This window comes from Thalassophryne amazonica, chromosome 11 (genome assembly GCF_902500255.1).
Source record: "Thalassophryne amazonica chromosome 11, fThaAma1.1, whole genome shotgun sequence".
Taxonomy (NCBI): Eukaryota; Metazoa; Chordata; class Actinopteri; order Batrachoidiformes; family Batrachoididae; genus Thalassophryne; species Thalassophryne amazonica.
This window is the reverse complement of record NC_047113.1, coordinates 4,346,820-4,621,128: the sequence shown is the minus strand read 5'-3', so window position 1 is coordinate 4,621,128 and position 274,309 is coordinate 4,346,820. Positions and strand designations below refer to the sequence as shown.

General features: G+C 41.7%; 5 protein-coding genes and 1 long non-coding RNA gene across 11 annotated transcripts; 2 read left to right on the top strand and 4 right to left on the bottom strand.

The window, feature by feature from the left end:
- Positions 1 to 275: 275 nt before the first annotated feature.
- On the bottom strand, positions 276 to 42,677 carry hprt1 (hypoxanthine phosphoribosyltransferase 1). The gene is made up of 9 exons (XM_034181162.1): positions 42,547 to 42,677; positions 24,495 to 24,601; positions 18,459 to 18,642; positions 18,119 to 18,184; positions 8,240 to 8,257; positions 8,073 to 8,155; positions 7,885 to 7,931; positions 7,667 to 7,743; positions 276 to 413 (listed from the first exon to the last, which is right to left on the bottom strand). Exons 1-9 carry the CDS (start codon positions 42,640 to 42,642, stop codon positions 366 to 368), a joined length of 726 nt encoding a protein of 241 aa, XP_034037053.1. The 5' UTR covers positions 42,643 to 42,677; the 3' UTR covers positions 276 to 365.
- LOC117519893 lies at positions 10,275 to 15,581 on the bottom strand. Its single transcript, XR_004563474.1, has 3 exons — positions 15,206 to 15,581; positions 13,430 to 13,431; positions 10,275 to 10,442 (listed from the first exon to the last, which is right to left on the bottom strand). It is a non-coding gene; the product is annotated as an uncharacterized LOC117519893 (long non-coding RNA).
- A 2,949-nt stretch (positions 42,678 to 45,626) lies between the features above and the next one.
- On the bottom strand, positions 45,627 to 84,298 carry phf6 (PHD finger protein 6). Of its 3 annotated transcripts, XR_004563698.1 has the most exons (12): positions 84,145 to 84,298; positions 78,347 to 78,495; positions 74,929 to 75,030; positions 62,778 to 62,911; positions 62,628 to 62,674; positions 52,030 to 52,190; positions 51,776 to 51,919; positions 51,570 to 51,674; positions 51,344 to 51,477; positions 46,236 to 46,371; positions 45,952 to 46,158; positions 45,627 to 45,858 (listed from the first exon to the last, which is right to left on the bottom strand). XR_004563698.1 is itself a non-coding variant. In XM_034181909.1 (11 exons), the coding sequence occupies exons 2-10, from the start codon at positions 78,476 to 78,478 to the stop codon at positions 46,236 to 46,238; spliced, it is 1,095 nt and encodes a 364-aa protein (XP_034037800.1). In that variant the 5' UTR covers positions 78,479 to 78,495; positions 84,145 to 84,298; the 3' UTR covers positions 45,627 to 46,158. The 3 variants fall into 3 exon arrangements, 2 of the variants coding, with proteins under 2 accessions (XP_034037800.1, XP_034037801.1); XM_034181909.1 differs by having other exon boundaries at positions 45,627 to 46,158; XM_034181910.1 differs by lacking the exon at positions 84,145 to 84,298 and adding an exon at positions 79,421 to 79,501 and having other exon boundaries at positions 45,627 to 46,158.
- A 9,926-nt stretch (positions 84,299 to 94,224) lies between these two features.
- On the top strand, positions 94,225 to 210,081 carry cab39l1 (calcium binding protein 39, like 1). Of its 4 annotated transcripts, none has more exons than XM_034181333.1 (9): positions 94,246 to 94,358; positions 172,122 to 172,266; positions 172,350 to 172,514; positions 179,429 to 179,547; positions 181,247 to 181,415; positions 193,915 to 193,974; positions 194,057 to 194,122; positions 194,227 to 194,370; positions 206,223 to 210,081. In XM_034181333.1, exons 1-9 carry the CDS (start codon positions 94,291 to 94,293, stop codon positions 206,412 to 206,414), a joined length of 1,128 nt encoding a protein of 375 aa, XP_034037224.1. In that variant the 5' UTR covers positions 94,246 to 94,290; the 3' UTR covers positions 206,415 to 210,081. The 4 variants fall into 4 exon arrangements, with proteins under 4 accessions (XP_034037223.1, XP_034037224.1, XP_034037226.1 ...); XM_034181335.1 differs by lacking the exon at positions 94,246 to 94,358 and adding an exon at positions 164,254 to 164,424; XM_034181334.1 differs by lacking the exon at positions 94,246 to 94,358 and adding an exon at positions 164,254 to 164,429.
- A 14,607-nt stretch (positions 210,082 to 224,688) lies between these two features.
- pfdn6 (prefoldin subunit 6) lies at positions 224,689 to 238,226 on the top strand. Its single transcript, XM_034181364.1, has 4 exons — positions 224,689 to 224,860; positions 224,992 to 225,062; positions 225,137 to 225,261; positions 237,778 to 238,226. Exons 1-4 carry the CDS (start codon positions 224,797 to 224,799, stop codon positions 237,896 to 237,898), a joined length of 381 nt encoding a protein of 126 aa, XP_034037255.1. The 5' UTR covers positions 224,689 to 224,796; the 3' UTR covers positions 237,899 to 238,226.
- Positions 238,227 to 257,694: 19,468 nt separating this feature from the next.
- Positions 257,695 to 258,364, bottom strand: her5 (hairy-related 5). The gene is made up of 3 exons (XM_034181845.1): positions 258,314 to 258,364; positions 258,141 to 258,236; positions 257,695 to 258,057 (listed from the first exon to the last, which is right to left on the bottom strand). The coding sequence occupies exons 1-3, from the start codon at positions 258,362 to 258,364 to the stop codon at positions 257,695 to 257,697; spliced, it is 510 nt and encodes a 169-aa protein (XP_034037736.1).
- Positions 258,365 to 274,309: the final 15,945 nt, after the last annotated feature.

Sequence of the window (274,309 nt, the reverse complement as noted above, 5' to 3'; positions counted from 1 at the left end):
ACTGCACTAATTAAATTTTTTATCCCGCCTGAAAAGAACCCAAAACAAAACAAAAGAAGCACAATTTGAAAGAAAAATAAAATCCCAGAGCTCCTCTTTGACAGTTAAAACATGGCCAAAAGCAGCCCCACACACACACACACACACACACACACACACACAATTTCTATCTATGATTACAATCAGTTTCTCAAAATGTGAAACTAGTCTGTGGTGACTAAATCAAGCAATGCAAAGGTCAGGATCCTCAGTCTGGTATCTTCAGAGTCCTGAGCAGGTTGAAATTCATCTTTGTTCAGTTCACAACACAAATGTGAAGTAACAAAATATAAATTGGAGCGTACAATAATGTAATGAAGAGTTCTTCATGCCTTGTACTTCTCCTTCCCTGTTTCACTAATAACGCAGATATGCTGAAAAAAGAAAAACAAGATTAATAAGAACTGCAGCATACAGAGTGACACATTCACTCTGAGCACCCTGGTCTGGTCAAACACAATGGATAAGTTGGACTTTTATAAAATGGGGCCTATTTTAGAAGTTTCCCCATCAGGACTAAAGATTTTAATATGTTTAGTATTTAGCATTTGGACTGTTAAAACAATCACGGGCTAAATACACCAGGGACATACAGAGACTACAGCACATTGTATGCTCTGCCGAGAAAGTGATCAGCTGCAACCGTCCATCTCTTCAGGACCTGTACACCTCCAGGACACTGAGGCGTGCAGGTCGGATCAGAGCCGATCCTTCTCAACCTGGATATAACCTTTTTGACCTCCTCCCCTCAGGCAGGAGGCTACGGTCCCTTCGGACCAGAACCTCTCGCCATAAGAACACTTTTTTCCCCCTCTGCTGTTAGCCTCCTCAGCAAGAATCTTTAGAACTCTACATTGTTACTATCATCACCATTTATTTATCTTAGCTCATACATTCTGTACATTTTGTAACATTGTTATAGTGTAAAGTTTTATTATATATTACTTGTTTTACTGCTCTAATTTTTTTGTTAGCACCAAGTACCGCAGCAATGTCTGAATGTGAACTTGTTCACTCATATGGCAATAAAAATGTTCTGATTTTGATAATATATAGGAAGCATACAAGGCAAACAAAGTACTGCAGTAAAGTTCAACAAACTAAAATGTCATAGTAGAGAAGCTTGAGTCTTTGACTGGACTGGTTTGCTTGAGGCGAGGATGTTTCACTTCTAATCATTCTCTACAGGAGTCAAGACAGAAGTCAGACAATCAGAGGAAGAATTTTAACTGATGGAGCTTCTGTGATTAGAAGCGAAACGTCCTCACCTCGAGCAAACCAGTCCACTCAAAGATTCAAGCTTCTCTAATATGGAAACCACCTGGACAACAGAGCCTTCACAGAAAACTAAAATATCATTAGACACGTTGGGGAAAGTTTAGCTGTGGAGGTACAGCGAGGTAAATAAATATTTGATCCACAGTCAATTTTTCAAGTTTTCCCACCTACCAAGAATGGAGAGGTCTGCAACTTTTATCGTAGATACACTTCAGCTGTGAGAGGCAGAATCTAACCCCCCCCCCCCCCCCCCAAAAAAAAAAAAATCAGAAAATCATTTTTATGATTTTTAAATAATCAATTTGCATTTTATTGGATGAAGTAAGTATTTCATACAATAGAAAAACAGACCTTAATATTTGGTACAGAAATCTTTGTTTCCTGTAGTTCTTGACCAAGTTTTCACACACTGCAGCAGGGATTTTGGTCCACTCCTCCATACAGATCTTCTCCAAATCTTTCAGGTTTGGAGTTTCAGCTCCCTCCAAAGATTTTCTATTGAGTTCAGGTTTGGAGACTGGCCAGGCCACTCCAGGACCTTGAAATGCTTCTTAAGGAGCCCCTCCTTAGTTGCCCTGGCTGTGTGTTGGGGTCATTGTCATGCTGGAAGACCCAGTCATGACCCATCTTCAATGCTCTTACTGAGGGAAGGAGGTTGTTTGCCAAAATCTCATGATACATGACCCCATCCATCCTCCCTTCAATACGATGCAGTCGTCCTGTCCCCTTTGCAGAAGAGCACCCCATAGTATGATGTTTCCACCTCCATGCTTCACAGTTGGGATGGTTTTCTTGGGGTTGTTCTCATCCTCTAAACATGGTGAGGAGTTGATTCCAAAAACCTCTATTTTGGTCTCATCTGACCACATGACCTTCTCCCATGCCTCCTCTGGATCATCCAGATGGTCACTGATGAACTTCAAATGGGCCTGGACGTGCTGGTGTGAGCAGGGGGACCTTGCCGCCCTGCAGAATTTTAAACCATGACAGCATCATGTGTTACTAATGTAATCTTTGCGACTGTGATCCCAGCTTTCTTCAGATCATTGACCAGGTCCTCCCATGTAGTTCTGGGCTTTCTCAGAATCATCCTTACCGCACAAGGCAAGATCTTGCATGGAGCCCCAGACTAAGGAAGATTGAGAGTCATCTTCTGTTTCTTCCATTTTTAATAATTACACCAACAGCTTCTTGTCTTCTCACCAAGCTGCTTGCCTGTTGTCCTGTAGTCCATCCCAGCCTTTTGCAGGTCTACAATTTTGTCCCTGGTGTCCTTAGACAGCTCTTTGGTCTTGGCCATGGTGGACAGGTTGGAGTGTGATTGACTGAGTGTGTGAACAGGTGTCTTTTATACAGGTAACGAGTTCAAACAAGTGCACTTAAAACAGGTAATGAGTGCAGAATAAGAGGTCTGCGAGAGACAGAATTCTTGCTGGTTGGTACGTGATCAAATACTTATTTCATGCAATAAAATACAAACTGATAAAAAAAAAAAAAAATCATACAACATGACTTTCTAGATTTTTCTTTTTAGATTCCGTCTCTCACAGTTCAAGTGTACCTACGATACAAATGACAGACCTCTCCATTTTTTGTAGGTAGGAAAACATGTAAAATCAAGAGTGGATCAAATACTTGTTTGCCTTACTGTAGGTGTGTGCACATTTACCTCAGCAAATATAAAGGAAAAAAAAAAACATTTCAAACAACTGATAAGGAAGGCAGCTCCATACCTCAGCATTCATCTGCAGCAGATTGAAAGCCCCAAAGCAAGTCCAAAGAAGTTAAATGCTGATGAGCTTTATTTTGTTTTAAACTAATGACGCAGTGAAGTCTATGTTCAGACTCACAGCTGAATATTTATATATATATATATTATTTTTTTTTTTAATGTAGATAAGCTCACTGATGGCTGTCTATATCCATGTGAAACAAATATGAGAAACGGATGCAGCACAGATTATCTGTTCCAACTGCACATTTCTAGTGTATCCAGAAAGTTTCCACAGTTTATGTTACAGCCTTATTCTAGAATGGATGAAAATAAATTGTTTCCCTCAAAATTCTACAAATACCCCATAGTGACAATGTGGAAAAATTTGATTTTTGCAAAATTATTAAGAAAGAAAGAAACCACATGTACATAAGTATTCACAGCCTTTGTCATGCAGCTCAAAATTGAGCTCAGGTGCATCCTGTTTCCACTGATCATCCTTGAGATGTTTCTTCAGCTTAACTGGAGTCCATCTGGAGTAAATTCAACTGATTGGACATGATTTGTAATGACACACACCTGTCTACATATAAGGTCCTACAGTTGACATAGCACAAACCAAGCATGAAGTCAAAGGAATTATCTGTAGACCTGAGACAAGACTGTCCCGAGGCAAGAATCTGGGGAAGGGAACAGAAACATTTCTGCTGTTGTGAAAGTCCCAATGAGCACAGTGGCCGCTATCATCTGTAAAAGGAAGCAGTTCAGATTCACCAGGTCACTGTCTCTGACAAAGTGATCATCGGAGAGAAGAGAACCTTCCAGAAGGACAACGATCTCTGCAGCAATCCACCAATCAGGCCTGTATGGTAGAGTGTCCAAATGGAAGCCACTCTGTTATAAATTTCCTATGTTTATTTACATTGTTGCTCTAAAAGCAGTTTAGGTAGTTTTGTTCAGGCACCTTAGTGGGCAGCGCAGGTCCTAATAGGCTGAGAGTGGAGCTTACCTCATATGAGAGCAGAGTTTTACTGCAAATGTTTCAAAGAGATTAATACATCTTTTAAGTTAACCGTGATGCGTTCATGAAGAAGTGTTTTGTTAGCCTGTAGGATATATTTTATGAGCGTTTGATTTAATATGAACATCTCATGTTGTGAATTTGTCTGTCTATGTGACAGAAAACAGTATATTCCTTCTTATTATATACCTATAAATGATACGCCAATATGATTGGATAAAACACTAAAGAATAACTAGCAATACACCCTTTTCACGCATGGGTAATATTTTTCATACCATCTGAGTAATCAGCCATTCCAGACAGCGGAGCGGCACCACGACGAAGAGGCGCGGTCAGAGGAACTGTGAAATACGCTATAATTTACAAATAAATTCTTTAAAAATCATACAATGTGATTTCCTGGATGTTTTTTTTTTATTTTGTCTCTCATAGTTGAAGTGTACCTATGATGAAAATTACAGACCTCTCTCATCTTTCTAAGTAGGAGAACTCACACAATCAGGAGCTGTGTGTGTGTGTGTATATATATATATATATATATATATATATTGGGTGTTTGGGCACCCCTGATAATTTTCATGATTTTCCTTTATAAATCATTGGTTGTTTGGATCAGAAATTTCAATTACATACTCATATATCATATAACAGACAAACACACTGATATTTGAGAAGTGAAATGAAGTTTTTAGTATTGACAGAAAGTGTGCAATAATTATTTTAACAAAATTAGGCAGGTGCATAAAACTGGTTTGGTAAGCTCACTGACCCTTGACCTCATTACACAGGTGAATCCAATCATGAGAAAGGGTATTTAAGGTAGCCATTTGCAAATGTTTCACCTCTTTGCATCTCTTCTAATGAGTGGCAACATGGGAGCCTCTAAACAACTCTCAAATGACCTGAAAAGAAAGATTGTTCAAGATCATAGTTTAGGGGAAGGATACAAAAAGCTATCTCAGAGATTTCAGTTGTCAGTTTCCACTGTGAGGAACATAGTGAGGAAATGGAAGACCACAGGCACAGTACTAGTTAAGGCCCGAAGTGGCAGGACAAGAAAAATCTCATAAGCTGAAGTGAAGGATGGTGAGAACAGTCAGTCAACAGACAGACCTGCTCCAAAGACTTACAACATGATCTTGCAGATAGTGTCTCTGTGCATCGTTCAACTATACAGCGCACTTTGCACAAAGAGATGCTGTAACGCAGAGGAAGCCTTTTCTGTGTATGGGCCACAAACAGAGTCGTTTGAGGTATGCTAAAGCACATTTGGACAAGGCAGCTTCATTGTGGAATAAGGTGCTGTGGACTGATGACACTAAAATTGAGTTATTTGGACATAACAAGGGGTGGTATGCATGACTGAAAAAGAACACAGCATTCCAAGAAAACACTTGCTACCTACAGTAAAATTTGGAGGTGGTTCCATAATACTGTGGGGCTGTGTGGCCAGTGCAGGTACTGGGAATCTTGTTAAAGTTAAGGGTCACATGGATTCCAGTCAATATCAGCAGATTCTTGAGAACAATGTTCATGAATCAGTGACAAAGTTGGATCTTTCAACAAGACAATGACCCTAAACACTGCTCAAATCTACTAAGGCATTCTTGCAGAGGAACAAGTACAATGTTCTGGAATGGCCATCCCAGTCCCCAGACCTGAATATTATTGAAAATCTGTGGTGTGATATTAAGCGGGCTGTCCGTGCTCAGAAACCAACAAACCTGACTGGAGATGTTTTGTAAAGAAGAATGGTCCAAAATATCTTCAACCAGAATCCAGACTCTCATTGGAAGCTATAGGAAGCATTTAGAGGCTGTTATTTCTGCAAAAGCAACTAAATACTGATGTATTTTTTTCTGTTGGGGTGCCCAAATTTACGCACCTGCCTAATTTTAAAGAATTATTGCACACTTTCTGTAAATCCTATAAACTTCATTTCACTTCTCAAATATAATATGCTATATGATATATTTAACTGAAATTGCTCATCCAAACTAATGATTTATAAAGGAAAATCATGGAAATGATCAGGGGTGTACAAACCTTTACATACAACTGTTTGTGTGTGTGTGTGTGTATATATATATATACACTCAACAAAAATATAAACGCAACACTTTTGGTTTTGCTCCCATTTTGTATGAGATGAACTCAAAGATCTAAAACTTTTTCCACATATACAATATTACCATTTCTCTCAAATATTGTTCACAAACCAGTCTGAATCTGTGATAGTGAGCACTTCTCCTTTGTTGAGATAATCCATCCCACCTCACAGGTGTGCCATATCAAGATGCTGATTAGACACCATGATTAGTGCACAGGTGTGCCTTAGACTGCCCACAATAAAAGGCCACTCTGAAAGGTGCAGTTTTATCACACAGCACAATGCCACAGATGTCGCAAGATTTGAGGGAGCGTGCAATTGGCATGCTGACAGCAGGAATGTCAACCAGAGCTGTTGCTCGTGTATTGAATGTTCATTTCTCTACCATAAGCCGTCTCCAAAGGCGTTTCAGAGAATTTGGCAGTACATCCAACCAGCCTCACAACCGCAGACCACATGTAACCACACCAGCCCAGGACCTCCACATCCAGCATGTTCACCTCCAAGATCATCTGAGACCATCCACTCGGACAGCTGCTGGAACAATCGGTTTGCATAACCAAAGAATTTCTGCACAAACTGTCAGAAACTGTCTCAGGGAAGCTCATCTGCATGCTCGTCGTCCTCATCGGGGTCTCGACCTGACTCCAGTTCGTCATTGTAACCGATTTGAGTGCGCAAATGCTCACATTTGCTGCCGTTTGGCACGTTGGAGAGGTGTTCTCTTCACGGATGATGCGAAGGAGATGTGTTGCACTGCATGAGGCAAATGGTGGTCACACCAGATACTGACTGGTATCCCCCCCAATAAAACAAAACTGCACCTTTCAGAGTGGCCTTTTATTGTGGGCAGTCTAAGGCACACCTGTGCACTAATCATGGTGTCTAATCAGCATCTTGATATGGCACACCTGTGAGGTGGGATGGATTATCTCAGCAAAGGAGAAGTGCTCAATATCACAGATTTAGACTGGTTTGTGCACAGTATTTGAGGGAAATGGTGATATTGTGTATGTGGAAAAAGTTTTAGATCGTTGAGTTAATCTCATACAAAATGGGAGCAAAACCAAAAGTGTTGCGTTTATATTTTTGTTGAGTATATATATATATATATATATATATATATATCATAATTTGTCATACTTGTCATTATGGGGCACTGTGTGTAGAATTTTGACGGAAAAAAGTTAATTAATTCAGTCCATTTTTTAATAAGGCTGTAACAAAATGTGGAAAAAGTGGGAAGCACTGAATACTTTCTGGATGCACTCCGTGTGTGTGTATATATAAACATTTTTTAACTAGGATTATGTGGTAATAAGCACCTGTGCTTATAACAAAACACCAATTTATTATCTTGTGCCAATAACTGTGTGCACAAGATACTTTTCTTGTGCTTACAAAATTTAAAAGTCAACTGGGACTTTTTGGGCTCCATACCTAAGAGCAAATTTAATAGAAACTATTCATGTGTGTTTTGATATTCATCTTTACCACGTACATTTAGATCTCTGAAGTACTCATTGTAATCTAGTGCGTATCCCACCACAAATTTGTCAGGCACTTCAAATCCTACAACTGAGAGAGTGAGACAGAAAATCCAATTACTCTTATGTACAAAGAAATTTAAGGCCAGATTCAAAAGGCACATTTCATGACAATTTACCATAAAAAGAAATTCAGTATGCATTATGGGAAATACAGTAGACTTAAACTTACAGTCTGGTCTGTAGCCTACGCTTCTTGGTGTTCTCTTCACCAGCAAACTGAGGACAGAAATTGGTGTTCATCAAAACATTGCATAACTACAGGATTAACGGATGAGAAGCACAGTTGCACTACTACAGTCTTTCAGCCACAAAAGATTTTGGTGCAGCAGACAGTTTTTTTGAGTTTCCATGAGTTACCTTGCTACTTTAACCATTTTGGGATTGTACTGTTTGAGAAGTTGCAGTAACGTTTTCATCGTCTTCCCTGTGTCGATAATATCCTTGAGACAAAAGACAAGATCCAATTAAAGACACTGAAGAGCAAAGTAGCCTATTTAACTACAGAATGAAAAAACAACACATACCTCCACAATCAAGACATTCTGTGGAGAAAACAAGAAGAAAGAGAAGTTTTATTTTTGTCCCAAAGTGTGGTCTGGAAATAGTCTGAATGTGAACTCTGTAGGAATGTGGCATGAACATGACTGTAGACTATCTGTATCTCCCCAGGACTGTGGCCACTTTTTCACACCGTGGCACAAAAACATACGAGTGTCTGCAAAAGAGGTTGCAAACAGTGGGAGTAACAAAGTGAGCGTAAGGAGACATGAAATGATTTCTGCCTCCCGTCGTACCCAACGCCACGTTGACAGCTTAGATTGTCGTCATACATGTGAAGCGTCACGAAGCACACTCTTATGGCAGACGAAGGCACAAAAAAAAAAAAAAATCTGCCAAGTGGAGAAAAAGCCACAAACTGGACAACACAGTCATAAAAGCCAAATCAAATCAATTTTTTTATTTATATAGCACCAAATCACAACAAACAGTTGCACCAAGGCGCTTTATATTGTAAGGCAAAGCCATACAATAATTACAGAAAAACCCCAACGGTCAAAACGACTCCCTGTGAGCAAGCACTTGGCGACAGTGGGAAGGGAAAAACTCCCTTTTAACAGGAAGAAACCTCCAACAGAACCAGGCTTAGGGAGGGGCAGTCTTCTGCTGGGACTGGTTGGGGCTGAGGGAGAGAACCAGGAAAAGACATGCTGTGGAGGGGAGCAGAGATCAATCACTAATGATTAAATGCAGAGTGGTGCATACAGAGCAAAAAGAGAAAGAGATCTGAATTGGGAGCTGGTTCCACAGGAGAGGAGCATGAAAGCTGAACGCTCTGCCTCCTATTCTACTCTTACAAACCCTAGGAACTACAAGTAAGCCTGCAGTCTGAGAGCGAAGCACTCTATTGGGGTGATATGTTACTATGAGGTCCATAAGATAAGATGGGACCTGATTATTCAAAACCTTATAAGTAAGAAGAAGAATTTTAAATTCTATTCTAGAATTAACAGGAAGCCAATGAAGAGAGGCCAATATGGGTGAGATATGCTCTCTCCTTCTAGTCCCTGTCAGTACTCTAGCCGCAACATTTACAATTACAATTAACTGAAGGCTTTTCAGGGAACTTTTAGGACAACCTGATAATAATGAATTACAATAGTCCAGCCTAGAGGAAATAAATGCATGAATTAGTTTTTCAGCATCACTCTGCGACAAGACCTTTCTAATTTTAGAGATATTGCGCAAATGCAAAAAAGCAGTCCTACATATTTGTTTAATATGCGCATTGAATGACATATCCTGATCAAAAATGACTCCAAGATTTCTCACAGTATTACTAGAGGTCAGGGTAATGCCATCCAGAGTAAGGATCTGGTTAGACAGCATGTTTCTAAGATTCTAAGCCACAAACCAATGATAGACAAAGACGCAAACCAGAAATGGCACAAAATAATTAAATCCACCGACATCAATATCCTTTTTGCTTAATGATTCCCTTATGGGTCCTTCAGAAAGGCTGCTGTTTTTGAGGGTGTTTGTCGGGAAAATGCTAATTTCTCAACATTGATTGCAGAACCTGCAGCAGGTCTCTAATCAACCACTTCTGTAATGGCTCCGCTTTGAAGCTTGAACCAACAAAGCAGTGCTCTGACCCGATGCTTCATTGGTTCTTTGCTTCGCTGCTTTTCAGAAACGGCAAGTCCGCTTCTTAACCCCTCATTTAAAGCCAATTAAGATGTCAATCATGAGTCACTTTTGTGTGGATTAAAGTCACTAACTGGGATTCTTAGTCTTGTAACAGGCAAGAAATGACAATCATCCTCCGTTCCGTGCATCACTCTGCCAAGTTAAGAGTCCAGCCAGAATTAATAACTTCAAAGCAAATCGCCATTTGAAATAAAATGACACCTCTCTCCAAACGTTGTAATACAAACAGTAAAGTACAATCAACTAAAACATTTTTCCCCTCCCAAAATGAGACGTCCTGCGTTCTTTATGAATTATATTGACACTGACGTGCAGCGCAGTCGGCTGAGCTCAGCTCAGAGGTATGGAGTGGCATTCATGCCATTAATTCTGAAAGGAAATGCTTTTGACAAAAACTACAGATTTTATTTCTATTCATGTCCAGAGATCAAGGATCAGACATATTACACAAGGAAAACAGTTTCAGTAATCCTCAACAGTGTTCCTTCCCAAAATATTAAACCATTTTAATGTGAAGTGCTTGCTTGCCTCTATTCGTGGTTGGCTCTCACTGCGGTATTGTATCACTTCCTGTTCCGGAGCACAGCGGTGTTTTGCTGTATCTGTTAGCTGTTTAATCTGCGCAGTTAGATTGATCTATTTAACTAGATAACGATTTGTTTCACAGTGTAATCTTCACGTGCCTTAACTAAAGCACTCCCTCTGCTGAATCACCTCTAAATAATTTACACATTATTCACTTTGTATGTTTTTAGGAATCCGCTAGCTTAGCGTAGCTACCAGCTCTTAGCTGGTTTAGCATGGCGGCTTCTCCTCTCTACCGCACTTTTCTGCTCTGGGTGTGAAATGTTTAGTTATTCCTCGGCCTCCTTTAGCAGTAATGGTAATGGATGTTACAGTCCCTGAATCCAGAAAGACACGCATTCTCGTCATGGGTGTATGGAATCTAACTCCCTTTTCTTTCAAAACCTTCTTGATCGGCAGATATTCCCTCCGTTTGTCCATCACATCATTTCTGCTCTGGGTGTGAAATGTTTAGTTATTCCTCAGCCTCCTTTAGCAGTAGCGGTACTTGTAATAAGTGTAGCTTATTCGTAGCTTTGGAGGCCAGGCTGGGCGAATTGGAGACTCAGCTCCGCACCGTGGAAAATCCTACAGCTAGCCAGGCCCCTGTAGTGGGTGCAGACCAAGGTAGCTTAGCCGGCATTAGTTCCCTTCCAGCAGATCCCGAGCAGCCGAGAAAGCAGGCCGACTGGGTGAATGTGAGGAAGAAGCGTAGTTCTAAACAGAAGCCCCGTGTACACCGCCAACCCGTTCACATTTCTAACCGTTTTTCCCCACTCGGCGACACACCCACCGAGGATCAAACTCTGGTTATTGGCGACTCTGTTTTGAGAAATGTGAAGTTAGCGACACCAGCAACCATAGTCAATTGTCTTCCGGGGGCCAGAGCAGGCGACACTGAAGGAAATTTGAAACTGCTGGCTAAGGCTAAGCGTAAATTTGGTAAGATTGTAATTCAGGTCGGCAGTAATGACACCCGGTTACGCCAATCGGAGGTCACTAAAATTAACACTGAATCGGTGTGTAACTTTGCAAAAACAATGTTGGACTCTGTAGTTTTCTCTGGGCCCCTCCCCAATCGGACCGGGAGTGACATGTTTAGCCGCATGTTCTCCTTGAATTGCTGGCTGTTTGAGTGGTGTCCAAAAAATGAGGTGGGCTTCATAGATAATTGGCAAAGCCTCTGGGGAAAACCTGGTCTTGTTAGGAGAGACGGCATCCATCCCACTTTGGATGGAGCAGCTCTCATTTCTAGAAATCTGGCCAATTTTCTTAAATCCTCCAAACCATGACTATCCAGGGTTGGGACCAGGAAGCAGAGTTGTAGTCTTACACACCTCTCTCCAGCTTCTCTCCCCCTGTCATCCCCTCATTACTCCATCCCCGTAGAGACGGTGCCTGCTCCCAGACCACCAATAACCAGCAAAAATCAATTTAAGCATAAAAATTCAAAAAGAAAAAATAACATAGCACCTTCAACTGCACCACAGACTAAAACAGTTAAATGTGGTCTATTAAACATTAGGTCTCTCTCTTCTAAGTCCCTGTTAGTAAATGATCAACATATTGATTTATTCTGTCTTACAGAAACCTGGTTACAGCAGGATGAATATGTTAGTTTAAATGAGTCAACACCCCCGAGTCACACTAACTGCCAGAATGCTCGTAGCATGGGCCGAGGCGGAGGATTAGCAGCAATCTTCCATTCCAGCTTAGTAATTAATCAAAAACCCAGACAGAGCTTTAATTCATTTGAAAGCTTGACTCTTAGTCTTGTCCATCCAAATTGGAAGTCCCAAAAACCAGTTTTATTTGTTGTTATCTATCGTCCACCTGGTCGTTACTGTGAGTTTCTCTGTGAATTTTCAGACCTTTTGTCTGACTTAGTGCTTAGCTCAGATAAGATAATTATAGTGGGCGATTTTAACATCCACACAGATGCTGAGAATGACAGCCTCAACACTGCATTTAATCTATTATTAGACTCAATTGGCTTTGCTCAAAATGTAAATGAGTCCACCCACCACTTTAATCATATCTTAGAGCTTGTTCTGATTTATGGTATGGAAATTGAAGACTTAACAGTATTCCCTGAAAACTCCCTTCTGTCTGATCATTTCTTAATAACATTTACATTTACTCTGATGGACTACCCAGCAGTGGGGAATAAGTTTCATTACACTAGAAGTCTTTCAGAAAGCGCTGTAACTAGGTTTAAGGATATGATTCCTTCTTTATGTTCTCTAATGCCATATACCAACACAGTGCAGAGTAGCTACCTAAACTCTGTAAGTGAGATAGAGTATCTCGTCAATAGTTTTACATCCTCATTGAAGACAACTTTGGATGCTGTAGCTCCTCTGAAAAAGAGAGCTTTAAATCAGAAGTGCCTGACTCCGTGGTATAACTCACAAACTCGCAGCTTAAAGCAGATAACCCGTAAGTTGGAGAGGACAACCCCAGGTTTCTTTTCAGCACTGTAGCCAGGCTGACAGAGTCAGAGCTCTATTGAGCCGAGTATTCCTTTAACTAGTAATGACTTCATGACTTTCTTTGCTAATAAAATTTTAACTATTAGAGAAAAAATTACTCATAACCATCCCAAAGACGTATCGTTATCTTTGGCTGCTTTCAGTGATGCCGGTATTTGGTTAGACTCTTTCTCTCAGATTGTTCTGTCTGAGTTATTCTCATTAGTTACTTCATCCAAACCATCAACATGTCTATTAGACCCCATTCCTACCAGGCTGCTCAAGGAAGCCCTACCATTAATTAATGCTTCGATCTTAAATATGATCAATCTATCTTTAGGGCTTTTAAGGTGGCAGTAATTAAACCATTACTTAAAAAGCCATCACTTGACTCAGCTATCTTAGCTAATTATAGGCCAATCTCCAACCTTCCTTTTCTCTCAAAAATTCGTGAAAGGGTAGTTGTAAAACAGCTAACTGATCATCTGCAGAGGAATGGTCTATTTGAAGAGTTTCAGTCAGGTTTTAGAATTCATCATAGTACAGAAACAGCATAAGTGAAGATTACAAATGATCTTCTTATGGCCTCAGACAGTGGACTCATCTCTGTGCTTGTTCTGTTAGACCTCAGTGTTGCTTTTGATACTGTTGACCATAAAATTTTATTACAGAGATTAGAGCATGCCATAGGTATTAAAGGCACTGCGCTGCGGTGGTTTGAATCATATTTATCTGATTACAATTTGTTCATGTAAATGGGGAATCTTCTTCACAGACTAAGGTTAATTATGGAGTTCCACAAGGTTCTGTGCTAGGACCAATTTTATTCACTTTATACATGTTTCTCTTAGGCAGTATTATTAGACAGTATTGCTTAAATTTTCATTGTTACGCAGATGATACCCAGCTTTATCTATCCATGACGCCAGAGGACACACACCAATTAGCTAAACTGCAGGATTGTCTTACAGACATAAAGACATGGATGACCTAATTTCCTGCTTTTAAACTCAGATAAAACTGAAGTTATTGCACTTGGCCCCACAAATCTTAGAAACATGGTGTCTAACCAGATCCTTACTCTGGATGGCATTACCCTGACCTCTAGTAATACTGTGAGAAATCTTGGAGTCATTTTTGATCAGGATATGTCATTCAATGCGCATATTAAACAAATATGTAGGACTGCTTTTTTGCATTTGCGCAATATCTCTAAAATTAGAAAGGTCTTGTCTCAGAGTGATGCTGAAAAACTAATTCATGCATTTATTTCCTCTAGGCTGGACTATTGTAATTCATTATTATCAGGTTGTCCTAAAAGTTCCCTAAAAAGCCTTCAGTTAATTCAAAATGCTGCAGCTAGAGTGCTAACAGGGACTGGAAGGAGAGAGCATATCTCACCCATATTGGCCTCTCTTCATTGGCTTTCTGTTAATTCTAGAATAGAATTTAAAATTCTTCTTCTTACTTATAAGGTTTTGAATAATCAGGTCCCATCTTATCTTAGGAACCTCATAGTACCATATCACCCCAATAGAGCGCTTCGCTCTCAGACTGCAGGCTTACTTGTAGTTCCTAGGGTTTGTAAGAGTAGAATGGGAGGCAGAGCCTTCAGCTTTCAGGCTCCTCTCCTGTGGAACCAGCTCCCAATTCAGATCAGGGAGACAGACACCCTCTCTACTTTTAAGATTAGGCTTAAAACTTTCCTTTTTGCTAAAGCTTATAGTTAGGGCTGGATCAGGTGACCCTGAACCATCCCTTAGTTATGCTGCTATAGACAGACTGCTGGGGGGTTCCCATGATGCACTGAGTGTTTCTTTCTCTTTTTGCTCTGTATGCACCACTCTGCATTTAATCATTAGTGATTGATCTCTGCTCCCCTCCACAGCATGTCTTTTTCCTGGTTCTCTCCCTCAGCCCCAACCAGTCCCAGCAGAGGACTGCCCCTCCCTGAGCCTGGTTCTGCTGGAGGTTTCTTCCTGTTAAAAGGGAGTTTTTCCTTCCCACTGTAGCCAAGTGCTTGCTCACAGGGGGTCGTTTTGACCGTTGGGGTTTTTCCGTAATTATTGTATGGCCTTGCCTTACAATATAAAGCGCCTTGGGGCAACTGTTTGTTGTGATTTGGCGCTATATAAAAAAATTGATTGATTGATTGTATGGCCTTGCCTTACAATATAAGGCGCCTTGGGGCAACTGTTTGTTGTGATTTGGCGCTATATAAATAAAATTGATTTGATTTCAAGTGACTGTTCATGTTAGAATTGTGGCCCTAAAAACATTATAAATATTGAAAGTGGCCAGGAGAGAGTGCATTAAAATATCTTTATTAAAAAGTTGGAGCACATTCAGTGGGTGTATTTGCTTCAGCCAAAGCATTAAAACGATACCAGATGTAGATTTAATTTTAAGCTTAAAATAACATCTCTAAAATCACTCTGATTGTAAACCTACTTGTAACGGGGAGAATGGCATCACTGCCATTGTCACACAGCCCCAAAACCACTCATACAGCACTATGAAAGTCTGGTGTGCTTTTTACAAGAACTGCAAATTGTGTGAAATGCTTTTCACACACCAGACCAGTGGACATCAGCCAGTCGCTAAGCCCACTCATTATATGACTTTGGGCCCCCCCCCCCTTGTGAAATTGCATCAAAGAAGTGTATATATATATATATATATATATATATATATATATATATACACACACATACACACACAGTGAGGACAATAAGTATTTGAACACCCTGCGGTTTTGCAAGTTTTCCCACTTAGAAATCATGGAGGGGTCCGAAATTTCCATCTTAGGAGCATGTCCACTGTGAGAGACATAATCTTTATAAAAAAAATAAAAAAAATCCGGAAATCACAATGTATTATTTTTTTAATAATTTATTTGTATGTTGCTGCTGCAAATAAGTATTTGAACACCTGTGAAAATCAATGTTAATATTTGGTACAGTAGCTTTTGTTTGCAATTACAGAGGTCAAATGTTTCCTGTAGTTTTTCACCAGGTTTGCACACACTGCAGCAGGGATTTTGGTCCACTCCTCCATACAGATCTCCTCTAGATCTTTCAGGTTTGGAGTTTCAGCTCCCTCCAAAGATTTTCTATTGAGTTCAGGTCTGGAGACTGGCCAGGCCACTCCAGGACCTTGAAATGCTTCTTATGGAGCCCCTCCTTAGTTGCCCTGGCTGTGTGTTTGGGGTCATTGTCATGCTGGAAGACCCAGCCATGACCCATCTTCAATGCTCTTACTGAGGGAAGGAGGTTGTTTGCCAAAATCTCATGATACATGACCCCATCCATCCTCCCTTCAATACGGTACAGTTGTTCTGTCCCCTTTGCAGAAGAGCACCGCCAGAGTATAATGTTTCCACCCCCATGCTTCATGGTTGGGATGGTTTTCTTGGGGTTGTTCTCATCCTCTAAACATGGTGAGGAGTTGATTCCAAAAAGCTCTAACCCATGCCTCGTCTGGATCATCCAGAGTGTCACTGGTGAACTTCAAATGGGCCTGGACATGTGCTGGCTTGAGCAGGGGGCCCTTGCTGCCCTGCAGGATTTTAAACCATGACAGCATCATGTGTTACTAATGTAATCTTTGTGACTGTGGTCCCAGCGCTCTTCAGGTCATTGACCAGGTCCTCCTGTGTAGTTCTGAGCTTTCTCAGAATCATCCTTACCCCACAAAGTGAGATCTTGCATGGAATCCCAGACTGAGGGAGACTGACAGTCATCTTGTGTTTCTTCCACTTTCTAATAAATAATCATAACAGTTGTTGTCTTCTACCAAGCTGCTTGCCTGTTATCCTGCAGTCCATCCCAGCTTTGTGCAGGTCTACAGTTTTGTCCCTGGTGTCCTTAGACAGCTCTTTGGTCTTGGCTATGGTGGACAGGTTGGAGTGTGATTGACTGAGTGTGTGAACAGGTGTCTTTTATACAGGTAAAAAGTTCAAACAGGTGCAATTAATACAGGTAAAGAGTGCAGAATAAGAGGGTTTTTTAAAGAAAAATTAACAGGTCTGTGTGAGCCAGAATTCTTGCTGGTTGGTAGGTGTTCAAATACTTATTTGCAGCAGTAACATACAAATAAATAAAAAAATTTATACTTATACTTAATATTTTGGGATTTCTGGATTTTTTTTTTTTTTTTTTTTAGATTATGTCTCTCACAGTGGACATGCACCTAAGATGAAAATTTCATACCCCTCCATGATTTCTAAGTGGGAGAACTTCAAAATCACAGGGTGTTCAAATACTTATTTTCCTCACTGTACATACATACATACACACACTGTACTAAAACAGTTTCTGATCAGAGATTCTACTAGTAGAATCTCCAATTCTAGCAAATTGCAGACTCTACTTTGACTATATATATATATATATATATATATATATATATATATATATATATATATATATATATATATATATATATATATATATATATATATATATATATATATATATATATATATAGACACACACACACACAAATAAATCACAGGTCTTGGGTGGCAGAATTTTGGGCTTGTATTTAAAAATAATTTCCTCCTGACTGATATGCTTTCCCTCTTGCATGTGATATGAATGTTTTTAAAAGAAAGGTTTCCCTACTCTGCCACAAACTGATTAGCTAATTCAATTTCAATTTAATTTAGTTTATATAGAGCCAAATCACAACAAAGCTGCCTCAAGGCACTTCACATAAGGTCTAACCCACTACCAGAGCTAGCAGACAGGCGACAGTGGTAAGGGAAAAACTCCCTTTGACGATATTGAGGAAGAAACCTCATGCAGACCAGACTCGTAGGGGTGACCCACTGCTTAGGCCATTCTACCAAAAAGGTTTACAATACAAAACACAACAACAATTGAAGGCGTCCAGTCCACCATCTGGAGTGTTTGGGGGGGGGGGGCATCAAGTCATCATGTTCCTGCTGCAGAGTCTGTTCCATGTCCGTGACAGAAATCATCTAATCCAGCATGTGGATCCAGTCGCATCTCAGATAGAGAGAAAAAGATGTAGAACTTGTAGAAATGGATTCATTAGTATTGCTATAATTTGTTTTTTTAATCAAACCAACAAACAGATATGTGCAAAAATAATCCATTTGTTACACAAGCTATATGAAAAAGTAATCTTCCTTACCTTGCCTGTTAGTGTAGACAGGTCATCTCCACCAATTACTTTGATTTCACCTGTTGACTGATCGTTCTGTTGGGGGGGGGGGAGTGAACATATTGCAATACCACAAGAGTACAGAAAAGGCGCTCAGGAACACAATGGATTATCTCTATTGTCCAAATAAATTAATATTATTGCATAATGTGTTATATAAACAATGTAACACCATGCTTGTATCAAAATGTAGAAAAATAGACATACTGCAACATGCAGTCGTCTCTGGTTACCGAGAAAATTAACCAAAGCATTGAGGGTGATAGTCAATGAAAGAGGTGGGGGGAAAAGGCATAAAAACTGAAATTACACAGTAGCTCTTGAGTCGGATAAAGTCCACTGTCATCGGGATGGAGCGGTCACTGTTCCTGTTCAACGCCTTGATGTAGTCCAGCAGGTCAGCAAAGAACTTGTAACCACCTTTGAGCACGCAAAGAGCCACAATATGGTGCCCGCCCATTTCCTTCATGATTTCTCTGGCCAATCTTTCTGTCCTGCTGTCAAACAAATTAGTGAGAGTGAGTCAGAGAGAGAATTACTGTTACAGTTAGCATTATGGTTCTCAACTAGAGAATCTTTGATTAAGGAAAGCCCTGGACCTGCCATCACTGATAGGTGGACTGCGGTCCAGATGTCAACTGTGCTGCAGTTATTTTAATTTATTTTCACATCTCCAACCACCCAACACATCATCACCCAACATCACAAGGGTCAATCCACAGCGCCTGATCCGCACCCATACGTGCTGACTAATGACACAAATCTAATTTGACTGGGAGTGGAAAACACCACCACCAAGTTACAATGGAGTCTACCCTGGTAGACCAGACCCATTCACTTCACAAATAAATTAGCTTTGCAAAAGGGTCTGGTTCTATTCCCATTCACTCTTTTCCCCTCAACCAAAACAGACATATACACCAATCACAATAGTTTATCTCGTATGGGGCGGGCGAATTTGATGCAGTGACTCATGGTTCTCAGAACAGTTCTGCTTTCATGTGGGCATTAAAAATGATGACCTGTTTTATCCTCTGTAATCATGGATTAATGGCAATGAATAAGCTTTATTGTCATTGTACACTGATGAATACATACAACATAACCATTGCTCCCCCCCCCCCCCCCCAAAAAAATGACAGCACCCATGCCCAGTATTTTCAAATAGGGCTGAAACGATTACTCGAATAACTCGAAAAATTCGATTAGAAAAAATGATCGAGGCAAATTCCGTGTCTGTAAGCTTTGTAGTACATATATCAGGCCTGTGTGTGGCGCTGTAACGTCCCCAGAGAAACAACAGAAGACGACTAGAGCATGCGGTCAGGCCGTGTAACAGCTAATAATTTAGCCCTTAAAGATACCGCTTTCCAATGTGACACAGAGTAAAATAAAGCCTTTTAAGAGAAAGAGGGTCCACACTGATCATCTTTAATAGACTTACTGCGCATTTAAAGCGAAGCAGTGTGTTTGTCTTATTAAAAAAACACACGGTCTGCTCGATGTGGTGAGTGACTATTGACCCGACGGCCGGTGTCGTGGGTCACAGACCTCCGTGAAGTTGGCCCCCCACCAAACGCACATCAAACAAAAACTATGTCAATCGTTTGTGCTGTTTTGTGCTGCAAAAAGTTTCATTTGTGCTGCTTTAGTTTTCAAGATATTCACGATTCTTTTATAGGTCAACCAGGGGTCACCCAGCCCCCCGTGATGCTTAAAATGGCTCCAAAATGGACAAAAACGGTGTCAATCATTTGCGCTTCGTTTGTGCTGTAAAAAGTTTCGTTTGTGCTGTTACTGTTAATAAGATATTAGCTATTTTATTTTTGGCCGATGACGTCATTCATTCATATGTTCATTCGAGCGCCATAAATGCAAGAAAACCTTTTATTTTTATTAATCTGCAACGTCTTGCCTTAAATAATTTATGCTTAAGATTTAGAATGCCTCTGGTCTGTGAGATAATCAATGTTGTCGAAATAATGTCTTTAGGTATTGTCCATCCATTTTCTTCCGCTTTATCCGGAGTCGGGTTGCAGGGGCAGCAGCTTAAGCAAAGCCGCCCAGACCTCCGGATCCACACACACCTTCCCCAGCTCCTCCGGGGGAACCCCAAAGCGTTCCCAAGCCAGCCGAGAGATGTAATCCTTCCAGCGTGTCCTGGGTCTTCCCCGGGGCCTCCTCCCAGTGGGACGTGCCCGGAACACCTCTCCAGCGAGGCGTCCAGGGGGCATCCAGAAAAGATGCCCGAGCCACCTCAACTGACTCCTTTCGACGTGGAGGAGCAGCGGCTCAACTTTAGGTATTGTAATTATGTATATATGTGTCTGTAAATATTGTATATACTTCAATAAAAATAAAAAAAAATAAAAAAACTACATAAAATATATGCATTCCATTTCTCTTGCTTTGTGCTGTGACTATTCTGGTAATTCTAGCATATTTATTAAAAGTATTAATTAAAAAAAATGGCTCTTTAAACCATCTCCTCCTGCTCCCAGACAAAAATAACAGCATGTTGGTTGTTCAATACATGACATTAAAAAATAAGTTTCATAAACTTGTGACGACGTTTAATGCACGCGTGTCTTCACGTCGATTACACGCACAGACACAGAAACGGTGTCCAAAAAAAAAACAAACAAACAAAACACGCTGAAGACGTTTATGGAAAAAGAAAAACACACTGTAAGATGTTTATGATCGCACCACCGTCAAGATAATTCAATGATTTTCACTCTTCAGTTCGTTCATTCGAGATTAAAATATTTACAATTATAAACTGTTCACTCTTGCACTTGTCTGTGACTTTTTCCGCTTTAAATCAAAGATAAGCAGACAAACGTGATGTGGGTGATGGTTGCTTTGGTTTACAAGAAATAAAATTCAGCTTTTACACTGTAAAAAAAAAATGCACTTGTTTTTACAGAAAATTCTGTCAGCTGTGGTTTCCAGGTGAATTCTGTCAAAATTACTATGAATATGTAAATGGTTTTACACATACATATTTATGTAAATTTTACAGTTTAAACCTGTAATAAAAAATAATCTGTAATTTTGACGGTCTTTTTCATGTTGACTTGGCATGGCAATGCTGATATTACACCTTTTTTGTAAAATTTACAAATATATTAAGTCCATTTGGCTGCTCCCATTATTTCACTCAGGGTCACCACAGCAGATGCAAGGAGGGTCTGCATGTTGATTTGGCACAAGCTGTACACCAGATGCCCTTCCTGATGCAACGTCACGTTGCAGTGAGATGTGGCAGGGGTGGGGTTCGAACCAGGAACCTTTGTTACTGAAACCAAGTGCACTAGTAGGGTGCAATTCCAGCTATAAAGATAGGGGATACAAATTCTGGCAGGCTGACAGATGGTGGCTGCCAGAAAATGTATCCCCTATGCAACTCTACTAAAAGACAAAACTTCCTCAAATTTACTGTAGTAATTGTGGATGCGCTAAGGTATATATGAAGTTGAAATATCTGATGGTAGGGTGTAATTTTAGTTTAACCTTTATTTAACCAGGTTAGTCCCATAGAGATCAAGATCTCTTTTTCAAGGGAGACCTGAATATGTATAAAGTTTCCAATTCACCTAACTTGCATGTCTTTAAATGTGGGAGGAATTTGAAGCACCCGGAGGAAACCCACACAAACATGTGGAGAACATGCAAACTCCACACAGAAAGGGCACAGGTGGGAATCGAAGCAATGACCTTCTTGCTCTAAGGAAACATGCGCTAATCACAAAGCTACTGTGCTTATTAATCTATAAGCTACAGACAGATATCAGGGGTGGTGGCCAAGTGTTTAGTGCACTTGGTTTCAGTAACAAAGGTTCCTGGTTCGAACACCACCCCTGCCACATTTCACTATGTAATGTGACGTTGCATCAGGAAGGGCATCTGGTGTACAGCTTGTGCCAAATCAACATGCAGACCCTCCTTGCATCTGCTGTGGTGACCCTGAGTGAAATCAAGGGAGCAGCCAAAGGGACTTAATATATTTGTAAATTTTACACACACACACAAAAAAGAAAAAAAAAAAGAAAAAAAAAAAAGGTGTAATATCAGCATGGCCATGCCAATTCAACATGAAAAAGACTGTCAAAATTACAGATTTTTTTTTTATTACAGGTTTAAACTGTAAAATTTACATAAATACGTATGTTATTATTCATTGTAATTTTGACAGAATTCCCCTGGAAACCACAGCTGACAGAATTTTTCTGTAAAAACAAGGGGATTTTTTTTTAGTGTAAAAGCTGAAACCAAAACAACCAAATATACCAAGGTGATGCACTGTCCCTGCTGCTGTTCTGCATAGGCCTCAACCCCCTCAGCCATCTCATGACAAACAGTGGCTACAGATATCGATTCAGGAGTGGAGTAACCATCAGCCACCTCCTGTACATGGATGACATCAAGATGTATGACAAGCGTGAGTGAGACATTCACTCACAAAAGGTGAACAGTGCTAAGCTCCTGTGGATTTCAAATTCCAGACAGACAAGCAGCTGCTACCTAACCAACCAGATACAGTGGTGAATGGCAAGGGAAAGATGACCAGAGTTGTAATCAATGTGGCAATCCCTGCTGACAGCAACATCAGAAAGAAGGAGCAAGGGAAAACAGAAGTAGCAAGGGCTGAAGGAACAGCTGGAGCAGATGTGAAAAGTCCAAAGTGGTCCCAGTGGTAACAGGAGTACTAGGAGCTGTAACCTTCAAATTGGAAGAGTGACTACAGCAGATTCCAGGCACAACATGAGAGGTCTCCGTCCAGAAGCGTGCAATTATGAAGAACATGTAAGATACTGTGCCGAACCCTTAAACTCTGAGGAGGACCTAACCTTGAGGAACACACATACCTTCCTCCCCAAGAGGGGTGAGGGATATATATGGGTGATTCTTAGACTACGGGCACTTATTATGTCCTTTGATCATATTGTATGAAAAACAGAAAAAAGGGGAAATTTCACACTTTTATAGTTATCTTTACAATGAAAGTGTGTTAAGAAATTTGTTCTAGTAGTCTATGATGACTTTCACCTTTTTTTCAGCATCATTATATGCAAATATTACCGTTTTGTGCTTGTCCCACACCCAGACTTTTGATTTTTACTTTTTTTTTTTTTTTAACAAAATGTAGTTGTCCCACACTATTGCCATAATTTCCACCACAACACTGTAATGTCCCTAAACAGTTTGTATGAAAGATTGTTTGGGTAGTTTCTATGGAGATAAACAGTGACATCAGAGCACATGTATATAGCGCCAAATCACAACAAACAGTTGCCCCAAGGCGCTTTATATTGTAAGGCAATGGTGTGGTGGAAATTACATTTACAAGGCCAATAGTGGCCGTAGTTAAAGAATTATATATATATATATATATATATATATATATATATATATATATATATATATATATATATATATATAGCCAAGTGGCCTCTGTGTGCATGCCTACAATCACACAGAAAGCGTGGAGAGCTGACATTTGCACTTTGGTATGCTTATGCATTTTGGGTCAAGGATGAACGCCAACTAAACAGAATGTTGATAGAACTAATATTTTTGGAGAAGCTATGGATCTTGGCTAACAACACTGAAAATGGAAAGTTGATAAATAATTTTGATGAAATTAGCAATTTAAGAAAACCAGTAAACAATGGACATTGTGCTGCAATGCACCATGGGAGTTCAGGGTTTTAAATGTTATTGTGGGTCATGTGTTTTTGTAGATCACTTGGATTAGTCAGTTAAGTGTCATGTTGCCGGTACCATGAGTGAAAAGTGTACTGCATTTGATATCTTCCTCCACAGTCTCAGTTTGTGTATGTCTAAAAATAAAAGCACCTGCTTGGGGCAGAATGTGGAAAAGACAAAAGTGCGTGTGTGGAACTTTGATCATGGAGACACTGTGGAGAGCTGACATTTGCCGTTTGATATGCTTATGTATTTTGGGTCAAGGATGAACGCCAACAAAACGGAATGTTGATAGGACTAATATTTTTGGAGAAACTATGGATCTTAGCCAACAACACTGAACAATGGACACTGCTAACTCATGTTATTGCAAATTTATTAAAAATAAAAAACTAAAATCACATGTACGTAAGTATTCACATAGTCCTGAATGAAAACAAGGTGTCCAATGTTTAAATAATACTTTAAAATGAAATAATTATTAAATTACAATGTGAACACAAAAGGTTTTGAACATCATGACTCCCCCCCCCCCCCAAAAAAAACAGACCTGCCTTTAATCATATAATTATTCCTACACCTTTGATGTAAACCACTAAAACAATAAAATAATATAAATAAAGCAACAGCCCACCTGTCTAAGATGAGTCCATGTGGGATGTAGACTCTCTCCAAGTCCTCTGCATAGTGTTTCGGTATGCAGAAAAGATCCAAGTCATACCCTTGCTCATCATCACTGATCTGAAATAAGACAGATCACTTCTTTATTTGTAAAACAATGGCAGAAAAGGGTTAAAAAGAAAAGGCCCAGAGTGGTTACCTAACATGGGACACAGGGCATTGACCTGTTACAAGGTAGCCTGAGACTGGGGTGATGACATGGACAGTGGTTTACTTTACCATCCATTGCCTCAAGTTTTGTCCTGCTACAAAATTCAAACAGTGGACAAGAACCAATCCTTTGAGTCACCACCCAAATTAAAACGGAGACATTTCTAATGTATATTATGAACACAACTCACAAAGACATCTTCCAGGAAAATTTAATAAGCTTAAATTTAGTCAAGGTTACTTCTTTTATTTCACAAAATCTAATCTCCAGCTCTAGACCAAACAAGTGAGATCATGTGACAAGTGGGCAGCTGCAGATCCTGTGGGAATGATGTGAGCAGACTATTTACTGCAGAGGATCAGACAAATTAACAACACAGTCCAAACTGTAACAGAAAGTCGTGCATGTATGTGGTTAGCAGAGAATGAAGCGCCCCCTCACTACACCCACTAAAAGGAAAAACATCCATTTGTTTGGACTACACCCTTTTAGTTCTACGTAATGACTAATACTGGGCAGATGTCCTCTGGGTCACGACTTGAAATCACTGCAACTGTGACTCACATATCATGTCTTCTGTTCGTGAACAAAATAGGAAGTAAAAGTCTGAAAATAAACAGCGTCAGCTAGACTGAAGTGTAGGAGAGAATGACCTTGATGTCTGTGCAAACAGAAGTACTATATCGCCAACTTTACATTATGAAACACAATGGATTAGATGGGTTCCATCTGACGATGTGCTTTAGCACTGCATTTATTAATCTTAAAAAACACCAGATAACATTCTAACTTAAAATTGTTGTAAATGTCCTAGAGAATAAAGCATTACTCATCTAGTCAAAGCCATTACATGCTCAACTTGTTACAGCATTTCAGACTGTGGTTACAGCTGTATGAACATGCAAACAGTCCTGATCAATGATGAAATGATCACATGATCATTTGTGTGAAGAGCACTAAACACTCAAAGCAGTGGAGCAACTTAATGATCATCTTCAGCTCACAACCTTACTTTGTGAAACAGGCAAGTCTGAAAAACTAAGATTCAAAGTTTTTCAACCAGGTTTCATCCTTTAACGAGGTTTCAAAATGAAATCAGTCCAGGTTCAGCTCTTGTTCAAATAAGACAAAGGGGTCATCTTCTATATTATAAGAGCCAAGTGGCCTCTGTGCACATGTGAGTGTATGGCTGTGATCACAGAGAAACTAGGGAGAGCTGACATTTGCCGTTTGGTATGCTTATGTATTTTGGATCAAGGGTGAAAGCTGTAAAAATGGAAAGTTGATAGGACTAATATTTTTGGAGAAATTAGCAATATTAGCTAACCAGTGAACAATGGACACTGTGCTGCAATGCACCATGGGAGTTCAAGGTTTTAAATGTTATTGTGGTTCATGTTAAACAGTGTTGTTAAACAGGACTTTCAGTTAAATATTAGTGATTTAGAGTCGGCCGATTTGCTGAGTAAAAATTCATTCATCTTCAATGTGTGCAAGACACTCTTGTTCAGTTCAAGGTAGTTCACCAAGCGCATCTTCACAAGGCCAACCTAGCTAGGATTTATTCCAACATTGATCCAACGGGTGACAGATGTAAATCAGTTGAGGCTACTTTGATACATATGTTCTGGTCCTGTCCTAAAATACAACAATATTGGGAAGGCATCTGTGATGGGCTAAAGAATGTTCTTTGAGTCACTTTGACCTTAAATCCGCTTTTGTTTTTGCGGTTACTGCCATGGGATAAGGATGACCTGCCTGTGGTCAGAAACTGATTTCTTTTTCAACACTGTCAGCTTGCCACCTTATTCTTCTCAAGTGGAAAGATGCTGCCCCACCCACAGTACCACACTGGATTAAAGATGTACTGTTTCATCTTAAACTGGAAAAGATTCGGTTTATCATGAAGGGCTCTGAAAAGTTTTATAAAGGTCTGGAGACTGTTTTTGATCTTTTTAAAATCAGCCATCAACAGTGGTAAATTAATAATTTTATTTATTTTTTTTGCCTGGTATTTTGGGTGATTTCTTCCTCACAAAGTCTGTATGTCTGTTTTTTATTTTATTTTTATTTTATATAAGCCGTTGGCATTTGCCGTTTGGTATGCTTTTGAATTTTGGGTGAACACCGCCAAAATTGGAATGTTGATAGGACTAGGGTTGGGTATCGAGAACTGGTTCTTTTCGGGTATCCTTAAGAAATGATTCGACAAATTGACATCAATATCCTTTTTGCTTAACGATTCCCTTATCGGTCCTTCAGAGTGGCGGCTGTTTGTCGGGAAAATGATCATGTCTCTACGTCGATTACAGAACCCCTGCAGGGTCTGTAATCAACCGTTTCTGCAGCGCGGCTCTTCTTTGAAGCAATGAAGCATTGATCCGACCAGCTGCTTCGTGGTTCTTTGTTTTATTTCGCTTTATCTTAATAGATATATTTTATAACTTAAAAACAGGAACTGATGCTAACATGTTAGCATGTCTATGACATTTTCAATGTTAAAGTTAGCATTAAGCTGTTCGCATCTCAGCACATTTGTGTGCATGTGTTTTCTGTATAATAATTAATGGCTCAGCGTTTGTTGTCGTAAAAGAGTCAAATGTATTACAAATTGTAATTTTATTTTTGCTTATATATTAATAACAATAACTAATAATGCTACAATACAATTTTAGAGAAAGACAAAAAGAACCTGATTAAAATCAAAAGAAAATATAAAACCAACTAACAATGAACATAAATACAGAAATAACTGTTTCCTGGAAACACCTAGTGACTCTTACACCTCAACTTCATCCCTGTTTTATTTAAGTTTAATGACAATTTGTTTTGGTGAAACCATATTTTCAGTTTAATTTCTTCAGCGATTTCCTCCAGAACTATCTGCCAAACTAGAAAACTGCTGCATCCTAGTAAGAGCAGAATACTACTGGAATGAATCTGAATAAGGAAGGTTGGGGGTTTTTTTCCCCTCACCTAAATGGATGCTGCACTGACTGCAGTTTATTGTCTGGAAGAGTCCCAGATTGCATTTCAGAGCTTCTAGAAATCAAACATTTTCGTGCGGGTGGTGTTGGGGGTAATTTTGGCTTTCAACTTTTTTTTTTTTGTTTTTCATCCCTGAATGTCAATCGTGAGTCACGTTTGTGCAGATTAAAGTCACTAAAGGCCCAGTCACACGGCACTTAACGAAGGGTGACGAGGCCCTGACGAAACAAGAAATCTGGATTTTCGTTGACTGTCGTTTAACCTTCGCGAAGCCTCGTTCCTGCAGCTGGTGCTACGTCAGGATTTTTAAACTGTTGAAAATTTTGAGCGAAGGGCAAGGAAAACCTCAATTCGTCTGTGTCTCGTTTTGCTGTTGTTCCTGACGGTTTTTTTTATCGTTTGTTTAGAAGCTGGTTTGTGAGCGCGGAGGCTGCTGCTGCTTCATGTACCGTTGGAATTTACAGGGTAAACTCAGCCTGCTTGCATGGATTTTTTTTTTTTTATCTGTGTGGGGGGGGCAGCTTCAATGGGCTCGGGCACCTTACATAAGCCAGAATTAATCTTTTGTGTGGATATAATTAATTATTTTGCCACAAGCAACTGTTGAATTTGAAACAACAAAAAGTGTAATTTCTGACGGTACTTGAATGCAGCATCAGCGACAGCTCCTGCGTGCCCTTATTATTTTGTATTAAATATAACAATATGAGTGTAGGAATGACAATCCAGTCCTTCTGTATATGTGGGAACGGGTAGATGAATCAAAATGATGATATAAAGAGCTGTTCTGGAAGGAAGAATTCACGTTGTGGATCAGTGATCAGCTGGTGGAATAACCGCACTTGAGTCAATGCGCGTGTTCACACGCACTGTAAACACGTGGCCTTTTATTGTGGGCAGTCTAAGGCACACCTGTGCACTAATCAGCATCCTGATATGGCACACCTGTGAGGTGGGATGGATTATCTCAGCAAAGGAGAAGTGCTCACTATCACAGATTTAGACTGGTTTGTGAACAATATTTGAGGGAAATGGTGATATTGTGTATGTGGAAAAAGTTTTAGATCTTTGAGTTCATCTCATACAAAATGGGAGCAAAACCAAAAGTGTTGAGTTTATATTTTTGTTGAGTGTATTTATTGTCCCTTTTGACAGTTTTCTGTTATAAATAAATAAATAAATAAATAAATAAATAAGGCTTAGAACATAATACAGTGACACATCAGTGACCACAGCACACTTTTTGTATATATATATATTGGAGGAAGACGGAGCGCGCAGTGTATGGACAGACAGTGTGGATTCTGATAATGATGGAGATGATCCCTCTTTTGTTCTGGACAAGGAACCAGAGCAGGTGGACCACCATGCGCACAGATCTTCACAGCTTCTGTTTGCAGTTTCTCCAGGACTCAGGTGTTATGAGCTCCATCCCAGCGCCGAGTCCTGGAATGCAGAGATGCAGACACACACTGCTGCAGCTGTGGCTCCAGGCGGGTTTCATCGAGATCATGAGCTTCGATTTTGTTAATTTTCTCTTTCGTCCCTTTTGAGCTCTGGCTTAGCAGACTGTTCGGTGATAAAAGCTCTTTCGTCCACCTTTTCTCAACGAATTGTGACTTTTTTTTTACTTTTTCCCCTTCGTTCAGGAATCGTCGTGTGCCGTGTGACTGGGCCATTACTGGGACTCCTGTCTTGTTGGAAGAAAGAAACGAGAATCGTCCTCCGTTCCGTTCACACAGCTCCAAATGCTGTGCGGCTCTCTGTCGAGTCAAGTTAGAATGATAGAGTCCACTTAGAATTAATAAATTCAAAGCAAAATGCCATTTAAATCAAATGACAACTCTTTCCAAACTTGAATTTTCGACTGGACTGGGTTGTTTGACGTGAGGACGTTTCGCTTCAAATCGCAGAAGCTTCCTCAGCTAAAATTCTTGCTCTGGTAGTCTGACTTCTGTCTTGACTCTTGTAGAGAAGAATAAACAGAAGCCAAAAAAACTGGACTTTTAAACCTAACCAGACCCCCCTACAGAGAGGCAGACTGCTATGGGCTAATGACTAAACAATAGCTCTAATTAGCACCTATTGTGCTCTCGTTAGCACCCTCCTAATGACAGGGCAGCTGTCCCTCCTAATGATGGGACGGTCACCTCTCCTGATGGCTCCCTTGACGACTCTCCTGATGACGTGAATGACTCATTACCATGAACAAACGACTGAAACTGCTTTGACCTGAGTACCCCATTGTAAACAGGGGACAAAGCGTGTCTCAGACCCCCTCCCCGGTTAAGGCTGGGTTTCAACTGTTTCACATAGAATGCCTCCTTGACCCCTCTCTCAAACCATTTCTTCTCTCTGGCTAAGATTTTAACTTCCTTGTCCTCAAACGTGTGGTTAGTGTCTTTAAGGTGGAGATGAACTGCAGACTGAGGTCCACTGGCGCCCTCTCTGCGGTGCTGGTATAGCCTTTTGTGTAAAGGTTGCTTAGTCTCACCTATGTAGTGTTCGTTACAGTTTTCCTGACATCTGATAGAATACACTACATTGCTCTGTTTGTAACTAGGGATCATGTCCTTAGGGTGAACTAATTTCTGTCTCGAGGTGTTAACCGGTTTAAAGTAAACTGGGATTTTGTGCTGTCTGAAGATCCTCTGTAGTTTTTTCCCCTACTCCTGCCAAATAAGGGAGAGACACTCTTCTTTTTGTCTCCCATCTATCTGGTCTCTTTGTTCTCTGGGACTTCTGCACTTTGTCCAGGGACCATCGTGGGTACCCACATACTGTGAGGGCTTTCCGGACACGTTGTTGTTCTTTAGCCCTTCCCTCTGCAGTTGTGGGCACCTGTAGGGCTCTGTGTTGAAGCGTCCTGATCACCCCGAGTTTGTGTTCAAGGGGGTGGTTGGAGCCAAAGCGCAGATATTGGTCAGTGCGAGTTGGTTTTCTGTAAACCCCTGTCTGGAGCTGCCTGTTCTCTCCAATCTTAACATCACAGTCCAAGAAGGCTAAATGGTTGTTTCTGGCATACTCACATGTGAACTTGATATTGGAGTCCACCGAGTTGATGTGTTCTGTAAAGTCCTCAACCTCCTGTTGCTTGATTTTAACCCATGTGCCATCGATATATCTGAACCTGTGACTGGGAGGGATGCCCGTGAAAGACGTCAAGGCTGTCTTCTCCACTCGCTCCATGTACAGATTGGCCACAATGGGGGATACCGGAGACCCCATCGCACAACCATGGATCTGCCTGTAGTAATGCCCCCTAAACAGGAAATACATGGTGTTAAGACAGATCTCCAAGAGTTGGCAGATGTGGTCTGGTGTGAGTTTAGTCCTTTCAAGTAGAGACACATCCTCCAGCAGTCTCTGCCTCACAGCTGAGAAGGCCTCAACGGTGAGGATGCAGGTGAACAACAATGTGACATCAAATGACACCATGGTTTCATCTGCCTCCAGCTGTAGGTCCTTGATCTTGTTCACAAAATCTTGTGTGTTCTCCACATGGTGGTCTGAGTTACCCACTAGAGGAGCATGGCCAAATTGTATGTGATGGAATCTGTGCTACATACAGTAGGCCTGAGTGGCATGTCCTGTTTGTGGATTTTGGGCAGTCCATAGATGCATGGAGTGGCGTCCCCAGGGTACAGTCTGTAGTATGCCTGCCTGTCGATGAGTCCCTCTTTCTCCAGGTTTTGGAGGTAGCTAATGATTTTCTTCTTATAGCCGCTCGTGGGGTGTCTCTTCACACATTCGTATGTACTGGAGTCACTGAGCAAGTTGTTGATCTTGGCCTCATGGTCCGATGTGTTCAGGACTACCGTGCATCTGCCTTTATCCGCTGGCAGAATAAGGATGCTTTGGTCCTTCTGCAGTGCTGACAAAGCTTTCCCTTCTTCTCCTGTGATGTTGGACGGAGGAGGCTTAGCACTGTTAAGTGCTGCTGTGACTCTTAGTCGGAGGTCCCCAGCTTCTGACCCTGACAAACTGTTATGTTTAATGGCTGACTCTACTGCAGTGATATAATCTACTGTTGGTATAAGGAGATGCACTGTGTAATAATGGCACACATCAAAATTAAAGACAACACATATACATTTGACATTGTTTATGTGCACTGAACTTGAAGTAGTCCGTCTTCCAAACGGAGATAAAGTGGGTGAAGGCCGCAGCAGGAGGGGCCCGCGCCGCCCAGCCTGGGGGTTGAAGGCTGCAGCAGTACAAAAAAAAGAAAACGCGCTGCCTTCGAGGTGGCAAGGAGGAGGCCAGGGTGGTGGGAGTGGAGAGACACGGGGGGGTAATAGGAATGGAGGGAGGGAGACATGCGTCGTGTGCGGATGAGTTAAATTTCTGTCGATTTCTGTCCGTGTGTGTGTGAAGTCTGATGTTGCTAGGCAACAGCAGGCTGGGGGGGGGGGCAATTCCTTCACCAAGGCTGTAGATCCTTCTGGGGGAAGAGCAGGGAATTTGGCCTTCAGGAGCCGATAAGGCTGCCATGTTGATGTTTGGCGGAGAAATACAGAATTCTATTTACTGCACCACTGACTGTCGAGAGTCCAAATTTATGAAGAATATTCTCTGGTCCTCAGCAGTACAATTCCTTTGCGATACAGTGATTTGTTCCGAGATTGAATCCATTTTGCGTTTGAGTTCAAGAGTTCACGCAGTCAGATTACACAGCATTGCCCAACTCATTAATTATGACGGACTGATGAGGGGACAAAATTCTGGAAGCAGCCGTCTTGCTAATATTCCTGTGGGTCAGGGCAGCGCACAAACCAATCAGCACCAAACCTCTGACCATAAAGTGAATACGAATGAATCAACTTCTTCCACAGAGAGTGGAGCCACATGTCACACTCCATTCTCTCAGCCGTCGAGAGCAAAGCCCACTGGGTAGGTTCCATCCGGGCACGCAGGGTCCCCAAACAATGATCTCCTTGTCGTAGGAGGGGTCTGGTTAGGTTAAAAACTCCAGTTTTTTGTGGCTTCTGTTTATTCTTCTCTACAAGAGTCAAGACAGAAGTCAGACTACCAGAGCAAGAATTTTAGCTGAGGAAGCTTCCGCGATTTGAAGCGAAACGTCCTCGTGTCAAGCAACCCAGTCCAGTCAAAGATTCAAGCTTCTCTACTATGGAAACCACCTGGACAACTGAGAGCCTTCACAGAAACTCTTTCCAAACGTTGTAATAGAAACAAACTGCAATCGATCAAAACGTTTTTTTTTCCTCCCAAACTGAGACGTCCTGCACTGACGTGCAGCAGCCGACTGAGCTCAGCTCAGCGGTACGGAGAGACATTCATGCCAAAATGTTTGAAAGTAAATGCTTTTGACAAAAACTACAGATTTTATTTATGTCCAGAGATCAAGGATCCAGTGACCAATTTCATATTTATTTACTTTATTTACTTGACATAGACAACCTGTAAAGCCTACTTTTAGCACAACGAAAATTCACAAGAGGTATCGATCGATAAGGGAGTTCATAAGGAATCGGATCGATAAGCAGAATCGATAATGGCATCGATATCAATAAAATCTTATCAATACCCATCCCTAGATAGGACTAATATTTTTTGGAGAAACTAAGGATATTAACCAACAACACTGAACAATGTACTTTGAAATTACATTCTGGACTTTCCAGCAGGCAGCAGTAAATCATCCACATATTGAAAGCATGTGTGTGCATGATTTTATTTCGGAAGTTCAATATAAGTACATGATTGTCCCACTCTTGGGCCGTCTGTGCTGGAAATTATTAATCTCTCATTAACCTCTGGATCTGTTCTTAAATGTTTCAAGCTTAAGGCTAGAGGCCAGCAATCACCTTAGTATTTCTTTTGTTTTTCTTGTTGCTTAATGCTGGCAAACTGCATTTGTTTTTCAGATACCTGATTGTTTTTTTCTTTTCTCTCTGTTTGAGGTGCAGCTCCATCGAGAGATGGGTGTGATATCTGTTCCTGAAACCTTCTTATCGTGTGCACCGTCAACATTTCCTGTATATTCATTTTGTGAATTTTTTTGTAATTTTCTGTCGGTAGCATGGCCCAAGCAAAGGGTCACCCCATTGAGTCTGGTTTGCTTGAGGTTTCTTCCTCAGTTTTTCCTTACCTCTGTGTGCTTGCTCTGGGGATTGGTAAGGTTAGACCTTACTTGTGTGAAGCACCTTGAGGGAACGTTGTTGTGATGTGGCACTATATAAATGAAAATAAATTGAAATTGACCCTAGTGTACTGAAAAACTATAGGCCGATATCAAATCTATCATTTTGTTCTAAAATTCTGGAAAAGGTGGTTTCACAGCAGTCTGTGGACCGCCTTACTTAGAATAATCTTTTTGAGCCACTGCAGTCTGCTTTTATAAAATATCATTCCATAGAGACGGCTCTCACTGAAGTGGTAAATGATCATCTTGCAATGGATTCAGACACCACTATGGTTTTGGTGCTGTTAGATCTTAGTGCTGCATTTGATACCGTGGATCATTATATTCTACTCAAAAGGCTGGAGAATCATTTTGGGATTACTGGGAGTGCCCTTGCATGGTTGACATCATACATGACCAGTCATTCTCACTGTGTTTTGTACAGTAACACTACCTCTAACCTTAGTGACATGAAATTTGGGGTTCTACAGGAGTCTGTCTTAGGCCCTCTGCTTTTCTCCTTTTATATAGCACCCCTTGGGTCACATATTGCAGCATTCTGGGATTACCTTTCACTGCTATGCTGATGATACTCAGTTATACATGTCGATAACTGCTGGTAATCTCATCCACATAAAATCCTTAGAAGATTGCCTTGCATCAATGAAAATCTTGATGTCTAGCAATTTCCTATTTTTAAACCCTGACAAGCCTGAAATGATGGTTCTTGGTCCAGTGAGACATCGGCATCAATTTGAGCAGCTAATGTCTCTACACTGGCTTCCTGTCCCTGTGAGATCAGATTTCAAGGTTTGTTACTAACCTAAAAAAATTATTTACAGACTAGCCCCTCTCTACTTAAACCCTACATACCAGTCCAGGCTCTGCATTCTCAGGGTGCAGGACTGCTCTGTGTCCCTTGTAGGGATGGGTATCGAGAACCGGTTCCTTTCAGGTATCATTAAGAAATGATTCAATCCACCGACATCAATAAGCTTTTTGCTTAACAATTCTGTTATGGGTCCTTCAGAGTGGCCGTTATTTTGGGGGGTGTTTGTCAGGAAAATGATCATTTCTCTACACTGATTACAGACCCTGCAGTGGGTCCGTAATCAACTTTTCTGCAGCGCGGCTTTGCTTTGAACCTTGAACCAATTGAAGCAGTGGTTCGCAGATTGAAGCAGTGCTTCAATCTATTGCTTCGTTTATTCTTTCGCTTAATTTTCCCCCACTAAAACCCTAAACAGCATACGTCTGAGTATTATTTACCTTTTTTATGTTAAACCGACCTATTATGGTCTTCTGAAACAGTTGATAGATGTATTTTATAACTTAAAAACGGGAGCGATGCTAATGCGTTAGCATGTCTATGGCATTTTCAATGTTAAAAGTTAGCATTAAGCAGTTGCAGCTGTCATCACGTTCAGGTGCATTTGTTTTCAAATTGTAACATTTTTTAAATTTATTTTTATTTATATATTAATAATCTAATGATTATTATATACAATATATGCTTATATACAATTTTAGAGAAAGAGACAAAAAGAACCTGAATAGAAACAACAGAAAATATAAAACCAACTGACAATGAACATACATAAATAAATACATACATACAGGTACGATACTTTATGGACAGACCTCGTACATACAGAAATAGTGTTTCCTGTGAACACCTAGTGACTCTTACACCTCCATTTCATCCCTGTCTTATTTAAGTTTGACAGTTTGTTTCGGTCAAACCATATTTTCAATGTGTTAATCTCTTCAGTGATTTCCTCCAGAACTATCTGCAAAGCTAGAAAACTGCTGCATCCTAGTAAGAGCCGAATACTACTGGAATAAATTTGAATAAGGAAAGTTGTTTTTTTTTTCTCTCACTAAATGGATGCTGCACTCACTCCAGTTTATTGTCTGAAATAGTCCCAGATTGCATTTCAGAGCTTCTAGAATTGAAACATTTTCGTGTAGGTGGTGTTGGGGGGTAATTTTGGGTTTCAGCTTTTTTTGTTTTTCACGACTTTCATCCCTGAATATGTCAATCGTGAGTCACTTTTGTGCGGATTAAAGTTACTAACTGGGACTTCTCTCTTGTTGCGAGAAAGAAACGAGAACCGTCCTCTGTTCTGTTCACACAGCTCCAAACGCTGCGCAGCTCTCTGCCGAGTCAAGAACGATAGCATGCAGTCGGAATTAATAACTTCAAAGCGAATCACCGTTTTGTTTATTTTTATTTATGTCCAGAGATCAAGGATACAGTGACCAATTTCACATTTATTTATTTTAAGACTCAATGAAATACATAGAAAACCTGTAAAGCCTACTTTTAGTCCAAAATTCACGAGGTATCGATAAGGGAATCGATAAGGAATCGGATCGATAATGGCATCGATAGATAAAATCTTATCAATACCCATCCCTAGTCCCTAGGGTGAATAAGAAGTCTGCAAGTCACAGAGCTTTCTCTTGTCGTGTACCTGCTTTGTGGAATGACCTCGTCTGCTTGAGGTTTCTTCCTGAAATCAGAGGGAGTTTTTCCTTACCACTGTCACCTGTGTGCTTGCTCTTGGGGTTGGTAAGGTGTGAAGCGCACTGAAACTGTACCGGTAAACAATGGGGTTTTTTTTAGACATTTGCACAAGATATTCAACAATATTGCACATAACTCTGAGTAACTGAATAACTGTTCAGTTATGTATTCATCCTGTAGAAGGGGGAGGAGTTATACAGCCTGATTGCCATATGTAGGAAATACCTCCTGTAACGTTCTGTGGTGCACCTCGGTGGTCTCACTCTATGGGTGAAGGTGCTCTAACAGAACATCAGTCTGAGGACATCAGAGGGTGAGAGGTGTTATCCTGGATGCTGAGCAGTTCCTCAACATCCTCCTATCTGACACCTCTGCCACAGACTCTAACTTAACCTCCAGGACAGAGCCAGCTTTGCTGATGAGCTTGTTGTTGAGTTGCCTTTTTGTTATTATTTTAACTTTTATTTTGTCATTTGATTTTTAAATGGACCACAATGGAAATAAGTGTTTTCATTTTCTTGTGTTAGGGTCCCTTCACACACAGTACGAATAAGTACAAACCAGGTGCAAATTACGGCGGAACAGTTCATATGAGTGAACCACAAAAACACTGAGCTGACGGGCAGGCGCGCATGATCCCGCTGCGATGGTATCGTGCATGTGACGGGGTCGTGCGAGCATGAACACAGCGTGAGCAGCTGGGACGTGGTGCACCACATTGCGCCGCTGATGTGGAGAAAAATAAAATAAAAACCAGCTGTATAATTAGTGATTATCACTGGGTTGATATAAATAAAAGGGGACGCAATACAGAGCCCCACAGTTAAATAAGCCGGTTTAATAAAAAAAATAAATACCACTCACAGGATTTGAACCTGCAAGCTCCGATTACCAGACGGAAATTTTTCTCACACTGTTGGCTTGTCATATGGTCCTGCGGCACGCCGCGCACAGGACACGTGTCCTGTCAGACAAACGTGACATTCAGCTCACCTGCTGCGCATCCACATGAACTGACGGTCCATTCCAGTTGGAACAGCCTGTCAATGTGTGCGCTCTCCATCCCATTGCAAAAGTGATATATGTTTTTATGTATTTCCATGTGAGGACAGCAAGCAGAGACACGCCTCACGAAGAATACTGCAAGTTCATGTCCTTCAAAACATAAAACATGGTTCATGTTCTCCAGCTGGGACATCCAGGAGCAAAGATCACAACAAAAGCTGCTGAGAGCAGACACCCCCCCAAATCCATTCAGCACCCAGACCAACATGTCTGTGTTATGTGGTCATTCATTTTCGTTATTTGTTAAATAATTGAGTGCATAGGTTTTGTCATAATTATCTATATACCTGTCCTGGCAGTGGTTTCTGTATTTTTAATGTGTGCACTGAGCCGTCATCCAGCTGTCAGTGTAGTGCGATCAGCTGACAGGCACCTCCCCCTGCTGTGTGTGATCAGACCTAGCTATCCGACCCCCATGTGATCTGATCTGTACATACATATATTATTATGCAAGTGTACCTGCCCCCCCAGCACGCCATATGTGTTGGGGGAGCGACACACACGCAAGACACATGCACCACGTAGGTTGCTTTGCAACGCCACAGTTGTGGGGGCACTTAGACAAATTTCACATCCAGCTTGAAAGTGATCATCTGCTGACTGTTTTCATGCTAACAGTGCGAATGGCCACATGTTTTCTAAGTGCCAAGAGAGTGGTGTTAGATGTTCGTGTGTGTGACCTGTTATTTGGCTGATACCTGCTGTGAGAGGGCTCGAATGGGCTCTCACACTGCACACTGTCATTCAGCCGCTGGTGTGCGCAAATAGTTGTAGCAACAGGTGTACGAGGTGTTGGAGGCAGCTTCGATTTTACACGTATTGCATACGATTCGTGCTTCATGCGCAAATCGACCACATTCGTACTATGTGTGAGGGCCCTTATCCATGTATTTTTAACATATGTACAACAAGCGAGTTACCCATTCTACATACTGGTAATAGAGATGAATTTAATCTGGGCATAAACGGGTTAATGTGATACTTTAAGAATAACTCTGAAGAAAATTCTTATTAATCTATATTATGCTTTGGAGGTAGCATACTGCTTAAATTAGATCATATATGGTATTGGTCGAAAACTAATGATAGTATCTCTTCAAATATTAATGATAGAATATTTAGACACTTCCTTGACTGTGAGATGTGGTGAAATGTTTGAAATATAGGAAAATGAGACACTGACCTTGACATTTCTCAATGACCTTGATTCACACAAACAACCCCATAAATAAACTCCCAAAACCATACTAAATTATACCTCATTTGCTGATATGTTAAATATTGCTCATTTCATGAGCATTTTTCAATTTCCCTACTCCTCCAGGATTTGACCCTGGGAGGACAACATATGAATTTCGAAAAGTTTGAATAACTGAAATATATGGAAAAGTTGCACCAGGCAGGCAATAAATCTTTGATATCTAGATGATAGTTGATGATGCCCCATAGCCAGTTTTTCAAACAATGCGCTTCTGAGCATTTTTACTATATATTTTAATGTAACAGGATTTCAGGCTGTTCTGACACCAGATTTTGAATTGACCAAAACTTAAGTAAAATTTTGACTGATGGAAAAACAAATGTTACCATGCCTAATCAATCTATTTGAAGGGTAATTGGTGAAAACTTGCTGAAAATCCGAGCCGGGTTATGTGGACGCCCCTGCCTGATTTTTTACATCGACAGCTCAGTAATTACTGTGGCTGTGCATAAAGAACACACACGCACATGTGCACACACACTGTCAGCTTTATATATATTCGATATTATAATATGTGCTTACACTGAACTTAACAAAAAAAAATTACTCACACTTTTAAAATAAAGATGACGTACCACCCTCTGCTGGAATGGTGTGCGAGTCCAGAAAGTAGTTAGCAACATTCATTGTTCAATGTTGTTAGCTCATATCAACCTTCCTTTTCTCTCAAAAATTCTTGAAAGGGTAGTTGTAAAACAGCTAACTGATCATCTGCAGCGGAATGGTCTATTTGAAGAGTTTCAGTCAGGTTTTAGCAGTATTATTAGACGGCATTGCTTAAATTTTCATTGTTACGCAGATGATACCCAGCTTTATCTATCCATGAAGCCAGAGGACACACACCAATTAGCTAAACTGCAGGATTGTCTTACAGACATAAAGACATGGATGACCTCTAATTTCCTGCTTTTAAACTCAGATAAAACTGAAGTTATTGTACTTGGCCCCACAAATCTTAGAAACATGGTGTCTAACCAGATCCTTACTCTGGATGGCATTACCCTGACCTCTAGTAATACTGTGAGAAATCTTGGAGTCATTTTTGATCAGGATATGTCATTCAAAGTGCATATTAAACAAATATGTAGGACTGCTTTTTTTGCATTTTTTTGCAATATCTCTAAAATTAGAAAGGTCTTGTCTCAGAGTGATGCTGAAAAACTAATTCATGCATTTATTTCCTCTAGGCTGGACTACTGTAATTCATTATTATCAGGTTGTCCTAAAAGTTCCCTGAAAAGCCTTCAGTTAATTCAAAATGCTGCAGCTAGAGTACTAACGGGGACTAGAAGGAGAGAGCATATCTCACCCATATTGGCCTCTCTTCATTGGCTTCCTGTTAATTTTAGAATAGAATTTAAAATTCTTCTTCTTACTTATAAGGTTTTGAATAATCAGGTCCCATCTTATCTTAGGGACCTCATAGTACCATATCACCCCAATAGAGCGCTTCGCTCTCAGACTGCAGGCTTACTTGTAGTTCCTAGGGTTTGTAAGAGTAGAATGGGAGGCAGAGCCTTCAGCTTTCAGGCTCCTCTCCTGTGGAACCAGCTTCCAATTCAGATCAGGGAGACAGACACCCTCTCTACTTTTAAGATTAGGCTTAAAACTTTCCTTTTTGCTAAAGCTTATAGTTAGGGCTGGATCAGGTGACCCTGAACCATCCCTTAGTTATGCTGCTATAGACTTAGACTGCTGGGGGGTTCCCATGATGCACTGTTTCTTTCTCTTTTTGCTCTGTATGCACCACTCTGCATTTAATCATTAGTGATCGATCTCTGCTCCCCTCCACAGCATGTCTTTTTCCTGGTTCTCTCCCTCAGCCCCAACCAGTCCCAGCAGAAGACTGCCCCTCCCTGAGCCTGGTTCTGCTGGAGGTTTCTTCCTGTTAAAAGGGAGTTTTTCCTTCCCACTGTCGCCAAGTGCTTGCTCACAGGGGGTCGTTTTGACCGTTGGGGTTTTTACATAATTATTGTATGGCCTTGCCTTACAATATAAAGCGCCTTGGGGCAACTGTTTGTTGTGATTTGGTGCTATATAAATAAAATTGATTGATTGATTGTTATCTGTAGATTCTCCATAAATATTAGTTCTATCAACATGCTGTTTTCGCAGCGTTCATCCTTGACCCAAAATACATAAGCATACGACTAGAGCACTCAGGTGGTGAAGGGTGAAAGTAAATAGTGCAGCAGATAAGTGAAATAAACATGCAAATGGTGATAAAAGCATCAAATTCAGCAGAAATACTCAGACACTCTTTTAAAAAAACCGATTGGCCACTTGACTTTTCAATCAGTGGTCAGGTAGGGGTCAATTGAAGAATTACACAGAGGTCAAAATTAAAAGATGCTCCAATCATATTGAAAAATATTCCACATTATTTGCCTGATCATAAAGATTCCAAAAAGGTATAGTTTGGACCATCTGTGACTGAATTCTATGGAGTTACGGGATAAAAACAGCAAGAATGGTGACAAAGATCACTGTCATTTTGTACAGGGGCCAAAAGTCAAAGTTGCTGATGCAAAAGTGATGCAAATTATTGGTTGACCTAATAGGATTAATAAATGGAACAGTGTTGACAGTGTTGAATGTTTGGTCTCCAAAGTAAAGGTCAAACAAGATCTATGTCTATTGGATTCTATGACATGTTACTCCATAACGTGATAAGTAAGGATGATACATGGTCCACACTATTCCTTTTTAAATCCATGTTAACTCAACTAGTAATTTGCATCACTTTATGATCAGGCAAATAATGTGGAATATTTTTCAATATGATTGGAGCATCTTTTAATTTTGACCTCTGTGTAACTCTTCAATTGACCCCTACCTGACCACTGAAAATTCAAGTGGCCAATCGGTTTTTCAAAACAGGATTGTCTGAGGAGTATTTCTGCCAAATTTGATGCTTTATCACCATTTGCAGGATTCCCCTCTAAATATTCTCTTATCTGCTGCACTAAAAAGCGGGGATTACTTCTTTGCACGTGTGTACATGTATGTAGTTTAGTGACATGTTCAAGTCCAAGTTTAAGTCGGTGACAGCCATGCACATCAACGGACAGATAGCCTACAGAACCTGTGGGTACAGTTTGGAAAACCGTGGCTTCACATTTCTAAACCGTGGGTACAGACTGTTTGGTTTGTATACAATTTCACAATTTAGCCACTAGGGCACTGCCTTGCAAACAGTCACTTCCTTTATTTATTTACCACAGAGACTGTATATTGATTGGTGCCTGTTTGTTGCCTAACCTTTGCCCTGGAAACAAAGAGTTTGGCGCATGTGCCCTCAGAACTCCACCTAACCTTACACCCACTGCGTGAAAAACAAGAAATTTGGTCTGTACTGAGTTTACCCCCTCTGTGTGCAGAAAGGACTGAGAGCCGGTGTCAATTTATGGTGGAAAAAAAATAACCCACCCGTAAACTTGATTTTGGTCCGCATACATAAAGTGTAAACTCAGCATTCGCGCATGAGCAGAGAGCGAACATACGATACGGGGTCATGAGTCCGTGACACCATGTCTAATCTTACACGTACACATGCTGCTAAATTTTGTACTACGCCTCTGATCAGCACCTTCATGTTTAAAACAAATAAACTGTGTGCAGCACTCTGCGCCTGTGATCTCTGATGTTACAGGTGTTTGGTTTAAACCTGTTGTCAAAGACAGACGTGCTTCTGCGTCACGTTAACTTGGTGGTAGCGCGTGCCCTCCACGGGCGTCGAGGATGGCGATAATTTACCGCCAAACGTGTTACCAGGACTACCACACAAGCTAACACAGGGCCGCTCAAGCACGACGTGGTTTGAAGGCAAACTACAATATTTCACTTAATTTTGCTTCAAACTTACCACCACACAGGAGCCGGGCATCGCCATAAGCGTGTCGAGGAAAACAAAACAGTTGCTCAAATTCCTACTCCAAACTGTACGTGACGGGCCACACATGGAAACGGCTGCCAAGACGCTTCTCGCTGTTTCCGCTCTGCTGCTGTAGGTTTGATTACGTACAGCGCAGTGGACCAATCAACGAGTGGGAGCGTCCCAGCCACGCCCTTTAGGAAGGCGAAGCGCTGACGCGTATCCCGCCCATTACAGTGGCCATGCCGCCCAAAAAGGCATTAAGAAGGGCCGCACAGATCACAGATGTGTCGCGAACGTATACATATTAAGTCCTTCAGACTTTTTTTTTTTGAGTAAATGCTTCGGTGGAGCATGAGCATGGCTAAAACCTTTCCGCTTTTGGGGGGGGGGCTTTATGTTAGATTAAAAAAGAATAAAATTCTAAAATGAAACCTTCACTCTGCCTTGTGATAGAATCACTACGGCGGTGACCCGTCCAAGATGGCGACCGCATTTCTGCGCGCCTCAGCAACCAATGCGGCGTCTACTCCTCTTTACAATGTCTATGTTAGTCTAAAGTTGGCCTTGTGATAGAATCACTACGGCGGTGACCCGTCCAAGATGGCGACCGCATTTCTGCGCCTCAGCAACCAATGCGGCGTCTACTCCTCTTTACAATGTCTATGTTAGTCTAAAGTTGGCCTTGTCATAGAATCACTCACTAGAGCTGGGGGATACCAGGAATTTTGGTATTGATCCAATACCAAGTAAATACAGGCCCGTATTGCCAATATCGATACCTTTTCCTATTTAAGCTTCATAGAGCCAAAAGATCCAAAAGACCTAGGATAGAATTTTGCAAAACATTGTACGTGACAACAAAATATGTTATCACAGTCTGAAGTAGAGGGCTGACAAACCACAATATAAGGGTGCGCTGCTCCGTGTTGTGTGACACAGCGCAGCGCTGCTCTTACAGAGTAGACTTTGATGAATCTGCGTGCGCAGCAGTCAGTGCGTGTGGGAGAGGAAAAAAAAGCTTGAGTATCGCTTTGTACACGAGGATCGTTCAATATCGATACCAGTGTTGGTATCGATGTTAAGATCGATCCGCTCACCTCTATCACTCACCTTGCTCAACGTGCTGCTCTCATTGGACCGACACCTCTGCTATTTTGGAATTGTGGGATATCTCGCGCCCACAGATTGAACTCGCCGGACTACTTTCGCCACACTCTCACAAGCGCCACTATTCCCAGATACATCTCTTTCAGTGCAGCTTCTTGTTCTGACTTTAACATGAAGTTAACACCCAATAGTGCAGCAGATAAGAGAATATTTGCAGAGGATTTGTTCAAATCTGGTTACAAGCACCAAAATTTGACTGTGTATACCTTTTGGTATATATTTTAGACAAATAACATTAGTCATTTGAATTTTCAATCGGGGACCAAATAGGGGTCAATAAAGACTTGCACAGGGGTCAAAATTAAACAATGTTCCAATCATATTGAAAGCTATACCACATTATGTGTCTGATCATCACTATTCCAAAAATGTATAGTTTGGACTGTTCTGGAGTTATGGGGTAAAAACAGCAAGAATGGTGACAAAGGTCAGTTTCAGTTTGTACAGGAGTCAGAAGTTAAAGCTGCTCCAATTATTGTAAAACATGATGCAAATTATTGGTTAATAGGGTTTTAAAAAGGAATAGTTTGCACCATGTGTCATGCTTAGTTATGTTACGAGGTAACATGTCACATGTCATAGAATCCAATGGACGTCGACATTGTTAGGACCTTTACCTTACAGACCAAACATTCAACACAGTTAAAACTATTCAATTTCTTAATCTTATCAAAACTGGAGCAACTTTAACTTTTGACCCCTGTACAAACTGAAACTGACCTTTGTCACCATTCTTGCTGTTTTTACCCCATAACTCCATACATTTTCAGTCATAGATAGTCCAAACTATACCTTTTTGGAATCTTCATGATCAGACAAATAATGTGGTATAGTTTTCAACATGATTGGAGCATTTCTAAATTTTGACCCCTGTGTAATTCTTCAATTGACCCCTACCTGGCTGCCTATTGAAAATTTAGGTGGCTAACGTGCTTTTACAAAAGAGTAATGTCTAAGGTGTATGTGTGCCAATTTTGGTGCTCGTTTCCAGAAATGAACAATTGTTACAGTTATCTGCTCCACTACAAGTCTTTCATCACCAACTGACTCCATCGTGTCAATGTTTACAAGGTGCTTGAGCAATAACAGGTGAAGTTGCTCATAAACTTTAAGTTTCTCAAAATATTTATTATGGCCACTCTTAAAATTTCAGCTATCTGGTTGCCTCCCTAGGGAGGTCTTCCTGACAAGTCCAACTGGGAGGAAGGAAGACCCAGGGCATGCTGGAGGGATTATATTTCCCAGATGCTTTGAGAATGCCTACAGCTGCTTTGAGAATGCCTAGGGATTCCTCAGGGCAGTGTGGTGGCCAAATCAACATTTAGCTCCCTATCAGATCTGCTATGGGGACCTTCAAGTGAGAAAAGAAGCTGCTGAAAGGACTTACTTTCAGGATTCCTCAGGAGCTAGAGGGCCTGGCTGAGAATAGGAAAGTATGACTGAGCTGCTTAGGTCTGCTGCCACCACAAGGACCCAGATAATAATCAGAAAATGAATGAATGCAGCTACAGTCTGACATAATCATATTTCAGTTAGCGTGACATTTGTCACACCGCAATTGTAACCAGAAAGCCTCCTAGCACCAGTTTATCGAACTGCCAGGTTTCCAAACAAAAGACTCAGTTGACTCTGCGTGTGTAAAATAAAATATTTTCTATTTTCAATCATCCATGGTTACATTTGTACACAGAGGTACAGTTAACAGTACATAAAACAAAATCAAGCCAACTCTTCTATAGAACTCTACTTTGCTGTTTTGAAGTTAAAAAAAAAAAAAAAAATCCACTTTTAACAGTGGGGAAAATCCAAGTGCATGCTGGCAAAACCTGTCACGGTGACTGTCTGAAAAACAGATATTCAAAATTACTCATGATGATAATACAGTAGCAAAATGTTCCATATCAAGAAAGAAAGGCTAACACAAAAAGAGAATTTTTTTTTAAGACAGTTACAGAACAGAATTATTCAAACTGCACATCTTCATACAGAGACAGTAACAAACAGACTCTTTTTTAAAAAGAGAGTCCTTTAGACGCCAAGGAGGGAAACTGTCTTCAGGCAGAGTGGGTCATGGGCAGTGAGTGATAATCCACCTCAGTCTGTTCGTCTCGTCCGTGCAGCAATAACGTGTATCTGCAGGTGAACCCACAACAATCACCAAGGCTTTTAAATGTCCCGCAGCAGTCCTTTGTTCTGTACAGAGTCCTACAGAGCTGAAAAACTCACCCAACTCTACTGGAAATACGGATTCATGAAGATAACATCTGGTGCACACTGTGACTGTGTCCAATTACTCAAAAAAAAAAAAAAAATGGGAGGGGAATTATAGGCCAAAACATGAGTGAGTAGTTTAAGACTGAAGTGTAAAAAATGCCTCTCCCTCATCTTTTTATGTTTCAGTTTGTCCTCCTGACAGACACCCATCAGGCCAGCCTGTGAGAAAAAAAATAAACGTGACATTTAGCACATCTTAATGTGTTGTGCAGTAACCACAAACATCCATATCCTACCTAGTTGCCATTGACTTGCGTTGTTGACTGCAGCGCTGCCCCGTGGTTGGCTGCTGCCTTCTCTCTGCTGCGATTCTCTCGTTCTTCATCTTCCTCATCCCTCTCCTCATTACCACTGTGGTTCTTGCAGTAAAGTCTAACAAAATACAGCATGCAGCTTGTCAATCCAATTCATTAATGGAAGTTCTACAGCCATCTACAGCAAACCAGTGACCATGCAGAAGGTCTGATATTCAATAAGTTATGTAAAGTTCAAACAAATGTTGTAGGCTCTGTGCAGTCATGTGACCTTCATTGCTACTATCCCCAATTTGATGGGCAGTGAGACACAAAGTTCAATTAGTGCACAAGTACGTTTGCCATATCAGACTTCAATGCAGGTTATAAAAAAAGTCAGCAGGCCACAGAGCCTTCTCTTATTGTGCGCCTGACCTGCGGAGTGATCTCCTGCAGAGATAAAACAGTCACATTCCGTAGAGACATTCAAGTCCATACTAAAGATGCACCTATTCTCCCTCTCGTATGGCTAGCATACCAGGACTATTCTTCCTCTCCTTTTAATTCATATTATTAGCAACAGAACAGGTCTCTGACTCACTACATCTAAATTCTGGGTGTGTTTGTGAAGCACAGGTCTAAGCCATGGGTTAAAGCAATAAATTTTCATCTGACTGAAATTTTTTCCTGGCAAAAATCAATGCCAGCAATTCCCTAAAATGTGGTGTAGTGGGGGCACACACTCTTTTTTCCTCAATATATACAATAAACACATTATACAGTATACAAATCTATTCTAAATAGCCTCTAAGGAGAGACAAAGCATAAAAAAAGCAAAACCTGAACATAAAGGTACATAAAAACAGCAAGTCAAATTTGTATATTCTAGTGAATTTTAATGGGTTTGAAGCCCTCTGAAACAAAGAAAACTCATTTCAAACTGTGAATTAAAAATACAGTATTGATTATGGGGGTCTGGGGGATCTCCCCCCAGAAATTTTTTAAAAGAGCAAATTAAATTTTGTATATTCTAGTGAATTTTAATGGGTTTGAAGCCCTCTGAAACAAAGAAAATTCACTTCAAACTGTTAAGTAAAATGCATTATTGATTATGGGGGTCTGGGGGATCTCCCCCTAGAAATATTTTAAAAGAGCAAATTAAATTTTGTATATTCTAGTGAATTTTAATGGGTATGAAGCCCTCTGAAACAAAGAAAACTCATTTCAAACTGTTAAGTAAAATGCATTATTGATTATGGGGGTCTGGGGGATCTCCCCCCAGAAATATTTTAAAAGAGCAAATTAAATTTTGTATATTCTAGTGAATTTTAATGGGTTTGAAGCCCTCTGAAACAAAGAAAATTCACTTCAAATTGTCAAGTAAAAATTCTTTGTCTTCCGGTAAATGCGCCAAATGGGTGCTGTGTCGCTGCTGTACAGTCAAAATACAAAATTAGGGCCTAAAGCAACTGACAACGTTGTTCTGCTGTGCACAAAGTAACACTGTCACCGGTTTTGAAAACGCATGCGCACTGAAAAACTCAAAACTGGCTTATTCACATTTAATTGGTAAAATGCTCTCACTCGTAAAACAAACTAGAGCTGCAACTAACGATTATTTTAGTAATCGATTAATCGGTTGATTATTATTTTTTCCAATTAATCTTTTTTTATTTTTTGTTTTTTTACTTACATGTGAGTTTTGCCATTATTTCTTGAAGTGAGTATCAACGTTTGACCTTGTAACAAAGTTATATTCTCATCAAAAACATACCTGGAGTGTTTTGTTTTATTTTGCACATACATACATCACTGACACACCACAAAGAGAGTTCCATCAGGTTTAACCCGATTATGAGCATTTTTAGATGCCTACAGTAACTATCTCAACCACTGACAACATATTACAGCAAGAGTCCACAAAAGTATTTTAAAGGCCTGACTAAAGTGTAATATGTTATATTTAAAAACATATTTTCATGAAAAAAGACACAAATGTGCCGTTTACTGCATTTATTTTTTTGTGTTAAAACACAGCTTAGATATGGTTTGACCGAAACAAATTGTCATTAAACTTAACTAAAGCAGGGATGAAGTGGAGGTTTAAGAGTCACTCGGTGTTCACAGGAAACACTTATTTCTATATTTATTTATTTTCATTGTTAGTTGGTTTAATCTTTTCTGTTTTGTTTTATCAGATTATTTTTGTTTGTTTCTCTAAAAGTGTATTGTGGCATTATTAGTTATTATTACTATTATTGTTGTTGTTGCTATTATTATTATTAATATATAAATAAAAATAAATAAAATATTACAATTTGTAATACATTTGACTCTTTTACAGCTTAATCCTAACTTTAACAGTGAAAACGCCGCAGACACGCTAATGCATCAGTCCCGTTTTTAAGTTATAAAATACATCTATCAACTGTTTCAGAAGACCATAACAGGTCGGTTTAACATAAAAAGGTAAATGTTACTCACAGACATATGCTCTTTACGGTTTTAGCAGGGAAAAATTAAGATAAAGTGAAATAAAACAAAGAACTGAAGCACCAGATCGAAGCATTGCTTCATTGCTTCAAAGCAAAGCCACACCCTGCTCTATTTGGTGAGTGTCTGCCAATGTTCCCACGAAGACAGAGAGGAGAAGGACTGTGGCTCATGGCAAACAGTAAACAGAGCGGAGAGGAGTGAAAATTCACACAGTCCCTTCCTCTGTGATGCTGCGCCATCCATACTGACAATGCTGCTACTTTGATTAGCGCAGAATGGGATGTTGCTTTGACAATTAGAGTATCATATTTCGGCCCCAAAACAAGCATGACACCACGTGCGCGCGTGTACGTGTGGTTAAATTTTCCAAATGACGGAAATCTGTCGTGGTGACGGAGAACTTTAACCCATGGTCTAGGCGCTAGCGATGACCTTAGTAATCTCTTTAGTTCCCTGTTGATTTACTGCTGGTGAACTAGTGCCTTAGGTGCTGGTATTTGCAGCCAACTGATTATGCTCTTTTTCTCTCTGTCCAAGGTACCAACAAACACTTTAAGGACAGAGCTGTCAACTGTCCCACATTCAGCACCACAGACAGATATTAGGGCATGGAAGACACCACTGAATTTTGGAGGTGATCTAGATCTGGATTGGTGGACGTCAGAATCTTGGATTGCTCATTTTAATTATTGGATACTAATCAAGGAAAAATCAGATGAGAACTACTAAGCCATGGCAAAAATAATAATAACAGTGATAAGTATCTTGATAGACAATTTGATAATATAAGTAAGAAAATTGTTTGATGGAATTTTCCATCGTGTCACTGAAATATATTAAACAACTGCCAGGAAAGCATTTCACAAATGTTCAAGTTCGGTTTCATGTACCTTAAGCCTGTTAGGATAATTTATCTATTGACTTATTCAATATATAAATTCCAACACAATTATTTTGCTGGTCTTGATATATCGCCCTTTAAGCCTCATTTCCACAAAGTGATCGGGGTCAGTACGGCACAGTATGGTACAGGTGGAAACGGTTAAGTCTGGTTTGAATTGCGTTTCCACCGCCAACAGTTTCCTTTTGTCTGGTAGGTGGAGCATTTAGATGTTGACATGCACATCATCGAGCACGTATACTGTTATGCAGCCTTGTCCCTTCCACATGAAGGCCAAACAGAGTAATTTAACATTTTTTGAAATTTAATTTAATTTACATCTTGATGAATCATGGGATTTATTTTCATCACATGCAGATTGCTGAAGAGTACACTGAACCCTGTGGCAAACTCTGGCATGACTGAATGAGGCACTGTGACTCTTTCAACTTTTACAATAAGTTAATTTTCTTCTTGTGGCACAAAGCACCGGCGTCCTCTAGTTCAGGCTGAAAAACGCACTGGGAACAGACAAACACAGAGGGACTTCTTTATGTGGATAAGTTCTTGTCAGGCTGTGATGATGAATCTGACTGAAACGATGTAACAGGTAAGATTAAGACTTCATATTTACTCCATGTGTGAATAGTTGGAATATTTGAAACAGTCTGAACTGTTCGCATGAGGACTGTTCGCAGATGGACAGCAGCGGACCAGCGCCTCCATTTTGTAACCGGCCAATAATTTCGGGACTGCGGCTGAAGGATGCTGATAAATGGTATGGTAGGTACCCATTCCTAAGTCTGGATGTGGAAACACACAAAATAGCGTGCCGTACCGTACCGACCCGGATTACTCGGCAGAAACAGGGCTTTACATGAACATTTGTTGTCGCCAACATTCTAGCGAGTTGCGCTGCTTCTTTTGTCCCTGTCAGCCTGCTGTCTGCAGGAAGAGGGGCTGTGGGCACAGCTTGCTGTGTGCAGGAGGTGCTCTGCCCAAACACACACTTCTCGCCTTTTCGTGTTATCGTCTGCAGATAGTTCTTGGGTTGCGCATGATATGACGTCATCAGTTTACACACAACGGGCGGGTATTGGGATTTTGGGTATTGGGACAGGTAGCATAAATGTAAATGTATGCTAACGGCCCACCAATGCCTCACTAAGTGATAATCATATTGATTATTGTAATATTTTCTTAGCCAATACATCATCCAGCAAAATTTGTTATTGTGACTGGCCTAATGCACCTACCACAAGCGTTCTCCCTCCTTGGCTCATAACCAGCCTATCATGTCCATGAATACTGGTGTGTGCAACGAGCGGCACACAAACAGCCAACCACCGAACAGATCTCTGCTTCGGTTGCAACAACCACCACAGTTGGCATGCTCACTTATAATACGCAACATTTTTGTTTAAAATTTGTTTTTTGAAGTCTCTGTTAACTCTGAAACCCAACTTCCCTCATTTTGGCACCAAACAGGAGTGAAAAGTGGTGAAAATTTAGTCCTTTGTCTCTTTTTATATGGTCATGTGATGTGCTGCTGCATTTGGTGATAATAATAACAAAAGACAGAGTACGTACGAACACCAAATCCCTTTGACGAAACTGTAAACAGCATATCACTATTTGGTTATTTTCCTCGATAAATGGCTTTTCATTTTTCTGTCAACCAAATAATAAAGTCATGTAAACTGCTCTTAATGAAATAGTCTGAATTTGACCTTACTTGTAAATACCGCGTGCCATGTTTTCAATATACTTGGCTTTGTCCTGGAGGCCGCAGTGATAGTGGTAGGTCTTCACACATGCCTTAATTTCACACCCAATAGTAGCACCCAGCTGACTACAGAGTGTACACTTCTGGAAATACAAGACAACAGATAAGTCATTTGAGAATTCATTTTCTAACACTTCTTAAAATAATTTGTAAATAAGAATAATAATTGTCCCACCATTCTTTTACCCCTCTTGATTTCCTGAATGACTGTTTTTACATCAAAGTTTCCAAATTCAGCCCGTGAAGTTGTGGTTAGCTGTACTGTCCCTGAGGAAAAGAGCTGGACGGGAACAAACACACACAAAGACATATATGAGTATTTACAACAAACAGAAAACAAAGCCTTGCAACCGAAACAGTTTCACAAACAGGACCTCTTACCATGCATTTGTAGTGTGCAGCAACTTTTTTGGAGTTATCAGTATGAAGCATACCCCTCATTTCATTTTCTTCCTCTCCAGAATGGCAAAAGCCACAGCGCTGGCCGCCATCTCCTGGGCTGGTTCTAAGCGGTGACCTGTCCCGCTACAACAGACAATTTATGTGGAGGAAATATTTCATGTTCTGTACGTTCCTGGTAACATTACACGTCACGGTCTGACTGTACTGTATTTTAAACAGGCGTGTTGTCTTACGTGGGAGGAGCTCTCCTCATCTGCTGCTTGGGATGAGGTGGAGCGAGTGTCTTCAGACTGACTACGGGATCCGGTCTTGGTTCTTCCTTTTTCAAATCTGCCTCTTCCCCTGTTTTGTGGAGGGGAGGAGTCTGAATCGTTGGCCACACCTCCCTCTTCATCTGCCAACAGACAAAACATCATGTTCAACACATATTTCCAGACTAACAAAAAATCTTACCTATATTGAGGAGAGGGAAACCAATACTACACACCCCTGAAAGCTCCTGTAGCCATTGTTATTTCAACACATAAAAACTATTACCGTACTGTAAGATCGCTGGAGATTCCAGAGCCACTAAGTGCCCAGCTTTTTACTATATTAATCTCAAATTCAGTAGTCTATAATCATCAATAATAGTCAATAATAGTAAATAATCTCAAAAGTCAAATTCTAGCCATGTCCATGTCTAGCCATGTCAAATTCTAGCCAAAGTCAAATTCTAGCTATGCCCATGTCCATGTCCAGCCATGTCAAATTCTAGCCATGTCCTCCTTGCCACATGGTCAGACTGCTGTCATCACGTGTCTGTTTCCACTCACTTTTATGACAGTTGGCAGACGTTTGCTTTGAAACGAGTCTGTAAGAACCACGGACAGCCACAGCTCTTCTGTCTGTTTCAAACTGTTATATAAGTATTTTTACAAATCAAAATGTTGATGATGTTCAGAGCTGCAGTAACTATAAAGGCATGAAATGATGGTTAGAGTACTGTAGTCAATGAGCAAGTCATCAATTTTGACCTAATCGGTACCACGTAAAATGACGAAACAATACTTAGAATCCAACCTCAGTGTACCATAGCCGACCCAAAAATGTATGACAGCCATCCCAGGGTGGTACCTGTAGCCAGCTAGGGGTCAATAATGAATTTCACAGAGGTCAAAATGTAAAAATGCTTCAGTCATGTTGGCAGTCTTGCCCATTCCTCTTTGCAGCACCTCTCAAGTAGCGGAACAGATAACTGTAACAATTGTTCAATTGTGGAAACAAGCACCAAAATTAGCACACATAATCCTTAGACATTAATCTTTTGAAAAAACTGAGTAGCCATTTGAATTTTCAATTGGTGGCCAGGTAGGGGTCAATTGAAGGATTGCACAGGGGTCAAAATTTTAAAAAGTTCCAATCATATTGAAAGCTATACCACATTATGTGTCTGATCACAAAGATTCCAGAAAGGTGTAGTTTGGACTATCTATGACTGGATGTTCTGGAGTTATGGGGTTAAAACAGCAAGAATGGTGACAAAGGTCAATTTCAGTTTGTACAGGGGTCAGACATGAAAGTTGCTCCAATTTTGGTAAAAGGTGGCGACAATTATTGGCTGAACTAATAGGATTAATAAAAGGAATAGTTTTGACTGTGTTGAATGCTTGGTCTGTAAGGTAAAAGTCAAACAATGTTGATGTCCATTGGATTCAATGACATGTGACATATTTTACTCTGTAACGTGATAACTAAGCACGAAACATTGTGAAAACCGTTTCTTTTTAAAACCCTATTAACTCAACCAATAATTTGCATCACGTTTTACAATATTTGGAGCAACTTTAACTTCTGACCCCTGTACAAAGTGAAATTGACCTTTGCTACCATTCTTGCTGTTTTACCCCATAACATTTAGTCATAGATAGTCCAAACTATACCTTTTTGGGATATTTATGTTCAGACAAATAATGTGGTGGTGGCCAAGTGGTTAATCAAAATCAAATCAAATCAATTTTATTTATATAGCACCAAATCACAACAAACAGTTGCCCCAAGGCGCTTTATATTGTAAGTCAAGGCCATACAATAATTATGTAAAACCCCAACGGTCAAAACGACCCCCTGTGAGCAAGCACTTGGCGACAGTGGGAAGGAAAAAACTCCCTTTTAACAGGAAGAAACCGCCAGCAGAACCAGGCTCAGGGAGGGGCAGTCTTCTGCTGGGACTGGTTGGGGCTGAGGGAGAGAACCAGGAAAAAGACATGCTGTGGAGGGGAGCAGAGATCGATCACTAATGATTAAATGCAGAGTGGTGCATACAGAGCAAAAAGAGAAAGAAACACTCAGTGCATCATGGGAACCCCCCCCCCCAGCAGTCTAAGTCTATAGCAGCATAACTAAGGGATGGTTCAGGGTCACCTGATCCAGCCCTAACTATAAGCTTTAGCAAAAAGGAAAGTTTTAAGCCTAATCTTAAAAGTAGAGAGGGTGTCTGTCTCCCTGATCTGAATTGGGAGCTGGTTCCACAGGAGAGGAGCCTGAAAGCTGAAGGCTCTGCCTCCCATTCTACTCTTACAAACCCTAGGAACTACAAGTAAGCCTGCAGTCTGAGAGCGAAGCGCTCTATTGGTGTGATATGGTACTACGAGGTCCCTAAGATAAGATGGGACCTGATTATTCAAAACCTTATAAGTAAGAAGAAGAATTTTAAATTCTATTGTAGAATTAACAGGAAGCCAATGAAGAGAGGCCAATATGGGTGAGATATGCTCTCTCCTTCTAGTCCCTGTCAGTACTCTAGCTGCAGCATTTTGAATTAACTGAAGGCTTTTCAGGGAACTTTTAGGACAACCTGATAATAATGAATTACAATAGTCCAGCCTAGAGGAAATAAATGCATGAATTAGTTTTTCAGCATCACTCTGAGACAAGACCTTTCTAATTTTAGAGATATTGCGCAAATGCAAAAAAGCAGTCCTACATATTTGCTTAATATGCACATTGAATGACATATCCTGATCAAAAATGACTCCAAGATTTCTCACAGTATTACTAGAGGTCAGGGTAATACCATCCAGAGTAAGGATCTGGTTAGACACCATGTTTCTAAGATTTGTGGGGCCAAGTACAATAACTTCAGTTTTATCTGAGTTTAAAAGCAGAAAATCAGAGGTCATCCATGTCTTTATGTCTGTAAGACAATCCTGCAGTTTAGCTAATTGGTGTGTGTCCTCTGGCTTCATGGATAGATAAAGCTGGGTATCATCTGCGTAACAATGAAAATTTAAGCAATTGTAGAAGAATTTTTAGGTCCATATTTGAACTGTGATGAACTATCAAGTGTCCTGATCCGAACTGTATGTCCTCTGGTTGAACTAGCAGGTGTTCAACCCAAAAAAAGGGCTCTATTAGTCATTTAGTCTGTCAGGGGCTTTCCAAGGCCTTTTAGGTGCTTTCCCGCGGGCCACGTGCAGGGGCCTCAGGCCAGCTGCACGTGTGACTGAGGCCACGTGCGGGGGGGGCCTCAGGCCAGCTGCACCTGTGGCTGAAGGTCTTTTAAAAAAATCAGTTGTAAATCCTTCATGTTTTAATGGGAGCATTTGTCACATTGAAATAATGGCCTAACACCTGCTTAGGGTTCACTAGGGGACGCTTCCAATAGAAAACCATGTCTTAGGAATGAAATAAATAAAAAAGTTGAAGGAGGAGCGATGCCCGCGGGTCTCCAATAAATAGACGAGCGCGGTTGTCATATTCAGTCTCTCTAGAGGACTCAGTTTGTCTAAGCTCTGTGTCGAAGGCTTAAATAAACTTAAAAACTCTGTGCATTTTATCTTGCTTAAGGCTGAATTATTCTAAAATGTTGTGTCCTTTTTCTAGCATATCACTTGCAATTAGTTTGTGTTACCTAAAAGAAGACATCCCGAGAAGACTAAAGACGAGCCGCGACACAATGCCGTCTAATAATACTGCCTAAGGGAAGCATGTATAAAGTGAATAAAATTGGTCCTAGCACAGAACCTTGTGGAACTCCATAATTAACCTTAGTCTGTGAAGACGATTCCCATTTACATGAACAAATTGTAATCTATTACCTATGGCATGCTCTAATCTCTGTAATAAAATTTTATGGTCAACAGTATCAAAAGCAGCACTGGGGTCTAACAGAACAAGCACAGAGATGAGTCCACTGTCTGAGGCCATAAGAAGATCATTTGTAACCTTCACTAATGCTGTTTCTGTACTATGATGAATTCTGAAACCTGACTGAAACTCTTCAAATAGACCATTCCTCTGCAGATGATCAGTTAACTGTTTTACAACTACCCTTTCAAGAATTTTTGAGAGAAAAGGAAGGTTGGAGATTGGCCTATAATTAGCTAAGATAGCTGGGTCAAGTGATGGCTTTTTAAGTAATGGTTTAATTACTGCCACCTTAAAAGCCTGTGGTACATAGCCAACTAATAAAGATAGATTGATCATATTTAAGATCGAAGCATTAAATAATGGTAGGGCTTCCTTGAGCAGCCTGGTAGGAATGGGGTCTAATAGACATGTTGATGGTTTGGAGGAAGTAACTAATGAAAATAACTCAGACAGAACAATCGGAGAGAAAGAATCTAACCAAATACCGGCATCACTGAAAGCAGCCAAAGATAACGATATGTCTTTGGGATGGTTATGAGTAATTTTTTCTCTAATAGTTAAAATTTTATTAGCAAAGAAAGTCATGAAGTCATTACTAGTTAAAGTTAAAGGAATACTCGGCTCAATAGAGCTCTGACTCTTTGTCAGCCTGGCTACAGTGCTGAAAAGAAACCTGGGGTTGTTCTTATTTTCTTCAATTAGTGATGAGTAGTAAGATGACCTAGCTTTACGGAGGGCTTTTTTATAGAGCAACAGACTCTTTTTCCAGGCTAAGTGAAGATCTTCTAAATTAGTGAGACGCCATTTCCTCTCCAACTTACGGGTTATCTGCTTTAAGCTGCGAGTTTGTGAGTTATACCACGGAGTCAGGCACTTCTGATTTAAGGCTCTCTTTTTTAGAGGAGCTACAGCATCCAAAGTTGTCTTCAATGAGGATGTAAAACTATTGACGAGATACTCTATCTCACTTACAGAGTTTAGGTAGCTACTCTGCACTGTGTTGGTATATGGCATTAGAGAACATAAAGAAGGAATCATATCCTTAAACCTAGTTACAGCGCTTTCTGAAAGACTTCTAGTGTAATGAAACTTATTCCCCACTGCTGGGTAGTCCATCAGAGTAAATGTAAATGTTATTAAGAAATGATCAGACAGAAGGGAGTTTTCAGGGAATACTGTTAAGTCTTCAATTTCCATACCATAAGTCAAAAGAAGATCTAAGATGTGATTAAAGTGGTGGGTGGACTCATTTACATTTTGAGCAAAGCCAATTGAGTCTAATAATAGATTAAATGCAGTGTTGAGGCTGTCATTCTCAGCATCTGTGTGGATGTTAAAATCGCCCACTATAATTATCTTATCTGAGCTAAGCACTAAGTCAGACAAAAGGTCTGAAAATTCACAGAGAAACTCACAGTAACGACCAGGTGGACGATAGATAATAACAAATAAAACTGGTTTTTGGGACTTCCAATTTGGATGGACAAGACTAAGAGTCAAGCTTTCAAATGAATTAAAGCTCTGTCTGGGTTTTTGATTAATTAATAAGCTGGAATGGAAGGTTGCTGCTAATCCTCCGCCCCGGCCCGTGCTACGAGCGTTCTGGCAGTTAGTGTGACTCGGGGGTGTTGACTCATTTAAACTAACATATTCATCCTGCTGTAACCAGGTTTCTGTAAGGCAGAATAAATCAATATGTTGATCAATTATTATATCATTTACCAACAGGGACTTAGAAGAGAGAGACCTAATGTTTAATAGACCAACATTTAACTGTTTTAGTCTGTGGTGCAGTTGAAGGTGCTATATTATTTTTCTTTTTGAATTTTTATGCTTAAATAGATTTTTACTGGTTATTGGTGGTCTGGGAGCAGACACCGTCTCTACGGGGATGGGGTAATGAGGGGATGGCAGGGGGAGAGAAGCTGCAGAGAGGTGTGTAAGACTACAACTCTGCTTCCTGGTCCCAACCCTGGATAGTCACAGTTTGGAGGATTTAAGAAAATTGGCCAGATTTCTAGAAATGAGAGCTGCTCCATCCAAAGTGGGATGGATGCCGTCTCTCCTAACACGACCAGGTTTTCCCCAGAAGGTTTGCCAATTATCTATGAAGCCCACCTCATTTTTTGGACACCACTCAGACAGCCAGCAATTCAAGGAGAACACGCGGCTAAACATGTCACTCTCGGTCCGATTGGGGAGGGGCCCAGAGAAAACTACAGAGTCCGACATTATTTTTGCAAAGTTACACACCGATTCAATGTTAATTTTAGTGACCTCCGATTGGCGTAACCGGGTGTCATTACTGCCGACGTGAATTACAATCTTACCAAATTTACGCTTAGCCTTAGCCAGCAGTTTCAAATTTCCTTCAATGTCGCCTGCTCTGGCCCCCGGAAGACAATTAACTATGGTTGCTGGTGTCGCTAACTTCACATTTCTCAAAACAGAGTCGCCAATAACCAGAGTTTGATCCTCGGTGGGTGTGTCGTCAAGTGGGGAAAAACGGAACTAACGGCGGCTAAGCTACCTTGGTCCGCACCGACTACAGGGGCCTGGCTAGCTGTAGAATTTTCCACGGTGCGGAGCCGAGTCTCCAATTCGCCCAGCCTGGCCTCCATAGCTACGAATATGCTACACTTATTACAAGTACCGTTACTGCTAAAGGAGGCTGAGGAATAACTAAACATTTCACACCCAGAGCAGAAAAGTGCGGGAGAGACAGGAGAAGCCGCCATGCTAAACTGGCTAAGAGCTAGTAGCTGCGCTAATGTAGCGGATTCCTAAAAACACACAAAGTGAATAATGTGTAAATAATTTAGAGGTGATTCAGCAGAGGGAGTGCTTTAGTTAAGGCACGTGAAGATTACACTGTGAAACAAATCGTTATCTAGTTATCTAGATCAATCTAACTGCGCAGATTAAACAGCTAACAGATACAGCAAAACACCGCTGTGCTCCGGAACAGGAAGTGATGCGCGTTAATGCGCTTGGTTTCAGTGCAGAAGGTTCTGGGTTCAAATCCCACCCCTGCCACTTCTCTCCATATCACGTGGAGTTGCGTCAGGAAGGGCATCCGGCGTAAAACCTGTGCCAATTCAACATGCAGATCCACCTTGGATTTGCTGTGGCGACCCCGAGTGCAAACAAGGGAGCAGCCGAAGGGACTTACTAGCTTTCGATATGATTGGAACATTTTAAAATTTTGACCCCTGAGTAATTCTTCAATTGACCCTTACCTGGCCACCTATTGAAAATTCAAGTGGATACTCAGGTTTTTCAAAGAGTAATGTTTAAGGAGTATTTGTGCCAACTTTAGTGCTTGTATCACCATTTGAAGGATTCCTCTGTAAATATTCTTTTATCTGCTGCACCAAAGCTCCATCAGGTTGGATGAGGAGCGTCGGTGCACAGCTATTTTCAGATCTCTCCAGAGATGTTCAATCAGATTCAGGTCTGGGCTCTGGCTGGGCCATTTAAGGACATTCACAGAGTTGTCCTGAAGACACTCCTTTCATATCTTGGATGTGCACTTTGGGTCATTGTCCTGCTGAAAGATGAACCGTCGCCCCAGTCTGAGGCGCTCTGGAGCAGGTTTTCATCCAGGATGTCTCTGTACATTGCTGTATTCATCTTTCCCTCAATCCTGACTAGTCTCCTAGTTCCTGCTGCTGAAAAATATCCACACAGCATGATGCTGCCACCACCATGCTTCACTGTAGAGAAGGTGCCTGGTTTCCTCCAAACATGATGCCTGTCATTCACGCCAAAAAGTTCAATCTTTGTCTCATCAGACCAGAGAATTTTGTTTCACATGGTCAGAGTCCTTCAGGTGCCTTTTGGCAAACTCCAGGTTGCCTGCCATCTGCTTTTTACTAAGGAGTGACTTCCCTCTGGCCACTCTATCATACAGGCCTGATTGGTGGATTGCTGCAGAGATGGTTGTCCTTCTGGAAGCTTCTCCTCTCTACAGGGGAATGCTGGAGGTTTGACAAGAGTGACTATCGGGTGGGTTCTTGGTCACCTCCCTGACTAAGGTCCTTCTCACTCGATCACTCAGGTTAGAAACGCAGCGAGCTCTCGGAAGAGTCCTGGTGGATCTGAACTTCTTCCATTTACAGTGATGGAGGTCACTGTGCTCATTGGGACCTTCAAAGCAGTAGAAATGTTTCTGTACCTTTCCCCAGATTTGTGCCTCAAGACAATCCTGTCTCGGGGGTCTACAGACAATTCCTTTGATTTCATGCTTGGTTTATGCTCTGACTGTCTACTGTGGGACCTTATATGTAGACAGGGGGGTGTCTTTCCAAATCATGTCCAATCAACTGAATTTACCCCAGATGGACTCCAACTAAACTGTAGAAACATCTCAAGGATGATCAGTGGAAACAGGATGTATCTGAGCTCAATTTCGAGCTTCACTGCAAAGGCTGTGAATACTTACATACATGTGATTTCTTTTTTTTTGTTACTTTATTTTTATTAAATTTTTCAGTTTTACACAGTAAAAACAACAACAAATAACTCAACCAAACATCTGACAAAAAAAGATAAAAGAAAAGAAAAGTAAGGGCCATCTAGTAAAATTACCGGTAACAGTAGTTGTAAGGGTCAGTGAAAATTAAATGAAACTTACACATATTCCACAAGTTTTTTTTAAAGCCAAATCAAATGTCATTACAAAGAAACATTTCCATTTTTCCCAGTATTTATCACATTTTTTCAGAGGAACGTCTAAGAGAGTAGGTTATCCGCTCCATATAAAGTTCGTGTACAATGTCCATCCAGTCGGTCAGAGCTGGTGGTTCAAGTTTCAGGCAGTTCCGTGTTATAGCCTTTTTGCAGGCAGCCTGTAGTATTTGCAAGAGGTATCGGTCTTTTTTCCCAGTCCGGTTGGAATGTTGCCCAAGTAAAACACACTGAAGCTCTCCTCCAGATGATGCCCCATAATTTGCTGCACAGTTTTAATCACATCTGTCCAGTAGGGGGAGTGGCGTGCTGATGTATGTCCACACTTCCTGTTCACACATTTGCCCCGTTTAGGGTCTCTGGTTTGTTGTTCCTTCAGTCTCGAAGTAATAAAAAAACCTCACAGCATTTTTCCAAGCGAATTCCCCCCACTGATCAGAGCTGGAGGTGGTTGCCATCGTCTTACAAATATTCACTTCTAAGTTGCGAGGGGAGTCCTTGAAGCTCCCGGGAGCCCCTCACAGCGCGAGCCTGAGTCTCATCTCGGCGTGCAGAGACAGAGAGCAAGAGTGTCCCAGTGAATGGGCCGTGGTTACTCACATAAGAAACAAGTCCACCAGTGGTTATGGAAGTGGGGGGGTCTGGGTCAGTTTGCACTCTTGTGCCGGAAATCCTTCAGTAGCTCCTGGATGCGCTTCAGACTCATCTGCTTGTTGTGGTGCAGTGCGCGGTTCCACGCCGGTGTCAACTGTTTCACGGTCGGCTTTGGTGCGGGGGCTGAGGTTCCTACATTGATCACTCCTCTTTCCCTAAGTTCTGCAATAGCTTCATGTGTATCCTTGTAGACTACCGTGCCCGTGCTGAGGTGGACACATAGCTGCACGGGGTCAAGAGTTTGGAAATGGATTTCTTTTTCCTTCAGCGCTTTTCTTCCTGGGGTATAGGCTTTTCTTATGGCCAAAGTGCCGCTCGTATCATCCTGTTCAAAGAAGACGCGTCTCCCGTTGTGCTGGATTATCCCTTTCCCTCAAGGCGGACCGGAGCACAAGCTCTTTCGTCTTGAACTCAAGGAAGCAGATTATTACCAATCTGGGGTTGGTGCCTGCGGAGGCTTGGCCCGAGTGAATGGTGGCATCGCTGTATTCCAGGTGCGGTGTCGGGGAGATTGAGTTCAATTTTTATAAATCCCTCCATGAAACTTGTGATGTTGTCTCCTTCTGCTCCTTCTAATATTCCATGGATGTCAATGTTGTTTCTCCATGAACGTACCTCGAGATCCATGAGTTGGGTCTGGAGCTGCTCCTGCAGTTCAAGTGTGTGGGAGAGCACTTCTTTAACTTGAGCGCCGAATTCCTCCATGTCGGAAACTCTCCGTTCAGCCTCCTCAACCCCGTTTCCCAGTGCTTTTAGGTCCGTGTTAATACTACTCAGCGTCTGATTTATCTCCTCTCTGAAGTCCAAAAGTTCTCTCTTAATTTGCCCCGTGGCTTCACTGACTTTTTTTCCTCACGTTGGAATGAACCTTTTATTTCGGCAATGATGCTAGCTTTCATAGCCTCTAGGCTAACACGCTGGGTTAGCATGTTAGCACCTGTGGTGTCTTCGCTCTCGCACGAGGATAAAACATCCTCTTCAGCGTACTACTGTGCATTTCCTCACATTCTCCTCATTATCTCCACCCCATATTTTAATTTTGCAATTTTCGGATAGTCATTTTAAGGGAAAATAAAACAGGGGAGTCAGACCCACTGGGAGGTGGTAACTTATGCAGCCTCTTGCCTCGCTGCCATACTGGAAGTCGCATTTTTTAGTTTTTGTTTTTTTTTTAATACATTTTCAAAAATCTAAAAAAACAAACAAAAAACAAAAACATGTCATTATGGGGTGAGAGATAAAATGAGTTTCATCCATTTTGGAATAAGGCTGTAATATAAAATGTGGAACAAGTGATGCACTGTGAATAGTGTCTGGATGCACTGTACCTTTGTGGTGTAAATGAACAATACTTTACCTTGAATGGCACCTTGAGAAGCATCTCTGTGTTTCCGACAGTAAACACTGGAGAGAGAAGCAGAAGAAATACATTTTATTTGAAGGGAAAAAATATCTATTTTCTTTCACAAACTAATGAGAAAAAGAACCCAAGTGCAGAATGGCTTACAGGTAAATTCCTTGTGAGGGATTCTCTTTGATCTGGGCCTTGTCTTTCACGGCACAATAGTAGTGATACGTCCTACGACATGTTTTCACGTCACAGCCAATTGTTGCACCGGGTCGGTGACACGAAGAGCACATCTGAAGAGCAAAGAGACAGAGCTGCAATATTACCAGTGATTACTCAATAACAAAATGATGACCAAAACTCATAGAAAACATCCAAAACAAAAGGCGTTTAACCACTGACAATTTTTATTACTACAACTGGGTATGAATTTCACTTTTAAGTTCAGGATCTAATTTGGAATTTTAAAAAGTGTGTGTGTGTATATATATATATATATATATATATATACACACGAGGTCTGTCAATAAAGTATCGTACCTTTTAATTTTTTTCAAAAACTATATGGATTTCATTCATATGTTTTTATGTCAGACATGCTTGAACACTCGTGCGCATGCGTGAGTTTTTCCACGCCTGTCAGTGACGTCATTCGCCTGTGAGCATGTCTTGGGAAGGAGTGGTTCCGCCCCCTCGTCGGATTTTCATTGTCAGGAAATGGCAGAATGAAAAGGACTTTTTTTTCCATCAGAATTTTTTCAGAAGCTGTTAGAAACTGGCACCTGGAAACTATTCGAAAAATTTATCTGGCTTTCTGTGAAAATTTTACGAGTTTCACAGAGAATAAGGTCTGTTAGTACAGCTTTAAGGACCCCTTTAAGGACGCTCTGTGCACCGCGCTCCGAGCTGCGACGACACGGCACAAGCCACCGGACCATTTCTGAGCTGATGGCTCTGTGGATACGAGACAGTCGTGTGCTCTTTCTCTGGTTATCACAAGAGCTGGACATCAGCCATTTTCCGGCAGATTTCACTTTTACCAAGAGATTTTGTCATGGAAAGCCGCGTGGAGGCTTCGCGCGTAAAGACCAATTCGCTTTGGAAGCGAGACAAAGGAACACCTCCGTTTCGGCGTGTCAGAGGACAAGTTTGGACATGCCCAGCTCTCCACAGTTTCACTGATACTTACTGGACTGGTAAGCATTGAAAGCCGAGATAGACACGTCCAAGCTTGTCCTCTGACACGCCGAAACGGAGGTGTTCCTTTGTCTCACTTCCAAAGCGAATTGGTCTTAACGCGCGAAGCCTCCGCTCGGCTTTCCATGACAAAATCTCTTGTTAAAAGTGAAATCTGCCGGAAAATGGCTGATGTCCAGCTCTTGTGATAACCAGAGAAAGAGCACACGACAGTCACGTATCCACAGAGCCACCCGTTTAGAAATGGTCCGGTGGCTTGTGCCGCATCGTCGCAGCTCGGAGAGCGGCGCACCGAGCGTCCTTAAAGGGGTCCTTAAAGTTGTAGTAACAGACCTTATTCTCTGTGAAGCCCGTAAAATTTTCACCGCAAGCCAGATAAATTTTTCAAATGGTTTCCAGGTGCCAGTCTCTAACAGCTTCTGAAAAAATTATGATAGAAAAAAAGTCCTTTTTATTCCGCCATTACCAGACAATGAAAATCTGACGAGGGGGTGGGACCACTCCTTCCCAAGAAAACTCACACATGCGCACGAGGGTTCAAGCATGTCTGACGTAAAAACATATGAATGAAATCCATATAGTTTTTGAAAAAAATAAAAAGGACCATTATTTTATTGACAGACCTCGTATATACTCTTTTTAAAATTCCAAACGGAATTTTAACAGCCGGGACAGGAGTCTGTGTTGATTTTGTGTGAGTCTGGTCGGGATAAAAGAAGGTCTTGAATCGGGTCTTGAATGAGGGACAGAGGCCCACTGCGAGTATCGCTAAACTACTGCAGGAACCACTGAGCCTTAAGTTGACCCAAACCCTGGATGCAGCATATTGTGGCGCCCAGCACATTAACGAAGGGGCACCTCCCAGAGTCATCGCGATCATATTCAATTTTATTACACTCAAAGTCCACCAGACGACAAAACAATACATCCATCCATCCATCCATTTTCTTCTGCTTTATCCAGAGTCAGGTCACGGGGGCAGCAGCTCAAGCAAAGCCGCCCAGACCTCCCAATCCACACACACCTCCCCCAGCTCCTCCGGTGGAACCCCAAGGGGTTCCCAAGCCAGCCGAGAGATGTAGTCCCTCCAGCATGTCCTGGGTCTTCCCTGGGGCCTCCTCCCAATGGGACGTGCCCGAACACCTCTCCAGCGAGGCATCCAGGGGGCGTCCGGAAAAGATGCCCGAGCCACCTCAACTGACTCCTGTCGACATGGAGGAGCAGCGGCTCGACTCCGAGCTCCTCCCGAGTGACCGAGCTCCTCACCCCATCTCTAAGGGAGCGCCCAGCCACCCTGCGGAGGAAACTCATCTCGGCCGTTTGTACTTGCGATCTTGTTCTTTCGGTCATGAGCCAAATCTCATGACCATAGGTGAGGAACGGAACATAGATTGATCGGTAAATCGAGAGCTTTGCCCCCCTACTCAGCTCTCTTTTCACCATGACGGTCCGATTCAGCGACCGCATCACTGCAGATGCTGCACCGATCCGTCTATCGAGCTCACGCTCCATCCGTCCCTCACTCGTGAACAAGACCCCGAGATACTTAAACTCCTCCACTTGAGGCAAGGACACTCCACCGACCTGAAGAGGGCAAAGCACCTTTTTCCGGGCGAGAACCATGGCCTCGGATTTGGAGGTGCTGATTTTCATCCCGGATGCTTCACACTCGGCTGCAAACCGCCCCAGTGCACGCTGAAGGTCCTGATTTGATGAAGCCAACAGAACCACATCGTCCGCAAACAGCAGAGACAAGATTCTGTGGTTCCCAAACCAGACCCCCTCTACACCCTGGCTGCGCCTAGAAATTCTGTACATAAAAATAATGAACAGAACCAGTGACAAAGGGCAGCCCTGGCGGAGGCCAACGTGCACTGGAAACAGGTTTGACTTACTACCGGCAATGCAAACCAAGCTCCTGCTGCAGTCGTACAGGGACCGGATAGCCCTTAGCAAAGGACCCCGGACCCAGTACTCCCGGAGCACTCCCCACAGGGTGCCCCGAGGGACACGGTCGAAAGCCTTCTCCAGATCCACAAAACACATGTGGACTGGTTGGGTGAACTCCCATGAACCCTTGAGCACCCGATGAAGCGTGTAGAGCTGGTCCAGTGTGCCGCGACCAGGATGAAAACCACACTGCTCCTCCTGAATCCGAGGTTCGACCATCGGTCGAATTCTCCTCTCCAGTACTCTGGAATAGACCTTACCGGGGAGGCTGAGGAGTGTGGTCCCCCTATAGTTGGAACACACACCCCGGTCCCCCTTCTTAAACAGAGGGACCACCACCCCGGTCTGCCAATCCAGAGGCACTGTCCCCGACTGGTAACCAACTCCTGGAGAGGGGCTGGACTTTTTTTTTTTGTATTATTGTATTGTTTTGCTATTTTCGCATTGCAAAACAATACAATAATACAAAAAAAAATCAATTATAATGATTAAGAATGTCTTTTTTTTTTTTTTTTTATAGACAGCTGTACCAGTGTTTCCACATCCTGGACTGATAACAAATGGCACTTCAGACAGAGCTTTAATTCATTTGAAAGCTTGACTCTTAGTCTTGTCCATCCAAATTGGAAGTCCCAAAAACCAGTTTTATTTGTTGTTATCTATCGTCCTCCTGGTCGCTACTGTGAGTTTCTCTGTGAATTTTCGGACCTTTTGTCTGACTTAGTGCTTAGCTCAAATAAGATAATTATAGTGGGCAATTTTAACATCCACACAGATGCTGAGAATGACAGCCTCAACACTGCATTTAATCTATTGTTAGACTCGATTGGCTTTGCTCAAAATGTAAATGAGTCCACCCACCACTTTAATCATACCTTGTGATTTGGTGCTATATAAATTAAATTGATTTGATTTGATTATGAGTTACTTTATTAATTACATTCAGCAGTCGCCGACAAGTTGCCCACTGCTGCTAATGAAGTAACTGTATAAACTAACTAAGTAACTTTTCAAAGTTACTTTGGCAATACAGACTTACGCAAACCGAGGCAGCGGCGGAGGGACGAGGTTGGCCTGTGAGCTAACCGAGACAGCGGCGGAGGAGCGAAATTGGTCCGTGAGCTAACCGAGGAGCGAGGTTGGCCTGTGAGTTAACCAAGGCAGCGGCGGAGGGACGAGGTTGGCCTGTGAGCTAACCGAGACAGTGGCGGAGGAGCGAAGTTGGCCCGTGAGCTAACCGAGGAGCGAGGTTGGCCTGTGAGCTAACCGAGGCAGCGGCATGGCCTGTGAGCTAACCGAGGCAGCGGCGGAGGAGCGAAGTTGGCCCGTGAGCTAACCGAGGAGCGAAGTTGGCCCGTGAGCTAACCGAGGAGCGAAGTTGGCCCGTGAGCTAACCGAGGAGCGAGGTTAGCCCGTGAGCTATCCGAGGCAGCGGCGGAGGAGTGAGGTTGGCCCGTGAGCTAACCGAGGAGCGAGGTTGGCCTGTGAGCTAACCGAGACAGCAGCAGAGGAGCGAGGTTGGCCCGTGACCTAACCGAGGCAGCGGCGGAGGAGCGAGGTTGGCCCGTGACCTAACCGAGGCAGCGGCGGAGGAGCGAGGTTGGCCCGTGAGCTAACCGAGGCAGCGGCGGAGGAGCGAGGTTGGCCCGTGAGCTAGCCAAGGCAGCAGCGGAGGAGCAAGGTTGGCCCGTCAGCTAACCAAGGCAGCGGCGGAGGGGCGAGGTTGGCCCGTGAGCTAACCGAGGCAGCGGCGGGGGGACGAGGTTGGCCCGCGAGCTATCTGAGGCAGCGACGGAGGAGCGAGGTTGGCCCGTGGGCTAACCAAGATAGCAGTGGACGGCGGAGGAGAGAGGCTGAGGTACAGAGAGAGTGGTTGGTGGGGAAAACTGCCTGAGTGGCTGGTCCGGAGAGAGCTGTCCGGCGGGGAAACATTGTGGTTGACCGGTGAGGCAACTAAAAGTAGTCGGCTATAAGCAGGCGGCGTGCTGGCAGCTAGCAGCTTAGCATAAGTAACAGGACTGAGCTTATTAACCATTATGGGGCCAAAAAAGAGCGGCACAGAGACATCAGAGTCAAACATAAGATCAGTCCCTTTAAGCATAAGTCCAACCATTGAAAAGGAGCTAGAGGATATTAAGAAGTCTCTGAACTTTATAACACTGGACATGCAAAACATATCGAACCAACAAAAAACAATTATAGACTTAATGGCCCAAGTGAATGAACTGAAACAGCAAAATATGGAGAAAGACGTGAAGATTAAAACTCTTGAAAATAGAGTATCACAGCTTGAACAATATTCCAGGATAAACGATCTTATGGTTACAGGCCTTGACATCAAACCAAGAACTTATGCAAGAACAGTAAACAACGAAGAGGAGCCTACTGACAAAGACCTGGAATCAATGGAGCAGCAGGTGGTCACCTTCTTTGCTACCAAAGGAATTACAATGAACACGCAGGATATAGAGGCATGTCATCTGTTGCCCCGAAAAGACAAGCAACAAAAATCAGCAATAATAGTAAGGTTTGTTAATAGGAAACATAAGTTAACCATATTAAAGCAGGGAAAGAAACTTAAAGGGACCAAGGTATACATAAACGATCATCTGACCAAAAAAAAATGCAGATATAGCTAGAAAAGCCCATCTACTAAAGAAACAAAACAAAATCCAAGGAACATGGACCTCTAACTGCAGAGTCTACATAAAACTATTAGGTACACCAGAAGAAGCTAAGGTACTATGCATCAAAGAAGAACATGAACTGAACAAATACAATTGAAAAATGAAATATAAATAAAAAATCTAGATAGTTTTACCTTCAATTCAAAATGACAAATTAAACATTAACAATTCCCTGCCCATAGAGGACAATGAAAGTACAAAACCAAGAAATGCAATTTAAAACTTTTGAATGTAGTGAATCTACGAGGGCTGTCAATAAAGTAACGGTCCTTTTTATTTTTTTCAAAAACTATATGGATTTCATTCATATGTTTTCACGTCAGACATGCTTGAACCCTCGTGCGCATGCGTGAGTTTTTCCACGCCTGTCGGTGACGTCATTCGCCTGTGAGCACTCCTTGTGGGAGGAGTCGTCCAGCCCCTCGTCGGAATTCCTTTGTCTGAGAAGTTGCTGAGAGACTGGCGCGTTGTTTGATCAAAATTTTTTCTAAACCTGTGAGACACATCGAAGTGGACACGGTTCGAAAAGTTAAGCTGGTTTTCAGTGAAAATTTTAACGGCTGATGAGAGATTTTGAAGTGATTCTGTCGCTTTAAGGACTTTTCACGGTGCGAGACGTCGCTCAGCGCTCTCAGGCGCCGTCATCAGCCTGTTCAAGCTGAAAACCTCCACATTTCAGGCTCTATTGATCCAGGACGTCGTGAGAGAACAGAGAAGTTTCAGAAGAAGTCGGTTTCAGCATTTTATCTGGATATTCCACTGTTAAAGGAGATTTTTTTAATGAAAGACGTGCGGACGGATCCGCGCAAACCAAAAAGGTGCTGCATATTATCAGGGAAGCAGTGTCTGGGTGTGTACAGTGTTTTTTTTTTTGTTGCTTTTTTTTTACCATAAATACACAGTAAGAAAATACCCAACACTCATTTTATAGTCTCTCCGTGATGGGATTTAACTGGAGGTCTGTAGCATTGAGATGTAGACAAATATATCAAATTATAAAGTGTCACTTCTCCAACAACCTAACAGATAAGGGTGGAGCTACGCCATTACCTGTCTGTTGACATAACTCAAAAGTAGATGACAGATTTATTAACATTTTGAATGGAGAAATGGCTTTTTGGTGATTAAATTCTGAGGCAGAACTGGATCTTCACTTTCTTCAATACTGTGATGAGCTTTCCTTTTTTCTCTTCCCAGTATTAGTTTTACAACATCACAAAGAACTGCATTCCTAGTGTCGCCCAGAGAGAAAATGGATGGTTGGATGGTTTACTGCCAATAAAGCTGAGCGACATACAGATGTACAACTTGGGATGTTTAAATGATTTTTGGCTGCTGCTGGTCCTCCAAAGTTGGAACCTCTCTGGTTTGGAACTCCGTTTTTTGTATTTTTTGTTTGTTTGTTTTTTATGATCTGAAGGCACTCCAGATATACAAGGAGAAAGAACCAAATGTGAAGGTATTTGTTGGTGGAAGGAACCCACAGAACCTGCAGAAAGCCCCTGCAAGCATGACGAAGACACGCAAACTCCACAAACAAACTAAAAACGCCCTCAAAAGAGCTAAGTTCATCAAACAGTCAGCAAAAAAAAAAGAAAAAACACTAAATAATAAGGAGTTTATAGGTATTGGGCCTAGTCCAAAAGGAGCTGAGAAAACACCATCCACCCTTTTCAGGTTTCAAATCCCGCCAAACCTCGGAGAGGTCGCCGCGCTGCGAGATCTCAGTAACATAGAGAACTGCATTGAGATGCTCTGATCACGCTGCACTTTAACCGCTGCACACAAACAACAAAATTAACATCGCAACATAAAACTATTTTTATATTGTGCCTAAAACTCTCATGAATATATTCTCTGGGTTTATAGACGTTGTTATTGTGTTTGTTTTATGTAAACATGAGAATCACAGTCTGTCTCTCCGTTATTTTCAATGGGAGCTGCTGTGAGCTACAATCACTTCCTGACCATGACGTTCTGGGGGAAAGTGAAGTTTGCTCTTTAACGTCTTGATTATTGTTCTTTACAACACTGTTTGTCCTCTTTGTTCCAGACTAATATATACAACCCCTGGCAATAATTATGGAATCACCGGCCTCGGAGGATGTTCATTCAGTTGTTTAATTTTGTAGAAAAAAAGCAGATCACAGACATGACACAAAACTAAAGTCATGTCAAATGGCAACTTTCTGGCTTTAAGAAACACTATAAAAAAAATCAGGAAAAATAATTGTGGCAGTCAGTAACGGTTACTTTTTTAGACCAAGCAGAGGGGAAAAAATATGGACTCAATTCTGAGGAAAAAATTATGGAATCACCCTGTAAATTTTCATCCCCAAAACCAACACCTGCATCAAATCAGATCTGCTTGTTAGTCTGCATCTAAAAAGGAGTGATCACACCTTGGAGAGCTGTTGCACCAAGTGGACTGACATGAATCATGGCTCCAACACGAGAGATGTCAATTGAAACAAAGGAGAGGATTATCAAACTCTTAAAAGAGGGTAAATCATCACGCAATGTTCCAAAAGATGTTGGCTGTTCACAGTCAGCTGTGTCTAAACTCTGGACCAAATACAAACATGGGAAGGTTGTTAAAGGCAAACATACTGGTAGACCAAGGAAGACATCAAAGTGTCAAGACAGAAAACTTAAAGCAATATGTCTCAAAAATTGAAAATGCACAACAAAACAAATGAGGAACGAATGGGAGGAAACTGGAGTCAACGTCTGTGACCGAACTGTAAGAAACCGCCTAAAGGAAATGGGATTTACATACAGAAAAGCTAAACGAAAGCCACCATTAACACCTAAACAGAAAAAAAACAAGGTTACAATGGGCTAAGGAAAAGCAATCGTGGACTGTGGATGACTGGATGAAAGTCATATTCAGTGATGAATCTGAATCTGCATTGGGCAAGGTGATGATGCTGGAACTTTTGTTTGGTGCCGTTCCAATGAGATTTATAAAGATGACTGCCTGAAGAGAACATGTAAATTTCCACAGTCATTGATGATATGGGGCTGCATGTCAGGTAAAGGCACTGGGGAGATGGCTGTCATTACATCATCAATAAATGCACAAGTTTACGTTGATATTTTGGACACTTTTCTTATCCCATCAATTGAAAGGATGTTTGGGGATGATGAAATCATTTTCAAGATGATAATGCATCTTGCCATAGAGCAAAAACTGTGGAAAACATTCCTTGCAAAAAGACACATAGGGTCAATGTCATGGCCTGCAAATAGTCCGGATCTTAATCCAATTGAAAATCTTTGGTGGAAGTTGAAGAAAATGGTCCATGACAAGGCTCCAACCTGCAAAGCTGATCTGGCAACAGCAATCAGAGAAAGTTGGAGCCAGATTGATGAAGAGTATGTTGTGTGGGCCGCTGAAGAGGAGGTACTGCTGGCCCACAACCACCAGAGGGCACCCTGCCTGGAGTGCGGGCTCCAGGCACAAGAGGGCGCCGCCGCCTCACAGGAGCAGCCGGGGTGACAGCTGTCACTTATTACTGACAGCTGTCACCAATCATCTGATCTTCAATCGTATATCAGCAGGACGACATCTCCACTTCTTTGCCGAGATATCGCTATGCTTAGGAGGTAACGAGCTCAGCCAATCAAGTTGTCTTTTCGACAGAAGAATATTGTTGCTTTGTGTTTTTTGACAGCAGACTTTTCAACGAGAGGTGGAGGTGGATTTCCCACCATACGTGTTGCTGGGTATAAACACACCTACATCTAACTGTTTTTGTTCCTCGCCAGCAGTACCAGATCCGACAAGCGGAGGCAGTGGCCACCTGGGAGTTCGGGACTTGGCGGCTCCAGTATTCCCGGGGTTCGGTGGTGGAGGAAATCGTGTGGTTCCGGTTCTGCTTTGGACAGACGTCTCTTATCTTCGAGCCTGCCCACATGACACGTTCTGTAAATTGACTTCATTGCATACTATTGTGACCTGCTGTGTTTGTTGTGCTCATTCACAACAGTAAAGTGTTGTTATTTGACTTCCTCCATTGTCCGTTCATTTGCGCCCCCTGTTGTGGGTCCGTGTTCCTACACTTTCACAACAGAGTACTGTTTGTCACTCATTAAGTCCATGCCTCAGAGACTGCAAGCTGTTATAAAAGCCAGAGGTGGTGCAACAAAATACTAGTGATGTGTTGGAGCGTTCTTTTGTTTTTCATGATTCCATAATTTTTTCCTCAGAATTGAGTGATTCCATATTTTTTTTCCCTCTGCTTGGTCTAAAAAAGTAACCGTTACTGACTGCCACAATTTTTTTTTCCTGATTTCTTATAGTATTTCTTAAAGCCAGAAAGTTGCCATTTGAAATGACTTTAGTTTTGTGTCATGTCTGTGATCTGCTTTTTTTTCCTACAAAATTAAACAACTGAATGAACATCCTCCAAGGCCGGTGATTCCATAATTTTTGCCACGGGTTGTATGTCTGAAATTCGGTTTGCGTTTATTAAATTCCACGAAGATTAAATGTAACAGACACGGATTATTTGTTATAATTGTTTTAGCAAGTTTTCAGGGTATCATGCAGCAGTCTCTTATTAACGTGATGAAAAGCATAAAAAAAATTTCATTTTTGTAGTATAATATTTATTTACAATTGTCATCATGTGGATTCTCTATGTTGTATGACTGCAGTGACTCTCTGGCGCACAAGGGATTATGGGATACATGAAAACCCTGTATGTAGCCACTGTTGCAAAACTACAGTTCAATCTGACTTGGAGAAAAGTATTCAGAACTGAAAAGTATTAACCAGCTGCAAATTTCTATTACCAGAGGCTTTATAGAGTCAAAATATAAAAGCAGTCATGTCTAGAAGAGGATTGTAAGACAAAAATACTCTAAAATACTGTACAATCCTCTTTTTAAAGTCATCTGCAATCCCTTACACTCTGGTCTTTATTCTACAACAAGTTACATGGTGTAATGTTGACTAGACAAAAATAGACCACCTGAAGGGCTATTATATCTACAATCTCAACATACCCTATGATGTCACAAAGAGCCAGAGAAACAAGTGAAAAATTTCCTTTGTTGGTCAACAGAGATGTCAGCACTGAGCAGGAGGATATAAGCAACTGCTTATACTGTAAATAAACTGATCTAAAATAGGCACAAACTACTTATTAGTCCATGAGCCAGTTATCAATTTTGACCTAATCGGTACCACTTAAAGGGACTAAATGACACTTGCAATCCAGCCTCAGTGTACCATGGCCTACACAAAAATGTATGATAGCCATCCTTGGGTGGTAGCTATAGCCAGGAAGGGATCAATGAAGGTTACATAGAGGTCAAAGTTTAAAAATGCTCTGATCATGTTGAAAACTGTACCACATTATCTGTCTGATCATAACTATTCCAAAAAGGTGTAGTTTGGACTATCTATGACTGAATGGTCTGGAGTTATGGGGTAAAAACATCAAAAATTGTGTCAAAGGCCAGTTTCAGTTTGTACAGGGGTCAAAAGTTAAAGTTGCTCCAATGTCAGTAAAAGATTATGCAAATTACTGGTTGAAATAAAAGGATTAATAAATGGAATAGTTCTGATTGTGTTGAATGTTTGGCCTCCAAAGGTCAAATAAGGTCAACGTCCACTGGATTCTGTGACATGTGACATGTTACCCTGTAACATAACTAAGTATGACACATGGTGCAAACTATTTCTTTTTAAAACCGTTAACCAATAATTTGCATCATGTTTTACCAAAATTGGAGCAACTTTAACTTTTGACCCCTGTACAAACTGAAACTGACCTTTGACACCATTTTTGCTGTTTTTACCCCATAACTCCATCGAATTCAGTCATAGTTAGTCCAAACTATACCTTTTTGGAATCATTATGATCAAACAAATAATGCGGAATATTTCTCAATATGACTGCAGCATTTTTAAATTTTGACCTCTACCTGGCTAAAACTACCACTCTGGGATGGTTATCATATATTTTTGTGTAGGTCATGATACACTGAGGCTGGATTCTAAGTGTCGTTTTGTCACCTTAAGCGGTACCAAAAACCTGCTTGGCCTACGGACTATTATACTTTAAAGTGAATTTCATATTTGTTCAACTCAACCTCATTTGATTTCCCATTCAGTAACCTTGAAGTTTTATTATTATTATTATTTTTTTTTTTTTTTACAACAAATCATTTAGGCCAGTGGTTCTCAAAACAGTCCTCAAGTACCATCCAGCCTGCACATTTTCCATCTCTCCCTCCTCTGCCACAAGCTGATTATCTCATTCAGCTGTCTGTTAGTACTTGACTGGCTGCAAACATGAATAATTAATTCAGCAAAAATAACATTTTCTCCAATTCCAGCTCAAGGATGAGGAAAACAGACATTTTCCAATAAAAGTTGGCTGAAAAGAGTCATCGAGACATTGATGAATGATCAACTATAACTGTAAGTACTCCTACACTGACCTCAGACTGTTGGTACTCACCAGTTTATTCCCTCGCTTGATCTCTTTTTTCACATCCTCAATGGAAAATCCCCCGATGTTGTCACTGTCTGAGTGAGATGTGACCAGGGCAGAAGAAAAAAGCTACACAAGAAAATGAAGACAAAACTATGAAATGGTTTGGCAGTGTGTGTGTGTGTGTGTGTGTATGTGTGTGTATGTGTGTGTGTGTGTGTGTGTGTGTGTGTGTGTGTGTGTGTGTGTGTGTGTGTGTGTGTGTGTGTGTGTGTGTGTGTGTGTGTGTGTGTGTGTGTGTGTGTGTTCTTATGATTGTGACAATATCTATAATAGGTACTCACGTCACATCACTGGGCTTTTACGTTTTTTTTTTTTTTTTTTTATGTTTTATGGCATCAAACTAAAACTGAAACTTGTGAATCTACAGTATGTACAGGGTGTCCCCCAAAAAAGTGGCTGAAAATCATTTGACTCTAATTCTGCAACAGCTAATCTTACTTGTAATTCTGATTTTTTTGTTGTTGTTGTTTGTTTGTTTGTTTGGTTTGTTTGTTTCAGACATCAAGATATATGTGAGGAATTTCTTCTGATGTAGTGTGAGACTGATCCAATGAGGACGCGTCTCACAATCAAGTGAAAAATGGAAACTGGTGGAATTCTACTTTGAGATCAACTGGATGGTGCAAATCCACCGACAATATCGAAGTCACTTTGCAGTTAAAAAAAAAGCTCCAGACAGACTGAGAATATGGAGGATTGTGAAGATGCTTCAAACTGATAGAACTGTTCACAATGTTAACAAAGGGAGATCTGGACAAACCAGAGGAGCGGTGAACATACCGAGCACATCTTGTGAACGCCAAAACTCGTACAAACTGAGGTGAAATTAGAAATGAACACCAGAGATAAAACTACCTGAGATATACAAATAATGTCATTAGTTAGAATATTTATTGACATGTTAAAACACAAAGGTGCACATACAACATGTACAAGGACCATTAATTAATGCTACTAATTTCATATTTCGGTGATGTTTTAAGTACTGATTAAAAAAAAAAAAAAATCATTTTGGATGATTTTTTTTTTTTTCCTCAAAAAGAGAATTAAGTCATACCAGCCCTGACCAGAACACTAAAAAATATTTTGTTTGAAACCATGTCCAACCTTTAACTTCAGGTCAATCCAAGCATCACTATTTCTTTCTGAGTGGATAAAATCCAATAATTAATCTGTTGTTTTAGTTTCAGTCAGAGTTAAATGTTTCAGATTCAAACTGTTCAGAAATATGTTTCAAACCATTTCATTCATGTACCTGCACAAATAAAGTCAAACAGTGAATGCAGGTTTCCAGGGATGAGATGAGAACATTTTAAATTGGGAAAGCAGTTAAATAACATGTAAAAAAGTAAAAATTTAAAAGTTTAGATTCCCTGTAATAATAACACCACAATGGCTACATTTACATGCCGTTAATATTTGGGATAAGGTCAATATTCCGGTTTCTGAATCATTAGGAATAACCCGTTTACATGCTTAAGCAGACAGAATTACTCCTGTATACATGGTCACTGATATCATTTGGAATATCACCATCTAAACAGTGACACATGTCTTCCACCGGTGCTTGATTTAGTCTGGCGTTCATGCAAATCCTGCTTCACGTAACTTTTCGGCCACCTTCTTGTAAATGTTGCTATCTCTGTACTTTCTACCGTCAATAAAAGACACTATATTCATGTCTTTCACGATACTAATGAAGTACTCGGTTTCCTCCTCGCTCCAAAAGTGTGGTGCTGTGCTGCCACGTCTGGATTTCCCCATGCTTGTTTACCTCTGCTTCTGTGGTGTCTGGTGGGTTGTGTGCGCCGCATACAAGTAGTTGCCGCACTCAAAAGACCAAGATTCCTTGCGGATAGGACACGCGCAGTAGAGCCCGACCAATATGGATTTTTTGAGGCCGATGCCGATAACGATATTTGGATGAAAAAAATGCTGATAATCGATAAATCGGGTGATTTGCCAATAGCCGATAAATCAGCCGATATTATTATTATTTTTTTAAATGAATAGAATGTTCTTTTTTGGACCCTTAACAAAAAAGGTATGAGCTAAAAGCTGAAGCTTTGTCCTCATATTGATTAACTTTATAACAGAGAAGAATTTTCAAGTTCAAAAATGCAATCAAGAATTAAACCTTTATAAAATTAGCAAATACATATCCTTAAAAAGAGTTGTAAAATGCATCTGATCTTGTACCTCTTGTTGCTGAAACTTAGATATAGGTTCAGGATAAGGATATAGATCCTTATAAAATTACTTGTATGCTTTTGTCAGCCGATCAGTGCAGTGTGACGGCGAACTATGGGGCCGGTGATGAACACATTTAAGCAGGGGTGTAAGCAACTCTCAGCTGAATGGAGTCAGAGCTCCATCTACTGGACAAACGTGCAAGGACATTTTACATTGCCGACACAAACACTATTTCAGTAACTGTTCTGTTTATGAGAAATTATCGGTGTTCTATCAGCAAAATTTTGGCCGACAGTGAGTACTTTGAAAAGGGCTTAGATCGGCCGATAATATCGGCCGGCCGATATATCGGTCGGGCTCTAATGTGAAGAACACAAAATAATGTTCCTTTCTATGGGGATATTCTGATGCGCGTTTATATGACCTGATATTTGGGTTAGAAAAAGAGTAACCCAGGGGTCATATTCGGGTTTGTAAAAACCAGAATATGCGCATATTCGGGTTTTTGCGGGTGTTTACATGGCCGTGAGCAACCGGGTTATTGCTAATATTCCGGTTATGAAAGGGTTATTGGCTGCATGTAAACGTAGTCAATGTTATTGCCATTTCTAAGTGAAATGTCATGACATTCATTTTTATTTTACTTCTGAAAATGCACCACAGCCAGGTTATCTACAGACAGAAATCTGTAATGTTCCTTAATAAGAGGGCCCCATGAAAACACCCTTTGGAGGGGACAACCTCCCCCTGCACCAGGGGTGCCACCAGGATTTTGGGCACCATGAAAAGAAATCTTACTGGGCCACCCCCCCTTATTATTTTGGCAGTATTATGATTGTATTAGGGGCCTCTCTGGGCCTCTGTCAATCATGGGCCCCTTGAATCCTTCTCCTTATTCTCCCCTTTTCGGCACCCCTGCCCCACATTCACCCCTGTAAATGCAGAAAGTGTGCAAATGTTAGTTTTTTCATTCTGACTTCTATTTCATTCCTAAATGAAACCTGTGCAAAGTGGCATACTGTTGTTAATACTTGGTGGAAAAAACCTAAATAGTGTTCTTTAATGGAGGAGGCTGAGAGGTAATTTTGGCTGAATGGATCACTGTGGTAAACAGGTGATAGACAGGGATGACTTCACTGTTGTAATAGATCACAGTCTAGACCAGTTGAAAGCCGTGCGCTCTGCTCACCATGCACTTATGATGGGCTGCCACCTTCTGGCTGTCAGACACCAGCAGCTGACCACACTCCTTCTCCCGACTGGTTCTGCAGAAGGCACATTTAGGCAACCGGGCTGCAGCTCCTTTCCTCAGTCCCGACATGGTAAAATGTTTTATGTCTGCCAAAGTTTGTGGGGGAAAAAAATTAATATGATGATGTAAGAATGAAACTGATGACACGAATATAAAAAAATACATCTTTAATGCATACATATAAAGATGTCTAAATGTGTTTTAATTTCCTAGTTGCAAAATAAAAGTGGCAATGCTGGTCTAACACATCAGCAGTCAGGTCATGGCAACTTTGAATTCTTCACAATATAATATTTATAAGTATACAAGGCTCTAGAATGGTCCGTAACCTGAATTACCACACATCTCTTAAAGACAGACTTATTGAAAAATTCATTGGGGAAGTCAAGTTTTCTGCTTCATCCAAACAAAAACTGTATTGAGTATTGTGACATACAGAAAAATCCTTGGAAATGAGCCTCCGGAAACTTTTTTCCCCAGAAATGACTGGAAACTAAAATGACGCAACTGCTACCTCAAGCAATTCAGAAGAAGAACAATAAAAGTCACAAAGGAGGAGCCTTTGTTTTTTAAGAACGCCACGATAGAGCATACATTGAGGTCACATTTATGCCAAAATATACACTTTCCCAATTTATCGCCTTAGTCTGTTAACATCATCTGAGTGCATTGATGACCTCCACTACCCAAGGAAAACTAAAATCCAAATAATCCCTGCATGCTCAATTCACTGGCTAACAGCCCTTTAATATGTTTTAATCCATGTTTGAATGTGGTTTGGTATAGCAAACATTGGTCCAGACCTCAGTTTAATCAGACTGGAGTTGAACATACATGAATCTTAAGTTCCCAATGTGTAGAAGTACAAGCACCTAGGATCTACAGTCAACTATAACAGCATTCTGAATCTTACATTGGGATGGGATTAATCAAAATCATTTTCTGTTGTCCATCTTTTTCCACTTCTTTATGAGACTGAAGGTCTATAGGGTTTTGTTAAAGTTTTTAGACCTGGATGGTGGTTCCTTTTTCCTGGTCTTGGGATGTTCACCAATATGGGCAGTCTGGGGTCATCGTCTTGCTCATGTACACCTCAACAGAGAGACCAGGAATAATCAGGGATTGATCCACTAACTTGGTTGATAGAAAATTTGCTGCATCTACAAACTCCCTCACGGGATTCAGAATTCATCAGCGCATTTGTTTTTGCAAAATTGTTTCAAAGGAATCCAAAATCCATATCTGAGCCCAATCAACCCAAACTGCGATGCAGTCTTCCTAGTTGTGATATTATCAGTCCACCAAGGAAGGTTCATCTTCCCATCCCAACGTACTTCTCCCAGAGGTAGGACGAGGTCACCAGCAAGTCACGAATCGGCAAGTCACACGTCTCAAGTCAAGTCTCAAGTCATAATGACCAACAATTGTTTGCAAGCTGACTTGATACTTGATTGGGACTTGACTTGAGACTTGCCGATTCATGACTTGAGAATGACTAGACAATGATTTTGTCCCACCTCTGACTTCTCCTGTGTGTGTGTGTGTGTGTGTATGTATATATATATATATATATATATATATATATATATACATACCGATCTATACTGATATATACTGCTGATCTTTTACAGTTAAAAAATGAACTTTATTAAAAATAACTATAAATATGACCAACAACCAACCAACGTATGTCATGCTACCAACACTCGGATTGGCAGTAATCATTCGCATTGCCCAGCATTTGCATAAAGTACACCTCTTATCTATTTTGTTTAGCAGCCACTTGTCTCTTATCACTGTAAAACTCTGACTCCAATTGGAAAAGGAATGGCAGCTGGTTGCTTTTCCTCGCTCTATTGTAGCTAAAGTGATCAAGGGGTGATGGGGTCCCAGCCATGCTTGACAGCATTGTGAGCAATGCTGCTGTAGTTCTCTCTGCAGAACAAACTACAAGATAATAACACCATTTCTAACAGACAAAGTCTTTCTTTGGATTGTCTGCTCAGTAGAATAAAAGTTTTCATATAGGCAAAAATAAAGCTGATACAGATATGATGATGAAAAGCTCACATCGACTGATATATCAGCTGGGATCTACACAAAATAAATCACCAAATGAGCCAGAATCCACACCAGAAGCCGCAGTCTTTACAGGCGCTTCATCTTGCCATGACTAAAATCCAGTGATGAGTAATCCTGACAACAAAATAAACAGCAGGTGATCACTTTGCAGAGGGTTAGAACAGCATTACCCACAGCAGAGACACTCATCTGGAAAAAATGCATTTGTTATTTAGCATTAACATACATTCTGCTCTCATGTTTAGCCGCATGTTCTCCTTGAATTGCTGGCTGTCTGAGTGGTGTCCAAAAAATGAGGTGGGCTTCATAGATAATTGGCAAAGCTTCTGGGGAAAACCTGGTCTTGTTAGGAGAGACGACATCCATCCCACTTTGGATGGAGCAGCTCTCATTTCTAGAAATCTGGCCAATTTTCTTAAATCCTCCAAACCGTGACTATCCAGGGTTGGGACCAGGAAGCAGAGTTGTAGTCTTACACACCTCTCTGCAGCTTCTCTCCCCCCTGCCATCCCCTCATTACCCCATCCCCGTAGAGACGGTGCCTGCTCCCAGACCACCAATAACCAGTAAAAATCTATTTAAGCATAAAAATTCAAAAAGAAAAAATAATATAGCACCTTCAACTGCACCACAGACTAAAACAGTTAAATGTGGTCTATTAACACAGGTCTCTCTCTTCTAAGTCCCTGTTAGTAAATGATATAATAACTGATCAACATATTGATTTATTCTGCCTTACAGAAACCTGGTTACAGCAGGATGAATATGTTAGTTTAAATGAGTCAACACCCCCGAGTCACACTAACTGCCAGAACACTTGTAGCACGGGCCGAGGGGGAGGATTAGCAGCAATCTTCCATTCCACCTTATTAATTAATCAAAAACCCAGACAGAGCTTTAATTCATTTGAAGCTTGTCTCTTAGTCTTGTCCATCCAATTGGAAGTCCCAAAAACCAGTTTTATTTGTTATTATCTATCGTCCACCTGGTCGTTACTGTGAGTTTCTCTGTGAATTTCAGACCTTTTGTCTGACTTAGTGCTTAGCTCAGATAAGATAATTATAGTGGCGATTTTAACATCCACACAGATGCTGAGAATGACAGCCTCAACACTGCATTTAATCTATTATTAGACTCAATTGACTTTGCTCAAAATGTAAATGAGTCACCCACCACTTTAATCATATCTTAGATCTTGTTTTGACTTATGGTATGGAAATAGAAGACTTAACAGTATTCCCTGAAAACTCCCTTCTGTCTGATCATTTCTTAATAACATTACATTTACTCTGATGGACTACCCAGCAGTGGGGAATAAGTTTCATTACACTAGAAGTCTTTCAGAAAGCGCTGTAACTAGGTTTAAGGATATGATTCCTTCTTTATGTTCTCTAATGCCATATACCAACACAGTGCAGAGTAGCTACCTAAACTCTGTAAGTGAGATAGAGTATCTCATCAATAGTTTACATCCTCATTGAAGACAACTTTGGATGCTGTAGCTCCTCTGAAAAAGAGAGCTTTAAATCAGAAGTGCCTGACTCCGTGGTATAACTCACAAACTCGCAGCTTAAAGCAGATAACCCATAAGTTGGAGAGGAAATGGCGTCTCACTAATTTAGAAGATCTTCACTTAGCCTGGAAAAAGAGTCTGTTGCTCCATCAACATGTCTATTAGACCCCATTCCTACCAGGCTGCTCAAGGAAGCCCTACCATTAATTAATGCTTCGATCTTAAATATGATCAATCTATCTTTGTTAGTTGGCTATGTACCACAGGCTTTTAAGGTGGCAGTAATTAAACCATTACTTAAAAAGCCATCACTTTACCCAGCTATCTTAGCTAATTATAGGCCAATCTCCAACCTTCCTTTTCTCTCAAAAATTCTTGAAAGGGTAAAACTGCTAACTGATCATCTGCAGAGGAATGGTTTATTTGAAGAGTTTCAGTCAGGTTTTAGAATTCATCATAGTACAGAAACAGCATTAGTGAAGGTTACAAATGATCTTCTTATGGCCTCAGACAGTGGACTCATCTCTGTGCTTGTTCTGTTAGACCTCAGTGCTGCTTTGATACTGTTGACCATAAAATTTTATTACAGAGATTAGAGCATGCCATAGGTATTAAAGGCACTGCGCTGCGGTGGTTTGAATCATATTTGTCTAATAGATTACAATTTGTTCATGTAAATGGGGAATCTTCTTCACAGACTAAGGTTAATTATGGAGTTCCACAAGGTTCTATGCTAGGACCAATTTTATTCACTTTATACATGCTTCCCTTAGGCAGTATTATTAGACGGCATTGCTTAAATTTTCATTGTTACGCAGATGATACCCAGCTTTATCTATCCATGAAGCCAGAGGACACACACCAATTAGTTAAACTGCAGGAATGTCTTACAGACATAAAGACATGGATGACCTCTAATTTCCTGCTTTTAAACTCAGATAAAACTGAAGTTATTGTACTTGGCCCCACAAATCTTAGAAACTGCATTTAATCATTAGTGATTGATCTCTGCTCCCCTCCACAGCATGTCTTTTTCCTGGTTCTCTCCCTCAGCCCCAACCAGTCCCAGCAGAAGACTGCCCCTCCCTGAGCCTGGTTCTGCTGGAGGTTTCTTCCTGTTAAAAGGGAGTTTTTCCTTCCCACTGTTGCCAAGTGCTTGCTCACAGGGGGTCGTTTTGACCGTTGGGGTTTTTACGTAATTATTGTATGGCCTTGCCTTACAATATAAAGCGCCTTGGGGCAACTGTTTGTTGTGATTTGGCGCTATATAAATAAAATTGATTGATTGATTGATTGATTGATTGATTGATATTCCAAAATAAAACGAGCACTCGTGCTTGCTGGTTGTGTTTGTGGATGCAGGCTGCAGACACTCCACATGGAGATTAAACACACACACACGTGTGTGTGTGTTCTTCATAGACCACAAAGGAAAGTGATTTTATTTATTACTTTAAATGATAATATAAGTGAGCTGCTGCGGCTGGATGGAGCCGCTGGTGCCACAGTGATCACAGGTAACAGGGCCACGAATCCACTGCGGCGCAGCTCCGCGCGTAAAGGCGCAAATCCTCCGCGTAAAAAAAACACACGCACGCAAAAACAAAACAAAACACGAATTATCGCTTTATTTCTGCCTCTGCTGCTCAGTGAGAAGCTCTCAGGTCCGAGCAGTGCGTCACACGGCGACCGTGTGGCCGTTTTGTTTTTTTTTTTTTTTTTTGTAAAGAATCCAAGCACACGGAAGACGTGCGGAATTTGTGCGAGAAACTTTTGAATCAAAGGGGGACGTGAGCGCGTTTCTCAGCTCAGCAACTAAAAGTCTTTTCCAACAATCTCAACGGCCCGAGATCAACCCAAAGGCCTGTACAGTGCCGGAAAATAAAGGTCGACACAGCGGGGAAAATGTGACTCTTTGGCGCGTGTGTGCGCCAAGTGTGCGGGCAGAGAGAATATTTCCCTTTAAATAGTGTCAGATTGTGGTGACAGGCGCGGCGGGTGCTCGCGAAGCGTTTCGAAGTAAAGAGCGCCATGCGTGATGAGTGTGTCCGTGCGGGAAGAGTCCAGCTCGGCTTCGCGCGCCAGAAACACGGCCTCAAAGCACCGCAGGCCCCCGAACACACGGACACCCACAGCTCACCTCTCAGCTGCCGCGGGGACTTTACGGGCCTCAGGCGGCACAACAGACGTAAAAGTGTCCCGGGAAACGACTCGGTTTCTTTCCGTCCTTCACAACCGATGGTTTGGTTTACAGACCACCGTCAAGTCCGCCATTACAACAAGGACGTGCAACTTCCTGCCGTGGCTTTCAAAACAAAAGCTCGACCGAAGAAAGGACTGATTTCGCACAAAATAATTGTAAGTGCTAGAGATAATTCATAATTTAATTCATAATTAATTTTATTGTGTAAAATATTTGGTATATAACGACACATCATAACAAAACAATAAAAACAGCTATTAATTATTTTAAAATCTGGTGGCATTCATTATACTGTAATACAGATCGTAATTTGCTGTAAAAATATCTGTACTCGAGGATAAGACCACTTCAGGTGGCAAACTATTCCAAATCTTTACTGCTCGGTTACTAAAGAAATTTTTTCTCACATTCAATCTACATCTGTTAACTTCCAAGCACAATTCATGGCCTTTAAGGCCAGTATACCTTCTCATTTCAAAAAATACAGTTGGGTCAACATTCTCAAAGCCATGCAAAATTTTATCTATTTCAATCAAATCACCTCGGGTTCGTCTGTCTTCAAGACTTGTGAGACCCAGTTGCAAGAGCCTATCCTCATAAGACAAATTTTTTAATTCTGGAACCAACTTTTGTGGCCCTTCTCTGTACTTTCTCTAAAATATTTTTGTCTTTCTGCAAATATGGTGACCATGCCTGCACACAATATTCAAGGTGGGGATGAACGAACGTTTTGTATAAAAGAAGAAAGGAGTCTTTGTCAATAAACAAAAAGGCCCTTTTTATCATCCTAAAAAGAGCAATGTGGCAGGAAAAGGATAAATCCTTAGAAATCAACACTCCTAGGTCTCTTTCTTCTGAAATCGCTTCTAATTGGTTTTCATTCATAAAATAATCGGAACATGGATTTTTTTCTACCAATATGGAGAACTTTACATTTTCCTTCATTAAACCCAAGCAACCATTCTTCAGACCAAGCCATAGAGTAAGAACTAAAAACTTTGAATATATAACAGCATCCTCCAATGTTTAAAATTGGGTCCTCAACCTGAGCTCTGGGAGTTTGTGAGTTCTGTGCAGTATCTCAGCCTTTCTGAGGAAGTGGAGCAGATAACTGCAGCAATTGTTCATTTCTGGAAACAAGCACCAAAACTGGCACACATACTCCTTAAACATTACTCTTTTCTAAAAGCACGTTAAGCCACCTAAATTTTCAATAGGCAGACAGGTATGTTTCTGAAGGACACAGCAACAGAACTAGATCTAGCAGTTCATCATTATTTATTCCAAGATTCACCACAAATGTTGGTAAAAATTCTTTTAAATATATTGGTGCTATTAGTTGGAATCAGTTGCCGTCAGCCTTCCAAAGCTGTGATAATCTGAACTGTTTTAAGAGGATGGTTAAATCTTATCTGCTCAATAGCATTCTTGAAAGTCAGGTCAGTCAGTTTGTGTAAATATGTACTTTATTTGCTGCAAAAAGTTTACAATTTTTTTTAAATGTTTTTATTATTTTTATTTAGTTGTTATCTTGTTGCTTAATGTGTTTGTTTTAGAGAAGGACCACAATGGAAATAAGTCAGGAGACTTTTTTTGTGTTATCCTTGAAATTCCAAAGAATTTATTCTGGTTATTGCTTTATTATGACTTTCTTTAATTCATGTTTTTTTATTTGTATGGAATTTCTAAATAAATCAAATCAAATCAAATGGTAGGGGTCAATTGAAGAATTCCACAGGGGTCAAATTTTAAAATGCTCCATTCACACTGAAAACTATACCACATTATTTGTCTGATCACAAAGATTCCAAAAAGGTATAGTTTGGACTATCGATGACTGAATTTTATGGTGTTATGGTGTAAAAACAGCAAGAATGGTGACAAAGGTGAATTTCAGTTTGTGCATGCACATTGGCTAGCATGGTTGGCTTATTAACGGCTAAATTAGCGTAGCTCATCTAACTATATTTAGCTTATTTTTGTGATTTACACTTTTATTTTACATGGTGTAGATTTTTAATGGTTCTTCAGTTTATGGGTGCTTTATAGATATCAACAGATGTATCTAAGTGTGGGGTTTCCATTAGAAAGCACATAGAGTATAGATTTTGTCCTCCTATAGTAAGCTAGCAGGGTGAACTTTAGATAGAAACCTAAAACATATTACATCATAGCTTCTGTTTCTATCCGCCCTTTTCAGGTTTCAAATCCAACAAAACCTCGGAGAGGTCGCCATGCTGTGAGATCTCAGTAACATAGAGAACTGCATTGAGACGCTCTGATCACGCTGCACTTTAACCGCTGCACACAGGACAACACCATTAACATCGCATCATAAAACTATTTTTATATTGCACCTAAAACTCTCATGAATATATTCTCTGGGTTTATAGATGTTGTTATTGTGTTATTTTATGTAAACGTGAGAATCACAGTCTGTCTCTCCGTTATTTTCAGTGGGAGCTGCTGTGAGCTACAATCGCTTCCTGATCATGTCGTTCTGGGGGAAAGTGAAGTTTGCTCTTTAACGTCTTGATTATTGTTCTTTACAACATTGTTTGTCCTCTTTGTTCCAGATTAATATATACGTATAATATGTCTGAAATTCAGTTTGCGTTTATAAATTCCACGCAGAGTAAACGTAGCAGACACGGATTATTCGTTATATTGTTTTAGCAAGTTTTCAGGGTATCATGTATGCAGTCTCTTATTAATGTAACGAAAAGCATTAAAAAAATTACATTTTTGTAGCATTTATTTACAATTGTCATCATGTGGATTCTCTATGTTGTGACTCTCTGGGCGCAAAAGGGATTATGGGATACATGAAAACCCTGGATAATAACATAACCATAGCTTAGCCTACTAGCTATAATTTAGTTTTACAACAAGTCTACAGACTCGGTAGACGTATACTACAATCTTCTCCTGTATGAATATTTAGGTTTAACTCCTATAATATTATGTAGTAACTATATATTTTTTTTGTATATGTTGTTTACTACCCTGATTGTGTAAAATATCACTTATATACATACTGTCCATATTCTTGAGCTGCTTAGGTGGGTAGGGGAGAGTTCCCATGGGATAAAAAAAGCTTTTAAACTTACCATCCCTGCAATCTGCAGATAAGTCCTGCAGTTGTCACTCTCAGGGACAGAAATCGAAAGAGTTAAAATCTTTTAAATATTTAGATATTTTAATTGATGACAATCTTAGCTTTAAAGGACATGATGAACATTTGGTAAGGAAATTGCGGCTGAAATTGGTTTTTACTTCAGAAATAGGCTATGTTTTTTCCTTCAGTGCAAAAAGAAACTTGTAGCTGCAACATTTTTACCCATTCTTGATTATGGTGACCTCATTTATATGAATGCCCCAATTCAAGTATTGAAATTACTGGATTCTGTTTATCATGCTTTGTTGCGGTTTATTACAACCTGTAAGCCTCGTACACACCACTGTGAACTTTACGAACGTGTGGGTTGGCCAGCATTGGAGAATTAGAGACTCACTCACTGGTATGCATTTATTTATAAGGGTATTCTGTGCCTGCTCCCTTCATATTTGTGTGAATATATTCAACCAAAAGCGGGTGGACTGTATTCTTTGCGCTGACAAGATGCACTGCTATTGTCTGTACCAAGTGTCCGTACAGAAGCTGGTAAGGTGACATTTCAGTATTCTGCCCCCACAACATGGAACAATTTACAAAAGACTGGAAATTAAAGGAACTGGTTTAGGCCAGTTTAAAACTTTGCTCAAAGGTTGGAAACAAAAGCCATGGATTGTAAATGTTTAAAAATAGTCTGATGAAATTGTTATGAAATTGTTTGTAATGTCCTGAATTGATGTGATCTGTGCCGCTGTCCTTGACCAGGACTCCCTTGAAAAAAGAGATTGGTAATCTCAATGGGACTTTCCTGGTTAAATAAAGGTTAAAAAAAAAATCCCTGGTTCTCAAGACCAGGCACCTAAGTGGCTCTACTCTTCTTTTTTTTAAAATATTTAGATATACTTTAGACAGAGCTTTAATTCATTCAGACAGAGCTTTAATTCATTTGAAAGCTTGTCTCTTAGTCTTGTCCATCCAAATTGGAAGTCCCAAAAACCAGTTTTATTTGTTATTATCTATCGTCCACCTGGTCGTTACTGTGAGTTTCTCTGTGAATTTTCAGACCTTTTGTCTGACTTAGTGCTTAGCTCAGATAAGATAATTATAGTGGGCGATTTAACATCCACACAGATGCTGAGAATGACAGCCTCAACACTGCATTTAATCTATTATTAGACTCTATTGGCTTTGCTCAAAATGTAAATGAGTCCACCCACCACTTTAATCATATTGTTGTGAAAGTGTAGGAACACGGACCCACAACAGGGGGCGCAATGAACGGACAATGGAGAGAGTAAATAACAAGATTTACTACTGAAACAAGCACGAGTAATACAACAAACACAATTTGGGGTCGAATCCGCTGGTGTCGTGTGGGCAGGCTCGAAGGTAGGAGACGTCTGTCTCAGTCGAACCGGAACCACCCAGATCTCCTCTGCCACCGAACCCTGGAAATACTGGAACCGCCAAGTCCCGAATTCCCAGGTGGCCACTGCCTCCGCTCGTCGGATCCGGTACTGCTGGCAGGAGAGAGCAAGAACACACAGGAGTGGATGAACGCACCCAGTAACGGAGAGGGGAGAAGCCGCCTCCACCTCTTGGCAAAGTATAGCAGGAAGGTGAGTACTTATCCAAAGAATGAGGTTTTCAGTAGTCACCAGTCCTGAAAAAGGTTTTAAACAGTCTTAGCTGATGATGCAATGTATAACTGCAGAGAATACTACCTTGGTCTTAGGCGATATCTCGGCACTGAGGTGGAGACGCCGTCCTCCTGATATACCTCGGTGCTGAGTAGAACAGCTGTGTCCTGGTGATGGGTGACAGCTGTCACCCAGGCTACTCCCATGATGCGGCAGCGCCCTCTGTGCCTGGAGCCCGCACTCCAGGCAGGGCGCCCTCTGGTGGTGGTGGGCCAGCAGTACCTCCTCTCAGCGGCCCACACAACACATAGCTTAGATCTTGTTCTGACTTATGGTATGGAAATTAAAGACTTAACAGTATTCCCTGAAAACTCCCTCTGTCTGATCATTTCTTAATAACATTTACATTACTCTGATGGACTACCCAGCAGTGGGGAATAAGTTTCATTACACTAGAAGTCTTTCAGAAAGCGCTGTAACTAGGTTTAAGATATGATTCCTTCTTTATGTTCTCTAATGCCATATACCAACACAGTGCAGAGTAGCTACCTAAACTCTGTAAGTGAGATAGAGTATCTCGTCAATAGTTTTACATCCTCATTGAAGACAACTTTGGATGCTGTAGCTCCTATGAAAAAGAGAGCTTTAAATCAGAAGTGCCTGACTCCGTGGTATAACTCACAAACTCGTAGCTTAAAGCAGATAACCTGTAAGTTGGAGAGGAAATGGCGTCTCACTAATTTAGAAGATCTTCACTTAGCCTGGAAAAAGAGTCTGTTGCTCTATAAAAAAGCCCTCCGTAAAGCTAGGACATCTTTCTACTCATCACTAATTGAAGAAAATAAGAACAACCCCAGGTTTCTTTTCAGCACTGTAGCCAGGCTGACAAAGAGTCAGAGCTCTATTGAGCTGAGTATTCCATTAACTTTAACTAGTAATGACTTCATGACTTTCTTTGCTAACAAAATTTTAACTATTAGAGAAAAAATTACTTATAACCATCCCAAAGACGTATCGTTATCTTTGGCTGCTTTCAGTGATGCCGGTATTTGGTTAGACTCTTTCTCTCAGATTGTCCTGTCTGAGTTATTTTCATTAGTTACTTCATCCAAACCATCAACATGTCTATTAGACCCCATTCCTACCAGGCTGCTCAAGGAAGCCCTACCATTATTTAATGCTTCGATCTTAAATATGATCATCTATCTTTGTTAGTTGGCTATGTACCACAGGCTTTTAAGGTGGCAGTAATTAAAACCATTACTTAAAAAGCCATCACTTGACCCAGCTATCTTAGCTAATTATAGACCAATCTCCAACCTTCCTTTTCTCTCAAAAATTCTTGAAAGGGTAGTTGTAAAACAGCTAACTGATCATCTGCAGAGGAATGGTCTATTTGAAGAGTTTCAGTCAGGTTTTAGAATTCATCATAGTACAGAAACAGCATTAGTGAAGGTTACAAATGATCTTCTTATGGCCTCAGACAGTGGACTCATCTCTGTGCTTGTCCTGTTAGACCTCAGTGCTGCTTTTGATACTGTTGACCATAAAATTTTATTACAGAGATTAGAGCATGCCATAGGTATTAAAGGCACTGCGCTGCGGTGGTTTGAATCATATTGTCTAATAGATTACAATTTGTTCATGTAAATGGGGAATCTTCTTCACAGACTAAAGTTAATTATGGAGTTCCACAAGGTTCTGTGCTAGGACCAATTTTATTCACTATACATGCTTCCCTTAGGCAGTATTATTAGACGGTATTGCTTAAATTTTCATTGTTACGCAGATGATACCCAGCTTATCTATCCATGAAGCCAGAGGACACACACCAATTAGCTAAACTGCAGGATTGTCTTACAGACATAAAGACATGGATGACCTCTAATTTCCTGCTTTTAAACTCAGATAAAACTGAAGTTATTGTACTTGGCCCCACAAATCTTAGAAACATGGTGTCTAACCAGATCCTTACTCTGGATGGCATTACCCTGACCTCTAGTAATACTGTGAGAAATCTGGAGTCATTTTTGATCAGGATATGTCATTCAAAGTGCATATTAAACAAATATGTAGGACTGCTTTTTTGCATTTACGCAATATCTCTAAAATCAGAAAGGTCTTGTCTCAGAGTGATGCTGAAAAACTAATTCATGCATTTATTTCCTCTAGGCTGGACTATTGTAATTCATTATTATCAGGTTGTCCTAAAAGTTCCCTAAAAAGCCTTCATTTAATTCAAAATGCTGCAGCTAGAGTACTAACGGGGACTAGAAGGAGAGAGCATATCTCACCCATATTGGCCTCTCTTCATTGGCTTCCTGTTAATTCTAGAATAGAATTTAAAATTCTTCTTCTTACTTATAAGGTTTTGAATAATCAGGTCCCATCTTATCTTAGGGACCTCGTAGTACCATATCACCCCAATAGAGCGCTTCGCTCTCAGACTGCAGGCTTACTTGTAGTTCCTAGGGTTTGTAAGAGTAGAATGGGAGGCAGAGCCTTCAGCTTTCAGGCTCCTCTCCTGTGGAACCAGCTCCCAATTCAGATCAGGGAGACAGACACCCTCTCTACTTTTAAGATTAGGCTTAAAACTTTCCTTTTTGCTAAAGCTTATAGTTAGGGCTGGATCAGTGACCCTGAACCATCCCTTAGTTATGCTGCTATAGACTTAGACTGCTGGGGGGTTCCCATGATGCACTGTTTCTTTCTCTTTTGCTCTGTATGCACCACTCTGCATTAATCATTAGTGATCGATCTCTGCTCCCCTCCACAGCATGTCTTTTTCCTGGTTCTCTCCCTCAGCCCCAACCAGTCCCAGCAGAAGACTGCCCCTCCCTGAGCCTGGTTCTACTGGAGGTTTCTCCCTGTTAAAAGGGAGTTTTTCCTTCCCACTGTAGCCAAGTGCTTGCTCACAGGGGGTCGTTTTGACCGTTGGGGTTTTACATAATTATTGTATGGCCTTGCCTTACAATATAAAGCTCCTTGGGGCAACTGTTTGTTGTGATTTGGCGCTATATAAAAAAAAAAAATTGAAAAAATATACACTAGTAGAGTTCTACCTTAGAATTGGTATGTATAATAGAAGATATACCTTACTGAATTTTCATGGGTCAAAAGTTAAAGTTGCTATAATTTTGGTGAAAAAAGTGATGTAAATTATTGGTTGAGTTAATAGGGTTTTTAAAAAGACTAGTTTGCACCATGTGTCATGCTTAGTTATCATGTTACAGAGTAACATAGGTCACATTGTTGTGTGGGCCGCTGAAGAGGAGGTACTGCTGGCCCACCACCACAAGATGGCGCCCTGCTTGAAGTGCGGGCTTCAAGCACGAGAGGGCGTTGGAGCAACCAGGAGTGACAGATGTCACTCATCATCCATACCAGCTGTCACTCATTCACTTCTCATCACCACCACCATAAAGGCCGGACTGCAACTCCACCTCCCCACCGAGAAATCAACTACCATTCAGGTAATTTCTCTGCTGTCTGACACTGTGTGTGTGTGTTTAACCTGAACTTCTTTTGCAGCCGTTTTCCTGGAGTGTTTCCTTATCTGGAGGATTGGCGTTTGGTGTGACAGCGACGGCTTCGCCTCACACCCCAACTCAGATAAGTGGTTGACCAGGAGCTGCACGAGTGTGTGTGATTGGAGGTGGAGGTTCTCCCTCCTTTACTTAATACAGACTGTGGGATTACTGAGTGTGCGAACTCACACTCATCTGGACTGTCTCTGTTCTCTGCCAGCAGTACCGGGTCTGACTGCTGAAGACAGCGGCCACCTGGGGCGCAGGGCTTGGCGGCTCCGGTGTTCTTCAGCTCCGTTGGTGGTGGAAGCTGTGTGGGGATCCGGCTCTTCTCTCTCCGGCGTCTTCTATCGTCGAACCTGCCCACACGTCACCTGGTGTATGATTGACAGTCCACCATATTGTTATTGTCTGTACGTTGTTGTGCGATTCACAACATTAAATTGTTACTTTTGGCTTATCCATTGTCCGTTCATTAACGCCCCCTGTTGTGGGTCCGTCTCACGTCACTATCACAACACACATGTCATAGAATCCAATGGACGATGGTCTTGTTTGACCTTTACTTTGGAGACCAAACATTCAACACAGTCAAAACTATTCCATTTATTAATCCTATTTGCACAACCAATAATTTGCACCATTTCAAAGATTCCTCTGTAAATATTCTGTTATCTGCTTCACTTGGAGTCTGAACTCTTCTGAAAAGAGCCCTCTGATTTCAAATTTGCTTTACATTTGAATTAGGATCACCAGATGCTTCCATACTGTTGTTGTGCCTGGAATCTGCCGGAGCCACTCTTCCAGTTTGGGGTGGTGGTTACAGCTCCTAGTGCTCCTATTCCCCCTGGGACCTCTTTGGACTCTACGTTCCACATCTGTTCCAGTTGTTCCTTCGGCCCTTGATTCTTCTTGATTTCTTCATGCTCCTTCTCTCTGATGTTCTGATATCAGCTGACATCGATGCAACAGCATCATAATACAAGGACAAACACAATAATGTGCAAGTACTTATTTCTGTTGTGAGTTCCTTGAAAAATGGGGATGCAAGATCAAATAAACAGTGACAAACTAACATGAACAATAACATGAGTCAAAAAAAAAATTAAAAGACGCTAAAAATATAAAAATGCAATTTAAAAATGTAAAAAATAATAATAATAATTAAGTTAATACTGAGAAAAATGAGAAGACTGTGGGAGCTATAACCAGTGTATAAAATAGTTTAACCAGACTTGAATTTTGGTTTGTACCTGAGATTCTTCATATGAGTAGGTGCTGTTCCATAACAGGATACTGGTATTACAAAAATAAGATTTATCATCATGGCACTTTACAGACAGCATCTGAAGAGATGTGTTACTGGATCTCATTCCAAATAAGCTGCTGATTACATGTTGGTTTGAAAAAGGCAGAAAAATAATTTGGAGCTCAATTTAAGTTGGTTAACGCATAATTCAACATGCCTATGCCTTCTGGGTGGTGCATTTAAAAGGAACCACATGACTTTGTTCAGGGTACACTGTCTTATATGTGTTAAACCAGAGTATCATGTGGTGCTGGCTTAGTCAAAATGATATTGGCTCAAGACACACAAGCAATCTCTTGGTCGTCAGTGTGTTGGAGATTTTTAGCACTCCGGTTCAGCAGGTGGCGAAAATACACTAGTACGCTTTCCAACTGGCAATAAATCTGACAGAGGAAGAAGAAGAAAAAGAAGAAGAACAACAACAACAAATAATAATAGCGCGGTCGCCATCTTGCTACACCTAACACCTTTAAGTGTCGGAAAATCCGTAAAATGCCTCGCTGTGCAGCGACAAACTGCACCAATATACAGACAAAGGACTGTGGGAAGTCGTTCCACGTGTAAGTTATTTGGAACAGCTTTGTGAAACAACGTTCAGTGATAATCTTCAGGCTGTGGGCAGGCGACGTGTTCGTGCGCGCGGACAGACAGGAAACTCCGAGGAAAATATTCACGGAATAAATGTTTCTAACCCCGGGAAGCCTTTTAGAAGAGCTGCTTGAGGTCATAAGATAAACTAAACTAGATCAAGTCAAGGTTACAACTGCAGTGGATCATAAAACAAGAATAATAACATTTCAACTCTTCTTTGACCCCAAGGACCAACTTGCAAAATTGAATTATAGTTGGGTACACACTTTTTTGAGCTTTACAGCAAACATTTAGACACAGGTGACCAGAGTCAAAAGGGGGCAGTCAGAATTTTGGCTGTTTATGATGTCATAAAGTGAGGATGAGATTTAACTTCTTGCAATGTTCAAAAAAGTTGTATGACAAATGAGGTGAAAGGAAAAGTTCTAAGGTATAATCTGGATCCCTGACAAAATTTGCTCCTCTTCCCTCGCCAACACAAAATTTAATGCAGTCAATAAAATAAACCACATTTGATTTTTATCTTCCAACCTCCACCCTCCTCTTTTATTTGTCAGAGGTGGCAGTTTGCAGATAAATAAAATCAACAGTAGTTTTGTAGATGACATGCTGTCAGTTATGCTAATGAGATATTTGAGCTTTTGACATCAGGCTGAATATCCAACCTCAAGTACTACAAGTGGTCATTTCATTGCAGTTTGAAAAGGCAGAAAAATATATGATTGCTGTACAGGTGAGCATGAACGTATGAGAAGGAACAAAATGCTCTGCAACTGTGCAGAAGAGCATGCTGCAGTGTACATGTTCAGAGCACTATGCATCAAACTTGGAAGATTTTATATTCCTGGAACTGACCCCAATTTTTGTTGGGAACTGTGTGCTTTTGGTTTCTATCTGTAGATACCTCAGGTGCCTAGCAACCTTTCAAATTACATCCTCTTAATAGTTTAGGGTTAGCATTGCAATAGATAAATGCATAAAATGTTTTGAAATTTGAACAATACTTCTGTTACTGGGCTATGGTTTTTAATCCATGAGACAGTCATGAATTTTGACCTAATCTGTACCACTTAAGGGGAAAAAAAACCGACACTTAGAATCCAGCCTCAGTGTATCATGGCCTACACAAAAATGTATGATAGCCATCACAGGGTGGTAGCTGGAGCCAGGTGGGGGTCAATGAAGAATTACACAAAGGTCAAACTTTAAAAAAGCTCCAATCATGTTGAAAACTATATTACATCATTTGTCTGATCATAACAATTCCAAAAAGGTATAGTTTGGACTATCTATGATGGAAGGTCTGGGGTTATAGGGTAAAAACAGCAAAAATGGTGACAAAGGTCAATTTCAGATTGTACGGGGGTCAAAAGTTAAAGTTGCTCTAATTTCAGCAAAAAATGATGATTATTGGTTGAAATAAAAGGATCAATAAATGGAATAGTTTTGACTGTGTTGAATGCTTTGTCTCCAAAGTAAAGGTCAAACAAGGTCAACATCCATTGGATCCTATGACATGTGGCATATGTTACCCTGTAACATGATAACTAAGCATGACAGATGGTGCAAACTATTCCTTTTTAGAACCCTATTAATCCAAACAATAATTTGCATAATTTTAGGTCCAATTTTAGAATTTTGGAACATAGGTTCCATGTAGTCTTTTGACCATTATTGCTGCTGTCATAATTTTGGTGAGTAGAAGAGAAGCTGGATTCACTTGCCCCCAGGGTGCAAATTGGCTGTTGCTATCGGTATACTAAACATAAGCACAAATTTGCCCCGTCTAAATACATTAGATTTAAATTTATTTGGCAGTAAAATACATGTATGCAAAAAACCAAAACAAACAAAAACAAACTAGAGTGCCAAGGGCCCTGTAGGTTACCAGTTCAATTAAAGCCCAAGGCAGAATGGCCATTTTGGGCTTAAAAATGGCCGCCATTTCCAAATGAACAAATCTACGTAAATATTTTTTGGACAGGAACAATGTCAATGATCAATATTGTGCCCTTGTTAAACAAAAAGAAATGTTATCGGACAGTTTTTGAGAAATTTGGGTCCAAATACCCAAATTAGCTGTTTTCGGCATAAAATGGCTGCATTTCCAAACGAATGAATCTATGACTATAATTTTTTGATGTGAAATATGTCAACGACCTGTGTTACGCCCTTGACAAACTAGAAAAAAAGTTATCAGATAGTTTTTGAGAAAATTGTCTTTAAGTGCTTAAAATGGCTGTTCTCTGCATAAAAATGACTGCCATTTCCAAATGAACGAATCTACGAATATGATTTTTAGATGGAACCAAATCAGTGACCCATATTACACTCTTGCCAAATTAGAAAAAAGTTATCGGTCAGTTTTTCAGATATCGTAATAAACGGACGACGACTGTGACGAATGTCATGCCATGACATAGGGTTAGTGGCCTATTGGACGGTAACATCCCCACCCCCCGAAAAATACTCAAACACACAACAAATATATAAAATTGCCAAAGATAACACAATAAAGCATCAACATACTTCCATTGTGGTCCTCATTGAACACTTGCATGGTGAGATTAACGAATGATATGTTTGGAATATATTTGCTACTTGGGATCAGGATCCATTCAATCTGACTGGATAATTTAAAAGAACTGATTTTTTTTTTCCCCAAACTTGATCAAGTAAAAGTGACTCAACTTGTTACCCGCGTGTCATGACATCTAATGATGAAATAACACAGATCAAAGTTGCAGTTGACTTGTGGATTTCTTATTCAAATTCAGAAGTGCACAGAGTGATTTCTGAAAACAGAGATCATGTTCATAAGTAGACTTTGGTGAATGAAATCTGAGGTAGTAGCCTGTAGTTGGACCAAATCAGAAGAACCATATGCCATTGTATAATGTGTGGGTCATTCAGGAGCAGTCAGGCAGCTCATCAGTAAGCAGTGGTCCAATATTAAAGTCCTAATTACCTCATCAGTCTCACCAGATATTGTAGAGAAATAACAAATGATCAGATATGAAGAAGATTTTAATTTATCTGAGGGCTTTCCCCTCCCCTTTCTGTGCACAAACGAGCGTGCACATACACTGTGGAATCCTGCAGACTTACCTGTGGTGTACAAATGAAAAACACGTTCAGCTTTATTGAAACTAACTCTGTTCAAAAAGAAAAAAATGAAAACAATTTGCCACATTTTTCTTCAGTAATATCTGAAAACTGTTGAAGGACAGTGCTCATATCACACTTAATTTCTGGTTATCATTTTGCTCATCTTTGTGGGTCTGTATCCTTGAGGAGGAATGTTCAAAATAAGGGGCTGTAGTTGAGGACACCAAGAGAACCTTCTGTCCAACAAGATGATGATCATGTGAACTGACTGAATTAACTGCATGGGGTTTGTTAGTGGGTGTGAGGTTAAGCACATTAAAAGTGTGGCTCTGTCGCTCATCACAGAAGATTGTGAACGAAAATCATGAAAAGTTAACACTTAAAGAAAGATAGACCCACTGACTGAGTGGATAGAGTACAATTACTGAAATAAACATGATCATTAGCTGTTAAATTCTTGCAGCAGTATTTCCATTGTTTGGACGTTACCATTTCTGTTTCTGCAGATTTCCAAAGGACAAAGAGAGAAGAAAAGCTTGGGTTACAGCTCTGAGACGCAAAAACTTCACACCATCAAACCGAGCTGTCCTCTGTTCTGATCATTTTGAAGATTCCTACTTTGACAGAACTGGGCAGACTGTCCGGCTCCGCTCTGAGGCCATACCATCTCTGTTTGAGTTTTCTGAAAAATTACAAAAGGTGAGTAATTTGTGGTTTCATCAGATAACCACAGTCATAGTCAGAATTACCAGCACCACTATATTTTAAGTACACATTAAAAAGTTATAGCATGTACAGGAAGATGTCACTGAACAATAAGCAAAATTTATTATTTGATTTTTTTTAACAATATATTTATTGAGTTTCAACTTTTATACAGAAATAAAGTTGCAACACAACTATAACACAAGCAACATAAATAACATAACTACAGCAGAAGCAAACCAAGGCAAAAACATGGTTAAAAGTTCATCCCAAGTAAAATTTCAAGGTTCCTTCAATAGATGAAGGAACCTTTTGTTTTACTTGTTTTTCATATACTATATATAGTTTCCCAACACTTTTCCAAATAGCTCTTGTTTACCTTTAAGAGTGTATGTAATTCTTTCCAAAGATAAAGATAGTTCTTTAAACCACTGTGTGATACTTGGTTTACCCATCCCTTTCCACGTTAAGGCAATCACTCTTTTAGCTTGTAGTAAACAATTTTATAAAGATTAGTTTGTGGTGATTTATTTGGTCCTGTTGGGTATAAACCAAGCAAAAAAAAAAACTTTGGTTCTAGCTCAAATCTGATCGACAAGACCTCTTGCACTACCACTCTGACCTCTCTCAAAACTCATTTATTCTCGGACACAGCCCACAAGCAGTGAAAGAGTGTACCCTTATCTTCTCAGCATCTATTACACAAATCAGGATTTTACTGTTTAAGTTGCTAAGTTTTTGTGGGGTGATGTATACTCTCTGAGTCTGTGTGTTGGGGGTGTGGCTGGATATTTGGGTGTTCTTTTCTTTTCTTTGCTCTCCAGGTGGCATGAGAACTGATTTGTCTGTGGAGAAGGTGCTGGCTGAAGAATCCTTCACCCTCATCAACATCATGTGTAGCACCTGTGAATGGTGCTCACATGCAACCTTAAAGACTTTCAGCTGAAGCAGATAATTGAATGGCGTTCTGCATTTAAGTCATGTGTGATTCAAGCAGAACTGCTGGGAACTCGACCTTGTGATGTTCGTTTGTGAGACGCTGAGGACCGCGCCTGGGTTTGACACATCAAGCCCGTGAAGCAAGGAAGGGTGAGGGACACATGCTGTCAGCACACATTAAAGGTGATTAAGTGTTTGACTAATTGTTGATAGTAACTTGGTATTTTGTTACGCAGTATACTTGAATTGTGATGAGGATTGTGCAGCTCGCTTCTCACTGCTGTGGCATGCGGACAAGTGGTCCTCCACCTGTTGTGAGAAGCTGCTTATTTGCATAAAGCTTAAAATACAGACCTGTATGTGTGGCTGATAGTGTGTGTCTTTTGAAGGATATTAGTTGTAACTGCTAACTTACCTCACCTCTTCTATGCTTCGCAGAGAGTCGGTTTGTCGTGTCCACCTGGGGGGTGTTTGGCGGTGGTAGTGGGTCCAGGAGCGCCGGGCTTCAATCCTTTTGGGCGCTGGAGAGCGTGTCAGCCTTCACTCCACCAGAAGGACGCTATTTCTGTTTTTACACTTTTTATGCACCAGTGGGTGAAATAAATATATTGTTTTTGGAACCGCTTTTCTGGTTGTTTGTAGCGCTGGGTTCCGTCTGAAACGCAGGTCCGCTCCTCTACCCCGCGTCGTCACATACAGTATTCCCGGCCATTCCATAATGGACCCAGCGGCAGAGGCGGTTCCTTTTGCCGAAAAAGTTTAAGAACACTTGGAGAAAATATGGGAGCAATTACAGCATCTCGCAAACCAAATTAAACAAAGAGACGCCCGTGTTACGGAGCTCGCAGCGCAAGCCGTTCCGCTTCCTGCTGCTCCAGCTGCGGCATCATCGATACCGGTGCAGATAACTCCGTCACCCAGAGATTTGGCGTCCGAACCGATTATTTGTCATCCGGAGCCTTATGCGGGAGACGTCGAAGCCTGTGCTTCGTTTTTGATGCAATGTTCTCTGGTTTTTGCTCAGCGACCGGCTTCCTTCTCTTCTGATGGGAGTCGTGTGTCATATGTGACAAATTTGCTCCGAGGTGACGCCTTAGCTTGGGTCACAGCGTTGTGGAGTAACAACTCGCCATTGTTAGGATCCTTTAAGGCTTTCTCCCGGGAGTTCCGACTGGTTTTTGTCCATCCGGTGAAAACGAATACCGTTGCTCAACGGTTGCTGAATCTCAGGCAGGGGAGGCGGAGTGCGGCGGAGTATTCCGTGGACTTTCGGATTTTTTCTGCTCAGTCAGGTTGGAATGCCGCAGCTTTACGAGGTGTGTTTGTAGATGGGTTAAATGAGTCATTAAAAGACGAGCTGGCAGTCCATGACGAGCCAAACGATTTAGATGAGCTAATATCGTTGGTGATTCGTCTAGATGATCGGATGAAGGAGCGTGGATGCGAGAGAGGACGCCCATCAGAGCGGGTTTTTCGTCTCGGGGCTTTCCCCGACACAGATCTGGGCCGCCTCTTCTTCGCCCCACTGAGGCTCCTCCGACGGACCTCTGGCTCCTCCTGTTGACGAGCCATGCAGCTCGGACGAGCAGAGATTACTGTAATTGCCCCGACATTAAACGTCAAGAAAATAATGGTGACGTATCTCCAGGTGTTCTGGGACAGGCAAAATAACACACATAAAAAATAAAAAAAATCTAGTACGGGTTAATGTTTTGTTTTCTTTAAATAGGGGTTATAATTTGTTTGGGGAGTCAGAGGCGTGTCTGGTGGAGTGAATTGTTAGGCGGATAGAAGCCCGTCTGGGCTCACTTAATCGTTCATTTTTTATGTGTTTTTAGGTATTTTCTGTTTGGGTTGTTGGGTCGTTTTATTTTGTTGTTTTTTATTTCCCTACATCCCTAACCCCAACCTCACTTGCCCCAAGACCGTTTGTCTTGTGGGTTGTGGGGTGGTGCAGGTTGGTCACGCTGAGCGTTCTCAGAAGACCTCTGCACCTAGGGGGGGGGGGGTGTTAGGGGCATTTTTCTTGGTTTGTTAGGGCCCGGTTCCACTCCAGCCTCGGTGAGCCTTTGTACCGTTCGTCATTGGTGTTGCCGGGGGTGGTGCAGCGGGAACATACCTCAGTCGGAGGGGTGGGCCGAATCTGTTGCCGTTCACATTTCGGTAGTTTCCACCCCTCCCGAGAGGCGGGGATATGGTCGAGTTGGGGCACCGGACGTATTTCCGGTTTTCCTCTGCGCCTTGGGGTTGGGGCTGGGTTAGTTTTCCTGTTCCCTTCCCCGGCTTAATGTTTTGAGCCGTTCGCCAAAATTGAGCCGCCGAGGGGCTCTGGGAGGGACCTGGGGTCTTTTCGGGGTGCCGGGCAGGGTAACAGGGTATTACGGTCGGTTTTATATCCCCCCGGGGGTTGTTTTTGGTAGTCCTCCTGGGGTTGAATTTTGATTTTGTTCTGTTTCCTTCCGGGTTCCACCTCCAGGGTTGATGGGACGGTCCTCTGGGGGAATTGGCTTGGGGCCAACTAGCCAAGTGTGGCCGGGTCTGGGGGTTTCCGGGTTGGGGGAGGGTACCTCCTGGGGTTGAGGGTACGGTCCTCTGTGGGGGCGCCGTTTGCTCCCTGTATACCTGGGGACCTTTGTGGGATTCTGGTCTGGCTGTTCCTCCTGGAACTGGCGGTGAAGGCCTTCTGGGGGGGGGGGGGGGGGGGTTGGGCTCTGCAGGTCGTTCTGGGGGGGGTTGTTTGTTATTTTTCTTTTATGCATTTATGTTTGTATTGTGTTTGTGGGCTGTGTTGGGTTTTTGTGTTTGGGGGTTTTTTTTTTTCTTCCCGGGGTTTGATGGGACTGTCCCCTGGGGAGGTTTTGGGTGGGTTTTGTGTTTTTTCCTGTGTGTTGGATTGTACTGGGGAATGTTTTGGGGGCTTTTGTTGATGCCAGCCGGCCTTCCAGCTGCGGTGCCCTGTCCTGCTGTCTGTGGTGGACCTTGGGAGCGTGGTGCTGTCTGCTTCCTGACGAGGACCCCGGAGGGAGGTGCTGTTCTCGGGCCTGGTTTTGTATCTGGCTCGCCGGGAGGCTTCCCGTTAAAGGGGGGTACGTTGTGGTTGGGGGGTGTGGCTGGATATTTTGGTGTTCTTTTCTTTTCTTTGCTCTCCAGGTGGCATGAGAACTGATTTGTCTGTGGAGAAGGTGCTGGCTGAGAATCCTTCACCCTCATCACATCCTGTGTAGCACCTGTGAATGGTGCTCACATGCACCTTAAAGACTTTCAGCTGAAGCAGATAATTGGATGGCGTTCTGCATTTAAGTCATGTGTGATTCAAGCAGAACTGCCGGTAACTCGACCTTGTGATGTTCGTTTGTGAGAACTGAGGACCCGCAGCCTGGGTTTGACACATCGAGCCCATGAAACAAGGAAGGGTGAGGGACACATGCTGTCAGCACACATTAAAGGTGATTAAGTGTTTGACTAATTGGTGATAGTAACTTGGTATTTTGTTACGCAGTATACTTGAATTGTGATGAGGATTGTGCAGCTCGCTTCTCACTGCTGTGGCATGCGGACAAGTGGTCCTCCACCTGTTTGTGAGAAGCTGCTTATTTGCATAAAGCTTAAAATACAGACCTGTATGTGTTGCTGATAGTGTGTGTCTTTTGAAGGATATTAGTTTGTAACTGCTAACTTACCTCACCTCTTCTATGCTTCGCAGAGTGTCGGTTTTGATCGTGTCCACCTGGGGGGTGTTTGGCGGTGGTAGTGGGTCCAGGAGCGCCGGGCTTCGATCCTTTTGGGCGCTGGAGAGCGTGTCAGCCTTCACTCCACCAGAAGGACGCTATTTCTGTTTTACACTTTTTATGCACCAGTGGGCGAAATAAATATATTGTTTTTGGAACCGCTTTTCTGGTTGTTTGTAGCGCTGGGGTTCCGTCTGACGCAGGTCCGCTCCTCTACCCGCGTCGACACATAACAGAGTCGTGTATTTCCCCGTCCGGATTTGGGCTGCTTTACGTGCACTACTAAATTGGTCCATTGTTACTTCCTCCGTTAAATCAGCTTTCCATGCATTAAGTTTAGAAGCAGAGGATTCTGGGAAGGATGCATTCAATAAATTATAAAATTCTGAAATTATACCTTTTCTAAGCGGGTTTTGGTTAAAATTTTCTCCAATAGAGGAGCTCTGCAGATTGCCCCTGATTAGTCCCAATAAAGCTGAGCTGTAAATATTTTAAAAAGTGTTTACGGGGGATATTGTGTCTAAAACTTAGCTCCTCAAATCAATCAATCAATCAATCAATTTTTTTTTATATATAATGATGATAATGATAATAGGTTCCCATTATTAGTAAAACATCTTTTATCTGAAGTAGAGAAGCTTGAATCTTCGACTGGACTGGGTTGCTTGACGCAAGGACGTTTCGCTTCAGATCGCAGAAGCTTCCTCAGCTAAAATTCTTGCTCTGGAAGTCTGACTTCTGTCTGACTCTTGTAGAGAAGATAAAACAGAAGCCACAAAAGCTGGAGTTTTAAACCTAACCAGACCCCTCCTACTGAGAGGCAGACTGCTATAGGCTAGTGACTAAACAATAGCTCTAATTAGCAACTATTGTACTGTAGTTAGCACACCTAATGGCAGGACAGCTGTCCCTCTATGATGGGATGGACACCTTTCTGATGGCTCCCTTGATGACGTGAATGACTCACACACTGTGTATTCCAGGTTTAAATGCAACATGCCCTGATCAGACAGATACACCACAGCTGTGAGTCCTGATGAACTGCACGTGGATAACAAGCCACAGGTGATCAGGGTGAGTTCCTCAACTCAGCCCACGTCAGCCACTCAGTCCTGAACGCATACCACCTGGTGGGAGAAACAGAAAACAAAAACAAAGGCCAGCCAAACACCCCAGCCACAACATAAACACTTTGACAGAGTCATTGCGTTCTCTCACCTGCACAGCTACCTCGACATATTTGAGCTCCGTGTCGCAGACCAAAGTGTCCCCCCCTAAAAATTGGTCTGCCTGCCTTCACTGCACATGCATCATTTGGACCACAGCAGCTCGTCTGAGACTGACTCTCTTCACCCAAAGCGATCAAATGGATTAATGGGATTATTAACCATCAAATGACAAAGTAAAACCTCTAAATCATTCTGAAGTCAGGTTTTAAGCAGAAACGAGGCCGTTTTAAGCAGAAATGAGGTGATAATCATGACCTTGCTACTGGTGCTCTGAAATGATGCATCAGCAGCAGCTCGATTTCGCCGCGGCACTCTGATCGCTTCCCTCCGTCTTTTATGATGAAATAATGCGAATTTATGTGGAAATGATTGTCATACAAAAGCTTCGAGATATCTGTCGCTGAGATGATGATGACTGGAGGAGACGAGGTGATAATCGGTGAACCACGGCTGACACACAGAAATGATGCAATGCGCAGCGAAGGCAGGGCGGACCGATTTTAGGGGGACCGTTCAATCAGCGACACTGGGTCTTAAACCAAATCGCAACACATGTCCGCTTTCCACTGCATCGTCATTTTTTTCTTTGCATTTTCACTTTCGAGAAAGTGCCGTGTCTCTGAGGGGACATACAAGGGCTGATCCTGGCCCTGGCTTGTATAAAATTGCGTCATATTTTAACCCTTTAGCACCCGCCCTCAAATGAGACTCCGCTGTCCATTTGTCAAACATTCTGGGAACCAAAAAGAAACTTTCCTTAAAGCGAACTTTACAGCTAACATTCTAACATTTGGACAATGTTCCTTGTAAGGTTTGGGAACTTTATTTTGTTAGCTGGGTCAAAAACTAATCAACCAAATGAAGTCTGCTACAAAGGACATGGAGGGTGGCGTATCAACATGGTCAGACAAATAATGGGGTGGCATAGCAAAAAAATGTGCTTTTTGTTATAAAAGCACCAAATTTGGCACAGATGTAGCCAAAGATGTTTGAAATAAAACTGGATATCATGAATTTACAGTATTTCATCCACTGCAGTCATTCTTCAAAATGAATATTGAAAAATGCTCCAATCGTATTGAAATACAGTATATACCACATTATTTGTCTAAAGATTCCAAAGAGGTATAGCTTGGACTCTCTGTGACTGAATGTTATAGAGTAATGGGGTACAAACAGCAAAAATTGTGACAAAGGTCAATTTCAGTCTGTACAGGGGTAAAAAGTTTCTCCAATTTTGTAAAAAAAAAGTGACGCAAATTATTGGTTGAGCTAATAGGATTAATAGGGCAGCACAGTCTCATTTGAACCCCTGCGTGATATCTCGGGATTTGACCACTTCAAGGGACAGCTTGCCCTTGCACAACACAGCATCACTTCACACAGAAAATGGTGTACTGTTTTGTTTTTGGCTCCAATTGCAGAAGCAGTTGGGAGAAGTGCGTTTTTTTCAGCTCCCAGTGGAGAAAACGAGGCAAATGGGAGAGGTGGTGCTGGTACGTGTTAGCCTGCACAACTAGCCAGAGTAGCTGTGGTCTCTCCTGTACAACATCCTCAACATGTTTGAGCTCCAGGTCATAACAAACCGCAACACATCCACTTTCCACCACATCATCTTTGCATTTGCACTTGTTTGGTGTGTAATTTGTCCAAAAACTCAGATTAAGTGCCGTGTTTTCTGATGGGGACATTGAGGGCTTTCCCCGGATGTAGGATTATTGCCTCATATACGTCATATTTTAACCCTTGGGTCCGGGTAAGTCATGGCCCACATTAAGCAGCATATCATCACAACACTAGAAGATCGGGCACAAAGGAAAGGCAGTTTCATGGATGAACATGAAACTTGTGGGATTGTTTATATAGTTACTTAATAGCAATATGCTGTAACACCCACTGTACCTGCATTTCATGATCAGGTTATTAGTCTTCTTGAATGTTGTTTTGGTTGAGTATTGCTATTTTATTTTTTCCAGTTGGAGATAGTGACTGTTTCAGCCTTTTAAAGACAAAATATATAAGAGGAAATTTAACTTGCATTCACTTTGACATTGAGAATTTTATTTCTTAATATGGAGTACTTTGTACATTTCAAGGTGAACTTGATTGAATTTAGTTGATGCCAAATATATGATTACAACTATACGTGAGGCTTGTACCATATTAAGTTTCATTTAAAATGTCAACTCTCAAGTGAATTTAAGTTACAATTAATAAATGAAGTTTACCACTGTAGTCTCTTGGGTGCCTCACAGTACAAGACACAGCCGCTCCACTTTGTGTGAGCCTGATTTTGTCAGATCTCAGAAGCTAATAGAGTAGGTCCTAGTTTGTACTTGGATGAAGAACCTCTTATGAAGACCAGGCGTTGTGTGTGTGTTGTGTGGGCCGCTGAAGAGGAGGTACTGCTGGCCCACCACCACCAGAGGGCGCCCTGTCTGGAGTGCGGGCTCCAGGCACCAGAGGGCGCTGCCGCCTCACAGGAGCAGCCGGGGTGACAGCTGTCACTTTCTCGCCTACGACAGCTGTCACCATCATCTGATCAGCAGTGGTATATCAGCAAGACGACATCTCCACCTCTTTGCCGAGATATCGCTCTACCTAGAAGGTACAGTACTCAGCCGACTGTGTTGTCTTTTTGACATTAACACTTTGTTACTTTGTTGCTTTAAATAGCAGCGTTCTTCCGACGGAGAGGTGGAGGTGGTTTTCCCGCCATACGGGTTGCTGGGTGCAAACGCACCCACATTTAACTGTTTTTGTTCCTCGCCAGCAGTACCAGATCTGACAACGCGGAGGCAGTGGCCACCTGGGAGTTCGGGACTTGGCGGCTCCAGTATTCCCGGGGTTCGGTGGCGGAGGAAATCGTGTGGTTCCGGTTCTGCTTTGGACAGACGTCTCTTATCTTCGAGCCTGCCCATGTGACACATTTTGTGAATTGACTTCTTTGTCTATTGTTGTAATCTGTTGTGTTTGTTGTGCTTATTCACAACAGTAAAGTGTTGTTATTTGACTTTCCTCCATTGTCCGTTCATTGCGCCCCCTGTTGTGGGTCCGTGTTCCTACACTTTCCCAACAGGATATCTCGGCCAGCGTCATGGACTCCGAGGGGCGTCACCCGGCTGTTGAACGACCAATGGGAGAGCAGGGAGCGCAGGCGTCTGCAGGAGACGTGATTGGTGAGCTGCAGCACATTCTCACCGCTTTACGGCTCGGTTGGATCAAATGACTGAGCAAAACATCCTCCTGACCGCAGGGTGGAGGCTCTCTCTGCACAGATGGCGGCGAGCGCTCAGGGCGCTGCTGCAGCTCCTCCTCCTGCCGACCCTGTGCTGGATATAAACGTTCCAGTGGTGGTTCAACAACCCCTCCCACCATCCCTGAAGCATACATAAGCCCTCCTGAGCCGTACGGAGGTTGTGTGGAGACGTGCGCGGATTTTCTTATGCAGTGTTCGCTCGTCTTCGCACAACGTCCCGTCATGTACGCGTCAGATGCTAGTAAAATAGCTTATGTGATTGCTCTGCTTCGGGTAAAGCACGCGCCTGGGCTACGGCGCTCTGGGAACAGAACTCACGGTTGTTATCAGCATACACTGGGTTTGTGGGGGAGTTCAGAACAGTGTTTGATCACCCTAACAGAGGAGGAGACCGCTTCAACCGTGCTGCTGTCAATGAGACAGGGACGCGAGAGCGCAGCCGCTTATGCAGTCAACTCCGCATCGCGGCTGCGAGGTCCGGCTGGAATAACGTTGCGCTCCGCGCCGCCTTCATAAACGGACTGTCGTTGGTTCTGAAGGAGCAGCTGGTAGCTAAGGAGGAACCGCGGGATTTAGATGGGCTTATCGATCTCGTTATACGGTTAGACAATCGGTTGGAGGAACGCCGTCGGGAGCGAGGCGAAGGACGTGACCGGATACGCGCCGCCCCTCTCCCTTCCGGGTTCGAAAAGGGGCCGCCCTCCCCACGCTCCACAGCCGCAGCGCTTTGTGGGGCAACAGCTCCCCCTGCTGACGTTGTTAGGGAAACGCACAGGGCCAAAATGGGGAGGCTGATCCGTGGAGAGTGTTTTCTCTGCAGCTCAACTGAGCACACACAGAGAAACTGCCCCAAACGGCCAAAACGACAACACTCGCCCTTAGAGACTGGGCTAAGGGGGGGTCAAAACATTCAAGTGAGACACACACAAATTGCCACACGACTCCCAGTCACAATCCTGAGCGGGGATTAACCCTTCAAGCCCGAGCACTGGTGGACACGGGGTCAGAAGGGAATCTGCTAGACAGCAGATGGCAAGGGAGGTAGGGCTCCCTCTGGTGGCGCTTCCTTCGCCGTTGCAGGTGCGGGCACTAGATGGCACCCTCCTCCCTTTACTCACACACAAGACACAACCAGTAACTCTGGTGGTGTCTGGAAACCACCGGGAGGAGATTGAGTTTTTTGTAACTCCTTCTACCTCCCGCGTGATTTTGGGCATCCCATGGATGTTGAAGCACAATCCCCGGATTGATTGGCCGTCTGGGGTGGTGGTTCAGTGGAGCGAAACCTGCCATCGGGGGTGTTTAGGATCCTCGGTTCCTCCCGGTTCACAGGCTAAGGAGGAGGTCAAAGTCCCTCCCAATCTGACGGCAGTGCCGGTTGAGTACCACGATCTTGCTGACGTCTTCAGTAAGGATCTGGCACTCACCCTTCCCCCGCACCGTCCGTACGATTGTGCCATTGATTTGGTTCCAGGCGCTGAGTTCCCGTCCAGCAGCTGTACAACCTCTCACGACCTGAGCGCGAATCAATGGAGACCTACATCCGGACTCATTAGCTGCCGGGCTGATCCGGAACTCCACCTCCCCGATGGGGGCAGGTTTCTTTTTGTGGGCAAGAAAGATGGCGGACTTCGTCCATGTATTGATTACAGGGGGCTGATGGATTACGGTTCGCAACCGATACCCATTGCCATTGTTAGATTCCGTGTTCACCCCCCCTGCATGGAGCCAAAATCTTTACTAAGCTGGATCTTAGAAATGCGTATCACCTGTTCGGATCCGGAAGGGAGACAAATGGAAGACGGCATTTAACACCCATTAGGTCACTTTGAGTACCTGGTCATGGCCGTTCGGCCTCACCAACGCCCCCGCGATGTTCCAAGCCTTGGTTACGACGTCTTGCGGGACTTCCTGCACCGATTCGTCTTCGTATATCTGGACGATATTCTCATCTTTTCTCCGGATCCTGAGACCCATGTCCAGCATGTACGTCAGGTCCTGCAGCGGTTGTTAGAGAACTGACTGTTTGTGAAGGGCGAGAAGTGCGAGTTTCACCGCACGTCTTTGTCCTTCCTGGGGTTTATCATCTCCTCTAACTCCGTCGCCCCTGATCCGCCAAGGTTGCGTGCGGTGAGAGATTGGCCCCAACCAACAAGCCGTAGGAAGCTGCAACAGTTCCTCGGCTTCGCTAATTTCTATAGGAGGTTCATTAAGGGCTACAGTCAGGTAGTTAGCCCCCTGACAGCCCTGACCTCTCCAAAAGTCCCCTTCACCTGGTCGGATCGGTGCGAAGCCGCGTTCAAGGAGTTGAAACGACGGTTCTCTACTGCGCCAGTTTTGGTGCAGCCCGACCCTAGCCGCCAGTTCATGGTTGAAGTGACGCCTCTGACACAGGGATAGGAGCCGTGCTGTCCCAGAGTGGAGAGACCGATAAGGTACTTCACCCGTGTGCCTACTTTTCACGCAGGTTGACCCCGGCTGAACGGAACTATGACGTCGGCAATCGAGAACTCCTTGCAGTGAAAGAGGCTCTTGAAGAGTGGAGACATCTGTTGGAGGGAACGTCCGTGCCATTCACGGTTTTCATTGACCACCGGAACCTGGAGTATATCAGGACCGCCAAGCGGCTGAACCCCAGGCAAGCCCGCTGTTCACTGTTCTTCGGCCGTTTTGACTTCCGGATCACCTACCGCCCCGGGACCAAAAACCAGAGATCGGATGCCTTGTCCCGGGTGCATGAAGACGAAGTCAAAACGGAGTTGTCGGATCCAACCGGAACCTATCATCCCGGAGTCCGCTATCGTGGCCACCCTCACCTGGGACGTAGAGAAAACCGTCCGGGAGGCCCTGGCACGGAGCCCGGATCCCGGAACTGAGCCGAAGACAAACTTTACGTCCCACCAGAGGCCAGGGCTGCAGTCCTGGACTTCTATCATGGCTCCAAGTTCTCCTGTCATCCAGGGGTGCGTAGGACCGTGGCAGTTGTCCGGCAGCGCTTCTGGTGGGCGTCCCTGGAGGCCGACGTCCGGGATTATATCCAGGCCTGCACCACCTGCGCCAGGGGCAAGGCTGACCACCGCAGGGCATCGGGACTGCTCCAGCCGCTGCCTGTGCCTCATCGCCCCTGGTCCCACATCGGCCTGGATTTTGTCACGGACCTCCCGCTGTCCCAGGGCAACACCACCATCCTCACGATAGTGGACCGATTCTCCAAGGCGGGCCACTTCGTGGCCCTCCTGAAGCTCCCGACTGCCCAGGAGACAGCGGACCTCCTGGTCCACCACGTCGTCCGGCTGCATGGGATTCCAACAGACATCGTCTCCGACCGCGGTCCCCAGTTCTCCTCGCAAGTCTGGAGGAGCTTCTGCCGGGAACTGGGGGCCACGGTGAGTCTCTCGTCCGGGTATCATCCTCAGACCAACGGGCAAGCAGAACGGGTCAATCAGGAGGTGGAACAGGCCCTGCGGTGCGTGACGGCCGCGCACCCCGGCGGCCTGGAGTACCCATTTGGCCTGGATTGAGTATGCCCATAACAGCCAGGTGTCTTCAGCCACCGGCCTCTCCCCTTTTGAGGTGTTCTGGGGTATCAGCCCCTGTTGTTTCCGGTGGTTGAGGGAGAGGTCGTGTGCCCTCGGTCCAGGCCCACCTGCGGAAGTGCCGTCGGGTGTGGCGCGCCGCCCGTTCTGCTTTGCTGAAGGCCCGGACGAGGGCAAAAGCCCATGCAGACCGTCGCGGACCCCGGCCCCTGGCGTATCGGCCTGGGCAGGAGGTGTGGTTGTCCACAAAGGACATTCCCCTGAAAGTGGACTCCCCTAAACTACAGGACCGTTACATCGGTCCCTTCAGAATCCTTAAGGTCATCAGTCCAGCCGCAGTGAGGCTTCAGCTTCCGGCCTCACTGCGGATCCATCCTGTTTTCCATGTGTCCCGGATAAAGCCGCATCACACCTCACCCCTCTGTGCTCCGGGTCCGGCGCCGCCTCCTGCCCGGATCATCGATGGCGAGCCGCTTGGACTGTGCGCCGGCTCTTGGATGTCCGTAGGATGGGCCGGGGCTTCCAGTATTTGGTGGACTGGGAGGGGTACAGACCCGAAGAACGCTCCTGGGTGAAGAGGAGCTTCATCCTGGACCCGGCCCTCCTGGCCGATTTCTACCGCCGCCACCCGGACAAGCCTGGTCGGGCGCCAGGAGGCGCCCGTTGAGGGGGGGATCCTGTTGTGTGGGCCGCTGAAGAGGAGGTACTGCTGGCCCACCACCACCAGAGGGCGCCCTGTCTGGAGTGCGGGCTCCAGCACCAGAGGGCGCTGGCTGCCTCACAGGAGCAGCCGGGGTGACAGCTGTCACTTCTCGCCTACGACAGCTGTCACCAATCATCTGATCAGCAGTGGTATATCAGCAAGACGACATCTCCACCTCTTTGCCGAGATATCGCTCTACCTAGGAGGTACAGTACTCAGCCGACTGTGTTGTCTTTTTGACATTAACACTTTGTTACTTTTGTGCGTTAAAATAGCAGACATTCTTCCGACGAGAGGTGGAGGTGGTTTTTCCCGCCATACGGGTTGCTGGGTGCAAACGCACCCACATTTAACTGTTTTTGTTCCTCGCCAGCAGTACCAGATCCGACACGTGGAGGCAGTGGCCACCTGGGATTCGGGACTTGGCGGCTCCAGTATTCCCGGGGTTCGGTGGCGGAGGAAATCGTGTGGTTCCGGTTCTGCTTTGGACAGACGTCTCTTATCTTCGAGCCTGCCCACGTGACACATTTTGTGAATTGACTTCTTGTCTATTGTTGTAATCTGTTGTGTTTGTTGTGTTTATTCACAACAGTAAAGTGTTGTTATTTGACTTCCTCCATGTCCGTTCATTTGCGCCCCCTGTTGTGGGTCCGTGTTCCTACACTTTCCCAACAGTGTGTTTCTCCAGGTAAGACTGGGGTTGTGTCAGGAAGGACATCTGGCCTAATACCTGTGCCAAATCCCAATACGAGCTGTACTGGCTTCATCGTGGTGATGTTGAATGAAATGGGGGCAGCTGAAAACAAACAAGTTTGCTGCATTCTAACATAATAAGGTTGGAATAGTGTTTTATGCTACTATTCAACTTCTTCATTTGGTATTGTTGGGCAGGCACTCGCTTCAGTCTCACTTAGTTACCCCAAGTAAGTAAGCACATAATGTGTGGATATGTTTACCTGGGAAAAATACCAGATGAGTCTTTTTTTATTTCATGTATATATGTATGGATATGTGTATGTGGAGTTCTTCTGACATATCAAGGTCTAACACTAATGTACAATCTTAGCTAAATGGTTCATTTAAATTGGGGAGCTTGACTACTCAAATGAAATGACCCCTTGTGAGATTAATAAAATTGTTGATTGATTGATTGAGTGATTGATTGTTAAATTTCCTAATTATCTAGTAGATATCGATTCTTTATTGTCATCGTAACAAGTACAACAAAAGGTACGGTGCAAGCCTTTCAGTGCAAACCTGAGCAAACCACGCACAGACTTAAAATGTCTGGGGAAGCAAAGAAAATAAACATAAAATTTAACAGAATGAAAAAGGTATGTCCAGAGGGCAAAATACAAAAAAGAAAGAAAAAAATAATTAAAACGTAGTAGCAAGAAAGCGATTACATATATAAAAAAGAGAAAAGTATGTACAAAACTGTGGATATTTCAGTAGCAGTGGATATTGCACATAAATATTGCACTCATTTCCAGTGTGTCATGTGACCTGGCTGTTTGGTTCCAGTGGCATTCAAAGCTCTAACAGCAGTTGAATAGAAACTGTTTTTCAATCTATTTGCACTTATTTTAATGGCTCTGTACCGTCTGCCTGATGGCAGCAGCTCAAACAGAGAGTGTCCAGGGTGGGATGAGTCCTTTAAGATGGTGTTGGCTTTCCTGAGACAGTAAGAGCCGTGAAGGTCCTCCAGTGTGGGTAGAGGGCACCCAGTGGTCTTCTCTGCCATTTTGCTTCTAAATCAGAACCAGCGTGTCCACAATCAGTGTAGAGAAATGACCATTTAATTTTTCCCGTTACACACTCTCAGAAACAGCGTAACGGCCCAACTGCAGCCTAATATTTTCAGGCACACTATTATAACGCTGGCAAGAAGCGTGTGTACACATCTAACCAAAAAGTTAGCTTTGATAACAGTTAATCCGTTAAGTTAAAAGTTATCTTTTATAACACTAAACTGATAAACCCCTAAAAAATTTAGTGGAAATTACAGATAAAAGCTAAACTGATAACTTTCAGTATTGACTTCAGCATGCTAGCAACTACTGACACATCAGAGAGCCAGCGCTTCTGTCTTAGATCAGCCTTCTTTCAGCAAAAGAAACCCGGTGACCAAAGAGAAAGAGGGAGAGGGAGAATTACGTCTGTCGTTTTATAAAGTGAAAATACCAGCTATATGTTTTAGTTTTAAAGTAATGCACTAATTTTGAAGGTTTAGCATTTAGACACACATGCCACAGTGCATTATGGGTAAATTAGTTTCCTGATAGACATGAGTGGTTAGTTGGTTGGTATAACACACACAATTTACTGAAACGTGGTGGGTTTTACAAATAAATCTGTTTGTAAATATGTTTTTTTTTTCATTTGTAAAAAAAAGGCAATTTGAAAACTGAAAATTCTGTTTGTTAAGTGGATTCAGGACTTTCAGCAAATTCGCCCTATTGAGATATCCCATAATCCTTTGCGTGCCAAAGCGTTGTTGCAGTCTAAACAGCATAGAGAATCCACATGACAGCAGTTGTAAATGAACATTATACTACCAAAATGTACATTTTTATGCTTTTCATCATGTTAATAAGAGACTGCTGCATGAGACCCTGAAAACTTGCTAGAACAAATATTCCAAATAATCCGTGGCTGATACATTTAATCTGTGTGGAATTTAATAAACGCAAACCGAATTTCAGATATATGTGTTACTCTGGAACAATAAGCAGGATGCTAAAGAGCAAAATTCGTTTTCTCCCAGAAAGTGAATTTTGTCCTGTTTCCTGCCTGCCGGTATTTTGACCTTGCCTTGTTTTCGACCTCAAGTTTGTCGTTGCCTCTGAATACCACCACACTGTGTATTTTGATCTGTGCTTGTTTTTTGGAACACGCCTCAGCCTCACGTCTGTCTGCTACCTTGCCTCGTTGCTGGACCTCCCGTGTACCAAGCCCCTGCTTGTTGGACTCATTAAACCTTTTTTCTTACACCATCAATCATGTGAGTTTGCAATTGTGTCCACCCCGTTTGAGCCATTACCTCACAGCAAGAAATCTGTGGGATTGCTTCGCGCCTGGTCCTTTCTGTGTGGAGTTTGCCTGCTGTTCGGATGGGTTCCCTCCAGGTGCTCTGGCTTCCTCTCACTTCCAAAGATCTGCAGATTAGGTGAACTGGAAATTTTAAATTGACCGTTTGTTTGTCTGTATGTGGGCCTGTGACGGACTGGCATCCTGTCCAAGGTGTACCCTGCCTCACACCCTATGACTGCTGAGATAGGCAGTTTGTGACCCTTGATTGGAGTAGGCTAGTATAGAAAATGAATGACTGAGAACATTGGTCCACTTTTTTATTGTTGTTGTTGGTTTGTTTTTTGGAGTCACTGAATCTGGATTCAACGATCATGGTAATTAACATTTTCATGTCTGTAAGTCATGATGTTAGGTTTTCCTGATCATTTTTCATAGAACTGTAATAACTATGAACATGATCACAACAGTAGAAAATATGAACACAATTTTCATACCTGACATATCTTAGTACTAAGGGGAAGTGGTGAACTCAAAAGGCTTAAATAGGGCAGATGGTGATTAGGGGAAGACACAGGTGTGGAAGAACAATCTGGCAAACAAAAGGGAGCGGACAGACCCATACCAAACCCTGAACACCAGACAAGAGTGCAGTAAGACAAAAAGCAAAGTGAAAAGGACCCAACTAAAAGATGAACCCAAAGACACAGTAATCTAAATAAAATACCAAAACCAAAGGTGAACAAAACTCAAGACCTAATAAATAAGAAATAAAATAAAGACCCAACACCAAGGATTTAAACCAGGAAACAAATGCAAGAACTGAAAAGGGGATCAACAAGAAAATAAATGCTAAGGCAAAACTAGAACAGAACTCGTGACGAAAGTAATAATAAACAGATAATTCAACATATGACAGAAGATAAACAGGTGATAAAACTTATGTTTATACTATTACAACGAACAGTGGCTGGACGGAACCTAGACACGACTTAAGCATGATGAACAGAAACTAATTGATAAGCAGAAATTAAAACCAGTGACAAAAGTATTACAGATCAGAACTAAACTATGATGAGACTTGACAAATGACTAAAATATAATGACCAGATAAATACAACAGAGAACAAAACATGACCGATATCGCCAATCGAACGCCCCCCGATGATGCAGTTCACTGATTATCACCTCGTTTCTGCTTCAAACTGCCTCCAGTCATCATCTGTCTCAGCGACAGATATCTGAAGCTTTTGTACAACAGTCATTTCCACATAAATTCAGCATTATTTCATAATAAAAGGCAGCGGAAATGATCTGAGCGCCGTGGCTAAAGGAGCTGCTAGCTGATGCATTCACTGCTTGTCGGTTATTTTAAAGCATCACAGAATTTCGTTGAGTTTCTGCTTAAAAAAGCCTTGTTTCTGCTTAAAACTGACTATAGAATGATTTAAAAGGTTTTACCTTTATCATCTGATGGTTAATAATCCTATTAATCCATTTGATTGCTTTGAGTGAAGAGACTCCGTCTCAGATGTGCTGCTGTGGTCCGAAAAGATGCATGCATAGATGCAAAAGGCGGACCGATTTTTAGGGGCAGACCGTTCGGTCTGCGACACCGGGCAAGAAAGGGGCCAAAACATGACATTATGTTGACATAGTTCTTTTGTTTTGTCTTTTGTGTGTGTGTGTGTGTGTTGCTTTTCTATGTTTGTTGTTTGTTTCTTCTTTATTTGTTTTGTTTATCATGTCTGAAAAAAAACTTTCAATCAATCAATCAAACCCCTGTCCATTCACGAATATGGAGTTGCATTAGGAAGGGTATCCAGCATAAAACTAGTGCCAAATATCCAGATCCACCTCAGATCTGCTGTGGTGACCCCAAGTGAAAACAAGGGAGATGCTGAAGGGACTTACTTTTTACCATAACGTGGTACCAAAAAATACCCAAGAACAAAATGCTTTCATATAGTGAATGAATACATTATACAAATAATGAATGTTTATGAGTTCAATGGTACGAATATTTCATGAGGTGAAAGCTGGAACAAACCATTCAATGAGGCGAAGCAGAGTTGAATGGTATGTTCCAGCTTCCACCGAATTAAATATTTGTTCCATTGAAAGAATGTAAAAACATTCATTATTTGTTTTATATTTTGGCCAAAATAGATCCTTGTCATTTGATATTTTATTAATTTATAAACAACAGAAAAGGGACTTACATTTTGTGTTCTACTGCTGCTAAAATCCAAATTGTGACGTGTAGTCTGGTGATGCTGTGCACTGACTTCGGACTTTCATAAAAAAAAAAAAAGACTTCATGTAGTTCCTCAGTCCAACCAGAAATCATGTCAGCTTTTCATCTGAACAGCCCTTCATGCATCCAGACAGCTTACAGCGGAGTGGATTTTTATTGTGTGTGTGTGTGTGTGTGTGTGTGTGTGTGTGTGTGTGTGTGTGTGTGTGTGTGTGTGTGTGTGTGTGTGTTACAAGAAGTAGCACTGTTAGCTCACTCAAATCATCTCTCGCTTGTGTCGTTGTCCGGCGTGCACACGCTCTCACACAACCAGGCTGACGGTCATGCGTGCATGTATTACAAAAAAAAAGACTGTGTACTTGGTCAGTGCAGTGAAAAAAAAACACTTCAGAAATTAGTCCAGCTTTTCATTCTAACTTCCTGCTAACAGCCTCCAGACGGCTTACAGCGCAGTGGATTTGTTTTGTGTGCGCGCAAAACAAATGGGGGACTGTAACAAAATGTAGGTCTCATATTTCAGGACGTGTCTGTAAAAGTAAGTCCCTTCGGCTGCTCCCTTGTTTGCACTTGGGGTCGCCACAGCAAATCCACGGTGGATCTGCATGTTGAATTGGCACAAGTTTTACGCCGGATGCCCTTCCTGACGCAACTCCACATTACATGGAGAAATGTGGTAGGGGTGGGATTTGAACCCGGAACCTTCTGAACTGAAACCAAGCGCATTAACCACTTGGCCACCACCCCTGCTCATTTCAGGACGTGTCTGTAAATAATGAAATCTTCTGAACAAATTTCAACTGATTCCATCATCTGTGCACTGCGACAAAAAAAAAAACTGCATTTGCAGACGTGTTATGTGGGCCGCTGAAGAGGAGGTACTGCTGGCCCACCACCAGAGGGCGCCCTGCCTGAAGTGCGGGCTTCAGGCACGAGAGGGCGTCAGAGCAACCGGGAGTGACAGCTGTCACTCATCAACAGCACCAGCTGTCACTCATCACCATAAAAGCCGGGCAGCAACTCCACCTCGCTGCCGAGATATCATCTACTACTTAGGTAATATTCTCTGCTGTATCCCTACTGTGACTTACGTCTGTTCTGTTTTGCAGCCGTTTTTCCTGTGGTGCACTCTGCTGGGTTGGCGTGTAGTGAGAGAAGCGACGTCTTCGCCTCTCACTCCATCCAGATAAGTGGTAACAGGAGCTGCTAGTGTGTTCCTACTTCAGAGGTGGAGGTGCTCCCTCCCCGAGGAACTGTATCTGTCAGAGGATTTACTGGGTGTGTATTCACACACCCACCATTAACTGTCTCTGCTTCCTGCCAGCAGTACCAGGTCTGACAGCTGGAGACGGTGGCCACCTGGAGATTCAGGACTTGTCGGCTCCGGTGTTCTTCAGATCTGTTGGCGGTGGAAGCCGTGTTGGACCCGGCTCTTCTCTGGACGGACGTTTTCTATCCCCGAGCCTGCCCACACGTCACTTTTCGTATAATTGACTATCTTTCTCAAACTGCATTTGTCTGTATTTCGTTGTGCACAATTTGCCACATTAAATTGTTATATTTTGGCTTATCCATTGTCCGTTCATTTACGCCCCCTGTTGTGGGTCTGTGCCACTACACTTTCCCAACAGGATATCTCGGCCAACATCATGGATCCCGAGGGGCATCAACCATCGGATGAACCACCAATGGAAACGCTAGGTGCACAGGCGGAGGATGAAGGCTCTCACCGCTCGGGTGGAAGCGCACACACAGGGCGCTGCTGCAGTGCCTCCTCCTGCTGACCGAGTGCCAAATACAGACATTTTGGCACCCCCCCCCCCCGTCCCCTGAAGCATACATAAGTCCTCCGGAGCCGTACGGAGGTTGTGTCGAGACGTGTGCAGACTTCTTAATGCAGTGTTCACTCGTCTTTTCACAGCGTCCCGTCATGTACGCGTCAGATGCAAGCCGGGTGGCTTATGTAATAAATCTGCTTCGAGGAGAGGCACGCGCCTGGGCTACGGCGCTCTGGGAGCAGAATTCACGGCTCCTAACAACATATGCTGGGTTTGTGCGGGAGTTCAAGCAAGTGTTTGATCACCCCAATAGAGGCGAGACTGCTTCGAACATGCTGCTGTCAATGAGACAGGGCCGTCGGAGTGCAGCCGAGTATGCAGTCGACTTCCGCATCTCGGCAGCGAGGTCCGGCTGGAATACTGTTGCACTCTGCGGTGCCTTCGTAAACGGACTGTCTCTGGTCCTGAAGGAGCATCTGCTGGCTAAGGACGAACCGCGGGATTTTGACGGGCTTATCGACCTGGTTATACGGTTAGACAACCGACTAGAAGAACATCGTCGGGAGCGGGGCGAAGGGTGTGGCCGGGCACGAGCCGTCCCTCTTCCTTCCGGGTCCGAAAGGGTGCTGCCGTCCCCACGCTCCATAGCAAGAGAGCTCCATGTGGCAACAGCTCCCCCTGCTGACGAAGCTATGGACACGAGCAGGGCCAAAGTCAAATCAGATGACAGACAACGGAGGCTGGCCCGCGGGTTGTGTTTTTTCTGTGGCTCGAGTGAGCACATACAGAGGAATTGCCCCAAGCGGTTAAACTACAACGCCTGCCCTTAGAGACTGGGCTAAGGGTGGGTCATAACACTCACGTGGGGAAACCCCATAAATCCGCACACATCCCAGTCACGATCCTGAGTGGGGATCTAACCCTTCACGCCCCAGCACTGGTGGACACGGGGTCGGAAGGGAATCTGCTGGATAGCAGATGGGCAAAGGAAGTTGGGCTCTCTCTAGTGGCCCTACCTTCACCATTGAAGGTACGGGCACTAGATGGCACCCTTCTCCCATTAATCACACACCAGACACAGCCTGTCACATTGGTTATGTCTGGGAATCACAGGGAGGAGATTGTTTTATGTAACACCTTCTACCTCCAGAGTGATTTTGGGATTTTCATGGATGGTAAAGCACAATCCCCGGATAGATTGGCCATCTGGGGGTGTGACGCAGTGGAGCGAAACCTGCCACCGGGAATGTTTAGGATCCTCGGTTCCACCCGGTGTGACAGCAAATGAGGAGGTCAAAGTTCCCCCCAATCTGACGGCGGTGCCTGAGGAGTACCACGATCTTGCTGACGTCTTTAGCAAAGATCTGGCACTCACTCTCCCCCCGCACCGGCCATATGATTGCGCCATTGATTTGATCCCGGGCGTTGAGTACCCGTCCAGCAGGCTGTACAACCTCTCACGTCCAGAACGCGAATCAGTGGAGACCTACATCCGGGACTCGTTAGCTGCCGGGTTGATCCGGAACTCCACCTCCCCGATGGGTGCAGGTTTCTTTTTTGTGGGCAAGAAGGACGGCGGACTCCGTCCATGCATCGATTACAGAGGGCTGAACGAAATTATGGTTCGCAACCGATACCCGTTACCTCTGTTGGATTCGGTGTTCACGCCCCTGCATGGAGCCCAAATATTCTCTAAATTGGATCTTAGGAATGCGTACCACCTGGTTCGGATCCGGAAGGGAGACGAGTGGAAGACGGCATTTAACACCCCCTTAGGTCACTTTGAGTATCTGGTCATGCCGTTCGGCCTCACCAATGTGCCCGCGACGTTCCAAGCTTTGGTTAATGACGTCTTGCGGGACTTCCTGCATCGGTTTGTCTTTGTATATCTTGACGATATACTCATCTTCTCCCCGGATCCTGAGACCCATGTCCAGCATGTACGTCAGGTCCTGCAGCGGTTGCTGGAGAACCGGCTGTTTGTAAAGGGCGAGAAGTGCGAGTTCCACCACACTTCTTTGTCCTTCCTGGGGTTCATAATCTCCTCCAACTCCATCGCCCCTCATCCGGCCAAGGTTGCGGCGGTGAGAGACTGGCCCCAACCAACAAGCCGTAGGAAGCTGCAACAGTTCCTCGGCTTTGCAAATTTCTACAGGAGGTTCATTAAGGATTACAGTCAGGTAGTTAGTCCCTTGACAGCCCTGACCTCCTCCAAAGTCCCCTTCACCTGGTCGGATCGGTGCGAAGCCGCGTTTAGGGAGTTGAAACGCCGGTTCTCTACTGCGCCAGTTCTGGTGCAGCCCGGTCCTAACAGCCAGTTTATAGTTGAAGTGGATGCCTCTGACTCAGGGATTGGAGCCGTGCTGTCCCAGAGCAGGGAGTCCGATAAGGTCCTCCACCCCTGTGCCTATTTTTCCCGCAGGTTGACCCCGGCTGAGCGAAACTATGACGTGGGCAATCGAGAACTCCTTGCGGTGAAAGAAGCTCTTGAGGAGTGGAGACACCTGTTGGAGGGAGCTGCGGTTCCATTCACGGTTTTCACGGACCATCGGAACCTGGAGTACATCTGGACCGCCAAGCGTCTGAACCCCAGGCAAGCCCGCTGGTCATTGTTCTTCGGGCGTTTTGACTTCCAAATCACCTACCGCCCCGGGACTAAGAACCAAAGATCTGACGCCTTGTCCCGGGTTCACGAAGAGGAGGTCAAAACCGAGCTGTCAGATCCCACGGAAACCATCATCCCCAAGTCCACTGTTGTGGCCACCCTCACCTGGGACGTGGAGAAGACTGTCCGGGAGGCCCTGGCAGCTCTCCTGTCACCCAGGGGTGCGAAGAACCGTGACAGTGGTCCGACAGCGCTTCTGGTGGGCGTCTATGGAAGCCGATGTCCGGGAGTATGTCCAGGCCTGCACCACCTGCGCCAGGGGAAAAGCCGACCACCAACGGGCACAGGGACTCCTTCAGCCGTAACCTGTGCCTCACCGCCCCTGGTCCCACATCGGCCTGGACTTCGTCACGGGCCTCCCGCCGTCCCAGGGCATGACCACCATCTTCACGATAGTGGACCGGTTCTCCAAGGCGGCCCACTTCATGGCTCTCCCGAAGCTCCCGACGGCCCAGGAGACAGCAGACCTCCTGGTCCGCCATGTCGTACGTCTGCATGGGATTCCATCTGACGTTGTCACCGACCGTGGTCCCCAGTTCTCCTCGCAAGTCTGGAGGAGTTTCTGCAGGGAACTGGGGGCCACCGTAAGCCTCTCGTCCGGGTATCATCCCCAGACGAACGACCAACTAGGAGTTGGAGCAGGCTCTCCGCTGCGTGACCTCCGCGCACCCGACGGCCTGGAGCAACCATCTGGCCTGGATCGAGTACGCTCACAATAGCCAAATTTCATCTGCCACCGGCCTCTCCCCATTTGAGGTATGTTTGGGGTACCAGCCCCCATTGTTTCCGCTCGTGGAGGGAGAGGTCGGGGTGCCCTCAATGCAGGCCCACCTCAGAAGGTGCCGTCGGGTGTGGCGTACTGCCAGCTCTGCCCTGCTGAAAGCCCGGATGAGGGCCAAGGCCCATGCAGACCGCTGGCGTTCCCCAGCCCCTGTATACCAGCCCGGGCAGGAGGTTTGGCTATCCTCCAAAGACATCCCACTGCAAGTGGAATCCCGCAAACTCCAGGACAGATTTATTGGACCATTTCCCATCCTCAAAGTCCTCAGTCCGGCTGCAGTGAAGCTGAAGCTTCCAGCTTCACTGCGGATCCATCCTGTCTTTCATGTGTCACGGATCAAGCCCTACCACACTTCACCACTCTGCACCCCCGGACCGGCGCCGCCTCCTGCCCGGATCATTGACGGAGAGCCAGCATGGACAGTACGCTGGCTCCTGGACGTCCGTCGGAAGGGCCGGGGGTTCCAGTACTTGGTGGACTGGGAGGGGTATGGACCTGAGGAACGCTCCTGGGTGAAGAGGAGCTTCATCCTGGACCCGGCCCTCCTGGCCGACTTCTACACCCGACACCCCGACAAGCCTGGGCGCCCGTTGAGGGGGGGGTCCTGTTATGTGGGCCACTGAAGAGGAGGTACTGCTGGCCCACCACCAGAGGGCGCCCTGCCTGAAGTGCGGGCTTCAGGCACGAGAGGGCGTCGGAGCAACCGGGAGTGACAGCTGTCACTCATCAACAGCACCAGCTGTCACTCATCATCACCACATCACCATAAAAGCCGGGCAGCAACTCCACCTCGCTGCCAAGATATCATCTACTACTTAGGTAATATTCTCTGCTGTATCCCTACTGTGACTTACGTCTGATCTGTTTTGCAGCCGTTTTTCCTGTGGTGCACTCTGCTGGGTTGGCGTGTAGTGAGAGAAGCGATGTCTTCGCCTCTCACTCCATCCAGATAAGTGGTAACAGGAGCTGCTAGTGTGTTCCTACTTCAGAGGTGGATGTGCTCCCTCCCGGAGGAACTGTATCTGTGTGTGAGGATTTACTGGGTGTGTATCCACACACCCACCATTAACTGTCTCTGCTTCATGCCAGCAGTACCAGGTCTGACAGCTGGAGACGGTGGCCACCTGGAGATTCAGGACTTGTCGGCTCCGGTGTTCTTCAGATCCGTTGGCGGTGGAAGCCGTGTGGGACCCGGCTCTTCTCTGGATGGACGTCTTCTATCCTCGAGCCTGCCCACACGTCACTTTTCGTATAATTGACTGTCATTCTCAAACTGCATTTGTCTGTATTCCGTTGTGCACAATTTGCAACATTAAATTGTTATATTTTGGCTTATCCATTGTCCGTTCATTTACGCCCCCTGTTGTGGGTCCGTGTCACTACACTTTCCCAACACATCAAATCAAATCAAAATCAGTTTTATTTATATAGCGCCAAATCACAACAAACAGTTGCCCCAAGGCGCCTTATATTGTAAGGCAAGGCCATACAATAATTACGGAAAAACCCCAATGGTCAAAACGACCCCCTGTGAGCAAGCACTTGGCAACAGTGGGAAGGAAAAACTCCCTTTTAACAGGAAGAAACCTCCAGCAGAACCAGGCTCAGGGAGGGGCAGTCTTCTGCTGGGACTGGTTGGGGCTGAGGGAGAGAACCAGGAAAAAGACATGCTGTGGAGGGGAGCAGAGATCAGTCACTAATGATTAAATGCAGAGTGGTGCATACAGAGCAAAAAGAGAAAGAAACACTCAGTGCATCATGGGAACCCCCCAGCAGTCTAAGTCTATAGCAGCATAACTAAGGGATGGTTCAGGGTCACCTGATCCAGCCCTAACTATAAGCTTTAGCGAAAAGGAAAGTTTTAAGCCTAATCTTAAAAGTAGAGAGGGTGTCTGTCTCCCTGATCTGAATTGGGAGCTGGTTCCACAAGAGAGGAGCCTGAAAGCTGAAGGCTCTGCCTCCCATTCTACTCTTACAAACCCTAGGAACTACAAGTAAGCCTGCAGTCTGAGAGCGAAGCGCTCTATTGGGGTGATATGGTACTACGAGGTCCCTAAGATAAGATGGGACCTGATTATTCAAAACCATATAAGTAAGAAGAAGAATTTTAAATTCTATTCTAGAATTAACAGGAAGCCAATGAAGAGAGGCCAATATGGGTGAGATATACTCTCCTAGTCCCTGTTAGAACTCTAGCTGCAGCATTTTGAATTAACTGAAGGCTTTTCAGGGAACTTTTAGGACAACCTGATAATAATGAATTACAATAGTCCAGCCTAGAGGAAATAAATGCATGAATTAGTTTTTCAGTATCACTCTGAGACAAGACCTTTCTAATTTTAGAGATATTGCGCAAATGCAAAAAAGCAGTCCTACATATTTGTTTAATATGCGCATTGAATGACATATCCTGATCAAATATGACTCCAAGATTTCTCACAGTATTACTAGAGGTCAGGGTAATGCCATCCAGAGTAAGGATCTGGTTAGACACCATGTTTCTAAGATTTGTGGGGCCAAGTACAATAACTTCAGTTTGATCTGAGTTTAAAAGCAGGAAATTAGAGGTCATCCATGTCTTTATGTCTGTAAGACAATCCTGCAGTTTAGCTAATTGGTGTGTGTCCTCTGGCTTCATGGATAGATAAAGCTGGGTATCATCTGCGTAACAATGAAAATTTAAGCAATGCCGTGTAATAATACTGCCTAAGGGAAACGTATAAAGTGAATAAAATTGGTCCTAGCACAGAACCTTCTGGAACTCCATAATTAACCTTAGTCTGTGAAGAAGATTCCCCATTTACATGAACAAATTGTAATCTATTAGATAAATATGATTAAAACCACCGCAGCACAGTGCCTTTAATACCTATGGCATGCTCTAATCTCTGTAATAAAATTTTATGGTCAACAGTATCAAAAGCCACACTGAGGTCTAACAGAACAAGCACAGAGATGAGTCCACTGTCTGAGGCCATAACATCATTTGTAACCTTCACTAATGCTGTTTCTGTACTATGATGAATTCTAAAACCTGTGGTACATAGCCAACTAATAAAGATAGATTGATCATATTTAAGATCGAAGCATTAATTAATGGTAGGGCTTCCTTGAACAGCCTGGTAGGAATGGGGTCTAATAGACATGTTGATGGTTTGGAGGAAGTAACTAATGAAAATAACTCAGACAGAACAATTGGAGAGAAAGAGTCTAGCCAAATACCAGCATCACTGAAAGCAGCCAAAGATAACGATACATCTTTGGGATGGTTATGAGTAATTTTTTCTCTAATAGTTAAAATTTTATTAGCAAAGAAAGTCATGAAGTCATTACTAGTTAAAGTTAAAGGAATACTCGGGTCAATAGAGCTCTGACTCTTTGTCAGCCTGGCTACAGTGCTGAAAAGAAACTTGGGGTTGTTCTTATTTTCTTCAATTAGTGATGAGTAGTAAGATGTCCTAGCTTTACGGAGGGCTTTTTTTTATAGAGCAACAGACTCTTTTTCCAGGCTAAGTGAAGATCTTCTAAATTAGTGAGACGCCATTTCCTCTCCACCTTACGGGTTATCTGCTTTAAGCTGCGAGTTTGTGAGTTATACCACGGAGTCAGGCACTTCTGATTCAAAGCTCTCTTTTTCAGAGGAGCTACAGCATCCAAAGTTGTCCTCAATGAGAATGTAAAACTATTGACGAGATACTCTATCTCACTTACAGAGTTTAGGTAGCTACTCTGCACTGTGTTGGTATATGGCATTAGAGAACATAAAGAAGGAATCATATCCTTAAACCTAGTTACAGCGCTTTCTGAAAGACATCTAGTGTAATGAAACTTATTCCCCACTGCTGGGTAGTCCATCAGAGTAAATGTACGAGGTCTCTTAGATAATAAACCGACCCTTTTATTTTTTTTTTAACTATATGGATTTGAATGACATGCGATTACACCAATCATGCTTGAACCCTCGTGCGCATGCGTGAGTTTTTTCACGTGTGTCGGTGACGTCATTTCCCTGTGGACAGGCCTTGAGTGAGATGTGGTCCCGCCCTCTCGGCTGAATTCCTTTGTTTCACACGCTGCTCGAGACGGCGCGCGTTGCTTTATCAAAAATTTTTCTGGACCTGTGAGGAATATCCGAGTGGACACTATTCGAGAAATTAAGCTGGTTTTCTGTGAAAAGTTTAACGGCTGATGAGAGATTATGGGGTGTTTCTGTCGGTGTAAGGACTTCCCACGGAGCGGGACGTCGCGCAGCGCTCCCAGGCGACGTTGTCTGGCTGTTTCGATCTGAAATCATCCTAATTTAAGGTTCTGTTGACCCAGGACGTCGTGAGAGAACAGAGAAGATTCAGAAGAGGCCGGCATGAGGAGTTTATGTGGACATTCCACTGTTAAAGGTCATTTTGTAATGAAAGAACGTGCGCGCAAATTCGCCGAGTCGTTTCCGTGACGACGACGCAAATCTGTGTGCGCCGCGACCAGAAAAACACCTCCGTGTTGAAGACCATTTGTAAAATTCAGGCGGCTTTTGATGGCTTTCAACAAGTGAGTAACTGAGAAATTGTTTAACAGCTTGGGCATGTTCCAACTTGCCCGTTAAGATTTCCAACGGAGGTGTTTTTCCTGCCGCGACCCCCCGTGGTCGGGTCCAGCCCGACATGCGACTCTGCCCGCACGTTCTTTCATTACAAAATGACCGTTAACAATGGAATGTCCGAATAAACTCCTCATGCCGACTTCTTCTGAAAGTTCTCTGTTCTCTGACGACTTACTGGGTCAACAGAGCCTGAAATGTGGAAGTTTTCAACTTGAAACGGCGAGACGCTGCCGCCTCGAAGCGCAGATCGCCGTCAGGCGCCGTGGACCGTCCTTAAAGCGACAGTTACAGACCAAAATCTCTCATCAGCCGTTAAAATTTTTACCGAAAACCAGCTGAATTTATTGAATGGTGTCCACTCAGTTGTGCCTTACAGTTTTGAAAAAATTTTTATCAAACAAAGCAACAGTCTCTGAGCCATTCCTAAACAATGAAAAAAATCGACGAGCGTGTGGACGACTCCTCACTCAAAAACTGCCCACAGGCGAATGACGTAACCGACAGGCGTGAAAAAACTCTCGCATGCCCACGAGGGTTCAAGCATGTCTGATGTAATCACACGTGATTCAAATCCATATGGTTTTTGAAAAAATAATAAGGTCGGATACTTTTCTAATAGACCTCGTAAATGTTATTAAGAAATGATCAGACAGAAGGGAGTTTTCAGGGAATACTGTTAAGTCTTCAATTTCCATACCATAAGTCAGAACAAGATCTAAGATATGATTAAAGTGGTGGGTGGACTCATTTACATTTTGAGCAAAGCCAATTGAGTCTAATAATAGATTAAATGCAGTGTTGAGGCTGTCATTCTCAGCATCTGTGTGGATGTTAAAATCGCCCACTATAATTATCTTATCTGAGCTAAGCACTAAGTCAGACAAAAGGTCTGAAAATTCACAGAGAAACTCACAGTAACGACCAGGTGGACGATAGATAATAACAAATAAAACTGGTTTTTGGGACTTCCAGTTTGGATGGACAAGACTAAGAGTCAATCTTTCAAATGAATTAAAGCTCTGTCTGGGTTTTTGATTAATTAATAAGCTGGAATGGAAGATTGCTGCTAATCCTCCGCCTCGGCCCGTGCTACGAGCGTTCTGGCAGTTAGTGTGACTCGGGGGTGTTGACTCATTTAAACTAACATATTCATCCTGCTGTAACCAGGTTTCTGTAAGGCAGAATAAATCAATATGTTGATCAATTATTATATCATTTACTAACAGGGACTTAGAAGAGAGAGACCCAATGTTTAATAGACCACATTTAACTGTTTTAGTCTGTGGTGCAGTTGAAGGTGCTATATTATTTTTTCTTTTTGAATTTTTATGCTTAAATAGATTTTTACTGGTTATTGGTGGTCTGGGAGCAGGCACCGTCTCTACGGGGATGGGGTAATGAGGGGATGGCAGGGGGAGAGAAGCTGCAGAGAGGTGTGTAAGACTACAACTCTGCTTCCTGGTCCCAACCCTAGATAGTCACGGTTTGGAGGATTTAAGAAAATTGGCCAGATTTCTAGAAATGAGAGCTGCTCCATCCAAAGTGGGATGGATGTCGTCTCTCCTAACAAGACCAGGTTTTCCCCAGAAGCTTTGCCAATTATCTATGAAGCCCACCTCATTTTTTGGACACCACTCAGACAGACAGCAATTCAAGGAGAACATGCGGCTAAACATGTCACTCCCGGTCCGATTGGGGCCGGGAGTGACACAAAAGTATCAACTTCAATCAACTTTTTTCTTGTATAGCGCCAAATCACAACAAACAGTTGCCCCAAGGCGCTCCACATTGCAAGGCAAGGCCATACAATAATTATGAAACACAGTCTACGTCTAAAGCAACATAACCAAGGGATGGTCCAGGGTCACCCGATCCAGCCCTAACTATAAGCCTTAGCGAAAAGGAAAGTTTTAAGCCTAATCTTAAAAGTAGAGAGGGTATCTGTCTCCCTGATCTGAATTGGGAGCTGGTTCCACAGGAGAGGAGCCTGAAAGCTGAAGGCTCTGCCTCCCATTCTACTCTTACAAACCCTAGGAACTACAAGTAAGCCCGCAGTCTGAGAGCGAAGCGCTCTAATGGGGTAATATGGTACTACGAGGTCCCTAAGATAAGATGGGACCTGATTATTCAAAACCTTATAAGTAAGAAGAAGAATTTTAAATTCTATTCTAGCATTAACAGGAAGCCAATGAAGAGAGGCCAACACGGGTGAGATATGCTCTCTCCTGCTAGTCCCCGTCAGTACTCTAGCTGCAGCATTCTGAACCAACTGAAGGCTTTTTAGGGAACTTTTAGGACAACCTGATAATAATGAATTACAATAGTCCAGCCTAGAGGAAATAAATGCATGAATTAGTTTTTCAGCATCACTCTGAGACAAGACCTTTCTGATTTTAGAGATATTGCGTAAATGCAAAAAGGCAGTCCTACATATTTGTTTAATATGCGCTTTGAATGACATATCCTGATCAAAAATAACTCCAAGATTTCTCACAGTATTACTAGAGATCAGGGAAATGCCATCCAGAGTAACGATCTGGTTAGACACCATGCTTCTAAGATTTGTGGGGCCAAGTACAATAACTTCAGTTTTATCTGAGTTTAAAAGCAGGAAATTAGAGGTCATCCATGTCTTTATGTCTGTAAGACAATCCTGCAGTTTAGCTAATTGGTGCGTATCCTCTGGCTTCATGGATAGATAAAGCTGGGTATCATCTGCGTAACAATGAAAATTTAAGCAATACCGTCTAATAATACTGCCCAAGGGAAGCATGTATAAAGTGAATAAAATTGGTCCTAGCACAGAACCTTGTGGAACTCCATAATTAACTTTAGTCTGTGAAGAAGATTCCCCATTTACATGAACAAACTGTAATCTATTAGACAAATATGATTCAAACCACCGCAGCGCAATGCCTTTAATACCTATGACATGCTCTAATCTCTGTAATAAAATTTTATGGTCAACAGTATCAAAAGCAGCACTGAGGTCCAACAGAACAAGCACAGAGATGAGTCCACTGTCCGAAGCCATAAGAAGATCATTTGTAACCTTCACTAATGCTGTTTCTGTACTATGATGAATTCTAAAACCTGACTGAAACTCTTCAAATAGACCATTCCTCTGCAGGTGATCAGTTAGCTGTTTTACAACTACCCTCTCAAGAATCTTTGAGAGAAAAGGAAGGTTGGAGATTGGCCTATAATTAGCTAAGATAGCTGGGTCAAGTGATGGCTTTTTAAGTAATGGTTTAATTACTGCCACCTTAAAGGCCTGTGGTACATAACCAACTAACAAAGATAGATTGATCATATTTAAGATTGAAGCATTAAATAATGGTAGGACTTCCTTGAGCAGCCTGGCAGGAATGGGGTCTAATAAGCATGTTGATGGTTTGGATGAAGTAACTAATGAAAATAACTCAGACAGAACAATCGGAGAGAAAGAGTCTAACCAAATACCGGCATCACTGAAAGCAGCCAAAGATAACGATACATCTTTGGGATGGTTATGAGTAATTTTTTCTCTAATAGTCAAAATTTTGTTAGCAAAGAAAGTCATGAAGTCATTACTAGTTAAAGTTAATGGAATACTCAGCTCAATAGAGCTCTGACTCTTTGTCAGCCTGGCTACAGTGCTGAAAAGAAACCTGGGGTTGTTCTTATTTTCTTCAATTAGTGATGAGTAGAAAGATGTCCTAGCTTCACGAAGGGCTTTCTTATAGAGCAACAAACTCTTTTTCCAGGCTAAGTGAAGATCTTCTAAATTAGTGAGACGCCATTTCCTCTCCAACTTACGGGTTATCTGCTTTAAGCTACGAGTTTGTGAGTTATACCACGGAGTCAGACACTTCTGATTTAAAGCTCTCTTTTTCAGAGGAGCTACAGCATCCAAAGTTGTCTTCAATGAGGATGTAAAACTATTGACAAGATACTCTAACTCCCTTACAGAGTTTAGGTAGCTACTCTGCTCTGTGTTGGTATATGACATTAGAGAACATAAAGAAGGAATCATATCCTTAAACCTAGTTACAGCAGCTTTCTGAAAGACTTCTAGTGTAATGAAACTTATTCCCCACTGCAGGGTAGTCCATCAGGGTAAATGTAAATGTTATTAAAAAATGATCAGACAAAAGGGAGTTTTCAGGGAATACTGTTAAGTCTTCTATTTCCATACCATAAGTCAGAACAAGATCTAAAATATGATTAAAGTGGTGGGTGGACTCATTTACTTTTTGAGCAAAGCCGATAGAGTCTAATAATAGATTAAATGCAGTGTTGAGGCTGTCATTCTCAGCATCTGTGTGGATGTTAAAATCGCCCACTATAATTATCTTATCTGAGCTAAGCACTAAGTCAGACAAAAGGTCTGAAAATTCACAGAGAAACTCACAGTAACGACCAGGTGGACGATAGATAATAACAAATAAAACTGGTTTTTGGGACTTCCAATTTGGATGGACAAGACTAAGAGACAAGCTTTCAAATGAATTAAAGCTCTGTCTAGGTTTTTGATTAATTAATAAGCTGGAATGGAAGATTGCTGCTAATCCTCCGCCCCGGCCCGTGCTACGAGCGTTCTGACAGTTAGTGTGACTCGGGGGTGTTGACTCATTTAAACTAACATATTCATCCTGCTGTAACCAAGTTTCTGTTAGGCAGAATAAATCAATACGTTGATCAATTATTATATCATTTACCAACAGGGACTTAGAAGAAAGAGACCTAATGTTTAATAGACCACATTTAACTGTTTTAGTCTGTGGTGCAATTGAAGGTGCTATATTATTTTTTCTTTTTGAATTTTTATGCTTAAATAGATTTTTGCTAGTTGTTGGTGGTCTGGGAGCAGGCACCGTCTCTACGGGGATGGGGTAATAGGGGGATGGCAGGGGGAGAGAAGCTGCAGAGAGGTGTATAAGACCACAGCTCTGCCTCCTGGTCCCAACGCTAGACAGTCACAGTTTGGAGGATCCCAAAAAATTGGCCAGATTTCTAGAAATGAGAGCTGCTCCCTCTAAAGTGGGATGGATGCCGTCTCTCCTAACAAGACCAGGTTTTCCCCAGAAGCTTTGCCAATTATCAATGAAGCCCACCTCATTTTTTGGACACCACTCAGACAGCCAGCAATTCAAGGAGAACATGCGGCTAAACATGTCACTCCCGGTCTGATTGGGGAGGGGCCCAGAGAAAACAACAGAGTCCGACATTGTTTTTGCAAAGTTACACACCGATTCAATGTTAATTTTAGTGACCTCCGATTGGCGTAACCGAGTGTCATTACTGCCGACGTGAATTACAATCTTACCAAATTTACGCTTAGCCTTAGCCAGCAATTTCAAATGTCCTTCGATGTCGCCTGCTCTGGCCCCCGGAAGACAATTGACAATGGTTGCTGGTGTCGCTAACTTCACATTTCTCAAAACAGAGTCGCCAATAACCAGAGTTTGATCCTCGGCGAGTGTATCGTCGAGTGGGGAAAAACGGTTAGAGATGTGAACGGGTTGACAGTGTACACGGGGCTTCTGTTTAGGGCTACGCTTCCTCCTCACAGTCACCCAGTCAGCCTGCCTTCCCGACTGCACGGGGTCTGCCAGGGGGGAACTAACGGCGGCTAAGCTACCTTGGTCCGCACCGACTACAGGGGCCTGGCTAGCTGTAGAATTTTCCACGGTGCGGAGCCGAGTCTCCAATTCGCCCAGCCTGGCCTCCAAAGCTACGAATAAGCTGCACTTATTACAAGTACCGTTACTGCTAAAAGAGGCCGAGGAATAACTAAACATTTCACACCCAGAGCAGAAAAGTACGGGAGAGACAGGAGAAGCCGCCATGCTAAAACGGCTAAGAGCTAGTAGCTACGCTAAGCTAGCGGATTCCCAAACAGGGAATCCGACACTAGACAGGCTGTGGAGCAGCACAGGCAACGCACGACAACAGTGCTAAAATAAAATAAAAATCCACTAGACAGGCTGTGGAGCAGCACAGGTAACGCACGACAACAGTGCTAAAAAATAAAATAAAAATAAAAATCCACTGGACAGGCTGTGGAGCAGCACAGGCAACGCACGACAACAGTGCTAAAACAAAATAAAAATCCACTGGACAGGCTGTGGAGCAGCACAGGTAACGCACGACAACAGCGCTAAAAAATAAAATAAAAATAAAAATCCACTGGACAGGCTGTGGAGCAGCACAGGTAACGCACGACAACAGTGCTAAATCAAAATCCACTGGACAGGCTGTGGAGCAGCACAGGTAACGCACGACAACAGTGCTAAAACAAAATAAAAATCCACTAGACAGGCTGTGGAGCAGCACAGGTAACGCACAACAACAGTGCTAAAAATAAAATAAAATAAAAATAAAAATCCACTGGACAGGCTGTGGAGCAGCACAGGCAACGCACGACAACAGTGCTAAAACAAAATAAAAATCCACTAGACAGGCTGTGGAGCAGCACAGGTAACGCACGACAACAGCGCTAAATAAAAATCCACTGGACAGGCTGTGGAGCAGCACAGGTAACGCACGACAACAGCGCCAAAAAAAAAATAAAATCAAAATCCACTGGACAGGCTGTGGAGCAGCACAGGTAACGCACGACAACAGTGGTAAAAAATAAAATAAAAATCCACTGGACAGGCTGTGGAGCAGCACAGGTAACGCACGACAACAGTGCTAAAAAATAAAATAAAAATCCACTGGACAGGCTGTGGAGCAGCACAGGTAACGCACGACAACAGTGGTAAAAAATAAAATAAAAATCCACTGGACAGGCTGTGGAGCAGCACAGGTAACGCACGACAACAGTGCTAAAAAAAATAAAATCAAAATCAAAATCCACTGGACAGGCTGTGGAGCAGCACAGGTAACGCACGACAACAGTGCCAAAAAATAAAATAAAAATCCACTGGACAGGCTGTGGAGCAGCACAGGTAACGCACAACAACAGTGCCAAAAAACAAAACAAAAATCCACTGAACAGGCTGTGGAGCAGCGCAGGTAACACACGACAACAGTGGTAAAAAATAAAAATCCACTGGACAGGCTGTGGAACAGCACAGGTAACGCACGACAACAGTGCTAAAAATAAAATTAAAAATCCACTGGACAGGCTGTGGAGCAGCACAGGCAACGCACGACAACAGCGCTAAAAAAAAAAAAAAAATCCACTGAACAGGCTGTGGAGCAGCACAGGTAACGCACGACAACAGTGCTAAAAAAAAAAAAAAAAATCCACTGAACAGGCTGTGGAGCAGCACAGGTAACACACGACAACAGTGCTAAAAAATAAAATAAAAATCCACTGAACAGGCTGTGGAGCAGCACAGGTAACACATGACAACAGTGCTAAAAAAAAAATAAAAATCCACTGAACAGGCTGTGGAGCAGCACAGGTAACACACGACAACAGTGCTAAAAAATAAAATAAAAATCCACTGAACAGGCTGTGGAGCAGCACAGGTAACACACGACAACAGTGCTAAAAAAAAAATAAAAATCCACTGAACAGGCTGTGGAGCAGCACAGGTAACACACGACAACAGTGCTAAAAAATAAAATAAAAATCCACTGAACAGGCTGTGGAGCAGCACAGGTAACACACGACAACAGTGCTAAAAAATAAAATAAAAATCCACTGAACAGGCTGTGGAGCAGCACAGGTAACACACGAAGTATGTACACAAAAGCACAGGGTGGGCTGCATGATATTTTCAGCAAGATGTGGGATTTCATATAGTCTTTGTTGTTACTATGTGCAGTGGTGGGCACAGATAACCAAAAAGTTAACTTCGATAACAGATAATCAGATAACTGAAAAGTTATCTTCGATAAAGATAAAACAATAAACCACCCAAAAATGTATCGGAAGTTACAGATAACCGATAACAGATAAATTCCAATATTAACTTTGACACATCTACAACTAATAAAACACATTTAATAGCTTATAATAATATTAAAAATAACAACAGACCCCAACAATGAGACCACACTTTTCTTTCAACATTTGGCCCCTGCTGGAAGCTCTTGTTTACTACAGCGCTCCCAGCACAGAGGCACTCCGAGAGCAGCCATAAAGCCAACTCTCTATCAATTACAACGCTCCGGTCAGGCGCAGGTCTCGAAAAATAAAGTCATGCTGACTTATGGTTTTGATTATAAATAACATTAATACTGATAGAATAACTCCATTAATGTCAATTATGGCATTTGTACAAAGTTAAAATATAACATATATCTTTTAATGTTGAATAATGCACTAATTCTGAGGTTTTGTAACAAACATGCAGATCGCAAAGGATTCTGGGTAAAAGTGCCTCTGCTAAACACTGGCTGAGTCTCTCTTTTTGGAGCGAGGCGGAGGGGAAGGCGAAGGGCTACAAATCCCTCCGTTCGGAGGGGTAGGAGGAGCTTACTGCTGTCTCTGAAAAAACAAACATGGCGCCGAAAGAGCCGCACAAATGAAGTGACTTTCATTACAAATTACGCTGTTTAGAAAGTTATAACTTGCCAAAAAACTTTACAGGCAGTTGTCTATGACAGCAACGTGTATGCAGCTGGATGCATGTTGCGTATGTTGTCGTTCTGAAGAATATCGTAACGTCGCTCGTGCGCTGCGTTATAATGCATATGCACACGAACGATATGATAAGACACTTTTATATCTCACAATGGAGAAAATCACGATAAAGTGTAAGCACGTTAATTTGTATGTTCATAAATCTTTGGATAATATCAATCCCTGCTGTTGGATTTCAATGTCTGTAACTTGTGTGTATTTTGTAAACAAACTGAGCCCTGAACACACTCATCTAATAAGCTTTCAGGCAGGAAATGAAAAGTTTCATCAATGGGAATAAGTTGGAAAATATATACACACACATGTATATGTGTAACACATAACCTGACGTCCTAATGGACTGATATTATTTGTCAAGGAAATTTCTAAAGGAAATAAGGCTGGATGCAAAAAAATGGGAGAATTTAAAAAATAAGGTTGTAATTCCATTAAAAAAGTGAAACTTGTATAATGTATACATTCATTGCACACAAAAAAGCCATTTGCAAAGCCAAAAAGTTGATTTGACAATCATCTGACATAACCGGGGTCAAAATAAATAGAACACTGCTATCTACTGGTTTCCACACGCTTAGTGAACACTACTGACCAGTAGATGGCAGTAGAGGCCTTGAAAACAAAATTCCAGATACAGTAATCCCTGTCTGCTACATTTAAAATGCGTGGAATTTAACAAACGCAAATAAAACCAACATCTATAAACGCAGAGAATATATTCAAGAGAGTTTTAGGCACTAGAGTTTAATGCTGTTGTCCGTGGAGCCTGAACAGAGTGTCTGAAATGCATTTGTCCTGTCGTGAGGACCTGAGATTACATCATCCTACCCAAAATGCATTGCGGGTCACAAGATGTGCTCACAAAACCTTAAAAATTAGCACATTACTTTAAAACTAAAACCTATATCTGATATTTTCACTTAATAAAACTTCAGACATGACAGTAATTTTAAATAACTTGTCCAAAATTAGTTTGGTTAAAATTTGAACCATAAGTTAAAAATGTATGCCTCTGGATGACTTGGGTGATATCGCCAGCGTATCAGTATGGTGTTAAAGGAAATGTTTTGTTTTTTTTCCTTTTGGGGCTGTTTCTCCTTTGTCTGCAGAGGATTGAGATGCTTTTTATATAAGCGGCTCTCTTCTGTTTGCAAATGTTATAGCTGTGCGTTTGTTACAAAACTTTTAACAGGTGAGTGCTAAACTAATTTTAAAAGTGCTTGTCGCTGTTCTGCTTTGTTTATTTTGTTTATCGGTTTAAAAGTTATCTGACAACGATTAATCGGAAGATAATTGGTCCGATAATGGTTTTAAAGTTATCTAAAAAGATAATCCGATAAAGAAAACATTATCTTCGATAATTATCTGTTATCGGATTATCGGAAGTGTGCCCACCACTGACTATGTGTAACAACAACATCATCGCTTGCTGTTAAAACACATCACGAGTAACACTGCAATGGCTATTTTTTTTACCAATTTAGCAATTGTTAGTATGAGCCTATGCCAAAAAAAAGTCATGATTAGCTGATCATAACAGAGTAGATGCAAGTACATTATGGTCCTGAAGATATTTGTTAATAAAACTTATGTCATTATAATGTGAAGTTCACGTATGGCTTCTTGTTGGTGCTAACCGCGAATCTGATAGCTTAGCACCAACTTGTGTGCTAACGTGACCATACTGTGAGCATGGTACAATTTTGTGTATTTTTGCCATCCAACCCATCAGTCTGTCCTGAATATGCCACTATTTGATTTGACTTAAAATACAATGTTGGAACAATGTCATGAAATGTCAACTTTTTTGGTACTTTTGATTCACAATCCAATGAAAAAGGGGGAAAAATTACGATACTCATCCAGCCCAAATATCAAAATATTTTCCCAGTTTACCATGTAGAAAGTTATGTCATTTGCAGAAATATGGTGAGAAAATGAATAACATTTTCTTATTTACAGCATGCAAGGTCAAGGAAACAAAGGAAAGTCCAGAGTGCTATGAAAACATCATCACCAGCTACAAAAACAGAGCGTACACAGGACAATACAGCAAGTGAACCACTCCCTTCATCAATCGAAGACCACACATATTTTACCTCCAGGAATCTCCAGTCACAAAGTAATGTGGATAAAACAGTGAACATCCCCGCGAGCTGTAAGCCGAGGCTCAAGACTGGCCAGCAGGACACTCAGTGTTTGAATAGAAATTTGGAGTCACTCAGGTCTGTTGCTGAAGACCTGCGAAATGCCAACCTCATCTCTGACCAATGCGTACACATACTGGAGGAAACATTCATGGCTGTACCCCTGGAACTCATTAAACATCTGTTGAAAAATGATATCAAAGAAGTTTCAATAGAGGACTGCAGCCCCGCACTCAAGACATTTGCTTTAACGCTGCTGTTCTTCTCTTCCGATGCTTATAACTGTGTCAGAGAAACTTTAAGTCTTGGGTTTCCCCAAATCTCTGTAATTCACCAGTGGTACAGTGCTCTGAATGGGTCACCTGGATTTGCGACAGAAGTTTTCTCATCCTTGGAGGAAAAAGCTGAGGAGGCTAGAGTGAAAGGTGAAGATCTCATGTGCTCCCTAGTGATTGGTGAGATGCCCTTAAAGAAACATGTGGAGTGGGATGGTCAAGATATGTTGGGCTTTGTCGACATGGGCACAGGATTAGTTGATGAATCCAGACCAGTAGCCACGGATGTCCTCGTCTTCATGATAGTCAGTCTGAAATGTAATTGGAAGATACCTGTGGGGTATTTTCTTGTCAGCGGTCTGTTAGGAGAGTATCATGCTAATCTAGTGAAAATATGCATTGGTAAACTGTATGCTGTGGGTGTAACGGTTGTCTCACTCACATGTGATGGACCATCATGTCATTTTTCCATGATGAGAGAGCTTGGTGCATGCATGACACCACCTGATTTTAATCCAAGTTTCTCCCATCCTTCAAAGCCAGGCCAAAGCGTACATGTCCTACTGGATGCAGGCCACATGCTTAAACTTATGAGACATCTACTTGCATCAAGCGGCATAATAAAAGACCAGACTGGACACGAGATTAAATGGGATTTTATAAAACAACTGCATGAACTGCAACAGAACGAGGGACCTGGTGTATGTAACAAGTTCAAATCTGTCTACGTAGACTGGGAGAAGCAGAAGATGAAAGTGAGCCTTGCTGCCCAGACACTTGGCACAAGTGTGGCTGATGCAATCTTGTTCTGCCGGAACACGCTTAATCTGCCAGAGTTTGAGCATAGTTTGCCAACAGCTGATTTCATCTGTACTATCGATCATGTGTTCAACACACTCAACTCAAGAAATCCATTGGCAAAAGGATACAAAGCCCCACTGAGGAGTCAGGATGAGGGCACATGGATGCCATTACTGGATCACGCATATGAGTACCTGTCAGGACTTACAGATGAGCATGGGACATCCCTGTACCGCACAGGGAAAAAGACCGCCGTCATTGGTTTCATGTGCTGTATCCGTACGGTCCAGGCCTTGTATCATGCATATGTAAAACCAGATGGTGCGCCTCTAAAATACCTCCTAACTCATAAGCTAAGTCAGGACCATCTGGAGATGTTCTTTGATGCAATTCGTTCATCATCTGGATGCAGCAACGATAACCCAACAGCGGGCCAGTTCATCACAGCATACAAGCAGCTTTTGATGAGCCATAAGACGATGTCATCTTCTGGACATTGTGAACCACAGGAGGATAAAACAGTCCTGGAATGTTGTGATGTTTCAGAGATGGTAGCACCTGACAGTACCGAGGGCATGGAAATGGCCCAATAGTGTCGATAGTATCGTACCTTGGTTCTCTGAAAAGGAGAGGACAGCATGAGTCATGTATTTGTAAAACTGACAGAAAACTGTAATTTCTTTTGTTGGACCTCAGGACCAAATTGGCAACTGAAAAGAAAAATAAAAAAAGTCTGCCAAATTATTTATTACTCATATTTACAGTAATCTGTGGCTCTTCATATATATATATATATATACACTCAACAAAAATATAAACGCAACACTTTTGGTTTTGCTCCCATTTTGTATGAGATGAACTCAAAGATCTAAAACTTTTTCCACATACACAATATCACCATTTCCCTCAAATATTGTTCACAAACCAGTCTAAATCTGTGATAGTGAGCACTTCTCCTTTGCTGAGATAATCCATCCCACCTCACAGGTGTGCCATATCAAGATGCTGATTAGACACCATGATTAGTGCACAGGTGTGCCTTAGACTGGCCACAATAAAAGGCCACTCTGAAAGGTGCAGTTTTATCACACAGCACAATGCCACAGATGTCGCAAGATTTGAGGGAGCGTGCAATTGGCATGCTGACAGCAGGAATGTCAACCAGAGCTGTTGCTCGTGTATTGAATGTTCATTTCTCTACCATAAGCCGTCTCCAAAGGCGTTTCAGAGAATTTGGCAGTACATCCAACCAGCCTCACAACCGCAGACCACGTGTAACCACACCAGCCCAGGACCTCCACATCCAGCATGTTCACCTCCAAGATCGTCTGAGACCAGCCACTCGGACAGCTGCTGAAACAATCGGTTTGCATAACCAAAGAATTTCTGCACAAACTGTCAGAAACCGTCTCAGGGAAGCTCATCTGCATGCTCGTCGTCCTCATCGGGGTCTCGACCTGACTCCAGTTCGTCGTCGCAACTTCGCACAGTCATTGAAGAGGAGTGGACCAACATTCCACAGGCCACAATTGACAACCTGATCAACTCTATGCGAAGGAGATGTGTTGCACTGCATGAGGCAAATGGTGGTCACACCAGATACTGACTGGTATCCCCCCCCAATAAAACAAAACTGCACCTTTCAGAGTGGCCTTTTATTGTGGGCAGTCTAAGGCACACCTGTGCACTAATCATGGTGTCTAATCAGCATCTTGATATGGCACACCTGTGAGGTGGGATGGATTATCTCAGCAAAGGAGAAGTGCTCACTATCACAGATTTAGACTGGTTTGTGAACAATATTTGAGGGAAATGGTGATATTGTGTATGTGGAAAAAGTTTTAGATCTTTGAGTTCATCTCATACAAAATGGGAGCAAAACCAAAAGTGTTGCGTTTATATTTTTGTTGAGTATATATATGTTCTACACGCCAGCTTTCCACAGACTGACTCATTTGTTCACATCAGCATGACAGAAGCAATGACATACAGTAGTGTATAAAATATTTAGGCACTGTAGACTGAGACCATGGTCCTCTGTCAGAAAATGGTGGACTGAGAGTGTTATTGCCCCAAGTGGAGGAGTTCAAATTTCTTGGGGTCTTGTTCATAAGTGAGGGTAAGTTGGAGTGTGAGATTGATAGACTGATTGGGGCTACATCTGATTGCAGATGCTCTACCAGACAGTCATGAAGAAAGAGCTGAGCGAGTAGGTGAGGCTGTCAGTTTACCAGTTGATTTATGCTCTCATCCTCACCTACGGTCATGAACTTTGGTTAATGATCAAAAGGATAAGGTAGTGAAAACCAGATTCCTCCGCTGGGTGTCTGGGTTTACACTCAGGGACAGGGAGAGAAGCTCAAATATCCAGGAGGGAATTGAAATAGAGCTGCTGCTTCTTTGCATCAAAAGGAGCCAGCTTAGGTGGTTCGAGCATTTGGTGAGGATGGTCTCTGGTTGTCTCCCTTGGAAGATCTTCCAGGCACGTCCACCTGGGAAGTGGCCCTGGGGAAGACCCAAGACATGCTGGAGAGATTATATTTCCCAGGAAGAGTTAAAATACTTGGCGGGAGATAGAGAAGTGTGTGGTGAATTAATCCTGGGACCCACCGAATAATGAGGGATGAATAATGAGCACACAGCATGTTTTCTTTGCTACGAGAGGGTTTCTTCAACTATCGTGGGAGAATGGTGGCTCTGAGTGGCTCTTAGAGGCATTTTCTTCAGTTAATGAGGCTCTTCTCTCAGCGTGGTGCTAATTTCAAGATGTTCAAAATTTAACAACAACAGCGTGGGGTAGTTTGTGTACGAGGCATTTGCGTGGTGCTTACGAGTCTGCTAAAAGCCCATTATCCGTGTACCTGCCAGCTACGCAGGACCTGAGAGGCTGTTTTTGGAGCGGCTGTCCTCTTGCGCACACAATTCCACCTGCTCTGTGCGCTGGACGCTGTATATAAAATAATTATTTTGTAGCGGATTAATCATTTTCTGCCAAACCTTGGATGCTGAAAACACCTCTAATTGCTTCTGGAATCACAGAGGACTGTTTCATCTGGGCACTTTTTTCCCTCTCTTATCTGCTCCATGTGGAATGTATTTTGAACAGCTTAAGGTAACTATTTTTAATGTTTTTATAGCTTGATAAAATAGTTCCTAGCTGTAAAAGTATGTCTTTGGTTGATTTAATATCTTATTAATGGATCACATGAGCTCTGCTGAGTGTGCGCACTGAGGCAGTGACTCATCACGCTCCAAACAAGCATTTAGGCAGAAGCCAGGTCACAAAAGAGTGATTTTTCAGTCAATAATGGACGAACACAAAGTTAAAATTTGGATGACTGCATGAAAGTGGCTGTGTGTTTAAAGCTGCGGAAGAAATAACTCCTGTGAAGTCGCTAAAAGCAGCACAGAGCTGTGCAGCAACACAGAAGGAGAGTGTGCAAAAGACTTATTTTGAAGACATAACACAAAGTTAAAAGTTGTATCACAGTGACTTGTAAGCTGTGGAAGAAATAAAGAAATTTATTATTTATTTATTTATTTATTTATTGGGGGGGAGTGATCCACATGAGTTGTGGCAGCAGGTGTATATAATTAAAGCGGCCACTTCATTGTACATGCAGAATGGCAGCGCACACGCAAAAGAGCGATTTTGTAGAAATAAACGGACGAACACAAAGTTAAAAGTGGGATCACGGTGTGAAAATTACTGTGTTTAAAGCCAGGGAAAAAATAAAGCCAGCAAGCCACGGATGGAAAGGAAGCCAGTGAGAAGGAGCACAGAGGTGGCTCTCCAGGAACAACTTGGTTCGGTTCCAGCTGGTCTGGTGCATTACAGGTGGACAGCAACCTGGTGCATGGTGCACAACCGCGCGTCTGTACTGGAGCATCTATTTTTGGGATGCATTTTAAAAATGTGACATTTTTAAATGGTGCTGTGAATTGAAAACACACACTTTAAAGGGACCAGGTGTGAGAGGGCTGGAGGTTTGGACCAAACCCATGCCTAAACATGCACCAACATCGCGTTATCATGGCGATAATGGCACTACGTGGCGTAGTGTGGCTGATGCAAGCCATTCAAGGCTCTAATGACAGGTCGGTCGTGGCTCACTAGAGCTACATGGCACATGCAGGGTACAGAGAGGCACAGAGAGACACCTTCATAGCGGATACATGATAGATGAAAACGTGGGCTCATTATTCATGGCTTATTATTTGGTGGGACCCGGGCTTTACTTTGTTGGCAGCCACTGTGACCCGGTCCTTTATAGTTGGCAGAAAATAAATTAATGTACAGTTTTGTTTAAAATGTACAGTTTGATATTTTCTTTTCTTCAGTGGATCAAATACAAAATATAATTTGAAACTAGCATGTTGCTCTCAGGGATCCATGGGCTCTACATTGGGTAGCGTTTATAAAATAGGTAGCTGACATTGTCAAGGGTGGTAATGAATTATGCAATGTTTCGACAATCATTTGGAATGGCATGTGAGTGCTTTTAGAGACCTTATTAGATCTCAACAGTTTTTAGAGGAAGAACTCTATTTTCATTCATCTAAATTCTTAGGTGAATTTGGTGCGTTCATCTCTAACTTGTCAACTAGTGTAGATAACTTTCTGATCATTGGTGAATTTAACATTCATATAAATAAGCCTTCTGATCCCCTCTGCAAATCATTTATGGAAATTGTGGATGCATTAGGATTTCGGCAATGCATTCGGGATTCGACGCACATTAGTAGAAATACCCTGGATCTGGTTCTCGCACGTGGTATTGCTGTCACGAATATTGACATCATGCCTCTTACATCAGTGGTGTCTGTTCACTCACTTATTAAGTTTACAGTTTCGCTGCCATGTTTAGTGGAACAACAACCTTATATATCTTTACGGCGATGTATCAACTCCTCAACTAAGACTGAACTCGAAGCTAGACTGCCTAATGTCTTAGCTTCACATTTGACAAATACCCAGTCAGTAGACAGACTTGTGGATAGTTTAAACTCAGCGCTCAAAACTACACTCGACATGATTGCACCACCTGTGTTAAAACCGCGCTCCCCCAAATCACAGTCACCTTGGTTCAATGATTATCTGTGTGACCTCAAGCATAAAGCAAGAGGTCTAGAACGGAAATGGTGAAGTATTAGAAGTATTTCACCTTGCGCGGCGTGATACTATCTTAGACTTTAAGCATGCATTACTGGCTGCAAAGCAGACCTATTACTCTGATTTGATCAACAAAAACAAGTATAACTCAAAGTTCTTGTTCGACATGGTGGCAACACTTTTGCATGGACAAACACCTGTAGTTCACTCTCCTTTTACAGCACAAGATTTCCTGGATTACTTTGGGAAGAAAATAGAAGACATCAGGTTAAACATATCCCAGCATGCCTTAATCCAGCCACTACACCCTGCTATTGATGTGGGCGCCACTACTGAGGTATTACCTAGATTTACAGAATTTGATAGTATCTCACTAGGCATGCTGACAAAACTTGTAATGTCAGCAAAAAGCATAACCTCCTTATTTGATCCTATACCAACAGAACTGTTTAAGGACCTGTGGCCCACTCTTGGACCGACTGTGCTGGAAATGATTAATCTTTCTTTAACTTCTGGATCTGTTCCTAAATGTTTAAAATCTGCAGTGATTAAACCATTACTTAAGAAACCTAATCTTGACCCTAGTGTATTGACAAACTATCGGCCGATATCAAATCTATCATTTTTCTCTAAAATTCTGGAAAAAGTGGTGTCACGGCAGCTCGTAGACTATCTTACTGAAAATAATCTCTTTGAGCCACTGCAGTCTGCTTTTAGAAAATATCATTCCACAGAGACGGCTCTCACTAAAGTGGTGAATGATCTTCTGCTTACAATGGATTCGGACACCACTACGGTTCTGTTGCTGTTAGATCTCAGTGCTGCATTTGATACAGTGGATCATCATATTCTACTTGATAGGCTGGAAAATCATTTTGGGATTACTGGGAGTGCCCTTGCATGGCTGACGTCATACTTGACCAGTCGTTCTCACTGTGTTTTGTACAGTAACACTACCTCTAACCTTAGTGACATGAAATTTGGGGTAACACAGGGGTCTGTCTTAGGCCCCCTGCTTTTGTCCCTTTATATAGCACCCCTTGGGCACATATTGCGGCGTTTTGGGATTACCTTTCACTGCTATGCAGATGATACTCAGTTATGCATGCCAATAACTGCTGGTAATCTCGTTCACATAAAATCCTTAAAAGACTGCCTTGCAGCAATGAGAAGTTGGATGTCTAGAAACTTCCTACTTTTAAACTCTAATAAGACTGGAATGATGGTTCTTGGTCCAGTGAGACATCGGCATCAATTTGACCAGTTAACGCTCAGCCTCGGCTCGTGTGGCATACATCACACGAACAAAGTGAGGAACCTTGGGGTAATTTTTGATCCTTCATTGTCCTTTGGCCTCCACATTAGAAATAGGACTGCTTTCTTCCACCTGCGAAATATAGCAAAGATTCGTCCCATCCTGTCTATGGCTGATGCTGAGACCCTGATCCATGCATTTATCTCTTCTAGATTGGACTACTGCAGTGTTCTATTTTCTGGTTTACTGCAGTCTAGCATTAGGGATCTCCAATTGGTTCAAAATGCTGCAGCCAGACCTTTGACACGAAGCAGAAAGTTTGACCACATTACACCCATTTTGGCATCTCTTCACTGGCTTCCTGTCCCAGTGAGATCAGATTTTAAGGTTCTGCTACTAACCTATAAAATTATTCATGGACTGGCACCCTCCTACCTAGCTGACCTAATTAAACCTTACGTACCGGCCCGGGCTTTACGTTCTCAGGGTGCAGGACTACTTTGTGTCCCTAGGGTGAATAAGAAGTCTGCGGGTCACAGAGCTTTCTCTTATCGTGCCCCTGTTCTGTGGAATGATCTCCCTGTGTCAATAAAACAGTCAGATTCTGTGGAGACTTTCAAGTCCAGACTTAAGACGCACTTATTTTCCCTTTCATATTGCTAGCATACTGGTACAGTTTTGTTTTACGCTTTATACTCTTTTAATTCATTTTATTAGTAATTGGAGCGGGCCGCAGCCTCAACTTTACCTAAATTCTGGGTCTTTTAGTGAAGTTTAGGGCTAGTGGCTGGTGATCACCTTAGTATTTCTCTGTTTTTGTTGTTGTTTAATGCTGACAAATTATACAGTATTTCTTGTCTTTCTGATGCCTGATTCTGTTTTTTCTCTCTGTTTAAGGTGCAGCTCCATCCAGAGATGGGAGTTATATTCGTGTTGGGGATCCTCCTGTCCTGTGCGCCAATATCATTTCTTGTATATTCGTCCGTGAACTGTTCTGTAATTTATGTTTTGTAGCATGGCCCAAGCAGAGGGTCACCCCTTTGAGTCTGGTCTGCTTGAGGTTTCTTCCTCAGAGGGAGTTTTTCCTTACCACTGTTGCTCTGGGGGTTGGTAAGGTTAGACCTTACCTGTGTGAAGCGCTTTGAGGAAACTCTGTAGTGATTTTGCGCTATATAAATGAAAATAAATTGAAATTGAAATTGAAAATGAACTCAACCCTTTTATTTCCTGTTAATTATGTAATTTTTAATATTAATTTCCTCTCTTAATGTATTTAGAAATTGTTTACGTTCTTGTTATTATATACACACTATTATTATTATGTGTTATGGATGTGACCCAAAACCAGGATTGAACTCCTAAGCAGGGAGGCTGAATGGATGAAGGAAACCAGATTTATTGTACAAGCACAAATGCTGCATAAATAGTGTGTACTGATGTGGAGACCCGGCCCGCGTTGCAGTGGAAACAGGAAGCCGCAGTCAATAAGACCAGGTGTGTAGGTGGAGATCCAAAGGCAGGAGTTGTTAGTAGTCCGTGGTCCAGGTGGCCCCCTGTGGAGCTGACGGAGAGTGGTGTCACTGTGGAGGAGGAGAGACAGTATGAGTGCGGCAGCTCACAGTCACTCAGACCCAAACTGAACAGATGGCTGGAAAAATACAGTTTGTAAAACAGTGAGTCAAAAAACACTGTAACAGAACGCAGACAGGAAGGCTCTGTGCAGAAACTGAGAGGCCAGGTACCAGGTAGTGAACACTGAGTTTCTGGTGCCGTATACACCAGTATAAACCAGGGTTTATACTGAGGCTGTGTTCATCAGTTCCATAAGGAATGCCACCTGGAAAGAGAGAGAGAGTATGGTGGCCCTGAAGTGCAAAACACAACAGCAGATCAAAAAAACACAACAGCAAATCGCACAACACAACAGCAAAAGAGAAACGACAACAACATTAACCAAAACGGAAAAGGCAGATACCTTCGGGCAACACGAATTGTCGCTGATTGGACGGTGGTCCGTCCTGTCCTGTGAACCGGAAGACCGTATACTCAGGCGCCAGACGAACAGAAACAAAGTACATGCCGTGATGTATTGCCAAAACTGTGGCAAAGAGTTTGAGGAAAAACCAAACTTCTGCAGTGATTGTGGGAAAAGGCTAAAAGAAGACGGTGATGACACTCACGTGCAACCTTCAAGTTTAAGAGCATGTACATTTTCACTAGCATTTTGAAAACGCAAACTTTCCGGTTCACAAGACAGGACGATTCGTGTCACCCGAAGGTACCCACCTTTTCCGTTTTGGTTAATGTTGTTGTTTCTCTTTTGCTGTTGTGCTGTGCAATTTGCTGTTGTGTTGTGTGATTTGCTGTTGTGTTTTTTGATTTGCTGTTGTGTTTTTTGATTTGCTGTTGTGTTTTTTGATTTGCTGTTGTGTTGTGTGATTTGCTGTTGTGTTTTTTGATTTGGTGTTGTGTTGTGCAATTTGCTGTTGTGCTGTGCAATTTGCTGTTGTGTTTTTTTTATTTGCTGTTGTGCTGTGCAATTTATTGTTATGCTGTACGATTTGTTGTGCTGTACGATTTGTTGTTGTGCTGTGCGATTTGTTGTTGTGCTGTGCGATTTGTTGTTGTGCTGTACGATTTGTTGTTGTGCTGTGCGATTTGTTGTTATGCTGTGCGATTTGTTGTTGTGCTGTACGATTTGTTGTTGTGCTGTGCGATTTGCTGTTGTGCTGTGCGATTTGTTGTGCTGTACGATTTGTTGTTGTGCTGTGCGATTTGTTGTTGTGCTGTGCGATTTGCTGTTGTGCTGTGCAGTTTGTTGTTGTGCTGTACGATTTGTTGTTGTGCTGTGCGATTTGTTGTTGTGCTGTGCGATTTGCTGTGCTGTGCAATTTGTTGTTGTGCTGTACGATTTGTTGTTGTGCTGTGCGATTTGTTGTGCTGTACGATTTGTTGTTGTGCTGTGCGATTTGTTGTGCTGTGCGATTTGTTGTTGTGCTGTGCGATTTGTTGTTGTGCTGTACGATTTGTTGTTGTGCTGTGCGATTTGTTGTTGTGCTGTACAATTTGTTGTTGTGCTGTGCGATTTACTGTTGTGCTGTACGATTTGTTGTTGTGCTGTGCGATTTGCTGTTGTGCTGTACAATTTGTTGTGCTGTGCGATTTGTTGTTGTGCTGTACAATTTGTTGTTGTGCTGTGCGATTTACTGTTGTGCTGTGCGATTTGCTGTTGTGCTGTGCGATTTGTTGTTGTGCTGTGCGATTTACTGTTGTGCTGTGCGATTTGCTGTTGTGCTGTGCGATTTGTTGTTGTGCTGTACGATTTGTTGTTGTGCTGTGCGATTTGCTGTTGTGCTGTGCAGTTTGTTGTTGTGCTGTACGATTTGTTGTTGTGCTGTGCGATTTGTTGTTGTGCTGTGCGATTTGCTGTGCTGTGCAATTTGTTGTTGTGCTGTACGATTTGTTGTTGTGCTGTGCGATTTGTTGTTGTGCTGTGCGATTTGCTGTGTTGTGCAATTTGTTGTTGTGCTGTACGATTTGTTGTTGTGCTGTACAATTTGTTGTTGTGCTGTGCGATTTACTGTTGTGCTGTACAATTTGTTGTTGTGCTGTGCGATTTGTTGTTGTGCTGTATGATTTGTTGTTGTGCTGTGCGATTTGTTGTTGTGCTGTACGATTTGCTGTTGTGCTGTGCGATTTGTTGTTGTGCTGTGCGATTTGCTGTTGTGCTGTACGATTTGTTGTTGTGCTGTACGATTTGTTGTTGTGCTGTGCGATTTGTTGTTGTGCTGTACGATTTGTTGTTGTGCTGTGCGATTTGCTGTTGTGCTGTGCGATTTGCTGTTGTGCTGTACGATTTGTTGTTGTGCTGTACGATTTGTTGTTGTGCTGTGCGATTTGTTGTTGTGCTGTACGATTTGCTGTTGTGCTGTACGATTTGTTGTTGTGCTGTGCGATTTGTTGTTGTGCTGTGCGATTTGCTGTTGTGCTGTGCGATTTGTTGTTGTGCTGTGCGATTTGTTGTTGTGCTGTACGATTTGCTGTTGTGCTGTACGATTTGTTGTTGTGCTGTACGATTTACTGTTGTGCTGTGCGATTTGTTGTTGTGCTGTACGATTTGTTGTTGTGCTGTGCGATTTGTTGTTGTGCTGTACGATTTGTTGTTGTGCTGTACGATTTACTGTTGTGCTGTGCGATTTGTTGTTGTGCTGTGCGATTTGTTGTTGTGCTGTGCGATTTGTTGTTGTGCTGTACGATTTGTTGTTGTGCTGTACGATTTGCTGTTGTGCTGTGCGATTTGTTGTTGTGCTGTATGATTTGCTGTTGTGCTGTGCGATTTGTTGTTGTGCTGTACGATTTGTTGTTGTGCTGTGCGATTTGTTGTTGTGCTGTACGATTTGTTGTTGTGCTGTGCGATTTGTTGTTGTGCTGTGCGATTTGTTGTTGTGCTGTGCGATTTGTTGTTGTGCTGTACGATTTGCTGTTGTGCTGTGCGATTTGTTGTTGTGCTGTACGATTTGCTGTTGTGCTGTGCGATTTGTTGTTGTGCTGTACGATTTGTTGTTGTGCTGTGCGATTTGTTGTTGTGCTGTACGATTTGTTGTTGTGCTGTGCGATTTGTTGTTGTGCTGTACGATTTGTTGTTGTGCTGTACGATTTACTGTTGTGCTGTGCGATTTGTTGTTGTGCTGTGCGATTTGTTGTTGTGCTGTGCGATTTGTTGTTGTGCTGTGCGATTTGTTGTTGTGCTGTGCGATTTACTGTTGTGCTGTATGATTTGTTGTTGTGCTGTGCGATTTGTTGTTGTGCTGTACGATTTGCTGTTGTGCTGTGCGATTTGTTGTTGTGCTGTGCGATTTGTTGTTGTGCTGTACGATTTGCTGTTGTGCTGTGCGATTTGTTGTTGTGCTGTACGATTTGTTGTTGTGCTGTGCGATTTGCTGTTGTGCTGTGCGATTTGTTGTTGTGCTGTATGATTTGTTGTTGTGCTGTACGATTTGTTGTTGTGCTGTGCGATTTGCTCTTGTTTTGCACTTCAGGGCCACCGTAAGAGAGAGAGTAGAGGAGCAGGTACCAGGACGACACACAACAATTATCATAATTATTGTCAGTTATTATTATTTAATTTTATTATTACTTCTATTTTGTCATTTGATTTTTAAATGCACCACAATGGAAATAAGTGTTTTCACTTTCTTGTGTCATTGATGTACCATAATTTCTGGACTACAGAGTGCACCTGAATATATGCTGCCCCCACCAATTTAAAAAATAAAAAAAAAATGTACATAAATAGGCTGCACTTGTCTATAAGCCGCAGGTCTCCACGTTGTAACATGACATATTTACACAGAAAGATGTTAGACAGAAAGATTTTTTAACTTTTAATTAAATACATGCCGTAAATGCTTTTTTCCCTGAAGGTGTTACACGACCAGCACGGCATCCAGCGTCTCTGCTCCACATGTATCAGGCTCCACACTTTTTTGAAACGTGTTGCAGGCATCCATTTCAAAATGAGCAAATATTTGCACAAAACAATAAAGTTTATCATTTTGAACATTAAATATCTTGTCTTTGTGGTGTATTCAATTGAATATAGGTTGAAGAGGATTTGAAAATCATTGTATTCTGTTTTTAATTTACATTTTACACAACGTCCCAACTTCATTTGAATTGGGGTTGTAATATAAAGATGATTTACCGCCCCCTGCTGGAATGGGGTGTGAGTCCAGAATGTAATTAGCAACATCCATTGTTCAGTGTTGTTAGCTATTATCTGTAGCTTCTCCAAAAATATTAGTCCTATCAGTGCTCTGTTTTGGCATTCATCCTTGACCCAAAATACATAAGCATGCAGCAAACAGCAAATGTCAGCTCTCTCCAGTTTGTCTGGTATCAAAGTTATACGCACGCAGAGCTTTTTGTCTTTTCCGCTTTCTGCCACAAGCAGGTGCTTCTATTTTTAGACATACAGAAACAGAGACACTGGTGGAAGACACGAAACGCAATACACATTTCCCTCATGGTACGATCAACATGATACTAAACTGACTAAACCAACTGAACTACAAAAACACAATAAGTCAACACTGTTAATCTACCAGGAACCACAATAACAACATTCAAAACCCAAACTCCCATGGTGCATTGCAGCACAATGTCCATTCTTTACTGGTTAGCTAAAATGGCTAATTTCTACAAAATATGTGTCCTATCAACTTTCCATTTTTGCAGCATTCATCCTTGACCCAAAATATATTAGCATGCCAAACGGCAAATGTCAGCTCTCCCTGGTTTCTCCATGATCGAAGCCATACATACGCACGCACATACACACACGCACAGAGGCCACTTGGATATTATAATATAGATTTCCAAACATTCCTTTTGCAATAAAACTAAATATGAGGATTTTTGTACAAACAAAAAACAAAACAATTATTTTATTACCCAAGGTCAAAATATGGCCGTTGGGTTTTGCAAAGACTTTGCGTCTGTCTGTCCGTCCATCTGTCTGTGCTCAGCATACATCCAGTCCTATAACCACCAGGGGCTTCAAATTCGCTGGTAACATTCTTGTGACACAGACCTTGGACACGTTCAAAGATGGCTAACCTTGACCTACTTTAAGGTGTCCAAAGTGTTGTGTGGGCCGCTGAAGAGGAGGTACTGCTGGCCCACCACCACCAGAGGGCACCCTGCCTGGAGTGCGGGCTCCAGGCACCAGAGGGCGCTGCCATCTCACAGGAGCAGCCGGGGTGACAGCTGTCACCCACGACAGCTGTTACCAATCATCTGATCCACAGCGGTATATCTGCAAGACGTCATCTCCACTTCTCTGCCGAGATATCGCTCTACCAAGGAGGTAACGATCTCAGCTGACTGTGTTGATTCTCTGACAGGAATATCTATTGCTTGTGTGTGTTGGACAGCAGATATTCTGTTTCTTTTTTCTACGAGAGGTGGAGGTGGCATTCCCACCATACGTGTTGCTGGGTGCACACGCACCCACATCTAACTGTTTTTGTTCCTCGCCAGCAGTACCAGATCCGACAAGCGGAGGCAGTGGCCACCTGGGTGTTCGGGACTTGGCGGCTCCAGTATTCCCGGGGTTCGGTGGCGGAGGAAATCGTGTGGTTCCGGTTCTGCTTTGGACGGACGTCTCTTATCTTCGAGCCTGCCCACACGTCACCCTTGTAATTGACTGACTGTTAAATTTCACATTCGCCGTGTTTGGTTGTGCTTTTTCACAACAGTAAAGTGTTGTTATTTGACTTCCTTCATTGTCCGTTCATTTGCGCCCCTGTTGTGGGTCCGTGTTCCTACACTTTCACAACAGGATATCTCGGCCAGCGTCATGGACCCCGAGGGGCGTCAACCGGCTGTTGAACGGCCAATGGAAGAACCGGGCGCACAGGCGTCTGCAGGAGGAATGATCGGTGAGTTGCAGCGAATCCTCACCGCCTTTACGGCTCGGTTGGATCTAATGACCGAGCAGAACGTCCTCCTTAACCGCAGGGTGGAGGCTCTCGCCGCTCAGGTGGAAGCGCGCCCTCGGGGCGCTGCTGCGGCTGTCCCTCCTGTCGATCCTGTGCGCAACGTTGACATTCCACAGGTCGTTCAACGACCCCTCCCACCTTCCCCTGAAGCATACATAAGCCCTCCAGAGCCATACGGGGGTTGTGTGGAGACGTGCGCGGACTTTCTTATGCAGTGTTCGCTCGTCTTCGCACAACGTCCCGTCATGTACGCGACTGATGCTAGTAAGGTAGCTTATGTGATTAATCTGCTTCGCGGTAAGGCACGCGCTTGGGCTACAGCGCTCTGGGAGCAAAATTCACGGCTCCTTCAGACATATGATGGGTTTGTGAGGGAGTTCAGAACAGTGTTCGATCACCCAAATAGAGGAGAGACCGCTTCAGCCGTGCTGCTGTCAATGAGACAGGGGCGCCGGAGCGCAGCTGCTTATGCAGTCGACTTCCGCATCGTGGTGGCGAGGTCCGGATGGGATAGCACTGCCCTTCGTGCCGCCTTCGTAAACGGACTGTCGTTGGTCCTGAAGGAGCTCCTGGTGGCTAAGGACGAACCGCGGGATTTAGACGGGCTTATTGATCTGGTTATACGATTAGACAATCGGTTAGAAGAACGCCGTCGGGAACGAGACGAAGGGCGTGGCCGGGCACGCGCCGTCCCTCTCCCTTCCGGTTCCAACCGAACTCCGCCCTCCCCACGCTCCACGGCCTCTGCGCTCCGTGTGGTTACAGCTCCCCCTGCTGATGAAGCTATGGACACGAGCAGGGCCACATTTAAACCACCGGATAGACAGAGGAGGCTGGTCCGCGGAGCGTGCTTTGTTTGTGGCTCGATAGAGCATCAAGTGAGGGACTGCCCCGAGCGGTTAAACAACCAACGCCCGCCCCTAGAAACTGGGCTAGGGGTGGGCCAAGACATTCACGTGGGACACACCCATATTGCCACACGACTCCCAGTTACAATCCTTTATGAGGATTTAACCCTTCAGGCCCCAGCACTGGTGGACACGGGCTCAGAAGGGAATTTGCTAGACAGCAAATGGGCCAGGGAGGCAGGGCTCCCTCTGGTGGCACTTACTTCACCTGTGCAAGTACGGGCACTAGATGGCTCCCTACTCCCTTTAATCACACATAAGACACCTCCAGTAACTCTGGTGGTGTCAGGGAACCACCGGGAGGAGATCGAGTTTTTTGTGACTCCTGCCACCTCCCGCGTGATTCTAGGGTTCCCCTGGATGTTAAAACACAATCCCCGGATCGATTGGCCGTCCGGGGTAGTGGTTCAGTGGAGCGAGACCTGCCATCGTGTATGTTTAGGTTCCTCGGTTCCTCCCGGTTCCCAGGCTAAGGAGGAGGTCAGAGTCCCGCCCAATCTCGGGACAGTGCCGGTGGAGTACCATGACCTTGTGGACGTGTTCAGCAAGGATCTGGCGCTCACCCTTCCCCCGCACCGCCCGTACGATTGTGCCATTGATTTGGTTCCAGGCGTTGAGTTCCCGTCCAGCAGGCTGTACAACCTCTCACGACCTGAGTGCGAATCAATGGAGACCTACATCCGGGACTCTCTAGCTGCCGGGTTGATCCGGAATTCCACCTCCCCGATGGGTGCAGGTTTCTTTTTTGTGGGGAAAAAGGATGGCGGACTACGTCCATGCATTGATTACAGGGGGCTGAACGAAATCACGGTTCGTAACCGATACCCATTGCCCTTGTTGGATTCAGTATTCACGCCCCTGCATGGAGCCCAAATGTTCACTAAACTAGATCTTAGAAATGCGTATCACCTGGTTCGGATCCGGAAGGGAGACGAGTGGAAGACGGCATTTAACACCCCCTTAGGTCATTTTGAGTACCTGGTCATGCCGTTCGGTCTTACAAACACCCCCGCGACGTTCCAAGCATTGGTTAATGATGTCTTGCGGGATTTCCTGCACCGATTCGTCTTCGTATATCTGGACGATATACTCATCTTTTCTCCGGATCCTGAGACTCATGTCCGGCATGTACGTCAGGTCCTGCAGCGGTTGTTGGAGAACCGGCTGTTTGTGAAGGGCGATAAGTGTGAGTTCCACCGCACTTCTTTGTCCTTCCTGGGGTTTATCATCTCCCCTAACTCCGTCGCTCCTGATCCGGCCAAGGTCGCGGCAGTGAGAGACTGGCCCCAACCCACCAGCCGTGGGAAGCTGCAACAGTTCCTCGGCTTTGCTAATTTCTACAGGAGGTTCATTAAGGGCTACAGTCAGGTAGTTAGCCCCCTGACAGCCCTGACCTCACCAAAAGTCCCCTTCACCTGGTCGGATTGTTGCGATGCCGCGTTCAAGGAGTTGAAACGGCGCTTCTCGTCTGCACCCGTTCTGGTGCAGCCCGATCCTAGTCGCCAGTTAGTGGTTGAAGTGGACGCCTCGGACTCAGGGATAGGAGCTGTGCTTTCCCAGAGCGGGAAGACCGATAAGGTCCTTCACCCGTGTGCCTATTTTTCCTGCAGGTTGACCCCGGCCGAACGGAACTATGACGTTGGCAATCGAGAACTCCTTGCGGTGAAAGAGGCTCTTGAAGAGTGGAGACATCTGTTGGAGGGAACGTCTGTGCCATTCACGGTTTTCACTGACCACCGGAACCTGGAGTATATTAGGACCGCCAAGCGGCTGAACCCCAGGCAAGCCCGCTGGTCACTGTTCTTCGGCCGTTTTGACTTCCGGATCACCTACCGTCCCGGGACCAAAAACCAGAGATCGGATGCCTTGTCCCGGGTACATGAAGATGAAGTCAAAGCGGAGTTGTCGGATCCACCGGAACCCATCATCCCGGAGTCCACTATCGTGGCCACCCTCACCTGGGACGTAGAGAGAACCGTCCGGGAGGCCCTGGCACGAAGCCCGGACCCCAGAACTGGGCTGAAGAACAGACTCTACGTCCCACCAGAGGCTAGGGCTGCAGTCCTGGACTTCTGTCACGGCTCCAAGCTCTCCTGTCATCCAGGGGTGCGAAGAACTGTGGCAGTTGTCCGGCAGCGCTTCTGGTGGGCGTCCCTAGAGGCCGACGTCCGGGATTATATCCAGGCCTGCACCACCTGCGCCAGGGGCAAGGCTGATCATCGCAGGGCTTCGGGACTGCTCCAGCCGCTGCCCGTGCCTCATCGCCCCTGGTCCTACATCGGCCTGGATTTTGTCACGGGCCTCCCGCCGTCCCAGGGCAACACCACCATCCTCCCGAAGCTCCCGACGGCCCAGGAGACAGCGGACCTCCTGGTCCACCACGTCGTCCGGCTGCATGGGATTCCAACAGACATTGTCTCCGATCGCGGTCCCCAGTTCTCCTCGCAAGTCTGGAGGAGCTTCTGCCGGGAACTGGGGGCCACGGTGAGTCTCTCATCTGGGTATCATCCCCAGACCAACGGGCAAGCAGAACGGGCCAATCAGGAGGTGGAACAGGCCCTGCGTTGCGTGACGGCCGCGCACCCGGCGGCCTGGAGTACTCATTTGGCCTGGATCGAGTACGCCCATAACAGCCAGGTGTCGTCAGCCACCGGCCATTCCCCTTTCGAGGTGTGTCTGGGGTACCAGCCTCCTTTGTTTCCGGTGGTTGAGGGAGAGGTCGGTGTGCCCTCGGTCCAGGCCCACCTGCGGAAGTGCCGTCGGGTGTGGAGTGCCGCCCGTTCTGCTTTGCTGAGGGCCCGGATGAGGACGAAGGCCCATGCAGACCGTCGGCGGACCCCGGCCCCTACGTATCGGCCAGGGCAGGAAGTGTGGTTGTCAACTAAGGACATTCCCCTCCAAGTGGTCTCCCCTAAATTGCAGGATCGGTATATCGGTCCGTTTAGGATCCTCAAGGTCATCAGTCCAGCCGCAGTGAGGCTTCAGCTTCCGGCCTCACTGCGGATCCATCCTGTTTTCCATGTGTCCCGACTTAAGCCACATCACACTTCACCCCTCTGTACTCTGGGTCCGGCACCACCTCCTGCCCGGATCATCGATGGCGAGCCGGCTTGGACTGTGCGCCGGCTTTTGGATGTCCGAAGGATGGGCCGGGGCTTCCAGTATTTGGTGGACTGGGAGGGGTACGGCCCCGAAGAACGCTCCTGGGTGAAGAGGAGCTTCATCCTGGAAACGGCCCTCCTGGCCGATTTCTACTGCCGCCACCTGGACAAGCCTGGTCGGGCGCCAGGAGGCGCCCATTGAGGGGGGGGTCCTGTTGTGTGGGCCGCTGAAGAGGAGGTACTGCTGGCCCACCACCACCAGAGGGCACCCTGCCTGGAGTGCGGGCTCCAGGCACCAGAGGGCGCTGCCATCTCACAGGAGCAGCCGGGGTGACAGCTGTCACCCACGACAGCTGTTACCAATCATCTGATCCGCAGCGGTATATCTGCAAGACGTCATCTCCACTTCTCTGCCGAGATATCGCTCTACCAAGGAGGTAACGATCTCAGCTGACTGTGTTGATTCTCTGACAGGAATATCTATTGCTTGTGTGTGTTGGACAGCAGATATTCTGTTTCTTTTTTCTACGAGAGGTGGAGGTGGCATTCCCACCATACGTGTTGCTGGGTGCACACGCACCCACATCTAACTGTTTTTGTTCCTCGCCAGCAGTACCAGATCAGACAAGCGGAGGCAGTGGCCACCTGGGTGTTCGGGACTTGGCGGCTCCAGTATTCCCGGGGTTCGGTGGCGGAGGAAATCGTGTGGTTCTGGTTCTGCTTTGGACAGACGTCTCTTATCTTCGAGCCTGCCCACACGTCACCCTTGTAATTGACTGACTGTTAAATTTCACATTCGCCGTGTTTGGTTGTGCTTTTTCACAACAGTAAAGTGTTGTTATTTGACTTCCTTCATTGTCCGTTCATTTGCGCCCCTGTTGTGGGTCTGTGTTCCTACACTTTCACAACACAAAGGTCACATTCTTTTGATATTTTAGCATTGTGTTATATTTTTTATTTTATATGTGTGTGGGTGTGAGTGAGTGAGTGAGTGAGTGAGTGAGAGAGAGAGAGAGAGAGAAACTAATTTTTGTTTAGAGGTGTACTGCCTGGTCCTCGACAAACCAAGGAGTTTCTTATAATTACTCAGTTTAAAAAACTTGTAAAAACATGATTAAATATAACCCCGCTTTATTAGAAAGTGAAGGAATCCACCTAAAAATGATGTTATTTCATTCTCTAAAGGAAATTTTGTATTTCTAAAGACAGACAACCTGGTCACAGTTTACTTACCATATTTTATGGAGTATAAATTATTGTTTTTTTTTTTTTTTTGTCTTGTCTTTTTTACCAGTTTGGGATTGAATTTGTCATAACTGGTGTGCTACTGTGGCACTTCTGATGGTCTCACACCTCTCCACGTTGCTGATACATGGTGCAGGATTCATGTCGAGCTTGTTGGTGTAACATGCTTCTAATGTGAAAACGTTTAGGAATGAGATGTATTGTAGAAAACAAAAATATTATATGCAAAATTAAAATAACCCTACACATATGGGGTTAAAATTGATCTACAAATAATCATTGATTTGCAAATGTGTTCAGATATCCACAAATGCAAATTTCATATTTGTAACTTGTAAATTGGTCTTTGCAAATAATGTATTTGCAAATATAAAACTTAATTTGTAAAAAAAAAAAAAAAAAAAAATTACATTTGTAAAACTGGAAATTGTATTTGTAAATTGAGTTTCAGCATTTGTGGATCACCAATTACACGCATTCATCGCTTTCCTCTGTGACGTAATTTTGAGACATTCTTTTCGCGAAATCCACACAGATCCACAAACAAATGCCTGTTTTGCAAACACACACTCACGCACACTGAATATCCACTAGATGGCAGTGTGGTTCCATTCATTGATGTGGCAAACTGAAACTATATGCTCCCGGATGAGAGAAGACCGACATTTCAGAATAAATCATTTCACATTGGATGGGTATGCATGTGGTGATATTGTCTGCCAGGTCAGTTATTTTTTAAAATTATGATATGTCCGTGGATTTCATCATGGGGGGGGGGGGGGGGGGGGGGTAGTGTTGTACTCTTTAATCGTGATCGTTACTGAGTTTTTAAAATGCTTATCGCAAAGCGTTCTTTTTTTGCGACATCATGCAAGTTTTCTAAGTCTGCGGACACTGATCTGTTAATAAATGCCACTCAAAGCCTGGCTGTTGCGACAGTTGTCGTAAAGTGGGACTGGTTGGTTGCTGCGGTGACACTGTGGTTCCTGTGCGAAGCTTAGCTAAATGTAGCATGTGGACGTCGCAAACTTTTAGAACTTTCAAGGTTTTAAAAGAAGAATTTTGCAGCATGTCTGTGTCACCGGAGCATGCACAGGCGCAGTGCTGTTTAATACGCTTATTTGAACCACTGCGTAAAGAGTACAACACTAACACCCCCCCATGATGAAATCCACGGACATATCATAATTTAAAAAAATAATTGACCTTGCAGACAATATCACCACATGCATACCCATCCATCAGATGCCTCCATTACGGTAATGTGAAATGATTTATTCTGAAATGTCGGTCTTCTCTCATCCGGGAGCATATAGTTTCATCAGCAGGCATTTGTTTGTGGATCTGTGTGGATTTCGCGAAAAGAATATCTCAAAATGACGTCACAGAGGAAAGCGATGAATGCGTGTAATTGGTGATCCACAAATGCTGAAACCCAATTCACAAATACAATTTCCAGTTTTACAAATGTAATTTTTTTTTTTTACAAATTAAGTTTTATATTTGCAAATACAACATTATTTGCAAAGACCAAGTTACAAATAAGAAATTTGCATTTGTGGATATCTGAACACATTTGCAAATCAATGATTATTTGTAGATCACCCTGAGTGCATTTACAAATATTAATGAGACAATTTTAACCCCATATATAATGTTTGTATTTCTTCATTGATATAAATAAAGTTCAAGACATATTCAGTGACTTGGAAATGTTCATGTATCCATCCCCTGACTTATATTATAGTATAGTATTATACCAAAGGGGCTGATTACTTATGCAACCCATCATCTTGGCTTTTGTATTTTTTATTAATTTACATCAAATTGTACAGATTTTCTTTGTGTTTGAGTTTAAGGAAGATCATTTTAGAATTTTTTTGTATTGAGAAGCCTGATTTACTTTCTGTATTTGAAATGGCATAAACAAATTAAAATGTGTGAACTACCAAGGGGCCCAATACTTTTGGAGGGCACTATATAAGGAAGCACTATTTTGGAATATTTTTTTCCCAAGCCAAATTAAACACGCCTCAACTATGAACAGTTCATCACTTATTTTATAAAAATCAGATGTCATTCTCAGCCAAACACCCTCACATTCCTCAGGAACCATTGCTTTTGTAAGACATTTTTGAGCTTCATATTTGAAAGGTGTTTGTAAGGTTTTCAATATTTTGAACATAATGAGTCCCAAAAACAAAACAAATATGTTTTTGTTCATATTTCAGTTTTTTTCTTGCTATTATGGCTCTAACAGTGCACACCTAAAAACAGAAGTAGATGACAACTACGCGTACCTAGCACACAGTTTTGTCAATTTTGCACTATTTCTGTTAAATGTGAATGTAAGAGTACATTTTTACACACTACAACTGTTTCCACTCATGTCTGATAATGGTAAATAGACTGCATTTATATAGCGCTTTTCCATCTGCATCAGATGCTCAAAGTGCTTTACAATTATGCCTCACATTCACCTATTCACACAGACACACACACACACTGATGTCCAGGTGCTGCCATGCAAGGTGCTCACTACACACCGGGAGAAACCCGGGATTTCTCAAGGGCCCTTAGTGATTTTCTGGTCAGGCTGGGATTTGAACCAAGGATCCTCTGCTCTCAAGCCCAACACTTAACCACTAGACCATCACCTCCTTTAATAATCTTTTTTAAAATTCAATGGAAATTTTATTTTATGTCCCTGAAATTGCACATTACAAATTTCAAGCAAGATGTAATGTCTTAAAAAAAAAAATACAGTGGGGAAAATAAGTATTTGACCCCCTGTCAGTTTTGCAGGTTTTCCCACCTGCAAAGAATGTTGAGGTCTGTAATTTTTATCGTAGGTACACTTCAACTGTGACAGACAGAATCAAAAAAAAAAAAAAAGAAAATCCAGAAAATCACATTGTATGATTTTTAAATAATGAATTTACATTTTATTGCATAAAACAAGTATTTGAACACCTACCAACCAGCAAGAATTCTGTTTCTCACAGACCTGTTAATTTTTCTTTAAGAAGCCCTCTTATTCTGCACTCTTTACCTGTATTAATTGCACCTGTTTGAACTTGTTACCTGTATAAAAGACACCTGTTCACTCAATCAATCACACTCCAACCTGTCCACCATAGCCAAGACCAAAGAGCTGTCTAAGGACACCAGGGACAAAACTGTAGACCTGCACAAGGCTGGGATGGACTACAGGACAACAGGCAAGCAGCTTGGTAGAAGACAACAACTGTTATGATTATTTATTAGAAAGTGGAAGAAACACAAGATGACTGTCAATCTCCCTTGGTCTGGGATTCCATGCAAGATCTCACTTTGTGGGGTAAGGATGATTCTGAGAAAGCTCAGAACTACACAGGAGGACCTGGTCAATGACCTGAAGAGAGCTGGGACCACAGTCACAAAGATTACATTAGTAACACATGATGCTGTCATGGTTTAAAATCCTGCAGGGCAGCAAGGGCCCCCTGCTCAAGCCAGCACATGTCCAGGCCCGTTTGAAGTTCACCAGTGACCATCTGGATGATCCAGAGGAGGCATGGGAGAAGGTCATGTGGTCAGATGAGACCAGAATAGAGCTTTTTGGAATCAACTCCACTTACCATGTTTAGAGGATAAGGACAACCCCAAGAACATCGTCCCAACTGTGAAGCATGGGGGTGGAAACATCATACTCTGGGGGTGCTCTTCTGCAAAGGGGACAGGACGACTGCACCGTATTGAAGGGAGGATGGATGGGGTCATGTATTGTGAGATTTTGGCAAACAACCTCCTTCCTTCAGTAAGAGCATTGAAGATGGGTCATGGCTGGGTCTTCCAGCATGACAATGACCCCAAACACACAGCCAGGGCAACTAAGGAGGGGCTCCGTAAGAAGCATTTCAAGGTCCTGGAGTGGCCTGGCCAGTCTCCAGACCTGAACTCAATAGAAAATCTTTGGAGGGAGCTGAAACTCCAAACCTGAAAGATTTGGAGAAGATCTGTGTGGAGGAGTGGACCAAAATCCCTGCTGCAGTGTGTGAAAACTTGGTCAAGAACTACAGGAAACGTGTGACCTCTGTAATGGCAGACAAATGATTCTGTACCTATTGTTAAGCTCTGTTTTTCTAGGGGATCAAATATTTCTTTTCCCCACTGTACCTCATGGAGTTGCAATCACTGATTTTTATCTTTGAAACAGGATTTTTATTTGTGTTTTGATATTTTTAAACAAACAACAGACTGTATAGGTTGATAAACCTGAAATATATGTTTTAACTGAAGGGGCTGTGGGTGTAGCCCAAACCTGTCACAAGAAGAGAAGCATTACATAGAAGAAAACAAATCAGTGCTCGAGCCTCTCATGTGCCTTCTGACAAACTAGCCGAAAATTCAAATCTGCTTTTTAAGAAGCTGTACAACTTGTGATGCAATAGACAAACGTTACACTTGGCACAATTTCTCCAATCACACCCACAGAAGCCTATCCAATCCAATCCACTTTATTTATATAGCACATTTAACAACAAAAATGTTCCAAAGTGCTGCACATACAATAGAATCACGATAGATAAAACCCCATTAGTCATAAATTTAAAATAATAAAATTAACTAAAATGTGCAAGATAAATAAATACATACATACAGCATACAAAAGATAAAACCAATAAAATCTACCAAAATAAAAACAAAACCAATAAAACAGGGGACCACACAACTCACACAGTGTTAAAAACCAGAGAATAAAAGTGGGTCTTCAGACGAGACTTAAAACACTCCACTGTGGGGGCTGTTCGGACATGGAGGGGCAGAGCGTTCCAAAGTCTGGGGCCAGCCACAGAGAAAGCCCTGTCCCCCCTGGTTTTAAGTCTCGTCTTGGGTACCACGAGCTGGAAATGGCCCTCAGACCTCAGAGCACATGCCGGAGAGTAAATTTGTAGGAGGTCAGTGATGTATTGAGGGGCCATTCCATTCAAAGCTTTAAAAACAAACAATAAAATCTTAAAATCAATTCTAAAATTAATAGGAAGCCAGTGCAAAGATGCAAGAACTGGGGTTATGTGATCATGCTTCCAGGCTCCTGTTAAAAGTCGCACTGCAGCGTTCTGGACTAACTGCAAACGGGAAAGAGCCCATTGGCTAATGCCGAAATAAAGTGCGTTACAGTAGTCCAGACGACTTGAAATAAAAGAGTGCACAACTTGTTCAAAAAGGTTGTAAGATAAAAACGGTTTTACCTTTGATAAAAGACGAAGATGATAAAAGCACGATTTCAAAACACCATTGATTTGTTTATCAAATTTAAAATCGCTGTCTATCGTGACGCCAAGGCTGGTGACCTTGGGACGTACAAAATCCTTAAGAGGTCCCAAGTCAACGAGGGTACTTCCAAACAACATAACCTCTGTCTTGCCCTCATTAAGTTTCAAAAAATTCTGTGACAACCAAGCCTATGAACTTCTTTAGAGTTGTTAGGTCGTCTTGATGGATTCCCTCACTAGTCTTCTTCTTGCATGGTCTCTCGATTTTTGAGAACTGGCAACTTCAAATAGATTTACAACACATTTACCACAAAAGCACATTTTACACTGTCCACATATTTATAGACAATTCAGGTTTGCTGTCATTCCACCCATAAAAACAAAAAGACAGAAAGCAGAGCTGGAGTTGGCAGAGCAGAAGATGTTGTGAATTTCTTTGGGAGTGATGATATTGGACAGGATTAGGAATGAACATATCAGAGGGACAGCTCAGGTGGGACGGTGTGAGACAAAGTCAGGGAGGCGAGATTGAGATGGTTTGGACATGTGCAGAGGAGGGACCCAGGGTATATAGGGAGAAGGATGCTGAGGATGGAGCCACCAGGCAGGAGGAGAAGAGGGAGACCAAAGAGGAGGATTATGGATGTGCTGAGAGACGACATGCAGGTGGTTGGTGTGACAGAGGAAGATACAGAGGACAGGGTGAGATGGAGACAACTTATCTGCTGTTGTGACCCCTAAAGGTAGTCGAAAGAAGATTTATTGAAGTTACAGCCAAGCGTATGTAGAGGATTGAGCTCTCTGAATTAAAACAAAAATTTATTAGAAGACTGTATGATAACGCATGGTGTTGCAATAAGGACATCAACAAAGCCAAACGACAAGGAAACGTGCCTCCATCCTGCCTTTGGTGACGTAATGCCAAAACATGACGTCACATGTGTCATAAGGGCTTGTGGACCACAATCTCTGAGGAAGTATCCAGCACATGGTTCAGTCTGTGCCATGAAAAATTAAGGCAGTTTCGAAACGAAAAGAAGATCGAATCCGATATGAAGAAACAAGACTGATTCAGGACCAAAGAACTTTTACTTTTTAAATCACCTTTACATCTTATACAGCAAGGATGCACTTGAGTATATAATCACCAGGCAGTCCGGTAGGAGCGCCTGTAAGGCAATCTGTCCGGTGTCATCACACAAAGCCGACATATGAAACAAGCGCACCTGCAGCTTTTTTTTTTTTTTTTTTTTTGTAGGCGTTTCCACATGGTCGCGTTTCGTCGACGTGATTGGTTACAAATCCTGTCACTCATTTTACACACCAAAACAGCCAGTTTCCCCGCCGGGTTTTCAGAAGAGAACCGGGAAATGAAGTTGTCAGACTCGTCAAACCCAGCAGCTCGTTTTAAAGTTAGCACGTTCGAGTCCACAGAGCCTCACAGGGAACCTGTTCAGCTGTGATGACTTCCTGTGGACGACCTGGAGCTGCACTTGGCACACATTAGAGAAACACCGGATAACGTTACAGACATTTTAAAGTAAGGTGAGAATGTGAACAGAAAGTTTATATCCAGCTCTTTTTTATTTATTTATTTTCCTTCAGAAGAGTTTTTCAGGGTGAGTCCTGACAGCCTCGGTAGCTGACTTATGGTAACGAGCTAACTGGGTCACAGCTAGCATCCGAACTCTACATGACCGGAACTTTTTGGTATGTGTCTTGTCACTTTTTTTTTTTTAAGTAATATAGCGTTTTCTTGCTAAAGCACCATTAATGTCTTCGAGAGGTGACTACCGTAATGTTGGCAATGTTTGCTGTGTGACTTCACTCACTGGCAGAGTATCTTCTTTCACTCAGACTGTGGGCTCATTTTCTTTCGCTGAGAGCTTTTTCGGTCTTTTTCAGTCATTTCCTGGCGTAGAAAGGAAAGTGATCTCAATCTGGTGGCTCGAGGGCCGAACGCACTGTTTACCCAGAAGACTATGGCCCACACCATTTGAAAAATGGCATCATTTGCCCCATTTGAAAAACGAAGTGTATATTTTGCCGGATACGGCAAACGCGCACGTAGCGATATTTGACCGGCTCGCCTCACTGATTGGCTAGTTCAAATGACGTCATCGTAGAGGGCATCAGCACGGTGGCATCTTCAGCATTGAGTGTTGGTGCTAATTTTTCATCTTTAAATGCCATTTTGGCTGCCATGAAGTTGTTTGAATCTGTACAGAAAATCACCTACTGCCGGAGGGATTCTCGGATGCTAAAAGCAGCTCAAAAACGTGGCATAGCCATGCCCAAAATTATTTCCACCGTGTGGCGAAAATTATTTCCACCGTGCCTGAAATTATTTCCGACACTTTTCGCCATGCGATGGAAATAATTTGGGGCACGATGGAAATAATTTTTGCAGTCTTGGTAATTTTCTGTGTAGGGCGCGAATGATAAACAAAATATGCAGATTCAAGACAATAAAAACAAAAATACAGAAGTCCACATCGACACGTGTGTTTATTCTGTTTTTCTGTCAGTGTCATGTCTGCAAAACCTTCAATCAGTCCACCCCTGAAAATAGTTAATGGTAAAATATGCAAATTTTCAATAATGAAAATCACCAATATCAAGCTGCTATCATGAATGTGAAATAAGGAGATCTTAAACTCCGATCGCGTTCCATTCCGTCGTGAATAAATTTAAACAGCCGGCAAAACAGCACAACCCGCCATTTTGCCAGTGCCGCGTACAGCGAAATATCGTCCAGTTCAACTTTACCAAGGGTGACGCCATGTTGAAATAAACTCCACGATGATTTCATTTGAACTAGCCAATCAGCGAGGAGATTCAGTCAAATATCGCTAGGTGCGTATTTGCCGTATCTGGCAAAATATAACCTGCCTTTGAAAAATTTCCTTCTGTCATGTGCATTGTCTTGTTACTGTTGTTTCTGTAAGGTCAACATCTCCATGGGTTTTGTTTCTAGGTTGTGTATTTAAACCTTGTGATGTTGCATTGTTTTCTACGACAGAGTTTTAGGGCCACATTGAATTTTTTTTTTTTTTTTTGTACTTCGAGAATAAAGTCATAATATTACGAGAATAAAGTTGCAATATTACGAGAATAAAGTCGCAATATTATATTATGACTTTATTCTCGTAAAATTACGACTTTATTCTCGAAGTCTAAAAAAACCTAATTCTATGTGGCCCTAAAATGCCGTCGTAGTTTTCACTGAGAAGGCGACAAAAAAATGAATAAATAAAATTCTACCACTACTGGCTGAGAACGTGGTAGCCACATAACGTGATGATATGTGCTGTTTAAAGCCAATAATTTGGCCTTTGCTGCAGTGATCAGTAGGCATCGGTGTTTATACGATTTTATCAATCAATGCCATTATTGATTCTGGTTATCGGTCTGGTTCTTTATTGATTCTGTAATTGATGCCTGGTCATTTTTCTTTGAAAAAATTTATTTCTCTTTTATTAAGTACATAGTGCTATACCTCCTGTGGTTAGAAGTAGCTCTGTGCGGTTTAGCCGGTTTATCTGGTACACGGTATAATTTTGGCCGACAGTAGAGATTTGGACTCCACCAACTAATCGTGATAACGGCTGCAGAGTTTCTAGATCCAGGAAAACTCCTCTGTGAAGCGGCCGTGTGTGTTTACCACTTTGCTGCGGTGGAGAGGGCTGTTCTGAGCTGAGGTGACTGACTCTCACTGCTGTTCAAGTAAGTTTGTGAGACGCTTGTTCTGTCACTGGTATTTGCAAAGCCATTGTTTATTTATTTCAGCCGACACACTGGGGGAAGGCGGAGGCTCCGTCACAACCTGAATCAAACATTTGAGAAAGCCCCACATTAAATAACACAAGGGTTTTTTTTTTTTTTTTTTTTTTACACCAGATTAGAAAGACAAAATCAGCCAGGTAACGTCAATTTACCCAGACTGACTTCAAATTTGAGTAAATTAAGTATTTTTTATAAAATGTTTTGGTGGTTTCGTGTTGAGTTTTGTAAATGAGGAAGTGACCGTCCTGAAAGTGCTTCATGTATTCAGAGCGGGTGTGCCATCTAGTGTTCAAGAGATGAAACTTCAGCTGCTGAACATAAATTTATTTAATTCTTTCACCAAAACGTGAAATCTAGGCTTGCATCTTAGATGTACCTTCCAGCAAAGTGTGGCAGTAGTTTTGAAATCTGCACAATAAATGTTTTACATTATATCTTTTATATCTTTTAAATTTTTTGTTGTCATTTTTATTTATTTATTTTGATCAGTTTACCTTTGCTAAGGGACCCATTCAGAAACACATTATAATTTTCACACTGAAGTTTATATCGCAGTGTATACCGTTATGCTGGCCTGATGATCCTTTCTATGTGGACATTGCGTGTTCTCTTGTGTTTGCGTGGGTTCCCTCTGAGTACTTGGGCTTCCTCACACTTTCAAAGACATGCAGGTTAGATTAAGTGGAAACTTTAGGGCCCTGTCAAATCTTGATGATTTATGCAGACCATATTAAAAACACTGGCATACGTGGGTGTACATCTAATAAATTATGCGGCTGTCACACCGTGAGTGTTTAGTCGGTGTATGCTGACAGCTTCGTTTCCACCAAGCCGTTCGGGTCGGTACTGCTTAGCATGGTGCAGGTTGGAACAGTTAAGTCTGGCTTGGTTAGCCAAACGGTAATTTAACATTTTATTTTATTTTATTCTTGGTGGATCATGAGGTTTATTTTCCTCACATGCAGAATTATCAACTGATGGCTATGTTAAATGCTGACGTGAATGAATGAGGCGCTGTGGCTCTTTCAACTTGTAAAATAAGTTAGTCTTGTTGTGGCACAAAGGGCAGGTGTCACAGCCTGATTGTCTGATCAATCTTCCTGCCTACTTCAGGCTCAGAAATACACCAGGAACAGAAAAACTCCCAAGGGGCTTCTTTTAAAATGCTACATTTCTTCAGCCAAGACAAGGAACTGTATGTTCAGACATTGTTTTCCAAAATCGGGACGCTTTATGTGGATAAGTTTTTGTCAGGTTGTGATGATGAATCCGACTGAAACAACGTAACAGGTAAAATTAATTTACACCGTGTGTGAATGGTTTTAGTATTTGAAACAGTCTGTTTGCATGAGAACTGCAGCTTTCAGCCAATCAGTGGACAGTATTAATGAATGTATTTCGACTTATGAGCAACTTACAAGAACCGTGTGTCAACAATCACATAACTTACCTACAACTTATGTCCCACATGTGGAATGTATGAGTCATAGACTGGCATGCATCAAAAATATTGTGCATGCTCCGAATTTTTTGAAGTACTCGGCGTATTACGATGTTTCTTCTTCTTCTTACTTATAAGGTTTTGAATAATCAGGTCCCATCTTATCTTAGGGACCTCTTAGTACCATATCACCCCAATAGAGCGCTTCGCTCTCAGACTGCAGGCTTACTTGTAGTTCCTAGGGTTTGTAAGAGTAGAATGGGAGGCAGAGCCTTCAGCTTTCAGGCTCCTCTCCTGTGGAACCAGCTCCCAATTCAGATCAGGGAGACAGACACCCTCTCTACTTTTAAGATTAGGCTTAAAACTTTCCTTTTTGCTAAAGCTTATAGTTAGGGCTGGATCAGGTGACCCTGAACCATCCCTTAGTTATGCTGCTATAGACTTAGACTGCTGGGGGGTTCCCATGATGCACTGAGTGTTTCTTTCTCTTTTTGCTCTGTATGCACCACTCTGCATTTAATCATTAGTGATTGATCTCTGCTCCCCTCCACAGCATGTCTTTTTCCTGGTTCTCTCCCTCAGCCCCAACCAGTCCCAGCAGAAGACTGCCCCTCCCTGAGCCTGGTTCTGCTGGAGGTTTCTTCCTGTTAAAAGGGAGTTTTTCCTTCCCACTGTCGCCAAGTGCTTGCTCACAGGGGGTCGTTTTGACCGTTGGGGTTTTTCTGTAATTATTGTATGGCTTTGCCTTACAATATAAAGCGCCTTGGGGCAACTGTTTGTTGTGATTTGGTGCTATATAAATAAAATTGATTTGATGTATATCAGCGTGCTTCAATGTGCCCTTACGCTAACTCTTAACATTTTTAATGCGGTTGACATACACTGTCTAAATTGTCAAGGTGTGACAGTGGTGTTGCATTAACCATAGGTGTGAATGTGTTTATAAGTTTCGGCCCTGTGATCGCCTGGCTCCCTGACCAGGGTGCACCCTGTCTCGCCCAATGACTGCTGGGATAGGTCTGTGCCCCCCCCCCCCCCCCCCCCCCCCCCCCCCCCCCCCCCAAAAAAAAACAAAAGTGACTCCTGACTGGAATAAGTGGGAATGAATGAAGATTCTGGTTTGTTTTTGTCCCTTGTAGCAGCTGAAAGCCTTGATCAGTATCAGTACTTGAATTGCTAATTGTGATATTAAATTTTCATGCCGATGTCGTTTCGTCTCTAACCATCCTGGCACCTTTCGATCTCAGGGCCTGTATAGGACTTGCTTCTACTGTGTAGTTACTTGCTATTTTTCATTAACAAAATGTAATTTTAACAATCCACAATCAAAATAAACAGATGAATTTGCTTCTGTGATCTTTTATTAATAAAACAGATTGAAGAGTGGTATATCAACTCAGATCTGCTAATAATATCTGCTAACAGTATTTTCTACAAAAGCAAAGACAAAAAGCAAAAGTGTTAACAGGAGGCTCTTAGTGAGAAATTATATTGCACGTAACATGCAGTGAGCCATATCATCCTTCAGCAAAAAAGTTCCTCTTTTTTTTTTTATTCTCTCAACATTATGTTAACATTTACAACATTGATGTTGACACTGTAAATCAAACCAAAATCTTCCGTATCTGCATCAGTGTCTCTAAAAACCCTTCAGTCACTCACTGCGTTTTACTGGGTTCATGCCTAGGTCATCCCAAAGCAAAGAAATTAACTTTTCTTCAAATTAATCATGGACATTAGGTGCACATGTTCTTTTGAAGTTTCCATTAATCTTGAAATAAGCTTCTCAGGCCTGGCCATCTCTCCAGGAGTCTTGCAAATACAAATCACTCTGACCTGTATTATGGGTTTCAGTGAAACTTCACGTATTACTATGTGAATACATACGTGAATGGAAAATAATTCTGGTGCTAGATCTTTTAAGTAGAGACAAATGGACTTTTGTGTTTCATTGAGCATACCGAATGATATTGCCTTTGTAATTCCAACTCCTCCTACACCGTTTTTTGGATTTCAGTGACTGTTCACACAATGGTAACACACCATGTGAATATTTAAATGGAGGAAAATAATAGTGGTCTGATTTCTTGAAGGAGAGACAATTGGATTCTTGTTGTTTATTTATAAAATTAACATTATTACATTACATTCGTCATTTATATGCTCATAAATTTGCCAGTTTAATTCAGTTATTTCATCACAAATAGTAAAACAAAAATCTAACTTCATAAATAAATATATGAATGCATATTATTGAGTTTTCTTTAAAAACCCACCTCAAGACATCATAAACCTCTACATATTTGTTGATGCTGACAAATTGAGTGTTTTTTACAATTGTACACAGAATAAGAACAGCAGCCATTTTAAAATCATTTAATGTTCATGATTTCCAAATGATTTTGAGCCATGTCATGTGATGAGCTCAGGGTCATTATTGTAGGTCACAACACAGTAATTATCAGTGGTGAACTATCAATGATGGGAAAATTCTGATAGTCTGTACAGATAACTGGATGTAAAAATTGTTGCTCCATTATTAGTCTTTCATTGTGTTACTGATCAGGAAACAATCAGGAAACAAATGTTTAAATTTTATAGTATGTCATTTGTGATAAAATGCATTAATTACAGCAAATGGAAGTTCTTTCAGCACAGTTAGTTTTGGTAGTGTGTGTGTGTGTGTTTACATACATACACACACATACATCTTTCAGCTTGGGACTCCGATGAGGGCGGTCGCATCTCTTCCACTCTCCCTTATCTCTGTTCTCTGCTTTTAACCTTCAAGTCCCTACTTCACCAGACTGTGAATTCCTCAAAACTATATTGGATTCTGGATCTATTGGACTACTATTGGATTAACCATGGAATTGATCAGCTGGTCTCGGAACGCTATTGACACCATTTTTTTTTCTACAAGAAGGTCAGGACCAGGGGATCCTACCTACCCAGATGGAACGTATCCTGCGGGCTATGTCCTCGATTCCTGGAGTTCCTGGCGTGTGGCATGCTTGGCGCCTTTCTCTGTGGAGGACGTCGAGGACCTATTCATTTTTGGTCTTATGGCAGCAGGGCTGGTACTTTTTGGCTTATGTGCTGCCCTGATCTACCGGAAAATTGGCAAGACGGCGGCATCAAGAACCACGGGCCCTCGCTTGTCCGTCATGATTAACGAGGCTGGCAAGGCAGTGCATTCTCAGACTGCGATGACTCTTGAACTCAGACGCAAATTGGATGACACCTTGTAGCTGATGCGTGCCTTGTAGTTGAAGCTGAAGATTTCGGAGGCCGGTGAATATTCTTAATTCAAAATTAGGAATATTCTTAATTCATAATTGGGATTTGGCTGAGTGAGTGGAACTGTAAAAAGTGTTTTTCACTGCTCGGCTGCAACACTACAGGCATCAAGGTCAATTGCCCACTGTTTTTCCTCCAGAGGAATTTATCCAGGCTCTGGTGAGATTATTTGGCTCCATTCTTATCTCAACCCACAAGGACAATAAACTGACAGACTTACACATGGACCGAAGCATGCTCCAGACTCTCCTCTTATCACTCTTCCTGCTCCTCCCTCCCTGCGGCAGGCCTCGTCCTCTCAAGCTGGCCTGGCGACGCGACTTGACAGTTGCAGCGGCTACAAACACTCACATCGCCTCAATTGGGAAACGGACTGTTTCAAGTTTAGTGCACATAAACAATGTCAAATGTATATGTGTTTTCCTAATTCTGATGTGTGCCATTATTACGGTAAACAAGTAATAATTGTAAATCAGTTGCTGTTTGTATGTGGAATGTGTGTGCGAACATCTCGTTGTAATGACAATGATAATAAAAGCTATCTATCTATCTATCATATAAAAATTTGTTTTTGATCCTATATTTGTTCAAGTTACTTCCTGTTGTATGGCGGAACCTAACTGGTGCCCCTCAGATGATTACAGTTATAAACCAGTGCTTTATAGTTTGTTGTTTTCTCCTTTTTGAATTCTTGTTTTGTGTCATCACAGACTGGGCTTGGATTATTTTTCTCCCATCATGCCTTTTCCTTTCGGGAAGTCGCCGAAGAGTCCAGCTGAAATAGTGAGGAGTTTGAAAGAAAATGTGGCGTACATGGAAAAACTGGACCCCGGAGACAGCAAAAAGTGTGAAAAGGTTGGTAACAGGTGTCCTATGTTTGAAAGCTGGGTGTAACAGCCTTTAGTGATGCTCATTTACTGTTTTCTGGTACTGTTAAGGTTGCAGAGGAAGTGTCCAAAAACCTGGCTTCCCTGAAGGAGGTGTTGTCTGGAACCGGTGACAAAGAGCCTCAGACTGAGGCAGTGGCTCAACTTGCACAAGAGCTCTACAACACCAACCTGCTCATCGCTCTCATTGTAAATCTGCACAAGATTGATTTTGAGGTGAGAGAGTGTAGTTTTGAGTCAAATAACTTCTAAAAAAAAAATGGATTTCACTGTTTGGTCAATTAGGGAATAACCCCTCTGTGTTTGATTTGCAGACGTTAATGCTGGATTATGGCTGCAAATACCCATTTTACCGGTGACGCGATAAAATGGATATTTGCGACCGTAAAATCAGCGTCAACGTCTGCATATCATCAAATACAAGGGGGTTATTCCCATTCTATTCCAATTCCATCATTTGCACGGTTTATTTTTCTGTAAATAATTTGGTTGGTGAAGCTTACTGTAGCAACAGCGTTGTTGTTGCTTCGCCAGTTTCTCTCGCTTTCTTCTTCTTCTTGTTTAATGTTGGTTGGCAACCTCTTGCTCTCAGCTGACAATGCCATTATTGACATCTGCGTAGCAACGCGCACGGTCAGGGCACAGAGTAATACATCAGATGTGAAATGGTCGAATATTTTGCCAACGCTATATTTTATGGTCTGAAATCTCACACGATTAATCAATCAGATTTGTGGAACAAAAGTAATTGGATTAGAATTAAAATGAATCAGTTAGTATACAGTCCTGGTCAGAATTATTGCTGCCTCTATATTTTACGTAGTCATTTTAAAATTTGTTAGAAATAAAAGCAAACAAACACATTTTGTTACAATGAAAATACTAAAAAAAAAAAAAAAAGTTAAAAGGTGCAGGGTGGTGGCCAAGTGGTTGATGCACTTGCTTTCAAAATGGAAGTTTCCCAGTTCAAGACCAACCATGCCTATTCTCCATGTCACGTGGAGCTGTGTCAGGAAGGGCATCTGGTGTAAAACCTATACCAGGTCAACGTGCAGCTACACATGCTGTGGTGACCCCGAGCAAAATAGACACCCAGCCGTCCCAATATATACTGACTTTGCATGACCTATAAAAAGGATGGGTTTGATTTTTGTATATTTTATAGAGAATATTTCAGGAAATGTTCAGTTACTTTTTGCACTCAGTATCTGGGTACATTAATGAGTATCTTCAATTTTTAATTCATTGTTTACATGTTTAAAAATATCCGCTAAGCCTCGAGCAGAACTAACCAATCATTCCATTGATTTCAAGCAATTGGCCAACGACAGTCTCCATAACACAGTGAGTCAGGGATGTGTGGTGACAACATGGCTACCTACAGTGAACAAAATGCCCCGTCTTTGGCTGAAGAAAAAATGTACTTTATGTGTATCTTCCCATCCAATAGTGCAAAGTAATACCAGTTTCAGCAAAGAAGTGCATGTTTTTTTAGAATACGTTCCAAAATGGAAGACTTTGGAAGATGCGCAAGGAGTTACGTCACTCATCACCTGGCCATGTCATAAAATTTCAGTAATAATAATAATAATAACAGTAAATCTCCAATACCCGATGATGGTGGATGCTACTTACGCTTTGCCGATTCTGAAAGAAAGAACTACAAAGAGCATCAAAAGTAAAGCAGAAGCTTCAGCTTCTATATGTAGGTTAACTTAATTTTCCATTTCATGTAAGCTTAAATTTTACTGTATAATATGATGAATCAAACGCTGTGACTGTTTTTGAAGTTTGTGAAGTATTACTATAATGTGGTGGTCATGGTGATACAAAACAATGAGATTATTGTGTTGTTTTTGTCTGCATAAATTCTGTTGTTGGTTATGTATGACCCAGTGATATTCAAAGGAATTACAGCAGACCCAGACTTGATGCATCAATATCAACATGATGAAAAACATGATCATGATTACACACAGCCTAATCATTTCTAATGATCTGACTATTCCAATTCATAGTAATACTATAGTGATTTTTTTTTTTTTTTTTTTTTCATGCTTTACTGCTGGACATCTAGGAGAACCCCTGGCCATTATTTATTCATTAATTCATTTGTGTTGCGAAAGTGTAGGAACACGGACCCACAACAGGGGGCGTAAAAGAACGGGCAATGGATAAGCCAAACAGTAACAATTTAATGTTGTAAATTGTGCACAACGGAATACAGACAACAACCAGTTTGGAACTACAGTCAATTACGTTGGGTGACGTGTGGGCAGGCTTGAGGATAGGAGACGCCCATCCAGAACCGAACCGGATCCCACACGGCCCTCACCGCCAACGGATCTGAAGAACACTGGAGCCACCAAGTCCTGGGTCCCCAGGTGGTCACCGTCTCCAGCTGTCAGACCTGGTACTGCTGGCAGAGAACAAAAACAGTACAGGTGAATGTGAGTACGCACACTCAGTAATCCCACAGTCTGTGTTCTTTTGGGAGGGAGCACCTCCACCTCCAGTCACACACTCGTGCAGCTCCTGTCTAACCACTTATCTGGTTGGGGTGTGAAGCGAAGCCGTCGCTGATCACACCAAACGCCAATCCCACAGATAAGGCAACACCCACAGGAAAACGGCTGCAAAGAAGTTCAGACTATCAGAGAAAATTACCTCCAAGGTAGCTGATTTCTCGGCGAGGAGGTGGAGTTGCAGTCCGGCCTTTATGGTGATGGTGATGAGTTGAATGAGTGACAGCTGGTGCTGGTGATGAGTGACAGCTGTCACTCCCAGTGGCTCCGGTGCCCTCTCGTACTTGAAGCCCGCACTCCAAGCAGGGCGCCATCTGGTGGTGGTGGGCCAGCAGTACCTCCTCTTCAGTGTCCCACACAACAATTTGTTTAGTTATTTATATTTACTTATTCTCCAGCAATTACATGATTGGAATACCGCATCTCTTGACCATTTGAATTCATGGTAATTGTGACTTTAGATGCTTCGCCGCAGAGTCTCTGACCAAATGTTTTTGTTTTTATTGCTCAGCAATTGTCACTTTATTTACTTTTTTTTTTTTTATAATAAGTGATTCTCCCTAATGCTCAAAATTCACGTTTGTGAAAAAAGTATGTTGTTTGGGGTACTATAGGCTTTCATTTGCCAACATTTTCACACCCACCCCAGACGTAGGTCATGGTCTCAAAACAAGCAAAAGCCTAATGAACAATAAAGAAACAAAATGCTTTCAGAAAGTGAAATATGTGAAAAAATACTGTGCTGACAGTTATTTGCACCCTTTGACAAATTTACAGTAAAACATCACTTTCACATAATTTTCTTTACACAGGTCAGGAGATGATGCAGAAACATTTCCAAGTCATCAATTATTAAGAAACAAAAACAGTATGGCACTGTATTATAAATCTGTCTGGAGTAGGCAGTTCCCAAATCATGGTGATTGCTGTTCAAGAAAGGAGACAAGTGAGGGAAGCCATCGAGACACCCACGATAACTCTGAAATAGATCTAGACTTCTGTGATTCAATCAATCAATTTTATTTATATAGCGCCAAATCACAACAAACAGTTGCCCCAAGGCGCTTTATATTGTAAGGCAAGGCCATACAGTAATTACGTAAAAACCCCAACGGTCAAAACGACCCCCTGTGAGCAAGCAATTGGTGACAGTGGGAAGGAAAAACTCAGCCTGCAGTCTGAGAGCGAAGCGCTCTATTGGGGTGATATGGTACTATGAGGTCCCTAAGATAAGATGGGACCTGATTATTCAAAACCTTATAAGTAAGAAGAATAATTTTAAATTCTATTCTAGAATTAACAGGAAGCCAATGAAGAGAGGCCAATATGGGTGAGATATGCTCTCTCCTTCTAGTCCCCATTAGTACTCTAGCTGCAGCATTTTGAATTAACTGAAGGCTTTTCAGGGAACTTTTAGGACAACCTGATAATAATGAATTACAGTAGTCCAGCCTAGAGGAAATAAATGCATGAATTAGTTTTTCAACATCACTCTGAGACAAGACCTTTCTAATTTTAGAGATATTGCGTAAATGCAAAAAAGCAGTCCTACATATTTGTTTAATATGCGCTTTGAATGACATATCCTGATCAAAAGTGACTCCAAGAGTTCTCACAGTATTACTAGAGGTCAGGGTAATGCCCTCCAGAGTAAGGATCTGGTTAGACACCATGTTTCTAAGATTTGTGGGGCCAAGTACAATAACTTCAGTTTTATCTGAGTTTAAAAGCAGGAAATTAGAGGTCATCCATGTCTTTGTCTGTAAGACAATCCTGCAGTTTAGCTAATTGGTGTGTGTCCTCTGGCTTCATGGATAGATAAAGCTGGGTATCATCTGCGTAACAATGAAAATTTAAGCAATGCCGTCTAATAATACTGCCTAAGGGAAGCATGTATAAAGTGAATAAAATTGGTCCTAGCACAGAACCTTGTGGAACTCCATAATTAACCTTAGTCTGTGAAGAAGATTCCCCATTTACATGAACAAATTATAATCTATTAGATAAATATGATTCAAACCACCGCAGCGCAGTGCCTTTAATACCTATGGCATGCTCTAATCTCTGTAATAAAATTTTATGGTCAACAGTATCAAAAGCAGCACTGAGGTCTAACAGAACAAGCACAGAGATAAGTACACTGTCTGAGGCCATAAGAAGATCATTTGTAATCTTCACTAATGCTGTTTCTGTACTATGATGAATTCTAAAACCTGACTGAAACTCTTCAAATAGACCATTCCTCTGCAGATGATCAGTTAGCTGTTTTACAACTACCCTTTCAAGAATTTTTGAGAAAAGGAAGGTTGGAGATTGGCCTATAATTAGCTAAGATAGCTGGGTCAAGTGATGGCTTTTTAAGTAATGGTTTAATTACTGCCACCTTAAAAGCCTGTGGTACATAGCCAACTAATAAAGATAGATTGATCATATTTAAGATCGAAGCATTAAATAATGGTAGGGCTTCCTTGAGCAGCCTGGTAGGAATGGGGTCTAATAGACATGTTGATGGTTTGGATGAAGTAACTAATGAAAATAACTCAGACAGAACAATCTGAGAGAAAGAGTCTAACCAAATACCGGCATCACTGAAAGCAGCCAAAGATAACGATACGTCTTTGGGATGGTTATGAGTAATTTTTTTCTCTAATAGTTAAAATTGTATTAGCAAAGAAAGTCATGAAGTCATTACTAGTTAAAGTTAAAGGAATACTCGGCTCAATAGAGCTCTGACTCTTTGTCAGCCTGGCTACAGTGCTGAAAAGAAACCTGGGGTTCTTATTTTCTTCAATTAGTGATGAGTAGTAAGATGTCCTAGCTTTACGGAGGGCTTTTTTATAGAGCAACAGACTCTTTTTCCAGGCTAAGTGAAGATCTTCTAAATTAGTGAGACGCCATTTCCTCTCCAACTTACGGGTTATCTGCTTTAAGATGTGAGTTTGTGAATTATACCACGGAGTCAGGCACTTCTGATTTAAAGCTCTCTTTTTCAGAGGAGCTACAGCATCCAAAGTTGTCTTCAGTGAGGATGTAAAACTGTTGACAAGATACTCTCTCACTTACAGAGTTTAGGTAGTTACTCTGCACTGTGTTGGTATATGTCTGAAAGACTTCTAATGTAATGAAACTTATTCCCCACTGCTGGGTAGTCCATCAGAGTAAATGTAAATGTTATTAAGAAATGATCAGACAGAAGGGAGTTTTCAGGGAATACTGTTAAGTCTTCTATTTCCATACCATAAGTCAGAACAAGATCAAAGATATGATTAAAGTGGTGGGTGGACTCATTTACATTTTGAGCAAAGCCAATTGAGTCTAATAATAGATTAAATGCAGTGTTGAGGCTGTCATTCTCAGCATCTGTGTGGATGTTAAAATCGCCCACTATAATTATCTTATCTGAGCTAAGCACTAAGTCAGACAAAAGGTCTGAAAATTCACAGAGAAACTCACAGTAACGACCAGGTGGACGATAGATAATAACAAATAAAACTGGTTTTTGGGACTTCCAATTTGGATGGACAAGACTAAGAGTCAAGCTTTCAAATGAATTAAAGCTCTGTCTGGGTTTTTGATTAATTAATGAGCTGGAGTAGAAGATTGCTGCTAATCCTCCTCCTCGGCCCGTGCTACGAGCATTCTGGCAGTTAGTGTGACTCGGGGGTGTTGACTCATTTAAACTAACATATTCATCCTGCTGTAACCAGGTTTCTGTAAGGCAGAATAAATCAATATGTTGATCAATTATTATATCATTTACTAACAGGGACTTAGAAGAGAGAGACCTAATGTTTAATAGACCACATTTAACTGTTTTAGTCTGTGGTGCAGTTGAAGGTGCTATATTATTTTTTCTCTTTGAATTTTTATGCTTAAATAGATTTTTGCTGGTTATTGGTAGTCTGGGAGCAGGCACCGTCTCTACGGGGATGGGGTAATGAGGGGATGGCAGGGGGAGAGAAACTGCAGAGAGGTGTGTAAGACTACAACTCTGCTTCCTGGTCCCAACCCTGGATAGTCACGGTTTGGAGGATTTAAGAAAATTGGCCAGATTTCTAGAAATGAGAGCTGCTCCATCCAAAGTGGGATGGATGCCGTCTCTCCTAACAAGACCAGGTTTTCCACAGAAGCTTTGCCAATTATCTATGAAGCCCACCTCATTTTTTTGATTGTGATTGGAGAAACGATACATAGGGCAACTTTTGTCAGTTGCATCACCAGTCACTGATCCTGATAGAGTGGCAAATAGGACTTTCTTAAAATGAAAACATTAAATTTCACCTAGTTTGCTAGAAGGCTCTTGGCAGAGTGAAACCTAGATTTGATCATTTTTCTTGTATGAAAATCCTTCCCTGCCCCACTCCAGCATCAGGCTGATGGAAGAAAGTTCTGTGTATAGTTTCTTCAATTATTTCTTGCTAAACACATTTTAAATTCTGTCCTTCAGATACATTATACGGCACCAGTAATTCTGACCAGGACTGAAAGTGCTTTGTTTGAACATCTATGCCTGTAGTAAATGTATTTTCATGTTAGCACCCAGTGAGCCACGAATATGAGATTTTGTCTTTATTTATTTGTGTGTGTGTCTGTTTGTTTATGCAGGGGAAGAAGGATGTGGTTCACTTGTTTAGCAATATAGTGAGACGTCAGATTGGCTCCCGCACACCCACAGTAGAATACATCTCTACACACCCACAGATCCTCTTTATGCTTCTAAAAGGGTAACTTCACCTTCCCTGTCTACAGTACTTCAGTTCTGAATATATGCTAGATACTAGTGTTTGGTTTGTCAGTGCAAAAAAGACACCCATAATTACTCTGTGACATATTTAACTATCAGGGGTTTTTTTTTTCTCTCTATTTTAGGATACCTTAAGAAATTCCCCTGTTACGGTAGTTTCTTTTAGTATATTGCCCAGCTGAGATTGTTATGAACATTTTTATCAAAATGATGCAGCAGAACATCATTGGGGCTCTGAGGGTTAAGAAAATATTATGGAATATCTTCACATGGTGTCTTGTAGTTCCTGAATGGTTTGATGCCTGACCACTATGCATTCATTCATTTTCTATACCTGCTGGCTGGAGCCTATCCCAGCAGTCATAGGGCGTGGTACACCCCGGACAGGACGCCAGTCCATCGCAGGGCCACATACAGACAGATGAGCACAACCACACCCTCACTCACACCTACAATTATTTTAATGTTCAATCACCCTTCACATGCCTACCTTTTTTGAAGTGTGAGGGTGCTGGAGCACCTGGAGGGAACGAACACACACAAACACTGGAAGAACATGCAAAGCCCAGGTGGGAAGTGATCCCATGACCTTCTTGTTGTGAGACAACAGTGCTAACCAATAAGCCACCGTGCCTCTCACCACTAAGCACACTTATTCCATTGAAGCATCATGGGAGGACTGGAGCCTATCCCAGTGGTCCCAGAGGCAGGGTGCCTGCACCCTGCCATAGAGACAAACTCAAACACAAACACACCTACTCCTGTAAATTTAAAGTTTCCACTTCACCTAACTTACATGTTTTTGGGAGTTAGCCAGAGCACCCTGGAGGAACCTGCACAGACATGTTGAGAACATGCAGTCTTCACATGGAAAGGAATATGTACATATGTGTGTAAACTGGTGTGCTGATTTGCAAGCACCATTTTATTTTATATTTTAAAATTGAAATTTTGGAATGCCGATAGCCTGGCGGGACAATGGCCAATTCAAATGCCTCTTGTTGGTGTGTTGCTTTCACTGTGTGCCAGTACTTCTTAGAATCTGTTTTGACAACTCCACTGAACAAGCATGAACTTGTTACATTCACTAGAAGGCAAAGCATGCAGATGAGGGTGATAGTATAACGAGTTTCTGAACAACTCGTCTTATTGCATTGCGTTATGGTCTGTTGACTCTAATGCCAGTGGACACGCATTAGTCTGTGCAGCTTGCTTGTTAGAAATTTTGAATGTTCTAACAAAATGTCCATGCTGTTTGAGAGCCTGCTGGTAAACCTGGTATTTAACACTGGCACCGCCGTAAACGGGTACCGGCTTTGGCTGGGGAAGTAACCTGTGATGGAGTGGTGTCCCGTCCAGGGCTAGTCACAAACACTTCTTCATACTGTGGAATCCAAAGATAAGCACTAGCCCCAGTGGCCCTTAGGGCTCATATCGCACATTAGAAAACACTGTCGCCTGCAGTTGGTCAGTGGTGGCAGCCATAAAAAAGAGATCCCACAGTGGAATGATGGAACAAGGGAAAACAGTTTATCCAAACAGATCTTATGTTTAACTGTTTTAAACATCTTTTCTTCAGTTAGTTTGGATTGGTTGTCATTTCTTTCTGTTCTTTCTCACATTCATGCTTTTGTGCCAGTGGTGAATTCTGAAGATATTTCATGTATTAACCTGTACAGATATGAGAGTGCAGAAGTGGCTTTGAACTGTGGTATGATGCTGAGAGAGTGCTTACGTCATGAGCCTTTGGCACGGACAGTGCTCTTCTCTGAAGACTTCTACTGCTTTTTCCGTTTTGTGGAGCTTTCAACCTTTGACGTCGCCTCAGATGCTTTTGCATCGTTCAAGGTATGCCGTATTATTTTGTTTCTTGTTAGAATATCTAGATTGCATCTGTTATGTAAAATATCAGAAAAAGTCCTCATGCACTCAAAGTTAGAGAGCTCAATTCCTATTTTTAGTCATTTAGTTCTTAAAAACCATCCTCACCTCTATTATGGTGGTTTAATGTCTCCACTTTCCTTCCCTTTCCCGGGCCACATTAACCAGCTCTGACTGGGAGATCCCAAGGTGTTCCCAGGCCATTGTGGAGATATAATCTCTTTACCTAGTCCTGGGTCTTCCCCGGGGTCTCCTCTCACCTGGACGTACCTGGAACACCTCTCTATGGGGGCACCCAGGGGGCATCCTCACCAGATGCCTGAACCACCTCGGTTGGCTCCTCTAAACATGAAGGAGCAGCGATTCTATTCTGAGCTCCTCATGAATGACTGAGCTTCTCACTGTAATCTCGTTCTTTCGGTTATGGCACAACCCTTGTGACCATAGGTGAGAGTAGGAACTAAGATTGATGGGTAGATCAAGAGCGTTACCTTTTGGCTCAGCTCCCTTTTTGTTACAACAGTACTGTAAAGCAAATGCAATATCGCCCCTGCTGTGCCATTCTCTGGCCTTTCTCATGCTCTGTTGTCCCCTCACTCGTGAACAAGACCCTGAGGTAAGAGATTTCGTAGACATTTGTGATTCCTCTCTGCATTCAATGGTGTAACGTTTGAGAATAACGCAATAAAAACTCTGAATTCATGTACTTGCATAGATGTGAGCTCTACTTTTGCATGATATAAATGCCCCTGCTGGTGATAGCATGAATAAATATACATAATCAAGGTATCCCACAATTTCTGGACAATGAAATCCATTTTTTTAAGGCTGAAGTTATCTATAACTTAAGTGTGGTATTCAGTGCTTCTAGGTAGCAGACAATATTAGGAGCTGGTCGGCACTGAAACATTGACCTAATAAATGATACGCAAAGATTCTGAAATGTTATATAACCATATGCAACCACATGCAGAGTGAAACCCAATAGGGGGAATTAATGTCATGCAAAAATAGACAATCATCCATATAAGCATATGAATTTAGTACAACCCAAATTCCAGTGAAGTTGGGACATTGTGTAAAATATAAATAAAACCAGAATACAATGATCTGAAAATCCTCTTCAACTTATATTCAATTGAATACACCACAAAGACAAGATATTTAATGTTCAAACTGAAAAACTTTATTGTTTTTGTGCAAATATTTGCTCATTTTGAAATGGATGCCTGCAACATGTTTCAAAAAAGCTGGGACAGTGGTATGTTTACCACTGTGTTAAGGTGCTTTTACTCATAGGCAAGACGCGTTACCAATGTCATTTTTCTGTCATTCATGACACATTCCTGACATTCTTAATGTGACTTAACGCATCTGAATAGGTTTCTTAATAGTGCGTGTTGGTGCCTGATATTCTTGATATTCGTGGAGCATGTTTTTGCCTGTCAAAAAATCTTACACGAATGTCACACACCATCCTCATTTCGTCTCACGTCGTGGAGGTCGCAACTGAGCGTATTGATCCGTCTTGATGAGTATTGATCCTTAATAGAACGTGACAACGTTCGTAGTGGTTCCTGTGATGGTTCTTGGAGCCCAAACTGTCACGCGTTATTACGAAGTGACACGGAACCTGTCAAGTTTTGACACGACTTGTAACGCGGCGTCACATTTCACTGCACGCCACAGCGAATCAGTTTTCTGTCACGTGTGCACAATTAAACTCTGCTCCAAATGTCGGTCCACAGTTCCTGCTGAAGCTCCTCAGGACGCTCCTGCAGGTGTTCCACCTGCTGTTGTAACCGATGAGCGGGAGAACGAGTCTGACCCTCTGGAACCAGAGGAGCGAGAGGAGACTCACTTGCAGCCAGACATCTCTGCACCTCCTCCAGTCCGGCGGAGGAAGAAGCGCGCGCACAATTAAACCCTGCTGCACCACATTCAGTTTGATTGCTGACACCAAGTCGGCTAAAAGTCTAATTTCAGTGCTCTTCAGCGCGCTCCTGCAGGTGTTCCACCTGCTGCATCCGCCTGATGTTTGGGAAAACGCACGAGATGAGAGCCGCATGAAGCCACACATCTGGCTCTGTCCTCCTCCTCCTCTCTGCACCACTCCATGGCGCAGAGCCCAACTACACATGCAGTCATAAAGTTCTTCTGAAAAACTGGAGCGATCTGAATTCGGTTGGATGAAGATGGGTGTGTGTGTGGAGACAATTCACCTCGTTCACAACGTGACAGAACTTAACGATGCGCTGTTACGCGCAATAGTGCATAACAACGCGGAACACTATTCTTGACCGTGAATAATGGTTCCTGATAATTCTCTAGCAATACGTGTGATTAATCGTAATGTGTGGTAACAGGTTGCAGCAGTTCCTGAGGACACCTGACGCCTCTGCCCCGAATCATCACATTCATGATCAGCGGCCAAGAATGTGTACTTTGTGGTATTTGTGACTTGTCGTCGTTATGTGTAAACGCAGCATTACATCACCTTTCCTGCTAACAACACTCAATATTTCAATTCAATTCAATTTTTTTTTTATATAGCGCCAAATCACAACAAACAGTTGCCCCAAGGCGCTTTATATTGTAAGGCAAGGCCATACAATAATGATGTAAAACCCCAACGGTCAAAACGACCCCCTGTGAGCAAGCACTTGGCTACAGTGGGAAGGAAGGAAATTCATACAATGTCCCAACTTCATTGGAATTGGGGTTGTATTTTTATTGCAACTAATGTACATAATCATTGTATTCCGTGTACTCTAGATAACAAAGTACATGGTGTGATGTCCCTTTTGTTTGATTGTGACAGGTGATGTGAATGTTTTTCGTGGACATACAGTGCATCCGGAAAGTATTTACACCTCTTCACTTTTTCCGCAGTTTATGTTACAGCCTTATTCCAAAATGGAGTAAATAATTTTTTTCCCCTCAAAATCCTACTCACTACACCCCATAATGACGGCATGAAAATTTTTTTTTTTTTTGGCAAATGTATTAAAAATTTAAAAACTAAGAAATCACATGTACATAGGTATTCACAACCTTTGCCAAATACTTTGATGATGCACCGCTGGCAGCAATTATAACCTCAAGTCTTCTTGAATATGATATCATAGGATGGGGAGCATTGGTGCACAGCCATTTTCAGATCTCTCCAGAGATGTTCAGTCAGATTCAGGTCTGGGCTCTGCCTGGGTCACTCAAGGACATTCATATCGCAGAGTTGTCCTGAAGCCACTCCTTTAAGATCGAAAGTGCAATCCTGACTCGTCTCCCACTTCCTGCCACTGAATAACTTTCCCACAGCATGATGCTGCCACCACCCTGCTTCACTGAAGTTATGGTGCCTGGATCCTCCAAACATGATGCCTGGCATTCATGCCAGAGAGTTCAATCTTTGTCTCAACAGACCAGAGAATTTTGTTTCTCATGGTCTGACAGTCCTTCATGTGCCTTTTGGCAAACTCCAGGTGGGCTGCCATCAGCCTTTTACTAAGGAGTGGCTTCCATCTGGCCACTCTGCTAAACAGGCCTGATTGGTGAATTACTGCAGAGATGGTTGTCCTTCTGGATGGTTCTCTCTCCACAGAGGAATGCTGGAACTATGATAGAGTGACCATCAGGTTCTTGGTCACCTCCCTGACTAAGGTCCTTCTCCCCCGATCGCTCAGTTTAGATGGATGGCCAGCTCTAGGAAGAGTCCTGGTAGTTCCAAACTTGTTCCATTTATGGATGATGGAGGCCACTGTGCTCATTGGGACCTTCAAATCAGTAGAAATGTTTCTGTACCCTTCCCCAGTTTTGTGCCTCAAGACAGTCCTGTCTTGGAGGTCTGCAGACAATTCCTTTGACTTGATGTTTGGTTTGTGCTCTGACTGTCACTGTGGGAACTTATATGTAGACAGGTGTGTGTCTTTCCAAATTATGTCCAGTCAGTTGAATTTACCACAGGTTGACTCCAATTAAGCTGTAGAAACATCTTAAGGATGATCAGTGGAAACAGGAGGTACCTGAGCTCAATGTTGAGCTTCATGGCAAAGGCTGTGAATACTTATGTATGTGTGATTTCTTAGGGTTTTTTTATATCTATATAACTTTGCAAAAAAAATCCAAAAAAAAATTTTTTTTTTTTTTTTACATTGTCATTATGGGGTATTGTGTACAACCCCTGGCAAAAATGATGGAATCACCGGCCTTGGAGGATGTTCATTCAGTTGTTTAATTTTGTAGAAAAAAGCAGATCACAGACATGACACAAAACTAAAGTCATTTCAAATGGCAACTTTCTGGCTTTAAGAAACACTATAAGAAATCAGGAAAAATAATTGTGGCAGTCAGTAACGGTTACTTTTTTAGACCAAGCAGAGGGAAAAAATATGGAATCACTCAATTCTGAGGAAAAAATTATGGAATCATGAAAAACAAAAGAACGCTCCAACACATCACTAGTATTTTGTTGCACCACCTCTGGCTTTTATAACAGCTTGCAGTCTCTGAGTCATGGACTTAATGGGCCTCATGTATCAACGTGCGTACGGCGATATTTGAGCGTATATGGGGTGTACGCCAAAACGGCTGCGCTACTTGGCATGTATCAATGTGGTCGTTGGCGTACACTGCGCTGAAAATATACACCAGGTCGAGAGGTGGCGTAAATTATACACCAAAATGAACCAGCACTGGAATCCACATAAAAATGAAGATGATCAACATGATAAACAGTGCCATTATACATATCAATGCATATGTTACATAAATAACACTTTCCTGATTATACTACATAATAATCAATACAAATCCCGCTTTTGCAGGATTGTTATGGAGCACGATCCGTGGCCACAGCGCTGACAGCAAAGAAAGCTCTGCTCGCCTTTTTCTCCAGACGTCGAGCCTGGAACCAGAGCAGCGCTGAGCTTAACGTTATGTGGCGTGATCATTTTAGACAATGAAAATGATCATTACAACTGTAGTGTTGTCATTCCTTTAATTCACCCGTGCTGTAATCAGGTAGGCTGTTGTCGTCTCCATTCGTTTGTCACAATAAAATAAATGAAGAAATACATTTTAAAATAAAGAAATCAGACAAATTAGGCGTGTCTTATTGCCTGAGCGAGCAAATATCCACATCAGGAATTATTGACATGTGAAAAGAGAATACAGTGCAGTCCCTGGCTATAACGCGGCCTCGCAGTCCCACGGAGTATTTAGTCCAATTTTGCATGCTATTAATTTTTTTTTTACAGTGTTCTGCGTGTCTGTTTATAAGAATCCTCTCGCCCAGACGAAGAAAGAGCGCCAACAACTACTCATAACTGTGTTTGTCACACGGAAACAGACACCTGCTGCAGCGAGCGAGAGGAAAAAGGCGCGGCGGCCCGATCTGTGGAATACTGGTCAGTCACTATTAATAATTTATGTGTCCGACCTCGTACGTTGATCGTTAAAATTAAATTCATTAGTTCTAAATGCCATCATTATTATTTATAGGTAAACGTACTATTTTTATTTCTCAAACAAATGTTTGGGCCTGAAAACAGTCTGGTTTATTTTTCTACTCAGGTTTGAACTTTGAGAGTGTTTACACACGAGAGAAAAGTGAGAGAATGTTCATGCCTGATTGAGAAAGTGTATAAAGTGGTTTTACAGGGGTTTTACAGCATTAAAACATCTATAATAATTGTAAAAAAATAACGCTGACTACGTCACAGTTTCGCGTATTAGGGGCTATGTTTTAGAACGTAACTCCAGCGATTAATGAGGGACCACTGTAACACTTTATTGATTATATACTACAAAACAATTGATACGACGGCCGCTTTTGGCGTTCTATTGGCACGCGTCGTGATTGGTGAAGTTCTTATTCTTTGCCGTCTTCCCGGCTTCCATGTCGTAAAACGAGGGTGTGTCTGAGGCGGATTCTGAATATTTATGGGTGTGTTTATTATAATTACGATCGTTTCCACCCGCCGCATTTATCAAGATCTTGTCAGGCGTACGCCAGAATTGGGCAGATGCGCTCTGCTTGATACATGTCACGGCAACTTTGGTGTACAAGATCTGTCAATAAAGTATAGGTCCTTTTTTATTTTTTTCAAAAACTATATGGATTTTATTCATGTTTTTACGTCAAACATGCTTGAACCCTCGTGCGCATGCGTGAGTTTTTCCACGCCTGTCGATGACGTCATTCGCCTGTGAGCACTCCTTGTGGGAGGAGTCGTCCAGCCCCTCGTCGGAATTCCTTTGTCTGAGAAGTTGCTGAGAGACTGGCGCTTTGTTTGATCAAAATTTTTTCTAAACCTGTGAGGCACATCAAAGTGGACACGGTTCGAAAATGAAGCTGGTTTTCGGTGAAAATTTTAACGGCTGAGAGATTTTAAGGTGATACTGTCGCTTTAAGGACTTCCCATGGAGCGAGACGTCGTGCAGCACTCCCAGGCACCGTCGTCAGCCTGTTTCAAGCTGAAAACCTCCACATTTCAGGCTCTATTGATCCAGGACGTCGTGAGAGAACAGAGAAGTTTCAGAAGAAGTCGGTTTCAGCATTTTATCCGGATATTCCACTGTTAAAGGAGATTTTTTAATGAAAGACGTGCCGGCGGATTGCAGCGTCGGCTCGCAGCCGCCACAACGCTCCGCCACAGGAAAAACACCTCAGTTGGAAGCCTTAAGGACAAGTTGGAACATGTCCAGCTGTTAAACAATTTCTCATATACTCACTCCACTGAAAGCCATCAAAAGCCGCCTGGATTTTACAAATGGTTATCAACACGGAGGTGTTTTTCCTGTGCCGCCGCACCGCGCCGGCTGCGTCCCGACGCGCGGACCCGTCCTCACGTCTTTCATTAAAAAAAATCTCCTTTAACAGTGGAATATCCGGATAAAATGCTGAAACCGACTTCTTCTGAAACTTCTCTGTTCTCTCACGACGTCCTGGATCAATAGAGCCTGAAATGTGGAGGTTTTCAGCTTGAAACAGGCTGACATGGGAAGTCCTTAAAGCGACAGTATCGCCTCAAAATCTCTCATCAGCCGTTAAAATTTTCACCAAAAACCAGCTTAATTTTTCGAACCGTGTCCACTTCGATGTGCCTCACAGGTTTAGAAAAAATTTTGATCAAACAAAGCACCAGTCTCTCAGCAACTTCTCAGACAAAGGAATTCCGACGAGGGGCTGGACGACTCCTCCCACAAGGAGTGCTCACAGGCAAATGATGTCACCGACAGGCGTGGAAAAACTCACGCATGCGCACAAGGGTTCAAGCATGTCTGACGTAAAAACATATGAATGAAATCCATATAGTTTTTGAAAAAAATAAAAAGGACCTATGCTTTATTGACAGCCCTCGTATTTCAAATTTACACCGTAAATTTATGCCACAAGTGCGCAACTTTGATACATGAGGTCCAATGAGTGACAAACGGTACTCTTCATCAATCTGGCTCCAACTTTCTCTGATTGCTGTTGCCAGATCAGCTTTGCAGGTTGGAGCCTTGTCATGGACCATTTTCTTCAACTTCCACCAAAGATTTTCAATTGGATTAAGATCCAGACTATTTGCAGGCCATGACATTGACCCTATGTGTCTTTTTGCAAGGAATGTTTTCACAGTTTTTGCTCTATGGCAAGATGCATTATCATCTTGAAAAATGACTTCATCATCCCCAAACATCCTTTCAATTGATGGGATAAGAAAAGTGTCCAAAATATCAACGTAAACTTGTGCATTTATTGATGATGTAATGACAGCCATCTCCCCAGTGCCTTTACCTGACATGCAGCCCCATATCATCAATGACTGGAAATTTACATGTTCTCTTCAGGCAGTCATCTTTATAAATCTCATTGAAACGGCACCAAACAAAAGTTCCAGCATCATCACCTTGCCCAATGCAGATTCGAGATTCATCACTGAATATGACTTTCATCCAGTCATCCACAGTCCATGATTGCTTTTCCTTAGCCCATTGTAATCTTGTTTTTTCTGTTTAGGTGTTAATGATGCCTTTCGTTTAGCTTTTCTGTATGTAAATCCCATTTCCTTTAGGCGGTTTCTTACAGTTCGGTCACAGACGTTGACTCCAGTTTCCTCCCATTCGTTCCTCATTTGTTTTGTTGTGCATTTTCGATTTTTGAGACATATTGCTTTAAGTTTTCTGTCTTGACGCTTTGATGTCTTCCTTGGTCTACCAGTATGTTTGCCTTTAACAACCTTCCCATGTTGTTTGTATTTGGTCCAGAGTTTAGACACAGCTGACTGTGAACAACCAACATCTTTTGCAACATTGCGTGATGATTTACCCTCTTTTAAGAGTTTGATAATCCTTTCCTTTGTTTCAATTGACATCTCTCTTGTTGGAGCCATGATTCATGTCAGTCCACTTGGTGCAACAGCTCTCCAAGGTGTGATCACTCCTTTTTAGATGCAGACTAACGAGCAGATCTGATTTGATGCAGGTGTTAGTTTTGGGGATGAAAATTTACAGGGTGATTCCATAATTTTTTCCTCAGAATTGAGTGATTCCATATTTTTTTTTCCCTCTGCTTGGTCTAAAAAAGTAACTGTTACTGACTGCCACAATTTTTTTTTTCTTGATTTCTTATAGTGTTTCTTAAAGCCAGAAAGTTGCCATTTGAAATGACTTTAGTTTTGTGTCATGTCTGTGATCTGCTTTTTTCTTCAAAATTAAACAACTGAATGAACATCCTCCGAGGCCGGTGATGCCATAATTTTTGCCAGCGGTTGTAGACTTGAGGAAAAAAATGGATTTAATCAATTTTGGAATAAGGTTGGAACATAAAGCGTTGTGAATACTTTCTGGATGCACCGTATATTTTATCTCTGTACATCAGTGAAGGCTTTCTTATGAACAGTGCTATGGTGCTGTCTGCAAAAGTTAATCATGCAGTGGTGAAACAAGTCTACTTTAGGTATGAGACATATATTATATTGTTGTTGATGTACTGGTTGAAATTCCATGTAAGGAATTTGATGACTCAGGATATAAATGATATATGGTTCTGTTTTTGCATATGCGCTGTATGTGGGCAGCTCATGTAGAAAGATTGGGTGGTGGGGGTGGTGGAGTTCAAAGCAGGCAAGGAAGAAAAGTTGAGCTGATCATAAACTCCATGATAATGCAGTAGGATGCTGCTGCATCATAAGTACATCGATGTGAAAAAGATCGGATGCAGATGTCCACAGTGAGAGAAGTTTCTACGTTTAAGCACTATGATGATTTGAGGTGACAGAGTGTGAGATGTTTATTGTTGTGCAATGACATATTTATTGAGTTTAGAATAGATTTTATTTGCTCAGAGGTGTGTTGTGCACTGTGCATGCAGAGAAATGAATAGCTTGGCTGTATGTGCTGAGAAATTATTTCATTTTGTGTGCACAAATTAATCAAACCATGAGAACAAGTCAGGTGCTGTTTTTTTTTTTTTGTTTTTTTTTTTTATACATTTTCCTCACTGCACCTTCTCATCTCCACCTCACACACATTATTTAAGTCCAGTGGACTCTGGCCACACATGAGTGTGACGAATGGTCCTGTTTTCATACAGTTAAGTCTATACTGCCTTTCCCACATCTCTACAACCAATGTTACCTCTGCCGATAACGTTGGGTGGAGTTCATTTTCGCCCCTGTTTGTTTGACGTTTGTCTGTTTGTAAGCAATTTTCATGTATTATGAAATTTTTACTCAAGATTCTTTTTGTGATAGGCAAGAACTGATTCAGTTTTGAAGGTTAAAACAAAAAAATTGGAAAAATCCTTAACATTGAAGGATTTTTCAAAAATTCATAATTCTGTCTAAAAAATATTACATCTGTCTAAAAATATTACATTTGAGAGCATTATGTTGGATGGTGTCCTTTAGCGACTGATAACATTAAATTATAGATTTTGTGACCATTTAAATTTTACATTGAAAACCCCCATTTAATGTGTATTTTACATTATCTTAATCAAACGTGCCCAAATCACTTATATATTGCAAAGACCAGTTGGTGTACATTTTCTGTTATATCTTAAACAAAAGTGCTTCAGTCACTCATTTTTCTGATAAGGATTTACCTACACCACCAGAATTGCATGGAGGTTCCAATTTTATGCCTGTTTCTCTTCCAGTTATCAGTCTGAAATCAAGTGCCAAAAAGCAATAACAAATTGTGCACAGCAGAATTATCCATCCATCCATTTTCTTCCACTTTATCTGGAGTCGGGTCACGGGGGCAGCAGCTCAAGCAAAGCCGCACAGACCTCCCGATCCACACACACCTCCCCCAGCTCCTCCGGGGGAACCCTGAGGCATTCCCAAGCCAGCCAAGAGACCTAGTCCCTCCAGCATGTCCTGGGTCTTCCCTGGGGCCTCCTCCCGATGGGACGTGCCCGGAACACCTCTCGCTTCAGATTCTTTTGCATCTGCTTTAGCAGAATTATCTGAAAAAGAATTCAAAAACCAAAAAAGTTGAACTTAACACCTAACACCACAAAAAAAAAAAACATTGAGCTCAATTTTGACCTTCTTGGCAAAGGCTGTGAATACTTATGTAATTTCTGTTTGTTTGTTTGTTTTTTTTTTATTACCCCCGCCAGTGTAGTTGGGCAAAGGTAATGTTTTTACCTGTTTGCTTGTCTGTTTGCGAACAGCCTGTAACCCATAATTCTTCATATATCGTTATGACATTTTTACCAACGACTCATGTCCTCATAGGCAAGAACTGATTCAGTTTTCAAGGTCGTAAGTCAAACTCAGGAAAAATATTGGAAAAATCCCTATCCTTTAACATTGAAGTAATTTCTTTCATATTTAAGTGTGTTATGTAGGAAGTATCCTTTATCGACTGACAAAGTTTGATCTGGATCTGATCCAGATTACAGATTTTATAGCCATTTAAATTTAACATTTAAAACCATTTAATGTATATTTTACATTATATCTCAATCAAAAGTGCGTCAATCACTCTCATTGGTGACAGTGAGGTGCAAACTATCACTCTCAATGAATAGGCCAAGTCTGATCCACATCTGAGCTGTCCAGGGGGCATCCGGAAAAGATGCCCGAGCCACCTTGACTGACTCCTTTCGACGTGGAGGAGCAGCGGCTCGGCTCCTCACCCTATCTCTAAGGGAGCACCTAGCCACCCTGCGGAGGAAACTCATCTCGGCCGCTTGTACCCGCGATCTCGTTCTTTCAGTCATGAGCCAAATCTCATGACCATAGGTGAGGATCAGAACGTAGATCGATCGGTAAATCGAGAGCTTTGCCCCCCTTTGTACCGATCCGTCTATCGATCTCACGCTCTAGCCGTCCCTCACTCGTGAATAAGACCCCGAGATACTTAAACTCCTCCACTTGAGGCAAGGACACTCCACCGACCTGAAGCGGGTAAAGCACCTTTTTCCGGTCGAGAACCATGGCCTCGGATTTGGAGGTGCTGATTTTCATCCCGGATGCCTCACACTCGGCTGCAAACCGCCCCATTGCACGCTGAGGGTCCTAATCTGACAAAGCCAACAGAACCACATCGTCCGCAAACAGCAGAGACGAGATTCTGTGGTTCCCAAACCAGACCCCCTCTACACCCTGGCTGCGCCTAGAAATTCTGTCCATAAAAATAATGAACAGAACCGGTGACAAAGGGCAGCCCTGGCGGAGGCCAACGTGCACTGGAAACAGGTTTGACTTACTACCGGCAATGCGAACCAAGCTCCTGCTGCGGTCGTACAGGGACCAGATAGCCCTTAGCAAAGGACCCCGTACTCCCGGAGCACTCCCCACAGGGTGCCCCGAGGGACACGGTCGAACGCTTTCTCCAGATCCACAAAACACGTGGACTGGTTGGGCGAACTCCCATGAACCCTCGAGCACCCGATGGAGCGTGTAGAGCTGGTCCAGTGTGCTGCGACCAGGACGAAAACCACACTGCTCCTCCTGAATCCGAGGTTCGACCATCGGTCGAATTCTCCTCTCTAGTACTCTGGAATAGACCTTACCGGGAGGCTGAGGAGTGTGATTCCCCCTATAGTTGGAACACAACTATAGGGGGATTGCGTGGGGGGGGTCACAACACAACAATAGAATCCAACGATATTTATTTTGAAACTGTTCATGCCAGAGTTATAGTTTTTGTTCCCACAGTCCAAAAAAAATCCCTTTGATAATATTCCTGTATGTATGTCTGTAAAATGGTGACTGTGAAAAAGATACCAGTGAGTCTCTCCGCCCTGACAAAGACCACAGGTGGTCAAAAGCCGTTGCTGTTTTCACTTCAGTATGCCCAAATAAATATAGACTCTAATTGTGAGTGTCTTTGGATTTTTCTCTGATAATTTTTACATCTTCATCTTCAAGCTCACTGTGTTTTCTTGTTAATCTTTGGAGTATTTTGACTTCAACTTTGTCCATCAGTAATCTGTCAGAATTTGTTTTTGTTCTTCTAATAGGATCTTCTCACAAGACACAAGATTATGTGTGCAGATTTCCTGGAAAACAATTATGACAGGGTGAGTGTTTCATTGTAGATTTTAATCATAAAAATGTGATTATGCTGTAGTTAAAGCATTTTTTTCCTTAAATATTTATCAGGTCTTTACAGAATATGAGACACTCCTGCATTCAGACAACTACGTCACCAAGCGGCAGTCTTTGAAGGTGCTACTGGAAACACTATCAATCACTGTGAAACTTATTTTCATTGCATATCTTAACTAGAACTGCTGTGATTGCTTGTTAAATATGTTCTAATTATTTTTCAGCTCCTTGGGGAACTCCTCTTGGACAGACACAATTTCACCGTCATGACAAAGTACATCAGTCAAGCAGGGAACTTGAAGCTGATGATGAACCTGTTAAGAGACAACAGCCGGAACATCCAGTTTGAAGCCTTCCATGTCTTTAAGGTGTGGCATGTGTCACATACTACATACACACACTCTTCAACTGCTCATTCAGGCAAATATCTAATTGGTCAGATGTGTTGGTGAAACTCTACATTTAGTGTGTGTTCACACAAGGCCTGTCACAATAACACATTTTACTGGACGATATATTGCCTAAAAAAATGACAATATTATTGTCAACATTATTTTTAATTCAGTTTTATGCCAATGATAGAATGTTATAGATGTCCATCCTTTCAAACGCTGGTTTTTCAACTGCATTGAATGGCTGCATCTATTTTATTATAAAATGAGTATAAAATGTGCATAATTTCGTGATGTTTTGTTTATATTTGCATTGTTGGGCAAATGCATCCTTTAAAGGATATCCATCCATCCATCCATCCATCTTCTACCGCTTAGTCCAATTAAGGGTCACGGGGGGCTGGAGCCTATCCCAGCAGTCATAGGGCGTGAGGCGGGGTACACCCAGGACAGGACGCCAGTCTGTCGCAGGGCCACAAATAGACAAACAAACAGACACACAGACACGCACACCTAAGGACAATTTTAAAGATTCCAATCCACCTAACCCGCATGTCTTTGGATATGGGAGGAAACCGGAGCACCCGGAGGAAACCCATGCAAACACGGGAGAACATGCAAACTCCACACAGAAAGGCCATGGGAATTGAACCCATGACCCTTCCGCTGTGAGGCAACAGTGCTAACCACTAAGCCACCGTGCTGCCCCCTTTAAAGGATATTTTGCGTGTTATTTAACGTGCCATTGAACAACACAACATCAAAGTTTTTGTGATTGTAAGTCTATCCATGCACATATGCACATATGGTCATGATCAGTGGCCGCTAACCTACTTTATTGCTAATTAAACCACTAGCACAGTGAGTCAGCAGGTGCATTTCCAGAAGATGTTTTACGTGGCATTTCTCAGCTGGTGACATCAGTCTGAGCAAGCGCAGAAACACCATAATAGCCAGAGAGTTTGTCCGATTTTCACTCCTGGTGTGCGCAAAGGCTGCTGTCTGTACCGGAGCAGGATGCTGTTTTAATGTGGTTATAACTCCCGTGTGGAATGTGTCTGTGGAACTCTCTGTGACTCTGTTTTATCCCAGATGTGTGTGTGTACGTGTATCCGAAATTCCTCCACAATGCTGTTTTTACAGACTGCCTGACCGTGCAGCTGTATTTCTTACAACCCCAATTCCAATGAAGTTGGGACGTTGTGTAAAACGTAAATAAAAACAGTACGATTTTCAAATCCTCTTCAACCTATATTCAATTGAATACACCACAAAGACAAGATATTTAATGTTCAAACTGATAAACTTTATTGTTTTTGTGCAAATATTTGTTCATTTTGAAATGGATGCCTGCAACACGTTTCAAAAAAGCTGGGACAGTGGTATGTTTACCACTGTGTTACATCACCTTTCCTTCTAACAACACTCAATAAGCGTTTGGGAACTGAGGACACTAATTGTTGAATCTTTGTAGCTGGAATTCTTTCCCATTCTTGCTTGATGTACGACTTCAGTTGTTCAACAGTCCGGGGTCTCAGTTGTCGCATTTTTCACTTCATAATGCACCACACATTTTCAATGGGCGACAGGTCTGGACTGCAGGCAGGCCAGTCTAGTACCCGCACTCTTTTACTACAAAGCCACGCTGTTGTACCACGTGCAGAATGTGGCTTGGCATTGTCTTGCTGAAATAAGCAGGGACGTCCCTGAAAAAGACGTTGCTTGGATGGCAGCATGTGTTGCTCCAAAACCTGGATGTACCTTTCAGCATTGATGGTTCCATCACAGATATGTAAGTTGCCCATGCCATGGGCACTAACACACCCCCATACCATCACAGATGCTGGCTTTTGAACTTTGTGCTGGTAACAATCTGGATGGTCTTTTCTCCGGAGGACATGACGTTCATGATTTCCAAAAGCAGTTTGAAATGTGGGCTTATCAGACCACAGCACACTTTTCCACTCTGCGTCTGTCCATTTCAAATGAGCTCAGGCCCAGAGAAGGTGGCAGCATTTCTGGATGTTGTTGTTTGGCGTTCACTTTGCATGGTGGAGTTTTAACTTGCACTTGTAGATGTAGCAACAAACTGTGTTAACTGACAATGGTTTTCTGACGTGTTCCTGAGCCCACACAGTAAGATCCTTTACACAATGATGTTGGTTTTTTTTTATGCAGTGCCGCCTGAGGGATCGAAGGTCACGGGCATTCAGTGTTGGTTTTTGGCCTTGCCGCTTATGTGTAGAAAGTTCTCCAGATTCTCTGAATCTTCTGATTATATTATGGACTGTAGATGATGGAATCCCTAAATTCCTAGCAATTGAACATTGAGAAACGTTGTTAAACTGTCCTTGCTCAGTCGTTGCTTGTGAATGGCTGAGTCTTTTGGGGATGCTCCTTTTATACCCAATCACGAGAATCACCTGTTTCCAATTAGGTGTTCTTTGAGTATTCCTCAACTTTCCCAGTCTTTTGTTGCCCTGCCCCCACTTTTTTGAAACATGTTGCAAACATCCCTTTCAAAATGAGAAATTTTTGCACAAAAACAACAAAGTTTATCAGTTTGAACATTAAATAGCTTGTCTTTGTGGTGTATTCAATTGAATATAGGTTGAAGAGGATTTAAAAATCATTCTATTGTTTTTATTTACATTTCATACAACGTTGCAACTTCATTGGAATTGGGGATGTACATTGGAAAAGTTGGGAATACGTTATTTTCAGGAGATATGGATTTCTGTCAGCTTCCAGATGTGCACGAGTGTCATGAGCACCACCCGACTGAGTTCTCCGTACAGAGAGGAGACAACACAATTCAGTCCCAGCTCTTTAATTTTTTTTTTTTTTTTTTTTTTTTTTTTTTTTTTTTTTTTTTTTTTTTTTTTTTTTTTTTTTTTTTTACCATGACTGCATCAGCATTAACACCATTTTCACTTTAAAACGAGTCATCATTCATCATGACACGACATCACACTTATGTAAACTTTGCAATCAGTCTGTTTGGCGACGGTCCCCTGACTTACTATAGGATGTTGTTCAACTGGAGGGTGAGCACATTGGTAACACACTCTATGGACCACTAATGTAGCTTAGCTGGTCGTCAGCTCAGCGTTTGAGAAGTCAAGTGATATAGCCTATAATATAAACAGGAATTAGCGTTATTCATCACTATGACTGATGTCCATCAGTTGGGCTGCCAAAAGGCAGGTTTTGCGCTGACGCCGTCATGAGGAAAATTCAAGGCTAGATCCAAGATATAAAATTTACTACGTTCAAAATTTTGAAAAATCTTTTTTAGAGTAACGTCTCTGTTTTTTGTTTTGGTGTGTGTGTTTGTTTTGTTTTTTGTTTTTTTTCCCTTGTGGCACGTGTCTGATTGTTCCTCTGTCCTGTTTACATTCTGGAGGAGGAGGGAGGTGGTGTGTATTTGAATGTCTCACAGCATGGTGACGACCGACACAGCGAGCAGTTTTAGAAGCATATTCTTAAACTTTTCTTTCAAACTCCGCTCTGAGTGTCTTTGCTGCGGTAAAACTAAAAACACAGCTGTAGACCTGCGAAGCATAACAACAAACACTAATGCCCCCCCCCCCCCACACAATTTTTTTTTCTTCCTTTTTCTGTGGACAACATAATGTAAAATGCGCTCCTCAGACCTTCTTACCTCTCTATCAGGTCGCACTTTCCACATAAATACACAAATTCTTGATTGTTCCTGCTCAGAGAGACTGCAAACCAGGAACATGTCCAGACTGAAAAGAGGGCGTTGTTGACATTTTTCATACTGCTGCTTAATATAATAATGATTTCAACAACTGCAATGTTTAAATCAGTATTTCTCTGGGCCTAAGTTTTACTATAGTTCTGGACTAAGTTTAACTGATGAGCCACATAAAAATATGTTTAGGTTAACTTTTCTGCATAACTAAAGTGGGATGTGAAGCAATATCTTTTATTTAATGTAATGTCTTAGCTCTGGCATTACTGGGTCTGTTGAGGGTTTTAGCTTTAAAATCAGGTTAGTTAGGATAGTTAAAAATATGAAAACAATTGTGGCTCTTGTGGTTAGGGAGTGAAATATAATCTTGTTCAGCAGGAGAGCAATTGCGCTTTTCTTAGCTGTCTCCACCTTGTTTTACCTTAAATCCAAGGATGGGATCTCAAAAGGGTTTCTACAAAAAGGTAGATGTAAACAGATTATGATTTGGTCCTGGAAAAATAAATTTCAGTCAGATTTTTTTTTTCTTTTTTGCTTTAATCCCTGTATAAACTCTACCTCTGTGATTTCGTCACTTGCTACTGGTGCTTTGTCGAGGCAGGTTCTTCATGCTTAAGGTATCCAGTAGGGATGCACCGATACCGATACCGGTATCGGCCCGATCCCGTATTCATTTACTCGTAATTATAAAATGTCTCCGAATCCGATACTCTGACCCAATACCCCTTTATAGCAGCGTGATGTCAACCCCTCAATGTGGGATTTTCACGCGCACGCTCCGTAATGTCTACAATGATGCAGCTAATTTATGGGTTATTACAGGCTTTCATGTAATTTACTCATAAGTCAAATATGTCCGTTAATGCTGTCCACTGACTGGCTGAAAGTTGCTGTCCATCACCCAGAGTAAATTCACACATACAGTAAATAAAGTCTTACCTGTTCGCTTCAGTGGAATTCATCATCATACGAAGAAAAATAATCCACATAAAGCCTCGAGTTCGGAACATAACATCTCAAACCACTTTAATTTAATTTAAGTGACTTCGGCACTTTGCTCCACAGTTCTTCCATCAGAACTCCAATCAGGGCTTCAGCGACAGAGGTTCTCCATCAGGTTGGTGAGTTTCAGCCCTTGGTGTGGGTGTTCAGGCGGCTCGACCCGCTATAATCCAGTTGCAGAATCTCTGTGCGCTGTGGTTGGACCCTCTGCTCGCTTCCACGAGCTGCTCTTTGCACCAGAAAATGGTTCATTGTGCTCCTCATTAATTAAACAGCTCAGTTACCACAAGCAATGGGTGAATCTGTATGAACGCGAGGAAATTATCCCATGAATCACAAAGAAAAAATAAAATGTTAAAATTACTACGTTTGCCTTGTGTTGTGACACTGTGCATGTGTGCGCAATGCAGTATGTGTGCAATAGTCCTCCAATATTTACATGTTCCACCTTTTGGGGGGGGGGGGGATTTCTGGTTTGTATTTGTTACTGGTACGTATTTAATTAAAAGTTTAAAAATAGAATGGTAAGAGTGAAAGGCTGTTTAGCTCAGTGTTTTAGATAAAAACAGAAACAGGCTCACAGCTGATTAAGCAGAGAAGCTGCTTTTCATCAAAAAGAATCTGCCCCTCACATTTTCAAAAAAGGCTTTTAGTCCTCACAGACATAAACAAAGTTATCGATGGATAGTTTCAGTTCTGTTCCTGGTGTTGTATATGTTGTAGTGCTGAAGTCCACAGGTTACATTTCAGTGAGATGTCCGGCAGTGTCATGTTTGTTAAGAAACACACAATTAATGTTAAAGGACAATTTGTTGTAGTCAAAAAGTGAAGTTACATGATTTAAGTGAAATGTCTGTAAGTAAAAACAAAGCTGATGGTATTGTAGCAGTTACAGTCAAAAAGTAAGGAACAACTGATGAATAAAAAATTTTCAGAATCATCATAAAACTGTAATGGTATCATTAAGTATTTGTGTCTGTACTTGGTATCAACAAGTAACAAAATATATGTACTTGTACTCGGTCTGGAAAAAAGTGGTATCGTGCATCGCTAGTACCCAGACGAGGCAATTCAAATAAATTTATTTTCATTTATATAGCGCCAAATCACAACAGAGTTGCCTCAAGGCGCTTCACACAGGTACGGTCTAACCTTACCAACCCCCAGAGCAACAATGGTAAGGAAAAACTCCCTCTGAGAAGAAACCTCAAGCAGACCAGACTCAAAGGGGTGACCCTCTGCTTGGGCCATGATACAGACATAAATTACAGAAACAATTAACAGAACAATTCACGGACGAATATACAAGAATTGCTGTTGGTGCACAAGACAGGAGGATCACCAACACAAATACAACTCCCATCTCTGCATGGAGCTGCACCTTAAACAGAGAAATGGAATCAGGCATCAGAAAGACAAAAAATACTGTATAATTTGCCAGCATTAATCAACAAGAAAAACAGAAGAAATACTAAGGTGATCACTGGCCACTAGTCCTAAACTTCACTAAAAGACCCAGAATTTAGATAAAGTTGAGGTCACAGCCCGCTCCAATTACTAATAAAATGAATTAAGAGTAAAAAGCGTAAAACAAAACTGTACCAGTATGCTAGCCATATGAAAGGGAAAATAAGTGTGTCTTACGTCTGGACTTGAAAGTCTCCACAGAATCTGATTGTTTTATTGATGCAGGGAGATCACCACAGAACAGGGGCACGATAAGAGAAAGCTCTGTGACCCACAGACTTCTTATTCACCTTAGGGACACAAAGTAGTCCTGCACACTGAGAACGTAAAGCCCCGGGTCGGTATGTAAGGTTTAATTAGGTCAGCTATGTAGGGAGGTGCTAGTCCATGAATAATTTTATAGGTTAGTAGCAGAACCTTAAAATCTGATCTCACTGGGACAGGAAGCCAGTGAAGAGACGCCAAAATGGGTGTAATGTGGTCGAACTTTCTGCTTCGTGTTAAAAGTCTGGCTGCAGCATATTGAACCAATTGGAGACCCCTAATGCTAGACTGCGGTAAACCAGAAAATAGAATCAAATCAATTTTATTTATATAGCGCCAAATCACAACAAACAGTTGCCCCAAGGCGCTTTATATTGTAAGGCAAGGCCATACAATAATTACGGAAAACCCCAACAGTCAAAACGACCCCCTGTGAGCAAGCACTTGGCAACAGTGGGAAGGAAAAACTCCCTTTTAACAGGAAGAAACCTCCAGCAGAACCAGGCTCAGGGAGGGGGCAGTCCTCTGCTGTGACTGGTTGGGGCTGAGGGAGAGAACCAGGAAAAAGACATGCTGTGGAGGGGAGCAGAGATCAATCACTAATGATTAAATGCAGAGTGGTGCATACAGAGCAAAAAGAGAAAGAAACACTCAATGCATCATGGGAACCCCCCAGCAGTCTAAGTCTATAGCAGCATAACTAAGGGATGGTTCAGGGTCACCTGATCCAGCCCTAACTATAAGCTTTAGCAAAAAGGAAAGTTTTAAGCCTAATCTTAAAAGTAGAGAGGGGTGTCTGTCTCCCTGATCTGAATTGGGAGCTGGTTCCACAGGAGAGGAGCCTGAAAGCTGAAGGCTCTGCCTCCCATTCTACTCTTACAAACCCTAGGAACTACAAGTAAGCCTGCAGTCTGAGAGCGAAGCGCTCTATTGGGGTGATATGGTACTATGAGGTCCCTAAGATAAGATGGGACCTGATTATTCAAAACCTTATAAGTAAGAAGAAGAATTTTAAATTCTATTCTAGAATTAACAGGAAACCAATGAAGAGAGGCCAATATGGGTGAGATATGCTCTCTCCTTCTAGTCCCTGTCAGTACTCTAGCTGCAGCATTTTGAATTAACTGAAGCCTTTTCAGGGAACTTTTAGGACAACCTGATAATGAATTACAATAGTCCAGCCTAGAGGAAATAAATGCATGAATTAGTTTTTCAGCATCACTCTGAGACAAGACCTTTCTAATTTTAGAGATATTGCGCAAATGCAAAAAAGCAGTCCTACATATTTGTTTAATATGCGCATTGAATGACATATCCTGATCAAAAATGACTCCAAGATTTCTCACAGTATTACTAGAGGTCAGGGTAATGCCATCCAGAGTAAGGATGTGGTTAGACACCATGTTTCTAAGATTTGTGGGGCCAAGTACAATAACTTCAGTTTTATCTGAGTTTAAAAGCAGGAAATTAGAGGTCATCCATGTCTTTATGTCTGTAAGACAATCCTGCAGTTTAGCTAATTGGTGTGTGTCCTCTGGCTTCATGGATAGATAAAGCTGGGTATCATCTGCGTAACAATGAAAATTTAAGCAATGCCGTCTAATAATACTGCCTAAGGGAAACATGTATAAAGTGAATAAAATTGGTCCTAGCACAGAACCTTGTGGAACTCCATAATTAACCTTAGTCTGTGAAGAAGATTCCGCATTTACATGAACAAATTGTAATCTATTAGATAAATATGATTCAAACCACCGCAGCGCAGTGCCTTTAATACCTATGGCATGCTCTAATCTCTGTAATAAAATTTTATGGTCAACAGTATCAAAAGCAGCACTGAGGTCTAACAGAACAAGCACAGAGATAAGCCCACTGTCTGAGGCCATAAGAAGATCATTTGTAACCTTCACTAATGCTGTTTCTGTACTATGATGAATTCTAAAACCTGACTGAAACTCTTCAAATAGACCATTCCTCTGCAGATGATCAGTTGCCTGTTTTACAACTACCCTTTCAAGAATTTTTGAGAGAAAAGGAAGGTTGGAGATTGGCCTATAATTAGCTAAGATAGCTGGGTCAAGTGATGGCTTTTTAAGTAATGGTTTAATTACTGCCACCTTAAAAGCCTGTGGTACATAGCCAACTAATAAAGATAGATTGATCATATTTAAGATTGAAGCATTAATTAATGGTAGGGCTTCCTTGAGCAGCCTGGTAGGAATGGGGTCTAATAGACATGTTGATGGTTTGGAGGAAGTAACTAATGAAAATAACTCAGACAGAACAATCGGAGAGAAAGAGTCTAACCAAATACCGGCATCACTGAAAGTAGCCAAAGATAACGATACGTCTTTGGGATGGTTATGAGTAATTTTGGTGGGTGGACTCATTTACATTTTGAGCAAAGCCAGTTGAGTCTAATAATAGATTAAATGCAGTGTTGAGGCTGTCATTCTCAGCATCTGTGTGGATGTTAAAATCGCCCACTATAATTATCTTATCTGAGCTAAGCACTAAGTCAGACAAAAGGTCTGAAAATTCACAGAGAAACTCACAGTAATGACCAGGTGGATGATAGATAATAACAAATAAAACTGGTTTTTGGGACTTCCAATTTGGATGCACAAGACTAAGAGTCAAGCTTTCAAATGAATTAAAGCTCTGTCTGGGTTTTTGATTCATTAATAAGCTGGAATGGAAGATTGCTGCTAATCCTCCCCCTCGGCCCGTGCTACGAGCATTCTGGCAGTTAGTGTGACTCGGGGGTGTTGACTCATTTAAACTAACATATTCATCCTGCTGTATCCCACCCCTGCCAGATTTCTCCATGTAATGTGGAGTTGCGTCAGGAAGGGCATCCAGCGTAAAACCTATGCCAGTACAACATGCAGATCCACCTTGGATTTGCTGTGGCGACCCCGAGTGCAAACAAGGGAGCAGCCGAAGGGACTTACATTCATCCTGCTGTAACCAGGTTTCTGTAAGGCAGAATAAATCAATATGTTGATCAATTATTATATCATTTACTAACAGGGACTTAGAAGAGAGAGACCTAATGTTTAATAGACCACATTTAACTGTTTTAGTCTGTGGTGCAGTTGAAGGTGCTATATTATTTTTTCTTTTTGAATTTTTATGCTTAAATAGATTTTTGCTGGTTATTGGTGGTCTGGGAGCAGGCACCGTCTCTATGGGGATGGGGTAATGAGGGGATGGCAGGGGGAGAGAAGCTGCAGAGAGGTGTGTAAGACTACAACTCTGCTTCCTGGTCCCAACCCTGGATAGTCACGGTTTGGAGGATTTAATAAAATTGGCCAGATTTCTAGAAATGAGAGCTGCTGCATCCAAAGTGGGATGGATGTCGTCTCTCCTAACAAGAGCAGGTTTTCCCCAGAAGCTTTGCCAATTATCAATGAAGCCCACCTCATTTTTTGGACACCACTCAGACAGCCAGCAATTCAAGGAGAACATGCGGCTAAACATGTCACTCCCGGTCCGATTGGGGAGGGGCCCAGAGAAAAACAGCATCAGCCATAGACAGGATGGGATGAATCTTCACTATATTTCACAGGTGGAAGAAAGCAGTCCTAGTAATATTTTTAATGTGGAGGCCAAAGGACAACGAAGGATCAAAAATTCCCTCAAGGTTCCTCACTTTGTCAGTGTGATGTATGACACACGGGCCGAGGCTGAACGTTAACTGGTCAAATTGATGCCGATGTCTCACTGGACCAAGAACCATCATTTCAGTCTTATCAGAGTTTAAAAGTAGGACGTTTCTAGACATCCAACTTCTCACTGCTGCAAGGCAATCTTCTAAGGATTTTATGTGAACGAGATTACCAGCAGTTATCTGCATATATAACTGAATATCATCTGCTTAGCAGTGAAAGGTAATCCCAAAACACGACAATATGTGCCCAAGGGGTGCTATATAAAGGGAGAAAAGCAGGGGGCCTAAGACAGACCCCTGTGGAACCCCAAATTTCATGTCATTAAGGTTAGAGGTAGTGTTATTGTACAAAACAGTGAGAACGACTGGTCAGGTATGACGTCAGCCATGCAAGGGCACTCCCAGTAATCCCAAAATGATTTTCCAGCTTCTCAAGTAGAATATGATGATCCACGGTATCAAATGCAGCACTGAGATCTAACAGCACCAGAACCGTAGTGGTGTCCGAATCCATTGTAAGCAGAAGATCATTCACCACTTTAGTGAGAGCCGTCTCTGTGGAATGATATTTTCTAAAAGCAGACTGCAGTGGCTCAAAGAGATTATTCTCAGTAAGATAGTCTACGAGCTGCCGTGACACCACTTTTTCCAGAATTTTAGAGCAAAATGATAGATTTGATATCGGCCAATAGTTTTTTTTTGTTGTTGTTTGTTTGTTTCTTAATACACTAGGGTCAACATAAGGTTTCTTAAGTAATGGTTTAATCACTGCAGATTTGAAACATTTCGGAACAGATCCAGAAGTTAAAAAAAGATTAATAATTTCCAGCACATTTGGCCCAAGAGTGAGCCACGGGTCCTTAAACAGTTTTGTTGGTATAGGATCAAATAAACAGGTTGTGCTTTTTGCTGACATTACGAGTTTCGTCAGCATGCCTAGTGAGATACTGTCAAATTCTGTAAATCTAGGTAATACCTCAGTAGTGGTGCCCACATCAGTAGCAGGGTTTAGTGGCTGGGTTAAGGCATGCTGGGATATATGATATGACATGTGCCGGATGCTACGGCGTCAAAACTCCGCTTTATTCGGCGGATTTAACAGCGTTTTATCCGCGTATTTGCGGCTAGTACGGCGCTCAAAACGCCAGCAAAATGCTCCGCCCCTTTCCACCGCGAAAACAGCCAGAACTACCGTGAACTTCGGTCTACGCACTACCCGCGGACAAAACCGTCTGTGTAATCTGGGCTTAAGTCTGTCAGTTTACTGTCTTTGTGGGTTGAGATTAGAAGGAGCCGAATAATCTCACCAGAGCCTGAAGACATTCCTCTAGAGGAAAACATTGGGCAATTTGTCCTTGAGGCTAGATAAGCCTGGAGTGTTGTGGTTGAGCAGTGAAAAACACTTTTAACAGTTCCACTTGAACAACCAAATCCCAATTATGAATTAAGAATATTCACCGGCCTCCAAAACCTTCAACTTCAACTGCAAGGAAACCACCTGGACAACTGAGAGCCTACACAGATCTTCTATAATCTTAAAAACTGCCTGTGGATGAACACAGATGTACCATCTGTTATTAATTTGAGGAAATACCGTGTTGTGTCTTACAAAAAGTGAATGCTGTTAGATTTTGTGTCCCATACATGTTGACAATCTCAAATTCTTAAAATTGTCTAATCATGGTATCTTTCTGCTCCCCACAGGTGTTTGTTGCAAACCCTAACAAGACCCAGCCCGTGTTGGACATACTGCTGAAAAACCAGACCAAGCTGGTGGACTTCCTGAGCCATTTTCAAACTGACAGGTCTGAGGATGAGCAGTTCTGTGATGAAAAGAACTATCTGATTAAGCAGATACGAGACTTGAAGAGGTCCACAGCACCAGAGGAAACTTAATGTGGCTTCTCCATCAGGTGGTAGATGTAATGATGGTGTCTCAGTCTTCAGTGTGCCGTCAGTCTAAATGTCATTAACTTCAGAATGCAGATGAGAGTAAATACTTCCTTCACTTTCTGCCTTTAGTGTGTAAGTGACTTCCTCCTTACAACCTGAGTGGGGCCGATTTCTGTTCTTTAAACGTCTGCTGCTTTAATCATTATCAAATGCATCTCCTCACTTTGTCATTTGGACCTTAAACTATGAACCATTTTGTTTCACTCACTATTTTCAGCAGCAGCATAAATGCTGAGACTTTCATATTTACCTTCAGAATTTTTTCTTTAGCTTAAAAAAAGCTGGGGATGTCTTTTTTTTTTTTTTTTTTTTTATTGCATGTTTTGGTGAACAGTTTAAAACATACATTATCTTCTTTCTTTCTCTGAACGCTGCTTAGTCTAACTTGAGTTTCAGCAACCTGTAGATCCTGATCAAGCACTGGGAAATTTGACCTTTTAAACATCAAAAATAATTTGCCCCTTTTGATCAGTCAGTGTGCTGGCGTCAATATTGGGGTGTTTTTCCACAAGGCTGATAATCACCTACTCGTCTGCCATTCCTAATGTTTGATTTAATTCAGCAGTTATAACCTACTTGTTTTGCATCTCTGGCTCTTACCTGTGCAGGCTGCAGTAAGCTGCCAGCTTCAAATCAACAAGTGCACCATGTGGGTGGGGGGGGGGGGGGTGAACCCCCAAGGGACCAAACAGCCACTTTTAATGTTTGTTTCATTTTAATTTTGCTGTTGCAGTGTGTCGGCTTCCTGTTGTCTGGGACCATTTAGATGAATAATCCCAAACTACACACGCTTATCAGTTGTACTGCTTGAACTAAATTCACATGTTAAATTTTATTTGGTGACACAGAAATGGGTGTTGTTGAATATTTCAGATGAGGTTTGTATTTGGTGTGTGTGTGTGTGTGTGTGTGTGTGTGTGTGTGTGTGTGTGTGTGTGTGTGTGTGTGTGTGTGTGTGTGTGTGTGTGTGTGTGTGTGTGTGTGTGTGTGTGTGTGTGTGAGAGAGAGAGACAGGGGTGCTGAATATTGTCTCAGGGCGGTAACAGTTAGTGTGTGCACATGTGATTATAGCACACATAAGCATATTATTACCTTCACCAGGGTGGCTGTGGGTTGATGGTTGTCTCTTGCTTTGTTTGGTTTTTGGAAGATTGAGGAGGGAAAAAACTTGTAACAGCTCTTGCTGGAAATGTTTATTTTGTAATAGAAGCAACCCAACTATCCAAAGCTTAATATTATAGTGTTTATGTGAGTATTTGTTTCATATTTGCATGTCAACATCCAAATTTTTATCCCCCTCCCCCCCAGTAAGTGAATTTGTGTTTATGGTCAAAATATTCCGACAGTAAAGAGATACCGTACTTGTATTTCATTTGCTTTTTGTCTGACTCACATGAGAAGTGAAAAGCACCGGCTTAACTTGAACCATAATTTTGCTTGTTTGTCTGGTGGAAGCTGTACTTCTCTACTGAAATTTAAATAATTGTTATAAATTTGGCTTGGACAAAGTAATAAAGTTTGCACAGAATACTTGCAGATGATTTTGTAGTTGGAAGGCCTGTTGGTGAATGTGCACAGAGACAGAGATCAGACATCATCCTGCAGTGCTGGAAATTCTCACACGTTAGCAGACACAGGAAGAGAAAATCAAAACCCACAGAGGAATCAATTTATCTTGCTGAGTATTTTCTTTTTTTTAATGGTTGCACACAGTGAAAATTACATTTCTGAAATAGAAACAAGGCATCATCAGATAATGCTGCAGGCAGGGTACCAGTCATCCATTCATTACAACACAGACAGCCAGGATGTGCCAATTGATCCGTCGCATTCATCCTCCCATACCGGGCACAGATGATGTTTCATTTTTGTGCAGCGTTTCTAAACCCCTTTATGTGTGTCCTTTTTTAAACGTTTCTCCTTCATGGAATAAGAGTCGCAAAACACAACATGCCATATTGCCGTTCAGTTTAAATGTTTCTCTTAAAGTGTCACACAGCATCCTAACCATGTCGTACAGTAAGTCCATTGCATTTGATTAAAACATTTTAAAGAGAAAATAATGCAAATATACTCCAGTGAGCGCCCCCCCCCCCCCCCCCCCCCTCAATTATTTTACTCTAAGCGTGCAAGGTAAATAACTTTTTGGGGGAATATTTCTGAATAAAATCACCCTGATCTCATGGTCCTTTACTAATGACCAGTAAAAAAAAAAAGAAAAGAAAAGTTCGGTAACCACTACTAAAAAGCAGAGTTCTGTCATTTTCTTTTAAATGTGAATGGAGTGCAATTTATTTTCACATAATACATTGTCACTATATTCTCAGCATGATGTGCACAAATGTGAGTCTGCATCCTTGTATATCTTTGAGCTTTTCAAAAAGATGCTTCAAACCATTGTCAGAAAATGGCATTTTAAAGATTTCAAATGTCTGTTATATACCTCATGGAGTCTGGATTTTCAAATGCAGTGCTGTTTTTTCCCCCCTGTACTTTAATTAAAATAAAAAAGGTATTGCCTTTACTCTGTTCAAAGAGCAGGATGTATACTTGTATAAACTTGAAATATATACTCAGTCACATGAGCTGTGTTCTGGTTTTTTCAGTAGAAAACCAGAGTTAAAATTTAAAATATTCCATTGGATGGTGCTTCACAAATGCACTGTGTTGAATGTTGCCTTATTTAAAGACATCAAATAGATTATAATGAAGTATAATCCCATGCTTCTGAATTTGTTTTCCCAATCCAATTTGAATCAGACTTTAGGGATCACTTTGTCATTATATAATAAAATTAAACAAAATATGGAAAAACTGCATTCTAAGACCAATCTGCTGTTTTGTTTGATTCATATCAAATGGAGTGTATGATTAAATCAAACTACATTATGCTCTAGAAGTCATCTTGTGAGTGCAAATGATTTTAGTGCTGATTAGTAGATAACATTAGTTTTTGTTTTTTGTTTTTTTTCCTCTTTGTATATGTCTGTCACACCTGTCATTATTTGGGGTGACATACCAAATATTCCTTAAATCCGCTTTTCTTTTTCTTTTCTTTTTTTTTTTTTTAAGGCTCAAGTAGTTTGGAACATCTGCAGTGATTTTCTGCATAAACTGAATGAAGCACTCCTACACAAAGAAAATCTTCAAACGTGGATATAAGTAAATATGGAAAACAATGTTAAATTAGTCTAAAAGTGAATTTAAAATTACACTTAAGGGACTAAATCTACATAAACAGGACTTGTGTAATTACACGCTGTTCACTTTGGTGGAAATGTGGGTAAAATGTAGAAATAAAATACTGGTGTGACGTCTACTTGAGGAATTGTAAGCCATACACAAGAGTGTCCATCAGGGGGAGCTACTTGTAACCTTTGACACTGTTTCTATAACCCTACCTATGTGAAATTGTAAATTATCAGTGTTTTAACACATTCCATAATGTGACACAAACCTATGTATTTAATCATTTGTTTGAATATTGGCTGTGCTTTACTTGTATCTTTCTTCTCCCTCATTCTCTATTTTCTTTACTGTGGGAGTGAATTATGTATAGAAGTTTATTCAGGTGAAAATATTCATGAAAATAAAACTTTCTTGCCATGTACTTTGATTCCACCAGTTAATTGTACTTTAGATAAGTAGCAACAAATACTTTTGGTGGTTTTTGTGTGAACTGGCTGTAGTTTGTAAAAGAAAACACGTTGACTGTGGAGTTAATTCTATAATTCTTGTCTACAATTTAAAGCTTTTCTAACGGCGATTTCAGAAGATGAATACAAGTGCGACTGATATTGAGTTTCCTCAGTGATGTACATCCTTTATGCATATCTCTGAAGGACATGCAGCGTAGCTGTTCTCCATTTTCACGCAATGCAAGCAAAGGCACCCAAAAAATGTAATGGTGTTGTGGGAAATGTGTCCTTGATTAAGAATATCAATGTCCTCATGCACGTAGGGGCTCATAAATTCATAACTGGAGCCAAATTTTATGAATATTCTTAAATACCACAATTAAAAGACCATCAAAAACTTGATTTTTGTTACAGGTGTCATGTCACCAAAGATGACACCTGTAACAAAAATACACCAGAGAGTAACGTTTTACAGTACATGTAAACACTAACACGGCTAATACGCTGCATAGCTTTCATGCAGAAGCTACTGTACAAAACAAAACATTAAAATGCAAAGCATTAAGGTTGCTTCAGTTTGGGTAAACTTTACATCATGCTCACTGTAGTCACAATGCGACTTGACAAATCAAATCAATTTTATTTATATAGCGCCAAATCAGAACAGTTGCCCCAAGGCGCTTTATATTGTAAGGCAAAAGCCATACAATAATTACGGAAAAACCCCAACGGTCAAAACGACCCCCTGTGAGCAAGCACTTGGCGACAGTGGGAAGGAAAAACTCCCTTTTAACAGGAAGAAACCTCCAGCAGAACCAGGCTCAGGGAGGGGCAGTCTTCTGCTGGGACTGGTTGGGGCTGAGGGAGAGAACCAGGAAAAAGACATGCTGTGGAGGGGAGCAGAGATCAATCACTAATGATTAAATGCAGAGTGGTGCATACAGAGCAAAAAGAGAAAGAAACACTCAGTGCATCATGGGAACCCCCCAGCAGTCTAAGTCTATAGCAGCATAACTAAGGGATGGTTCAGGGTCACCTGATCCAGCCCTAACTATAAGCTTTAGCAAAAAGGAAAGTTTTAAGCCTAATCTTAAAAGTAGAGAGGGTGTCTGTTTCCCTGATCTGAATTGGGAGCTGATTCCACAGGAGAGGAGCCTGAAAGCTGAAGGCTCTGCCTCCCATTCTACTCTTACAAACCCTAGGAACTACAAGTAAGCCTGCAGTCTGAGAGCGAAGCGCTCTATTGGGGTGATATGGTACTACGAGGTCCCTAAGATAAGATGGGACCTGATTATTCAAAACCTTATAAGTAAGAAGAAGAATTTTAAATTCTATTCTAGAATTAACAGGGAGCCAATGAAGAGAGGCCAATATGGGTAAAATATGCTCTCTCCTTCTAGTCCCCGTCAGTACTCTAGCTGCAGCATTTTGAATTAACTGAAGGCTTTTCAGGGAACTTTTAGGACAACCTGATAATAATGAATTACAATAGTCCCGCCTAGAGGAAATAAATGCATGAATTAGTTTTTCAGCATCACTCTGAGACAAGACCTTTCTAATTTTAGAGATATTGCACAAATGCAAAAAAGCAGTCCTACATATTTGTTTAATATGCGCATTGAATGACATATCCTGATCAAAAATGACTCCAAGATTTCTCACAGTATTACTAGAGGTCAGGGTAATGCCATCCAGAGTAAGGATCTGGTTAGACACCATGTTTCTAAGATTTGTGGGGCCAAGTACAATAACTTCAGTTTTATCTAAGTTTAAAAGCAGGAAATTAGAGGTCATCCATGTCTTTATGTCTGTAAAGACATAAAGACATGGATGACATATGTCCCTTCCTTTTCTCTCAAAAATTCTTGAAAGGGTAGTTGTAAAACAGCTAACTGATCATCTGCAGAGGAATGGTCTATTTGAAGAGTTTCAGTCAGGTTTTAGAATTCATCATAGTACAGAAACAGCATTAGTGAAGGTTACAAATGATCTTCTTATGGCCTCGGACAGTGGACTCATCTCTGTGCTTGTTCTGTTAGACCTCAGTGCTGCTTTTGATACTGTTGACCATAAAATTTTATTACAGAGATTAGAGCATGCCATAGGTATTAAAGGCACTGCGCTGCGGTGGTTTGAATCATATTTGTCTAATAGATTACAATTTGTTCATGTAAATGGGGAATCTTCTTCACAGACTAAAGTTAATTATGGAGTTCCACAAGGTTCTGTGCTAGGACCAATTTTATTCACTTTATACATGCTTCCCTTAGGCAGTATTATTAGACGGTATTGCTTAAATTTTCATTGTTACGCAGATGATACCCAGCTTTATCTATCCATGAAGCCAGAGGACACACACCAATTAGCTAAACTGCAGGATTGTCTTACAGACATAAAGACATGGATGACCTCTAATTTCCTGCTTTTAAACTCAGATAAAACTGAAGTTATTGTACTTGGCCCCACAAATCTTAGAAACATGGTGTCTAACCAGATCCTTACTCTGGATGGCATTACCCTGACCTCTAGTAATACTGTGAGAAATCTTGGAGTCATTTTTGATCAGGATATGTCATTCAAAGCGCATATTAAACAAATATGTAGGACTGCTTTTTTGCATTTACGCAATATCTCTAAAATCAGAAAGGTCTTGTCTCAGAGTGATGCTGAAAAACTAATTCATGCATTTATTTCCTCTAGGCTGGACTATTGTAATTCATTATTATCAGGTTGTCCTAAAAGTTCCCTAAAAAGCCTTCAGTTAATTCAAAATGCTGCAGCTAGAGTACTGACGGGGACTAGAAGGAGAGAGCATATCTCACCCATATTGGCCTCTCTTCATTGGCTTCCTGTTAATTCTAGAATAGAATTTAAAATTCTTCTTCTTACTTATAAGGTTTTGAATAATCAGGTCCCATCTTATCTTAGGGACCTCGTAGTACCATATCACCCCAATAGAGCGCTTCGCTCTCAGACTGCAGGCTTACTTGTAGTTCCTAGGGTTTGTAAGAGTAGAATGGGAGGCAGAGCCTTCAGCTTTCAGGCTCCTCTCCTGTGGAACCAGCTCCCAATTCAGATCAGGGAGACAGACACCCTCTCTACTTTTAAGATTAGGCTTAAAACTTTCCTTTTTGCTAAAGCTTATAGTTAGGGCTGGATCAGGTGACCCTGAACCATCCCTTAGTTATGCTGCTATAGACATAGACTGCTGGGGGGTTCCCATGATGCACTGTTTCTTTCTCTTTTTGCTCTGTATGCACCACTCTGCATTTAATCATTAGTGATCGATCTCTGCTCCCCTCCACAGCATGTCTTTTTCCTGGTTCTCTCCCTCAGCCCCAACCAGTCCCAGCAGAAGACTGCCCCTCCCTGAGCCTGGTTCTGCTGGAGGTTTCTTCCTGTTAAAAGGGAGTTTTTCCTTCCCACTGTAGCCAAGTGCTTGCTCACAGGGGGTTGTTTTGACCGTTGGGGTTTTACATAATTATTGTATGGCCTTGCCTTACAATATAAAGCGCCTTGGGGCAACTGTTTGTTGTGATTTGGCGCTATATAAAAAAATTGATTGATTGAAGACAATCCTGCAGTTTAGCTAATTGGTGTGTGTCCTCTGGCTTCATGGATAGATAAAGCTGGGTATCATCTGCATAACAATGAAAATTTAAGCAATGCCGTCTAATAATACTGCCTAAGGGAAACATGTATAAAGTGAATAAAATTGGTCCTAGCACAGAACCTTGTGGAACTCCATAATTAACCTTAGTCTGTGAAGAAGATTCCCCATTTACATGAACAAATTGTAATCTATTAGATAAATATGATTCAAACCACCGCAGCGCAGTGCCTTTAATACCTATGGCATGCTCTAATCTCTGTAATAAAATTTTATGGTCAACAGTATCAAAAGCAGCACTGAGGTCTAACAGAACAAGCACAGAGATGAGTCCACTATCTGAGGCCATAAGAAGATCATTTGTAACCTTCACTAATGCTGTTTCTGTACTATGATGAATTCTAAAACCTGACTGAAACTCTTCAAATAGACCATTCCACTGCAGATGAACAGTTAGCTGTTTTACAACTACCCTTTCAAGAATTTGTGAGAGAAAAGGAAGGTTGGAGATTGGCCTATAATTAGCTAAGATAGCTGGGTCAAGTGATGGCTTTTTAAGTAATGGTTTAATTTCTGCCACCTTAAAAGCCTGTGGTACATAGCCAACTAATAAAGATAGATTGATCATATTTCTGGGAGAAAGAGTCTAACCAAATACCGGCATCACTGAAAGCAGCCAAAGATAATGATACGTCTTTGGGATGGTTATGAGTAATTTTTTCTCTAATAGTTAAAATTTTATTAGCAAAGAAAGTCATGAAGTCATTACTAGTTAAAGTTAAAGGAATACTCGGCTCAATAGAGCTCTGACTCTTTGTCAGCCTGGCTACAGTGCTGAAAAGAAACCTGGGGTTGTTCTTATTTTCTTCAATTAGTGATGAGTAGTAAGATGTCCTAGCTTTACGGAGGGCTTTTTTATAGAGCAACAGACTCTTTTTCCAGGCTAAGTGAAGATCTTCTAAATTAGTGAGACGCTATTTCCTCTCCAACTTACAGGTTATCTGCTTTAAGCTGCGAGTTTGTGAGTTATACCATGGAGTCAGGCACTTCTGATTTAAAGCTCTCTTTTTCAGATTAGCTACAGCATCCAAAGTTGTCTTCAATGAGGATGTAAAACTATTGACGAGATACTCTATCTCACTTACAGAGTTTAGGTAGCTACTCTGCACTGTGTTGGTATATGGCATTAGTGTTGTGTGGGCCGCTGAAGAGGAGGTACTGCTGGCCCACCACCACCAGAGGGCGCCCTGCCTGGAGTGCGGGCTCCAGGCACCAGAGGGCGCCGCCGCCCCACAGGAGCAGCCTCGGTAACAGCTGTCACCCATCACCTGAGACAGCTGACGGCAATTATCACTGGGGTATATCAGCAGGACGGCATCTCCACCTCATCGCCGAGATATCGTTTCTACCAGAGAGGTAACGTATCAAAGCTACGGAGTGTATCTTTTTGGATTTGTGCTTAGTTTGTGGATTACTGTTCCAACGAGAGGTGGAGGTAACTTCCCTGCTGTTCGGAGTCCTGGGTGCAAACGCGCCCCCATCTAACTGTCCTTTGTTCCTCGCCAGCAGTACCAGGTCCGACACGCGGAGGCAGTGGCCACCTGGGAGTTCGGGACTTGGCGGCTCCAGTATTCCCGGGGTCCTGTGGCGGAGGAAGCCGTGTGGTTCCGGTCTTACCTTGGAGAGGCGTCTCCTATCTTCGAGCCTGCCCACACGACACTTTTGTGAATTGACTGTTGTCCATTGCCGTGATTGGTTGTATACGTTGTGCACATTCACAACAGTAAAGCTTGTTATTTTGACTTACTCCATTGTCCGTTCATTTGCGCCCCCTGTTGTGGGTCCGTGTTCCTACACTTTCCCAACAATTAGAGAACATAAAGAAGGAATCATATCCTTAAACCTAGTTACAGCGCTTTCTGAAACACTTCTAGTGTAATGAAACTTATTCCCCACTGCTGGGTAGTCCATCAGAGTAAATGTAAATGTTATTAAGAAATGATCAGACAGAAGGGAGTTTTCAGGGAATACTGTTAAGTCTTCTATTTCCATACCATAAGTCAGAACAAGATCTAAAATATGATTAAAGTGGTGGGTGGACTCATTTACATTTTGAGCAAAGCCAATTGAGTCTAATAATAGATTAAATGCAGTGTTGAGGCTGTCATTCTCAGCATCTGTGTGGATGTTAAAATCGCCCACTATAATTATCTTATCTGAGCTAAGCACTAAGTCAGACAAAAGGTCTGAAAATTCACAGAGAAACTCACAGTAACGACCAGGTGGACGATAGATAACAAATAAAACTGTTTTTTGGGACTTCCAATTTGGATGCACAAGACTAAGAGTCAAGCTTTCAAATGAATTAAAGCTCTGTCTGGGTTTTTGATTAATTAATAAGCTGGAATAAAGATTGCTGCTAATCCTCCGCCCCGGCCCGTGCTACGAGCATTCTGACAGTTAGTGTGACTCGGGGGTGTTGACTCATTTAAACTAACATATTCATCCTGCTGTAACCAGGTTTCTGTAAGGCAGAATAAATCAATATGTTGATCAATTATTATATCATTTACTAACAGGGACTTAGAAGAGAGAGACCTAATGCATGTCATAGGTATTAAAGGCACTGCGCTGCGGTGGTTTGAATCATATTTGTCTAATAGATTACAGTTTGTTCATGTAAATGGGGAATCTTCTTCACAGACTAAAGTTAATTATGGAGTTCCACAAGGTTCTGTGCTAGGACCAATTTTATTCACTTTATACATGCTTCCCTTAGGCAGTATTATTAGACGGTATTGCTTAAATTTTCATTGTTACGCAGATGATACCCAGCTTTATCTATCCATGAAGCCAGAGGACACACACCAATTAGCTAAACTGCAGGATTGTCTTACAGACATAAAGACATGGATGACCTCTAATTTCCTGCTTTTAAACTCAGATAAAACTGAAGTTATTGTACTTGGCCCCACAAATCTTAGAAGCATGGTGTCTAACCAGATCGTTACTCTGGATGGCATTTCCCTGATCTCTAGTAATACTGTGAGAAATCTTGGAGTCATTTTTGATCAGGATATGTCATTCAAAGCGCATATTAAACAAATATGTAGGACTGCCTTTTTGCATTTACGCAATATCTCTAAAATCAGAAAGGTCTTGTCTCAGAGTGATGCTGAAAAACTAATTCATGCATTTATTTCCTCTAGGCTGGACTATTGTAATTCATTATCAGGTTGTCCTAAAAGTTCCCTAAAAAGCCTTCAGTTGGTTCAGAATGCTGCAGCTAGAGTACTGACGGGGACTAGCAGGAGAGAGCATATCTCACCCGTGTTGGCCTCTCTTCATTGGCTTCCTGTTAATTCTAGAATAGAATTTAAAATTATTCTTCTTACTTATAAGGTTTTGAATAATCAGGTCCCATCTTATCTTAGGGACCTCGTAGTACCATATTACCCCATTAGAGCGCTTCGTTCTCAGACTGCGGGCTTACTTGTAGTTCCTAGGGTTTGTAAGAGTAGAATGGGAGGCAGAGCCTTCAGCTTTCAGGCTCCTCTCCTGTGGAACCAGCTCCCAATTCAGATCAGGGAGACAGATACCCTCTCTACTTTTAAGATTAGGCTTAAAACTTTCCTTTTCGCTAAGGCTTATAGTTAGGGCTGGATCGGGTGACCCTGGACCATCCCTTGGTTATGCTGCTTTAGACGTAGACTGCTGGGGGGTTCCCATGATGCACTGTTTCTTTCTCTTTTTGCTCCGTATGCACCACTCTGCATTTAATCATTAGTGATCGATCTCTGGTCCCCTCCACAGCATGTCTTTTTCCTGTTTTTTTCCCTCAGCCCCAACCAGTCTCAGCAGAAGACTGCCCCTCCCTGAGCCTGGTTCTGCTGGAGGTTTCTTCCTGTTAAAAGGGAGTTTTTCCTTCCCACTGTTGCCAAGTGCTTGCTCATAGGGGGTCGTTTTGACCGTTGGGGTTTTTCATAATTATTGTATGGCCTTGCCTTACAATATGGAGCGCCTTGGGGCAACTGTTTGTTGTGATTTGGCGCTATATAAGAAAAAAGTTGATTGATTGATTGATTGATTGATTGATTGATAATGTTTAATAGACCACATTTAACTGTTTTAGTCTGTGGTGCAGTTGAAGGTGCTATATTATTTTTTCTTTTTGAATTTTTATGCTTAAATAGATTTTTACTGGTTATTGGTAGTCTGGGCGCAGGCACCGTCTCTACGGGGATGGGGTAATGAGGGGATGGCAGGGGGAGAGAAGCTGCAGAGAGGTGTGTAAGACTACAACTCTGCTTCCTGGTCCCAACCCTGGATAGTCACGGTTTGGAGGATTTAAGAAAATTGGCCAGATTTCTAGAAATGAGAGCTGCTCCATCCAAAGTGGGATGGATGCCGTCTCTCCTAACAAGACCAGGTTTTCCCCAGAAGCTTTGCAAATTATCTATGAAGCCCACCTCATTTTTTGGACACCACTCAGACAGCCAGCAATTCAAGGAGAACATGCGGCTAAACATGTCACTCCCGGTCCGATTGGGGAGGGGCCCAGAGAAAACTACAGAGTCCGACATTGTTTTTGCAAAGTTACACACCGATTCAATGTTAATTTTAGTGACCTCCGATTGGCGTAACCGGGTGTCATTACTGCCGAGGTGAATTACAATCTTACCAAATTTACGCTTAGCCTTAGCCAGCAGTTTCAAATTTCCTTCAATGTCGCCTGCTCTGGCCCCCGGAAGACAAATGACTATGGTTGCTGGTGTTGCTAACTTCACATTTCTCAAAACAAAGTCGCCAATAACCGGAGTTTGATCCTCGGTTGGTGTGTCGTCGAATGGGGAAAAACAGTTAGAACGGGTTGGCGGTGTACACGGGGCTTCTGTTTAGAACTACGCTTCCTCCTCACAGTCACCCAGTCGGCCTGCTTTCCCGGCTGCTTGGGACCTGCTGGAAGGGAACTAACGGCGGCTAAGCTACCTTGGTCCGCACCGACTACAGGGGCCTGGCTAGCTGTAGAATTTTCCACGGTGCGGAGCCGAGTCTCCAATTCGCCCAGCCTGGCCTCCAAAGCTACGAATATGCTACACTTATTACAAGTACCATTACTGCTAAAGGAGGCCGAGGAATAACTAAACATTTCACACCCAGAGCAGAAAAGTGCGGGAGAGACAGGAGAAGCCGCCATGCTAAACCGGCTAAGAGCTAGTAGCTGCACTAAGCTAGTGGATTCCTAAAAACACACAAAGTGAATAATGTGTAAATAATTTAGAGGTGATTCAGCAGAGGGAGTGCTTTAGTTAAGGCACGTAAAGATTACACTGACCAAGTGTAATCTAGTCAACCAGACTAGAACTGTTTGGAGGACAGGTCAGAACCAAATTCTGCTGCTGTGAGTAGAATCAGTTGTTCTTTTTTCCCTCAAATAAGACAGTACACACATTTTGTTTTGTCATCCACTTTCCATTTATTGTCTCACCTGTGTAAGAGGATTTTAATTCATAATAATAACAATTAAAGAGACCTATGTCATCTCTCTAACTTTCTTTGTTTTCAGGCAGGTACAGAAATGTCATATTTCTCTTTACAAACTCAAACAGCTTGAACATTCTCACCGACCTGATGTTCACAGCTGTTATGAAGCTTCAGGCATCAATGCTTATACTATAGTTTACTGAAATCATTTTTGGAGCTGCTCCATAATGCAGTCACAACTTTGGCTGAAAAAAACAGCTGAAGTTATTTTGTCACTATTTTGAATTCTACAAATACAAACAAAACTATACATCAAGCCAAAATTCCACACAAGAATTCTGAACACGAAACTACAACTGCGTGAAGGTTATTTTGGTAAACTCGACTTCTATAGTTGTGATATATAAACTTAATAATTCTTCAAATAAAGCCAGAATTCTCCTTCCAAAGTCATGCAGCATAGAAGAGGTTCAAATAGATGAAATGAAATTCAGACTTCTTCATAATTTCTTAGATTTTGCAGTTTGACCTCACAGTGAAAACAAATCTCTACTATGTGACAAATGGAATCTATACACTAAGCGTGGAGGTCCCATTTTATGTCCTCAATGTTCTCTGGATCTGCTCACTTCACATATCATCTCTACGCTCTTGATCTTCTCATATCCTCTGTAGTTATTGACCCACATCGTGTTTCTTTCACAAATTCCCTTAATTGCCCACATTTTGCAGTTAATTAGAACCGCCAAGCTGTGATATACCACCAATTTCAGTGAGTATGAATCTGTCCAGCTTCCATGTAAGACATTCAGTGCATTGTCATTGAGCACTGATATTTTGTTTTTTTTTTTGTCCATATTTCGTCAAGGTAGGTCATTGAAAATAATCTGAACATGTTTTTAGGGCAAAAACATCCACAGATTTCAAATCTGCCATCACATTTGCACCAGCTATGTGGGTTCAGAAGCTACGGGCCCCGTTTTGACGCAGAAAATGGTGCTTGGGCAGCCCCCCCCCCCCCCCCCCAAAAAAAAAACAAACAAAACCAACAACAAATAAATACATAAAAACAGTATAGTTTTGTGAAACTATACTGGGGGAGGTGATGGTCTAGTGGTTAAAGAGTTGGGCTTGAGACCAGAGGATCCCTGCCACTAAACGTTAGATGTCTTATTGGCATGCAGATCATGTCTATATTGCGTCCGTAGAGTCCATAGAACATCCATAAGATGTCTAATGTTTAGTGGGTTGGTTCAAGTCCCAGCCTGACCGGAAAATAACTAAGGGCCCCTAGTTGCTCCCAGTGTATAGTGAGTACTTTGTATGGCAGCACCATCACATCGGGGTGAATGTGAGGCATTACTGTAAAGTGCTTTGACAGTCTGAGGCAGATAGAAAAGCGCTATATAAATGTAGTCCATTTACCATTTAAAACATTGCTTCTTAATTATTGCAAACAAATGTCAGCATGTTTTTATGACACTTTCTTTCCAGTCTTGCCTTGAATTTTGTGTCTTCTCATAATTTATTATAATCTGTCATTCCCATCATACTTCAATATACACTAGGTGGCGCTGTTACTGCTGCAAATGTCTTTTACTGCCACCTGGTGTTGTGATAGATAAATGTTATTGACAACTTCATAACAATCAGAAATAATTAAAGTTACATCCATTTTCATGACACTACAGAGTCGGTCATTTCATAATTATTAGGACTTAAAAAAGATGAAGTTTAATCTTCTTAACTAAGGGCTCAGTGTGTCTGTTATAGCCGCTACTTCAAAATGCTTTGAAAGCTTCTTTTGGAAGCTGATACGTTGTCTCAGTAAACTGCTGCACACTTTCACTCACGATTAGTACACGCTTTCCTCACCGTCTGAAGGATGGGTACTTTGGTAGTAAAAATATAAAACCCAAATCCAGGGTGTGAATAAATATCTGCCCCCATTAGTGTAACACAAATAAATCACTTCACAGCCAGTTTTTCTTCAGACAAATCAGAGGATAAACATGAACGTTTCCAAGTGACTGAATACGTCTTCAACTTCATTTACATTAATCTTAAGAAATATGAACATTATGGTTTTATACAGTAAATCTGTGTCAAGTAGGCAGTTCGAGTGACCATATACGAATGAGACAAGTGAGGAAAGACACCAGTGACAACTCTGACAAAGTGGTTGGACAAACTGCACAAAGTGCAAGTTTGGTCTTTTCATCACCAGTTACACAACGTCATGGTGGAGTGGATCAGGTGTGTCATTTGGAGGTGCGTGTTCTTCTTCTACCATTTCCTTACTTTCACTGATAGACACCATCTCTTGCTGGAACATTCTCCAGTTGTCCGTTCAGTGCTGTTTACTTCTGTGTGCACTGAATGTGGAAAACACCAGAATATGAAAGTCACATCCTATAGATCAGAGGTCTCAAACCGGTTCCAGAAAGAGCTGAGAGGGTGCAGGTTTTCTGTGCAACCACCCACTCCAGCAGGTGATTTCACTGATTAGCATCACTTTGAGCAGATGAAATCAGTGAATCAGTGAAATCACCTGCTGGAGTGGGTGGTTGCACAGAAAACCTGCACCCTCTCAGCTCTTTCTGGAACCGGTTTGAGACCTCTGCTATAGATGGACACAGAACTAACTTTTAAGTGTTTAGTGAACAAATAATTAAAAAAAAAAAAACCTGCCTCTGTGCAGGGTGCAAAAAAAAAAAAAAAAATCACATAACTGACAGTGAAAGATCTGTCCAGTTTCACATCCTGGTGAATCTTTGATAAATGATCCGTAAGTGCATTAATACAGCTAAATGTGCACAAACATTCTTGCTGTAAGCAGATAAATGGGACGGGTCTACAGTACCTCCCATGTTTGAACCTGTAATGTTTTTCTCAGACATGAAAATCACAATTCTTACACTTCTAGAAACTGTAAAAACAGAAATTAGCTCAACATCTCAGTTACAGGACACTGCAAAACATTACACATCTTCTGTGGAGATCAAAACCTGTGAGTTCTGTCAGTTAGAAATAAAGGGTCAAAATATGCTGGTCCTCACATATTATTTGATGGTGTATATTACAACCCCAAACTGATTTTAAAATTTGCAAATAAATGTAATACTTTCAAATAGCTAAGAATCAGATCCAATTTTGTTCATTTTACAAAAATAAAACCTATGATTTTCTTGACATACATCATTAACCTTTAATTGGCTATGAAGCTGTTAACAAATAATGGTAATTCACAAAGATTATTATTATTATTTTATTTTATTTTGTAATTGTCACACTTTTGTAAGCCTACCATAAATGTAAAAATACTTTCAACACACTCTCCTTAATACTGGGACTAGTGGACCCAAAGACTAGTGAGAATCAAAGAAATGGGTAAACTGTCAGAGTACTACATCACAAAAACACAGAGCATTTGTAAAATTCCACCACACACTCCTCCCTTTGTGATTATTTGAATCACTCCACAATAGACATCAGAAACAAATTATCACGTCACACAATAAACACACAAACCTGCAGGGCAAATTTAATATAATGAGGGGAAAAAAACAGACCCGAACACAAGGTCCTTAAAAAAACAAAGAGAATGTACCTTGGTGGAGAGAAAAAGAAGAAGAGTTGTGTCAACACAGTCAGTGAAACTTCGGCGATTCCTAAACACAAATGAATAATTGAAGCAAGTCAGAAATCAAATACTCACAATGAAATCTATTCACACACACCAAGTCAAAGGAAACAGTAACACTGTCATACAAAAGGCACAAGAAATGAGTTTCTTCCATGGGGGAGGACTGCTGGTCTTCTGGTGCACACCCGTTCTGCAGACATGTGCACGTCTCTCATGGGCGGAGCTGACGAAGCTGAGCTCTTCATGGAGAAAACTGTCCAGTTCAAACGTCACCACTGGGGTGTGTCATATATGCTGTGTGTGTTTGTGTTCATCTTCAGGTCACAGGCTATAGTTCAGCAGATAACTGTAAGAATCGTTCAAATCTGGTTACAAGCACCAAAATTTGACTGTGTTTACCTTTTGGTACATATTGTAGAAAAATAACTTTAGCCATGTGAATTTTCAAAAGGGAGCCAAGTAGGGGTCAATTGAAGAATTGCACAGGGTCAAAATTAAAAAATGTTCCAATCATATTGAAAGTGATACCACATTATGTGTCTGTTCACAAAGATTCCAAACAGGTATAGTTTGGACCATCTGTGACTGAATGTTCTGGAGTTATGGGGTAAAAACAGCAAGAATGCTGACAAAGGTCAGTTTCAGTTTGTACAGGGGTCAAATATTAAAGTTGCTCTAGTTTTGGTAAAACGTGGTGCAAATTATTGGTTGAACTAATAGGATCAATAAATGGAATAGTTCTGACTGTGTTGAATGTTTGGTCTCCAAAGTAAAGGTCAAACAATGTCAACGTCTACTATGACATGTGACATATGTTACCCTGTAACATGATAACTAAGCATGACACATGGTGCAAACTATTCCTTTTTAAAATCCTACTAACTCAACCAATAATTTGCACCATGTTTTACCATAATTGGAGCAACTTTAACTTTTGACCCCTGTACAAACTGAAAGTGACCTTTGTCGCCATTCTTGCTGTTTTTACCCCATAACTCCAGAACATTCAGTCACAGATGGTCCAAACTATACCTTTTTGGAATCTTTGTGATCAGACACATAATGTCGTATAGCTTTCAATATGATTGGAACATTTTTTTTTACCCCTATGCAGTTCTTCAATTGACCCCTACTTGGCCCCCTATTGAAAATTCAAATGGCTAACGTTATTTTTTCTAAAATATGTACCAAAAGCTATACACAGTCAAACTTTGGTGGTTGCAACTGGATTTGAAGGATTCCTCTGCAAATATTCTGTTATCTGCTGCACGACTACGTGCGCCCACAGCTTCTTGAAGAATAAGCTTAGACAGAGGCCGTGCTGGTGTGGTCCTCTGTTCTTTGTGTTTGTGTCAGGTTGCAGGTGCAAAGGTTTGACTCTTTCTTGTCCTGCTCGCTGTCCTCAGGAGGCGCAAGTATCTTCCTGCAGTGTGATCGATGTGGCGCACTCAGGAACCTTTACAGTTATGCAGCAGTACAGCTTCAGCAAGACCTGGAAGGGTCCCAGCCACCTCTGACTCTTCCTGTACTTTCTGTGCAGATCTTTCACCAAGTCTCCAGACTTTATGGAGTGCAGAGGTTCAGATGCCGGTTAACACGGTGCAGCAACCAATTGTGTTCAGATATTTGTGGAAACTAAAACATGTCAAGACTGCACAAGTGACGCTGTGATTGCTTGAAATATGTTTATATTTGTTGGAGTTGGGGGTTGGAGTACTACTAGAAATTACATAATACAATAATAAAATCACTGAAGTGAGCAGTTTTGGGTTTCTTGTGACAAACGCAATTGCTTGTTTCTTTCATCATATCTGGCAACGTTGGAGCAATTTGCGTGACGTAAAATGTAGTCGACACAGCGCTTACAGCTGGGTTCGCTAGCACTTTTAGCCTCTTGTTTGTAGGGAAAAATTGTATATATTTATCGAGTCTATAACAAAGATAGAAATGTCAGAAGCCATCCAGAAAAAACTTAAGAGTGAAGTACAGAAATATGCGCAGATACAGAAAGGTAAGAGAGCAGCGTGCGAGGTTTGTGTCCACGTGAGCTAACATGAAGTTAAATATAAATAAAGAGCTCTTGTAGTCAGAATTCTGAGGCTGTATGTGGCAGAAATTGAGATCTTTTTGTATGCTGTGTAGATGTTAGTAACAGCATGACGTGTAGACAGAAGCTGGAGAAGCAGCTGACTGAGAACAACATCGTCAAAGAGGTAAAACACTCATTTTAGACCTGTGATGGAAACTTGTTAGTTCTAAGTCGTGTTGTGTTTGTGTGTTTCTTTAGGAGCTGGATCTGCTGGACAGCACAAACACGGTTTATAAGCTTATTGGTCCTGTTCTGGTGAAGCAAGACGTGGACGAAGCCAAAGCCACGGTGGCAAAAAGACTCGAGTATATTAATGGAGAGATGTGAGTAGAAGTGAAACAACTAATCGAGTTAATCGATTATTAAAATAGTTGTCAACTAATTTAGTCATTGATTATTTGCTAAATAACTTTGTTTTACTGCAAATGTTTTGTTTCTTCCATATAATCAACCGAGCTTTGCTTTGAATCATGAACCAATGAAGGAGTGCTTCGAGCTGCTGCTTCGTTGGTTTCAATTGTTTTATTTCGCTTTATCTTAATTTTTTTCCCCACTAAAACCCTAAAGAGCATATGTCTGTGAGGAATATTTACCTTTTTTTAATGTTAAACTGACCTGTTATGGTCTTCTGAAACAGTTGATGGATGTATTTTATGCTAACGCTGATGCTAATGCATTAGCATGTCTATGGCGTTTTCAATGTTAAAGTTAGCATTAAGCTGCTGGCATTTCAGCATGTTTGTGCATTTGTTTTCTGTATAATAATTAATGTCTCAGCGTTTGTTGTTGTAAAAGAATCAAATGTATTACAAATGATAATGTTTTTAATTTATTTTTATTTATATATTAATAATAATAGCAACAACAATAATAATAATAGTAATAATAACTAATAATGCTACAAAACAATTTTAGAGAAAGAGACATGAGTCATATAAGTTATACAGAGACTGTTGCACATATAATGAGTCGGCTACAGTTTTTGATTGAGGTTTTATGGTTAACTGGTTATGCTAATTTGCCATTTGCAGCAACAAAAATACCTCTTTTTCACCATATACGTATTTTATAACATTTAATATGTTTCAGTGTTGTTTTATGGCAACTCAGCACTTTGATAAAGCAATGTCATTTGAAATAATTATTTCTGTTCTTTATTATAAACTGTTTTATTCTTTATTATTTTATATTTCAACAGCCAAGGGACATTTGAGTATTTTAAGTTTTCAGATAATGTTTTGTTGTTAAATAAAGTGATGGAAGGAGAGAAAAATTGTTTCCCTGACACATTTAAAAAAAAAATTCCTCACTAATCCGATTAATCAATTAATGGTGTCAAAACCCATCAGATTCATCGATGATCCAAATAATCGTTTGTTGCAGCCCTAGATGTGAGTCCTCATCCCAACACCAAATTTAGCGCTGCAGATCTCAATCCACTCGGTTTCTAGAGACCACGGAACCAGCGGTAGGGAGATGATCTTGGAACCAACACAATCTCAAAACCACCTGTATTAATGTCATATGTTCCTTAATATTTGTCCTCTCGTGCTATTTTTTTTTTAACGTGTTCTTCACATAATTTTCTTAAAGAATCATATATTAGATTTTATCTACAGCACACTGAAAAAATGTAGTGAGTTCCAAATAAAGGGGTAAATTTGTGCTCTCAGAGGCGTTGCAGAGGTGTCACTGAGCAGCGGGGGGGCGGCCAGCTGCCAGCCTGTTTCAGTAACAACAGTGCGATTTTACATTATGCTCTGTTGTCTAGATCCTGTAGCCAGTGTAGTGTACATGCTATCCACATGATAACATTCACTATACAGTGAGTAGCAGTTCAGTGATGTATGTCAGGCTGACTCAGTTAAAATGAAATGATTTTGGGACTATTTACCCCTTTTTGGTGCGCTGTTGATAAAATTCAGTATATGATTCTTGAAGAGAATTACTTTAGGAACACGCAAAAAAAATGATTTTGATAGGACAAATAGTAAGGGAGATAATGGACCAAAACCTATGACATTAATACATGTGGTACAGACATCGTATCGGTACCACTGGTACCAAGGTCATGTGGTTCCGAGGTCTCCAGACATCATCCACTCATACGTATGTCTGAAAAGGCCACAGGTAACATTTACTAAAAAGGTATGCATATGTGCAGTAAATCAATGTACCGACCGGTAGTTCACCTTGTGTCTTAAAACCCAAACCAGTGAGCTATGGTTGAGCCCATAAGTATTTAGACAGCGACACCCTTTTTGTAGTTTTACCTCTGTACGCTGCCACAGTGCAGTTAAAGTGAAACAATCAAACATTCATTTATATACAGCAGCCAAAAATTGTCCAAAGTGCTTTACAGTAAAATCAAATCAGTTTTATTTATATAGCGCCAAATCACAACAAACAGTTGCCCCAAGGCGCTTTATATTATATTGTAAGGCAAAAGCCATACAGTAATTACAGAAAAACCCCAACAGTCAAAACAACCCCCTGTGAGCAAGCACTTGGCAACAGTGGGAAGGATCAATCCCAAGGATTTTCCTTGGGAAAATCAAGGAATAAAATTCACGAGCAAACAAACATACAATAGAATTAAAAAGGCACATAAAAACAAAACATGTCACTGCACCACTAAGTTTTAAAAGCCATTTTAAATAAGTCTTGAGTTTTGATTTTAAAAGTACTAGATCTTAAACATCAGGAGGTAACGTGTTCCATAGTTTGGGATCACACAGGAAATTTTGCTGAGTAAAATTTACTCTGCTGGGATAGTATTTGATCCTGGTCTAAATAGAGAAAATTACACTCTATCATAGAGCGAATCAGCTCGACCGTTGTCGCAGACTGAACGGTCCGCCCCTAAACATTGGTCCGCCCTGCCTCCACTGTGCATGTGTCATGCTGGAGCCCAGCTGCCCGTGTGACACAGAGTCTCTCCACCCAAAGCGATCAAATGAATTAATTGGATTATTAACCATCAGATGACAAGGAAAACCTCTTAAATCATTCTAAAGTCAGTTTGAAGCAGAAACGAGGCTTTGAACGTTGACGCATTGAAATGTCCGATGGGTGGTGAACACATCAGCTAACAGCTTGTGCAGCTGCGCCGTTCTGATTGCTTCCTTTGTCTGTTATTATGGAATAATGCTGAACTTGGGTGGACAGGATTTCTGTACAAAAGCTTCAGATATGTCGTTGAGATAGATGATGGCTGGAGTGCAGTTTGAAGCAGAAATGAGGTGCTTATCAGTGAACAGTGACTGATGACGTCAGTGCAGTGAAGGCAGGGCTGACGGAGGACCGTTCGGTCTGCGACACCATCTGTTCATTGCAATCCAATAACAGTTGATTTTACACTGTTTTGACTTGATTTAGCTCTGTGGTAGAGTATAATTTACTCCATTTAGACTGGGATCAAACGCTATCCCAGCAGAGTAAATTTTACTCAGAAAAATTTCCTGTGCAGCTACTGCAAAAGCATGATCACCTCAAAATTTATATTTTGACATTGGAACTACTAATAAAATTTGACCAGACGAAAGCAATGTCCAGCTGTAAGTATGGAGAGTTAAAATTTCAGACAAGTAGGATGGTGCAAGGCCATTAATAACTTTAAAAACAAACTACTTCTTCTTTTCCTCTTGGCTGCTCCCGTTAGGGGCTGCCACAGCAGATCAGTCGTTTCCATCTCACCCAGTCTGCATGGTTGGGTTGGCTTGTTTTATGCCGGATGCCCTTCCTGACGCAACCTTCCTCATTTATCCAGGCTTGGGAGCAGCACTCAGAATGTACTGGCTGCAAACCCCATGTGGCTGAGCTTTAATATGAAAAAAAAACATTTAAATCAATTCACCTGAAACATTCAAAATGAATCTGTAGCGTAGACATTCAGCTTTAATTTGAGGTAGGGCTGCTTGATTATGGCAAAAATCATAATGACAATTATTTAGTTATTTAACGAAATTACTCATTGTGCTTTGAAAATACTGTTTATTAAAACATCTAAACTAGCATTCTAACGGTGGAGTTTCTGGAAATATTACTTCAGTTTTAAATTTCATTGAACTAGAAAAGCAAAGTTAAAATATGACATTTGGCCAACCTATAAATAGATAGAGAGGTGGAACATAGATGGGAAGAAAGAGGCCTGAACACACCTCCTCATCGTCTTGTTCAGCGTTTAACACGTGTTTGTGGACTGGGCCGTGGTTATAACTGGTGGCTTGGGTGCAGCTATTAAAGAACAGAACAGTGACAGACATATTTCCTCACTAACCATGGCACCATCATTGGCACTAATGTCACCAAGTTATGGATACCTGCTAATTTGCCCTATTAACATATCCCATAATCCCTTGCGCGCCAGAGAGTCGCTGCAGTCAAACAACATATAGAGAATACACATGATGGCAATTGTAAATAAATATTATACTACAAAAATGTAATTTTTTTTTTATGCTTTTCATCATGTTAATAAGAGATTGCTGCATGATACCCTGAAAACTTGATAAAACAATTATAACAAATAATCCGTGTCTGTTACATTTAATCTGCGTGGAATTTAATAAACGCAAACCAAATTTCAAACACATATATTAGTCTGGAACAAAGAGGACAAACAGTGTTGTAAAGAACAATAATCAAGAGCGAACTTCACTTTCCCCCAGAACGACATGATCAGGAAGCGATTGTAGCTCATAGCAGCTCCCATTGAAAATAACAGAGAGACAGACTGTGATTCTCACGTTTACATAAAATAAACACAATAACAATGTCTATAAACCCAGAGAATATATTCATGAGAGTTTTAGGCACAATATAAAAATAGTTTTATGTTGCGATGTTAATGGTGTCCGTGTGCAGCGTAATCAGAGCGTCTCAATGCAGTTCTCACTGTTACTGAGATCTCACAGCAGGGCAACCTCTTCGAAGTTTTGCGGGATTTGAAACATCAATAGGGCGAATTAGTGAAAGTGGTATTAAGATACAAATTAAATAATACTAAGATTTTGCTCAACAGAAATATTGGAGCACTGACTTTAGATGATCCATGAGTACAACCAGCCACACAGTAACAGCCCTTTTTAATTTCCTTAAAAGAAGACCTGAAAGTTCAGCTACAATTTGCCAGTAGGTACATCTGAGATGCAAGCCTAGATTTGATGTTTTGGTGAAGAAAAACCCTCCTCTACACCACTTCACCATGAAGTTGGTGATACAAAACCTGCGCTATGCACACTTTCTCCAAACCACACCAGGTGATTTCATTGATGAACGCATTCCATCTACTGTTAATCAGTGAAATTACCTGGTGGAGTTGGTGGTTACAAAGAAACCTGCACCCTCTTTGCCCTTTCTGGAGTCAGGTTGATACCTATGGACTACACACCGGACATTGCCGGTTGGATTTGTCACAGGACAAAACCTCTGTGGTGTGGCTGGATCATGACTTGCCACCTGGTGGTGAAGGACCGTGACCTCGATGCCTCCTGTGTTCTCTTTGTATATTGGGCTGTATATAGGGCTGAGGGCTTCCTTTGTGTCGCCGGGACCCCACCTGCAGTTTGGGGACAGTGTGGCAGTAATGTGTCTCATTATATTCATCACATTGCACATAACCACACTTTTCTCACACACATGAACACACACTCACATAACTCGTGTTTATTCAGTATACTTTCTAACTCATGACAAAGTCTGCATACTTATGACTATTGTTGCTGTTTCTGTTGGCTTTTTTGTTGCAGTTGTGGTTGCATTCAACTCTGGTTTGTGACTGTTTGGCTTTGCTGTATTACGTCCTAAAAATAAGCCCAGTTCATGGTGATGTGGTGAGCGACAAAAAATTGCCTCATTCGACAATACGGCAGCGCAAAAGAATCAATAGGAAGGTGAATCTTTATCAGAAATACACCATCTGTATACCAACAGAGAGTATCATGGACAAAGAAAGAGAATTTGGTGCAAGTGTTCCCTTCAAAATGCCATTTTTTTTGACCCGAAATCAAGTTAAGCAGTATGTCACTGTGAAAGTAACTGTGGCAATAAGGATGTGAATCTTGGTTAAATATACAAGACCCAGATATCATCAGAAAAACAACTTTAGGATCTGATGATATGTTCTATAGTAGCCCAACCCCTATGGGGGGCTCCTTGCACAGCAGGGGGCAGAAATTGAGAGGGTTCATGAAATTAAATTTTTGGGGTAATTATAGATGACAAAATTAGCTGGAAACCACATATTAAACATATACAGAGTAAAGTCTCAAGCAACATTGCAGTAATAAATAAAGCAAAGAAGGTCTTAGATGGCAAATCACTCCACACTCTGTACTGTTGACTAGTCTCTCCTTATTTGCAGTACTGTGCTGAGGTTTGGGGCATCAACTACAAAACCTCATTAAGTTAATTAAATATCCTGCATAAAAGAGCTTACTGACATTGTGCAAAATACCAAACAGCAAATAATGTTCAAAGCAACAAATAATCTATTACGGGGGAATAATCAACAACTGAAGGGAATTACAATCTAAAGAGAAAATGTAACTTTAAAGAACCAAGATTTCGTACAACAAGGAAAAGTTTTTGTCGATCAGTCTGGAGGGTGAGACTTCTGAAGGGATTTAGTGTGGAATTGAAGCAATGTTCAAATATGAGACCGTTCTAAATGCTGTATAAAAATAAGATTTTCAAAAGGTATGAGGATTAAGGAGGTGTGGCCAATCACCAGGTGTCTTAGGGGCAAATGTCTAGTTATTTATATATTTATTTTGTTGTTCTTGTTTTTTGTTATTTCTGCTTGATTATTTTCTTTCCTTGCTTTGTTAGTCTTTTTGTGGTCTTTCTATGTATTATGTATATGGTACATGTGGATTTATATGTGGGACTATACATGTGCTGATGGATGAAGGTATTTGACTGTGTGTATGTTTATGTATAATGCATATATCGTGTATAAGTTATGTTATTTACTTAAGGACAAGGGGTGGGAGTAAATAAGTTTTATTGTCATGGTGCGTGGCACAGAAAGTGGTTGGACACAAATGCCGACTCAGACACAATGTAGGGTTAGTTTAAAAAAAGGCTTTATCAAATATACTAGCAAGGATTCGGTACACAGTGTATCAGTCAGCGAGGCGGATGTACAGACAGATGTAATGCTAAGGCGTGGTCCAACAAAACAAGCAGGCAGGTACATGGCGTGGAGGAGTTCAAAGGCAACACATAGGCAAGGTCAAAATACGGGCAGGCAGTCAAATGTGGTCAAAAACAAGGCTGTGAAAAGGGCTGGAATGATGACAAAAAGTGCGACGAACTGGCAGGGAAGTGGTGAACTGAAGGTGCTTAAATAAGGGTCACTAGACACAGGTGTGGGGAACATTCTGGAAGGTGGTGTGGCTGGATGAAACAAAGATGAGGGAAGCAGGTGCAAGATAGTGGAGTGACGTAAGACGCATGAGCCAGAGTAAAGAGTGTGAGTGGATGAATACACTAAACAGACAGAATCAGACTAAGACACAAGGCAGGTGCAGTGACGTGGAGTGAGAACACAAATGGAAGACAGAGAGAACAGAGAACAAAGGTCAAACAGAAACCAAGGACTATGAACAGAACCAGAACAGAGCATGAACATGAGAACTAAAAAGCGAACCATCAGATAAGTAAAGATAACCAGATGGCAAAACAAACAGACAAAAACATAAACAGAAAACAAAACCCGATACTACAGTGTAACTGATAAAATCAGAAATGAGATGAACAAAATAAACCAGTGATCAACTGATGATAAACAATGAAAACACAAGCTGGCAGAACAAACTAGAATGGAACTGAACTATGGCAAGAGTAAAGTAACAAAGTGACAAAGCAAAACAGCACAGAAAATAAACAAGTGACCAAAAACAACTAATCAAAGCTGGAGCAGACAATGAGAAAGAAAGGAGGCAAAAATGGGATCAAAACCCTGGATCCGGACTGAAACCTGATATTTACGTATTCTCACTCCTGTTCGAATATCCATTGATTGTTTTCTTTATATTTTATATTATTATTGTTATTTATTTTTGTGCCTTGATATTCACAACAAACATTTCAAACAAACAAACCTCCAAAATTACGCTAACTGACTTATTGCACTGTTATATATGGTACTCTATTTCAAAAGCCCATAACTTTGTTCCTCTTAATTGCTGTCTTGGCATCAAGTTTCGTTGACTAGACGTATATCCCTGCAGGAAAATCAGTGAGGACAAATGTAATACAGGCTGTGTAAAGAAATAAGAGTCACATTCTGGGGGTTATAAACTCTTCAAAAGAGCCAACAGCACGCACCTCTTCAGATATGTGTACCATCTGTAAGTCTGCTTGTATTGTCTTACTTTTTACTCCATCTCTTAATTTTGCAGTACATATTGCAATCTTCTTAACTTTTGCCATGTATGTGTATTTTAAAATCTGTCCAAATCACTCTTCTCTCTTTCTGTACCTGGGCTGCTGGTGCTGGTCTGGTCCATCTTACATAGGTGTTTTTACTGTTTTGATTTATTTTGTTCTTGTATTTAACTTGATATAATTTTAATTCCTTTTATTGTACAGCACTTTGGGGCAGTGTTAACTGTTTGTAAATGTGCTTTATAAATAAACCTGACCTTGACCTTCTGACTAAGCAGGGAAAAGATCAAATAAAGATGAGTCCAGCTTCAGTCAGTCAGGGTTTTTCTCTCCAGCTTCACCAAAACACTCCTCTGTGGCACAGAGATGTGACGCACTTTAAAAAAAACAAAACCACCAGTTGTCGCATTCTAGACTTGCTGCGTATGTTCAGGATACGCTCTGACTGCTTTCCGCCCCACCACACATCACTGTTTTTTTGTTTTGTGACAGTCAAGTGAATGTGACGCGCACACTGGCGACAGTTTGTGGAGGCCTTAAGATGACCAAAGGCACCTGTGCGATCCTCACAGTTGGTGCTTATCTGTACACTTCTTAAATTACTTTATAACACAACTGTATTTCCTGGATGTGGACAAATATTTAGGAAAAATGCAGAAAAGATCCAGCACAGTTACCTTAGGAAGATTTTGGGTCTTAGAATTAGAAGGCTTCATTTTAAAATATTAGACCTCCAAAATAATCTTGATAGTCTTTACAAAAGGTTAGAAACCTTAGTGGGGGAAGATGCCCATAATAAGATCACAAAGTTCATAGTTAAAATTCAAATGGCTGAACATTTAAAAAGTAAGGAGAGGCAAATCAGGAAGTTTCACAACCTTTTAGTCCAGAAAAGGTGTACTTTCAGCGGGAGTAGTTTTAAAGATACACCCAGACAAATTAGTGACAACAGGGAAAATTGGGTAAAGAATCTGTCCGACAGGGTTCTTACACAGACAGAAAAGGATGTGCTCGCTAAAGGACTAAATTTCTCAGTGACCCCTAAACATATTCCGACAGTAGATTACATCACTGCAGTAGAGTCAGCCATTAAACATAACAGTTTGTCAGAGTCAGAAGCTGGGGACCTCCGACTAAGAGTCACAGCAGTGCTGAACAGTGCTAAGCCTCCTCCGTCCAACATCACAGGAGAACAACGGAAAGCTTTGTCAGCACTGCAACAGGACCAAAGCATCCTTATCCTGCCAGCGGATAAAGGCAGATGCACGGTGGTCCTGAACACATCGGACTACGAGGCCAAGATCAACAACTTGCTCAATGACTCCAGTACATACGAACGTCTGAAGAGAGACCCCACGAGCGGCTATAAGAAGAAAACCATTAGCTGCCTCCAAAACCTGGAGAAAGAGGGACTCATCGACAGGCAGACATACTACAGACTGTACCCTGGGGACGCCACTCCATGCATCTATGGACTGCCCAAAATCCACAAACAGGGCGTGCCACTCAGGCCTATTGTATGTAGCACAGATTCCATCACGTACAATTTGGCCAAGCACCTCAAGTGGATTTTGGCTCCTCTAGTGGGTAACTCAGACCACCATGTGAAGAACACACAAGATTTTGTGAACAAAATCAAGGACCTGCAGCTGGAGGCAGATGAAACTATGGTGTCATTTGATGTGACTTCGTTGTTCACCTGCACCCCCACCGCTGAGGCCATCTCAGCTGTGAGGCAGAGACTGCTGGAAGATGTCTGTACCTGAAAGGACCAAACTCACACCAGACCACATCTGCCAAATCTTGGAGATCTGTCTTAACACCACATATTTCCTGTTTAGGGGGAATTACTACAGGCAGATTCATGGTTGTGCGATGGGGTCTCCGGTATCCCCCATTGTGGCCAATCTGTACATGGAGCGAGTGGAGAAGACAGCCTTGACGTCGTTCACGGGCATCTCTACCAGTCACTGGTTCAGATATGTCGATGATACATGGGTTAAAATCAAGCAACAGGAGGTCGAGGACTTTACAGAACACATCAATTCGGTGGACTTCAATATCAAGTTCACACGTGAGGATGCCAGAAACAACCATTTAGCCTTCTTGGACTGTGATGTTACGATTGGAGAAAACAGGCAGCTTCAGACAGAGGTTTACAGAAAACCAACTCACACTGACCAATATCTGCTCTTTGGCTCAAACCATCCCCTTGAACACAAGCTCGGGGTGATCAGGACTCTTCAACACAGAGCCCTACAGGTGCCCACAACTACAGAGGGAAGGGCTAAAGAGCAACAACTTGTATGGAAAGCCCTCACAGTATGTGGGTACCCACGTTGGTCCCTGGACAAAGTGCAGAAGTCCCAGAAAACAAAGAGACCAGACAGACAGGAGACGGAGACAAGAAGAGTGTCTCTCCCTTATTTAGCAGGAGTAGGGGAAAAACTACAGAGGATCTTCAGACAGCACAAAATCCCAGTTTACTTTAAAGCAGTCAACACCTTGAGACAGAAATTAGTTCACCCTAAGGACAGGATCCCTAGTTACAAACAGAGCAATGTAGTGTATTCTATCAAATGTCAGGAAAACTGTAATGAACATTACATAGGTGAGACGAAGCAACTTTTACACAAGAGGCTATACCAGCACCGCAGAGAGGTCGCCAGTGGACCTCAGTCTGGAGTTCATCTCCACCTAAAAGACACTAACCACACGTTTGAGGACAAGGAAGTTAAAATCTTAGCTAGAGAGAAGAAATGGTTTGAGAGAGGTGTCAAGGAAGCATTCTTTGTAAAACAGTTGAAACCCAGCCTTAACCGCGGAGCGGGTCTCAGACACGCTTTGTCCCCTATTTACAATGTGGTACTCAGGTCAAAGCAGTTTCAGTCTTTTGTTCATGGTAATGAGTCATTCACATCATCACGAGAGTCATCAAGGGAGCCATCAGGAGTGGCTTCCGTCTTGTCATTAGGAGAGTGCTAACTAGAGCACAATAGGTGCTAATTAGAGCTATTGTTTAGTCACTAGCCTATAGCAGTCTGCCTCTCGATAGGTGGGGTCTGGTTAGGTTTAAAACTCCAGCTTTTGTTGGCTTCTGGTTTATTCTTCTCTACAAGAGTCAAGACAGAAGTCAGACTACCAGAGCAAGAATTTTAGCTGAGGAAGTTTCTGTGATTTGAAGCGAAACGTCCTCATGTCAAGCAACCTAGTCCAGTCGAAGATTCAAGCTTCTCTACTATGGAAACCACCTGGACAACTGAGAGCCTACACAGAAACATTTAGGAAAAAGAGAAAAACCTTTTGAGTGTCACCAGTTTTTCATGAATGATCCAACCCAATCTCACGGCACATCGTGATGGCATTATGAAAAGTACATTAATGCTAGAGTTGGTAGTCCTGGAGAGCTAGAAAGATTTGAAAGTAGCACCTCCTCTAGGTTTCGCCCCCTACCCCGTCACTGCTCCGCCCAAAGCCATGCCCCCCACAAACCTGAACGCGCATCTGACTGTGGGACTCAGCGGAGCAGAGAGCCAACTAAAGGCCCCCTGACACGTGCATGCCTTTGACTCGCGAAGTAGCACACACATCGTCGTGATGATCCCACCCGCTGCGTTCCCAGCTGGACGCCGTTCTTTGTTCTGCCACGAGCTCTGCGCTGGACGCTGTGTATATAAAATAATTTTGTGTGGATTAATCATTTTCTCTGCAAATTGACCATTGAAGATGGCTGTAATCACACTGGAACGCTCCAGTTTCAGCTTTTTGCGCGTGTAACAAGCTAAAGAAAGAATTTTGAGCCGTTGTTAGAGTGCAGCTGTTAAAGTATGTTTCTAACAGATTTAACTTCATGTTATAATGTCCAGATGAGCTGCACATAAGAAGGAAAGAACACACAACTGTTTTACCAAGCCATGACAATGTAAACATGACAAATAATTACTTTTTTAGACGGCTCAAAATTTGCAGAGAAAATGATTGATCTGACATGGCACAGTCCGGTGGAAGTGGTATTCCCTCTGCCATTGTACCGAAGTGAACTTCTTCGGTGAAACAAGATGAGTGTGCACGCACGGAGGAGGGAGGGACAGAGGGGGGCGTTGAGCCTGGTGACGCGAGCAGGAAGAACTAGACATGAAGGCATCTGATTAATTTTTTGAGAGCGGACCGCAGGGCTTATATTGGTCGATCCTACAGCTGCTACAGATGTCTGATTATTTTTTTTGTTTGTTTGTTTTCCCTTTTTCTGAATGTATTGATGGCTGTTTGGATAGACAGACCATTTCACCCAATATAACAAGAAGTGTTTCTGAACAGAGTTACCTACCCCAGCTTTAATCTATGGTTTGCGATACCCTCATGAGAGAAGCATCCAGTGTACATGTGTTTGCCCATGTTTAAAATGAATTTAGCAGGGTTTTATTTTCTTCTTTGTCTCTTTACAGTCAAAGGTACGAGGCGGCCCTGAAGGACCTGGAACAGCAGTCTGAGCAGCAGCGAGAAGTCTTGTCCAGTTTACAGCAGGACTATCAGAAAGCTCAGGGTGCAATGTTGGGCAAAATCTGACCGTCTGAAGTTGCATGTCTGATCTCTCACTGTTCTCTCTCTCTCACTCTCACACACACACACACACACACACACACTGTCACAGTACAAGTGGTGTATTTCCTCACACCATGCTGGAAACAGATACTGAATTCATCCGTCTTGTGTTTTGACCGCTAACGTGTAATTGCTGCGTCTTTCTTTCACAAATCATAATAAAAATGTTTTCATGAAAGGTCATATTCTCTTCTTTAGTTTCACAGTGCATTATGGGAGCAGTGTTTGCCTCCAACTTAAAGATCTGCTAATGTATACACATGAAGGACTGATGTGACTTTCACATCAAAACATTAGTCCTTTTTGTATATTTTCAGCACCTTAATAAATTTTTCAGCACCTACTTCTATGTTGCACCAGCTGCTTTTCTCTTCCACAAGTCAGTCCTACCTGTTTGCACCGGATTGTTTTTGTGCTCTTCTCTTTTGTCAAATGATGTACTTCACAGATTAGATGGTCAAATCAGAAGAGAGCAGGATAGAGTAATGCTTTTTTTTTATTTTTTTTTTTATCCTGTTTTCAACATGTCTGTCCTCATGTCCCACTGAACTATATTTTGACACTCTCAGCGCCACCTGTAGTTCACAATGAGCACTGCCTTGGTAATGATGAAAAGCTTTGGTAACAGTTTACTTGAAGGTATCATAATAGTGACATAAGACTGTCATAGGTGTCACATGACAGTCATCAATGTGTCAAACGTTAACATAATGTTTATGACACATTCATGAATGTGTCATATAACACTTACGACAGTCTTCATGTCACTATTATGACAAGTAAAGTGTTATCAAAGCTTTTCCCCAACAATCCATACAGAATCAAACTGGAGCTGCAATGATTAATCGGCTAATAAATTAAATGCCAACCATTTTCATAATCATTTTTTAAGTTTATGGAACTTGAGTTACATAAATGTAAATAGTTTTGTGATTTCTTTACTAGTTTGTTTAATGTGAAAGTCTTTGGGTTGTTTGAGGACTTCAACTTGTGCTTTAGGAAACACTAAACATTTCACCATTTCGACATCTTCAAGACCAAATAACTAATCAAATGAGAAAAAATATTAACATATATAGTTACAGCCCTAAAAGTTATGGGAGCATTTTAACTCAGACTAGCATCACATAATCATTACAAAGCAGTTGTGATCATACATGAATATCATGGTGTTACTGGGCTTTACATCATTTCTTTGAACTGTTCTTTTTCTGTGGCACACATCAGTCCTCGGGCTAGTAACTCGCCCGGCACAATTTAGGCCGGGGGGGCAAAAGCTGTATCTTGTCTCCTCGTAGTGACTCTCAAGAGGCAATTTGATTTCTTTTGTATTTCAGAGAGAATTCAAACAATTTTCAAAAGTTCCCATGCCAAAAGTTGCTCGAGTTTTTAATTAGGCCTTTTTAATCATACCAATTAGGCTTAGTTTTTAGACTGTTCTAATTACTGGGAAAAGCAGGAAGGTTGGTTTGAAATATCTCCTGACACCTGTGCCTTTGTCTTTGGGGACTGCTAATAAATGGGACCGTTGGCGAAGCAAACAAAGACAATTGATGCACAAGTTGGAAGTCTGCCAGAAATACTTTGGGGTTCAGCTTTGATTATTGATGCACTGGTCTTTGTTCAGCAAGCACAGAACACCCCCGTCCCCCATGACCAAAAACTATGGATGCAGTATGGTGGACTTTGTATGTGATTATTATCCACCACACAGCATGAAAAACTTTGAATGAGAGCACAGCAAGTAATTTAAATCAGTCGACCTGAGAAGAAAACTTCTTTGTCTTTCGGCTGTTCCCGTTAGGGGTCGCCACAGCAGATCAATCGTTTCCATCTCACCCTGTCCTCTGTATCTTCCTCTGTCACACCAACCACCTGCATGTCCTCTCTCAGCACATCCATGAACCTCCTCTTTGGTCTCCCTCTTCTCCTCCTGCCTGGTGGCTCCATCCTCAGCATCCTTCTCCCTATATACCCTGAGTCCCTCCTCTGCACATGTCCAAACCATCTCAATCTCGCCTCTCTGACTTTGTCTCCAAACCGTCCCACCTGAGCTGTCCCTCTGGTATTTTCATTCCTAATCTTGTCCATTCTTGTCACTCCCAAAGAGAATCTCAACATCTCCAGCTCTGCCTCCTGTCTTTTTGTTAGTGGCACCGTCTCTAAACCATACAACATAGCTGGTCTCACTACTGTTTTGTAAACTTTCACCTTCACTCTTGCTGATATTCTTCGGTCACAAATCCCTCCTGCCACCTTTCTCCACCCACTCCACCCTGCCTGCACTCTCTTCTTCACCTCTCTACCACACTCTCCATTACTTTGAACAGTTGACCCCAAATATTTAAACTCATCTACTTTCACCACTTCTACTCCTTGTAACTGCACTATTCCACTGGGCTCCCTCTCATTCACACACATGTACTCAGTCTTGCTTCTACTGACTTTCATTCCCCTTCTCTCCAAAGCATATCTCCACTTCTCCAGACTAGACTCAACTTGCTCTCTACTCTCACTACAGATCACAATGTCATCTGCAAACATCATAGTCCATGGGGACTCCTGTCTGATCTCATCCGTCAACCTGTCCATCACCACTGCAAACAAGAAAGGACTCAGAGCTGATCCTTGGTGTAATCCCACCTCCACCTTGAATGAGTCTGTCATTCCGACTGCGCATCTCACCGCTGTCACACTATTCTTGTACATGTCCTGCACTGCCCTAACATACTTCTCTGCCACTTCAGATTTCCTCATACAATGCCACAACTCTTCTCTTGGCACCCTATCATAAGCTTTTTCTAAGTCCACAAACACACAATGTAACTCTTTCTGTCCTTCTCTGTACTTTTCCAACAGTATTCTCAGAGCAAACATTGCATCTGTAGTGCTCTTTCTCGGCATGAAACCATATTGCTGCTCACAGATCTTCACCTGTTTTCTAAGCCTAGCTTCTACTACTCTTTCCCATAACTTCATGCTGTGGCTGATCAGTTTTATGCCTCTGTAGTTACTGCAGCTCTGCACATCACCCTTGTTCTTGAAAATAGGAACCAGCACACTTCGTCTCCACTCCTCAGGCATCCTCTCACTTTCCAAAATTTAATAAACAATCTGGTTAGAAACTCTACTGCCATCTCTCCTAGACATTTCCATGCCTCCACTGGAATGTCATCTGGACCAACTGCCTTTCCACTCTTCATCCTCTTCATAGCAGCCCTCACTTCTTCCTTGCTAATCTCTTTTACTTCCTGATTAACTCTCACCACATCATCCAGCCTTTTCTCTCGCTCATTTTCTTTATTCATCAACTCTGCAAAATATTCCCTCCACCTTCTCAGCACACACTCCTCACTTGTCAGCCCATTACCATGTGCATCTTTTACCACCCTAACCTGCTGCACATCCTTTCCAGCTCTGTCCCTTTGTCTGGCCAATCGGAACAAGTCCTTTTCTCCTTCCTTACTATTCAACTTCTTGTACAGCTCGCAATATGCCTTTTCCTTTGCTTTTGCCACTTCTCTTCTCGCCTTACGCCGCATCTCCTTGTACTCCTGTCTACTTTCTTCATCTCTCCAACTATCCCAAAACTTTTCGGCAACCTCTTTCTCCTTATGCTTTCCTGGTCCTCTTCATTCCACCACCAAGTCTCCTTGTCTTCCTTCCACTGTCCAGATGTCATACCCAGTACTGTCCTAGCTGTCTCCCTCACCACATCTGCAGTACTTTTCCAGTTGTCCAAAATTGCTTCCCCTCCAACCAGTGCTTCTCTCACCTGCTCGCTAAATTTCACACAAGTCTTCCTCCTTCAGCTTCCACCATCTGATCCTTTGTTGAGCTCTCACTCTCTTCTTCTTCTTCTTTAGCTCTAAAGTCATCCTACAAACAACCATCCTTTGCTGTCTAGTGACACTCTTCTGCTACCACCTTACAGTCTCTGATTTCTTTTAGCTTGCATCTTCTATAAAGAATGTAGTCCACCTGTGTGCACCTTCCTCCACTCTTATATGTTACCCTGTGCTCCTCCCTTTTCTTAAAGTAGGTATTCACCACAGCCATTTCCATCCTTTTTGCAAAATCAACTACCATCTGTCCTTCCCCATTCCTGTCCTTGATACCATATCTACCCATTACTTCCTCATCACCTCTGTTCCCTTCACCAACATGCCCATTGAAGTCTGCTCCTTTCACCACTCTTTCATGCTTGGGCACACTCGCCACACACTCCAGAAATAATCTTTCTCCTTCATCTCACAACCTACCTGTGGGGCATATGCACTGATGATATTCATCATCACCCCTTCAATTTCCAACTTCCCACTCATCACCCTGTCAGACACTCGCTTAACCTCCAACACACTTTTAACATACTCTTCCTTTAAAATGACCCCAACACCATTTCTCTTCCTGTCCTCACCATGGTACAACAACTTGTACCCACCGCCGATGCTCCTGCTCTTACTTCCCTTCCACTTGGTCTCTTGCACACACAATATGTCTACCTTTCTCCTCTCCATCATATCAGCCAGCTCTCTCCCTTTACCAGTCATACTACCAACATTCAAAGTCCCCACTCTCATTTCCACCCTTCTAATTTTCCTCTTCTTCCGCTGTTCGTGGCAACGTTTTCCTCCTCTTCTTCGTCATCTTTGCCCAGCAGTAGCCCAATTTCCACTGGCACCCTGTTGGGCAACAGCACCGGTGGCGGACGTTGTTAACCCAGGCCGCGACCGATCCGGTATGGGAATTTGATTCTGAGTCTGCATAGTTGGGTTGGCTTGTTTTACGCCGGATGCCCTTCCTGACGCAACCCTCCTCATTTATCCGGGCTTGGGACCGGCACTCAGAATGTACTGGCTGCACACCCCATGTGGCTGAGTTAGACCTGAGAAGAAAACACCAAAGCAATTTAAGAAGTTCTTGTTTGAGGGGTCGAATAAGGAAAACCTGCTTGAATTTCTGTACGAGTCTTGGGTAAAGTGTGAACCTCAGATTTTGGGTCATTTTTTTATTGATAATATCACACAAAGATCAGTGTCACTGGAGGAAGCCAAGGGAGTTATAAATATTAGTAAAGCTTCTGATCTTTTCTCTGACCATGATGAAGCTGACACAAGATCACTGTGCCTGCACCTCATGCTGGCAGGAAAACACCAACTGTTCTTATTAGAAGTCCTGCAGCACCTCATGACTTGCTCTTCCTCACTGGTTCTGGAGATAACCATTGAATTATCTTTATCTCCAAGTTTGCTGGGGAAAGAAAAATGCAGAGCACACATCTTGGCTTCCACACATTGACTGGATGTGAGTTGGTGAGTGTCTCCAAAGGATGGGGCAAAGTAAAACCGCTCAACTTAGAGTAGTGTTCAGAATAATAGTAGTGCTATGTGACTAAAAAGATTAATCCAGGTTTTGAGTATATTTCGTATTGTTACATGGGAAACAAGGTACCAGTAGATTCAGTAGATTCTCACAAATCCAACAAGACCAAGCATTCATGATATGCACACTCTTAAGGCTATGAAATTGGACTATTAGTAAAAAAAAAAAAAGTAGAAAAGGGGGTGTTCACAATAATAGTAGTGTGGCATTCAGTCAGTGAGTTCGTCAATTTTGTGGAACAAACAGGTGTGAATCAGGTGTCCCCTATTTAAGGATGAAGCCAGCACCTGTTGAACATGCTTTTCTCTTTGAAAGCCTGAGGAAAATGGGACGTTCAAGACATTGTTCAGAAGAACAGTGTAGTTTGATTAAAAAGTTGATTGGAGAGGGGAAAACCTATACGCAGGTGCAAAAAATTATAGGCTGTTCATCTACAATGATCTCCAATGCTTTAAAATGGACAAAAAAAAAAAAAAAAAAAAACACATGGAAGAAAACGGAAAACAACCAACAAAATGGATAGAAGAATAACCAGAACGGCAAAGGTTCACCAATTGATCAGCTCCAGGATGATCAAAGACAGTCTGGAGTTACCTGTAAGTGCTGTGACAGTTAGAAGACGCCTGTGTGAAGCTAATTTATTTGCAAGAATCCCCGCAAAGTCCCTCTGTTAAATAAAAGACGTGCAGAAGAGGTTACAATTTGCCAAAGAACACATCAACTGGCCTAAAGAGAAATGGAGGAATATTTTGTGGACTGATGAGAGTAAAATTGTTCTTTTTTTGGGTCCAAGGGCTGCAGACAGTTTGTGAGACAACCCCCAAACTCTGAATTCAAGCCACAGTGAAGACAGTGAAGCATGGTGGTGCAAGCATCATGATATGGGCATGTTTCTCCTACTATGGTGTTGGGCCTATATATCGCATACCAGGTATCATGGATCAGTTTGGATATGTCAAAATACTTGAAGAGGTCATGTTGCCTTATGCTGAAGAGGACATGCCCTTGAAATGGGTGTTTCAACAAGACAATGACCCCAAGCACACTAGTAAACCAGCAAAATCTTGGTTCCAAACCAACAAAATTAATGCCTCATAGATGTGAAGAAATCATGAAAAACTGGTTATACAACTAAATACTAGTTTAGTGATTCACAGGATTGTTAAAAAAGCAGTTTGAACATAATAGTTTTGAGTTTGTAGTGTCAACAGCAGATGCTATTATTAATGTGAACACCCCCTTTTCTACTTTTTTTTTTTACTAATATCCCAATTTCATAGCCTTAAGAGTGTGCATATCATGAATGCTTGGTCTTGTTGGATTTGTGAGAATCTACTGAATCTACTGGTACCTTGTTTCCCATGTAACAATAAGAAATATACTCAAAACCTGGATTAATCTTTTTAGTCACATAGCACGACTATTATTCTGAACACTACTGTAAGTCAGAGGACTTTGTACCCTTGTTTGCTGAGTTGGACACAGAGTGGGAGACTTCAGAATCTGTTCTGCCACCCAGTGCACTGAAATCAGGGCACTGCAAAAGCCAGAAGTGCGTTTGCACGGATGCGTGCTCTTGCAGCAAAATGAATTGGCCGTGCACCGACTTGTGCCGATGTCTACCTGAGATTTGCACTAACAGGAAACCAGAAAGTCAGAGAGCATCTGATTCAGAATCCGACTCTGAGTCAGGAGGAAGAACTGCAGTGCTTAATTACTCAACTCAGCACTAAATATTTGCTCTTTTCAGTTTAGTTTACCATTCTGGCCGACCCTTTGAAAGGCTATCTGGCTTTTGCCATGTAAAATAGTTTTATTTGATAAGAGAATTCACCATAAATCTAGAAATAATTGGCAAACTGTTTCTAGCAGAAGTCCTTTTCCATTGGTGGTTTCTTGATGCAATGTTTTTTATGCTATGGTGGGAAAAAAACTGAAATTTTTGTGTTGGAAAATTCTTGTCCAGCGACATTTTGGAACATATCCCCAATTTCCAATAATGTAATGTCCCCCTTGCTTCAAGGTCTGTGGAATTAGATGTCTACCCAGTGTCACGGGAGTATTACAAAAAGTACATTAATCTATGTGTGATCGTAGGACCTTTGTGGTTGGGACGGCGGTGGGATCGAACCCAGATTTCTCCCACTAAAAACCATTTCTCTACCAGGTCAGCCAAAGGGTCATTCCCCTGTTAGCCGAGCTAGCGGGAATGTCAGGACCCGGGACCTTCATCCCGCTATGGGTTTGTGATGGGGGCACGAAAACGGGGTGTTTATCGTAACAGGGGCATGAATTCATTTCATGATGGGGGCACAAGATGTGGGGTAAAGGGGGGGGGGGTCATGGTTAATGTTTGGGGAGGGTACACACTTACGCTATGGTTATGGTTAGAGTTGGGAGAAGGGGAAGATTATAATATATATATATATATATATATATGTGTATAAATAGCAAAAAAAAATTAAAAATGTCGTGAAAAGCGGGCATTTGTTGTGGCAGGGGCATGAGAAAAAAAAAACAAAACCTGAGACCAGGCTGTTTAAACCAAGGTATAATGAACATTTACTAATAATTGGGATGTTCACTGTGTTCATCATGATATCACCACCAGGGGGCAGTCTTTTACCTCCCTATTACATAATATGTTGATCAGTTGTTAAGATACATCTCTACAACACTTCATTGTGACTTTAAAATGTATCTATTGATTCTAAATCATTCTTTGTGCTTTTTTGAAACATTTTCACATCTCATGGATATGTGCTAATTGCATTTTCTGACAGTCCTCCTGACTACAGATCAAAATCAAGTGGAGTTTTCTTGCCCCTTGAAAGTCACCAGGAAGTCCAAAACTATAAGCCCTGGACAGATTTTGCCCCAATGGCCTAATGGTGGTCTAAATGTAAACAGGAAAAAGAACATTGGGACTGGAGTTCTTTGGGGAACTCCAGATAGTTCCAAGAACTAAGATCCTACCCTACACCTGAAAATGCCTACAGAGAAGTCAGTTTCAGGTTAAAGTGCCAAAATGATGCCATAAGCTATTTTGACTGTTTACAAAAAAGTGCTTTAAATTGTAGTCTAAAGCATGAAAGGTGCATTTTTTTTTTCTTACTAGGTAAAAAGATGTTATGAATAATGTGAGTAATTGTGGCTTTAGTTCTGTCTTTAGTGTAAGCATTGGCCAAAAGCTAAATTCAGTCATTCATTTTCCCACTCATTTCACATAAGAGTCACAAGGCAGGAATCTTATATTTGAAAAATGCTTATAGGTAGATTTTTTTATTTTTATTTATTTAACTATTTGATAAAAATGACTTTGACCATTTTTCTGGGTCAAATTTTTTCATACTTTATTTTACTTATTCAAATTATTGTGTGAGGGGACAATTGGGAAAGCATGTCAGATATAAAAAAAACAAACAAACAAACAAAAACAACAACAAAAAAACCAAGTCACTGAAGGTTGCTGTTTGTGTTGCAATGTACAGGATGAGGAAATATAAATAGTGCACTGTGCATGATTACACTGCACTTATGGGTCATATAATGTTCTTGTGTATGTTGGGACATGTACATAATGAGGAAAATATAATATGTTGGCATTGTTCATAAAACACCAAGAAAGGATTAACAGTTGGTAAGAATATTAGCAAAGAATATCAAATTGTTATATTCAATTGTATGACGCCTAAATAGATCCTTGTCATTTGATTGGTGGTTTGTATGTCACATGATATGGATCATTCGTCCCATCTGCTATTATGTTCCACTGACCATGCAAATTTAGTTCCGTATATTTTGTACCATTGCATGGTACTACCACTGCGCATGCTCACACTAGCGGCGACTGCGCTTAGTATAAGGACAAACATGGCGGCCTTTGTTTTATTGCCGGTGCTCATTCTTGTGACACAAAAAGAAAAAACAAACAAATTGAATATGCTGTAAACTGTCTGGAGGCATTTGCAGTATTCGCTAGGGCGTCACCTGTAGTGCAAGTGCTGTCAGATTAACAGCTGTCACAATTTTTTTTTGCTGGACTGAGGAAAGCAGGCGGCAGTCTGTACACGAAGACGTCAATGTACGGCATCGGGTACCGTCAGGATTATTAGGCCTTTAAACAAATAATGTTTGTTCATTCATGCAATGGAAAAAATATTTCATGAGGTGAAGATTCCATCTTTCACCTTTCATCTTTCAAATTGCAGTATTATAACTGTTGTGCAGGTTGATTTGTGAGGACCCCCCCGCTGCTGTCTTTCACAGTGGTTTATTTAGATCTGTATTCCATCTGTCAGCTAATTATCTCTGAGGCCTTAGTGTAGTCACACACACACACACACTGCAGTGCCACTCCATTTTTAATTTGCACTTTTTATTCCCAATGACAATTTGACTTTCTCCATTTCACTCTAATGTTCATGCTGTTGAGGTCCTAGTTCAGCCACTGGTTTAAATGTGTGAAAAATTAGGGTGAGGGGATTATTGCATTTGGGTGACACTCGTTCACAGGGCCTGTGTGAAGTGTTTAAGCAGTTGTTTAGTGAATCTGATATCTGAACGAGATAAATCATCTGAAGGCAGGATACAGTACGCTTAATTTTTGTCAATCTGTTGACTATCTTTCTTAAAATATATCACTTGTTTGAAGAAATCTTGTCAAGCCAAATAGACTTGTGCTGTTGGCAGATATTTCACCCCTAATTTAAATAATTTATGCATGATTGTCTCATTTTTGATACCTGATTTTTTTTTCCCCAATAATACAAAAATTATGTATTTCCTAAAACACTTCAGCTGGTTCAGTTTTGAAATTAATCCAATGCTTGTTTCAACATTTTAGTACCATTTTGATTACAATGCTAAAATTGATTTTGTTTCTGTGTGGGTTTCAATAGGGCCTAGACTGTCAGAAAATGATGGGGTTCAAATGTTCAGACCCCTACTTATCTTCTGCAAGTGGCCAAACATTAGTACAGGGGTAAATTGAAAATCAAGTTAAATTATGTTAAAATATTATACAAATAATGAATGTTAATGAATTCACTGGTACAATATTTCATGAGGTGAAAGATGAAATGTTCCATTCAATGAGATGAAGCTGAGTTGAATGGAACATTTCATTTTTCTCGGAATTAATATTTGTTCCATTGAAAGAATGTAAAAACATTCATTATTTGTTTATATTGTGGCTAAAATAGATCCTTGTCATTACTTCAAAAAACTTTGTGTACTAAAAAAAAAAAAAAAGACTTTTGTAGTTCCTCAGTCCAGCAAAAAATCAGGTCATCCTGTTTTCATCCTAACAGCTCTTCATGCCTCCAGATGGCTTACAGCATAGTGGATTTGTTTTTTTTGTGTGTGTGTGTTTAAAGAATTAGCAGCGTCAATTAGCTCCTTCAAATTGTTGTCCACCAGCAAAATAAACTCCGCCATGTTTAGCTTAACGCCACCCCCGGTAGTGTGAGCGTGCATGGTGGCCACGGCGTGCAATAGCACATTTCATATAGTACCAAAATTGCATGCTAAAAAGAACTATTGCATGGTCAGTGAAACACAACAGCAAATGATACAAATGATTCATGTCACGTAACATACAACCCACCAATCAAATGACAAGGATCCACTCAGCCATTACATAAACACCAACATATCCATCTTGTTGAGAGGATTAAAAAGAGGTATAGTTTGTCTTGGTTCTGAGAAAGGTTCAAGGTCATCCTGGGGCAAAGGCTCAGATGTTATTGAAAGTGATGTCAATGATTCCTCTTGTCATACTGAAACAGAAAATGCATTTTAACTGATCTGGTGATGGCACCATTTGTACCATCCAGGGAAAGTCTCGGTGGCCCCCATAGACCATGTAGACCCTTGACACATTTTGCCATTTAATTAGCCAACCAACTGCCACACGCAGTAAAATAGTACATTTTTTGATCCTATGAGATAAAATGAACAATTTGTCACCAGTTTCAACAAAATCTGAGTGTTGGGTAAATTTAACCACAGGATGACCATGAACCATGATGGGGTGATAGTACTTTAACTAATTGTTGGAACCGAGGAAAATATATGCTTTTTCCAATCCTTATAAGGAGACAAACACAGTGAATGAGAGGGAGCCCAGTGGAATAGTACAGTTACAAGGAGTAGAAGTGGTGAAAGTAGATGAGTTTAAATATTTGGGGTCAACTGTTCAAAGTAATGGAGAGTGTGGTAGAGAGGTGAAGAAGAGAGTGCATGCAGGGTGGAGTGGGTGGAGAAAGGTGGCAGGAGTGATTTGTGACCGAAGAATATCAGCAAGAGTGAAGGGGAAAGTTTACAAAACAGTAGTGAGACCAGCTATGTTGTACGGTTTAGAGACAGTGGCACTAACAAAAAGACAGGAGGCAGAGCTGGAGATGGCAGAGCTGAAGATGTTGAGATTCTCTTTGGGAGTGACAAGAATGGACAAGATTAGGAATGAAAATACCAGAGGAACAGCTCAGGTTGTACGGTTTGGAGACAAAGTAAGAGAGGCGAGATTGAGATGGTTTGACGTGCAGAGGAGGTACCCAGGGTATATATGGAGAAGGATGCTGAGGATGGAGCCACCAGGGAGGAGGAGAAGAGGGAGACCAAAGAGGAGGTTTATGAATGTGTTGAAGGAGGACATGCAGGTGGTTGGTGTGACAGAGGAAGATACAGAGGACAGGGTGAGATGGAAACGATTGATCTGCTGTGGCGCCCCCTAACGGGAACAGCCGAAAGACAAAGAAGATAAGGAGACAAACACATTAGTATACATTAAAACTCAGTTTGACTCAATTTCAAATTTTCCCCTGTACTCCCCTTTTCTCTCCTTGAAGAAGTGGACAACAGTCTGAAAATCTGAACCCCGCCATTTTCTGACAGTCTGGTCCGTACTGAAACCCAAACAACAAGAAAATCAGTTTTGGCACAGACGTCCTACTGGAACTGTTTCCTTGGCATACTATCAGTGACTCACTGCTCAGAGAGAACACGAGTCCTCCCAGCCTGTCCGTGTTAGACTCAGGCTGTGTGACCATTAATCTTCATTTAGACAGATGCTGCTTAAATGAAACCTTAATCTGATTCCAACTTTAATTGGTTTACTTTGTCCTGTGGGCTTTTCTCCAGGGGGTTTAATCTTGTGGCTCACAAAACAGTATCCTGTTCTGAGGTCAGCCCAGCACGACTAACACCTCCAACACTAGAACTAATGGAATGCTTTCATTCAAGCTCAGTTTGGGGCTCACAAGATGATCAGTGGGATATGGGCAAAGGGGGGAAAAACCCACCAGTGCACAGTAATTTGGGTCGTATTTGTCCTTGCCCCCCCCCCCCCCCTTTTTTTTTTTAAATAAAAAAGTATCTTTAATGCAATGTCATACAGCCAGGGCATGCCTTCAAATTTTAAGGTTTTGTATGTTAAAATGTTATGGAAAGATTACATAAACAGTTTCTCAATAAATTCCACATTTATTCATGTCTGATAAATAACATGACAAAAAGCAATCTTACAGCCCCAAATTAGGGAAAAGTTGGAAAGGTATGGAAGATTTAAAAACAAACAAACAAAAAACCATAAACAAACAAAAACAACAACAAAAACAAGTTAACTAACTAAGGGCACAGGAGCAAGCCTAAGACAGACACCTGTGATCTCTGATTCCTATGACTGCATTGCACAAAGAGCAATCATTCATCAATAGCTGATATACAGTGGTATGTAAAAGTTTGGGCCCCCCTGATGATTTCCATGATTTTCCTTTATAAATTGTTGGTTGTTTGGATCAGTAATTTCAGTTAAATAGGTCATATAGCAGACAAACACAGTGATATTTGAGAAGTGAAATGAAGTTTATAGGATTTACTGAAAGTGTGCAATAATTCGTTAAACAAAATTAGGAAGGTGCATAAATTTGGGCACCCCAATAGAAAAAAAAAAATACATCAATATTTAGTAGATCCTCCTTTTGCAGAAATAACAGCCTCTAAACGCTTCCTATAGCTTCCTATAAGAGCCTGGATTCTGATTTAAGGTATTTTGGACCATTCTTCTTTACAAAACATCTCAGGTTTGTTGGTTTCTGAGCATGGACAGCCCGCTTAAAAATCACACCACAGATTTTCAATAATAATCAGGTCTGGGGACTGAAATGGCCATTCCAGAACATTGTACTTGTTAGTCTGCATGAATGCCTTAGTAGATTTTGAGCAGTGTTTAGGGTCGTTGTCTTGTTGAACAATCCAGCCCCAGCACAACTTCAACTTTGTCACTGATTCATGAACATTGTTCTCAAGAATACTGACTGGAATCCATGTGACCCTCAACTTTAACAAGATTCCCAGTACCTGCACTGGCCACACATCCGCACAGCATGATGGAACCACCTCCAAACTTTACTGTAGGAAGCAAGTGTTTTTCTTGGAATGCTGTGTTCTTTTTCAGCCATGCATACCGCCCCTTGTTATGTCCAACTAACTCAATTTTAGTTTCATCAGTCCACAGCACCTTATTCTAAAATGAAGCTGGCTTGTCCAAATGTGCTTTAGCATACCTCATGAGACTCTGTTTGTGGCATGTACGCAGAAAAGGCTTCCTCTGCATTACAGCATCATAAAGCATCTCTTTGTGCAAAGTGCGCTGTATAGTTGAACGATGCACAGAGACACTATCTGCAACAAGATCATGTTGTAGGTCTTTGGAGCAGGTCTGTGGGTTGACTATGACTGTTCTCACCATCCTTCACTTCAGCTTATCTGACATTTTTCTTGGCCTGCCACTTTGGGCCTTAACTAGTACCGTGCCTGTGGTCTTCCATTTCCTCACTATGTTCCTCACAGTGGAAACTGACAGCTGAAATCTCTCAGATAGCTTTTTGTATCCTTCCCCTAAACTATGATCTTGAACAATCTTTCTTTTCAGGTCATTTGAGAGTTGTTTAGAGGCTCCCATGTTGCCACTCATTAGAGAGATGCAAAGAGGGGAAACATTTGCAAATGGCCCTTAAATACCCTTTCTCATGATTGGATTCACCTGTGTAAGGAGGTCAAGGGTCAATGAGCTTACAAACCAATTTTGTGTTCCAATAATTAGTGCTAAATGTATTCAAATCAATAAAATGACAAGGGTGTCCAAGTTTATGCACCTGCCTAATTTTGTTTAACTTATTCTTGCACACTTTCTGTAAATACTAGAAACTTAATTTCACTTCTCAAACATCAGTGTGTTTGTCTGCTATATGATATATTTAACTGAAATTTCTGATCCAGACAATCAATGATTTATAAAGGAAAATCATGAAAATTATCAGGGGTGCCCAAACTTTTGCATACAACTGTAACTGCATAGCTAAGGGATTACTTTGAGAAAATTTTGCCAAGTGCTACAATACAGAGTACCATTGACAGATGTCACCTAAAACCTTACTGTGGAAAATAGAAGCCTAAAGGTGCCCTGACACTTGCACAACTTTGATCCAGGCACTTATGCACATTGTCGTAAGAATCCCACCCGCTGTGTTCCCAACTGGATGCCATACTTTGTTCCACTGGATGTTGCGCTTTGTGCGCTGGACACTGCTTATATAAAATAATTATTTCATAGCACATTAATCATTTTCTCTCAGTTGGCTATTGAAAATGCCTCTAATCACTTCCGGAATCACAGAGGACCGTTTCAGCTGGAGCTTTCTCTCTCTCTGTCTCGCTCTCTCATGTGCTCTTAATGAGGTGGAGAACACATTTGGAACCATCTAAAAACGTAATTATTTGTAATGTTTATATTTTAATGGCTTGGTAAAACAGTTGCATGTCCATTCCTTCTCATGAGCAGCTGTAAAAGTATGTTTATGATAGATTTAACATCTCATTATAATGAATCAGATGAGCTGCGCTCTGATGTGGTGCACTGACGCAATCACTCCCACTAACATGCAGTGTTTTTTAATTGTTTGCACAATGTTCACATGAAGTTTGCGTAATTAATGTGTGATGGAGATTTTGACCATTTCAAAATTTTCTTTGCACACTTACACAAAGCCGTGCACAGTTTAAACGGTTTACATTGAGTCTGAGGTGAGTTTACTCTCCTGCATGGCAGAGTGCGTGCAAATGTGTGGATCAAAGTCATGCAAGTGTCAGGGGGCCTTTATACTGTTTCTAAAAGTGTGTTGAGTTCTCTGGGCTTTCAGGCATCTGTGTTGGACCATCACACAGTGTAAATGTGTATTGTGTTCAGATGAATCAGTATTCCAGATGATTTTTGGAAGAAATACGAGATGCTGTAGATGCTCGTAGATGCTGTGTGCTCCAGATCAAAGACAAAAAGGACCATCCAGATTCAAGCCAGGTTCTCTTATGGTATAGGGTTGACTCAGTCCACTTGGCAAACCCTTCTGTGGTGGCAGCATTAATACAGGAAAATTACACTGAGATTTTAGAGCAACATACAGTACACTACCTTCAACATGACAGGGACGTGTGCACACATTCTGCACACATTACAAAGGCACAGCTGCAGAAAAAGAGGTGATGGAAACTGGACTAGTCTGCTTGGAGTTCTGACCTGCCCTCAATAGATAGTGTGTGGAGAATTTTGAAACAAAAAATGTAGTGTTGACCACACAAAACATGAAATATCTTCGGTTCATACTGTCTGCAATGAAACAGAAATCTAAATAAATGTAGCAATCACTGCTCTCTCTCTCTCTCTCTCTCTGTGTGTGTGTGTGTGTGTATTTGCTTTCCATAAGATCACAACTTTTGTAGATTGGATACACCTGCATGAGACAAAGGGGACACTCTGTATGGATGAGCATTAATTCACATTGTGTGTGCTTTGACATGTTAATGATGGATGATTCAGCTTTTCAAATGGAGAAACAAGAAAGTGGCCACTCACGCATCCAGACAGATTTAAGTGTGGAACCATCCAACCTAAAAAAAAAAAAAAAAACACTTCTGTACTGCTTTTAAGTCTTGTCACAATCAGAGCTCAAACCCATACAGAAAATGTAAAACCTCCTAAAGGTTATGATTTTCATCATTAGTCTAATTCAAGTTTAGTTTTTCTTGAATTTATCACTTAGAACAGAGACAAATTACTGTGTATGTGTGTGTGTATATGTATATATATATTAGTGTCTTGCCGAATTGGGCCCCTTGGTATTTCATACATTTTGTTTATGCCACTTCAAATATAAATCAGGCTTTTCAGTATAAAAATTTCTTAAATGATCTTCCTTGAACTCAAATTCAAAGCAAACCTCAACAACTTGATATAAATTAATTAAAAATCTAAAGCCAAGATGATGGGTTGCATAAGTAATTGAACGCTTTGGTATAATACCTGTAAATGACCAGGTTTATTGCCAGTTTTATTCAAACAAGTCAGGGGATGGTTACATGAACATTTCCAAGTCACTGAATATGTCTTGAACTTTATTCACATCAATTATGAAGAAATACAAACAGTATGGCACTTTGTGGTAAACTTTTTGGAAACTGAGTGACTGCAAGAAGGAGAAGAGTGAGGAAAGCCACCAAGACAACCCAGAAGTTGTTACAGGCTTCTGTGGCTGTGATTGGAGAAATTGTGCACAGTGCACGTTTTGTAATTTGTATTTCCAGTTATACAGCTTCATGATGAAGTGGTATAGGGGAGGATTTTCCTAAAAAGAATACCTGAAAGTATTTGCCAGAAGGTACATCTGAGGCAGAAGCCTAGATTTGATGTTTTGGTGAAAGAAAATCCTGTCTTCATCATGAAGCTGTATAACTGGGTGTTTGTTATGTGTCATTATCAGTGATGCCGGTAACGTGTTACTCTAATCTGACCACTTTTTTTAGTAACGAGTAATCTAACGCGTTAATCTTTCTAAATCAGTAATCAGATTAAAGTTACTTCTCCATGTCACTGTGCGTTACTATTATTTTCCATTGTGGGTCGATAACAGCATTAAACTTGGTCTGTGGGCAGGAGGTCGGGGTTCGACTGAACTGCCCACTTTAAGTGAGCTGTGAGCTTTTAATCCGCGGTTTTTTGCAGCTGCTCGACTCGTCCTCACCTCTTAAAGCGCGGTGATCAGCACACCTGCACTGAACTTTACAAAGACATTTTTATACTTTTTTTCCTCCTTTATTTAGAGCTGAGCTGCTCCGTATCGTCTCGTTAAAAACAGCTGATCCTCCGCGACGTGTCAACAACTAACACTATTTTTCACTCAAATGCACCTAAACTCTCTTTCTGAGGACCACATGATGTGAAAACAAAATAAAACTTTCTTACCTGTAAATCTGGTCATGTTTTCTGCATAAATAAATGTTATCCATTCTTTGTGCTCAAACGCCAAAGCAGGGGCGAATCCAGAAGGAATGGGGGCGTGGGGCAGGGATGTGCCCCCCCACAACACCCCTAGATTAAAGGTGCAATTTTGAAGCCGTTTTTTACTACAACTAATATTGCTTAAAATAATAATAATTTCGACAAGTAAAATGTTTAGAGAGAATTTAAATGTTAGAAAAATGTTAGAATTTAATAGTTACCTTTATAAACAATGTAGGCTCGAAATTGCAAGTTTTACTGTTACAGTGCTGTCAACAGTTAAATATGAGGTCAAGAAAGACGTCTTTATTTTACTTTTTATAAAACAAGTATTTATTTTCATTGAAGTCAAGAAAGGGTGACTATAAAGTAAGTTTTGGCAAAAACAGGTATCATTGTCATGTTGAGGTGGCAGAGGGTTGTTGTCGGCAGCTGGGGAAAGTAACTAAAAAAGTAACTAGTAATCTAACTTAGTTACTTTTACAATTGAGTAATCAGTAAAGTAACTAAGTTACTTTTTCAAAGTAACTGTGGCAACACTGGTCATTATTTTGTTGCATTTTAGATTATATAGTACAAAGGCTGCTCATCCTTCCTTCCTAAAATCATTCTTTTAAGTTTCCAATCCTGCAACTATTTTTGCAACCGCTCGTTGCAAAAACTTCTGCATAGAAATCAGGGTCGAAAATATTGCAGTTTCCCCTAATGCCTGCAAAAATATAACACTTTTTCCAACACATTGTATAAAAGAAAATGGAGACTTATTTGAATAAATAAGTAGGAATCAAGCTTTGAATGTAGAGGAAACTCCTTCTGGACGTGATTTACGGGAAGAGCCAGGTGCAGAACTCGTCTGAAAAGCCACTTTATCACCATTTCAATGCACACTGAATGTGTCATAAATGTCCAGGCTGCAGGACAAACTACGTGTTAACTGTCCTGCAGCTACTTTCTAAAGAGAGAAAGGAGGCTTCAAGTACGAGCTATCGACGCAGTAAAGAGGCCAATTAATGCACCGACTGATTGATCAGGAAACTGTACGTTTTTACTGCAAATGAAGCGCGCACGCATACACATGCAAACCGCAGCTGCGCGTTCCTGCGGGACTGGAACTCAAAAGTAAAGGCATTTTATTCAGGGTAATGCACAAAGAATTTATGGATACTTCTGCTTCAAAAATATTGCCCCGGACAACAACAAAACTGTGTACACAAACTTTACCTGTGGACCACAGTTATTATATCAAGTAAAAAAAAAAAGAGAGAGTTGAAAGTTTTTTTATTCTAATGGTCTTGTTTGAAACATTTTTTAAAACTTGCATATTTATTCTGTGTTTTTTTTAGGTTCGTTAAAAAATAATAAAATTGAGCGCCACCACTCTAAGAAATAAAATGCTGAATTTAATTGATGAAGTTAACTTTTTACACATAACATGGTCAGTTAAATGCAAAACCATATTGAAGTTGAAATTGATTAAATCAAATGAAACATTATTACTTAAGTCCCTAAAATTAACATTTTTCAAGTATATTGAAAATAATAGTATTAATTACATTTTAAACCCCTGTGTTTCATTTAGAGTGATCTGACATTCTTGTATTGTCCAATCAAAAGACTGATTTAATCCTCGTTGGTTAAAAAGTTAGTGTGGTGGGAATTATAATGAAAAGGAATTTTACTCCGGATATGCAGAATTTATGAATATTTAAAAATAAATACAATAAAAATGAAAAACGTTGCCGCGGACTTTACACAGCGCGCCCTCTGGTGGCCATTTTAGGCCGATGAAAACATCAAAGGGGTCAGACTCATCAATAAAGTTCATTTAAAGTACAATGGCTCATTTCAGGTCATCTTGGTGTATAACCCTCATCGTTCCAGGCAATGATAGCTATCAGATGGCTGTTGAAAAAAGTAAAATTAAAAGAAAAAAAGAAAATCATTTTAGACTTTGTTATATAAAACAAACAGGTGCGTCCGGTTCGCTGTACAACAACATACATATTTACAGTCGTTTGTTTTGTTTCCTGCCGTTTGATTTGCCTCACTCAGGCCAAGGCCTCCACACCGGCTCGGACACGGAGGTCCTGGTGTGGCAGTGGAGCTCCGTCCTCCTCTGCAGGGTGACGTAAGAGTGAGACGCCACGTGATGGGGGTGAGGGGGGGGAAGGTGGACCAGAGCCGGCTGTAGACCGCCGGGCCCCTCCGGATCCTGGTTCTGGTTCTGGTTCTGACTGATGAAGTGGCGGACCCTGGTCAGACATGACGTCATCCCGGCCTGGTAGTCGGGCTGCAGGCCGGCTGTCGGTCTCTGCTGCGGGCAGCTCTGGACCTCCCTGTCCGCCTTGAGGAACTGCACCACACTCTCCAGGATCGCTGCTTTCTCCACTTTGGGGTTTTTCAGCTTCTAAAAAGAGCAAAAACCACCACGATTCAGTCAGAGGAGTGAACCCTGGTTTGTTATCATCGATGAAACTCTGAAACTCTCACCTCGTCCTGAGTGTTCTCCAACATCAGGTGCCGTAAAGTCTCCAGACTGCTGTTGATCCGGTCCCGTCTGCGCTTCTCCATAACAGGTTTAGAAACCTGATTCAAAGACAACAATTACGTCTGTATCGGTTTGATTTCTCTCCAAAGTTAATCTGAAGAATTCAGAGTCTTACCCTCCTCGTGTTCCTTTGTTTAGGAGACTTCGGTGCGCTCAAAGACTTCATGTTTGAACCTGATCGTAAATTCGCTGTAAACGCTTATATCTGAAGACAGCCACGCCCCTTACGACCACGCCCCCTAATCAGCAGACGCGCGGCCTGCGGGCACGGACACACACAGAACATAACATCAAATAAAATGCTCTAAAAATAAAATAATAAAACAAAACATAAACTTTTTAAAATTGCTCCTTGTCATTTATTGATGCCGTTATTATTTTCCTGACGTAAATTGGCTTAAATTTTAGTTCTTTAATAGTTGCAACAGTTACCAACGCTTCGTTTTGACTGATGTTGTAATGTTGTTTTCTCAGAATGCAAAAGATGAAGAACCACGTCCGACTTCTTATGGCTCAGCATCAAAACTTCTCAGTCGCCCCTTGATAGATAGATAGATAGATAGATAGATAGATAGATAGATAGATAGATAGATAGATAGATAGATAGATAGATAGATAGAGTATTGGTTTAATTTGTCTTGATGTTCTAATCCCTTTAACAGATTAACGGTTGGGATGATCGGATAACTGCTGTCTTGAGCAGATTAGTGTCTTTTCAGTCAACGATATACTTCCGTTTTCACAACAAAAACAGATGGATTACAGAAAACAGCTAGAAGAGGGCGAAATCACTTCATAAACTTGGTGTTTGTGGATCTGTACATTTAAATTTTGGTTTAGAAAATGTAAATACTGTTTTGTTTTGTTTTTTTGTGGATTACCCAATGTCTATTGCGACTCCCCAAATAATCACATGACAGGTGCACGGTTTTTTTTTCAGCAACAGTTTGACATAAATTTAAAACTATATTAAGAGCTGAACACGAAAATTTTTTCTTTATATATCACTTTACAAACATACATACTAACATCAAGAACAATAAAAACAGATATAAAACAATAGAACAGCTCGTAAATTAAAAACTATTTAGAATCATTACGATGCAATAATAGTACTCATGTTATTATTATTATTATTATTAATAATAATAATAATAATAACTTGTTTATTTATAATCACTTTCACAACATACACTGTAAAAAGACTCAGAAATGAATGGGGAAATCATGTAAAAACATGGCATAAAAATTGTAAAAATTAAAACAATAGAGTGTTTAATTGACAACAATAATTTGTAAAAAGTGGAATGAAACTGATCTGTGAATTTAACAATACAAATATTTAAAATAATCAATACCATTGTAGAATTTACAAATGACTGTGGTTTAAACACAGAAAAACAGCAATACCAAAAACCTGTATAATACAGTTCAATTACAACATGACACTGTTAAAGGTTTTTTTTCCTGTTAATTTGAATTTTACTATTGTTTTAGACTTAAGACTGTAAATTAAGGGTTTGAAAAAATAGGTGACATATCTGTTTAAACATTTTGAGGATATTTAAACATCAGGTGATTGTTTTGCAGGGAGTTTGTCTTCTAAATAGGCAATGAATATCCGTATATTTGCTGTGTAATTATAACCATGCAAAAATAAAGAACACATTCATTTTACTTTGTAATAATTATTACAGCTAGCTAGCTAGATAGATAGATAGAAATGACTGTATTTGTAGGTAGCATACTTCTAAACATGACAAATTTAATTCATGTTTATGTAATTGTGATGTTATAGCCAATGTCACTGAAAAGGGAAGAATAAGGAGAAGAATTCTCAGGCCCGTGATTGACAGGGGCCCAGAGAGGCCCCTAATACAATCATAGCTAATACTGACAAAATAATATGGAGTGGCCCAGTAAGATTTCTTTTCATGGGGCCCAAAAATCCCTGGCGGCGCCCCTGGAAAAATTACGTTTGTGTTTGAACTTCAAGCTGGAAGCACTTGTTCTCGTCAAATTTCTATGAAGTGGACTGATTCTGTTCTCTCAGGCCAAGTGGTAGTGCGCTTTGTTTCAGTGCGGAGAGGATGGGCATCTGGTGTAAAACGTGTGCCAAATTGGCACAAGTATTAACTAGTATTAACAAGTATTAAATATTAATTATTTCAAAGTATTATTTGTTTATTTTATATATTAACAAATCTTTTACTGTTTCAAAGTATTGTACATTTCTTATTTTTTATGTATTAACAAATGTTTTATTGTTTCAGAGTATTGTACATTTGTTTATTTTATGTATTAACAAATCTTTAATGTTTCAGAGTATTGTACATTTGTTTATTTTTATGTTTAACAAATCTTTTAATGTTTCAAAGTACTGTATATTTGTTTGTTTTATGTATTAACAAATCTTTTACTGTTTAAAAGTATTGTATTTGTTTATTTTTATGTATTAACAAATCTTTAATGTTTCAGAGTATTGTACATTTGTTTATTTTTATGTTTAACAAATCTTTTAATGTTTCAAAGTACTGTATATTTGTTTGTTTTATGTATTAACAAATCTTTTACTGTTTAAAAGTATTGTATTTGTTTATTTTTATGTATTAACAAATCTTTTAATGTTTCAAAGTATAGTACATTTCTTATTTTTTATGTATTAACAAATGTTTTATTGTTTCAGAGTATTGTACATTTGTTTATTTTATGTATTAACAAATCTTTAATGTTTCAGAGTATTGTACATTTGTTTATTTTTATGTTTAACAAATCTTTTAATGTTTCAAAGTACTGTATATTTGTTTGTTTTATGTATTAACAAATCTTTTACTGTTTAAAAGTATTATATTTGTTTGTTTTATGTATTAACAAATCTTTTAATGTTTCAAAGTATAGTACATTTCTTATTTTTTATGTATTAACAAATGTTTTATTGTTTCAGAGTATTGTACATTTGTTTATTTTATGTATTAACAAATCTTTAATGTTTCAGAGTATTGTACATTTGTTTATTTTTATGTTTAACAAATCTTTTAATGTTTCAAAGTACTGTATATTTGTTTGTTTTATGTATTATCAAATCTTTTACAGTTTCAAAGTATTGTATATAGGTTTATTTTATGTATTAACAAATCTTTTATTCTTTCAAAGCATTGTATATTTGTTTATTCTTAACACATTTAGAACACACTTCTAAATTTGAATTTCCTTGTCAAATTTCTTGTTTTAATTTTTTCCATTTTATGTTATATTTTATTTAGTTTGTGCTGCTATGTGGAAGTGCCTCTTGTGTTTTAGGGTTAGGGGTGTACCATGGCAGCGTGTGTGCGTGGTTTTACAGCCACGTGGAGCCCACCACACGTAAGTCCTCCTTTGATCCTGATGGAATAATGGATTAAAGTGAAGGCTTTTGGGGCCTGGTCATTGTGATGTGCACACTGGTCGTGCGCATCATGCGCACTGACAAAGAGCTGAAACAAACGGACTTAAACAGTGAAAACCTGTTGGAATTTGGACTCAGACCTCGTGTGAAGTTGTGCACACTTAACACTCACGTGCGATCACACTTCAGCCCATCAGCAGCCAGACAGACCTGCTTCCATTTGTTTCCTCGTTTTTAACCATCACGGCGGAAAACTCTTTCGTTCCTTTAATTTGAAATGAATGTGTTTTTATTTGATATGAACTGTCAGTGCGTGGACCCTTTTGCATCACTCGTGCACCATCTCGTTTGTTGTTGTTTTTAATCACTGTATGCAAAGTGTGGATGTGACACATCATAAAGTCGCTCGCTTTGTCACTTCATTCGTGTTCCCACGAGAAAAAAACGGGTTCCCATGGTCTCACTTAACCGACAAACAGCAGTTAGAAACGACCGTTTGACCAAAAGACACTTTGCAGCGTCTGCAGGTTCACACAGTAATTTCATATGAAATAATCTATTGCGTTAAAATAGATGTTGGCAGTCACCAGGATCGGCTGAGTTTCCATTTTAGTGATCTTTCAAAATTAAGGCACCCCTGGGCAAATTTTTGTGACATCAATTGTTGTGATGATCAAATGTTTTTTAAAAAATTGTTTTTTTTTAAGTTAAAGTGATAACAAATGTCTACATTACAAATATACAAAATAAAACAGTTCTATAAAGTTCTCTCTCTCTCTCTTCGGTTGAACCCCCTCTATACACGGGCATGAATTGATGGCAATTGCTGCTGGTATAATCGCAGTTTCGACGTGTGTGTGTGTGTGTGTGTGTGATTTTGATCATGGGTGCACAAACCTTTGCAAAAGTGGCCCTTGTTACAAATTCTTTTCTAGGGGATGGTGACCAAGTGGTTAATGCACTTGGTTTCAGTGCAGAAGGTTCCGGGTTCAAATCCCACCCGTGCCACATTTCTCCATGTAATGTGGAGTTGTGTCAGGAAGGACATCCGACGTAAAACCTGTGTCAATTCAACATGCAGATCCGCCTCGGATTTGCTGTGGCGAGACTCCGAGTGCAAACAAGAGAGCAGCCGAAGGGACTTTGTTATAAATTATTTTCTCCTGTTCAATCGGACTCCAGAAAATTTACTTTTAGATTTAGTTCAAACTAACTTTTAATTCTTTATTCCTTTAATAACAAACGTTATTTCCTCCATGATTGATCAAAAAAGTTTATTGGTTTATTTGAAAAAAAGTCCACCTATCAGTAATTAATGTAGATTTACCGCCACTTTAACTCTTCGTGTTAATATAATATTTTAATATTATTCAGAGGCTACAATGAATTAAGCTTTTTTACGATGAATTGAGCTTTTTTTAACGATGAATTAAGCTTTTTTTTTTACAGTGAATTAAGTTTTTTTTTTTTACGATGAATTAAGCTTTTTTACGGTGAATTAAGCTTTTTTTTTTTACGATGAATTAAACTTTTTTTAATGATGAATTAAGATTGTTGCGACTGTTTTCGGTTAGGTGACGTCACACACTCCTCAGCCAATCAGAGGCAGAACGAGGCGTATTTATAAACGATCGCAGCCTTTGAAGTTGCAGTTTCCAACTTCAGTCGATTTCAACATGACCAAGAAAATACATTTGGTGGATGACACAAAGCACAGAAAAAAGGTAAGAGCTGTTCTTTATGTCGAAGTTTATTCTGCCTATGCGGGGTATTTATTGTTAAAGAGTAACACTGCAATATTAAAAACAAAGAAACAAACAATGTTTTCTGTACCTTAGATTATGAAACCAGCTGTGGAAAAGAAGAGACGAGATCGAATAAACCAAAGTCTTGCTGAACTTAGAACGTTGTTGTTGGATTACACATCTGATCCAGTGAGTCAAAACTGCACCAGTGTTTATCTGCACAAATAATCACTTTACAGTAAAGAAATGTATTTCTGCCATGTTTCAATAATCACCTGCAGAGACTGCAGAATCCCAAACTCGAAAAAGCAGAGATTCTGGATTTAGCTGTGGAATATCTTCAAAAGTGGACAGATGAGAGGAACCTGAGCAGTGGTGGGTCCAGATTATTACTTTGAATGCCTTTAAAGGGGTCATATTGTGCACTGTCTCCACCAGCGGTTGTAAAAGCAGATTTTGTATTTAATAATATACAAATAATGAGTGCCTTGTTGAATGGACACTTCATCACCTCATAAAACATTCTTACCATTGCAAGAATGAGAAACATTCATTATTTGTTTTATGACCCCAATGGCAGAATGTACAAAGAAAATAGAATCGGCCCAAGGACAGATCCCTGCGGCACTCCACAGTACAGAGGAGCAGTTGATAAGGAAAGGTCCCCAATCATGACAGAAAAGCTCCTTTCAGCCAAATATGATCTAAACCACTCAAGTGCAGTACCATGAATGCCAATAAAATGTTCCAACCGGGAAACAAGTACTGTGTGATCCACAGTATCAAAGGCTGCTGTGAGGTCCAACAGAACCAGCACAGCAGGATTCCCTGCATCCACTGACAGAGTAATATCATTATGAACGTTTAAAAGTGCTGACTCAGTGCTGTGTCGCGATCTAAACCCAGACTGGAATTTTTCAAGGATGAGATTGTCTTCTAAAAATGATTGTAACTGTAAAAAGACAACCTTTTCTAAAACCTTAGATAGAAATGGCAGATGAGAGAGACAGGTCTAAAATTGGATAAAACTGATGAGTCCAGGTGAGGTTTTTTAAGAAGAGGTCGAACCACAGCATGTTTAAAAGCAGCTGGAACAGACCCTGATCTAAGACAAGCATTGATAAAAGTTAGGAGACCCGCCCCAACAGTATTAAAAACCTCCTTCAGCACCTTAGCTGGAACAACATCAAAAGGACAACTTGTAGATTTTATGTGTTTTACAACATCAGCGAGAGATGCAAAAGAAATGGGCTCAAACTGTTCGAGCACAGCAGAATATGTCATATGCCATAGAATCCAATGGAAGGTTGACATTGTTTGACCTTTACTTTGGACAGTAAACATTCAACACGGTCAAATCTATTTAATTTATTAATTCTATTAGCTCAACCAATAATTTGCATCACTATTTACCAAAACTGGAACAACTTTAACTTTGGCCTCCCGTACAAACTGAAATTGAGCTTTGTCACAGTTTTTGCTGTTTTTAACCCATAACTTCATAACATTCAGTCAAAGATAGTCCAAACTATACCTTTTTGGAATCTTTATGGTTGGATGAATAATGTGGTATAGTTTTCAATATGATTGGAGCATCTTTTAATTTTAATCCCTGTGTAATTCTTCAGTGACCCCTACCTGGCTGCCTATTGAAAAATCGAGTGGATAGTCTGCTTTTTCAAAAGAGTAATGTCTCAGGACTATTTGTGTTGAATTTGGTGCTTGTATCACCATTTGAAAGATTCCCCTGTAAATATTCTCTAATCTGCTGCACTATTAAGTTGAATCGACTTAATTAATTTGAGTCTCACCAAATGAATAAGTTTTTTTTTTAAGTTCATACAAGAATTTTCTTAAGTGGACCATAGACTTTCTTGTTGCACAGCGAGTGTGTTACCAGTGTGCCAGCATAATGGTTAAGATAACAAAGATAAATTTCATTACCTACACACTATTATTTTGGTAATGTACGCTTACCTGTAAACCTGTCTTTGTTATCAGCAACAGCATTAGTCCAAGGGCCATGTAGGTTTTCAGGACCACTTAAGCGGACTAAACAGCCACTTACAATCCAACCTCAGTGTACCATGGCCTACAGAAAATGTGCAGTAGCCATCCCAGAGTGGCAGGTATATCTAGGTAGGGGTCAGTGAAGGATTACACAGTGATCAACATTTAAAAATGTTCCAATCATAATGAAAAGTGTACCAAATTATCTGTCCGATCCTAAAAGTTCCAAAAATGTATAGTTTGGACTATCAATGACTGAATATTATGGAGTTACAGGGAAAAAAAACAGAAATTATATAACAGCAATTACATTGAATTATTCATTGAGCTAATGGCCACCATACATTTTGGGTCGGATGATGGTACACTGAAGCTGGATTTTAAGTGTTTTTTAGTCCCTTGAAGTGATACAGATGATGCCAAAACTGCCGTCTGGTTTTAATACTAGATAACACGCTGCTAGTGCACCCGCCTTGCACCAGTGATGATCAGGACTATGGGTGGTTAGGGTTAAAACACAATGAGAGTGACCTCATTTCTTTTGCTATTGAGCCACAGACCAGTACCAGACCGTGGACAATTTGGTACTGGGCCGCGCAGAAAGAATTAAAAACGTGTGTGTGTATGTATGTGTATATATATATATATATATATATATATATATATATATATATATATATATATATATATATATATATATATATATATATATATATATTTATTGACATTACATCAGTCCGTGTCTCTATCCCGCATTTGGCACAGTCCACAAGCTAACCCTATACCAAAAATGAGTAAAATAACAAATGTCACTGGGGAGCTTTTGTGAGGAGGAGAAAAGGCTCAACGAGACAGAAGACTCCAAGAAAACTGCCAACGAAAAGAAAGCTGCATTTGAAAGAAAATACCAAGAGGCCTTTTTAAGTTACAGATTCATTGCAACAGGCGATTCACGTGCTCTGTATAATATGTGGCGACCAGCTCTCCAACCGAGCCATGAAACCTTCAAAACTGCTTCTCCACATAGTGACCAAGCATCCAGCTGCATTAAGACAAGCTTTGGAGTTTTTTGAATGGGGGGGGGGGAGAAAAAAAAACCATAAACATGAAGGGATGGGACTGTTTAGTTGCAGAGAAACAAGCTCAGGACTTCCACTGATTCTGCATTATGGTGAGTCAGAAAAAGGTGCACAGGTTTTCACCAAACTTGGTCGGAATACTCTGTCTCCAGATGTTTAACATCTGGGACAAATCGGTCAGTGGTAGAGGTCGTGAAAAAATGTAGTCCAAGAAATGCATTTTCCGGGATATCTCCACAACCAATGAGAGGCAATGTCAAGTGTCTGTCAATCACTAAACAAATTCCTGTCTAATCGAATGATATGAGTAATGTTATAATATTACAAAGACATAATGAAATTGGATCCAAGAACACGTTTTCCAGATGGTCTTGTAATAATGTGATGACATCACTATAGTTCTACAAATATTTATTATGTGCAAGTACCTGCTGTCTAGAAATCACTCCTGTGATGCCTTTAATTTGTTTCCTTGTCGTTCAACCACGCCACTTAACTGGAACACTAAATTCTGACCATCAAATTATTTCAATGTGCATTAGAAATTACTAATTACCTATAATTCCATTCTATGTCTGCACAGAAGTGCAGCAGCAGAGAAGTAAAAAATCAGCCGTTACAGATCATGTGCAAGCATTTGGATATGGAATTTTGTTACATATGTCACATAACTCTAAAACGACTGGTTTCATGCCCAAATTTTGCGTATAGCAGGAAATTTTCAGCATATGTAGTCACATAATTCTGGGAATTTAGGGATGTTTGTTTTGAAAATCTAATATACCCATTAAGGCAGATTACAATTATATAAGATTTTGCACAATATGACCCCGTTAATAAAAATCAATGTTGTGCAACAATGAACCACTTTGTTCCCCTCTCTCTGCTGATTCATGTGTTTTTGACTGTTGCAGACTCCAGCAGCAGAAGCTGCGCTCAGACGTTGAGTCTCACTCCCATGGTGAAACTTCATCACACAGAGCCCGGTGCCCTCGCCGCCGCAGAGAGCGCCGGGGTCCAGCAGTGCACGGCTCAGCCGAGCAGTGACGTGCACACAGTGACATCTGCACAGGCGCTGATTCAGGGTCTGACTCATCACCAGATCCAGCAGGCAAACCACAGTAAATCAGGACACTGCTCCTCCTTCTCCATCTTTGACTTAGGTCACAGATTTACTGACCCCGAATCAGCCAAAAGGCCCGATGCAACATCTGTGGGAGTCATTTGCATTTCTGAAGGCAAAGAAGAGTTTCTGTCTCGTCATTCCCCATCTCACTGCTCCACTCCATGCTGCTGTCTCTCTCCTCCTCTTTCTCCATACCTCTCTCCTCCTCTGTACGTCACTCCTCCCGCTTTCCCATCATTTGCCTGCCAGTTCTCCGTCCCTCCAAAACTCTCACCTCTGTCTTCCAACACCACCTTCTCCACAATTTCACACTCGCTTACCACTCCTGTCAGTTTCTCACCTACAGTCTTCCTCCCTGGCCCCCTCCCTATGCTGAGGTCTCATTCCCAGAATGCACCATCTCAGGGGTCATCCCCTGCTGTGAACTCTCTCTCTTCCACATGGCGACCTTGGTTGTGAAGACAGTGATGATGAGGAGATACAACCCCTGGCAAAAATTATGGAATCACCGGCCTCGGAGGATGTTCATTCAGTTGTTTAATTTTGTAGAAAAAATCACAGATCAGATCACAGACATGACACAAAACTAAAGTCATTTCAAATGGCAACTTTCTGGCTTTAAGAAACACTGTAAGAAATCAGGAAAAAAAAATTGTGGCAGTCAGTAACGGTTACTTTTTTAGACCAAGCAGAGGGAAAAAAATATGGAATCACTCAATTCTGAGGAATAAATTATGGAATCATGAAAAACAAAAGAACGCTCCAACACATCACTAGTATTTTGTTGCACCACCTCTGGCTTTTCTAACAGCTTGCAGTCTCTGAGGCATGGACTTAATGAGTGACAAACAGTACTCTTCATCAATCTGGCTCCAACTTTCTCTGATTGCTGTTGCCAGATCAGCTTTGCAGGTTGGAGCCTTGTCATGGACCATTTTCTTCAACTTCCACCAAAGATTTTCAAATGGATTAAGATCCAGACTATTTGCAGGCCATGACATTGACCCTATGTGTCTTTTGCAAGGAATGTTTTCACAGTTTTTGCTCTATGGCAAGATGCATTATCATCTTGAAAAATGATTTCATCATCCCCAAACATCCTTTCAATTGATGGGATAAGAAAAGTGTCCAAAATATCAACGTATACTTGTGCATTTATTGACGATGTAATGACAGCCATCTCCCCAGTGCCTTTACCTGACATGCAGCCCCATATCATCAATGACTGTGGAAATTTACGTTCTCTTCAGGCAGTCATCTTTATAAATCTCATTGGAACGGCACCAAACAAAAGTTCCAGCATCATCACCTTGCCCAATGCAGATTCGAGATTCATCACTGAATATGACTTTCATCCACAGTCCACGATTGCTTTTCCTTAGCCCATTGTAACCTTGTTTTTTTCTGTTTAGGTGTTAATGATGGCTTTCATTTAGCTTTTCTGTATGTAAATCCCATTTCCTTTAGGTGGTTTCTTACAGTTCGGTCACAGACATTGACTCCAGTTTCCTCCCATTCGTTCCTCATTTGTTTTATTGTGCATTTTCGATTTTTGAGACATATTGCTTTAAGTTTTCTGTCTTGACGCTTTGATGTCTTCCTTGGTCTACCAGTATGTTTGCCTTTAACAACCCTCCCATGTTTGTATTTGGTCCAGAGTTTAGACACAGCTGACTGTGAACAACCAACATCTTTTGCAACATTGCGTGATGATTTACCCTCTTTTAAGAGTTTGATAATCCTCTCCTTTGTTTCAATTGACATCTCTCGTGTTGGAGCCATGATTCTTGTCAGTCCACTTGGTGCAACAGCTCTCCAAGGTGTGATCACTCCTTTTTAGATGCAGACTAACGAGCAGATCTGATATGATGCAGGTGTTAGTTTTGGGGATGAAAATTTACAGGGTGATTCCATAATTTATTCCTCATTCCTCAATTGATTCCATAGTTTTTTTTTTTCCTCTGCTTGGTCTAAAAAAGTAACCGTTACTGACTGCCACAACTTTTTTTTTTTTCCTGATTTCTTATAGTGTTTCTTAAAGCCAGAAAGTTGCCATTTGAAATGACTTTAGTTTTGTGTCATGTCTGTGATCTGCATTTTTTTTTCTACAAAATGAAACAACTGAATGAACATCCTCCGAGGCCGGTGATTCCATAATTATTGCCAGGGGTTGTACTTGATCATCTTTAGGTGTTTGGGTAAATTTAGCAAGAGCAACAGTGCCACATAGTGGTAACTTGCTGCAGTGAAACTGAGAGGACAGCGCCCCCTCATGCCTGAACCACATTGTGTATATAATGTTAAACCTTCCTATATTTTGTCTTTCATGTAAATAAACCTTATGGCTGAAGTGTCTTTTTTTTTTTTTTTTTTTTTTAATTCTGTCTAAAGTTAACCCTCACCAGTGATGTCAAACCGGACAAGAACGTTCCACATGTGAAGTCCATCAGCTCTACGGCTTGTCAAATATTCTGTCAGGATTTTTCTGTGTTTCAAAGCTGCAGGTTTTCTGAGTACAGGAGTCAAAACGGGGAAACTGAGCCACTCTTTGAGTAGATGTCACGCTTTACATCGCCTTCTCAGTCACGTGACTGATAGTCATCAATGGTGAGTATAGTGTGTCACTCCCACCTGACATCATCAAATGCATTTTTAATATGTACTCATGTACATTCATGTATTTTTAACACATTTACAATTATATTATGTATTTACATTGTACTTACTAAATAAAATCACACACTCCTGCTTTTAATGTATAGATGAGTTTGCAGCCTTTGCTAGATTGGCGTGTGAGTCCAGAATGTAAATATCAGTGTCCATTGTTCAGTGTTAGCTAATATATGTAGGTTCTCTAAAAGTATTAGTCCTATCAATGTTTGGTCTTGGCACCGTTCGTCCTTGATACATAAACATACCTAATGGCAACTGTCAGCTCTCCAGTTTGTGTATGATGAAAATTCCAAGTGCACACAAAGAGCATTTTGACTTTTCTGCATTCTGCTGTAAGCAGGTGCTTTTAATTTGACAGACTGTGGCAGAAGACCTTAAAAGAACTACAATTTTCACTTATACCAGGAGCATGAGACTTCAGTCACTCATGGTAACAGCAACATAACACTTAACTAAATATAGACTTTTATTGTTATGCTACATATACATGTATAAAATGAAATTTGTCCTCTGTATTTAACCCATCCCAATTCGTTAGACACAATCCAACCATTAGGAGCAGTGGGCAGCCACAGTCCAGTGCCTGGGGACCAACTCCAGAGGTAGTGACGCTGCCTTGGTCAGGGGCAGAGAAGGAGCAGACCCTAAATGTTTTATGATTGTGGGAGGAAATCAGAGAGCCAGGAGGAAACCCACACAGACACGGGGAGAACATGCAAACTCCACACAGAAAGACCAGGAATCAATTCCACAACCTTCTTGCTGTGAGGCACCAGTGCTAACCAGTAACCTACCATGTTGCCAAGTCTAACCCAACTGAACTACAAAAACACAAATCAAGAACACTAATACTGTTAAAGTACCACGAACCACAATAACATTTAAAACACCAAACTCCCCATGGTGCATTGCAGCACAATGTCCACTGTTTCCTGTTTAGCTAAAATTGCTGATTTCTCAAAATATTTGTCCTATAAACTTTCCGTTTTTGCAGAGATCATCCTCAACCCAACATACATAAACATACCAAATGGCAAATTTCAGCTCTCCCCAGTTTCTGCATTATCAAAGTCATACAGACGCACCCAGAGGCCACTTGGCTGTTCTAATGTAGATCACACCTGGGCATTTCCCAGCCCGCGAGCCGCATGCGGCCCTTTGGGTGACTCAGACGGCCAACGAATACCTGGAAACTACAGAATAAAATATTTACTATTCTACCAAGTTAGTGTTGAGTGCGACCTTCGTCCACCTCTCAGGCTGTTTGTGGCTGCATGTGTCTTCTCCAGAGTATACCAGAGCCTGGCACGGAGCGATCGCTCTGAGACACAGCCTAGCATTGCACCACAGCATGATGCCACCACCATGCTTCACTGTAGGGATGGTACCTGGTTTCCTCTAAACATGACACCTGACATTCACACCAAAGAGTTCAATCTTTGTCTCATAAGACCAGAGAATTTTGTTTCTCATGGTCAGAGTTTTTCAGATGCTTTTTATTAAGCAGTGGCTTCTGTCTGGACACTCTACCACACAGTCCTGATTGGTGGATTGCTGCAGAGATGGTTGTCCTTCTGGAAGGTTCTCCTCTTTCCACAGAGGAATGCAGCAGCACTGACAGTGACCATCAGGTTCTTGGTCACCTCCCTGACTAAGGACCTTCTCCCCCGATCGCTCAGTTTAGGTGGGTGGCCAGCTCTGGGAAGAGTCCTGGTGGATCCTAACTTTTTCCATTTATGGCTGATGGAGGCAACTGTGTTCATTGGGACCTTCAAAGCAGCAGAAATGTTTCTGTTCCCTTCCCCAGATTTGTGCCTCCAGACAATCCTGTCTCTGAGGTCTGCAGACAAGCATCCCGTCCCATCCTGTCTATGGCTGATGCTGAGACCCTGATTCATGTGTTTGTCTCTTCTAGATTGGACTATGTTCTATTTTCTGGTTTCCGCAATCCAGCATTAGGGGTCTCCAATTGGTTCAAAATGCTGCTGCCAGACTTGTGACAGGAAGCAGAACCACATTAACACATTACACCCATTTTGGCATCTCTTCACTGGCTTCCTGTCCCTGTGAGATCTGCTGTTAAACTATAAAATTATTCATGGACTGGCAACTCCCTACTTAGCTGACCTAATTAAACCCTATGTACCGGCCGGGGCTCTGCGTTTTCAGGGTGCGGGACTACTTTATGTCTCTAGGGTGAATAAAAACTATGTGGGTCATAGAGCTTTCTCTTATCGTGCCCCTGTTCTGTGGAATGATCTCCCTGCATCAATAAAAGTCAGAATCTGTAGAGCCTTTCAAGTCCAGACTTAAGACGCACTTAGTTTCCCTTTCGTATGGCTAGCATACTGGCATAGTATGGTACTATGCTTCCTATCCTTTTAAATTCATTCTATTAGTAAACAGAACGAGTCTCAGTCTCAACTTTATCTAAATTTGGGGTCTGTTAGTGAAGCTTAGGGCTAGCAGCCGGCGATCACCTTAGTATTTTCTATGCTTTCCTGCTGATCTTCGGTGTGGTTTTTCCAGCTGACTGATTCTGCTCTTTTTCTCTGAGGTGCGGAGGGCATTCCATGGGATTGACATCTGTGGACAATGGGATGCTGGACTGACTGCAAGATGCCATACCTGAAGCTGATGCAGCAGATGTTTTGATTTTCTGTTTCTTCAGCTTTGTAAAAACCTTGTAACTGTTAATGCCCTAAGCAGTAGGTCCCCCCTCTGAGTCTGTTCTGCTTGAGGTTTCTTCCTCAAATCATCAGAGGGAGTTTTTTTTTTTCTTACCCCTGTGCCCTGTTTTTGCTCTGGGGCCTGGTAAGGTTATACCTTACTTGTGTGAAGCGTTTTGATGCAGCTTTGTTGTTGATTTGGGGTTATAGGTAATACATTGAAAACCATGAACTGGTTTAATCATCATGTGATGTCTGGGTTTGACAGAAGTACAAAGTGCTTAGGATGATATTCCACCATATGAAGGTTCAGTCATAGGGCTTGTGGAGGACATCTGCTGGAGGAGTGGCGGTACTGCAGTGAAATAACATCCACAAACTTCCAATGTCTTCATACGTCAACATGATTAATAACAAAACTGTTTGGGTGGAAGCTGCAGGAAAAAAATTCTGTTTTTATATTCATGTTAGCTGATTCGCTTTTTTATTTTCATGGCAACCAGGATAATTTCTTTTCTGTCAATTTAACAGAGCTGTTAGCACCTCTAAGAACATTGAATAAGCACCATAACACATCTGTTGTTGCTGACATTCATTTTGAGTGTTGGTTCAGTCTTAGGAGCTGCTGTTTGTCCGTTGGTGGTTTTGGGGTACCTGGTGGTGCTGCTCACTCTGCCCCCCTCCATGTGGAGCTGCATTAAGGTCAGCTGATGACCATTTCCTGCCCTGGAACAAACAAGCTGATATTTAGATTGACAGCTGTCAAGTTGCAGCACAAATTGTTGGTCTGATGCCAGTCATTGAAGCTGATATTTATTCAGTGTCTGATTTTTATTAAACACTAAAATTATAAATACAGTGGCTAAGAAGTCATTTTATTGGGACTGTTGCTGTGCCAGTTACAGCTTTATGGCAGGTTGTAACAGAAACAGTCTGTAAATAACTAAATGTGGACTCGAGTCTCACATGTGACTTCTGACAAACTGAAGCTTACAGTTGTGCAGAAATCTTGTTTTGTCAGCACTGCCCCCCCCCCCCCCCCTTTTTCCTGTGCAGACAGATTTTGAGGACAGATTTCCTGCAAAGCACCAAACTCTTTAGTTATTAATGAATGCTTTCATTGATGGCAGCATGGTGGATTTGTGGTTTGCACTGTTGCCTGACAGTGAGCAGGTCCCAGATTCACTTCCCACTCAGTCCTTTCTGTGTGGAATTTGCATGTTCTCCCACTTCCAAAGACATGCAGGTTTGGTCAAATGGACACTCAACTGCAGGTGAAAGTGTGAATGGGATTGTCCTTATGTGTCGGCACCACGATAGACTGGCAGCTTGTCCAGGGTGTCTCCCACACCCCGTGACCCTTAATTGTAGTTTGCAGGTACAAAAAAAAAAATGAATGATTAAAAAATAGTGACAGTAATTGA

Excerpts from the sequence above, each read along its gene's own strand:
- phf6 (XM_034181909.1), bottom strand. The coding sequence starts at position 78,478 with ATGTCGGGACTGAGGAAAGGAGCTGCAGCCCGGTTGCCTAAATGTGCC. Across the intron at positions 51,920-52,029 it reads ATGAGGAGAGCTCCTCCCAC|CGGGACAGGTCACCGCTTAG; the intron begins GTAAGACAACAC and ends TGTCTGTTGTAG. Across the intron at positions 46,372-51,343 it reads ATGGCACGCGGTATTTACAA|ACTTTACTGCAAGAACCACA; the intron begins GTAAGGTCAAAT and ends GTATTTTGTTAG.
- cab39l1 (XM_034181332.1), top strand. The coding sequence starts at position 94,291 with ATGCCTCGCTGTGCAGCGACAAACTGCACCAATATACAGACAAAGGAC. Across the intron at positions 94,359-98,003 it reads TGTGGGAAGTCGTTCCACGT|ATTTCCAAAGGACAAAGAGA; the intron begins GTAAGTTATTTG and ends CTGTTTCTGCAG. Across the intron at positions 98,197-137,241 it reads TTTCTGAAAAATTACAAAAG|CATGCAAGGTCAAGGAAACA; the intron begins GTGAGTAATTTG and ends TCTTATTTACAG.
- pfdn6 (XM_034181364.1), top strand. The coding sequence starts at position 224,797 with ATGTCAGAAGCCATCCAGAAAAAACTTAAGAGTGAAGTACAGAAATAT. Across the intron at positions 224,861-224,991 it reads ATATGCGCAGATACAGAAAG|ATGTTAGTAACAGCATGACG; the intron begins GTAAGAGAGCAG and ends TATGCTGTGTAG. Across the intron at positions 225,063-225,136 it reads AGAACAACATCGTCAAAGAG|GAGCTGGATCTGCTGGACAG; the intron begins GTAAAACACTCA and ends GTGTTTCTTTAG.
- her5 (XM_034181845.1), bottom strand. The coding sequence starts at position 258,364 with ATGAAGTCTTTGAGCGCACCGAAGTCTCCTAAACAAAGGAACACGAGG. Across the intron at positions 258,237-258,313 it reads AACAAAGGAACACGAGGAGG|GTTTCTAAACCTGTTATGGA; the intron begins GTAAGACTCTGA and ends TCTTTGAATCAG. Across the intron at positions 258,058-258,140 it reads TGGAGAACACTCAGGACGAG|AAGCTGAAAAACCCCAAAGT; the intron begins GTGAGAGTTTCA and ends TGCTCTTTTTAG.
- hprt1 (XM_034181162.1), bottom strand. The coding sequence starts at position 42,642 with ATGTGTGGCCCGTCACGTACAGTTTGGAGTAGGAATTTGAGCAACTGT. Across the intron at positions 18,185-18,458 it reads TCCGACTCAAGAGCTACTGT|AACGATCAGTCAACAGGTGA; the intron begins GTAATTTCAGTT and ends CCCCCCCAACAG. Across the intron at positions 7,744-7,884 it reads CGTAGGCTACAGACCAGACT|TTGTAGGATTTGAAGTGCCT; the intron begins GTAAGTTTAAGT and ends TCACTCTCTCAG.